Consider the following 257,525-nt stretch of genomic DNA (forward strand, 5'->3'; position numbering starts at 1 on the left):
ACCTCATTTCGCATTATCTCGCTAACCAAAGATGGGTGTCCCAAAAGGGATTTATTTCATTTATCGGGATTATTGAATTAAATTAAACTAGACACTTAACGCAGTAGGGGAACCGCGAGCCAGTCTACTTAAAGCTGCACTTAAGTGTGATTTAGGCAAAGGCAGTCGACTTCTATTTGTGAGGCATCTGCAGAAAACTGCTTTTGCCTAAATCACACGTAGGCCTAATTAGAAGAGCATTGAGCTGAAATGAAGGTGCGTTCGATTCACGCGATTATTTTTGTTACAGGCTAGGATACAGTCTGTCACCGTATTTTGAATAATGCAAAACAATAAAAATAATAATTGCCAGACCTAGTTAGTAAAAGTATTCCCGTTTTGCAGAAGCATTTACAAATAGCCTGCATATAAGGCACTGAAGGCAATTTAACTAGGCCTATTGAAATAATTTGTCTATTCATAAAACAGAGAATTAAAAATAGTAATGACATTCAGCGTTTCTGGACCACTTCCTCAGAGCTGCCAAGATTAGCAAATTTGAAAACAAAATCAAGTCTTAATGAATTAAAAGCCGTTTTTATATTCACGGACAGAAACACACGATCTTTTTCGCTTGCAGTAATTCAGTACGTTTTCAGCAGGTGGCAGCCTTTCTCCACCATTGCCTCCGTGTGTCTCGCCTGGGCTGAACTTCTAAACCCCATCTCTGTGATGTTGCTTTCCCAAGCCTCGGAGCTCATGCCTGTGAAACGCACTCCCTATTAAAATGATTTTAAAAGGCAGCACCACGGTTATAACCATCATCTCCCCAAAGCTGGTGCCACACACAACACCATGTGGCGGCTGCCGCAAACAAAGGCATGGCACTTTCCTCTCCGATCGCCACGGTTACAGCCCCAATCCTGCCAGAGGCAATTACAACCCTAACCAAGTGTGAGGTCTGAGAGAACCAATCACTGCTAATAAGATCAAGACCTAATGCCATACCACCCTCCAACACCTCTCTCTCTTCCTCTGGTGTGTTGGTCAAGACAAAAGCAGATTGGCATTTCACACACTGGAGAGAAATGGTTATTTTTACTCTATATTTGCACTAAATATTGAAGGGCAATTTATGCTCATGCTGTCAGTTGACCATTATGATTTTGCTACTTGTAATAGCTCTGCACACCCTGTGTCAAACATAGTTCAAATGTTAAAATTAGTATTTTTTTTACTGATTTTACTTCTAATTCAGGTCATTAAGCACTATGGGCCATTTAGACATGTGGCCAGTTGTTCCCTGTATTTTCATACAGGTGCGACCAGTGAAGTCTGATTCCCGAGCTTGACTCTTGCTGTTCTTTATAGTGAGTCAATCAAAAACACACAGGCTGAATCCGAAAACGTAGGCAGCTGACTCTGCAGGCAGTGTTTGCGCATGGAGGTATACTTCACGATTTCGGACAGACTTCTGAGGTAGTATAACAGTTTAATAATCTATAGCAAAATAGAGCGAGCTTTGGTGAGAACTAAACAAATGTTTAATTACTACAGTAATTTCTAGCTAGAATGACATCAGACGTGGAAAGCGGTAGTCAAAAACGTACATTTACACACAAACTGACCAGCAACAGCAACAGCAACTTTCAGACACCATCTTTATTTGTTAGCTCATCTGTCACAGAACGGAAAGCACAGGATTGTGGGATATCAAAATCAGCGAATGATATATATATGCTGCCTTCAAAAATACACCAGATGAAGGTATCTCAGGAGACAGGAAGTGCATTGGATTCAGACATGCCTTGATGCCTTGAATGTGTCCTCTGAAGGCAGCATTTTTAAGTTTTCGGATGCAGCCACAGCGTGACCAGTTTGGTCAGATTCCCAAGCAAATGACTTTCATGAGCTGGTTCTTTTTAGTGAATCAAAAACATACAGTACAACGCGACCAGTGAAGTCCGATTTCCAAGCTTGGCTCTTCCGGCCTTTTTATAGGGAATCAAAAACCCAGCGTGACCAGTTTACTTAGATTCCCAAGCAAATGACCTTTACGAGACATTTGTTTTAGTGAATCAAATTTCACTAGTCGCACTGTAGTGTTGATTCACTTAAAAAAAGTCTCGTAAAAGTCATTTGCTTGGGAATCTGACTGCTTGGGAATGCTGTGTTTTTGATTCCCTATAAAAAGACAGGAAGAGCTTAGCTCCCAAAATCAGACTTCACTGGTCGCGTTGTATGTTTTTAATTCACTAAAAAGAACCAGCTCATAAAAGTTATTCGCTCAGGAATCGACTAGCAGTAACTGGTCTTGCTGTATGTTTTTGTTTCATAAAAGGACCGGACCAGTATGAGACTCAAATCAATAATTATGTTATTGTCCCCTCCATGAACAAATAACTGATAAAGATGTACATGGGTTTTATCAGTGGCATTTACAAAAATGACGCAATGAATGAAATACCACATTTTTTATTCTTTGTTGTTATACTTACATTAAGACCAGTATAAAAACATGTATGCTTTGTTCACAATATTCCTTAGCATCTCGGTGAAATATCAATATTGAATTCAGACTTTGTATTCAAGGATAGAATTAGACTACGGTGTCAACTTAATACAGATAAGGCAGTCTGCAACCAAACTCAGCACGTGTCAGCTTTCAGGTGCTGGTGTTAAAATACTGGGTACAGAATGGACACCTGAGACATCAGCGGTGTGCTAGTGTCCCTAAACAACCCTGAACAAGTTCAGGTCTGCTATCATCTCCCATCACTTGCTACAGGAATCTCTCCGAACGTCTCTTCTTTCAAAAGACAGAGAGACAGTCGATGAAAGAAAAACAAAAGAAAATATTCTAAGATCAGCGTGTTAATGAAGGCCTTACTCTAACCTGGTGCTTGGGGAGACTAGGACATTGGTGACAATGGGAAATCGGAACATCTGTGAGCTGATGCAATGAATGAATATGTATAAGGTTCTCTCTCTCTCTATCTCCCTCTCTCCCCCCCGGTGGCCTCGCACACCCGTGGTTCTGCTCAGGGAGGCCGCGTTTCACGTGTGTAGCATCGCTGTCGCTCTGGCAGCTTGCTAAATAATTTGTGCTCTGTTAGTGGGGTCATTGGATAGAGAAGCTGAACTCTGAATAATTTATCCGCAGATACAATCTGAGCTGCCCTCTCTCATATCCTTCAGCTTTCAGACGGCCGGCTGCGCACGCGCTCGCACACAAACCTGTTACCGCTAACACATTCATTTAGATGGAAATAAGCACAGACAAAATGGGGAAAACAGGGCTGGCGGACTTTGTCCTGATTGTGACCCAGAGGATCAGTAAGAATCTCATCGCCATCCATAAACACGGAAAAATTTGCCTGTGGATGGAAAGGAGACAAAAGGCAGCATATGCCAATGGGTTTTGTATACCTACCTAATTGCTTTTCATTATTGAGCAGACAATGGGAACCTGAGGAGAGGGATGAAAGGAGTACAGTTGTTCTTGTTAGGGTATAAATGTACTGCAGTGATGTGGCTGTGTCTCAGATGTGGTGAAACAAATAGCGAATCGCACCTGATGGCTTGTCGTGCCTCCCGCAGAATATTAATGAGAGCATCCTTCGTTACAGTGAGATCAGACACTTGGACAGAAAGAAATGCACACCTGGACACCACACACACACTGAATACTGAACACTGAGCAGATGAACCTCCTGCAGAGCTTTTTGTCAAGGAATCAAGGCTATCGGCTCCTGGAACAGAGCGCAGTGTTGGGTGGTGGCGCTCACTTTCTCTGTGACCTGGGTTGCTTGCAGAAGTGTTTTCCTATTCATTTTCTCCACAGGAACTTTATTCAACAAGACAGATCTGAGATGAATCACAACATTACAACAGTTGATTCAAAGCAAAAAGAGCTTATAAAAGAGTGAAAACCAGCTTTGAGGAAGATTTCCAAGATAACAAGTGGCTTCTTTGTGTGTGAGTGAGTTTTTTGTTTCATTGATACGTTATAAAAAAAAAAAACTTTTTTTTTCTTTTTACAAAATAATATTTAGAAATTTTAATCTGAACTAAATTTAATCCTGAAGGAAATATAAGATTAAAATCTGAAAATCTCAAACTGACATAAACATACAAGGCCCGTTCACACCAAGGGCTATAACTAACAATAACATTTACATTTAGTCATTTAGCAGACGTCTTTATCTAAAGCGACTTACAAATGAGGAATTCAGCTGTACAGAATATAACTATACAGTTATATTTATTGTTCTAATTCTATGAGAATAGAGATGTCCACACAACTATAACGATGACGACAGATATGATTGGAATCACTTTCAGAACGATTTTTTTCTGTGAAAAAAAGACAATCAGAATGAATTGAATTTAAAGAGAGTGATATAACTACAGCACGCACACTTATAATAAACAGAAAGTTATTGTCTGTTGGTGTGGATGCTAATACAATTATCGTTATAGTTGTCTATAACGTTAGTAATCATTCTTGGTGTGGATATAGCTGTGTTTACTGTCAAAACAGTCTAATGTGTTAATTTTAATGCACAGCCAACTGAAAACAAGACATACACTCAAAGCCTAAAACCTAAGCTTACTGAAAACCCTAACACTACTGCTTTACACAGAGAAGGAGAAGAGAAGGACCTCACTACATTTCTGGTGAACCACTGGCGGAATGATCAGCCAATTACCATCGAAAATCCCCAACAGACAATTATGAGAAGGGAAGAGCGAGACAAAAAGCAGAAAAGAGGCTAGTCATCAGATAACCGCACTGTGTTGGACGTGTCTCTCCCTATCAGAGCTCACCAGTGTGGCAGGCAGACTTGACTGGTTCTCACCACAAGAGAACTTTAAACTGGGGACATCCTGTTTGCTGCGAACAACAACTACAAATGACATAATCACACTAAGCCAATGCAAATCACTCAGTGTATTACTATCCCTTGTAGTGCTACAAATTTTGCCTAAACACTTCACGAGTACTACACTTCCGTGGCTAAGAGATGCGGACTGTGTGCGTGTGAATGAGAGTATCTTGTACAGAATGTCCCTGTTGCTTCCCAGCTAAAAAACTAAATTATATTTCAATAAAGCCATAATGTGCTAATTTTACCCAGCCTACAAAGATGGTTATTTTTTTTTTCAATAAGCCCAATTAGTGTGAAAGGCCTGACCCTCCACCCCTCACACCGGCTAATGAATTGTCAGCTAATCTATCCCATCCCCTGGACATTAGTTGACTGGAAGCATAAGCTAATATGAGCAGTATAGCCTCATTTTCCAGATCTGTGCTCACATCGCACACCTCTCACTTAATGCTCAAAGTCAGATGTGCCACGAGCCACAGCTTTAATATATCATGCAAAATTAGGTCAGTTTTAATAAAGCACACATTCAAATGAATGCTCCACATCTGCTGCAAGGATGGACGTTTTTAATAAAGGTGTGTGAAATAAAATGTGTGTCTTCTGAACTGTAAAACGAAGGCTGTTTTTAGCAATGGGTGGAGAGAGGAGGGAAAAAAAGTAAGGATAGATACAGAGTTGAAAATGCTCCATAAATCATGACGTTTTACCTCAAACCAGTCTGCACATGAAAAATGTAAGTTTACGGGAATAACTCCGACTGCGAACAATGCAGCAGTGTGTTTGAGTGGGAGAGTGTTTGTGTGGCAGATCTGGAAGCACTTTGCATCCAGCTTTTCTTTTGTCTCAGTCTGGACAACTGTCCTTTGAAAGCTGCTCGCATAATCATAAATTCAAAGTGCTTTTGGATGACGATCTTGTCAACACATTCTCATAAGGAAACATCTCTCTGAGGACTTTTATCATTCTTGTGCTGTATGACGCGGCATTTGTCTCATTCCAGAGGTTTCCATCACCAAGCCTAAACCAATAGAGCTAAAATAGTTTAGAAGTTTTTCCAGAATGTCTGAGATGCTCTTTTCCATATAATGAAAGTGGACTTTTAACTTTTTTTTTAAGTGGATACATTTTTACTTTCTTGCTTGGAAAATTACAAAAGCACCAAAAGAATAACAGTAGTTTATTCTACATGTTCAATACATTTAGGCCTAAGTCTTCTGAAGACAAACAGTCTTCTAAACCCCCCCCCCCCAACCCCCCCCCCCCCCCCCCCGGGATTAAAACAGATTTTTTTATTTTTTATTTCTGTTTGTTTGCACAAAATATGTTTAACCTATAATCACATATGGCACGCAGCTGTTTTCATTGAATCTGTTGATCATTAAATTACAACTTATACTGTACATCTAGTTATGTGGATAAATGTCCTGTAGTGTGATATGCTATTCCAAAACTGTTAACAGTAGTCTATTAAAACACGAGGAAGAGCATGCTATTTCTGAGACACTCTTTTCACAATATACATAAATGAATTTAATAAACTGTGAATAGGAATAAATTGAGGCTCTGAGCAAAACGGGCTAATCTCCCTCACGCCTATTTCAGACCACTGCATTTAATTGATAGCTGTTGCATACATGAAAGAAAACACATGAGATTTAATTGGCATAAAACATATATTAGCATTTTTAAAAGCTGGATTAAAACCTTAATCCGAGCAAATTTACAGACAGCTCTTCTTGCGAAGAGATGGTCTCTGGTTAAATGCCCCTAATGGAGAATTACCGACTGCCACACTGAAAGACACACACAGGGATAAAAAGAAGTTTTTCCAAAACTGAAAGCCGGCACTTAAATTCCTTAATCTGCATTTAAAAAAAACAGATTATGTGTAAAGGATGTCCAACTGACATGTTGAACATCTAGGACATGTTGGTTTTTGCGTCGATATATCAGGCTTATAAAATACTGCAAGGTCCATTGAGACATAACCAACAAGAGCACAAAGGCACACAACATCATATTCCTTGCTAAACACTGAGAACATGACATTACAGAGAACATGACATTAGCTATCAAAAACAAGTGACAGGTCAGCCATAACTTTGTGGTCTTAAAAAACAAAAAAAAACAAAAAACAGTGACAAGTAATCCACCTAAAAATGGAAAATGACAATAATGTGTAAAAAGGAATAAACAAGTACTCCATTTACAACCTGTTAAAACAAAGGCGATGCATGAGCTGGTTGGTTTGAAATCACATACATTTGAGAGTCACCTGTGTGTTAATATTAATATCCTCTCCTCTCATCTCTCTGTACATCACTCATCAGACAAGGGTTTGCACTCAAGTCAGTGTAGGAATATTTTATTACATGGATTGTTAAAATCAGAACACTGTTCAGAATTAATAAACAACAGACTATATTGCTCTAAGAGGGAGAAATCCTCTTATTTTTTTATTAGCTGGTGTTATTGGACGGTCATGATTATTTTAGTAAGATTGTTCTGGTGAGGTATTTTAAAGTACAGATCCATTAGACAGAGAGGTTTCTCCTGTCCTTTCGCCATTATCAGAATCGCACAGCTCTCAAAAAAAACGAAGTTCTAACTTTATGTTTTTGACTGGTACTGAAAACATCTGTGCACACACATCAAAATGACATGTGCTCACACACCTCTGCAGAGTGCACACACACACACACACACACACACACACACACACACACACACACACACACACACACACACACACACACACACACACACACACACACGCACACACACACGCACACACACACACACACGCACACGCACACACACACACACACACACACAGTTGAGCACAAAATGGGTACCGAGTCTCTACTGAGACAAGTGCTCTTATCCACCTAAGAGTTAAGTTAGGGACAATAATCGTCACATTTAGCAAAAAAAAAATTATACCTATTTTCAGTATTGACATGATAAAAAAAGTTAGGATTACTTCCGAAAAATATTTACAGAAAAAAGGCACAAACATGTGACAATAACTACAAAAAAGAGTAAAAGTAAAAATCAAGAGAAGCAATAAGATATATTTATTTTTTAGATGAAAGTTCAAGAGGAGCTTGTTCATCTCATTCTGTCAATCAAGATTGCAAGGTCTAAATGTTTGAGACCACTAGTGAAAAGTAGTTTTTTAATCCAAAAAATCCAGCATAAACCAGCATAAATTCCATGTAGGTCCAGACTGGTTTATGCAGGTTAAAACTGGTATAGTGCTGGTGGACCAGCACATCATGCTGTTCTTAAGCAAGGGTACGTTTACACAACAATGATGTACTGAAAGTTTTTGCTTTGAGTTTTTCACGTACAGGCAAAAGCGTTGTCAAAACGATCCCTATTAACAAGATTCGTGAAAACGACTAAAAACGCTGTATTGTTCTGCCAGGCCAGTAGTTGCATGTCACTTTGTAAAGAAACACTACGCTCACAGTATAGGCCTATGGACTGAACACGTAATACGCATGCACATGACTTCACCGTTTTCACGAATTCACTTTCTTGTACTTTACATGGAGAACGCTATCGTTTTCAAAAACTTGCACTTCGATACTCATTATTTTGTGTTTTCAGGTCCCTAAACTGCATAATAAGTTTCCGTGATGTGTAAATTACCCCTTTGCTGGTGTAGCTGGTACACCATCACTCTTGCTTCCCATGAGATTGTTTTGGCTTTATAGAATAATGTTCTTGAATAAATATATTTTCCAGCTAAAGTTAGTTTTGATTGATTCACTTCCGTCGCAATGATCATTAGTTATTAAATTAGAGACCGCTAAGACGACACCGTTCTCTCTACACAAACTTTAAACGCGAACCTGTGAGAAACGCTGATGGCGCTTAAGTGCGCATTAAGAATGAATTCATTTGAATATATGTGCGCAGGTTTGTAATTCCCTACAAACCAAGCCTTAACAAACTACTTGTCTGGCCTTAAACAATTTTAGACAGAATTTTATCACTTCGGGGTAGATACGCGAAACCGAAATTATTCCGACAATGCTTTATCTGTAGAGTAGTAAAGGGATTCTTCACAGGGGAGAGACTAGTTGGCACTTCAGCACTGCGTTGAATAAGTTGATAAGTGTGGTGACAGACTTTTGGACCCCACTTTTGTCATAATTTCCCATCATCCCCCCTGGTACCTAATAATGCACACTTGGAACTTAATTAGCCCTCATTACTATATAAAGCACACATACTCCTTCAGACATTATTTGACCTCATTTGATGCTAAAGACTACTTACTGTACTTGCTTTGTGTTCCTGACCACCTTGCTAGCTACTGCTGTTACCGCATCCAAGTCCTCTTCCAGTCATCCCTTGTCTGTTTTATCTCAGTTCTGCTCATTGCATCCAAGCCTGAGCATAGCAACTGTATTGTCCTCTCTGTCATATAATAACAAACTAACATTAATTAAGAAGTCAAGGCAGCAAGCCAAACCTGTTTACCAGCCTCAAGGATCAGCTTGTCAACCCTCCTTTTAGTTAGCTGGTGAAGATTTACATGGATTTTATTGAACTGCGTGGCAGACTATAATATGCTTGCAATGTTGGATTGTGGTTTTAAAATGATGATCATGAGTGCTTTCCATTAATGGAATTGACACAAGTAATTGTATGGATCACCACAGCCCAGCAGCACCTTCACCCTTCATTCAAACATGCGAAGAACACAGTTAACCTTCTTCTAAAGTATCAGCAAAGATAACATCACTCCTCAGTCCATAAATCACTGATATACAGGTTCTCCCAAATCTCTCTCTCACTTTCTGAACTTGTTCTGTGTCTAACAACTACTGGAATCAAAATCTGCTCTGAATTTGTGAAAACAAAAATACAGATAAAGGAACATTTTCACCCAGGGGCTGAATAATGGTTTCATATTTGAAACAATATCCAAAAGTTATTTTTCGTTCCAGATTTCTAGAGTTGTTGTGTATGTGTGTGCATAATTATGGTTATCTTCTCTGTCTGATGTGCATTAGTGGCTTGAGCGTTGGCCAATGCACTTGGACAGACCAAAGGATAAAATTCATAGTGAGGCGATTGTATTTTGACATGGCTTGGCAGAGATACCGGCCTTTAGTAAAGATAAAGCTCAATTGCTTTGAACAAACTAGGAATCATTTAAAGTTGCAAAGACATCAAGTTAAGTGGAATCCAAATTGAAATAATTCTCCTCAAATAATCCCGATGTCTCTCTGGAGGGGAGATGCTGTTTAAAGGAATAAAAGCAGTTTATAATGCCAACAGTAATATGGAAAACAGCGCAGATGGCAAAATGAAAAACAGACCATCTAACAACAATAAGAGATAAAATCTAAACATTATCACAAAATAATATTTTATATTATCTTATGAAAAAATTATCTAGGCCTACTACAAAACAATCATATTAATACTGAAGTCTTCTCAGATCATTATCACATACAGTTAATAAATGATATGCAAGATGGCAGCAGTTGCGTTTGTAAAAGAAAAAGAAAAAGAGAGCACAAGTCCACAGGGATACCAGAGACATAAAAATAGTGCTGGTTTCAGTTTCAGAAATTTTGTTGGCAAAAAAAGGTAATTTGTTTTACTGTCAATAGTGATGTATGAAGCACCACTCACAGAAATCACTTTCAAGCCAAGTACATTTATGTTGGTCAACGCAGTGAATTCACATGACCATCTTGAACCCGTGGTGAAATCTGAGTGGGGAAATCTTTCGCCCTCACGTGAAATTCCCAATTGCATGGATTCCTATAGAAAATTACTGGATTTCACCCGCAAAAATGAGCAGAACAGCGATAAATGTAACCACACCTTTATTCTGATGAGCGGAATTCATAATTTACTATAAGGTAACACTTTATTTTAAGGTGATGTAGGCCGAGTTGCACGTTACTACATGTACTTACTATGGTAATAACAGTAAATTATGCATAATTACAAGTAGGCTAACTAACGCTAAACCTAACCCTAACTTTAACTTAATAGTTAATTAATATTACTCAGTACTTATTTGAGTATAAGTACTGTACAATGTAACTACGTGACCTTAAAATGAAGTGTAACCTTAAAATAGGATAAATAAAGTCATTTAGTCACGGTATGGAGTGAATGTGACATTATCATTCTTAATTTAGTTAAAAATGATGCTGATTATATGGACCATATACTTCATAAATATCAGATTTCCTATTTTGAGTTACAGAGAGTTAAACACTTTAGATTGACCTGGGGAGATACAGTTTTAAAATTAATCTCTTTTACATGTGAAATGAAATAGTGAAATATGTAAACATGTGAGTTTTGTCAGTTTCGTTAAAGATTAAATTGACATGCTAAAATAGCTTACGCGAGTAATGTGGAGACAAAGTTTGAGAGGGAAATCTTCGATGAACGAATGTTTGCTGCTGTTGAATTTTGATGTAAAATATTTAATTATTAGTGTATATGCATGATAATATGTGTAGACCTTAAAATATTATTCTATGCAAAGTATAAACAATCAACATGGGATTGGCAGATTTGGAGGCGCCACTGATGCTCATAGTCATAGTTATTCTAACAGAGGAAAAGCACACACAGTTAATGTGACTTGCTGTACTGAATGTGTGTTCGAGTGTGTGTTTGTATTTTAATGCATGGCTAGGGCGATATCGCGTATTCTTTCATCATTTCACATTACCCATGAGCCATCTCTTGCTCGCAGACAGACACAGGTAAATAAGGCCCAGCTCTTGTCAATGATCCGCATTCCAAATCAACGCTAATCATCATCATTGTCTTCATCATCATTACCATAATCATCATCCCTGTCATTTCTGCCACTATACAAACTAGATTTCTCTTCTCCCGCTACCCAGCCGCTAATCTCCATATTCATAATGGGGACGGATATTCTAATGATGTGTGTGAATATTCCTGAAGGCAGTGTGGATAACTGAGACTAGCAGCGCTGACAGCGTGGTCTGGTCGCATCCTGCTCGCATCTCAGGTGTGAGTCCTTCATTTAGCACCGATTACCGTGACGCCCAGCTTATGCATGTCACTTCCTTTACTCTTCACAATTTAACCAAGACTGAGGCTGTTGCCATGGCCGTGAGCCCCGGTGGCGAATCAGGCGGTACGCTTCCGACTACCCGGCCTCCCGTCACCTCGTCTGTGAGCCTGCACTTGTCAGGCGTGTGAAAATCACCCGACCGGGCCTTCAAGGATCCGGCGCGCGTGCATGCTGCTGCATGAACTGACGCCTGCTATGTCCAATTAAATTCTGGAGTGCTGTGACGAGCGCTGTAACTACACATATAGACTCCTGGGCACGTACACACTTTGTGTCACTATCTGAGTAGATTATTGGTCTGTTTCCTGATTCAGAGTGTGCGACATTCATTCCCTTTCCTTTAGCAGGAGCCGTCACTCCTGTCTGCTGAGTTAGTGGCAGTGGGAACATGTATCTGCTCTACCATTACACCCTGTGTTCCGTCCTGAAAGATGGGATGGCCTTGGTGTATCTATCAGTGTCATCCTCTGCAAAAGTGACAGATTAATGAATGATTCTTGTCTGTGATTAAAACTCACCCAAGTATAAGGCAACGATGGCCCAAGCTAGACTGGAACCAGAGGAACTGTCTTGAAACCAAGTATTCTCTCAAAATGGGATGTTTTCATCCCATTTTGGAGAGTTGGAATGCAATTTAATTTCACCTAATCTGATTTTCTAAACAATTAACAAGCAATGAATAAAGTCCTACTTTCACTTGGATGTACGTCACAATACAGAAGATCTGACTCTATTTCCATTGCATCTAGATTTTGAATCCATGTCATTATTCTCTGAAAATCTTTACATCCACTCACTAGTGCATTCATGAGAGAAGTAGAAATGTTTATTCAGAATAAATGGTTATCCTGAGGTGGATCTTTTACATTTATATTTATCCATTTAGCAGATGTTTTTATCCAAAGTGACTTACAATAGAGGAGCATAAGAAATAAGTCAAGGAGACAACAGTATTTGCAGTATACAATGTCACGTTTATTTGAAACCTTTTAAAGGAATACTTCACTCAAGAAAAGAAAATGAGGTAATTGTTTACTACCTGTAAATTTTATATTTGAATACAGGTTTGTTTTTGGACAGCCAGTCCTCATTCTCTTTCATTATATTGAAAACAGCAGTCAGAATATTCTTGTCAATATTTACCTTTTGTGAAGTGAGAAAGTCATACAGGTTTGAAACACCATTAGGGTGAGTAAATCATTTACATTTTTAGGGTGAACGATCCCTTCAATATTTTAATATATTAAGTTCGTAACCTTGCGTAACCTGTCTGACCTTGTTGTATGATACGATCTTGTTTTGATTTTTGTTGTTTTGTTTTTAGCAGTTGAATGATAGCCATCTAGCACAGCCACTGCAAATGTGGTCAGATCTTCATGGAACCGAAGGGTAAACCATTTAATTTTGATGCTGGGACTGCAGTATTTATTGTTCGAAAATTGTTTTCATTTGCAAACCCACATTCCTGCAGGCCCGTTTAGTGACCTACTCTTTAAATGGGGTTTCTCTCATTCCCCTGCCACACACTGAGCCGTTTCTCTGCCATCCCTGTACACATAAACCCCAAAACAAAGGGGAATGTTGTACGTTTTTCAGTGGTTTGTTGTGTGTGTAGTCACGGTGGCCAGTCTAGCTTTCATCATGCAAGGATCTCCATGACAATGATGTCATCACAGGGTCAGTCTAGCACATGAAAGCGAGGCCTGCACTCACCAAGGATTTGTGGGCAAAATCATTTTACCAACCATGGAATACATACTTAGACACACACTCTGCATTTCAGGCTTCACCTGGTTATAGTTTATTAAACAACGCAAGAGCAGATGAGTGTAACGTCAGCACACAATACAATGTAGATGCCGCCTGTTTCAAAAGCGAATGATTTTTGTGATACTTCTGTGCATAAACAGCCTGAAAACAGCTTAGAATCAACTTCTCAACTAAAGCCGCTCACTGATTCAGCATCACGGACCGAACGCGTGATATGTTTTACAGCACGGTGATAAAAAAAGTCACCATGTCAAATGTCAGTGGAGTTCACGGCAGAGCAGAGACTGCGGAATCTGGTTTGCCAGGAAGCTTGTGTTTCTAAAGCTACTTATGTTAATCAAACTTTTATATATCTTTGCGTTGTTTTCACTTTGAAACAGAACAGATTTCCCCGCCTTTAATTTTTCTGTCCCTCATATCAGAGGAAAGCAGAGGGTGTGCGATCATCCCGGCTGTACCCTTCTCAGACATGTGTTACGTGAGGATAACAAGTCGTGTTTCTAAAGAGCTCGCTTTTAAGCCGCAATCCACTCTCAGATGAACAGGAAGAAGGAGGAAAAAAGAAAGAGAGAGGGGGAGAGACAAAGAAAGGCACTTTCAAGCTTTGCATTTTAGTACAGGAAACCGATTTAGCAGAGCTGTGATTCCTGTCTTTTCTGCATCTCCATTCTCTCCATTTTTTATTCTCAAAACAGAGCGTCAACCTAAATCTCATGTTTTAAAGATTCTTTGATGGGAAAGTGTAAATATTTCAATAAGAGGCTGTTTTATTATTCAGGATGTTCGCAGGTGTTTTAACATCCACCGACCGGTGCTTTCCAGACCCACACACACACACACACACACACACACACACACGCACGCACGCACGCACGCACGCACGCACGCACGCACGCACGCACGCACGCACACACACACACACACACACACACACACACACACACACACACACACACACACACACACACACACACACACACACACACACACACACACACACACACACACACACACACACAGGTAACCTGCTGCAGCCAGCAATATTACACGGATTAGCATAATATATGAAATATTTAGTGTATTCTTCTCTTCTTTCCAGTCCTAAAATCTAATAAATCAAATGACTGCCAAATGACATTAAAAAGACAGGCAGTGTGAGAGAGAAAGCTTTTCATATTCAAATATAGGTCAGGGGAAATACAGCAAAGGAAAAGGTTACTTGATTTAGCACACAACCCTGCATGACTGACCTATAGTGAAGAGAGCCACAGAGAAAAAGAAAATGACTATGAAAGAAAAAGAGATTGAGAGAAACATGACTGATAAAATACATGAGGAAACAAATGAAAAGGGATGGTGCACCCAAAACTGAAAATTCAAAATAATTTTTTCACCCACATAAACAGGATTATCACTTGTATTAAATTTGTTCTTGACACAATGTCTAATCTGCAGATACTTCCAAAAGTTTCCTTGGCCCCCAATATTATATTTTTTCACCAATTCAGAGTATGACATAAAAATTCTGTTCTCATACAAATCACCAATTACAGTCACCCCTTTAAGCTGCCATTGTTTCCAAAACACCACTGCTTTCCCTATACAGATTTCAGGGTTATTCCACAATGATGCATATGACTGTTTATAGTGTGATGTCCTGCACACTTTATGAATTTTGCTCCAAATATGTCTTGTCACTGGATTTGAGTCCCATTTAGCTCCAGAGCATTGTGAAAGAATGCCAATGGGGTGAAATGGTGAGGCCAGTTTCTGTTCTATCTTGATCCAATCCAACTCAGAATCTGTCTCGTCCCAGTGTTTAGCCAGTTTGGCCATTTCAAAAGAGATATTATACATCCTCACATCAGGTAGTCCAAGACCCCCTTTGTCACTTGGGGAGGTCCCCACATGTCATTCTTAAAAAAAACGTACGTTTATTTATTTGAAAGAATGTGCTGATTGTGATTATATGTGCAAATAAAATAAACAGGAACTGGAGTTCAACCCTAAAAACGGACACAAAATGATCATATAATTATATTAAAAATGGTCCAAGTCCACCAAAGCTTTGTGTGATGAACAAACCTAAATTTAAATTGTTAAAAACTCGACTAATGATAACATTAGGGTGAATGGCAACATTTTCAGTGAATAACAACTTAAACTTCAGGTCTGTTTGTCACACAAAGCCATCTTACTAAGATATTGATTATTGCGCATAGACTATTTATTAATATACCTTTTTAAAGCTTGAAAGCTCCAGATTCTATTCACTGTAACTGTGTGGGGGAAAAGTGGCAGTGCATTCTAAGCACGCATATTATTTGCTTTAGAAACACACACACACACACACACACACACACACACACACACACACACACACACACACACACACGCACACACACGCACACGCACACGCACACACACGCACACGCACACACACACACACACACGCACACACACTAAATTATTTACCAGCTCATTTTCAGTATAATAAGTTTAAATATCCCCCTTTTGATTCCCTGAAAATTAAGCAAAATAAGCATTTTTTTATCACTGTAAAGTACATGAAATTGATATTGAAAACTCTAATAAGTCAGGACCATGAAATTCTAATGGAGTCTCCAAAGTTGTTTTTTTCCCCGACTTTTTATTCTCACATTTATGAGACTTTTTGAGTGTTAATTAGTGAGCCACTGGGCTCTGGAGAGAGAAGAACAGACATCATCTTGAATCATCCTGACAGGACGGCATGGCCCAATTACAGCGACGCTCCGTTTCACTTTGATGTGGCGGAAAGAGAGATAGATTGGGGCGAATCACTTACAGACACATGCACACCCACACACACGTTATGGTAATGATGTGATTTAGCCCCGATGCTAAACTCTATGTAGCACCTTTAAAAACGATGCTAATGCTAATTACACCGCTCTAGCGAAGATGAAAAGGCGGGGGTGAGCTACTATTTTTCCTAAATGAAGAGGCTCTTGTGTACATTGTCAACGAAAATGAGACAAAGTGACTTTTCGCTTATCAGGGTTTAATTATACACGGGGTGAAGTGGGAAAAAGGTTACGGGGCGGAGTTTCCCGCTTTTACATCGAACCTGTTGGGTGTCTTCCATTAATTAGAGCTTTGGAGAGAATAAAGACAGTGGAAGATGAGAGGTGAGGGAGAGAGGGAAGACGAGAAGGAGAGATAGACGGGTCTACAAGGAAAGCTTGATATTATCAGGCTGTAATTAAGTTGTCACTTCAATTAGGGCGGCTCAAATTAGAATTGTCTTGGGTTGCAGCACTGAGCGATGTCTGTTTGGTTAATTAGTCTGGTGAGTAGCCAGAACATTGCACGCACACACACACACACACACACACACACACACACACACACACACACACACACACACACACACACACACACACACACACACACACACACACACACACCATCATCAAGCGGGGTCGTTTACGGTCTCAGCTGACTGGTTTATTGTCAAGCATCAGGCAAACACGCTGAAGAACACATACAACCCTCTCTACAGAATAATGTCGATTGAAGGTCAAGCGCAATCCATCTGTTATTAGTGAATAAACCTGTACTGGAGCGATATACGTGGATGTCAGATTTACTGAGCTCGTCCCGAGGGCTGGTGAGAACACACTGAATAAATAATCAAGTGAATGTAGAAAGCAAATAAGGGACTCTATTAGTCTTTTAATGTGTAGTTATGGGAATGCTTTAATCCAGTAAGCTTTACGGAACCAGGACTGATTAAAGTAAAATCACACTAAGGCATTAACTGAGCACTCATTTCAGATAAACTGACAGATCAACTGTTTCAGCTCTTTCAAATCAAGAATAATGAAGATTTGATTTTGTTTTAACAAACACTTCTTTGATATGGTTCAGTTACAGTTTTTTTTCCAAATGCTTACACATAAAATCTTTTCATGTCACACGATTTTTGAAACCTCTCACTCAAAGTGCAAAACTACACACCAAATCTCCAAAACCATGAGCTATTTCTCAGCCTTTGACTCCAGTTTCAATTGCATAAAACACTTTTTTCAAAACACTACACACAATTCTCTACCCACAAAACTCTAACTTCAAAAACACAAAAGTCTAACAGGAACTAACTTGCTTTCCTTTTCCAAACACAACCAATCAAAATGCTACACTTATTCACACACACACTCCTCAGATGTGCAAACACTAATTGCTTTACTGATCACTAACCAATCACTGCTTTACTGTAGTATAGGCCTATAAATAGGTCAAAGGTCAGATTCTCTGTTTTGAACAATGGATGCCAACAATGGACAGAGACCCCACACACACACACAATTGTGCTCTTTACTGTATAAAGAATATACTTTTGGTTTACATATGTTTATGGTTTTGTTGTATGCTACAACAGTAATGTTTGGCCTAATAAATATTTTGTTTCTACATTGCATTGGTGTTTACAGTGTACTTGTTACCGCTCTCAGTAGATTACTTTCACTGTAGAACATTGAAATGTAGATATAAGCCTATGAAAGACCAAAGAGCTTTAGATTTAGAACAACAGTGTTTACATGGTGTATCCAAAAATGTACTATTATGAAAGAAGGGTTTGCCATTTGATGCAAATGCTTCATTCTGACATGTGTTTATGGCATTTTGAATGCAGTGTTACATTTTGAAGGAGATGTGAGGTTTGCATTTTGTGTGTGCAGTTTTGAGAATTGTGTGTAGAATAAAAAAAAAAAAGCCAAGGTGACATAGTTTTGAAAAAGTGTGTAATAAGTTGGAAACAAACTGTAAGTAGGCTAACTTTCCTGCTTTTTTATGTAGATCATTGGTCAGCATATCTCATTAGAATTGCTGATAATTATGAAAGCAATTAGGGGTCTGAGATTGGAACCTGGTGTTTTATTTATTTATTATTGGCCATGGAGACTGTTAAAGGTATAATTCACCCAAAAATGAAAGCCACCATTTACTCACCCTTATATTTCAAACCCATTTAACATTTGTTCTTCAGTGGCACACAACAGGGGATTTTTCTTTGAAGAATATCTCATTTCAGGATAATGAAAGTGAATGGTGTCTAGGGCTATATAGAGTCAAAAATGACATAAAAGCACCATAAATTTTGAAGTAGAGAGATTTAAATTTAAATTATTATTCACTGCAAATCTTGACATTCACCATGGATTTACTTCATGACTTCAGGGGAAGAATGAATCAAAGAATACATTTTTCCAGTTCATAAAAGTGGTTTGAATGATTTGTTCACAAATTGGTCTGATTCAGTTCTCGAGTTCAACTCACTGACTCAATAATCCAGTCACAGCCCACTGGAGAGGAAGATTGTCAGCACTATTATCATATGGCTTCAGAAGATTTGGAATATAGTGCACATATTTGAGTCATATGGACATTATTTAAAAAATTCTGTTTGTGTTCCACAGAGGAAATAAAAGTCATACAGATCTGGAACAACATGAAGGTAAATACATAATGTAAAAAAAATATTTGGGGGTGAATTGGCCCTTTGACACAGTAAAAACACAGTAAAACAAATTACAGTCCTTCGATTGTGATTATCTTATTATTATTTAACTTTTCATTTCTCACTAGCTGATAAACACTGATGTGGGCTATATCTCATCAGTCTGCTCTGTCCTCTTCTTTTATGGTTTATCCATCACTTGGTGTCTGTGGCTTTGCTTACTCACAATGAGATGTATTACAACTACACTTGAAGATGCTCTTGTAAAAGGCCGGCCCACAGCATTCATGATGCTTAATGCTGTCTGTAAAGATCACTTTATCGACAGCTGTCCTTGCACATGCTGGATGGTCTTGAGCTGTTAAAAGGAAAGCAACTAGTTCAAGAGCACTACAGTACGTGGACAGAACTAAACAGTACACAACCATGGTGAAAAAAACAATTAGCAATGTACTTATAGACTCAATCTGACAGTGTTTACAACACAAAGGACAGCCAACAACTACAATGATGCAATGTTTTATCAAAGGGTGGATCTTTGGACTTTGCTGACCATAGCCATCCGTTTAGCTAAGCACACATTACAAGGAATAAAAAGAGAGAGAGATTCATACCCTTGAGGTCAGTAAAGATGGAGGGTTTGGCTGGAGGCAGCAGGCAGTTTGCGGTGAGAGAAAACATGTGAAAGTATGTTTAATACTGTATCTCTCACAGTTTGTTTCCTCTGTGTTATGGACCTAATCCTGTGGTTCCTGGTCCCTGAAAGAGTCCACACCACAAATCTAAGTTTAAAGTAAAGGCTTTCTATGGATGCATATGGCGAGGAGGCAAGATGTCTCTGTGTGTGTGTGTGTGTGTGTGTGTGTGTGTGTGTGTGTGTGTGTGTGTGTGTGTGTGTGTGTGTGTGTGTGTGTGTGTGTGTGTGTGTGTGTGGTTGTGTGTGTGTGTGTGTGTGTGTGTGTGTGTAGCCTACCCTCCACTTGTAAATAAAAAATAATTAAACAATTTGCTTAATTATTAATGAAACATTGACAATCAGCCTAATGATATTGGCAAATAGCTGAAAATAGTGATCAATTCAGTTTAGTGTTTCAAACTGGTATCTAATTTTTTAGATTAATTTATTAGAAAAAGGGATTCATAAGGCAAGGCAAGTTTATTTATATAGCACATTTTATACACTATGGCAATTTAAAGTGCTTTACAGAAAGGAATTCAAATAATCACAAAATAAAAGCAAGGAAAATTAAAACAGTTAATCTTAAAATAAATTAAAAGAGATATATGATACAGTTATAAAATTAATTAAAAGAGTAAAAAGATGCTACATAGATAAACTTTTCATCTAGCAAAACACCGGTGTATCATATTTTTTATCATAGTATCATAGTTTTACTCTGGGAGATTTGAGATTTTTCTTTCCATGGCGATTAAACTGTGTCTGTGGTGTTATTTCGGCGCCTAAGAAATGTATTGGATCTCAGATGGACCCGTTTTTTCTCTAAAATCGGACAGAAGGAGTTCTAGGGCTGACTCACGGGGTAACCTCGGGTTCACTGCCTCATCAGTCCGCACCCCAAAAACCCATTTGTTCGGAAGCTCCCGGAATGGAATCAATCCAGTCCGTACCCCACAGAACCTCAAGTTTAATTACACATCAAACTCATTCTCCACCACAGGCCCAGGTCATCAGCATGGATTCATCTCTTAAGTTCATAAGATTCATTTGTTTGGGAATCAGACTAAACTGGTCACACTGTACGTTGCTTATTTAAGATGTATTTTTTTAGTTTTTTGCCTAGTGTAGTAGGGTTTGGACAGGAAGCAGGAGAGAAAGAGGGATAGGATCGGAAAGGACAACGAGTTGGGGTTCAAATTGAAACTGCTCTTTAAGTCCCCTAGTTAATAATTTTATCCCATAAAACTCATCTTCAATCACCAAAATGACCAAATTGAAGCAATTTTTTCCTTGAATTTTTTTTTCTTCATGCTTAAATGTAACTCTACACCCTTTGCCTCATAAAGTAAACGCAGATCTATGAATATGCAAATTAGCCCTGCCTCCACTCACTCACACCAGCTCAGAGATCCACTCGTTGATGATCACACGTTGATGTGATTGCTAACAAGGTAGTTTCAATCGCGATTTCAAACTGCGTTTTTGAGGCTGTCTTTGTTTCAGTTTTAAGAAGAAAATACTCAGCAATGGCGTTGACTTTAAAAACCCAACATAAACATATAAACAACATTAAAACCGCATTAAAACATTGATTTACAACACAGGGGGCATTTAAGGTTTCTGCTCTGACAAACATTGTGTTTTTAATTCACTTAAAGGATTACACTTCTACTCTAGTTTATTTTTTCCCATCATTTACATTACATTTACATTTATTCATTTAGCTGACGCTTTTTATCCAAAGCGACTTACAATTGCTATATATCAGAGGTCGCACGCCTCTGGAGCAACTAGGGGTTAAGTGTCTTGCTCAGGGACACATTGGTGTCTCACAGTGGATTCGAACCCGGGTCTCTCACACCAAAGGCAAGTGTCTTATCCATTGCGCCATCACCACCCCCATCATATTCAACAGTGCCAGCAAACGCACGTTCACAGCTCAGGTAAAATATGATGTTACAATCATAAATGTAATGTTTTTTTAAAGATTTTTTTGGGGAGTTTTTTCCTTTTATTATGATAGGACATTTAGTTGACAGGAAGTAAAGTTGGAGAGAGAGAGGGTGCGGGATCGGGAAAGGTCCACAAGCCGGGACTCGACTGTGCAACTGTGCTACATGTCGACGTGCTGCACGGGGGTCATTGGTGCCAACCATAAATGTACATTTTCAAAGAAAACATTATTTTCTTTTCACGAAAGAACGTCATCTGGGGCCCTGTCAATCACTTAAACTACAGAATATTCACTACTCATAACAAGTTCAGATTCTGACTGGCCATAGCCAACAATGACATCATCAAACTTTTTGCCATTTTATTACCTCTGTGTTTGAACATGTACTACAGATCCACTGGATGTTCGTGTCATTCTGAACAATGAGAATTAGGCCCATTTCAGCACCACCAGCCTCTAATAAGACTAGATTGAAATACACAGGATGGTTAACAGGACAAATTTGATCTGTACAGTTAGACTGTTGGATGACAGTGGGGTCAGGAGGTGAACTAATAGTGCCTGACAAACACCAAATGATACAACTCAACAAAATGCCAAGCTATCAATGGACCAATGTGATTTGGGGGAGAGTGAGACATGCAGAAAATGCAGCCAAGAGATTTTTTACAGTTGCTGAGCAAAATAAGTACGTCTCTCTCGCCTTCGCTACAGTTATTATGTGGCAGAAAGTAGGGTCCAAACTTTCATTGAAACACATTGTTAAATGTTTGGCCAATAAATGTTAAAGACTGAAAACAACGAGGCAAACACAGAGGAGTTGGAAAGAGACAGAATGCAGGACGGATGACGGCCAAGTTCGGTATAATGCTCTTTGTCTCCAACATATGTAAGCTCTAACCCATCCACACATGGTCGCATTCTTTTCACAAACCTACACGTTCACGTGTGACGTGCCATTTTAACTCTTGGGTGGTCACGTCAAAGGATGATTTGTGTTGGCCATTTTAGATGACATCACAGTGAATTGCGTTAATCATCAGGGAAATACATGGTTTATCTCTTCATATCAGGGACGCCTGCCCGCTTTACCTCTCCTAATAAATCCCATATGGGACTGAAAGCTGCCTCATCTGAACTGAGCTCTGGCATTCGACATCTACGGCCAGGAAATGGCATAGGCAGAGAGGCGTGTAAACACTCTCTTGAGAAATAACAGCAGTTGCAAAGACCTGATCAACTTCACCAGGGCCCATTTAACTCCAATGCTAGCTTTAAGTCATTTTTTACTGTCACAAGACATTGAATAAAGATCTCAGCTCACAAATAGTCTGGAGTCAGTTTATTAGTATGAAGTTGCGATCGGGGATCTGGGTATTATTAAGACCGACATTGTCGTTTTGAAATGACAAAGCATCACTGCTGCGGCAAGGCATTCGAAAAAGAACAGCAAAATTGCTAACACAAACATGCTGATAAATTACATTTATATGTCATCGAGCTTCAGTGTTTGCTGACACCCTAATGTTTTAACAGATCTGCCGACGCAATGTGTTTTCATTATACTTGCGCTAACAGAGTAGAAGGCTAATTAAAAGCACAGTAACCTTTAGTAAAGTTGTACAGAGGAGTAAGAGCAAAAAGAAGGAGAAAAAGATGCAGTAAGAAAAATGTTTAAAGATGAACTCAGGGTCGAGGTCAAAACATTCAACACATTGTGACTAGTAATGAGTTTTAAAAACGGCATGTGATACTGTGAATGATCAGTGCATGAAGAGGTGAGAAAGCTGAGCTTTAGGGGCATTTCAGTTCTGTGGTCCACTTTGACAAACGAAAAGTTCATAAAAGGTTTTTGACTTTGTCACCTCACAGAGCAGAACCACAGAACTGAAATACCCCTAAAGCGCAGCTCTGAGTGCTTGGCAGAAGTATAAAGAACATTAAAATTGTATCATGAAAGCGCAAGAGTTTCTAGAGAGGCTAATAGCTTAATTAGCCCATAAGAAATAATAGAAGGCAGAAAAAAATGGGGCCGCCAAATTATGACAAACCGGCAATAACTTTTTAACCCTGCAGTTTCTTAAAAAATATGCAGCTCATTAACTGAAAGCGTAATAGGCTAATTTCCTATTTTGCAGACAAGGTTTATTCGTTTTTATTAAAGATGGGGTGTGGCCGACAGACAGCACATAAAATTATATTTTGTTTCCTTTTATGCACTCAGATATGTAGACATCCCATTACTGTAAAGTCCCATTAAACTTTAATTAAAGAAATACAGTTACGTTTTACAATAAAGGAACATGTTAAATATAGTTTGACCTTTCTGTGCCCTGCAGCCACATTTCTCTTAAATATTATTTTGAATTAAAGGATAAGATATTTTTTAGTAAGGTCTGGCCATGGTTACTCTTGGCCTAGTGTTTTAGAATGTGGTTTTGCAGAATAGCAATCCTCTGGGTATTAAGAGTGCAGTGTGATCATTAAACAAGGTCTATAAAACACATCTCAAATGGCCACGGCTGGACAAATGACCTCTCGGTGACTGCAGTGTAACAGCAGCAAGAACAATCTCAAAACCAAACTAATTCAGTACCATTTTGCGGTGTTGTTTGTCAGACATGTAAATACCATAAATGAACACAAATGCTTTTATGCCTTAATTTATCCAAAAACATAAATGTGTATGTGTGGAATAGACCACAATTTAAGTTATAATTGACAAAAAAAGTTACTCCAGTAGATGGCGACAAGCAAGTTAGTGATTCAATTGTTCATTCAACTGACTGGTTCAACACACGGAAGAAACAAAAAAGGGCTGCATCTGAAATCGTATTGGTGCTTCTTTTGTTACTTTGTGACTGTTAAAAAGGTATGTTCTATTCTATGAATGTGTTTACTATGAACGTAATAAATATACATTCATCATCTTGACATGTGACCTACCGGCATCGGTTGCATCACATCATTACCATTCACAAATCCTCTCACAAGTTTTTCAGTCTATAAATACAGCTTTGGTTAGACCGTCACACAATGTTATTGTACGGCTTCAGATGATTCATTCATTAAAAAAAAAAAAAAAATTGTCCTAGGTTCAAATCACCTTTCATTTTGGTTGTATGGAAAAGAGCATCATAAACATTGAGTGGAAAATCTCCTTTTGTACTCCATGGAAGAATTTGTTCGGGTTTGGAACAACATGAGGGTTAGTAAATAATGACAGCATTTTCATTTTTGGATGAACAAGCCCTTTAATGTAAAGGCCACATTCATTTTTACAACGATTTTCCAGATTGTGGTTCCAGACTGCGGTATGTTGTAGCTTACATTAGCTTCATCGTTGTTCTTTGATGGAAACCTCTGCACTTTCTCACACTATATATACGGCCATATGGCCTTAACTAGAGGCGGCCTCCATCTGACCGGTGCTTTACACCACTAAAAAGTTGTCACACCTAAATAAGAGAGATCAAAGCTCTCCACTGCCTTAGACACAACCAGAGAGCTGCACCTGCCAGGCCGACCCGTCACAGATACAACCTGTCCAGCATTTAGCTCTGACTCACACACACACACTAATCCAAACTTTGAGCCCATTCTTCCTGTATTTATTATTCACAGGGGGTCGTGTGTCAATTATCATGAGGGATCTAACAAGGTTTAACTGTCACATCGCTGCTTTTCTGGTTGTTTTGAGGTTGTAAAACCACAGTTTTATGTATTTGTTTGTTTGTTTGTTGTCATGTTTAGTCATGAAAAGCCACAGGCAAAAAAAAGTAATGCCAAAAAAAGAGGAAAAACTGTGAGAGACAGGGAACGGGTTCTGCCATCTCCACACTGCCAAGCCATAACCACCAAGGCTTAATTGTGATGAGGTTTCCACTTGTTAAACAACAGCTTTGGCTGGTAACAGAAACAGCTTTTCATAGGACAAACATGCTTGCAGCCCACAGTTCTGCGCTCTTCTCACTGAGCATGCCCAGAGAGCTGTTCTGGGGACTGTCATTAACAAATTCCACAGAGGCAAGCAAGATGATTAAATGCTGAATGCAACGAGGCAGCAACTTCTGTGCCATGAAAACAGTCACAAAAAAATGAGGCCTGTAAATTTCTTTAGGCAATTGCATGGCAACAAATAAGCAAACAGGGGTGAAAAAATCCTTGTGAGGAAGAGAAAAGGGAGAACATTATTCTCCGTTGTTGATTAATTAAGGGATATTTGGGATTATTGAGCTTTCAGGATGTAGAGGTTCAGTGACATCTGTTAGATCCCTGTTCCAGTCTTCCACTTTATCCTTGGAAAATAATTAACTTAAGTATGCACACCCAATTGAACTAAACCTTTTTAGTCCAGATTGATTTGGGGAAATGTCATGGCAGATCACGTTAATGCTCCACTCTCGTTCTTTTCTCAAAAGGGCATTTGCTTCTTCTTTCCTCTCATTACTGCAAATAAAATACTAAAAGATTTTCCACCAACAATCCATGACATTGGAGGCCCTTTTACCAAATTGTTAACTTGTCTGTCTAAGTCTCAAATACCAAATAAGTTCAGTCACACATGCCAAATAAATAAATATATTGTATATAAATCATATATTGAGATCTTACCTATTATATTACCTTAAAGGGATGGTTCACCCAAAAATGAAAATTCTGTCATCATTTGCTCACCCTCAAGTTATTCCAAACCTGAATGGATTTCTTTCTTCTGCTGAACACATAAGAACATATTTTGTAGAATGTGGGTATCCAAACAGATGACTGTAGCCATTGACTTCCATAGTATTTTTTTTTCCTACTATGGAAGTCAATGGGTACAGACTACTGTTTGGTTACTGACATTCTTCAAAATATCTTTCTTTGTGTTCAGCAGAAGAAATAAATTAATACAGGTTTGAAACAACTTGAGGGTGAGTAAATGATGACAGAATTTTAATTTTTAAAGTGAACTATCCCTTTAAGTCCTCTGAGGTAATGGCCCTATTAAATAATTCAGATACTTCATGGAAGTGGGCGGAGCTATTTGGGAGAAATTAGCAGGTTGTGATTATCTAATTGGTGGAGATCTCATTGCAGATATATGGGTATTGTAGTTTTTCACTTTTACACCATTATTTTAATATGTTGAACCACCGAACGTTTCACAAACTTTTAATCATATAAAATAAACATACAACAAAGTAAAAGCGGCAGCAGCACCTCATGGACCACTGCTGCACACACATAAACAAAACATAACATAAAATAGTCCAGGGTTCATTATTAGTCACGACACTGGCTTCACCCCGTTCTCACGGCCCTCGGCCTCATCCTGCTTGCCTGGTTAAAAATCAGTTCCCCTATATGGAGAATCAATTTTTTAAAGACAATATGGCTTGTCTACTGTAAATAATACACTCTAAAAAATGCTGGGTTGGTTCAACCCAATTTTGGGTAAAATATGGACAAACCCAAATGTTGGGTTAAAATGTAATGTAAAAATTTAACCCAACGGCTGGATTTGTCCATATTTTACCCAAAATTGGGTTGAAACAACCCAGCATTTTTTAGAGTGTATCTTTACATTTGCTTTGTGTGTGTGTGTGTGTGTGTGTGTGTGTGTGTGTGTGTGTGTGTGTGTGTGTGTGTGTGTGTGTGTGTGTTTTAGCATGGTTTAAATAAATTAAGTCATACTGTGGTGAATTTTAGATAAACAGTTATTTTTTTCCTTGATAGAAATCAATCAATGTATAAATACATTTAATAACTGATAAAAAAATAAGCTTCAAATTTACAAAAGATGTGTAGCATACTTGGGAAAATAAGATCGGTATCATAAAAAAGATATTTTAATGGTTTGGTTTTTGGTAACAGCTTTGTGGCATTATGTTATTGATATTTTTCTGGCAATGAATAAAAGACACAGCAGAGAGGGAGATCGGGGGTGGAGGGGGTAGAGAAAGAGATGCAGGTCACACTTGAAAAAACACAGATGTTTTTATCAGAAATGAGTCAGTGTATGAAGTAAGAGCTTATCAGTCAAAAAGCTGTGACTGCCAGATGCAACTGTTTCAAGACAAAACCATTTGTTTTATGAGCACACTAAAAATGATGAGAGCAGGCCTCAGTTAGTGTCAACCACTGGTCAGTTTAGCATTCAAAAGCTTTATCAGACCTAAGTGCCCTGAGACGCTTCATTACTCAGAGAGACATAAACATTTTTTCCCACATAACATATATCATCTATAATTATATCATTATAGTGTGTATTAAGTAATATACACAAAGTCTCCCTGCAGGATTTTTGTGTAAGTATTCTTGGAAACGACTGATAGAAAAATTTGGCTTTAGCTCAGTAGTAAATTGTATGATATTTCTGTTAGTCGATTTTACTTCAATCATGGATAATAAAAAGAAAAAGTAACTGCCACCAGTTCTGTTTTTACATTATTTGAAAAAAAAAAAAAAAACTAAATATAGCAAATATAACAGGTTTTGAGGTGCATAATGCAAAGTTAATTATTTATCTAAGGCATTAGATTTCATTTTCACAGTCAGTCAGACCTCATGCAAGGTATAGTACACTGTTAGACTTTGCCGTAATTTTACAGTTACTTACCGCAAAAAAGCCCAGTAAAATACCACTTATATTATTTACGGTTAACTACTGTAATATGCACTGCATTGTGGGTATTTTGTGTGAAATTTACAGTAACTTACTGTATATGGTAATTTACAGTACTTTACTGTTTACGCAAAAGCAGTAGTGCTACTGTAAATGAAGAAGACAGATTTCTTGAAGTGTGTAGGCTTCTTTTGACAAGGCCTGCCTCTTTGCAGTATATATGAATTGGCATATATGCAAAGCACTATACAGGAATTTTTTTTTAATAATAATAAATAAATAAAAATATGAAAAAAGAAAAAAAATTATCAATACATTAATAAATTAAAAAAGGATTTTAAATACAGAAATGTCGGCCCTCTGAAAAGTATAATCATAGTTATATACTAAATATATTAGTTTCACCTTTTAATTTGAATTACTGAAATACATGAACTTTTGCACAATATATAGCCTATATATATATATATTAATATAGTTGCCTAACTTGCCTAATCATTGCCTTATAATTCGCGGGATGACTGCACTTGTGTTCATTGTGTACACAACGTGTATTAGGCTACTCATAGGGCTATGCATATTGTATTAATGTGTTAGGCCTATTAAAATGTCATATAAAAATGTTTTATAGTTTTTTCCCCTGTGTTCTGCAGATGAAAATCATGAATCTGCATTCTCAATAAGCAATGCACACGCTGTATGTTTAAAAGTTAAATAAAAAACACGTGGATGGAAGGATTTATTTTAATTCTATGTCATTTTATAAGTCATTTTTATATTAGAATTTTCTCAAAAAACTGGTTCCCATACATAGACATTAGACCTTATTTTTTATAATTTTATAAAATTACTATTTTAATTGTTGCTCGCGTGCAGAGCCCGCGCAACAGCCTCGCAGAATGTAAACAGGGGTTTGTGTGTCAAGCGCGCGCTTATCAGACGTCCCTGCTGAGAGTGGATCGCCACAGACGCCAGCTGTGAGTTTTTCTGAGGTAAGTAGGCTAATTTAACTGAACAAATTTCTTTTATGTTACTTTTACAGCGTAAACTATTACCAATATCAATTAAATATAGCTAAATGTATGAAGAAAGTAAATAATACAATCTAATAGGCTATTATTACTAAAAGGACAGTCTGAAGGAACTTAGTTTTCCTCAAAAACTGCCGCTTTCATATCCCATTATGTCTGACTGCCTTTTCCAGTCGATGGACCCAATCTAGTATTTACACAAACAATGGTTTTCCGTAATTTTTACGACCAGTTAAGGCATATTTTACTCGTCATTTAAAAAAATACCGTAAATGTGTGTGACGTTAGGCTATTTTGAAGTTACCTAGCGCGTTTTTTTCAAAGGCACTCTCTCGCGCTCTCGCTCCAGGCCGATTCTATGGGAGTGCTATGCACCCTCAAACGCAAGCAAGAGCACCCTCAATTGATACTGTAATAATATTTTGGCGCAACAGATTTGCCAAACGCCCCAGTGTATATTTGTGCTTATTTGTGTTCACGCTCTGGAGAACGGAAAATTAATCCATTTACAACGGGTTTTGCAGCGGTGAGCAGCAGTAGCCAATCACAGATTACCGGTAGTTGTTGGTCTCTTGTCGATTTATGCAGGCTCGCGAATTTCGGGCTCGCGAACAAATGTCCTCTATTGAGGACAATAAAGAATGAATATTAATGTGATATGAATATGAATCCTCTCATTAACAAAGTGTAAACACGATGTAAGAGATGTATTGGACCGACAGCTGCAAACTATTTCTGAAGTGACAGCTAAATTTACATAATAGTATCACACGTGCTGGATTCACTCTGCAAAGGACAGACATGCTTAAAATAGTAACGCTTTTTAACGCAATATAAAGGCAGGCTAATAGATTAATTGATACATTTTCATTGCAAAATATTTTAGAAATGCTATGCTAATTATTGGTAAAACGGCCCCCCTATCCCTTCCCCCTCTCCCTCCTGCATGTTGTAGGCTAAAAAGTTATATTCTCTTCTCTCTTTTTTCAGTGTCGATTGTCATCTGAATGTGTAAGTGATCAATCTAGCAGTCATAGATCTGTGATTAATCATGTTCATAACATATAGTCATTAGCCAATAATCATCGATGAAAAAATAATGTTTCTTCTTTTTCTCTTTTGTCTGTGTCAACAGGAGCTAACTACAGCCCAAAGGCTCTTTTAAGAACCACAGCACTGAGGGTCTTTGGCTTTGTAAGTATATGTTTTGAGTAACTATCAGATGCATTATGTGATAATGGAGCCTTGCAGGCCCTACGCTTTCTTTAATTTATTCATTTAACCATATTAAATGTGTCTTATTTTGGGCCCTGGTTTAACGATCTAAATGTATGATAGGGCCCTTTATGTCAAATTTATAAATTAATATAAATTGAGGTATAATAATACAACACAATCAGGAAGAATAAGATATCAATCAAATTAAATCAGAATCAACAAAATTCATACTTCACAACACTGGAAAAAAGTTGTTTGCAACTTCCGGTTCACTGGGACTTAAATGAGCCTCAGAAGTGGCAGGAATGCATTTAAATTATTGATAACAGTGTTATGAGATTAAAGTCAGCATTAAAATCAAGATTGACCCTGTTTACTTTGTTAGCGCATATTACTAGTCTTGTGGTGAACAATGAATCCGTGCAAGTTAATACACAGAAAAAATAGTTTGCCGTGGTAATCTAATCAAAGTCTGAAAAGTTACTTCCGGTCTGAAATGGCGTTCCTTTTCTGATGATGTAGGCTTGACGGCTTGGGTTGGAAAACGCTTAACCACTCCCCTCAAACCGTTACTCTGCTTTGAGCGAGAGACGGAGAGGAGGAGCGCTAAAGTAAAACCCTGCCCTCTGTTCAATATTCTGTTTCACTGGGAAATACGTCACAACACTGGAGACAAGTCGTTTGCAACTTCCGGTTCACGCGTACTTTAATGTTTTAAATAGAAGGTTTTGATTATAAAAATATAAAATGATTTAAATAATACTTTAAAGGGTTAGTTCATCCAAAATTGATAATTCTGTCAGTAATTAAATCACCCTCATGTTGTTCCAACCATGTAAGTCTTTCGTTCATCTTCCGAACACAATTTAGGATATTTTTGATGAAATCTGAGAGCTGTCTCACTCCACCATAGGCTTTCAGAGGGAATGAATCTTGCTGGCCCAGAAAAGTTATTAAAGAGATCGTTAATATATTCCAAGTGACTACAGTGGCTCAATCTTAAGTTTATCAAGCGACGAGAATATTTTTTGTTTGCAAAAAAAACACAAAACTAACAACTTTTTTTCCACTATTAATTTCCTTCTCTCTGGGCTTTGAGTGAGTTCACTAGTATAACTGTGCAGTGTTAGAGGGCCGCTTTTAAAGATGACTACTGTATGTGTTAATATGAAAATGTAAGACCTGTGTTTGTTTTAAGATTCTTTTTAAGGATCAACCCTGAAGAGGTTGTGCACGGCCAAAGTTGACACAAGTCGAAAGACAGGAGGTGTTGTAAAGAGAAAGGTGACTGCCATCAACTCCCGGGTAGCAACGTTTCTGCAGAGGCTCACCGAAATTGAGTGGAGAACATCAAATTAGGTAAGTTTCTTATGCAGTGCTGGACTGGTACAAAAAATTGGCCCGGACAGGCCACCACAATCAGTCAGACACCAACACCAGTACACAATTTTTGCAGTTCCATTAAATATTTGTCCCTGCTGTTCTCAGGGTGTCCGTGAATCCTTTAAAGGTAATTAACACATGGTTACCGAGTAGATCGTTCTCTGGGATGCGTTTTCATGATAATCGAATGTAAAGAGTTTTATCTCTAAAAACAGATTAGTTTATAACGCTAGTATATGGGGTAGAGAGTAAGTTTAAGTAAATCGCTAGTTAATACCACTAACAAGGCTCAAAATAGCCTCACACTACCACGGTAGCATAATGAGGGTCCTTACATGCAAATCGAAGCATTGAGAACTTTGTAAGTGTACAAACAGTTTAATAAGAAGATACTTTATAAAGACAGTACATTACGCGTATTCAGACACAGCCATCTTGGAAAACAGTCTCGACAAGTCGAGCAACGATTGCCATGCTAAGTGATTTGAACTGTGACTTGGAATCTTCTGTTGTTTCCGGAAGAAAGCACTGAACGCAACAGAGAAAATAAATAAATACAAATAATAATACAAAAATGAACAAGTCACAGTTCATATCACTTAGCACAGCGTTCGTTGCTCGACTTGTCGAGACTGTTTTCCAAGATGGCTGTGTCTGAATACGTGTAATGTACTGTCTTTATTAAGTATCTTCTTATTAAACTGTTTGTACACTTACAAAGTTCTCAATGCTTCGGTTTGCATGTAAGGACCCTCATTATGCTACCGTGGTAGTGTGAGGCTATTTTGAGCCTTGTTAGTGGTATTAACTAGCGATTTACTTAAACTTACTCTCTGCCCCATATACTAGCGTTATAAGCTAATCTGTTTTTAGAGATAAAACTCTTTACATTCGATTATCATGAAAACGCATCCCAGAGAACGATCTACTCTGTAACCATGTGCTAATTACCCCTAGGTTTATTTTTCACCGGAGTTTTCTTTTATAGGAACACTCCACCGTTTTTTAAAATAGGGCTTATTCACCGTCTTTCCTACATTTAGATAGGTGGGCAAATGCATTTGTCTCAGTGCATGCATTGTTTTAGTTTGACAGGGTCGGCGCTTGCTTAGCTTAGCATAATGAATGGAATCCTTTGTTGCCAGCTAGCATGTACTGAGTAAAAGTGATAAAAAATAAAACACCTAATTACTACTGCGTATTCACAAGTACAAATAGCGATGCAGATTAAGACTAGGTGATTTCCAAGGCAGATATTGACTTGGGACTATATCATGGTGAAGCACAGGCGAAGCACTGCTACTTGGGCGCAGAGATATCACGCAACACATGAAATCTGTCAACTTACCGGCGTGACCTGCACCGAGTATCTTCGCTTTTGGATTGTGTTGAGTTTATTTCAGTCGGCATAGGTTGGCATATTCCCCCACACTCACACCACCAGTTTGTGTTGGCTCTCATCCTCACGTCCTCAGGTTGTTGAGCGATCGCAACCTCCTTCTCCTGTTGTTCTATTTCCAAAGCACGCAGCTCCTCTTCTGAAAACTCTGGTTCATAGAGGTATGGTTCTGGATCTTGACTGTCTGAGAAGTCACCCTCTTCTGTGCTTCACCCTAATATAGTCCCAAGTCAAAATCTGTCTAGGAAATCGCCTAGTCTTAATCTGCATCGCTATTTGTACTCGTTGTGAATACGCAGGCCACAAGAAGTAATTAGGTGTTTTTTTTATATCACTTTTACTCAGAACATGCTAGCTGGCAACAAAAGATTCCATTCATTATGCTAAGCTAAGCTAGTGGCGACCCTGCCAAACTAAAACAACGCATGCACTGAGACAAAAGTCTAAATTTAAAGGTGCTCTAAGCGATGTCACACATTTTTAGGCCAAACATTTTTTTGTCACATACTGCAAATATCTCCTCACTATCCGCTAGCTATCTGTCTCCTGAACACACTCTAAAAAAACGCGGTCTCTGTAGACACCCCAGGCTCCACAAACAGCAACAAAAACAAACTGGACTAACCCGCACCACAACATAACAAACAGTGTTCCAGCCAATAACCGACAAGAAGGATTTGGGGGTGGGGTTTGGGTTGTTAGTGCGCGGATGAGGAGGAGGGAGGGTCTAGCTAGCCTCCGTTTTGTTTGGCAATAGTTCGAACGTCAACAAGAAGTGACGTCACCCAGGATCGCTTAGAGAACCTTTAAGAAAGACGGTGATTAAGCTCATATTACATGTGCGGTGCTACCAAATCTGGTGCTGGTGCTACAATCTGTAGAACTTGCTGTTTGAGTGTGTTATGTCCAAGGATGTATTTTTTATTTATTTATTTATTTTAATTTATTTTCCCCTTTCTCCCTGTTTCTCTCTCTCTACTTCCCATAAGCAGAAAGGAATTGCTGCCACCTGACGCCAATGATCGGGTGTAAATCTGCTGTGATTGGAGGAGCCAGTTATTTATTTGTAAACTTTTGTTGTATTGTTCTTTATCATACAAATGTATATTGTTATTTTTTTGGGATTAGTAGAGAGGTGGGTGCCATTTCCTTTTGATTTAATTTCCTCTTGTTTTAGCTGAGAACTGTTAGTGTATTTTGTATTTGATTTAAGAAAAAAAAAATGCGTATTGTCATGATCTGCTTTTATTTGTTATGCATGAATTTCTCTTTTAAATGTTGCATCACAATAAGTAAATTGAATGTAATTAATTGTGATAGTAAATAATAAATATGCTGATGTACATGAACTCAAGTAACTTTTTTGGAATTTATTCAATTCAATAGCATTAATAGTGTAAAATAATTGAAAAATAAGTTGCAGTAAGGGTATTGTACTGTAAAATGAAACTGCGGTAAGGGCATCTTACTGTAAAATGAAATTGCGGTAAGGGTATCTTACTGTAAAATGAAATTGCGGTAAGGCCATCTTACTGTAAAAAAAATTGCAGTAAGGGCATCATACCGTAAAACACATTTACAGGTAAGCTACTGTAAAGTGGAACTTACAGTAACTTACTGGCAATAGTGCTGCCAGTAAGTTACCGCAAAAATACAATAAAATGTCTAACAGTGTATGCAACCACAGTGAGTTTTGCAAGCATGGAAAGATTTTCATCTGTGGTTGTTTATGATAATTCATAGTGATACAATCATAATTTCATCACACATGTTGCAAAAGTATTTTTCCTTAAAAGGTTTCATAAGAGAGCCTGGATCTAAGGTCTACACTTCTAAACCTCAGAGGGAAAATAATTATAAATGCATTAATATGTCTGTTTTTTCCCAATTATATAAAAAAAAGTAAGAAAGAAAAAGAGCATAATATGTGATATGGAAAGCAAGTTACATATTTATGTCCATATTCAGAATACATTTGCTGAAAAAATTATTATTAAGTATTATATGCCCCAATTAGCCCGAAAACATTGTATACAACAGGAAACTACTGCTTTACAGAGAAGATAATATATTACTTGTGGTTTAATTGCGGTGAAGAGCTTGCAAGCCCATGATCCCTCATGATCCATGAGTCTCTTTACAGTGTGGACAAACTATTGGACAAATTATTATTTGAAGTAGGAGAAAAAGAAGGATTTCTGAAACCTTAGAAATATGCATAACATTTATTAATAGTTATCACAAACATTGGAAGAATATACCATATTTTCAAATTTGCAATCACAGATGTTTTTTTTTTCAATCTGTGAGTCAGGGTTTATATTTAGAAATGTATATTTTATTCATGTTTTAAGAACAATCTAAGACAAAAACAGTTATTTTCACAGAGATCAAATTGATTTTCTAATTGAAAAAAAAGTATCATTTATATTCATAAGGATAAATATTGATACTGTTTTTTTTTTACTTTTCAGTTGCTGTGCCTAAATTTCTGATTATTCATTCATTCACCTTTGAATCAATTCAGAGAATGAATCGAGTTAAGAGAATCCTATATTGAATGATTAGCTATTAAGTTGTCGATCAATGCTGTTTAGCAGACCAACAGCTATTATAAGATCAGTTTGATATTAGCATCTGTCAGAGAAGAAACATCTTACATCATTATCAGTTAGATTTGGCAACTGTACCATTACCATTTTATTAAACATGCCATTCCCTAACCTGGTTCACCATTATCTACTGTTGGCTGGATGGGATTTATTGAGCATTTAATGATGATGGTTATTTGAGCTTAAAACTATAACAATAAATTTAATCAGTTCCACACAATCCCTCAACTCAAACTCTCCCATAATTCTGTAGAGTTATGGAGAATTGTGAAAAGGATGGATAGGAGGGATGGATTTTCTCTTGAAATGAAAAAAAAGGGGAATGTTGTACTCCAGGTGAGCATGCTAATCTCCTAACTGATCTAGGACCAGTTTCCTATGGCCTGATCTAAGACATTATGAGACTACACAGCTATTAGGTCAATGGCAGGGAGACACTTCTACCGAAACCAAATGTTAGGCGAGGATATGTGTGTTCATGTGCGAGGTGTTAGCGCTGGGTGAAAAGCAGCAGTCTAACGTCTCACATGCTCATGTTGGCGCACATAGAGGATGGCTGAATGGCCGCCAGATGTATCTTAAGAAGGCAAAGACACAAAGGCAACCGAGTTGAAACTTTTCAAAACTCACGGCAGCGTGTGTGTGTGCACACACAAGCACGTCTTAATGAGTCTCAGTCACATCAAAGCCCAGTTACACCCGATAAAACCTGTCTCACACTTCGGTCTAATACAGTGAGCGAGAGAGATCTGATACCAGAACAAAAACCACACAGACAAAAGCTAGCCATGTGCTAACCATTACCGAGCCGCTCTTTTCTTCCCCGCTCTGATGGAAGCAACATGTATAAAACAAGAGAGACATAATCTCAGCAGCGGCAGCGAGGAAAAGATCTCAACATCAAAGACGAAGCGTGCATTACCAAAATGTACGCCTTTACCCTACTTGTGTCTTTATTGCTTTTTCAGATTTTTACATTTGTTAGATCATTCCGGGAATGAAGTGTACAGGCTACACCGCACCGATACTGACAGCTGTTAGCAGACACGACTGGTCCTGTCGCGATGGCAGAGAGTGAGAGTGAGAGTGAGAGAGAGAGAGAGAGTTGAGTTGCTCAAAATGGACGAGTGTGGTGCTTAGTGAGGATGTGACGACTCGCTGACAGAGCACATGGACGAGGAGGGAATGTTCCGGCATGTCAAAAACAAGTTCGCAAAGATGTGAACTAGGCCATAAAACAATGCCGGAGACGAATGGGAAAAACAGAGAGTGTGCGCGAGAGAAAGAGAGACCACAACTGCTTTCAGTCTGTGCTTGTGGCTAAGTGACACCATGTTTGCTAGTGTGCCTCTGTTGTGTTCTAGGGTTTCAACAAAGCCAAAACAAAAACAGACAACAGGCACACCAGTGCCCCATGCTTGTAAGTGTGGCATGAGGCCTTGTAAGAGGCTGAAAGAGATAATAAGTAGCAGTCTGCAAGACCGACAGCTCTGCGTTTGGTTTAGCTTCATTTTAGTCAATCAGAGACTACTGCCCAAAAATATGAATAAAAAAACGTATGCTATTTTAAAATACCATTTTAAAATGGTTTAAATGAAGACAACACAGTCAAATTTTTTCAAAAGTTTGGGGTCAGTGTCCACAGTTAAATGAGCACCAATAATGTGATTTAAAATAAAAAACAATAATCAGAGTAAGATTTATTTGTATTTTTTATTTATTTTTTATTCAGCAAAGATGCATTAAATTGATCAAAAGTGACAGTAAAGACTTGTGATGCAACAAAAGTTTTCTATTTCAAATAAATGCTGTTCTTATACATTTTCTATTCAGCAACAAATCCTGAATTTTTTTTACCGGTATCACAATTTATACAAAAATATTAAGCAGCATTATTTACATTTTAAATTATAGTAAAATACAATCAAAATGGTTATCATATATCATGGTGAGCATAATAAAAAAAAAATCTTGCCAACCTCATACTATATTAATATATCTCCAGCGAGTTTAGCTGGTTTAAGCCGGGGTCACATGTTTAAAGGCCCTGCAGATACACATATCAAAACATGAAACGCTCTCAAATGAATTTGTATTTTAACATTTGTATTGCTAATTTATTAAATTCAAAATAATATTATATTCAAATTGGCACAAAAAAAAAGAGAAGTATCACTGGCACAATATGCAAAAACATTGCTGAGAGAACTCAAAAGTCTTTCTTTTTTTTTAACTTTTCCTAATGATTTTTACGGTATAGTAATGTGTCAGTAATTAAAGATCAGGGCTTGTAGTTTTGAACCTTGCTGCACCATTGTGCCCAAGACACTAAACATGTGGAAGGATACAGTAGTCTCTGTAATAAATGTACTGTACTTTAAATAAAAATCACCTCTTCATCATCCCTGTCAAAAAGTTTTATGTACAAATAAAGTCCACATGAAAACAAATTGGGCTTTATTATTTTCGGATAAACTGATAAATTTGCTTTCTAAGGGGAAATTTACGTGTATGTGTTTGATATACTGTAACTTCAGGTTCTTGCCTCTCTCTCTCTATCTCTCTCTCTCTTTCTTTCTCGGTCGGCCTGCAGCCCAGCTGGTTTGGTCTCTCAGGTTTCTGCCTTTAAAGTTCTTGATCCCACAGGATGCGAATCACACCTGCGAACAGAAATAGCGAAAGATGAATAAAGAAAAAAAAGGAAGTAACGCCTGCCTTACCTTGATTTCATTTCTCTCTGTCACTCCATTTCCAAAACTCTTTCTTTCTTCTTTATGAGGTGGGATGAGTTTCCGGCTTAGACCAGTAGAAATATACTTTCTTAATCCCTCACTCACCATATTATCGTCTCTGTATAAACCACACACACACACACACACACACACACACACACACACACACACACACACACACACACACACACACACACACACACACACACACACACACACACACACACACTTATAGGACACAAACAGGTGAGTAGGTGAAATGTGTTTAAAAAGAGAACAAGAGAGCAACAGTATGATTTTTTTTTTTTTTTTGGTCACACAATGCAAGAAGTAATCAGGACCCGACTAGCGGGCAATGCAAATGTAGGCAGGTGATGTCTGAAACAACCATAAGACATCATATCATCTTGATAAGAAACAATGGTTTGTCTCTCCCTCTCTCCTACTGAGTTTAAAGTGGATCCATGTGATGCTGGACTGGACCCATCTGGAGCTGAATGCCATGACATTGTGTGTGTGCTCCGTTGCTCAGCCCTTTATTAGAGAGCACATTTAGCTTCTTTGTTCATGAATATAATTATCCGTTTTTAACTTATGCAACAGAGCAGTAGCCAAGCCAAATGACAAACAGACCACAGCCATAAATTAAGATTTTTTAATGATTTTCACTCCCATAATGTTTGCCACTTACTTTGTGCTGCAAACTGCAGTGCTATTTATTTTCTTTCCATCATGTTTCTCTCTCTCTTTTTCTCTCACTGTCTCACTCTCTCTCATTTAACAATACGTTTCCAAGCAACAAAACAAATGTGCCATATGTGGAATGGTTTTTGCTCTGTGCATTTTAGTTTCACTGCTAAACACATTGAGAGTAAGTGCACTAAATGATACTGAGAGTTTATGAGGATATAAAAAAGTTTGTGTGTGTGTGTGTGTGTGTGTGTGTGTGTGTGTGTGTGTGTGTGTGTGTGTGTGTGTGTGTGTGTGTGTGTGTGTGTGTGTGTGTGTGTGTGTGTGTGTGTGTGTGTGTGTACAAAGTGGTAGGACAATGGCATGTGCTTTTCTTACAAAGTTTTTTTTATTTTTACACAATAACACACAAAAACAATCAGCAAAACTTCTCACCAATGTCCCTTCCCTGTGGACCATTACCAGATTGATCAAATTAACTTTTTATACATTTATACTTTTTCTTTCTTTTATGTGTAATTCTGAAATATAAATTATATAAATCATAAAATATACATATAAAACAAAAAATTAAATCAGATTTTATAACAAAAACATTACACACACACACACACACACACACACACACACACACACACACACACACACACACACACACACACACACACACACACACACACACACACACACACACACACACACACACACACACACCTGTATAAGGACATATCTTGTGTGGTGAATTCTGATTTACAACAGGTCAGATGTGGAATCAGGCGCAGCTTCTCTGACTTGTTCATGGTGTGTTTATTTTGACAGTCACCAGTAACGGCCAGAGTTGCTGCTTGTTATTCAGAGTTGGTTGAGAGCAGATCCAATAACAAAACATATTCGGTTTATAAAAATAGAAATAGAATCCACATACTGCTTAAAACTTTGCGGTCTGAAAAAATGAAAGAAAAACAGCTCATATAAGCCCATTATAACCTCGCTGTCTCTCTGTTTCTGGGAAATGCTCTGATTTAGTGCTTAACACACACAAATGTGTAAATTAGGTTTATATGTTCATACATCCGTCAAATATCATAAGGGTTCAAGCGTTTTCTTTTCTCCACATAGCATAAAAATGCTTCCTGCTAGCCGCACATCTGTGGTGGATAGCATAAGATGGCTTTAAATGCATGCCAATGCTCACCACTATGAAAAAAAAACCCAGACTAAAAACAGCTTTAAAACCAAACTAAAACCAGGCTGAAATCAAACCTAAACACAAACCTAAGAAAATCAGATCCCCTCCTACAGATACACCAGCCACATTCACTCACTTAGTGTGCAAAATACATCGGGGTTTGGCTTTTTTTCCATATGATAATCTCTATTCCCCAATGGTTCACTTCCAGCAGACAAATCTATATGTGTCTTCTTCATTATGACCAAATCCTCTTCAGCTTTAACACACTTGTCAGTGCAGAAGCAGCTGGAGAGAGGATAAAACAGCTTGAACTAACCCGAGTTCCAGCTGCTGAGGTATTATTACTAAATTAACCACACCGTGTATCTGTTAATTGCTTTCTGCTTAATGTGCTTTTCAAAAGCCCTGATGTTTTATTCTTTCTTTACGCAGTTTAAAAGAGAAAGGGATATCATGGGCCATTTTAAATGAAAGATTTCATCTATTTTTCTCTCCTGGATGAATATAAGACTCTCTAGGTGAAATATTACAGAAATGGCAACATTAAGCACCTGTTACTGTGTCTTTCAAATGAGCTATTATATGCTTATGAAACTGTGCACTATATTGTGATATAGTATAACTGTGCAGTATTTCCAAGCTCTGAGGTTTCTATTCCATTTTTATGTCTCACTCCCTCTTACTTTAATAACAACTATTTTGAACATCCTAATGCCTGCATTTAATTCCTTGAAAAAAATCCACTATTATCTGTTTACAACTCAAACATATCCAATTTGATTGTTGTGTCATTTATAAACTAGTGTGTGTGTGTGTGTGTGTGTGTGTGTGTGTGTGTGTGTGTGTGTGTGTGTGTGTGTGTGTGTGTGTGTGTGTGTGTGTGTGTGTGTGTGTGTGTGTGTGTGTGTGTGTGTTCCTGCTCCCAGGCTCCAGTAGACTGTAATTGTTTGCTGTAAAACATTAATTAGAACCAGATGAAGTGGGAGAGATTTCAAACATCTTTGTTTTATGGATAATTTGAGGTTATTTACATAAAATAAATGAGATAATAACAAGTCCCTAACCAAGACTGAGAAGAGAAAGAGACTCTGACATGAGACACAAAGTCACACAGGCATTTGAGCTTGAGCATCTCACCCTGTCATTCACGACACAAAACTGCTGTTTACTCAACTCCATCAAAAATCTATTTTTCAATTTTAATGTCTTCATCATATAAAATTACTAATTTCCATTTACGAAATTTAACTGGAAATTTAGAGTTTGAATTCCTCTATTACAAATCACACCTATTTATTTGAACATCCTAATTCCTGAAAATTAGTTGAAATGTTGTCAATTGCCAACTAGGATATCTTCCAGCTTCAAAATGCAATATTTAGGTTTGTTCTGTCTCTTCATTGCTACAGTACAGGTATGTGTACTTATTTATAGGCCTCCAAGGTATAATAAGGATTTTATTCATTCATTTTCTGAGTTTTTGTGTCACATTTCCTACCTGTGATAATAACACGTGTGCTGTCCTTCAAAGCCATTGGATAGTACATTTTTGCCGCTGATTGACTCTTAATTTTACTGAGTTTGTGTCAGGATCTACTCAGAGGGGTGGCCAAACCCTTGATCTTGTATTGTCTTTGGGTCTCCCAATTACTAATGCTGTTGTAGATGACATTTGTCTTTCTGATCATCTTTTAGGTACCACTATTCAGTCTCTTTTCAATAGCTTAATCAATGGAAATGTTCCTGATTGTTTTAAACATTTAGTAGAGCCACTTCTTAAGAGACCAAATTTAGATTGTAATTTTAGTAAATAGTAATTATCGACCTATATCAAAATGAAATTTTTTATTAAAAACTTTAGAGTAGGTTGTTTTCTCACAACTTATTTCTGTTATAGATATGTTCCAGTCAGGTTTGAGGTCCCTCCATAGTACAGAATCTGCCCTCCTTAAGGTTTTTAATCTATTGCAGTTGATTCTGGGAAGGTAGTTATACTTATTTTACTCGATCTCACAGCTGTCTTTTATACTGTTGATTATGGAATTTTATTGCAGCGTTTGGTATTAAGGGTACTGCCTTAGAATGGTTTAAATCATATTTAAAGGATAGGTCATTCTCGGTTTGCATTGAAGATTTGTGTTCTACATCAGTTAAATTGCATGCAGAGTGGTGCCACAGGGGTCGATACTTGGACATATAATATTTTTGTTCGAAAATGGGCCCTTTAGGCAAATTTTTTCATAAATACAACATTATGTATAATTTATATGCAGACAATGCCCAGTCATATATTTCAATAAATCCAAAAGGCTCTCGATCTTTGGATGGACTCGAGTGTGTTGTTTTCTGTTGGACCCTCTTCTGCTTCTAAGGAAATTATAGGTAGGTTGGCCTCTATGTCGATAAGTGTTTCAGATCATGCAAGAATTTGGGAGTTATCATGGATTCAGCTCTGATTTCAGATAAAAGGTCACTGTTGTTAATGCTGGGTTTTATCAACTTGAAACCATTTTTTTTCTTTTAAGGACTTGCGACTGTTATTCATGCATTTGTTTGTCATGCATTCATGCATTAACTACTGTAATTCCTTATATATAGTTATCTCACAGGGTCACAGGTTCTGTTGATGGTTTTTAAAGGGTTGCATGGTATTGCCCCAAAATATATTGGTGACATTTTGATGCCTTATCAAAATACAAGAAATATGAGATCACCTAGTCAGATGATTCTTCATGTTCCTAAAACTAGATTACAGTTTTTTACAGTTGCTAGGACACATTTCTCAATACTCCATCACTTTTTCAAAACTCTTTACACAGTGAGCACAACAGAAGTATATGTGGGCTAAACTGTGGATCATTTATCATTGCTTTGGCACAAAATGCATTCAATGACTACAGTACATCTTTCAAATTACATTAATTCTTTTCTCACTTCGACACAACAACCGCCAAAACTCTGTGTATCCACATGCCAATTTGCACATGCTTACAAACTGTTTTTAAACCTGTTAAACTTAAGTTCAAAGCAATAACATAATACAAAACTGTATACGACAGCATTTTGCCACATTTCTACATTTATATTGTAATGAAATATATTTAGAATCTAAAAATTAAATGGTATGACAAACCACAGCTGATTCCTTTTGTATCTGTATCGGTGGATTGTGTGTAGACACATTTTTGTACATTAGAATTAGCAAAAAAAAAAAAAAAAAAAAAAGATAAAATATATAAAGTAGGCTGAAGCATACTGCATCATGTCTGATTCATTCTAGTAACATATATTGCAGCAGTGAATTCTAAACAGTAGAGAGGTAGAAGACAGAAAGCATTTACAGAGGAAAAGATTGTATAAAGTTACCTGTTGTTAGTGTTTTTTAGGTCTTGTGGGTGATAAAGTGTGTTTGTTGGCTGTCAACCTTTGCTAGTGTTATGGAATAATGTGTTGATTTGAGACATGTATGAAGTGATTTGGTAGTTTTAGTGCATTTTGAATGTGAAATTAACTGCTGTGCCGAGCTGAAAATTGGTTAGGAGAACAGTGTGAAGAGTTTTGAAAAAGTGACCCAAGTATTGAGAAATGTGTCCTAGCGACTGTAAAAAACTGTGCAATCAAAAGGTGATATGGCCTTTTCACGTTTATGGGACCCTCTTCCAATGCACATTAATTTATGCACATAAAATCTTCCCCATCTGTGGATGCGTTTAAGTCTAGATTGAAATCGTATCTTTTTAGTATAGCTTTTAGAACTAATTAGAGTGAACAGGATTTATTTTGTTTGTGTGACTGAATTTAATTGTCTCAGTATTAATGATGCTGGAAAGCACTTTGGTCAACGGCAGTTGTTTTAAATGTGCTATAGAAATAAAATCTGTATTGCACTGTATTCAATTGGGATATCATGGGGTAATTTATACCTCTGTGCCATCAGATCAGATTTGGACAGTCATCCTCTGAAAGTCATTGGCTATGACACTGCGTTTCTGCTCTGGTTCCGTTGTTGTCCATTAGGTGGCTGACTTGTACAGCATACAGTTCTCTCGTTCTCTCGTTCTCTCTCTCAATTTGAGTACAGCCTAATTACATTAAACTTACCAAAAGTTTGTCAAAATCAGAGATTCAACTAACAGGATGAGTGAGGTCTGTCACCACAAATCAGACACACACACAAACATCTGAAGCAAATAAATAGAGTCACAAGCTCAAAATGGCAAGTGTATATTCTCTGTGGTAAGAGTAGGAAAGAGGTAAATGATTACATTTAGATCTTACATAGATAGCTCGCCTAAATTAAACCTCTCCTGTTTTCTCATCTTCATTTTATACCAAACAAATATGAAGAGGTTATTTTTTTTCATATAGATAAACAGATCAAATCATAGATCTGTTCTATAGTGAGCTCAGACTATAAATCTCCAAAAAGTAACAGTAGTCTGACATGTTTATTATATTCTGAAGCCATATGTTAGTTTTGAGTAAAAAAGATAACCAAAATCTAAATCAATATTCACTGGTAATTTTGCCTTCACACTTGTCATTCTTGTGTCATCAATGCCAAACCTCACGCCCAGCACCATCATAGTCAAAAATCCTCCTTTAGTTTTCCATGGAAAAAATAACCACATACACAGTTGGAAATGACATAAATAATGACACTTACTTCTTAATTCAAGAAATTTTCAATAGCCTTTTTTATTATATAATAGCTAACTTCCAATGATGGTGGCGTCCAATTGGGAATTAAGAGTTTGAATTGAGCCTCATGTTCCAGTCCCTCCATTACAGACAGCAAATCAACCTATTTATCTCTACCACCATCAAAGATTAGATAAATGTGAACTTGTAAAGTAATGCTAAAGTCTTTCTCACACACCAGCTAGCAGTTAGTTTGGGATGTCATGGGACAATTTTGACCCCTAATGCCACCAGATCAGATTTGAACAGTCATCCTAGTATTTTAGTAAGGCATTTGTTTTCGTGTTTTCAAACATCATGCCTGGCAGCATATTTGATTTAAGACCTACTTTTGGAGGAGAAGATTTTCAATAAATATCTTCAGTTTTGGTCTGTTGCAAAGCTAGCGTACTGCATCAGAAGACTTTCATGGTGTTTAATGCTGTATTTCTGTGCAAAGAGCTGGCAGAATATTCTTCTTAAGTTTTACATAAAAAATAACCACACACTGTACAGAATTGGAAATGACATGTGCGTAAATATGTCATTTTCTTCTTAATTCAAGAATGTTTAATGTGTCTGATGGGCAATCATAATTTTGTGATCAATTTGTGTTATATCACTTCTTGAAAGAAACGATGCTCAGCAAATGGAGGAGAACTTCAAATTGTCCTCTCACATGCAAATGCTTTATTTATTTGATGAGAGGTTGCTTTCGTCTATAAATCTAACTCTGAGCATGGGGCGGCATCACATTTTGAATCAAAGTCCTGCACTTTCCATTGTTGTTAAAGGAACACTCCGACTTTTTGGGACTTTAGCCTATTCAACTTATCCCCCAGAGTTAGATAAGTCCATACGTACCTTTTTCATCTCCGTGCGTGCTATAAGTCTGTTTGACGCACCCACCGCTAGCCTAGCTTAGCACAAAGACTGGATGTAAATGGTTGCAGCTAGCATACTAATCCAAATAAGTGACAAAATAACGCAAACATTTTCCTATTTACATGTTGTGATTTGTATAGTCACAGAGTGTACAAAAAACAAAGTCACATGAGACACAGACATATTTTAACCGTATAAATACTGGGAACTATATTCTCTGAAGGCGAAGCACTGCTGCTTGGGCGGAGTGATAACCGCAGCAGCACCTGGACGCGCTCTGAACGAACTCTCTGCTCCTCACCACGGCGCGTCTCAGGTGCTGCGGTTATCACTCCGCCCAAGCAGCAGTGCTTCGCCTTCAGAGAATATAGTAAAGGTGGGTGCGTCAAACAGACTTATAGCACGCACGGAGATGAAAAAGGTATGTATGGACTTACATGGAGTGTTCCTTTAAGGTGTAAAGGACTAAATGGCCCTATAGTTCGCGAAACAGGAGATTTTATGAATTAATAAAAGCCCATTTCACACCAGTAGCATCCCCTCTACTTTTAAAATGCATATTGCAAAAAAATAAAAATAGAGAATAACAGCCTTTATGTCATCAGTTACAAGTTGGAAGTGCCATTTTTTCCCCTTTCTTTTTTTCTGTCATGTCATCATGGCGCGATTCATTGTCACACTCAATTCTTGTTCACAAACTTGACATTTGTCTTTTCATTCATCCAACTTCCATGCCAACGAAACTGAGCTGTAACTTCTGGCTGACTGTGTCAAGTTTCTCTCTCTCCCGCTTTCTTTCCTGTCTCTTTCATTTGAGTGCTGAGAGGATTAAATCAATTATGTTGATTTTGTATTTATTGCGTGCATGCCCTCAGTCATTTGTAATTAGCTTATAGCTTTTGATGTGAGGTAATGTGATGAGAGGGTTACAGAGTCTCTGGAGGCAGGAGAAAGAGAGCGAGAGAGAGAGAGTGAGTCGGGCGCCAATGCTGGTGGGTTTCTGGCCATCCCTTTGTTCTGACCCAGTCACAGTTGAACAGGTGAGTTCCACCTGAGCGGAGCGGGACAGAGGGGGAAAGGGGATCAGTGTCAGGGCTAAAGGGGCACATGACTCAGGGTAGGACCACCCAACTGACTGGCGTCAATCCTCAATCAAACATTCATTACAAACTGGGGTACCCCCCAATCTGCTCCCCTACCCCACAAATACACAATTACCTTAAAGATGGTCTTACCAGCACTCTCCTCCCAAGCCCCCACCCCGTCTCTCATATTCCAAGCCAAAACTCACTCGAAAGCCTTAGCCATCCTGCTCTTGAGAGATGTGGGTGGCTGCTTCTAAACTGGTCAGTTCGGGGGGGGATGCAGTTTTGTCCCCCTTTAAAGGGCAACCTTACGTATTTGGTAGCTTTGAGGAGGGACCTACTATAGGGGCTCATTCACACTAATGTTAACTAAAACGAACATTAACAAACATTAATTGAAATATACATATTAAATTAGTTTAGAAAAAAGGTTGCTTTTTGGAAAATAACCTAAAAATAAAATAAGTTTAAGTTGCACAAGATGCCTAAAAAGTGTCATAGCACTAGGGTCAAAAGTTTTAATAATAATAATGATGATAATAAATGCATGACATAGTAAAACAATTAAAAAGATGCACAGGAAAAATATTAATTAGTTTAACTTTTTTTTAAAGTTTCACAAGACCCTTCTTTTAAATCCCTCAGAGCTGTGTCTTGAACATGCTTTTTATAGGTTTTTGTATTGTCAAAATGTGATAGACATATATTATTGACCAGTATGCCATGTCTTAAATGTTTTAAGATGGTGTGTCAAGTTAAAAGAAGTTTAACTTTGAATCTTTTTTAATTTACATAGGATATATTGAACGGACTGGATATCTACCCCTCAAAGCAAATAAAATATGGCATCTACACAGGGGTTATTGTTATATCTTATGTTGAACAAGAGATAAATTAACATTTCTGGATGTCGTGCCATGTCTCTCGCTGCTTTCTCAGCATATCATGCATGCGTGCCACATTTTTTAAGATGCCATGTCAAGTTAAAAACACACTACTAAGTTTGGGGTCTGTATTGTTGTCTTATGCTCACCAAGGCTGCCTTTATTTGATCAAAAATACTGTAAAAAGTAATTCTATTTTAATATATTTAAAAATGTAATTTAAATTATTCCTGTGATTGCAAAGCTGAATTTTCAGCATCATTACACCAGTCTTCTTCAGTGTCACAGTTTTTAACAGTCACTTGTCGTCACTTATGTAATGATGTTATTGTTTATATCTGAACTATAAACTTTCATCTCAGTACTTCTGTAATAGTTTGAATAGTAACACATAAATCTGTGTTTGAAAAGCCTGCTTGTGAAGCTGTATCATACCTGTACATGGTAAGCTTTCTCTGGCTCAGCGGCAGCGGCAACACAGATTTAAAATGTTCCAGTGTGATTTTGTCAAAGGTGTAATAGACATAGACGAATCTTTGTCAAGTAGGAATGAGAATGCGTGGGTGTCTTTTAAAGATTAATCATGCAGCTCTATGATACAGCATTCGTTGATTAATAGAAAGTTAAAAATAAACACATTTATTTGAAATAGAAATGCTTTGTAACATTAAAAATGTATTTCATTGTAAAAAATTAATTTAATGTTTCCCTGCTGAGTAAAAACATTAATATGTTAAGAAAACAATCTTACTGACCGCAAACATTTGTTTAACTTTTAAATGTTCTTTAAAAGCTTTCTGCACAAATACAGAAAACTTGTCAGCAAAATAATGTCAGCAAAAGGAATGGATATTCACCTGAAGAGAGATGGACAAAGTGAAAATAAGTTCAATTCATTCCCTTTTCCTCTAAGGATCTGAGCGAGGGGTTAAAGTCAAGGGTCAGACACTGTTACAGGCATACAAGCATTTAGAGCCGGAGTCGGATGGCTCTGGTTGGATCATAGACAGAGAGGCTGTTTGAAGATAAATTTAGTCCCATTCTCTGGTGTCAGTGAGGAGGAGGCATTTTAATGGCCCTGCTCTGAAAATGACTGAGATGGACTTCAGACAATAGACGACTTTCAAGTCTTGCCTGCTGTTTTTTCAAAGACAGACGACCAAATACACCTACTCATTCCAGCATATGTATTCACACAAACACACACAATACAATGAACGCAACGCACGCAGACAACCAAACACACACATCTCTCTCTTTGTTTATCTTAGGGGTCACTGTGCCACATAAGGCCCCATGCTAAAACACACACGGCTGCTGCCACAGTTACTAAAATTGCTCTGCGGCTGTCTGAACATCCCATAATAAAATAAACTCTGCATGTTTCAAACTGCCTCGCTGAGGATTTAATGACTGAGGATTTCAAGCTCTGGTCATATTCGAACATGTTACAGAAAGGCAGAGCAAAAACACTCAAACATCTTAAAAAGCCTAAGGATATTGGATTGGACGTCAGCAGCTTTCAAGAGCTGTTTGCATTGGCAAATGGAGCGGAGGATATTCACAGGAGAAGTGTGTGCCCTGAGACACTGCTCCACGAATAACTGCATCACAGTAAGCCATAGGAAACTGGTGGTGAAACTCAACACATGTAATGGCAGCCACAGGCTAGTAATGCCAGCCAACGCTGCCTCTCCTCTGGAAGAGACAAATCCCACAAGTCTGCAGGGCATCTCTGATTTCTTGATTTTTAGTCTGCTATAATGTCAGATGTTCTGAAGATATTCCTTTTATATACATTTATATTTTCCTAATGTCTTCCTACTTGCAAATTGATGGGAAAATAGAGTAATTTAAGGACTGTAGATCCTCAGAAACCGTGAGGTCAATTGACCCTTTGCTAAGCCCTGCTTACTGATGTTATACTGTATGTGCATTTGGGAATGAGGATCGATGCCACATTGTTAAATCCACAGAAACTTAAATATCTGTATAAGGGAAAAATACTCTGTAAAAATTTGTTTTGGGTACAGGCACCTCACAATTACAAGCTAACTGGCAACAATGTTACATTATTGAGTTTAAAACTATCCAAAACACGCATATCCTCCACAGACTTTCTTTAGAAAAGAGTAAAAACTTGAGAAAATGGCAGAAGGCAACAGCTGCTTAAGTACTGTGGGTGTGCAATAAGATGGGGCTTAGATAAGTGTTAACCAGATCCCAAAGGACCTTAGTCAGGGTAGATGGTCATGTCTGATTAATAACAGATTTTTGTCTAAAAAGGATGCACTTTTAATGTTTTGAAACAGCACGACATTGAACGGACTGTGCTGTCAGAATGGATTCTCATTGGCTGTCAACCAGGGGGGCAGGGCCCAATAAGGGGTGTCTGCATGAATTAACCATGGGGACTTAGAGAGACATAAAACAATTTAACTTAAGACAAAACATGATTTTAATTAAGTTAAAACAACCATATAGTTATTAGAAAAACACCAGTACTAAATTTCTCTGCCGTTACGATTATTCAGGATGATATCTGCCGAAGTAAAGACTTTCGCACCATGCTGCCATTTGAATTGAGGTGCTGCAGCGATCTGTCACATCACATTTATAAGAGCATCAAAACGCCCTTTATTGTTTGAATTTCGTGATGAAAGTAAATTTGAAACGAAGACGGTTTCTTATCAGAAGTAACAAAGCACAAAGCTCTTTGCGATTATTGGATGGGAGATGCGCTACAAATCATGTTTGGTGTATAGAAAACCATGGACCTGGCGACCCTGGCTTGAACTACATAATTCATAGGGTCAAATAGAGTCTACTTTTTGATATGTTTAACTGTTCATGCGTTATTGTCACGCTAACCTAAGCAGCCCTAAGTTCAACATGAGACATTTTCTTCACACACAGTGTGACATGCTTATCCATCCTTTTTGATTGACAGGATATAATCGGCCCTAAAGCTGATCCTAAACAACCAAGCGATGTCCTTTTATTGGCCGATACAGACTATTGTTGTTACATCCCTAATATTTATTATTAAAGAGGTCAAAATTAGAAAAGGCCATAATTTTGATCTCAAAACTTTAGATTAAGAAATTGTGCTTCTTTGATGAATAACCACCCAGCTGGAGAAATTAGAATTTAGTTTAAGGTCGTTTTGTATAAAAGCATCTGCTAAATGAATGCATGTACACAGTGTTCATTGCAGCTTTATAATTTTGTGCCATCACATCTTTTGAACAAAGACAACAACACAATAGCCAGAGTCAGTGAAAATGTTTACCACCTTACTTGTTGCGTTTCTCTTGGAACTTTGGGATATCAAACTAGTTTCCTGATGCTGCCAAAACGTCCACACCCTATGTCACATATAAGGCAGAAAAAGAAAGTGTGATAAACAATGGAGAAAGAGAGTGAAAAAAGAGACACATGTGGCATGAAAACCTGTGGTCTGTTACTTCTGGAAAACGTCAGTATCAGAAAGTAATACACAAACCAGAATAGGGACAGGGGGACGGAGAGAGAAAGACAAACATGACAGATAGAGAAAGTTTAAGATGGAAATCAATAAAAGACATAACACAGAGTGAAAGAGAGAGTGAGAACGCTCTTTTTTTTTACTCGTGGCAGGGAGGCCACTGTCATCATGTCTCAGGAATTAGGCAGACACATGCGTTGGTGCTGCAGAAGGAGTGAGGCGCCGCTCTTGGCCTGCGGTTGGGGAACATGAAAGGGTTTGTGGGATGAGCAGGAGGGCTGGCCTGGCCCCTGGAGCGCCGCACTGCTCCTAGCCAGAGAAATTTGGCAGCGTGTTCTCTCTGCAGCCCGCGGAAGGAATCCACTCCTATATTCCAGAAGGGAACCACAACTCCAAACAATCCCCCGAGAACAGGGCTTCTGACAAAACAACTCTGTCCACACACGTCCGTACATACACTAAATCCTTAACCAACACAAGTATACACACACACAAATTAGCAGACGCGCCTTCAGAGGACAAATGCATATCTCGGACGGTTTCACCTGAGAAAGGCGACTAAATAAAAATCTAAAGGGTCTCGCAATGGAATCACTGTCTCTCCATTTCTCTTCATCCCTCTTTCTTTTCTTTTCTCCAGAGGGGAACAACTCTATAGTCTCTCTCTCTCTCTCTCTCTCTCTCTCTCTCTCTCTCTCTCTCTCTCTCTCTCTCTCTCTCTCTCTCTCTCTCTCTCTCTCTCTCTCTCTCTCTCTCACTCACTCACTCTCTGGCATGCCTCGGTGCTCATTTGGCCATAATGTTCCCTTAACAAAGTTGTCTTTGTGTTTTGTTTTATTGAGGCCAATTAAATGGTTAAATTTGATATCTATCATTGACAGGTCAGCCGGCGTGGTGAGGGGGGCGAGAACAGAGACCAATGCAGTAAAAAGGTCAAAGGAAACCCTCTGTCACTCCTCTACTAATGGAAACACTGAGAAAATGCTGCATGTCTCAGCAAAACCTCTTCTGATAATAGGGCGGCTATAACAATGTCTCGATTTTCCAGAGGAACCTTCCAACTTAGTGATGTGTTATTGTTTGACGCTCTGTATTACATTAATTTTAATGCGCAGAGTAATTACTTATGTGTATTGTTTGCAAATAAACAGGATAAAAGGAATGATAAATGAGTTTCGAAAAAAAATTATGACAGTTATTTATTTGCCCTGTTTTTCTGAAATTTAAAGAAAAATAGGGTTTTCAAACTTTTCATGTCAAGAAGCCAAAAATATGACAATATTTACAAAAAAATACAATTATTTAATTGCTTGTATAAAAACCCTTTCATATTGTCTGAGAAAAGTATTAAGCATCATATTATAAAGACAATGTGTTGTTTCCAAAAGTGACAGTAAAGTCAAATTATTTCTATTTCAAAAAGAAAAATTATATTCCTTTTGAACTTTCTATTAATCAAATAAACAGGCTAAACCTTTCAAACAAACAAAATGATTATTTCTTACAGTTTAAAACTAGTCCTGTCTAAAATAATTAAGAAACAGTAATCAAATGCAGTAATTATATATATATATATATATATATATATATATATATATATATATATATATATATATATATATATATATATATATATATATATTGTGTAAAAATATATTTAATGAACATCTTTAGTCAACATGTTAACTTTGACAACCCTAAAAATACACTCTATAAAATCTTTTTCTCTCTCTCAAATTTTATGCACACCCTGCGGCACTCCATTGCAGCACCACGGTCTCCAGTTTGAAAACCCATTAATTTGATTATTACATGTAAACTAAACATTTCATTCCAATTTAATGTACAGGAATGCCATCTGCATAAGAAGCTTTTCTTTAATATAATGATTGTGCAATTCCAGGTTCCATCAGATCCATTCCCGTTTCATCTGCCTGAATGAGATGGCTAAAATATTAGCTCAGACAGTAGGAGGCAGCACAGACCGACAGATAAGCTTCGTACCATCAAACTCTCTCAATCTTCTGCTTTCTTGCTTCTCTCTCTCACACACACAAAACAAAAAGAATCATCTGTCCATCCCTGGGCCCGGTATCAATCGTACCAAGATGTGTCTCCCGCACGCACGCACGCAGCACTGTGACATGTGGCCGACAGACAGAGAGAGAAAGAAATGTGACTGAAATCAAACCATGCTTCCATCTCTCACGTTCTCGCTTGCTTTCTCTTTCTTTTCATCTCTATATTCACATCTGTCATTTCCTCTTCTGTGCTACAGGGCCAGATTGGATTTGGCTGCCGTTGTTTTTAGTGGCCGTCATTTTGTTGTTATCCTTCACAACAAGGGCTTACATGCAAACACACAGTTATACAGTTGCTACAGACACATCTTTCCCACAGAATCAGCAGAAAACGCCAGTCTGACGCTGCCAAACCAGCAGTCGAGAGGGAAAATGACTTCTGGTGACACTCGATTCATCCGCATGACCGCAAAAGATATTGCGAATGGCCACCGACTGGAGTTTACATCTGCAAATGATTTTGAGGATGTCACACTATCAAACACACAGAGGGAGGGCAGGTTTAGGACAATTTATAACCCTTCACAGGTATAATTTATAGGATTCAGAGGCACCAAGGTTTATGTAAGGCCAAAGTATATGGTCTGTAAAACAAGGCTTATTCAAGACTGTGTACAATGAAATCTGACAAGATGTTATCTTGAAAAAAAAAAAAAAAAAAAAACTCGGTCACCTCTTCAACTGTTAATACAGAAATTTGTCCGTTCTGGCATAGACTACGGTTTAATCAAAGCATGATAATGTCTCATAGAGCATGAGCAAGAGACACAGAGTATGCACTCAAGCAGTAAATTGGCCATTAGACATAAAGAGATGAGTTTAAAAAAATAACCATGAAGACAGTGAGAGAGAGAGAGAGAGAGAGAGAGAGAGAGAGAGAGAGAGAGAGAGAGAGAGAAATATGCACATCATCAAACCCAAAAATACACTTCTGCACATCTGTCTCTCTTTAAACACATTCGCTCAGCTATTTCACTTTATAATTTCATGTTCGCAATTAAAACATCCTGGGCCGTCCCTGAAGCTGACTGCAATTTACTGAAATAATGCTCTAAATCAAGCGTTTCCCCTCTGACAGACTCCTGTCTCTCTCCGGAGGAATCTGGGATCCAGAAAACCACAGTCTGCCATTCGCATGTTGTTGTCTCTCGAAAACATGTTTAATCTGCCATCGCTGACTAATTACCGGCAGCAAAGCATGCCGGGTAAAGCCTCAAAATGGCTGTCTTATGTTTTCTGCGGTACAACTGCGCAATAACGTCCTTTCTTAGCGTTTTTAATTACGGCTGATTTACGAGGCAGGGAGCTGAGGTCAGAAGCGTATAAAAAAGGGGTCGCGCTAGGTTTACAGCTTCACTGCTCCACAAATCTGACGCAGCCAAAAAGTGTCAACAGTTTACTATGTAAATTTAGGGGGAGACAAAGGCAGCGCTATTGTATCCCAGCTTGCTTTGGGCCAAGTGCTGTTTACTGCTTAAACGCATGATTATATGCATCCCTTCACCCGCTCATCAGGTCGGCGTAACCACATGTTAAGACATCTCTAATTGCTACATTCGTTGGCACAACCTTATCCTTTGCGCAAGTCAGACCGTTAGCACTGAAAAGCATGTAATTAGTCAACATTTCATAGCACTTGTACGTGATAAACGATGTCAAAAAAACATTCAGACTAAACATTCCTGTGGGTTATGGCTCAGGGAGATAATCTTCGTCCGGGTGAGTCAATAGATTTATGAGTTCGAAGGGTCAAAACTAAAGAACTGGCATTGTGCGATTTGCACGTGTGCAGTTAAAAGCGTCAGCTAAATGAATAAATGTAATGTTGATCGAACAGCTCATGGTCCTCTGGTGTGACACGTGGCAGTGTTTTTCTCTTCCTGTCTGATCTGGACAGAGCTAGGATGTTTGTTGGGGTCATGCTGGGCTTTCACAGTGGTCTGGAATTACGCCACCACTTCTGTCACCTCTACGGTTAAGGATAAACAAACACACTTTATTCACTGGCTGAGAGAAGTGACTAATGAGAACGTCTGGAAGTAGTTTCTGCAAAGAAATAAATTGATAAGTCAGTAAATATTGTTTTGCCAGCATTTTGGTTGCAATTGCCATGTCAGTCGAAACAAAGGGAAAATAGATTATTAAAGCCTTGGACACATATTCCGCTGTTAGAAAACCCCCCAAAAATCCATTCGAAATTCAGCCTGCAACCACCATAAAAGTTAAAAGTCACTAAGCTAGGCCCTTTTTCTTTAATGATAAGAGGAGCATTGTATGTGGTCACATATTCGAATGCCACCTGCAAATTATTGGACCATGGAGTGATTTTTTCCCTTTAACACATGCAAATGCATTGTGTGCTTTTTATTGGGGCAAGCAAAAAAAAGAGAAGTCACTAATCTGATCCTGGTTCAGTCAGAGGACGCCCACCACCAACACATCTGCAGACCAGCTGAACGAAGCGTTCTTACCCGGTCCAACTCCTCCCGCTTCAGCATATCAAAGAGCCTAAGGGTGCCTTGGCACTGCTCAGATAGTTGTCCTTTTTATAAAAGACAAATAAGCCCAAACCTCGGGCCGCCATCCAAAAGCCGTCTATGACACCATGTTGAAACGAGCACTTGGCCGGCAGACATGCGATCAACATGCATTTAAAAGCTGTGGCGGTTTCAGGACGGCAGCGCTTGTCTTCCACATTCTTATACAGTCACACATTCTTTCATTAATCTGGCCCAGCGCTGCGCCGCAAAACAACATAATTTGCAAAACCACTTGATGGCTTCAAAAGGTTTTACCCAGACAGCTTTGGTCTCCCTGACAGTGAGAGAGACAGAGAGGGGGAGGACGAGGGTTGTGGAAAGTGTCAGCACTAGGTGTGTGGTAGGCCTCTGTCTATTTCGGCCTCTTGCGTGTGCTCTTTTTTCCCTGAAGGGTCTGTTTACATGTCGAAAGGGGTCAGATTGTTTGTTTGACATGGTGATATCATCATGAAAATCATGAATTACACTGGTGTTCAATTAAGCAAACATCACAGAGTGCTTGTTTTTCTTCCCATTGGCCTCTCGCTGCTTTTGAATGTGCTTTTGTAGTTGATGTCTGTGAGTTTGAAGGGTCCTGTGAAGGCTGCAATAATCAGGCTTCAGGACAAGGGCAAAAGGCCTCATGGTGATGTGGCTGGTATGCTGATGATACACAAATTGAAAACAATGCTGCCAGTAATGATGGAAACAGCCGCTGATGACTGTCAGTCGCATAAGACATATGCACATATCCCCTAAACGGTCAACTAATAAAGCGTCCTGTTTAACACACGCAGATGAGATGACATATTGCCTCCACTGAATCATAGAACAACTGCATCTAAATGAAAACAAGTAGCTTTTGGGTTTCAACATCAAAGCAATTAATAAACTATGGATAACCAGAAGCCTCTCTTTAGTCCAGGCCAAACCAAACACACACATACACGCCAAACCAGATACGCAATTACACGCATGGTGTTTGAGCAGGGAGACTGCTTTCATACTGCTTATAGATCCAAAGAATAGCTGCTGAAAATCTCCTCAAATTGAAGACAATATTCTTTTATCCACACACAAGCATGTCATTTTTACACCCTCATGGGGACAGAATCATTCATTGGGAAAGTTTAACACAAATATCATCTGCTGATGGTCCGTTCAAGTCCTTCTGGGAAGTTTGTACTTCGTATGAAAAGTCGTGTTTACGACGGCAGGTGCGTTCAAGTCACTTTCGTCGGAGTAAGATGACGGTATTTTCTCTTAATTAGAGAACGTTGGTCGGAAAGGTCACACCTCTTAACATAACGTGGAGATGCATGGCTTAGTGTTATTGTAATGTGATTTGACTCTGGGATGAAAATAACAGCGTCTCGACGACATGGCGACAAACACTACAAATACGCAACTCTTCCTCTTCTCTGTAGGAGCGCAACAAGACCACGCACCCTTTTTTTGTGTATTCCTGTGTGCGGAGGTTAGTCAAAAAACTGTTCTAGTGACGTCATTAAAGCAGGAAGTAGAGGGATGTTGTCCAAACCGGCCGTTTGCTGTAGGCTTTGAAAGGGGACTTCTGTTAAATAAAATATCTCGCTTGGCATTGAACTTTGAGCTTTATAATTTTACAGGTATTATTTATGCTCTAACAGCAACATTACACACTAGCTAAAGTTTAAAAAATGGGATCACAAAGAACAGGACCTTTAAAGAAAACCCTAAGCTTCCCACTCATAGTTAGGACATTGTGCGTTCAATTCGCAACGTTAGTTACGACATGACTTGAATGCATGTCATACAGTTATAGAAAATGTCTGTGGTTCACAATTGTATTTAATGGTTTTCGTTATATGTAGGTTACATACATTTAAAGTCCGCGTGAACCGGAAGTTGCAAACGACTTTTCTCAAGTGTTGTGACGCATTTCCGAGTGAAACGGAATATTGAACAGAGGGCAGGGTTTTACTTCAGCGCTCCTCCTCTCCATCTCTCGCCCATAGCAGAGTAACGGTTTGAGGGGAGTGGTTAAGCGTTTCCCAACCCAAGCCGTCAAGCCTATGTCATCAGAAAAAGAACCATTCCAGACCCGGAAGTAACTTTTCAGACTTTGATTAAAGATAACTTCGGCAAACAAATTTTTTCCGTGTATTAACTTGCACGGATTAATTGTTCTGTAAAAGGCGCGTGTAATTTCTCAGCCTGCAATTCATACGTAAACTAACGCAAGTAGCCTACACAGGTTTGACGTTTATTGTCAGTGTTCCCTTTAGTAAATGTGGAGCAATACAGAAGCTTGCTATGCAAAGGTAGTTAAAGGAAACCTTTATAGCAACTTACCTGAACGACGCACGCAGACGTGATGACTCTATCGCCATCGCCAACAGTGCTCACTGAAGTTTATGATTTCCAGATCAACACAAAAGAACAAGGTAAAACGCTCGCGTAAAAAAGGTTTCTGGCCTAAGGACCTCTGCCTGCTGCCATTCATGTTTTCTTTTAATAAAGAGTTTCATAATAGAAGAAAAACTACACATATTTAAATTTTCTCACAAACGTTTACAATCACACTTATTTTCCCCATGTAAGCAGGCGGAGAAATCTACTAAGCATGTGTGTCAGCAATATATATATATATAGGCCTATATATCCTATATATATATTGCTTTTCTACAGTGGTAAACACCACAGTTTAATGCAAATAAAAGTTATATTGAGAAAAAAATGCTCCTCACTTAAGCTTAAACTTTTACACTTTTACATTTAGGTTGTGTCATCATCATTCTTGCTCTCTGGTCTACACGATTGACTTATGTTATTGATTTAAATGACATATGGGTCATTAGTTACTCAAATAAGATAATATGAAATGTGTTATATAATAATATAAATTATTATATTCAGAGATTCATTATTGTCTGTGTACATTATTTTACCAAATCTGCTTCTTACCTTTCATTATTGATTTATACAGTAAAATATGTTCAGATAATAAACTCTTGGTTTTGTGTTTAAACTAAGTTTAAAACATAGTGGAAGTAAAACAAACATCTGTCAGACTGCAGAATAACTTATTTTTCTGTGCATTTCACGTCAGGTTCTCAGTGAACCTTTCTGATCACTGACAGATTTATTATTTTATATTTAAATAAGGTGTGCAGTTGAATAATCCTTGAGTTTATATTTGCTTAGAGTTCCATCACCTTTCTTTTTTCATTTATCTTTCTTAATACAAAAGCATTGACTCTTGAATAAGAAATCAAAAAAACATGTCACCAGCTTGTACTATTTAATGACAACAATAATACATTTAAATTTGTAGTTTTTATTTAGTACTTCTCCACTTTTGCCCTCTGCAGCAATTATGGTAATGGCTTGCGCACAGTGCATCATGGGAAAAATGCACAATGGAGTCCAGAGAAGCCCTCATAAAAATAACCCAAAACATTTGTGTTCAAAGAGTTCGCTTTTAATATTAATTTACCTCTTATAATTATTACATTATTGTTCTCCAGCTTTCATTTTGAAGAGGCTTTGATCTGAGGAGGTTGTACAGAACTGAGATTTCAAATATTTTGTAGAAGCTGCCAGGACAACGAGATCAAGCAGAAGGATGGCATTTGTTGATCTGCAGCGATGTGCCCTTACTTTCCCTTTGAAAACTCAGAACAATGTTTTGTGGGGAAGGCAGATGACTTCAACCTACTGCGGTAATGCATGAATAAAAGCCGTCATTCCAGAGCGACCGCTCCAGTGGCTTAACCTTCAGCATTAGGACTAGCATACAAGGCACAGACACATAGAAAAAAGATGTGTGCTTCTGTATATATAGCATTTTATAATGTCTTTCAGTCTGACATTGGGCATGAGTTTTTAAAACAGGGCTCTTTTGTATGTCAAACCTCATGTTTTAATGGATTTCCTATAAAACTGTTCACCGATCATGGTATTCAAATCACAGCCCTAGCAAAACTGCCCCCTCTGATGGCGTCTGGAAGTGATCCTAGCCAAGGAGGTACGCCACATCTAACGGCAGGCTGCACACTCTTCCTTCAGCAACCATCAGGCTTTTTCCTGTGGTGCGTGTGTGATCATTTATAGGGGGCTTAATCAACATGTATTTAGTGCATGTATTTTGTGAATAATTTTTATAGGCCCTGGTTGCCCGATTCTGTGTACATAAGCCAAAGGTTGTGCCAGATCTGAACACGGAGCCAACAAAAAGGGCCACCGTGACATTCAAAGAAGGGGCTGTTAACCCTTATTTCACAAACTATTACAAGGTGCAGTAAATCAGAGACTAATAATGCTTGTAGAGCTTCATAGACTCTCAGTAAAAAAAAAAGTACAAAAGCTCACTGAGGTGGTATCTTTTCTGAAGGGTGCATTGTAGTACCTTAAAGGTATAGCACCTGAAGTGTACTAGTGTGTTTTGAAAGGGTAGTGACAGCTTTTGTCCCTTTTTTCTGAGTGTATGGTCCTTGAAACAATGCCTATATAAAGTTGTTGCTATCCACTAATTATGTCTTGTACCCAGACTTTCCAGTGCCACAGGCCCTCTGACATCCGAGAGCTTTGACAGTGGGTCATACAAACAAGAATATGAAAATAAAACTGAGAACAGGGGGTTGGAGGAATGTATAAAGTCAGCAAGAAAAGAAAATCTCTTTTGAAAAGGGAGCATAATCATTCTGAGAGCTCCAGTGTGGAACCTAAATAATACAGTTCAGGTTTTGATATAACTATTACTGCCTGGGAAGAGCGCTTTGAAGTTAATTGAAACCACTGGGCAGCAATCTTCTTTATAGCACTGACAAATAACAGTTTCCTCCAGCTTATCATTGAAGGTTAGGGCACAGGGAGGCACATGCCTGTTCCATATGCCCACTCAATACAAATAAAACTCAAAAGGCCTCCCTTTCCTCCCAGGCACACCATGGAGGACACTGAGAAAATAGTCACGGACAGGATGTGGGAAGGACAAAATAGTTTTTTTCAGGTCGATCTTGAACAACAGCCTCAGTTTCTGACCCCCATTACTGTTTTAACCAGACTTTACCACCTCTTTAGAATAAACCACATCACAACTGGATAATGCTACATTAAAGCATAGGTGGCCCAATATACTGTATGCTCTCAGAAGGAAACCTATTATTATTCAAAGGAGAGACTGCTTTTACTTACAAGCTGTTTTCCAAACCATGTAGCAGGTTCTGGTTCTAATATATGAGCCGAGCACAACGGTCACTGAATTTGTCCTTAATGTTCCTTATTGTTTTTCTGGCACAAGGTTCTTTTTCACCTTTGATTTCAGCCCAGTGCAGTCTCTCTCTCTTTTTTCTACATGCCTATTATATTTGTGGGGGTAAAACACAGGCCCATCGGAGGGTCATCCGCTGTCGATGTGCTGCACAATAACACATAACATCCCCCATGTTGAAAAGTGAGAACAGAGAATTGGCCAGACAAAAGACAAGGAGGATTTGATGAGCTGCAGGAGTTCAAAGTTTTCCGTCTCGCTCTATTTTTTTTCCCTTGAACCCCAGCTTGTACCACATCTGAAAGCGCGCTGCCCCTCAACCTGCGTTTAAGTTGCTGATCACGTATTAAAAGTATTCTAGAACATGATGAGAGGAATGATTGGATGCAGAACAGGCTGACAGGCACCGGCTCGAAGACACAAGCCACCGCCGATGGGTCTGCGAAAGTCCCAATGGTGAGCTTTTAAACAAGCCTTGATTGACAGGTGTAATATATGAAGAATGGTTTAACACGCACACACGAAAGAAACGTTAATTGAATGATTGGATGTGAAGCATAAACAGACATGAACTTTTGTTTCCTAATAAAGCTATGACAGAATAATAATTTCCTTTCCATTAGCTTACAAAAGAATCCCCCATAGACACATGTGCTTATACTCATATCCATATGGAGCCACTTTGCTCAAGGTATTTTTCAAACACATATTTCCCTCCAAAGCTAAAAGAGAAGGGCGGAAATGTAGGTTATAAATAGGAATCAAAAGAGCCCTCCTGTTTATTGCAACAAGATGACAGAGACACCGAAATCTTTGAAAGTATGAGTGCTTTGAGCTTTTTACAAGACAGGTGAAGAGAACATATGTGTTCAATCTGCGTACCAGGCTCGCCTGGGTCGGCCTATCATAAAAGAAGAGAGATTACAAAGAAGTCTAATGAAGACACTGATCAAAGTCTGTAATGCTAATACATAGCAGGTGTTTTGAAACCTTTTAATACCCCCCTGGCCCTCCGCGGGGCTCGTGCCTGTATATCTTTCACAGAGCGGGTCCTTTTGTCCTCGGCTGAAACTGGGAACCAGCGGAGCGCTTTTCAACACCGCTTTACGTGCATTACGAGATATCTGTTGACCTCATACGCTCAGAGGGGGTTATGTCCATGTCATACACAAATGCTGCTACATATTCTATTACAGCTCAAAGTGGTGTTTTTGGAAAATGGAATATCCTGCTTTGGGGCCCTTCAGCTGTACAGCACCTGGGCAAAAGCTGGAGAAGAGAGACCTGGCAAAGACTGACTTTTTGGAATACGCTCAAAGCACGATGACTATTTCTGCAGGAGCTGCAAAGCTCTGTTTCTGGTTTCCATTCATTGAAGGCAAGGGCTAACCTCAGGAGAGTATAAACAGTGGCTAAGCTGCTGTTTTAACTTATGTGTTATTAAATCTAATTACGGTATAATCATTTATTATTAATTTGCACCCTGATGTTAATTAGCCTTCTTATTGTCCAAAGAAACTGCACCCACCTGTGATCCTTGAGTCAAATTTAAAAATCATAGTGATATAATCAGATTACAGTACAGGGGACCCTTAAAGAAAATGTGTTTTAATTTGACCCTATATGCGTTATATAGCCTACATATTTTGGTCATATTTGATTTTCATATGTAATTTAAATGAATATGAAATTCCAAATGTTTTGTTTTATACTGGACTTGTAGTCCATTATAACATCTATAAAGACAGCATTCATGCTTTCAATATGGAACTAGGCAAAGTTAGACAGACTTTCTTTTCGAATATTATAAACAGCAACTTCAACAACACATGCACTCCTAGAAGTGGTAAATGCCTTTTTTTATCTCTGGGAGTTTCCAATCCAGATCTATCTGGATAAGACCATATTAAGCAACTATAGACAAATCTCAAATCTTCATTTCATAGGCAAGATCATTGAAAAAGTTGTCTTCAATTAGCTGAACAAATTCTTAAGCTCCAATGGATACTTTGACAATTTTCCATCTGGTTTCCAATCGCATCACAGCACAGAGATAGTTCATAAAGATAATAAACGATATTCGCTTAAATACTGATACAGGCAAATTATCAGTACTGGTACTACTCGACCTCAGTGCTGCATTTGACACTGTCATAACATACTTCTTGACAGGCTGGAGAACTGGGTCGGGCTTTCTGGGATAGTCCTAAAATGGTTCAGGTCATAGGAGGGAGAGGTTATTGTGAGGAGACCATACGTCTGAATGGACATCCATGACATGCGGAGTCCCTCAAGGCTCAATTCTTGCGCCACTCCTGTTCAACCTGTACACGCTCCCACTGAGCCAAATAATGAAAAAGAAACAAATTGCTTAACACAGCTATGCACGACACACACTACTTAGGCCTATCGCCTAACGATTAGCCCCATTGACTCCCTGTGCCAATGCATTGATGAAGTCAACAGTTGGATGTGCCAAAACTTTCTTTAGTTAAACAAAGGCAAAACTGAAGTCGTTTGCGTTTGGAAACAAAGATGAAGTTCTCAAGGTGAACGTATACCTTGACGCTAGGGGTCAAACAACTACAAATCAAGTCCGGAATCTCTGTGTGATTCTGGAGTCATGTCAAAGCAATAACTAAATCAGCATACTATCATTTCAAACATATTGCAATAATTAGATGCTTTGTTTCCAGTCAAGACTTAGAGAAACTTGTTCATGCTTTCATCACCAGCAGGGTGGATTATTGTTATGGACTCCTCACTGGCCTTCCCAAAAACAATCAATAAGAGTTGCAGCTCATACAGAACGCTGCTGCCAGGATTCTGAGCAGAACCAGAAAATATGAACACATCACACCAGTCCTCAGGTCTTTACACTGGCTCCCAGTTACATTTCGGATTGATTTTATTATTATTATTTATTAGTATTATTACTGGTATATAAATCACTCAATGGCCTATGACCACAATACATTGCAGATATGATCACTGAATATATCCCTAACAGATCACCCAGTCCCAGATCATTAGGATCACATCAGCTAGAAATACCAACGGTTCACTTTAAGCATGGTGAGTCCGCTTTTAGATTATGCCAGCCGCAGCTGCAGCTTCCAGAAGAGATCAGATGTGCTCCTACAGTAGTCACATTCAAATCCAGACTCAAAACACAATGAGCACTGTGCCACTGTTCGTCCGACTGTTGGCACTGTATTTTATTTTATTTTTATTTGAAACTGTTTTAGTTAGTCTTATTTTTTTTATTACTTCTATGTAAAGCACTTTGAATTAGGCCTACTATTGTGTATGAAATGTGCAATATAAATGAACTTGCCTTGCCTTTGTTTTATTGTATTTAGATATTCTTGAAAATGTTGCAAAGCCTAGTCCCAATAAGATTAGGCTAAATGTTTTTTTTTTTTAAGAATAAGCATTTTTAAATGTTTCTCTCTCTCCCTATATAGGCTATGTGTGTAATCAAAAGTTCAGTGAAATGTAGATTGTAATTATGCATGAATATTTTGTATTTTTCACACACACACACACACACACACACACACACACACACACACACACACACACACACACACACACACACACACACACACACACACACAAATACTGAACATTTGTTTTCATTATTTATGTTGCATTTATTTAAATACTACTAGAAAGGTCACAAAACCTGGTCCAAATACTGTGATATTTATAACGTAACGTTATTCTTTCTGAATATGCATATAAAAAAAGTTCGAACCACTTGGTTATATCTTGAACTCTATTCTAAACTGAGTTTCCCATTACTCACTGCAGGGCACGTCACTTTATCAGATAGTTACATATTATTAATATGACATATTTAGTAAAACAATCCATCTTTTAACATCACATCTAGCACTACATGAGCATAATATATATTACAAACCTCTCTCAACACAACTGCGAAGCTTTTTAACCCATATCCACTTCCGGTTCTACTCAAATTACAAGCGTGGTTTTCCTGGCGTGAGGATTCTGGGAAATGCAGTCCTAGCCGGAATGCCAGGTACGGCTTAAAAATAAAACACTTTTATAAAATAACAAAAACGTGTTCATTGCCATTCACATTTCCTGTAAATTCATAAACATCGCTAAGTGTATATTTAAATATGCTCAAGAAAATTTCACACGCTAACGGCACAATCTGAAGACTACATAGCCCAGCAAGGCGCTCTATGAAACCGAGGCAGCGTAAACAGTACTTCAGGAACATGAAAAGATCGGATGACACTGAGAGGGAAAAGAGGAGAAAGGTATCGCTTGTAGTTTTCTCTCAGTTCGCCAAGCACCACATGTAGTTGTGGAGTTTGTAATATAACGTACAGCGTGTCCGTTGCGGTATTGCACTCGCCGGTTGGTGCTGTGTGTTCATTTGAAGTGCGCATGTGAAGCTGCTGATTGCTCCTGTAATGTTTGCTTTCTTTTATCGCAAGAGTTCTCTGTACAGAGTCACCCGGCACACACGAGTGTGTGTTGAGGCACAGCGCGGGGGGAGTGTTTTCTGATGACTGCCACACACTGACTTTGCTGGAATGGCTTGTGTAGCGGCATTACAGTGCTTTCAATCATGGTGCTAATGAATGAAGTAAAGGGAAGACGCGTGTCCATGTGTTTGTCACTCTGTAGGTGTATCTGCTACACCAACTATTCCTAATTTATTTGACAAATTATTTGAAGCGCATGTGTCGTGTTTTCGGATTTGACTGGTGATTCATCCATGAGCTGGTCTGGAAATGAAATGGGTCGTGTTTTTAATTTAGCATAGGTGTAATAGAAATAACGGCTGTGATTATCTGAACTTGTAACTTTTTCAGTGTGTAATTTTGTGAAGCATCATGGTATGCAGCTTGTTGGTCCTGAATGTACAGTGATATATCTTGGTCTTTCTTTATCACAACATAAACCCTGGTTATAAGGGGGTTAGGTTATCCCCCTTAGCCTATTACACATGGCACCTTAATTAACAGATACAAGAACATAGAAAATAATTTGAAGATTACAAACATCTCGCTTACATGAACGTTCAAGCAGGTATACTTTTTATAAGTTCATGCATTCAAACCCATGACCAATAATAAGAATCAAGTATTCCAGAGATTAATAGTGTTTTCTTTCAGGATCATAAATTAGCTAATCAAGGCAACAGATAGCCTACCCCTTAAGTGAATTTCTTATCTAATAATAATACTTTGATATATTTTGTATCCCATACAAGGTCTGTCAAGTTTGAAGTCATAAAGGATTATACTGTGTTTTCATAGAAAACAAATGTCCTCCTAAAGGGTACAGAATGCATCAACAATCAAATCCAGGACCAACTCCAGGTCTTTAATCATTGATTAAATAGATATAAGTAAAGTTTAACAGACTGGCATATTTAAACATGTTAAATGTATAATTGTACTTGACAAGTTGACGTCACTTTCTGATATTGTCAAAATGCAATAATTAGGTGTTTTGTGTGCATTTTAAAGTGTTTGATTTGTTAGACGACACGACTTCAGCAAAGTTAGGCCTAGGCTAGTTATCAGAAGTTTTGTCAGCAGCCCATTTTTTTTTCAGTTCTCTCGTTCCTGAACCATACCATTCATTTCCCAGCCCCTTTTCTTTATTTTGTTCAGTTTTAGTCCGCTCTCTCTCTCTCTGATGCATGCTTTTGGATCATGTCTGACAGCAGGGAATCTATGTAGTGTGTGGTTCCTCCACTTTATTGCAGCTGCCACAGGGACCAGATGAATCTCTGTCTCTCTGAGAACTTGATCCAGCTAGTTTTGGGTCTGTACAGCAGACGGACAGACTGACAGCTCTGCTACCCTGCCACAACTTATCTCTCTCCTTCACAAAAATAAAGGGATCAGGACAGAAACCGCAGATCAGCTAGACTGAGCGACTGGTGTGTGTGTGTTATAAAATGCATGTCCATTTAATCATTATAATAAATAAAGGAGAGTGCATTGTTGTCTCAGCCATAAACGTGTGCATTTATGCCCAACAGCTATAGGGTGTAGCATGTGAACTATAGGCCTACTTCCCAAAAAGGAATTATATTTATTCTTAGTTCAGCTTTGCCAGGCATTTCCTAACCATATGTGGCACATGTGTATGATAAAAAAGACCACTTCCATTATCATGCACTATAAGAGGGAGACTATTGGCTAATAGCCTATTAAAAACTGACTTGATGCTTTTAGAAGTAGCCTTACATGGCCTTCAACCCGAAAATATTGTTTTAATAGTTGATCAAGAGACATTGGACAATCTGAGTTTCTGGTTTTAACGTTGCCAGGGTGACCACAAATATACCACTGAAGTATTAGCCTATTCAATTATAAATGCCATTTTGGCCTCTTTATTGTATTTGAAGAGGGATGTGGGCCCTGTTGTTTTTCTTTCTTCACAGTTATGAAATTGAAAAGTGCTTTCTTGTTTTTCCCCTCCTTCCATCTGTTGAGCATGTTTCGCCTTTCTTCGCACTCACAACCTTGTTGGCATTCGTTGTTGCTTTTGACAACTTTGTTGATGACTGCCTGATATTCTGAGTAGCTTTTACTGTGATGAATAGTGCATTTGATTCAAATAAATAAATGTTTATAAAAAAGTAGTTAAATAAACAAAAATTGTAATATAAATAAATAATGATTTTCATTATTTCACAGCAGCAGTGTATGTGAGGAGCACCGAGGGTTGCCAGATGTTCAGAGGCTTTCACTCCTCCCGTCCCATCTTTCAGAGAGTTCTCGGCTCATTGGCTTTCTCGGCTCGTGTGTTTTGCTGGAGAAAGCTGTTTAGGCTATTTCGTTCCTGAACACTCATTAAAATGTTTTGTGTTCCCCTTGGCGATTCTGTTAAATTAACAGCTAGCTTCAGTTCAGGCCTGATTATGAGGCCACACAGCCAGTCTTGATTAATCAATTTCTCCCACAAAATGTTCCTCTGTAAATTAGTGTTAAAGTAACGATTTATAGGTCCTAATGCCGAGCCGCTGTCATGTCGGAGCTGGTGTTTTAGCGGGAGGTGGTGTCACTTTCGGCGTAATCAGCAGCTTTTCTGCCCCCCCCCCCCCCCCCCCCCTCTCTGTTCGTCACCGTATGCCTACGTCCTATTAATGAGTCCATAATAGAGAAACAGTGTCGGACAGCCACATAAAACACACTCAGGAATACATAATTAGACCGGTGTTCAAGCTGCGCTAGGGGCAGATTTATATCCAGTGATGCAAAAAGAAAGAAAAAATGAAAGAAAATACGGAGGCAGTGTAGTGTAGCTCATGACTTCTGATTCCTGAAATCTGAAAGGACGAAAAAACAGGCGAGGGAAACGAGGGAGGGTGGGAGTGTTAGAAAAAATACTGCCACAGTTGATAATGATACCATTACACTAATGGAGGCAGCAAATGAAGTAGCAGGCGGACACTGTGCTTTATTGCCATAGGGGGTCGTTTTCTGCTGCATTCCTAATGGCTGGAACCGCTGGTATTGATCAGGCCATCATACCGCTAATCCACACGCGCATTACTTACTGCCACAGCACCGTGTCAGTCTTTCCACTGCTGCCACCCACAGCCCACCCTGCTCCCTTCCCACAGGCCCTGCACAAGACCCCACAAAGCCTGTGATTTAAGGGTCGAGGGTTGGATGGTGGTCGTTGAATGTCCCCTTAGTCAGTCTTTTGTTTTATGATACACGGAGGGATAGTGAGTGGACTCAGTGATTAAGTACAGGCATAGGTGTTTGTTTAATTAAGAGGTAACACATTATCTGCTCTTCTGCCTTTTTTATGGTAGTTAGTCTGTGTTTGAGTTGAACCGTGAGTGTGCCGCTGTCTTTTCTAATGGTTTGGAGCTGTAAATAAGTCTAGGCTGATCCATATATCCATTGGTAAAGCCATCTGCTAAATGGCAAGTAAAAACTCCTGCCTTGCCAGATCCTTGATCAAGTGTTTTACTGGACTCCTGGTGAAACCGTTTCCAATTAAAGAATGGCTGATATGACAACACTAGGCTTCAAAAAAGAGGAAGCAGATTTTTGTGTGTTTTTTTCACACTTAGCCTAACTCATCTCAGATAAAAAAAATGTATTGCTGTTTTTTTTATTATTATTGGATTTATTTTATACAGACATTGTTTTTATATAGAGTTTAATATATTATACAGTAAATGTAACCAGTTTACATTTATTATTGCACAATAGTAATCTATTTCTTTCAGTCGTTTACTCTGATGCAGCATAGGTATGGCTAACTCCTCAGTTATGCCCAAATTTCATTACACTACCCTTCAAATGTTTTAAAAAGTCTCTTGTGCTCACCAAGTCTTATGCTCACGATTTGATAAAAATATAGTAAAAATTGAATGCATCCTTGCTGAATAAAAGTATGAATTTAAGTATTAATAATAAATAAAAAAATGTACTGACACCAAACTTTTGACCGATAGTTTAAGTCACCTGAACCAAGGTTCATCTTTAGGTAAAATGTTTGAATGAACTTTTAAAGTTTGTGTCTAAGATGAAAATGTTTACTTACAGTTTGTAACCTTTAAATGAGTGACTAGGTACATCCTTAGATTATCTTACGTTCTTTCCACACTTTTTTTCATGAATGCTCCTTCCTTCCGTAAGCCCTTAGCACCTGATGATGAAATCCGCTTCATCACTAATGGCTTAAAGCTCGATTAACACGTAGGAACAGGCCTTACTTCAGCTCAGCCCTGTTCTGCTGTCATCTCCGCAGCCCCTGCCCGGCCTGAGCCTTCAGTCTCGTTTTCCTGTATCAGCATATCGGCAATAACCTCTGCCCTCTGCTAATCAAACACTTCACCTTAAGGGAAACATTCATTCAGCTCTCTCATTATGATGGCTTCTGTGGTCATAAAGATGTATATTTATATTTCCCCACCTCGTTGCTCTGCTGTTGCAGGGAAACTAGATATTGATCTGGATATTTAGTCATTTCTTTCTGCTGGGACATCAATATTACGCTAACATGTATGCGAGCTGTGCTTGACCCTGGCCCCTGTCTCTATCCGTTCTCCCATTGGAGCTCAGTGATATACTATTCTGAAAAGCAAATCAATGAGTGAATATGAAGTTTGAGGAGTAATATAAGGCGACCCTGAGGCCTATAGCAGCCGCATTGATCCAATGTGTGGATTAAGGTTGATTTGTTTGTTGTGAAGCTTTTCACCTTTATATCATCAAGAGGTACACACACACACACACACACACACACACACACACACACACACACACACACACACACACACACACACACACACACACACACACACACACACACACACACACACACACACACACATCCCCTTAATGCCTTTTATGGTTATATCATTCATTTCCATTACATCTTATTTGCATTTACTAAGAATATTGATCAGGCTGATGGTCATGCTTTGTTTATCAGATATTCATGTGGGTTTGTATTATAGGCCCATATTATGAACATCCCGTTAGATGTCTGACCCTCTTTATGGTTCTATTTAATAATGTCATCATTTTTATATTCATTTCTAAAGTTGTGCTTCAGGATTGTTTCTTCTTCTTCAGCTTTTATGTTCTTTTTATAGTACGTCTAAGATTGTAATTGGTTTTATAAATCACGAGGTGGGATTTGTCATTGACACTATATTTTACCTTCATTCTAACATTTAGGTTTTGTGTTTAAATCGAATTGTGTTGAAATGTCACTTGTAAAAGGGGTATTTCTTTCTTTCTTATGCATAAGATCTGATCACAAAAAGGCGAACTGTCAATGCCATCCAATATGCATTTGAGACAGAAAGCAATCCGAGAAGCCACCTATTTTTAGTTTTGTGAGCCGTGTCACTGTCAAATGCAGCTACATATTAGGCTGTTATACTTTATTTGCATGTAGTGTAGTAGAGTAGATTGGGTTTATATTTGTCTTTCACATTTATGTGACCAGCTGTACCCAATTCAAAAACAATAAGGCCCTGTTTAAGATGCATATCAATCCGATCACAAATGGACGACACTAAATACAGGTGTTAAATGGGGTCTAACACATTGAGCTTGTCCACTTTCGACCACTTCCAGAGGTAGTCGAAAACACTTTCGACAGGTTTGATTTTGTAGTGTAAAGGCTCATGTGGTCGAATGTGTTCCAACAGCCACAAATGACCCCCTGCTCTCCGCCTACTGAACTAATGAGTAAACATTATGGGAAGCGCCAAAGTTTGTCAAACCAAAGTTTCGTGTGAAGACAAAAACGTACCAAGCACAATGTTCTTTCACCATTCTTGATTTCTAACACACACTCACAGCGTTCAGTGTGGTCTTGTGGCTATACGCCCTCTGTGTGGTTTTCAGTCGTCTCTGGTTGCGTTCATATGTAAATAGCTTAAGCTAATTTTTTCCGGAAAAAACCCGCAATACCTGCCCATAGACCCTCCCCTCAAAGAAATCAGGAAGTGGTTGATTGAAAGTGGGCAAAAGAGAAGGATTAAAACACCAGGTGTAAACAGGAATGCATCTCCCTCGTACTTGTGATCAGATTTACCAAAACTCATCTTAATACCAGGTGTAAACGGGGCCTATAAGTGCATGAAGTAGCCTAAGGCCCAAACATGCCTCAGATATGTATGGCTCAAGGGGGAGGTCTGGCACATTCATAGGGGTTGATTTGGCAGCTATTGGCTGATCAGTGGTGATGTATAGTCAATAATCAATGTGATCAATTACAATAGGGTCACCTCAGAAAAGCTTTGAATAAACATAAGATTGACCTTGTAACCTAGACTTCAACAGTTTAGTCGTAAGGGGCCTCCATTCAAATTAGTTAAAAAAAAAGCATTGTGATCAGTCTTCTAATTCTATTTTCTTTTCTTTTCATATATAAATAAATGATTCATGAAATATAATTATTACTTTTTTTTTAAACACTGCATAATGCAATAACATGGAATGTCAAAAAATAAGAAAAATCACTTTATAATTTTTCCATCTGGCTGCTCTACTGAACAGCAGGCCTCTTCTTCGCTGTTTATTTGTGAATTTATTTTCTTGTGTAATAGCTCACCTTTTCTTGTAAAGGGAAACTAGCTAATGGCAGCCCTTTGCCCAACATCTGCTTCCTATTGCCAGTCCAAAGTCCCTCTTTCACTGGAACTACAGGAGGCCACTTTCACTAGAGCCTGTAAACACTAACTCTTAATTTGTACATCATAAGTTATGTTCTAAAAATGAGTGGAGTGAAAGTGGGCCTAAGCACCTGGCGTGTGTGTGTGTGTGTGTGTGTGGATGCCCAATGGGTGACGAGGTACTGCCCCATAGTTGTGCCAGTTGGAAGGCTGTGCTTTATGTCTGCATGCGCCAGACAGGAAAATATATCCTGCCCTGCCAACCTACCGCTGGGTGCGCACAGGCAATGGGTTTAGAGGGAGAACCAAGAGGCTTTTAGAGGCTTCTCAGATGAATTAGATTTTTACCTGCTGTTGCTGATGGGTTGATTGATCAATATGTTGAATGCTCAAGGAAATTGATCCTCACATTAAAGATATTGTTCTAAAGTGTTTTTTTTTTTTTAAACCGTGATCGTATTATTTGTTTAGTGTAAAATTAATGCCTATCTTTGTTCAACCAAAAAATAATATTCTGGCATTTACTCACCCTCACTTCCAAACCTGTATTTCTTTCTTCTGTAAAATGTAAAAAGTTTTTTTTAAAGAAAAGACTGTCTAAACAATATAAGTCAATGGTCATCAAAATGGTTTGGTTGCAAATCATTAGAAAACCCTGATTTATCTGAAATCTGAACTTTTCTTGATGGGTTATTTATTGCATAATTGAGTTGACCATTGAAATCAGCTGTAGGACGGGATTTGTGTTCAATCAGTTTGGAAAATAAATCTTTCACATTTGGATTGAAAATGAGGCTTTGGTGGTTGTTTGAAATGCATTAATATCTAATATGATGATCAAAATATAATGTAACTGCAGAAATGCTGTTAAAGTGTGTGTGTGTGTAATTGGGATGATTGAGATAACCATTGCAACATTTTGACTTCTCACAGTTGTGAACTAAAAACATGGATAACAATTGTTTAACTGGTTTGGAGCTGTTTTTCCATGTCAATCAATTTTTCAAATCGTTCGCTTGTCCTAGCTGTTTTTTTTTACCAGTTACCGGTAAATTTGAAGAATTGAATCGTCACTAAGGCCGTGTGTCCACCAAAGCGTTTTTTCACGCGGCTGGCTTTATTTTTCAATTGTTTTCAATGGGAGCGCCGCGTTTTTAGAACGCCAGGAGCGTAACGAGGCGCTGAGCGAGTATTTAACGTACATTGAATCGTCACTTACACCTCACTTTCTGATTTTTTTCAGGAGTAAGTTCAGTTAGAATGCGGTTGTCATTCCTGTAATGGACTGAACTCTTTGTGAAGTGAACAGCAATGAACATTCAGAAATAGGAGTGACATCCATATTTAGCTGCAGTATGTACAAGGCCATTGTTTTCTTCACTTCGTCACAACTTTTGTTGGCATTTTGAAAGAGTGGCATCACCATATCAACAGGTTAAATGACACCTTGTCAAATGTCTAGTTTGTGATGCTCTTGTTTCAAGGTGAGGTGCAGGAGGAGTGAATGTGAGAGCAAGAGTGAGCGCTTGAATGACCACTGATGCATGACACTGGCCTCTCATTACTGTCTCTTCTGCCTTTACCACTACACACACACACACACACACACACACACACACACACACACACACACACACACACACACACACACACACTTTTGGTTGTGAGCGGTGGCCTATTGAGCGCTCATTGGTATGCTTGTGGTAATTTTACTGTCAAAACTCTCTCTCTGTTTCTGGCTGTCTTTCTCGCTCTCTCAGTCTCTGCCCCTGGTCATCCAGCTGTAAGTTCACCCTGAACTACTGTCAAGCACATGATCAGGGCTGCATAAAGAAAGCTGCTCTGTTTTGCTGTCTATCATATGCTCTTCTTCCTCCTCTCTCGCTCTCTTTTTCTGTGTTTGTGATAGGGCCAGACCTCTCGTCTCTCCTGTTGTTTATTTAGATGAGATCAGCCAAGGTTGGTGGTTCAAGTTCAGCTGTTATGGTGATGAGCAGACGTCAGTGTCCTGTTCTCCTAGCGAGACTGGCTGAATGGATGTCGTCTGTCCCATCATGCTTTGTTTGAGGGGGATGTTTATGCACTTAGGTTTTTTGGTAAACTCCAAAAGCCAAACTTTCTTTTGAAATCTTTTTTAAAAAAAGTTTTAAAGTAAGTTTTAAACGTATGTAAGTAAAACTATAATCAATGGTGTAAATAATGCATTAACACATCAAGTTATTGGCTTTTTTTGCTTTTAGAAATTGTATTTTAACACTTTAGAGCCTGATGAAAGAAACCAGTAGCAAAGGAGTCACAATTTCGACACACTGTCGGAATATTTTACTTTAGATCGTTTTGACTTTTTTTTGTTCTTGTCGATAAATTACTACTGGACCCTAAATAAAATATGAGTCTGTGTGACTGTGGGCCACAGCTCTGCACAGTTTTTCTCCAACCCTATCAAGCACACCTGAACCAGCTAATGAAGGTCTTCAGGATTACTAGAAACATCCAGCAGTGAGTTGGAGCTGGTTGGAGATGAACTGTGCAGAGCTGTGGCCCAGGCATTGAGTTTGAGATCACTGATTTAAAAGTCAAATTATTCTTTCAATACAATTTATGGGTCACAACAAGCATCAGAGAACTACTAGTTTAGATATTTCAGATATAATATAAATATATTTTGAGGAATGTTCTTAACAGTAATGCGTATTATTGTTACATTACTCCTAATATTGTTACATTTATGGAAAATAATGCTTTGGTAGTTTTTCAGTTATACACATAATGTGTATTTTCTGTTAAATTAAAGCAGTATTTTTTTGCTGTTGACTTGTTACTCCTTCATAGTTTCCATAGGGAAATATTTTACAGTTTTGGTGTAACCATATCAACAATTTTGTAAGAAATGCAAATTACTTATTAAAAAATGTAACCCTGGTGTTATGCTATGGTGTAAATGTAAAACATTACATTATTTTTTTTAAATGCAACTTTTCAGTTTTTTTTAAAGATAACTTTATGGTTTTTTACATTTTCAAAAAACATAATTTAGTATAAGCTGTTTTCCTCATGAAGACAAAAAAAACATAAAGACAAGGATTTCTGATATTGCCATCTTTGTGGGTACATTTTTGTCTCCATAATGAGAATACCTGGGCCACACACACACACGTACTCACTCTGCAGGCCATTGTCACACACTTAAAGCTGACGTATACAATAATCTTTGCTTATAAACAGCCAGATCAGTATGACACACTGTGATTATGAACATAATCCCTCTCTGATACTTTCTTACTGTGTATGTGTGTGTTTGAGCAGTATACGGGTTTCGGAACACATTTTTGCTTAATCGCATTGTCACACATAGATTGTCTGACATTTTCTTAATTCGTGGTGTGTGTGTTTTTGTGTAGTTGACACTCTGACAGGCCTACTCGCCATTGACTGATGGCACGTATGGATTGGACTAATCCAGGAAATGTATATTACACACACACACACACACACACACACACACACACACACACACACACACACACACACACACACACACACACACACACACTGTCTTCTGTTCCTCACACTCAGACAGCTTCGGTCGGATATCTCTGTTTGTAATGGCGTCCCCTGCTCCATGATGACAATGGGGATTAAGCGGCAAGGTTTTTTAAACATATTTCTTCTCTTTTCCTGGTTCTGAAGAAAGAGAGCTTCCTTATCAGCTCTTCCAGGATCCGCATCATCCCTCTCTCCTCTCCTCCGCTGCCAATTACACAGCGGATCATTTACTTCAAGGGTATAAATGTTCCAACACAAGTATTAGCGAGCAGAGCTGAGTCGCTGACAGATGTACCAACTTTAATTCTCTACTTGTGTTTTTTTTTTAAACTTTAATTAATTTATGTATCATCCTTTCTTCCCTCCCGCTCATTCGTGATAATCTGGGTTGCCATGGCGATGGGGAGGAAGTGTCGCTGCTGTCACTCTAGTGTGTGTTTTTCAGCTAGCTAATGTATTCAGGAAGACAGTAAAAGAGAGGTAAACACTAGAGAATTGAGTCTGTGTGCATGTTTAGATGTGGGTCTCTGATGGGACAGTGAGTGGTCTGCTGTCTGATGTGTTTCCATCACTGAACTTATTACTTACACATAGTCTTATTCTTCGTTTATTATAGTAGTTTTGTTATTTATTTAAAATTTTGTGCTATTTTATTTTGTTTGGTAATATTGCTTATTTACAAGTTTTATTTGCAGTATGCACTGTGTTCCAAAATAGTATGCAAGTGAATCAGTATTTTAGTACATTAACATTCAGATTTTAGTTTTTCAAAGAAAGTTTGTTTTAGTCCTCATCTCTTTTAGATCACTGGTATCAAATCTGGTATCTATCAGGTCTTCTTAGGCAAATGGGAAAGCCCTAAAGAGGTTGTTCCACATTATTAAGCAAGTCACAGTTCACATGCGATATGGGGAGGAAGAAATATCTTTCTGTGTTCAGTGTCAGTAGAACTTCCTAAATCGAATTACAATTATTTGTAGCTGTGGTTTGTGAGCAGGAAGAAGGCTGTAACATTGCTGTGTCCGTGCACTATAGTCTTTTGCACATATGTGTGTTGAAATGAGAGAGTATAAGTATATCTGCTAGTGCTAATGGGCTAACTTGCTTTGTTTCTCTTGCGTTATCATTACATTAGCTTTGTTTTTTCCCCCTCTCTGTCAGGATTTGTGACAACTTTTCTTGTGTTGATCAAACAGTGCAGTGACACCTGATTAGCCTGCTGTGTGTGTGTGTGTGTGTTGGTTTCCCTTGTGCTAATTAAACGTGCATCTGGCCTGTCAGCTCAGAGGAAAATACTTATGTCAAGCAATAGGCTACCTGCTTTTGTGACAGTGTCCTGACATCACTTCAATGGACTCTAGTCTTTTCACAGACTGTGATGTGTTCCCACAGTTATTAAGATTTGTAAATCTAGCATTTGTTTTATTTATATTAATGTAGGCTACATTTATAAAACTAGGCTATTCTCTGCTTATATTATCCAGGCACTAATAATAGCCACCAAGCTTCTGTATTTTATAGGCTACCACAGTAAAATTACTGTAAAACTAACAACATTAGTTTTATGCATTCTGTAAAATAAAGTACATATACTGTTTTTTTAATTTATTTTCCTGTTATATATTCAATAACACAAGTTATTACTTCACATCAACAGCTTTATTCATGTTTCATCTTTTACATTTAATAGCTGAACTTAAATCAAATACAGATTTACTAGCATATTAAATAACCATAATGTCATCAATGAACAAAATATTATTAATATCCATACCAGTAAAATCACAGTAACACATTGTGCCAGTGGAAAATAAATGTTGGTAATATAAAAATAAAAGTTAATGTACTTGATTAGTAGTATACAACAACAGTGAATTAATATTGTCTTAAACCGTTTAAAACTTCCCGCCTGTCTCACGATGGACCGGCCGGTCTGCCAGCGTCGCTGCAGGAGGAAAATACTATTTAGCACAGCTTTACTGGGAAATTGAGCAAATAACATTAGAATAATATATACAAGACAATTAATGATACATGTGTTTTAGGTATACCTTCCAATTTAACACACTCCTACGCCTTTCATCTTCAGACGATGCGGGAGGAAAAGGCCCGTTAGCACAGTTTTAACTCGGAAATGTAACGCTTGCTCAAATATTATTATGGAAACATCTAAAACGTAGCTTTATATATTGCAAACAACATCAGAATAAAACATTTAAAATGATCAAAAGATCTATAAATAAAAGTTAGCCTAACCTACAATACTCTTGTGGGCTTCAATCTTCATGATGGTCGCAGACCTGGTGTGTGGTTGTTTTTCCGTGGTCATTTAGTACTGTGTTTAGATTTACAGTAGGCTAATATTTTCCCTGAATGTATTGAATCTACAGTAAGATTATACAGCTATACAGTGCTTTACACAGTGAATACAGTAAGAAACTTAAGAATAAAGTAATAATACTGTGAAAACAACAGAATCTCATGGTTTATTAAGTATGCATGAATATTAAAATTCTTGCAGATAAACTGCTAAATGCAAATTAATATATAGATCAGAACTGCACATTATTGTGGAGTATTATATTGTGGATTATTATAGTCCCGCTCACGGAAAATTCCTCCGTGTTCACTCAATTTGAAAAGTTATTCTAATATGTTTCTTTTTTATATCATGAACGTCTGATTTTATAATACTATAACTGTTTGGAAGGTATTCTACACGTTTAATAAATGTTCCAGCTGCCCTTGCTTGCACAAGCAAACAACAGGCTTGGCAAATGGCCCGCACCCAGGTAAAAAGAAAAAAGGGAAAGAAAGTTACATAAAACAACTTATACAAATAATTTTAATTTGCCAACAGTTAAAGTCTGCGTGAACCGGAAGTTGCAAACGACTTTTCTCCAGTGTTGTGACACATTTCCAAGTGAAATGGAATATTGAACAGAAGGCAGGGTTTTACTCCAGTTGTTCCATTAAAAACCTGCAAAACATGGCCTGCGGTGTGAGATATCTACGTCCGGACTCTCGTACACAGACTTCATCGTCCATGAAGTGCTTAGCACACAAAAAAGTGCATCTCTTCATATAGCCCAAATCCAACACTTTTTCAACATTTCGTCGCAAGGAAAGCTGTGAAATGATAAATAGGGTTGTTTCTTCTTTGAGTTGAAACATAAAAAGGTACGCAACATGACTGACCGCTTTTAGTCTCCGCATTTATTCTCCTACTGCTAGCGCTTTCACCGGAAAAGAGTTTACCCGTATACTTCTGGTCTCGGCGGCCATTTTTGTGAGACAGGCAAGGTGTATGCACTGACTGCATAATGATTCTCTTACTTGCATTGTGTCTTTGTTTGTTAATGAGAGAATTCGCGAGCCTACATGACTCGAGTCGGCACTGAACAAAAACATGCATTTTGAGCGGTGAGTGGATTCTAACATAAACACCTCTGGTTGGCCATTACATTCATAGAGATCAACAAACATGTCTGTAATTGGCTGCATTTCTCACCGCTCAAAAACATGCTGTAAATATGAACATTTCACACTCTCCAGAGCGCAAAAACACAAATATGATATTGTTACAGTATCAACTGAGGGTGCTCTTGCTTTTGTTTCAGGGTGCTTTCAGGGTGCTTCAATTTAAACTTGACTTTGTTTTTTTACCCATGTTTTAATCTTTTTAAGAAAAAAAGTAATTTGTGATGAAACATTAATAGGCTAACCCCTTGCAGTACCACTGCGGACCATCTAGGGGTTGCGGACCCCCGGTTGAAGAATATATATTAGACACGCACACAAAAACAACGTGTGTGTTTGAGTGGCACATCCTTTGCTCTCCACAGGACCATAATTCACTCCCACCCCTCTCCACCCAGATGAGCTGGTTTGACCACTGGTCATGTGGTGTTACGCAGGTCAGTAGGAGTAATTATTTCTAGCCGCTGAATACACACTGAAGATGAATAGTTTTTGAAGAGAGTGTAATGTGTGGCTGACCCATGCTGACACATGGTTCATCCCGACTCTACAGCCATGATTTATCCCCTCGGTCTGTGTGTGTTAACCAGAGGAGGGTGACAGCGCTCTTAGCTTCACTTCCATCTTCATCATGGAGAACAGGAGACAGTTGGAGAGAGAGGCTAAAGGGGATGCCGTTGCACTCATCATTATTTCCTCATCTCTCTGCTGCCTCATAAGGGACTTATGTCTGATCTCTGACTCACAAAGCAAAGGAGATGCCGAGACACTTGTAGCCCTCGGACAATGTGCCTTTTTTTTGTTTGATAAAACATGAGGAGTTCAACTAAGGCCGTAGTTTTACCATTTGATTTAAGGGATCCAGTCACAAGTGGACAGTAGGCTACTAAATTCAGGCGTAAAAAGGCTATGTTCACACTGAAAAGTCTTAGCGCTCGATTCTGATTTATTGCTCAGATCTTATTTTGTTGTGTCTGTTTGTGGCCATTGGCCAGTATCGAATTTGTGTGTGAACTGGTCAGTCGCAGTACTGAACTGATAAAGAGGATGCAGACGATGATGCAAAGTTTCTGTCAAATAGTTTTCTTTGTAAAAAAAAAAAAGTAGGATGAAACTTGGTGTTTTTTCATCAGTTGTTGAGTGGACAGAGGTATATCTGAATGTGAGCATGCAGTCGATTGTAAGGAATGCCGGATGTTTAAGTGGACTAAATGATTGTAGGTTTGTACTGTTCATACTGTTAAAAAAAACAAAAAACAGATCTGAGTCGCATATGAGCAAAACATTTTTGTATTTGGGCTATTTTGTCTGCAGTCTGAATATAGCAGTGTCTTGTGAACTAGTAGTAGATTTGACCATGTGTCTACATGAATGATTCATGTTGAGCTTTATTTACAATTTGTCACTTATTTCATGATTAGCTGCATCGCTTCATTAGTTGTTACTGATTTGAATAAGTTTTGTGTTCTACTGTGTTTGTAAATTCAAGTTTGGTGAAGTCAAATTTGACTAATAAAGGATCTATTGTGGGTAAGTGTAAATTTTCAATTTTGTTTTAATAGGCCGTATCATTATTTCTTGTTTATGATTTATTAATTAGTCGAGATGTAAGGGAAGTAGCGCCAGATTGTGATGTACATCCGAGTGAATGTATTATAGAAAAAAAAAAAAGTTGGACGGCACTTGATTCTTTCCATCAGTTGCTGAGAAAGGGCTGGGGTTTAAGTGGACTAAATTATTGAAGTCTGTCACCAGAGAGATGTCTGTCGTTTCACTGGAAGATTGAGTTATGACATTTTTCTTTTAAAAATTGCAAAGTCAAAAAAATAAAAAAATAAACGTATGCATGGGTGAATCGTTCACAATAACATGCATTTAGAAAATGGATCATTTTATTTCATGCCGACTTAAAATGTGATTTTTAAATGTATTAACAGCAATCTCTTGGCTGACCATATGAGATTGGATTACCTGAGACCTAAAATGTTAAAAAAATTAAACTAGCATAAACTAAAACTTTTTAACTAAAAATTAAAAAAGCGTATGTACTATATAAGAGGCAGTGTTAAAGGGATAGTTCACCCCAAAATGAAAAATCTGTCGTCATTTACTCACCCTCAAGTTGTTCCAAACCTGTATGAATTTCGTTCAAGATATTTTGAAGAATATTGGTAACCAGATAGTTGATGGACGCCATAGACTTTCATTGTATTTTTTTTTCCTACTATGGAAGTCAATGGGTGCCTTCAACAGTTTGATTACATTCTTTTAAATATATTTTTTTGAGTCCAACAGAAGAAAGAAACTCATACAGGTTTGGAGCAGCTTGAGGGTGAGTAAATGATGGCAGCATATTCATTTTGGGGTGAACTATCCCTTTAATGGAGACATGGGCGTCTGCAGCCATTCCTGCTTTGAGACACTCACTATAGGGCCAGAGATTTGTCACTAGGTGGCAGCTGGACATCATGAATGTATCTGTTTTTACTTCCCTCTCTCTCAGCAGATGTTAAAGTTTAGTTTTTTTTATAGGGTGATGCTACTCTATGATGGCTTCTCTTGCATCTGTGATGCTGTAAAGAGCCCAGGAGCATGACCCGCCCGCTCCGCCCTGTTAACCCTTCTGATTGGCTCTAATTCTTAGTGGCACAGTACATTGGGCACATGACAGTAACGGTGTTCCAGATCGCTGGTGAGCGAGCCGCTCCAAAACACACCCCACATGCTTTCTCCCACACACACAAACTGGATCGTGTTAGTGTCACTTCTGTTTCACTGGTCTCATATGAACTTAAGTGCTTAAGCAGACTGTTCAATATGCCACCAGCAATTACATTTTCAAATGGGTGGGTTTGCAAACATCATCTGTGTTAATCTGTCTGTCACTGCCCGAGTTTCTGCCGGAGGGAGGAAAGAGGATTAAGTTATTCAGTCCCTGGTAGAATATTCTCTTTGTTCACCCTGACTGAAGGAGAAGTAAATAAAGCAACAAGATTTCATCCTGACGAGTTAAAAAAGGCAGATTCCTCCTGCCATGTCTCTTGGATTTGGCTAATGCTGTTCAGACAAGTCGTCCTCCCAGAATCCGTTTAGAAATCATCAAAACGTGAGAGGAGTCCAGCACTGGGAAAGAGAGAGCGGCCTGGGCTATAGACTGTGGAATATGAACTTGCACGTTTAGGTATCGATTATACACATTTTCTGCTTCGATTCAGTTCCGATTCACAAACTCTTAATTTGGGTATATTTAATGACAATTTGCTTACACATGAAATGAATTCGGTCTCAGATTATGCTGTTGATTATACAGGATACCATTTGTAATGTTCAAAAGATTTCTATTTAGTGGCCAAGCACCGAAGGTACGTAGGGACCTGATTGTAATTGTTAGTCGTCTTCTTCTTCTTCTGCTCTTGAGTCTATGGCACCCCTTAGAACCGCTTGTAGGAAATTTATGAAATTTGGCACACAGATAGAGGAATGTGTGAACATTAGCCACATCAATGCTGTAGTCTCTAACTCAATCCCTCTAGCGCCACCAACTGTCCAAATTTCCATCTACGTTTATAATAATAACTTTTGAACCGTAAGCTAAACAAAATTCTGGTCATGTGACACTGGAGTAATGATGCTAAAAATTCAGCTTTGCCATCACAGGATAGGAATAAATTACACTTTAAAATTCAACAATGAAACAGTCTGACTCTGATCACACACAGCTCTGTTTGTGCTGTACAATAGGATACCAAAGCGATACCCATGTCTTGATTCACAGTGCCAGGGAACAGCTGACAGCAGTGGTAAAATGATCTGATTTATTGTTTGAACTACCAAGAACAGAGTAATCAGTGTGTCATGCTGGGATTTTCAGATGTGAGTCTAGCACAGTCCCTCACACAGAAACACATTCTTTAGCTCAGGTTGACAGGAACGCTTTTAAAACATCACACACCAGTGTGCCTAAATGTTATTGAGTTGTTTATTGTAGGAAGATCCCAGCTCCTGTTCTTTTCAGCTTGAAACGCTCCGAGCGGGGCAAGCATGCTCCATCACTCAGCTGGGCCAAACGAGCGTGACGCTCCCGCTAGCTGAAATTTAACGCCTCACCCGCTTATTGATCCTTCCTGCAGAGGAAAGAGAGAGAGAGTGGGTGAGAAAGGGGCGGCAGGTCTAGGCCGGACACTGTCCTTGACTCCATGTCCGTTGGAGAGCCCTGGAGGACGCACAACTTCCACTGCCCTCCACATCAGCAAGCCTCCTCCCTGGGGCTCACTGCACTTTACAGCAGGATATTGATTTTGTAGGCGGAATGCTAGAAGGGGGATCGCGAAAGAAAAGAGAAAAAGAAAGTAAAAGAGACAAACTGGAAGCTTGAACAGGTGAAGGGAAGGGGAGAAGGAAAGCGAGATATTGAGACATAGAAATGAGGGTTGATGGGTAACTGAAGTGCTTGACTGCTCCCCAGGACGAAGGACAGACTGAGTTAAACCACTCTTAAATATCCTAATCCTCTTCAGCCGATACAAACATCCATAGTGCAGTAGTCATAGCATAGTGCTGATTAATTGCCTTATTCGCATGATACTAAAATAATACATAATAAAAATTACCATGGAACTGTATATAGTGAAGGCTAATTTGGTACGATCAAAATAGTTTTGGATTTAAAAATGTCATGGTTAAATGAAGCGTTTATTTCTTATTTATCTTTTTTTTTTTAAGCAGTGTTTATGTATTTAAAAAAATACTCTGAATTTACATGTTATTCTTGAAAAGCTAACTATTAATTAGAAATAAATAGTTCAAATATTTACTCAATAGCTGATTCGTGTTTTGGTATCGTGAAATGCGAGAGTTCACTGGTATTGTTATATTGCAATATCCATGTCTAAAAATGTTATTTTATGACACTTTTTATAACATAACATAACATAACATAGCATAATATCCTTCATCCGTTCATTTTCAGCTCTTTGTAATGTGTACACTACTATTTATTTGATTAAAAATATAGTAAAAACATTAATATTGTTAAATATTATTTAAATTTAAAATAACTGTTTCTTATTGTAATTTATTTCTGTGATGTCAAAGCTTAATTTTCAGCATATTACTCAAGTATTCAGTGTTACATGATCCTTCAGAAATCATTCTAATATGCTGATTTGCTGCTGAAGAAACATTGCTCAATGTTGAAAACCATCGTGCTTCTTATTTTTTTAATGATACTTTAATGAATAGAAGGTTCAAAAGAACAGCCTTTTTTCCTTAGAAAACTTTTTTAACATTATAAATGTCTTTACTCCCACTTTTGATCAATTTAATGTATTCTTGATGAATAAAAGTATCAATTTCTTTAATAAAAAAATAAAGTTCTGACCCACAAATTTTAACGGTAGTGTATAGAGTTTCACTTGAATCAGAACAAACTTTGTGAAACCGAAACGTGTGTCATCTAATCTGCAGGTTAATGCTAAACTGTCCTTTCCATCAACATAATCCTAACATTGATGTTTGCTAACTAACACAGTGACTAGTGTGGCATAGACTAACCCAGTGCCTGTGTGTTTTTCTGCTTGTGTGAGTGTAGCTCCATCAGTGCGTCTGACCTTTGACCTCTCTTCGCTCCTCTTTCTCCTGTCCTGGCAGCTTGTGACGTGATCGGTCACAGAAACATCTTTTTCTGCTTTGGATGAGGACTGGTGTGAAATAGATGTCGACACACACACACCCTGAAAAGCACTTAAGCTCAAGGGCTGTGTGTTGTGCGTCAGGCAGGCAGCGGAGCAACTCTCCTGTGTGCATTTTTAAATACTTTCAAGTGATTGATTCGAGAACCTGGGCTTCAGTCGCAGGCTTACACCTGCTAAAGACCTTACCAGAGAGAGTGAATGAGAGTAACTGGAAAAGACATGCGAAGTGTCGTGTGACATTAAAGCTTCTGATGTGTGAGAGTGTGTGAGTTGCTTGGGTGTGTGTTTTAAGCAGGTGTAATATATGTACTGTGTTTAAAGCTAATAGATGATCCATGTCTTAGTTGACACATTAGTAGTTTTAAACTCTGTGTCGGTTTCTAACCTAGCTTTAATTTTTGGGACAAAATAACTGTAAAATGTTACTGTAAATTTGCAAAGTTGGAATAACTATCACTCTGTCAGTCTGTCATTAAATTTCTATAGTTTTGGAGCCGTGGCATAACTATTTTTTTTTTTTTTTTTTGGGTCTGTTTAAAGTTGGAATAATACAAAAAACTCTACAGTCTTTAGTCTCAATACTTTAGATAAGGGTCCAATTCTTACAACTAACTACGACTTTTGCCTCAGTACTCCTTACGGCTTATTAATAGTTAGTAAGTTGTTACATTTAGGTATTGTGGATTAATGAATGTAGAAGGTCATGCAGAAAAATGCATTAATATGTGCTTTATAAGTAATAAACCGCCTATATATAATAAAACGCATGCTAATAAGCAAGTATTTAATAGTGAGAATTGGGCCCTGAACTAAAGTGTTACCAACTCTTCTTTTAGAGACATTTTCAGCAACTTTGTCCCTCAAAAAAGAAAAAAATATTCTTATTTATTATTAACTTTACATATATAGTATAATTGTATATTTATTTTGTTATATATATATATTAACCAAACATTTCAGAAATTCTTAAAGTAATTAGTGGTACTAATGCACATACCTGGGGTTAAAAAAACTATTACTATTAAACTGTACAGTTTGTACTCTGCCCGAGAATTATGTGAATGCAAATACTTCTGTGCAAATTTCATTTTTGTGCATTGTTACAAAATGCCTATTCATAGCAAGTATGTTGCATTCTCAGCAACTGCCATTTAGGGGTGCTCTAGCAGGGATTATGGTAAATGTCTTTGTTTACTGTCAGTCTTCTCTTTGAGATAACAAAGTAGTATTTGCTTACTCTCAGGTTTATTACCTCCAGACCAACGGAAGAGCACACGATAAATGTTCACCGGGCCACATGTTGGCGTTGCGTTGGCAAAGTCAATTTCAAACACCACTCAGTTGTTCTTCAGCAAATGTAATGTCCTGTTTATAACTAAACTAATAACAACAGAAGAACTGCAGGGTGTCATTTTGTAGGCAAACCCAGAAATTAGCATTACCCTGGTTCCCTTGAAAAAACAAAAAACAGGATTTTTCTACAGGCTTTTGGATTATTGCAGAAAATAGGCTTTGTGATCAACAAAAGTTTTTGTTCATCAAGATTGAACGTTTGAAGCCTAAATGCAATCAGCAGAAGTTAAAAGCTAAACTTAGGCTATTAATGAACACGCACAACTTCAACGTCACCACTAAGCTTCTGACAACTCTTTCAATCATTATTTAAAATCTATACGTTGGAAACGGAGTTAGAATAGTTTGCAAAAGCGCAAGTATAAGCACAAAGAGACTGTAATAGCAGACTGAGTAGGTGCTTTTTCCTGTTCTGTGTAATGATGTTAAATGTCTCTGACAACCTCAGTAGTCCTATTTAGCCATTTGCTAGCAACCGCCTTTTTCAAGACACATAGAAGGCATTCATGATTCTTAAGGGGGCCATCATGTACCGGCGTGTGTGTGAGGGGGCAGAACCACAGCCACAATAGCGCTGTATGACAGATGTATTGCTTTTATTTAGTTTTTCTTTTATTCAAAATATTCACAAACTTGTTAACTATATATCATTAACTATTTTTTATATGCAGATTGTCAATTGTGTAAGTGAATGTGTTTTGTCATTTTACCACCTTTACAGTGATCATGTTAGTTGACTCGGGATATGCCAGCATTGGATCTGTTTGTTTAACTTCACGTAAATTCATACTTCTCCCATAAACACATACAAGTAAGAGGTCTGTGAACTGGGAGAAGAAGAGAGTAAACTTTATGGTTACCTATACCTAGGAAAAATTGACAGAGGGGGCACAAATCAGATTTGAGAAGGGGAATATACCCTTTTGCCCTCTTGTGGTGTCAGGCATGGAATTAAGTGTAAAATGATCTTGAGCTTGTGGTAACAACAGACCTTATTTTGTGTGTTTAACCATAAACCCATGACTTTGGAACAATGGAACCGTTTCCAGACTTTTCATACGGCTTCACTAGTCGGCCAAATCTAAATGGTCAATAATGTGGTGCCTGTTTCCATAGGACCGTCCTGTTTGAGCTGAGCTAACCGTGAGTTTGCCACATGGATCATCTGGCTGTCAGCTAAACCTCCTCTGCGGTGTTCACATCTTTGTAACATGATGGAAACTCTTTCCTGTTACTTAGAGATCCTGAAACTCTGACTACATTTCCACTTTAGTACGGCTGTGAGTCTGTTTGAGTCGGGTCCACGGGCGTGTGTCATGGCACCTATGTGGTGTGTTCTCGCAGGCAGGTTCGATGCAGTCACACACAAGCCTTCAGCATGAGGTAAACGACTCTGTTTACTCAGGTGTGTCCGTTTTCTCATTCCCTTCCCTTCAAGAAGGACATCCCCTGCTTTTCCTCTTGCTTCTGTCCGCTTGTAGCTCCGTCACCCACAGAATACATTCCGCAACTCCCTGACAAATAGGGGACGTGGAGGAAGTGTGTTTGATGTGTGTGTCCGCCGCCATGTTGGGGTTTGATGTTGTACAGGTTAGCTGTCGGAGTGTTTGATTCAGCAGGAGAAGAGGAGCTCAGTAACCGGTGACACACAAGCTCCAACCGTGTACTCGCCAAACACGGCGCTCTATTATACACATGGATCTCAATACTTCCAGACACACATACATACAATGAAACTCTCAGATGTGTTGGCAAACACTCTACTGTAAGTTTTTTTTTTTTTTTGCTTTTCAGTCGCTCAGATTTGTACTTGCGCTACCAATATTTTCACTAGCCGCACAATACAAATATTTTTAGTAGCACATTTCATGTTTATTACAAAAAATATATATTTTTTCATTTTCCATCATCAATATATATATATATTTTACATCAATTAACAATATTTATTTACAAGAATGTACTTTTTAACCCATTCTTTCAAGCTTTTTTACAACATTGCAAGAATCTTCAGTGCTGGGAAAAGTTTGTACAGCCCATGATAACTGTAGTGCTATTTTATTTTTATTTTAACATGATTTACTTCTAAGTAAAAAAATATCTGATTCTTTTTCTGCTTGTTAGTTTCTCTGATTTGTACTTGATCTGCCAATATTTAAACCTGCAGCACCATATTTTGTTTTTAAGTAACATATTGTTATACTTACACAAGTTATATATATAATTATTTTTGTTCATTATTTTACACTGTTAAAAAACTGTTCTAACCCTTAATTATATATAATTGTGACCCTGGCTGGATCACAAAACCAGTCATAAGTCGCACAGGTATATTTGTGGCAATAGCCAACAATACATTGTATGGGTCAACAATATCCATTTTTCTTTTATGCCAAAAATCATTAGGATATTAAGTAAAGATCATGTTCCATGAAGATATTTTGAAAATTACTTATAAAACATTTGGTTTTGCGAGTGAATGCAGCACAATCGCGAACAGAAATGGACAATTTTAAATGCGATTTTCTCAATGTTTCGATTTTTTGGCACCCTCAGATTCCAGATATTCAAATAGTTGTTTCTCGGCCAAATATTGTCCTATTCTAACAAACCATACATCAATAGAAAGCTTGTCTGTTCAGCTTTCAAATTATATATATATATATATATATATATATATATATATATATATATATATATATATATATATATATATATATATATATATATATATATATATATATATATATATATATATATATGGTCCAGGGTCACATATATCTCTCAATCATACATTTAAAGCTGTTTCCCCTTGAGGTTTACTCAGTCAGTTCCACAAGAACACATACACATTAAGTTTGTACAAAAGGACAAGTTTTTTTTCCCCTACTTAAACCCAACATACATTTTGCCTTTTAGTTGTATGTTTGACTGTCTACCCATCTCTGATCTAAGAGGAGAGCTGGTCTGGTTAATTTGGTTATTGTTTGTGTGTGTGTGAATGCACCTTTTTTTCCCCTTCATTTGTTTACGTGTGTGTATGTAATGTTGGTGAGAGAAAAGAGCATTCGCTTTAGGCTCATCTGTGGAGTAGAATGGGTCTGTCTCTTTATTTCTCTGGAATTTGTGAGCAGCTTGATGTATTTGACATCTGCGTGACAGGCCACTGCTCCTCAAGACTAACCCAGAAACTGTGCTGCCCAGACCAGCTGTGTGTGTGTGTGTGTGTGTGTGTGTATGGCATTGTGTTTGCACATCCGAGCAGCCAAGCATTGCCACTGGTGGAAAAAATACACAAAAACACATCCACTGGCCCTTTAAAAAAAAAAAATCCATCGCTTCTGTCATGAGATCAATTTTGACACCAACAATGAGTATGTCAAGTTGTCAGTTTATCTCTCTTCTTCTCTTCCTTTTATGCATCCACTTTGTCTCATTCCCACCCTTTTCCTTCACCTTATTTTTCCCTTCTCTCTATCTCTCTCAGGCCTTTAAGTCAAGACTGTCCATGAATAGTGCATGTTATTTTGTTTTGTAGATTTCTATTTGACAGTCTGTCTGTCTTTTGTCGTCTTATTGTTTTGGTTTAGCAGAAATAACCATAAGAATCGTGTCCGGTCTGGGCTGCACCAAACCCTCCAGAGCGTCTTTTTCTCAAGAGTCTCCTTGTGCCGTTATTGCAAAACCTTGCAGTAACTTTAACGGTTATACAGCCCTATTTCCACTCATGAACACATCCGCACACTCTCGCACGTGCACCTATGTCCTTTCTCAAATCAGGACGTAACCTTTTTAATGCCGTTACTTTAATGTTATTAACAGGACATTTTATTTTACTCTAAAAGTCAAGACCCATTTGGGCGAAGTCTGCGCACTCACAAAAAGCCCTTCCCATGTGAAAACACTGCCATTATTAACATGGCTGAAATGTGAAACTCAGTCTCCGTAAATGTCAGGGAATATAGGGCATATATATGGCCCTCTTTCTCCGTGAACGTCTCGGCTGTGTGTCTACGTTCTTAAGGGAACAGCGTGACCATTCTGCCGAGCTGCTTGACGGGGGTCTCGGGCACGGAAGGCCGGAGCGGGGGTCACTGATGTAACACGTCCCACCTGAGCGGGGTGAGAGAAAGCCGTCTCTCTTGCACCTGCAGTGAAGAAATAGAGGACGTGTGTATGTCGCAGAAGGACGGGAGTGAGTGCACTTGTGAAATTTATTTGGGTATCCGAGTTTTACACCGGTTGCTGTTGGATTTACAGGTCGGAATGGAATGCAGTCCAATGAAACGCTCTTTGATGGGCAGAGCAGGTTGAGTTTTAACAGACGAGCGATGCATAGAAGGCCGTAGTTTATGTGGCTTTGAGAAGACTCTCTGCTAGAGCCGTAAAAGCCCGAGATACCCATGAACAGGAGCACTGTGGGATGGCAGCAGAGGGTTCTGGGTAATGTGCTCTAACTAGGAAGAGACACTTGTTATAGTGCGTGAACTTTTCCTCTTTAATTGTGTATGTGTGAATGCTTTTACATCTAGTTTTGCATGAATTAGCTGGTAATCTATTTGTTAATAGATATGGACTTTCCAAAATACTGCCTGATGAAAACATTACAGAATGAGTGAATAAAAGTCGTATGTGTATTTGTGTTTTTTTGTCATCACTACAGAGGCGGAGGCTTATACAGGAACTGGGGGAGCAGAGGATTCCCTACCTTTCTCCTACAGATCCAGGATTTCAGGAACTGGTTAGAAATTTATACAAATGTCCACACTACTTCAAAATTTCAAATCTGATATATGTACTCTACAGTTTGAAAGATTATATAAAATATATATAAAAATGAGCAACACATGCACAGTAAATTGATTAAAAGTGACCGTAAAGACACAGGCCATGATTAGGCCTTAGATTAGCCCAAAGTTTCTAACGGTTGTGTGCAATGTAAAGATTTCCATGGGTTTCTGCGGTCATAGAAAACTTTAAATCAAGAGGCATGGAAAACGATAAATCATTTTGGTGCCATTATCATCATCAAACAGAACTGCAAAAACTACAGTAGTAGGGCTGTTTTAAAACAAGTTTCAAACACCACCGCTCAATCTTTGAGTTCTGCCCCAAACACACACTGTTTGGGTGACCCAATGTTATGCCAATCTCCAGCCCATTAGGGCAGATCAAACAGATTTCAATTCTGTAATGAGTTTAATTCGTGTAATGCCGCTAGTCGTGCAGAAATGACACACTTCACATGTAGAATTTTATGAATTTTTAATCTGTTTTCCATGTTTTTTTTTCCTGCTCTACAATATTTAACTGATTTGAAAATGCTTTTCAGTGAATTGGTTCACAAATCAGTCAAAATGATTAATTAGCAAATCAGTCAGAATTTTTATCAATTAAAAAAAAAGATTTAATTGTCACAAACAAATGGAAAGAAGTCATTGAAAAGTAATGATCAGAAAGTGTGTAGACTCCCGTATACTATAGATATTGACAGTGACATTAGGACAGATTGCTCGCATGTTTTTTTTGTTTTTTTTTTGGGTTATGTTTTTAATAATTACATTTATGTTTGCTTGTGTCTGTAATCTGACAGTGGGACTCCAGTTACGCAGGACTGGCTTTACGGCAGTCTGGTACCCTGCCAGATGGTCTTCATGAGAAGGTGCAGTCTGCTCTGACAACTTTACAGCGGCGTGGATGTCTCCTCCGAGATCTTGTCCGAGTCCGAGACCGGGATGTTTTTACGGCCGTTTCGCGTGCTCTCGTGGGTCAGCCGGGCTACACGTACCGTTATCTGGACACCCGTCTGTTCACCATCCCCTGGCACTGTGAGGGAGAAGAAGGTCAGAAAGATGAGAAAGAGAAACAGTGCTGTGACTCTGACCTGAGGGACGCTTGCAAAGCATTGTGGGAGCTCAATCAGTTCTTTTGCTCGGACGTAAAGCAGACAAACGCGAGGGGCGTCAAGCGACCCCGCAGTGACACCGAAAACAGTGAAGACACGCCGGGGGAGGGGACGTGCGAAGAGAGTATTAAGGACAGGTTACTTGAGAAGCAGGAGGAGGAGGAGGAGGAGGAGGAGGATGAAGAGGATGACAGCGGTCAGGGCTGCTCCCATTCCTCACCTCCTTCATCCGCTACGCCAACTGCTATATCCAGCCTGGTTCAGTTTAACGTTACCCTCATCAATTACATGGACCCCACTGCCATGACTCAACTGAAGGAAGAGCCTTATTACGGAATGGGCAAGATGGCAGTTGGTTGGCATCATGACGAGAACCTGGTTCCTCTTTCACCAGTTGCTGTCTACAGCTATAGCTGCCCAGCAGAGCCAAAGAATGAAGGTGAGGGGTCAAAAGTCTTGGGTAGGGCATGTAAAATAATATAGAGTTGTGGGACCATGAGGCTCTATCAGTGTTGTTTACAACTACTTTAACTCCAAGGCCCCATTTTGTCCAGACAATATTTGAAGGCCCATCCAGGCTGATATGTATCTTATAATACATGATTTACTTCTATTATGTCCGTTTACTGTTGTACATCTTTGTTTTAGTGTTTTTTAAATTTATTTTTAATTTAAGATTATATTAATATAACTGGACCCGTGTCCTCAACCCGTGTCCTGAATCAGTGCTCTGCTTTCTTCTCATAAGTTTCATATCCTCCTCTTCACTCTTTTTGTCCAATAACTCTCAGAAAGAAATAGGAATAAAATAATGTATTTTATAGATTTTTTAAAAATATAATAATTTATTTATTTAGTAATACATTGTTTAATGTATGAATTTATTTAAATATAATGTTCCACTTCAAAAATACCTTCCCTAATAGATTCAACTGCACCCCCCCCCCCAGAAAAGTTCATAATCAGAATTTCATTAGTTATTAATGAATAATTACTGTTTTAGTAAAAAGCATACAGATAAAACATTGATTTACATTAAGATTCATTTTAGAATTTAAATTGTGTCTGAGAAATCTAATCGCATATTGTCTTAAAGCGATAATTAACTGAAAAAGTCTGTTATTATTTACTCACCCTCATGCCATTCCAAACCTGTATGACTTTCTTCTGTGAAACATAAGATTATATATTTCATTAATCCTTTTTTTTCCCTTCTAAATATTTGTATGTATGTTCTCGAGAAGCAAGAAATGCATTTGAATAATTTTCATTTTTGATCGAACTCTCTCTTTTAACATTCCCACCCATTACATTTTTATTGAAGGGCCAAAACAGTCCTGTATTTTTCTAGCTCACCCGTGGTAAGAACCTGAGAACCTAAAAAATGTATTATGACACCAACCAGTTCAAAACCATCCTTCACTTGATGGCTCGAATATGCTCATGCAGCCATTGTATGAACTTGCTCCATGAAGGAGCCAGATCTTCCATATTTCACACGAATCTCACTGGAGAAGTTTTTCTGGACATCAGTCTCTCTTCACGTCAGCCTAACAGCTTAGCATGCAGCTGTGTGCATGTGTGTGTCAGTTCGACAGAACAGAACGTGGTGTGCTAACCAGAACCACCTGCCTCTCGAGCTCTGTTTCGCCAATCTCTTACTGACCGATTTGACCTTTGACCTCCCCAGGGCCCGCTTCAAACGGTGCATGAATGGTTTGTGTGTGTGTTTTTGTGTGTGAATGTGTCAGTTTGTGTGGAATTATTCCGCAGCTGTTCTTTTGGAGGTAAAATTGACCCCTCAGTTCCAGACTTCAGAGAGACTCCCCTGATGGAACGCTTTTGCAGCGCGTACGCACCCGTGCAGGGCATCGCACAAAATGTTGCCTTCACTTTGTAGAAATCGCTATGAAATGCTGCAGACCAGCTGAAACGGATTGTTGCTCAGAGGAATTTCACTTTGTACATCATTTATTTGTTGCTATGTGTGTTGCATGAATGGTTTTTTTTTATTGTCCCTTTGGATAACATCTGTGTGTTGTATAGATTTGTGTTTCACCTGAACACTTTGAAGAGAATGCCTTGCTGATGCTTTTCATGTGATGGGTTTATAGAGTATGTTGGCCGTGCTGCGGGGGAGTCGCTCAGTGACAAATCTGTTCAGCTCTTCGTCCAACATTGACTAGATCCAGCTCATTTCCTTTTCTAACAGGCATTAGTTTATGCCTCTGTGTTTTTGAAGGAATCTTTTCCGTCGCTGCTGTGTTGGCTGCAGATGGCCTTTTGAGAGCTGTGTCAGAAATCACAGGCTGAAATTAAGTTACTATTTATCCCTGCTGAGCGAAGAGAAAGCCTTGCTCAGGGCTCATGCTTCCAAGAGTGCTTTAGTATCGATTTTACTGATAGGTGTCAGCCTGCCCTCTCAATTTTTTTCTTCTTTTTTCTCCCTCATCAGTTACACTTTTATTCTTTATTTTCTTTTTGGCTCTTTATTTTTGTTTTAATAACACAGATCGTTGGTGGAAGTTGAATGACTTTATTCTTTTTTTTGTATAATTTCTTTGTGTTGAAAAAAGCCTCTTATGCTCAACAAGGCTGCAATTATTATGATTTCATAAAAAAAATACTGTAATATGTGAAATATTATTACGATACTGTACAATACTATTACAGTATGGATTTATTTTAAAATGTAGTTTATTACTGTGACCGCAAAGCTGGATTTTCAGTATCATCACTCCAGTCTTCAGTGTCACATGTTCCTTCAAAAATCATTCTAATATGTGAATTTGCTGCTCAATTATCATGTATTAATAATGGCTATTATTAGTATCAATGTTGAAAACTTTTTTCCTTTTCTTTATGAATAGAAAATTCTAAATAACAGCATTATATATATATATATATATATATATATATATATATATATATATATATATATATATATATATATATATATATATATATATATATATATATATATATATATATATATAAAACTTCTGTAACATTATACATGTTTACTATCACTTTTGATAAATTGAATGTCCTTGCTGAGTAAAAGTATATATTTTTTTATTTACCTCAAACATTTGTAGTGTTTCACTGTTTCCACCAATATATTAAGGAACACAAACTGTTTTCAGCATTGATAATAATATGAACTGTTTCTTGCACCAAATCAGCACATTAGAATGAATACTGAAGGATCATGTGATCCTGAAGACTGGAGTAATGATTCTGAAAATTCAGCTTTGACCTTACAGGAATAAATAAAAAATGTCAATATATTTAAATAGAAAACAAATGAATTGTAATAATGTTTTATTATATATCTCAATGTTCTGCATTTTTGAGCAAATACATGCTGCCTTCGTGAGAATTAGAGACTTTTAAAAAAACCAATAAAACATATATAAAGTGGGGAGAACAAGTATTTAAAACACGCCGATTTTGCAGGTTTTCCTACTTACAAAGCATGTAGAGGTCTGTAATTTTGATCATAGGTACACTTCAACTGTGAGAGACGGACAAATCCAGAAAATCACATTGTATGGTTTTTAAATAAATAATTTGCATTTCATTGCATGACATAAGTATTTGATCACCGTCCTGACCTGTTAGTTTTTCTTTAAGGAGCCCTCCTGTAAGTTCTCCACTCATTACCTGTATTAACTGCACCTGTTTGAACTCGTTACCTGTATAAAAGACACATGTCCACACACTCAATCAAACAGACTCCAACCTCTCCACAATGGCCAAGACCAGAGAGCTGTGTAAGGACATCAGGGATAAAATTGTAGACCTGCACAAGGCTGGGATGGGCTACAGGACAATAGGCAAGCAGCTTGGTGAGAAGGCAACAACTGTGGGCCAAAATCCCTGCTGCAGTGTGTGCAAACCTGGTCAAGAACTACAGGAAACTTATGATCTCTAATTGCAAACAAAGGTTTCTGTACCAAATATTAAGTTCTGCTTTTCTGATGTATCAAATACTTGTCATGCAATAAAATGCAAATTAATTACTTAAAAATCATACAATGTGATTTTCTGGATTTTTGTTTTAGATTCCGTCACTCAGTTGAAGAGTACCTATGATAAGGTACTCTTCAAAGCATGTACAGACTTCTACATGCTTTGTAAGTGGGAAAACCTACAAAATCGGCAGTTTATCAAATACTTGTTCTCCCCACTGTATGTATATATATATATATATATATATATATATATATATATATATATATATATATATATATATATATATATATATATATTTTATATTATACTTAATCAAATTGAACATTCAGTTGTTAATACAGTGATGTCACAAATTCTATATAAAATAAACACTAAAATAAAGTGTTATTATAGAAATGTAATATTGACCATTTAACGGTCATTGGCTATCACAAATAAATAATTTTCAGATTAGTGGTATTGTTTATAAATAATATACAGTAGGTACATCTATGCTCTAAATGTCAAACTACGTCTGTGTTTACAGAGGTGACTGAGAAAGATGGTGAGGGACAGAGTAAAGAACAAGAAACAGAGACAGAGGGTGAAGGAACAAGTAAAGAAGAACTGAAGGAAGGAGGAGAAGGTTTGGGGAAGGAGGAAGTGGAGAAAGAGAAGGTGTGTTGGCGTGTTGGCCTGAAGGTGGCCTGGGACATTCACACACCAGGTCTCGCTTTGCCTCTACAGTCTGGAGACTGCTACTATATGACAGGTACACAATCGCATTCATCCGTGTCCAGAAACAGTAGACTCAAGTACATGTGTAAAGGGGATTGTATCGTCTCGGTCATGTTGAAATGCATTAGACCAGGAATTATCTTTCCCAGAGGATGTGCACATAGACATCCTTTTATGTGCATGTGTGTGTCTGTTTCCCTAGGATTTTACTTCCACATGTTCCTTTATCATGAGAGGTTAAGCAAACCAAATGTTATTTTATGAATCGCTGTGACCCCTGTCTGAGAGCAGGACTGAGACAGAGAGAGAATCAGTAAATCAAGGCCTTTATTACTGATGGCTACAACAGATGCCCCCCATCTACGACCCCACATTTGCACAAACCCTCTCCTCTAAATATCCCATAAAGTGTGTTTGATGACCTTGATAAGGACACTATTTATTTCCCGATTTCTGTGTACAAGCATGACTAATGCTTCCCCTCCATTGCACACATTTTATCAATCATCTTTGGACATTTTCATCTATTTGGAAAGGCTTTCCAGTGGCCGTACCTCTGTGTTGCTGGCTGCTCTAAAGTTAGAGTTATTTATACCTACCTAATGGTGCTCTCAGTCCTGTGAAGTGATTTTAAGTGTAAAGCTAAAGCAATATAAACATAATGGGTCATAATGGGTTTTCTGGGCACAGGACAAGGGTGAAAGTGTGACTGGGAAACTGCCTCATGAACGGTTAATGAGACTATGTCTCATGTCTGAAGGAACATCAGGGGCTTTTTTAAGGGAAAATGAAGGAAAAGGGGGTAAAAAGGTGAATGAAGAGAAAAGGAGGATGGAAGAAGCTGTAGTGTAGCAACCCACACCTCACATCAGGTGCTTTTTCAAGGATAGAAGGCATATTAAGTTAAATCGGGGAAAAGAAAGGAAGTAAATTAAATGGAAAGAAGGTCAAGGAAGTATTAGGAAAGTAAAAAGGAAGGAAAGGAATTAAAGGGAAGGAAAGCGATAAAATAAGTTAAAGGAAAGGCGAAGGGAAGGAAAAAGAAAAAAGGGAGAAGGAAGGAAAGAAAAAAACAAAGAAGGAAGGGAGAGTGGGAGCTGATGGAAGACATACAGTAAATAACTTGCAGAATGTTATTCAACTCCACATTCCCATCAGTCTCTAACACTGTCACAGCTCTTCCCCTCCATCCGCTGATGCCTGAGACTTCTGTGTGCAAATCTAATCAGTGGATTCTCAAAAATGGAATTTGGGGATGGTTAGCGGGAGCAATTTGTTGGACCGACACCGGCACAGCTGCTAATAAGATTTCGTTTGCTCAATGCTCCAGGGACAGGACAGACCTAGGGAGAGGTTTTGACCCAATAGATTTAAAAGCCCGCTTTTAACTCGAGTGCAGCAGCCACCTGACGATGAGAGAATAATGATAAATATTTATCAGAGGAATTTGGTACGGCCCATGATTAATATTGAGGTTGTGACAGAGTCCAGGTTGAGAGATGCAGTGTGTTATTAGATAGCAAGTGTTTTTAAGTCGATGTAACGTGATGGGAAAGAATAATAGAATACAGAGGAAATTAAACAGATGTTACTGTTGTGCTCACTCTAGTTTATGCTGCTGTACGTCAGAGAATGTGGTGAATCCATTGATTTCAATGGGGCATATCCCTTTCAGTCCCCAAAGTCACTTGTCTGACATATTTGCAACGCCTACTCAGCTAATTTGGGCATGCAAGCCCAACTCTTTATCTATTTAAAGATAAAGACAATAATGATATCTCAAAAACTCCTGGCCAAATAAAAATCTGTCATGAACGGTCTTATAAATGATGTTTCTTTTACTCTAGTGTTAAAAAAAACATATATTTTAGATTGGTCCTGCTAGTGTGCAGTCCTAAGTGCAAGTCTCTACCGGCAGTTGCATTGGCTCTTTTTTTTGACAATTTGCTCTTTTTTTAGTTTGAAGGCAGGACTTGCATTACTAGAGCTGCCCTGGTATATTTACATTCTTTGGGCATATCATATATAACCTCTGAATAAAGGGCCCAATATACTCACAGCGGAGTTATTTTTCGTTCTTTGGTCAGGGGTTAAAATAGAAGTTTTATTTACCTGAGCAGTGGTGTATTTTGATGGGAGCAGCATTTAGATGAATGTGTAAATATGTGCTGCATGCTTTCCTTTCATTAACAAAATAAATTCGGTGTTCAAGTTACATAGAAAATATCTTATTTATGAGTTGTTATGCATGTGAATGCCACAACAAAGTCATAATTACAAGTGGGAAACTCTGAACTTTCTTTGAGCTCCAAGTTGGGGGCATGTCAGTGACAAACGTGGTGAAATAAATAGATGCAACATCTCTAGTAGACGTTAAATTTTAATGAATAATTAAAAACATAAAAAGCAAAACATACCCGATGTGTTTTCTTTGTTCTTCATTTTCTATAAGTAGTTAAAAAAACCTTGCTGAATTTTTGTGTAGGTAATTAAGAAAAGGTTTTCTCCGATGTAAGTGACTTGAATGCACCATGTAATTACGACTTCCCAACTTTAAAAAAAACACACTTCCCAGTAGGTCTTGAACTCACCAAAATGCAACCAAAATGACAGCAGTGAGAAAAAAGCAGTTTTAAACAGTATTTAACATTTTCCTATAACCAATTTCTACTATAAAGCAGCTCTCTAGTGTGAGAGACCACAGACCAATGGTTGTTTTAAGGTGTTTACCAGCTAGAGTTATCACTCTCCAAACGGACTTCGTTGTGGCCTCATTCCCAGTTCTTCGATTTCGCTTGAAGGGCCTCTGGGCCTTAAGAGTTTGATCGACCAAGACAAATGCTCCTTCCCAGAGTTTATAATAATGTTATAATAAGTGTGTTTCTTCTGATTGTTGTCTGTGCGTGTGTGTGTCTGTTGGCATGTGCTTGTATAGATGATCTGAATCGGACGCATCAGCACTGTGTACTGGCTGGTGACGCAGCTAGATTCAGCTCCACTCACAGAGTCGCACAGGTGAGCATCATCTCTCCAGTTGCCCTAATCGCATCTGTAGCATTATCAACTTTCATGTCCTCAACCAACAACCCCCTAATTTCTGGTTTATGTGGAAAAAAACAAACTACTATTATCTGTAGTGTTTCCTTCAGTGTTGTACAGGTACGCTGGACTACATACAGAACCGCTGCTCAGAGGCCTTGGAGAATCTACACACCAACACCGAGAAGAACACCAAGAGTCTGAGTTCTCTCCTCCCCTCCACCCTTCAGTGCATTGAGGACATTCACAACGAGGTGTGTATGTGAACGTTTTTTAAGCATTGTAAAATGTGTACTCATAACACCAAATCCCAAACGCTTGTCTCAGGCCATGACAGATGAGGCTGCTCTGAGGTTTTTTAAAGGTTGTACTTGCCATTAATTTTTAAAACCCCCAAACAATAGCTCTTTCAGAGGGCCTAACCATCAGTGCGGCCTTGGGTAGGTCTCTGTTGAACCCCAACTCACCTGGATTATCGCTCAGCACCTTAAAAAACCCTTGAAAATATAAAGTGTATATATATATATATATATATATATATATATATATATATATATATATATATATAATATATATGTATACACCCCTGCCCGGGGGCAGCAGCCTCCCCGGTGGTTACCGACCTCAACACTCTGACCTGATTGAGGCTATTTTGTTGAAACTGCCCACGAGGGCCTGTGTGGGTTCTTAAATGATGTATTAGTGTATTATTTATTATTGATATGTGTATTTATCCCAGCACACTGTTCTAGTAGAGCTCAGCGTCTACCTTTTGTTTAGTGTGGTGGACTGCATGGAGATTTCAGTAAGCAGCCCCTGATGGGGGATCTGTAGTGTGCAGGATTAATGTACTGTGTTAGTCCATTGATGTTGATAAAGGCCAGTGTTTACCTGCATTTTTAAGGGTTGATACTGGTAGTTGGAGGTTTAGGGGAGGTTTTTGCTAGAGATGTTGTTGAGAAAGAGATCCTTTGCTTTCTCTTTCTCTCTCTGCATCACACACTACCAACGTTTTGTCCCATAGAGTTTTCTGAAGAGATGTTGAGCTGGCATCGTTGTGGAATTAGAGGGCGATTTCACCTAACAATTCTGTCATAATTTACTCAACCTCAAGTCATACAAACCTGTGTGTTTTGGAAATGTCTAAGTTACTCTTTTCTATACAGTGTAAAAGTGTATAGAAATTTCAAATGGACACAAGAAAGCACACTCAATGTAGGGCTTTCACAAAATCAGATTTTCACTACATTAGTATGGACAAAATAATTCACAGAAGCAACATTATCATGATATCTATAGAAATTGTAAATAATAATAATAATGCTATTAGGCAAATTTATCTTTAACTTTGTTTATTTTGGAATTATTGTTTAGGTTGGGTAAAAAATCCTACAAAAATAACTTACTGTTGATCAGCACTTCCAAAAAAAAAAAAAATGCGCCATGATGTTGTGTGGCAGTAGTAGCTTCATACTGCGTCGTGTTTTTCTTCTTCTGGAGCCATATGGTGATGGCTTTGTATGAGGAATAGACAGAAATTTAAGTCGTTATTTACTGAAAATCTATCCACCATTGCTCTCAAGTTGAATTTGCTTGTGCATATTAAATTTTTGCATCAGTAATCGGATTTCCATTAATGTATTTTTATCGACCGATCAGAATGCACCGTTTTTGTGTAAGCACTAGAAATGTTTGTGTTCCCTTTATTATGTGCGATAGATGGGTTTCTAAACGCCAAGATGCAAATAAAATTGCCAAAATACACATAAACATTCAATAAACTACATAACATTTATTTTTAAAAAAATCCTAGTAGTGCATCAAAAAACCTTTGCCTCAAGAAGTTATATGACTGAATGCTTTAGTATGTTATGCTTTGCATCCCTACAATTCTCATTGACTGAGCTGATGTGCATGGACATATATGGCTCTTTATTTGTATGACCATGTGTACACATGTGGGTTTACAGAGCAAACAGCACAGACTGGCCTCTATTGATTGAGTCACAACAGTTCTGGACTCGAGGGTGCTCTGGTGAAATTGATTGGTAGTCCAAACAGTGAGCCGTTTGAGAGCGATGTCTGAAAACCTTAACCCATTTAATATTTAAGATGCCGCATTGTTATATCTGGAGGTCACCGTGATGAGCACCTGACTAGTACCGTAGCTAATGTGTAGTTACCACCACGTTCAGCTGGATAAATAGACCGACAGACTCTCCACCTGTCACTGAAAGCCTTTTTGTTGCTGTCTGTTTCCTCTCTTTCTCACCTCCAGCATATGCAGGTGGCATTTAGTCTTCAGTACCTCACAGCAGCAGACGGCTTGGCTCTAAATGCCAGTCGCATAGTTTCCAGCTCTGTGCCTGTTGCAGGCCTGCTCTGCGGGAAACTGGCCTCCATGTTGGCTCAAAGCTCTCAGCGCTGTGTGTGCTTTCAACACAGAAGGACAGACGGACAGACAGGCGCGCGCGGGGGGACGACAGACACAAAAGCGGCTGCTAGCATTTGTAGCCTCCGGCGTCTGTTGAGAGGCTGTCAGCGGTCGGTATTGGTCTGCAGCAATTGTAGGTTTGAACCAACACAAAGTGTAGCATTTCTTTGAAGGTGGCCATATGTGAAAGTGAACCCTGGGTGTCTGATCTCAGTCCAACTAAAGATGAACCTGTTCAAGCCAGTTTGAATGCTTAAAGAATGATAGCCTACACAGGTATTTATAAAGCAGAATAAGAGTATCAGCTGTGCAGTGTTACAGTCTGTCAAATAAAGGACCTGTGCACACCAGTTTTTTTTTTTTTTGGTGCAAAGTTTAAAAATACATGCACATACTACATAGTGCTATTAAGACTAAACATACTGTACTACTCAGCACTTAAAAGTAGCTAAACAGTGAGGATTTTTTTTTTACTGCTATCCAGTTGAGGCACTAAATTTTTTACTTGCCCTGCTAGTGCTTTCACTGGACTGAACGAATGTCAGTTTTTATTTTTACAAATATATTTTCATATTTGTTTATTCATATTTCCCATTAAATGTTACAATGACATTTTTACATTGTCTTCACTTTTTTTATTTTTTATTTTCCCATCTATAATGTAAGGAAACTATAGCTATATATAATTTAGACATTTTTTAAATAAATTGGTACTTTTATTTAGCAAGTATGCTTTACATTTTTCAAATGTAAAGTAATTTCAAAAGTAATTTATAATGTTACAAAAATCTATCTCGCATCTTTTGAACTTTGTATTCATCAAAGAATCCTGAAAAATGTTAATAAAATACCAATATTAAGCAACACAACTGTTTAACATTTATAATTATGTGAAATGTTACATGAGCACCAAATCAGAATATTGACACTGAAGACTGGAGTAATTGCTGCTGAACATTCAGCTTTGCAGAATATAAAATATATTCAGATAGTACAGTTATTTTATACACTGTTTTTATTGCATTTTTTATCAAATAAATGTTTTGTTTTCTTGTTGAGCAGAAGAGACTTCTTTCAAAAACAAAAACAAAAATCTTACAGAAAAATTAAAGGTTAACTTAACTTCATAAATTTCTTAAACACTTTTTCATAAACGCAACAACAGACAATATTGCATCTAAAATATAAGTTACTCCTATGAAATCCTTGTTTAATGAACAGTAATATAAAAACAATCACAACTGTTCTTAATATTTCATGATTTTTTTTGTTTTTGAGCTTGTTGTTTAAAATATCATGTACTTTAATGTCATTCAGTTGCTTCAGATCAAACCGGGCAACTTTATAGTTAAATTCAGTGAAGAGACGTAGTGGATGTTCTGGATGCTGTTCTGGTGTTTATGTTGTCGGCATGTTGTTGGCGTGTTGTTTTGTTGTAACTCTTAGCTAAGGCGCAGAGGGTGTCTGTTGTTTGGAGAATGAATTTTGGAGCAGTGCTTTGTTCATAGCTTGTGGGAGGGCAAATGTGAGGTGCTTACATTTACATGTGGGGCAGACACAGATACACACGTGCACGTGGCTACATTAAGCATCATTAGGAGGGTTAACTCATCACTTCAAAAGAGTCAAAGATGGGGAGATTCCCAGAGGAGAAAGGCTGAGAGCCTGTGGTGGATTCTGTTGCTCCCTGTAGAGAGAGAAAGTGAGAGATTGATAGGATGAAGAATGAAAGCAATGAAGTAAAGAACGAAAAGAAAGAAAGGGAAGTGTGTGTAGGTGCGATGTTTTTGGCGTGTGTGATAAATCTTTACGTCTCTCCTGGGTGTAACGTAGCAGCAGACGTAAACAAAGGAAACAAAACAACAAACAGGAAAACAGGAAATGCAGATGTCATCACCCTCCTTCCTATTGTGATGACACAGTTATGATCAGCGGCACACACAGACGCAAAGATGTCAAGTACAAAGCAAGTGGCTTGTGCATGTATGTGGTTACAGAGGTGTGTGTGTGATTTTGTTCTGTGAACGTGTATGTGCGGCTACCTGCGTTCCCTTGTTAGTGTGACCTTAGCGTGGGTGTTTAGTTTTGAAAATCACTCTCACCGCCACATACAAAAGCCCTTCCCCCATCTCCCCACCTCACTGACTCAGGTGACTAGCACACAGTCCCCTCTGTTGCTCTATTCTGCTACTAAATTGCCCACTGATGGATGGATGGAGTTTGATAAATGGATGGACGTCTGGATTGCTGTTGTTTCAGAGCACGCTGATATAATACAGTACACATAGGCCAGAGAGCTGGATAGTGAAGAATGACTGGAGCACAAAACATTTTTGTCCAACAACCACATTTTACAGACTATCAAACACACTTGACTGCTGTTTTTTTCAGACATTGTTAAGTAGATGTCAGCTGCTTGCTATGGTTTGACCTCTTGTTCAAGGACTGGACTTCACCGGCCTAGTTTTCAAAAGCCTTTCAAAATGCTTTGGAGTTTGTTTTTGGTCCTTTTTAAATGGTCCCTGTGTTCAGAAACCAAACACAGCCTGATTACTGTAATGAATGGTGGTTCTAGACACATAAGCATATACCTTATTTTTTTTACTTCGTTGTTGAGTGAGTTCAGTGAGTGAATATTATAATTATGATGTGTAGATGCATGTAGTGAAAATTTTAAAGAAAATTCTATAAAATAATGCTCTATAGAATGACAATTATATTCTATAGAGTATTATATTAAATATGTATTCAAATAGACCATATAATGGTTATTAGCAATAACATTACAAGAATTATAATAATGATAATAATTACCATCTTAATGGATCAGCTAGAATTTTAATGTCAGTGCATCTTTATTATTATTTAGGTATGGCAAGTTTATTTATGTTGCACATTTCTAAGTACACAATGGTAATACATACAAATTTACATACAATAAATCATAACAGATGCATAAGAAATACAAATAAATTCCAGTTAAATCCCATTTAATGTGCAGGGACAACTTTAAATAAACTATTCAAAGGTTGTTCAAACAGTAAAAACACTGGCTTTTTTGTTTTGTTTTTGTTTTTACATTGTTTGAGCTGTGTGTAGTGTCAGTTGATCAACCAATTGTGTGAGTTTGGGCCAGAACCATCAGTTTGTCCAAACAATGGAAGACATAGGTCCCGATTTGGGAAACCCTTTTAAAGACGCTCATTATTTTTGCAGATCTTTTTAGGTGTCTCTAGCGGCGTGGAAATGAAACTCTGCTGCTTTAACGTCTTGACCCTGTGTTGCTCCTTTCAGGTGGAGTTTGAATGGCTGAGGCAATACTGGTTCCAGGGCCGGCGTTACGCTCGATTCTGCAGCTGGTGGACTAAACCCATGGAACAGATGGAGAAAGACTGGAAGGAAATGGAGCGAATGGTAAGAGTGATGGAATGAACTGTAAGAAGGCCTGTACAGAATCTGCGCCCAGATTTCCGCTCAATGCAGTGTCTGACGTTCAGCTGTACATGTGCATGTTTGTTTATCAAACATTTTGGCTAATTTGATTATGCTTTCAACTACCAGTACAGTGTTATAATCCCAGTACTGCTTAACTTAATTTTGCAATATTTAAACCCGCAATCCTTGTGGTAAATGTATGTGGTGTTCATATACTGTGTGGCTGGCCGTTAGACAAAAATCAGGGACATGGAGGAAAGCTGTGTTAACACCATCACCAGTCATCCAACCTAGTCCTCTTTTTCATTACAATTATTATTATTATTTTTTTGTAAGAATATAAGGTTAATTTCACAACTGTGAATATAGAACATAAGCTATACCGTTTATATACAGGGCCTAAAATTAACACTCGCCAAGCGCCAAATGCGATATGAAATGGTGTCAATCGCCAGTTGGCCAGTAAAATTTTTATGAACTCTAAAAATGCACTGTTGTGAGAACATGAATGTGAACAAACGTGAATGCCACTTGGGACAGTTGACGGGCCAATGTTCTTCAGAAAAATCCTCCAGGTGCCGCAAATTCTTTGGTTTTCTTGCATCTTTTGCATTTTTGAACGTTTTCCAGCGGTGACAGTGTATAAAGATGGATCTCAAAATCCTACAGAGCACAACTGAGGGACCGGTACTCAAACTATTAGAAGGTTCAAACATTCACTGATGCTCCAGAAGGAAACACGATGCATTAAGAGCCGGGGGTGTACATTTTTCTTATTTTGTTTAATATCATATTTTTTTCATTTAGTACTGCCCTTCAGAAGCTACAGATTATACTTGAATGTTTCCCAGAAGACAAATTAAGTACAATTTGAATTTACCTTGATCTTCAAATTCAAACAGTTTACACCCCTCAGCTCTTAATGCATCGTGTTTCCTTCTGGAGCATCAGTGAATGTTTTCACCTTTTCAGGACACTGCCTGTCCACATAGTCACCCTTCTGCCTGCAGATGACCCCAGTCTCTGATGCTGGAGAGGATACACCAGAGGTTATTTAAATCTAGGTGATCACAGCTGATCAGTGCTGTCTGTTTGACACATGTTTGATCCATATGTGTGTGTATGTGTTGAGCACACAGCTCTGCTCTCAGGGCTGTAGTTACTTTCAGTAGGGGGCACTGTTGTATCATCATAGTCTGTCTGTCTCTCGCTCTTTGAGCAGTAATCACATCTAATGTGCTTCTGGGGCTAAGGACCAGCTCTTGAGCTGGTCGATGTGTGTGTGTGTGTGTGTGTGTGTGTGTGTGTATGAAGGGGTGAGACAGTCTCAGGCTCACTGTGAGATACCGGTCCTCCTTCTGTCCAGAAACACAATTTAAGTGTGCTGACATCCACCCATCAAAGATGTACAGTTTTGTCTGTAAATACCACGTCATTTTTTTCCCCTCAATTATTTAATTTCAATATATTGAAATAAATATATTATAATAATAATATATATGTTTCAATTCATATTTCGGAAATATCGAAGTTTTTAAAAAAAACCTGTTATATTACTGCCTGCGTATATATTATTTGTAACAAGAATAAAAACAAATAAAAATACACACATTATATCATATATTTTGTTAGCCATAATAAATCATAAATAAACAGGAGAGGAAAAGGAGAAAAATTACAATACCTGCCATATTCATATTCATTCTAAACATTTAAAGACCTTTTTTAAATATTTGTATTTCTTTTCATTTCTTTTTTTATATGATTTATGTTGGAATTGTGGGTTCCTTTTACCCGAGTTTAACCTGATCAAGCTATTTTCTGCATTTTATTAGTTGTACAAATATTAAATTTGTAGGATTGTTCGAGCTTGAATAAATAGCTCATGAATGTGAAAGCACTTAGAAAATAAATATTCATTTGAATTTCTAATATCTGATATTTTCATGGCCGATTTAAATTCATTTAAGTATGATTTCGAGAGACAGTCATGGCATTTAACAGGGACATGTGTTTATCTAGATTCTAGGGAATTGTCTCGTTGGCCTTCCTGCACTTCTCTTGATTTTTCTGCAGTCTGAGCAGGTCCAGGGTTGGCTGGTCTGTGTGTTTCTCTGTGTGTTCACCCTCTTCCTGCTGTTTATTAAAACCGCTCCTCTCCCATGGGGGTTTTTCTCTTTCGTTTTCCTTCTTTCTCTTTTCTTGTGTCTCCCTCTCTTGCTCTTCAGGCTGTTGTGATGCAAATTTTCACCCCTCCATTTGAATGACATCCTGATAAAACAAGTCTCTCTCTCTCGCTCCCTCTCTCTCTCTCTCTGACTGTCTCTCCCCCCCTTTCTCTTTCTCTCTCTCTCTTTCTCTCTCCAACCTGTACCTCATGAATTAATGTGAACTGCTTAATGGAAACAACATAGGAGAAATGGTGGAAAATAGAAAAGAAGAAAGAAAAGAGTAAAGATAGCCATTTAAATGTGCTCTGATAAGATGAGGTAAATGTTATCAAACATCAGGTCTCAGGTCCTCTCCTCAATTTCTCTCTCTCTCTCACACACACACTGGGTGAACGTCGGGTCCCTACAGAGAAGCTATCGTACTCCTCATACACCACTGACATTTATTTAGGCTTTTACCAGTGACACTTTCTTTCTCTCCCTCTATCAGTCTGTCTATCCTGGCACAGGAGAGATAGTTGGCTATATGCAAAATATTTTAAATACCACCCAGGCATTTTTTTAATTCTTTTCTTTAAATTCAGGGCTGAGAGTGAGACCGGTCTATTAACAATATCACAGGTTTGTTCTGGTTTTTTAGGTCTAATTTGTCACTTTTCCCACTTCTGTCGCTCAGAGCGTCACATCAAAAAGCTTTTTTCCTCTCTAACTGCATCTATTCTGTCTTTCCTCCACATACGCCGTCATCAAATATTGTGTGCTGAAACATTTATTTTCAGACTGAATAGAAACTATTATGCGTTTATGTGAACAGTGATCCATTTAGATGCATCTTCTGTTCCTTTTCGCTGGTGTTTGTGTTGGTCTTTATTTGTGTGCGTGTCGATTCATGCACAATGACCGTTTCATAATTTCATCCTCTCCGTCCAATGAAAGAAACCGAGCGAGCGAGAGAAAGCGAGCAATCATGACTGCAGGGGTCACCATTGATATCTGATTACGTTATTGACCTAGCGTGCGCGTGTGTGTGGCAGACAGGAAGGTAAAGACCTCTCTCCCCAGCGAGAGAGTGAGAGTGAGGGTCAATGTAAATGTTATTGCAGTGTGAGCTCATTTGATCAAAGCCACTGAAAGGTTAAGCGAATCCAATCTGGTTTAGTGTGTCTGAGGGTAGGGGGTGTATATGTGTGTGAGGGCAGCAGAGAGAGAGAGAGAGAGAGAGAGGCGGACGCAGTGAGGGGATTATCGTATAGCCGCTGAAATGCTGGATGTGGTGCGGAGCGCTTCTCTCTGTCTCTAATGCGTTTAGACAGCAATTGGCCTTAATAACCTTTATTGACTTCACTAGGTCAGTGCCAAGGATCTAATTATTCAAGTGTATCAATTTCATCTAGTTTAGAGCTGCCTCGTTCTGATAATTATTTTAAGGTCGACCGGGGCAATTAATCTCTATTCACTTATTTGATGAGTTTGTAAAACATTATAAATGTAAGGGCTTTGCTGTGCATTTTTATCATAATAATATTCCAGAATGCCTTTCGCATGCAGGACCACTGTGGATTTCCCTTCGTAGATCATGTGGCAGTTATACATTATAGATTGTGTGTGTGTATATGATCAATCATATACATATACATACCGGTATGTGTGTGTTTTGTTTGTAACTATAGCTTTTCTAGTTTTTGCTTAATTATTTGTAATTAAAATATTCAAATATTGCATTAGATAGTTATATATCATAATACAAACAATGATAATAATATGTATAAATAATATACATAATACAAATAATACCATATGGTGCATAATACATCTGAGTATTTTCTAAATCAGCAGTCAGACACAAAAACAAAGGCATGATCGGGCCATTTCTTTCGCCTTTGTTTTTCTCTGAGCAGTTTTCTCTTGTCAGATCAAAATGAACCACAGATCTATTTACCTGTGTTTCTCCTTTCAGCTCGCCTGCTTAAATAACATCAGAAATTACCTCCCAATTTCTCTTATTACACTTATAAACTGTAAATAAAAGGCTTCTAATAAATTTCACAGTAAGGGGTGGTTTTTATTGGAGAATGAGGGGAAAAATGGGAAGAAAAGAAGCAGGAAAAGGGGGGCGAGCAGGAAAACACTGTACAGTAGAATTTGCGGGCAAAAGGTATTTATGATTCCCTTTGAAGTCCTTATTGAACAGGGTAAGCTGAATTTTAGCAGGCCGTCATAGTGGGGAGGGTAAATACTTAAACCCCTTTAGAGAATTTCATGCGCTGATATGCCACTTGCAGGCTGTGTGTTTGTGTTTTCTACCTACAGAGAGAGAGAGGGAGAGAGGGGTCGCTGGCTTTGTACCTGCATACAGAAGCTTTTACAGAATCTTTAGGCAGGCAGGGAGACTGGTGGGTCTGTTTGTGTGTTCTTTTGGTGTCAGGGATGGAATCTTTAGGAATAAATATTGTTGGACAATTTTTTATATTCTTTTTTTATTTTTTTTTATTTTTACTCAGCCCAGTTAAACACTATAGGCTAACAGACAGTTATATATCCCACCAACAATGCTGAAGAATCTATTGCTGTGTTGATAAAATATTTTGAGGTGTAACTAATCACTGGATTTACCATTGGTTGCCAGATTAGTGGAGTAAAATGTTTTAGACATGATGTTTGGTTGATAGTTTACATGCTGTTACATGCTGCCAGAATAAGCTGCAGACTAGGCCAGACTTCATGTCAATTTTGTCTGGTTTTAATACCCGTTTATACAAGATCCTTAGTCCCTGATATACTTCCCCCCCCTTTTTTTCACATGCATATTTGACATCTTTTTGTATAAAACTTGAAAACTGTTCATCTTTTGTAACATTTATAAATGTATTGAATAAAAGTATTCCTTTCTTTAAAAAAAAAAGTACTGACCCCAAACAAGCTAAGGCTTACACTTCTACATTCTTTCAGATCTGTTGAAAAGAAATTTAAGCAAAATACACACTATTTTAGTATGCAATATTGTTTGTTTTTATATGGTTTTCATATTCATATGGTTTCATATCCCCACTAGATTTCAACAGGCTTGGAATGACAGTCATTCCCAAACTTTGACCATGTTTATGTTCTAATTTTGCTCAGTTGATTATGTTTTCAGTTAGAAATAAGAGTGTACTTCATTTAACATTTATACTGTTTAAATGCATTTCCATAAATTTCCACCATTTTCAGCCCAGAAAATGCGTAAAAGAAAAAGATCCGCAGAATCTGTCCGTGTGTAGTTTTCAGTATTGTCATGTGCAGGTGTGTGGTTATGTGCAGATGGCTCAGTGTTGTTCTGCTGGTGTTGAGTGTAACTCGGCGTGTGCTGGAGCAGATGCTGTCTGACAGCCGCTGAACTCTTTGAAGTAGATTTTTTTTTTTTTTTTCTTAGAAAACCAATAAGTGCCTTATAATGCCTGATCTGTCTTATCTCCTGAAACCCTCCTCACACTCTCGGTTTATTAAGTGCTTTGTTTATTTATTTATTTACTCTGCAGTTTTTCCGGCTCGCTCCTTGATCAGCAAGATAAGCGGCTGAAGAAAGAGGAATAAGATCTGGAATTACAGACCGTGACTGATTAATCACTACTGTGGATACACACACACAAACACCGCATATATGCTTCATTAAATTCTACAGAGGAACACAGATGTGCACAAAACTCAGTTTACTACCTTATTTAGTAGATACGTCTTTGTATATCACTAATGTTTCTGTCTCTCTCCCAGTGTTATTTATGACCACAAATTTTGATTTAGTTTAGTATTTTGACTAAAATGCCATTTTAGTTTGTCATATTTTAGTCATCTGAATTGTTTTAGTTTTCGTCTAGTTTTAGTCAGCTACATACCATAAGATTTGAATCGACTAAATCTACAGTAATTGGACATTTTAGAGAAATGCTTCATTGATGCGTTACAATCTCATTATATACTCCTGTAGAAAACATCTACCTGTTAATATGAATGATATTAAGGTTTGCACATGCGATACAGACACATATTTAACTGCTGTGACATAACATGTCTTAATTTACCTTAAAATTAAATGAAAGTTATTATACATAACTTGCATACAACAATCTTTATTATTTCAATCAGACAAAAATAAAAAGAGATGAATTCTTATTAAAGCTATTAAAGTTACTCAGTCAAGAGCACTGAGTGATTTCCTCTTTTTCGTTTGTTGTTTGATGCATGCAGGTTTATTAGACTGCTGTCACTTTAAGGCTGGATGCACACTGATACACCTCCGATATTCTCCCAACGGTTTACGTTCACTTAAGACATAACTGCCTTTGTTTATGTGAATACTCGCCAAGACATTTTGTCATAATTATGTGTATTTGTCCGTTCAAATGCGAAAATACACGAAAGAGAGCTCAATTCAGTACTCGTGCGCTGACAGAGAGGCAGCTTTCTGTGTGCGGCGCACAGAAAACCGGACTGAGTTGAGCTCTCTTTTGTCATCACACTTTTTCAGATTTATGTCTGCTCTCCTCTTTCTCTCAGACGTTTGCATTTTTGAACGTTTTATGATGGATGCAGCAAGTGCATGCCAATTTATGTCCCGCCGGGTAGATCATCACGTTACCAGTTACAGTTCAAATCTACCACGCAAGACATCAGTTCTCTTCCCAAATTGTCCCTTCCTAACATTTTCCTAACATAATCGTTGATGATTTTTGTCATAGTTTTTGCCATTTAAAACTAGTTTTTATTTAGTTATCATTTAGTTTTCGTCAGGGAAAAATTTAATTGACGAAAATGATGACGAATATTATTCGTCAACTAAATTAACACTGCTCTCTGCTCTATCCTTTCTTTTAATTCCTTAGAGTCACCAGGTTGGCTATCATGTCGGGGCTCTTAACCGAGTTAAACCACGGTTCAGAACAATGAGGGGAAGAATGGGAGATCCTGATGCCAAGCCACTGTAAAATTGTAGGATTCGCTTGAAAAATTGCAAAGAAAGAAAGGAATTATAAAGACGATATTGCAGATAATTCAAGAGGTTTTAGGAGAGAAGGTAGAGAAAGAAGAGGATATAAAAGGAGACCTACAGAGCGAGAGCGAGAGTGTGTCTCTCCGTGTGAAGACGTGCTACGCAGAAGTGCAGCCTGGTGGCTGATGCATGCTCAGAAGTTGCAGTCTTTGTGTTTGTTTTTGTGTTTGTTTGTTTGTTTGAGTTTGGACAGAAGTTGAGAGCGAGGGATGACACTCTGGCTGAGATGAATAGACACAGATGTGTTTGATAGTAAACACTCTCTCCTTCTCCAAGGGGAAATGTTCCTGTAGAAATGTGTTATGATCCCCCCCCCCCCCTCTCTCTCTCTCTCTCTCTGGCGGGCTGTTTAGTATGGTGCGGTGGAAAGTGGCTGACGATTTTGGGATTAGAAAGCAAATTCAGCATCTAACACTGAAATGAAGCAGGCTTGACCACAAGAAAGTCAAATCATATGTTATTGGCGAGGACTCTTGAAATTGTAGCAGATTGGTTCTGAATGATGATTCAAGCCTTCTGATCTTCGAACCTTTAGAACTCATGCAAATCTACTGAGTTACAAAATGCCTTTTTATGTTTTTTTATTTTATTGTATTGAGTGTAAATGATAAGGTATTAAGTAAAATATTTGAAATTTAAGTCATAATTTGAGCTCATGGGCATGTATAACAGTATCAGAAAAGTAACAACATTTTACTGTCATATCTTTTTGTATACTCTTAAGACTATATATATATATATATATATATATATATATATATTGTACACTTTACAATAAGATTTAACTTGTTAACATTAGTTAACTACATTAGTTAACATGAACTAAGAATGAACAATTCATCTTCTGCATTTATTAATCTTAATGTTTACTACTATATTTTTTTTAAATCAAAATTTATATCTGTTAACATGAATGCTTTATGAACATTTTTTTTATAAACTCACATTAATAAATGCTGTACATAGATATTGCTCATTGTTAGTTTGTTTGTTAATTCATTAACTACTGTTAAAAATTAGACCTTATTGTAGTGTTACCACATTATCATAATCATCACAATGGATTTAAGAATACTTTTTTGTTTTGTTTGTTTATTTATTTACAATTTTCATACAGATACTCTTTCAATTAGACATCAAAACAAAGTGTTTTTTAAAAAAAAAATGTCAATGTCAATAAATTATAACCCTCTAGATTGCACAGCAGCTTTGTATAATAGTGTAAAAAATATGTATAATATAATAAATATATATATTATTATTATAATAATAGTAAACAAATAAAACAATAATTAAAAAATTGAATAATCACAGAGTAGTTGTTGGAAAAGGCTTAAAAGAAAGTGTTTCTGATAAAATGAATTAATTTACATTTGCCCGATTTCACAGGCTTAAGCCTAGTCCCAGACTAAAATGCATGTTTGAGCTTTCTTAACTGAAAGCAACTTGCACTGACCCATCTTAAAACATGTCAGTACTATTGTTTTGTCTCAAGATGCACACCAGTAATGTTTTTTCTTTTTCTAAGGCATGTTTATTACAACTATAATGTCCTAATTTAACAAAAGCCGACTCCTGGCTTTATCTAAGCCTTGTTTGTGAAACCAGGTCATTGTGTTATGAGGCAATGCATTATGAACAGGCTTTATGCCTTATGAGGAGAAGGTTGTATGCTTTTATGAATAGGTTTTGCTTGTACGGGCGAAAAACATTATTTACCCTGCTCTTTCCTATGTTGTACTCAATGTGAGTGTCTGTTTCTATCCGTTTACCCACTAATATCATACTTGCATGTCATAGCGAATGATTCCTGCACATATGTCTTAAGGCATTCTAGCTGGAGGTATTAAGCTATCCGATTTTGGAAAGAAAATTATTTTATTTGTTACACTTACTCATATGTATAACTAATGCACTGGAAAAAATGTGTCCTGCTATACAAGAGCCCCCAGGCTTCCCAAAACCACTGATGCATATTACTTTATTCACTTCACTACTGATATTTTCAGCATTTAGATGACATATAAATTACACAACACCGTGTATCCTATAACATCATAAATTGTAGTCGGTACAACTTGTGTTGGGTTTCGTTCTTTTAGCGGCTAGCCAACCTTAATCGTTCTCCCCAATGTCGCATTTCAGCCACCGTAGAAAAAAGACATGTAATGAAAATGGCTTCAGGTCTGTGTGATGGTAATCTCTGCCTAGAGTTCACATTCTTTAAGTGCTGAAAATGAATCTGTGTGGAGTGAGGAGAGAGTAAGGTTTTGGCCTCGCTCCCACTGCCAAAAGCTTTCACTGGCAGGAGAATCGTGGGTACAAGATGCTAATCTCTAATCTCCAATCAGCAGGCAGATCCAGAAGGAGATGGAGGTGGAGAGAGATGAGGCATATGTGTGTATGACATATGTTTGTGTATGACAGAGAGTGGAAGTGGGTATGAAGTCACAACGAAAGTGATACATTCAAGAGCTTTGAGAACAGCAAAAGTATTTTAAAGACATTTGTGCAAAGCTGAATTTCCAGCAGCCATTACTCTTCAGTGTCACATGATCCTTCAGAAATCATTCTAATGTCCTGATTTGCTGCTCAAGAAACATTTCTTCTTATTGGCAATGAGTTGTGCTGCTTAATATTTTTGTGAAAACGTCATATTTAATGTAATGGTGGTGCTATGATACAGTGATCGCAGATAAGTCCATGATGCTTTTATATATCATGTTACTAAATTACTTTTTTTCATGTACCATGGTTTTCCAATTTACTTCAAAGACCACCAAAAACGTTTTTCCATAAACATGATATTACCACAATACATTTATTTGATTTATTAGTATGTAAGTGTTTTTCTAGTCATACTGTTTATTATTATCAGTGCTAAGTTGTGCTTCGTGTCGTGAGTTACTTTTTTTTGGTAATCACTGAATATATTTGAGTTTTTTTGTTTTTTTTTAATGGAACCGCTCTGCAAGAGCAAGATTTGTGGAGCTCCTATTACATACTGCAAGAATGGTAGAATCATTAAACTCTCAATCTCTAGACACATTAGGCAGCAGATTTGGTGTTTGGAGATGTTATCAAGTGCTTTTGGTTAGCAGTCGCCTTTTTAAAACTTTCCCACCTAAAAGAGACTGAGAGAGAGAGAGAGAGAGAGAGAAAGAGAAACTGAGGCAGAGAAAGAAACAAATCACAAAGCTTTTAGCCTTTGCCTCATTAGCTCAAGCAAAAAGCATATGTCCAGTTGCCTTTGGCTAGAGGACTCACAATCCCCAGCACAAAAGCCTGTGGCCCACAGAGCTGCCCCACAATGCCTTCAAACGCTCTCACTTGTTGCGTATGGCTCTTCAGCAGCTGGGTTTCTATTATCTGTCCCCTCCTCTGTCCTCGGACACATTGCTGTGATGTTGTGAACACATTTTTCTAATGTTTTACACTTCATATAATCCATTCTCTCAGCGTGCTGGCTCTGAGGGGAGAGGTAATTGATGAGCCTCAGAGAGATCAGAGGGTCAATGTGGCTGAAAGGCCAAAAAACACACACACACACACACACACACACACGCACACACACACACACACACACACACACACACACACACACGTATATATTGTCTCTGCTCTATACTTTTAACATGACGTGTGATTCAGTCTTCATAGTACTCTGCTGTAGTCGTACCCTTACAGTGCTACATCGACTGGGGTGATGACCATCTGCCCGTACAAAATAGAACTCCCCCAAAAACATGTCCCACCAGCAACAGATAGTGAGATTTGTGTCTGTGCATGGGCACAGAAGGCCCCAAATAACAAAACAATGAAGACAAAATGTATTCAAACTCATTTTTTTGTTTGGCGAATAGTACTGGAAAAGATGAATTGCTGTACACCTTTGGTTACTTATTACTCTGCTGACTTCATAAATCCACTAAAACATAGTTGACTTTAGCTGTTTGCGTCATGGTCAGAGTATGTACTGCATTTGAAGAAGAATTTGCTTCTTCAGTGTTGAAGTATTTTATATTGGTATTAAAGTTCATGTGTTTGAATACAATTTTGTATGCGCCATGTTGCCAGAACTTACCACTGTCATGTGACCTACAATGCCAGTTGTGTCACTGTTCTTTAACACTGAATACTTGTCTCCTGTGGCCTCATGGGATAGTAAATAGACCATCGGCTCAGAATCTTAACGGAATAAATATTATACATCTACTGTTTTATGAATACTTCTTCTTATTCAGAGTTCGTTTCAAGTAAAGTCTGCATCATTTGTTTGTAGATTACGTGTATGTCTAATGCTATGGATTTCATATATTTCATATCAATACATGTTGTCCCAGACCTGTATGACATTCTTTATTCTGTGGAGAAAAAAATATATATTTTAAAGAATGTTGGTAACTAATCTGATAAAAAAACAAGAAAAAATATTTAAAATGATATCCGGGTGAGTAAATGATTCATTTTGGGTGAACTCTCCATTTAAGAAATAAGATTTAAGAAATAAGTTTAATGCGCATTTAAAATGATCTATGACTGTATGAAAACATACACCCTCATTGATTGATACATACATGCTGATATTTCACACACACTAATGTCCATCCCATCTGTCCATCAAACAGAAAAACCTACTGACATAAATTAAAATTATGATTTCTTTATCTTGTGTTTATCACATTGCCTATGTTTTACAAAGTCATAAAATACAGTCTAGCTGTGTGTGGTTTGTCAAACGTAGGTTTTCTAAAGAATGCCCCCTGGCTGCTATGCGTTTTAAGTTCTCATGTCATACGTTATCTTAGTGTCTCCTGTCTGACGTTAGCTGTTCAGGTTTCTGTAGGTATTTTGGATGGCCTTTCTGCTATTGGTTGGCTGGTGTACCTGCCACACAGTCCTGGCGAGTGTGCATGCGTGTTTATACTTCCCCTCTGTTAGTGTGGGGTAACCCGAAGTGTGTTTCCTTGTACAAATACACACGCCGCCTCTGTTAGTCACTTGCCCTCTCTCTCACCCTCTTCACTGTGGTCCTGAACCCAGGAGCACTGCACAACATCACCCAGCTGACGACAGCTACCGTCATTCAGGGGTAAACAAGGGCACACACACAGATAAGGTGAGCATATATTGGGTGGTAAACGTAAGTTGGTTGTGTAAATTTCTCTCATCAACCCACCTTGTAAACACATAACACATAGTCTCTCTATCTCACACACAGACACACACACACGCAGACGATCATGAGTCACTGTTGTTGTGTGATCTATGTTTAGTCTGATGTGATTCAACTGACCTTGTGACCCCATAGTCAGAGTTAGTCTTGGCAGACTCTTTCACCCAGCTCTTTCTTACACAGGATGACTCGAACAGGTAACGACCGCTGACAGGTAATGCTTTAGTGAGAGACAGAAGTGCTGTCTCACGGATGAACAAGGGATAAAAAGAAATAAAGAAAAGGAAATCGCTGTGAAACATTTGAGGTGAACCAACGCTGAGAGCACTTTTTGCGTATGCTTTCTCAGCTGTCAATCATTTTAGCTCCTGCTGCTGAGGAAGTTTGGCATTTTACATTTTTATAAAAGAAAAGAAAACTCCTATACCTTTAAAATAATGTATACAAATATTTTTTATAATGTTTATATTTATTTTTTATATACTGAAACGGGTGGATTTACAAACGGCTCCTCTTTTGTTAGAACGAATAGGAAATCATAGTTTCTTAAATCTGTTGCACTTGGCATTAACATGCGACCTGTATCCAGATGTTGTCCACATACACATTGACAAGGAATGTTATCCGATCAGCGTGTCCAGGTTCGGAGTTGGTCAATTGGTCCCCAATTGTGATCGGATCTCAGTGTAATGTAAACGCAATCCAGCCATCGTGTCTGCATTCACAGGTGGACGTCTTATAAATCCCCACCCAGTCTCCCCACGTAGCTGTCAGAAAATAATATCCAGACGCAGTTTAGAAATGAAACTTATTTGAACCTTACAATAAATCCTTTTCAATCCTTAAAACAGATTATTTAGACTTAGCCTACATTATACTGTGTGTGTCATTTTTCATTTTAATTGTGCAACATTGTCTGAACGATGCGATCACTTGTACAATCACAGTTAGTCATGAGATCTTAAAGGGCACCTATTTGAACATAAATGTGTGTTGGCAGTGTGTGTACACAACCACCCTATAATGATAAAAATCCAACCAGTGTTTTTTTTTTTTTTTTTTAAATCCCCTTAACTCATAAGCACTGTCTCAGAACGAGCTGTTCTCAGAATCAATGCAATGTGACGTAGAATTGCACAAGCCCCGCCCACGACTGTTGATTGACACTGCAGTTTGACCATAGACCCGCCCGTGAGCTGGACACAGTCGTGAGCTGGACACAGTCCGCCATTGTTTCGACGCTGGAACAACTGTAGAATGTCTCCGAAAGCGATTAAGGTGTTTTGTTTTTTGGACGTTAGAATAAACATACTGTAGCAGTCTTCATTTACTCTCATTGTTACTCGAGGATTGATCAGTACAACTGCTCTCGTGATCCAGCTTACAGTCCCCGGAGACAGGACTAACGTTACTGATCACGGCAGAAATGAAAGTGAGAGCGAGCACTTTATGACAGCTCGAGCTCATCGAGTCGTTTTACAGATATACAGTTTACCAGTTTATAAAGCACCCACTGAAAAGGTGTGTATATATTTGTTTACTGTTAGTTGTTTTGTGTACTTCGCTTGTAACGTTATGTTCCATGATAATGAAAGAGAGAGAGTTTATGGATAAGACTTAATGCACACTTCTTATACTGTGTTTATTCTTAGTGATTTTCTGCAGTAAAACTAACGCTTCATCTTGTGTGTGATGTACAATAAGCTTAATTGAACTCATCAGTATATTTTGGTCATCATTCAGACAGGGTCTACTACAGCAGGCTTGTATTAATAGTGGAGCAGATGGCATATAAGTTATAAACGTAATTAAAATAAACATACCTATTCATACGCACATACACATCTATTCAGCATATATTCTCTATCTCTGTGGGTGTAAACGCAGCCTAAGGGTCTGACCCATGTCAGGAATACAGTAACAGTGGCAATTGTTATCGTTTAGTGTTTCAGCACCATTTACAGCTCCAACTTCTGTTTACATCACTCAAGTTTGCTCTGCGTGGATGTATTTTTCTGTCCAGTGATGTGGTGTGTCTCAGCCTTGAAATGATTTCGCCTATGTTTTAGTGGTATGTTCGCAGGGGTTGTTTAGGAATATGACCATGCCAAAGGAATGGTCTCCAGGAGAAATCAACAGTCATCCAAATGAGAAGTGCCCTTTTGGGATTTCTGACTCTCCTCGGATCCTTGTGATAGTTTCTTACGAATGAGAACTTTTAAAAACCGTCTGCCAACTTTGAGCCATCGGCAAGTGTCTCTTGGGCTAGTTTTTGCTGTGTGTTCCACACGTCGGCTCTTGTCTGGCTCATGTCGGCAGCAGTTTGCCTGATTCATTATGTTGAATTGGCGTCGGGCCGTCAGTGAGTGTGGGAACTCTGATTGGATGTTCAGTTTAGCAACCGAGTCTGTGCACGAGAATTAAAGCGAAAGTGACGAAATAGAATAAGTGAAGACGGCATAGACTGAAGGCTGATCTAATGGTATCTTACTCAAGCATTCCAAAACAACGAATATTTTCATAACAACATGAGCCGCTTAGAATGAAGAAAGTTATCAACAAAACTGATATTCAAAATGGTAAGCAAGCACTACTTTGTTTTGTATAGCTGCGTATATCTCTTATATCCTTGTTCCAGTTTCTCATTTTGAATAATGATTATAGACTATTGATACCGGCTGATATAGACCGTTTCTTACACGCAGGCGCAGATTGCATGTGAGTTTGCAATCGGCTGTAGACGGTGCTGTGTGTTCAAGCGCAGTTTTTTGGTCCAGATGCAGCTGGCGCAAGGCGACAACACCATCGGTTTTCGTCAGCGCTAGTTCTTTGAAGTCGGATTGGTGTGTCCCAGGATTTAACCGATCAAAACCTGTAGAAATTATGTCAACTTATCTTCCACATGCCTATAAGTATTGTTTTTTTCTGTGTCCTAAGTTAGCTGGATATTACTATTATTCATTTTCTATGGTTATTGGAGGTGTGAAGAACTTTGTCTTCAGTAAACTTCAGTCAGCTTATTGAACTTAAAATTTTACTTCTGGTCTTCATTGAACATATTGGCCTCTCTTTATGGGGTCAGACTGTGTACCCCAACTCTTCCAGTAGCTTTTTTTTAAAGAAATGTTCAGTAAGGATGCATTAAATGGGTAAAGGGTGGCAGTACAGACATATACAATGTTACAAAAGATCAAATAAATGTTGCATTCTTTAAACTTTCTATTTACCAAAGAATGCTTAAAAAATGGATCACAGTTTCCACAACAATATTAAACAGCACAACACTGATAATAATAATAAAGGTGTCTTGAGCACTAAATCAGCATATTAGAATGATTTCTGAAGAATCATGAGACCCTGAAGACTGAAGTAATGATTCTGGAAATTCAGTTTTGACATCACAGGAATAAATATGTATTAAAATAGAAAGCAGTTATTTTAAATTGTAATATTTCACAATAGTACTGTTTTTACTGTTTTTGATCAAATAAATTATTATAAATAATGATATGGTTAATTATAATTAAATCGTTATCAAATTTGTGAGCATAAGAGACTTCTTTCAAAAACCATTAAAAAAAAATCTTGCCAACCCCAAACTTTTGAATGGCAGTTGTGTATATTTAAAAATGTTTATATATTATTGCATTGAAAAAAAGTAATGTACACAGAAACGTTGTTGAAAAGCAAATATAATTTTGTCCTGCTGTTTCTGATCCTGGCTTAACCATCAGTGTTTGTAAAATGGAGTCCCGCAGCATAAATAAAGAATAGATTTGACCTCTGACATGAAGGGAATGAATGTATATTGATTTGTTTAAGCACTGGATAAGAGCTTGTCCATGGGATTGGTAGTAAAGCCTGATTCCTTTATTTCCTTTATTTCAAGATAAGAGTGGTTGTATTTCTATTGAGGATGCTGAGGGATCTTTTAAGAGCCAGAACTGCTTTGTAACTCTGTGGTTTTGTTTTACCTTATTTGTGCCAGTCATAAATGTGTTACTCAAAATAAGAATATTTTGTTAATATTCTGTATGAGATGTATTATGTATATTATAATGTATTATGAGATGGGTAGAAAATGGTTGATTACGATTGTTTTTGGTGCAGAACCTCAGGGGAAAATAATTACATAAAATAAAAACAATCGTACTGACCCTGCACTTTTGAACAGTAGCGTATAGTGTTAAATAGCTGTGCATATGTAATAATTGACTGACTGAAACTGACCTTGTGTCATTTGTAGTTTGAAGTCACAGCTGACTGTTGTTTGTTTCCAGACTCAGCTGCTTTTGGCTGTGGTTGAGGATGAGAACACGACACAGGAGAACAGAAGAGAGATTGCAGACATCTTGCTGAACGCCCTGACGGACAGACAGCAGCACAGACAGACATGGAGGGACAGGTATGTGGCCATGTGCTAAACTCCCGTGCTTAATGCCACATCTTCAGTGAATTGTATAGAAGAAAGGCCTTTTTTTTTTGTTCAGGACAATCCTTCAGGCCGAGAAAGTTCACACAAACACACGCATACACACGTGCTGATAGCCCATTGACTTCCTTCCTCTGAGATAAGGGTGACTGAGAGACATAACCCATTTGTTCCGATAACAGAGGGAACCAGCCTTACACACACAGATATGCATACCAACACATAGCACACACACCATTTTTCTCTTTCTTTATTATTTCCTCACAGACTGTGTGTGTGGTAATCTATCTTTATTCAGATCAGACTATTAGTTGGTAAGGCCTGAAACAACTGAATTTATTGAACTCTTTCCCCACCATTGACGGAAAGTTCCGTCTTTCCGTGTTTTCACTGTTACACGGTAGGGGCGCTGTGACACATCTTCTGAAAGAGTACTGAAGAACTCAATATTACTGTTTTACTGTATTTTTGATCAAATAAATACAGCTTTGCTGAGCATAAGAGACTTTCAAAAATTGTACCGTCCTAAAACTTTTGAACGTTAGTGTATTTTTATTATCTCTATTTTTTATTTATTTAAAAGTTTTGAAAAGGGATAAATCTCACCGCTGAAGAAACCGAGTGATTACACACACATACTAACCTGTACAACTTACACATTTGCACGCTGCGTCACACGCACGGAAGTTTATTTCATCAGTCGGAGCAGCGTGATTAGATAAAGCTACCTTCACTCCTCTGTGTGCACACACTGCAATGTGTTTGAACTCATCCCTTTCCACTATCACTTCCTGCCCCCCTTCTGGAGCGAGATAACGTCACTCTTCGAAACATCAGGCACAGGTCTGTAAAGTGGCTGTCAACAAATCGCATTTAGGGAAGGCAGATAGCTTGGGCTAAGGTTAAGACGCTGTTAAGACAAAAATGAACTCATAGCTGATAATATCTCCTCCGACACGAGCTGATAAAGTGAATGTTGTGCGCCGTGCTCCACTCACCTGAATGCGGTGATGTATTTGTACTATTACCATGACAGACTGTTATAACAACTATCATGACTCACGGCGCTGAACACAAACATTAATTTCTGACCAGTCCTCTTGAAAAGAAACTTCTCGGAGCAGTGTGCTAAATCATGTTGCTTATTTTGTCGTGAAAGGCTGCAATTGTTTTATTAATTTAGTATGCAGCAGGCCCGCTCCTCACATTATGCCATTCTTTTGTCTGTACGTCTGTGTTTTGAGTGGTAAAAACCAAATGATGGATGGTTGGCGCTACAGGCTCATAAACATAAGCACAGCGGGCTGATTGATTAAGGCTTTTATTGTCTTACAGACATTTGCTTTCTTAAACAGTAGTTTGATTGTTGCAGACTGTGGGGCCTCTGGACCTGCTTTCAGCTATCTGAAGTTACCCTGAGGGACAGAGATGCTGAATATGACTGTAGGCTCCTCCTGTTGACTTATGGGTACTCGGGCTTATTAACTTACCTGATGCACTCATGCAGGTCACCTCCAAATATTTTGGCTCTTGCAATGTTGAACGGATACAGTGGATACTCTGCATGTTTATTACCATGTGCACATTAAATTGATTAATTTGGCAGATGCTTTTATCCAAAGCAGGGCATTTAAGGATTTCTTGACTTGTGTTTTGGATGTTTTTGTATTTGTTTTTATGAAAATAAAAGACAAACACTCCGGTCACCCAATTTAATATCCTATTCAATATTTTCACTGGATGATACTTGGTATCTCGTGTTTCCTTTACTGTGGGAATGTTTGGAAATAAGGAAAATGCAATATATATGTTTACAAATTTATATATATGTTAAAATTACACCATTTTGAATAAAAAATTTGGTAAATAATCAGCAAAAAAAAAAAATGTAATATTAGTTGATATCTTATGATGATACCCTTTTGTTCCTGATGTGTTAGGCATTTATATTTATTGTTTAATATTCTGTAAATTAATCGGGGCCATTAACATAGTGCCTCATCTCTGTCTGTGCGATTGGATCTATATTTCTACTGCAGTGGTTCTCAACCTTTTTGTCTCATAGTCCCCATTCTCCATGACAAAAGTCAAATGCTCCCCAATATATGCTTGTCTTTTTTTTTTGTATTTCTGCTGTAATTATAATTTTGGCATTTAGATTTAGATTAAAGTTTGGTTATTTTAATATACGTATCAGTAGAAATTTCGGTCCCACTGTATATTAGGTGTCTTAAACTACTATGTACTAACATTTAAATTAATCCTTTGATATAATGCACTTATTGTGCACATGCATGCTTTTACAGATGTAATTACGTTCTAAGTTTTGTTATTACACCTATAATTACATGTTGACTATTCCCTTAAATCTTAACCCAACCTTTAACCTACGACTAACCCTGCCCCTAACCTTACCCGCGTCCCACCTTAATAGCAGAAAAAGTGTTTTACAATACAATGTGAACACAATAAGTACATAGTACTTATTTTGTGATGCAAGTAGTTAAAGACGCCTAATATAAAATGTAACCATATTCCTTAATTTAAACACTTTGAAGTGATTCTGAGGCTCCCTGGTCAAGCTCTGTTATAATAAAGGTGTAAGTGCAATGCATCAATGCATGTTAATGCAAGTTGTAAATGGGACCATATATGCATATCCATCTGTGCATTTGAAATAATTTAAAATGATTTGCTCTTAAATTTTTTGTATCTTTCATAGGTCAAAATCAAACACTAACAGAAGGAAGGCCTTTTAGAGATTAATTTGCATTGGCAGATGAAAGGGTTCGACCTTGTGGTTTTGTTTCATCCATATGCAAGCCGCAGTGTTGTGGGTCAAAACCATTGATCTCACACCCTTTATGCCTGCATAGACACGCTGCAATGCGAGTTTACGTAAAAAGTACACATGTGAACACACGCTCAGATAGAAGCGACCTTGCTCAGGTAGATCGTACAGCTCCTGTCACATCTACATCCCTCCGTTGACCTCTGCAGGGGTCACAGTCCATTCCTGCGGTGGGCAGATTGCGTGTTTGGGAGGTGATGAAGGGGGCAGTGCCGGGAACAGCTGTGTGGTTTGTAGTGACCGTGCTAACTGCTGTAGGCTTTGTAAGGTCATTATATGATAATGAAAATGATTACTGAATTACATGGGGGTTTGGGAGAGGGGAGGGGATTGAACGGGCCTGAGTTTGATAAATGATCTCTGAAAATGCCCATCTGTCTCCACCAAACCACCCCCTCCCCCCTTCTTTCAGCCTCGCTCTCCCTCATATTTCCCTTTTTTACTTTTCATCTCCATCTCTGTTTTTGCTTATTCTGTCTTTTGTTTTCTTGCAGTATCGCATAGTTTTGGAAAGTGATAGAGTGAAAAATGGAGCAATAAGAGAGGTGTAAGTGGGATAAGATGAAGTGTGCATTTGTGTGCACGAGTAGTGTTGAACTCTGTGAAACCACAGGAGAGAGAGAGAGAGAAGCCACCTTTCATTCTGTACATCTGATAGTGGAAAAATGAACTCGCCCTCCTCCAGATACAAAAGATGTCTATCAGGTTTAAGTGGACAGGGCAGATTTAGGGCATCATTTACTAAAGCATGTAGGTCATCCAAAACCAGTTTTTCATAGACAAAAAGAGCAGGAGATCATGTACTTGGATGGATGAGTGACTTTATTAAAGGCTAGAGTTATTAATCATTTAATTTAAATCAGAAAAGATTTAGGAACTTGTAAAGACTAGTTAATCTGCTTTCTGGTTTTATTTCCTTGTGTTTTGAAATGTATGTAATATGTAAGTCAAATTTTAACTGCAACATTTTGACTACTAGGTTAATAGCTTATAAGTCATGCTATTAATATTGCTCTTTCACTGTCATGCTCTTTCACAATACATTAACTACATGTAATATTTTTTTAAATATTTTCGAAAAAGTCGCTATTGATTGAAAAGGCTGTATAAACCGAAATAGTATGACATATTATTACAATTTAAAATAACAGTTTTTTTATGATAATATATTTCAAAATGTAATTTATTCATGTGATGGTAAAGCTGAATTTTCAGCATAATTTCTCCAGTCTTCAGTGTATCCTTCAGAAATCATTCTAATATGGATTTGAAAACATTTGTGCTGCTTAAAATGATTGTAGTTAAATTACAATAATTATTACAATTAAATTATTGTTAAAAAGTATTATTACTTATGCATTAACTGGTGGTAATTGGATATTTATAAAGTATTAGCAAACTATTTGAATTGAGGTAATCATTCATATGTGCTTTGAGTGAATACGCACATTGTGGCAAATGTTTGTTTGCATTTGAGCGCATAAGTGTTGCATCCTGGAGGTCGCAGCTGCCCTCATCACTCACCCTCAGTGCGTGACCTCTGACCTCAGGCTCTGAATGTCTGTATTTCTGTGAGTGTCTCAGTATCTTGAATGTGTTGTGACCTCTCGTACTTCACCTGGGTGGAAACCTTCTGAACAGAAATGCCACAGGCTGTCATCGCACACTCACAAACACACTGGAGGGTCATGGGGTTCAGAGGGCAAGCAGAAGTTTCTCCACAGACTAGAACATCAAACACCAAACATTACACACACAGACAAACATGATTGCTAACTAACCTCTGCTTTGGCAGTACAAATGCGGCCAGTGTCACTGCATTACGAGTAACGCGTATTACTTAATCAGCTTGTTTTAGAGGGATAAAAACATTATTAACATGTTATTTTTTTAATTAAAGGGGTCATATTATGCCCTTTTACGAGGTCTTGATTTTGTTTTTGGAGTGTAATATGCTTTCATGCTTGATTGTTCAAATAACATTACTTTTTAACATATTTTACATTATTACAGCACGAAGACCCGAACGCAGTTTATTTCCGGTTTCGATGAAGCCCCTTCTTCTGAAATACGAAATATGCTGTGATTGGTTAGCTGGCCTAGTGTGGTGTGATTGGCACCGCTTCGCATGTGCTCGGGAAATGTTACACCCCTTAACATAGCCACGAGCTCTACTCAGATCTAAATATAAGGATGTCGTCAATTTCTAACCAATTCAAGCCTGATTCAGACTTAAGAATGTTAACAAACAAGAGGATCGTCCAGAACAGATGTCATGCACAGACTTTGCCAGCACAGATTTCACAGGACGTTTTAGTGTGGTATGTTTTTTGGTTGTAATTTTTTTAATACATTTTAGATACGATGTTATACAGCATTTAATAATGATATTTGTTGGGAAACTATGGTAATACAAACAGTAATCAATCACAAAACCATGGTTAATTTTCTTAAGGGGGGTGAACAGTCTTACAAAAGCTACAGTAAACACTACCGGTATATCAACACTCATGTTGGCTAGCAGGTGAGCTGAGCCTAATATTTGCCCCAATGTAGAAACAACATAACAGTTATAATTGGAACTGTTAATAGATAACTTGTAAGTATTTCTTATTATTTGTAGTTGCGTTACGATCCACAAACAACAGATTGTCCTGACAAAGTGGGAACTGCTCCATTTCAGGAGAAGCTTTTGTGCATATAGCCTCCATTGTGATTCTGTTCTCCATAAAATGAGCAGCACACACATAAATGTAGGGGTTATAATATTCAGAAGCAGTGTTTAAAGGGAGTGTACTGACGTTTTTCCTTGGTTAAAGGGGTGGTTGAGTATGATTTCACTTTTCTAACTTTAGTTAGTGTGAAATGTTAGCCTGGTAATACCAGACTCTGCTACTTCACTTTGCTTCGTAGACAGAGTCTGGAATGGCATAATAGAGAAGTGTTTTCTCTCTCGCTAGGGGGCGCTTGTCTGAAGTTTAAAATCATTGGTTACCCGTAAGCCAATCAGATAAGTTTAGTTAGGACGTATGTTATGCGCCTGTACAGCCGCATCGAACCACAGACATCATGCATCGAACTCAAATCTATGATCGAACTTCCACTGTAAACCTGCTGTAGACACATGATGATGCGAGCGAAATACCGGAGTGAACATGGCTGTAAACGACTTTTGCAGATTATGCGAAGTTAATCTACGCATCCACGTTACAATCACGGCCTCTAAACTTATTTTTGACAGAGTGAAACAAGAAAATATTTGTAGCCAACTCTCAAATTTAGGATTAGATCTTTTAAACACAGCCAGTGCCGCTGCTAGCCATTTTGGTGCCCTAAGCATAATTCCTTTATGATGCCCTCTACCCCGAGAAGCTTCATGAGGCACGCGCGCGTTCTCTTGCTCTCTCTCCCTCTCTGCCGTGCACGCGCTACGCGGTTTGGAGCACAGTCTCTGTCTCGCGGGCGCGATCGCTCTAGATTCAGGAGATTTTAACTAAATCGCGGACGTCAGTGAGCCGCTATCAATATGCGGGAGACTCCGGGAACGCTATTTTTTTGGTGCCCCCTCAGCTCTTGGTTCCCTACGCACAGCGCGTGGTGGGAGCGGCGGCTCTGCTTCTCCATAACAGAGCGAATTGCATCCCGTGTCTCGTTTCGGTTTTCGATTTCTCTGACCTACAATGTAAAACTCGGCGCTTAGCGTCTACGTCACGGCTCTCAGCCCGCCCTCTGTTCGTTGATTGGCCCGGCCGTCCGAAGGCCGGTGGAAAACTGAAAGATAGGCCGCTATCTCAGACTAACTACAGGAGCGAAATGAAATTAGCGGAAGTAGGAAGTCTGACGTAGTCAGGCTAGTGAAATGTTGCTGTTTGAGCATAAACAACATCTGCAAAGTTACAACGCTCAAAGTTCAAAGAAAAGGAATATATTTGCTTTTAAAGAAAAGGACTACAACAAACGGCTGGTAGGGACTACACAACATTCCTCCCGGGTTAGTGACATCAGCAACCCTAAAATGTACATAAACCCCGCCCCCGGGAACACGCGGTCCATGTTGAGAAGAGGAAAAGTTGTTGTATAAGAGTACATTTGTGAGTCAGCTCAAACTTTAGCATCCATCTTTTCACATGCAATAGAAAGTCACTCTGTGTGTTTCTCACAACAGTTCCTATACAAGCGATTTATAGATTACCATGACAGAATATCCTAATTCAAGATAGTTAACTCCACATCAGCTACATACATTTATCAACTAACCATTCAGAGACGTCCTGTTGCATTCTACATGTTGTCACTTCTTCTTGAGTCTCTCCATCTTTGTCTGACTCCGTTTTAACATTAAAGGCAGAACAGTTTCTGTCATTTTAATGTGTGTCTGCGTGAGGTAATCGCAGCTGCTAACACATGAGGTCTTGAAACCCCACCCTCTGCAGCAGCTCATTTGCATTTAAAGGGCCAGGCACAAAACGGTGCGTTTTTGCAAACCCTCAAAAAGTGACTTTAACATGCTATATAAAAATATCTGTGGGGTATTTTGTGCTAAAACCACACACACACACACACACACACACACACACACACACACACACACACACACACACACACACACACACACACACACACACACACACACACACACACACACACACACACACACACACACACATACATAGTATCATTGTGACTTCATAAAGCCCGGAAAAAACACATTGTAGTCCAAAAGTGTTCGTTGTAGTTCTTGGAAAGTGGATTCTGTTAAATAAAATATCTCCCTTTGTAACCTTACAGATCCATTTTATGCTCAAACAGCAACATTACACACTAACTAAAGTTGAATAAGTGGAAAAGCATAATAGGACCCCTTTAACACATATCCAAGTTACTTTGTTAAATAAGTAATGTGCACTGTTTTATTTGATAGGTCTTTTCATCATAACATACTCTAGTAATCTTATGTGACAGTTTCTACAAGCAAGTGCTGCTGTCGTGCAAGGTCATGTCCTCATGCATAATTTTATTCTCCCTCCTACCCAAACCCATTCCATCGGACAATGTGTTTATTCTTAATCATAAAACTATAATGATTATTTTAATAATTATTATTATTTAATTTAAATTGCATTTATATTGTTTTTATATTTATGGGAAATTACCAGTGTTGTTTTATTTTTATATTTTCAGTTTTCATTTTAATTTAAGGTTTAGAAATGGATGTGCTTTTGTCATTTTTATAAAAAAAAAAAATAATTTAGTTTTAGTAGTTATTTTTTTCCATCAAATATTTTAGTTTATTTCAGCTTCATTTCAATTTCCGGAAACCGTTTTATTTTTATTTTTTAATTAAGTTCAATGAAATATACCTATCACATTTATATTTGTGAAGCTAAAAAGAATTCCCTTTCTTTGTGTACTTTAGCTTTCGGTTAGCAAGGTAAATGATATAGCTAGACAACAATAACAATGTTTTAAATCAGGCATTTAGGAAAGATACATTTAATCAAATCTTGCATGCTACCACAACATGATGCAACACATCATTGCTAACAGTACAATATTGCATAACAAATTGTGCAAGCAAAAAAACAACACAAAAGTAAAAAAAAACAAAAAAACATGTTAATTGCATTAAAGTTACAGTCTACATTTTTTTTAGGAGTTAACACCATAACTTTTTTTTCTTTTAAAAGTAACGTTCCCTAGCACTGAATGTACCAGATATTGCATATTAACACATTCACAGTTGGTTCTCTCTCTGTCTGTATTCCTCAGTCTCACTTTCAGAGGCACACAAATTCACTCCACCGGTTGTCGTCTCATGAGGAACGGGGTGTCTCCATAGCTGTCAATCGTGCGGCGTATCTTTTGTCCCAGCAGTGACTGTGTCCCTCCCACCAGGGTCTGACAGGGGACAAACAATAGAGCTGCTGTCCCCGAGTGGAGGGAAAGAGACCGTTAACGTCTATCTTCAATGAGAACGGACAGGCTCACCATGCACATGACAGCTCTGATGCTGGGGAGACCTTTACAGTTTGTAAGGATGGAGATATCATGCACACACACAGCTACGCTTGAGGGTTTGATGCCGTTTGCTCTTGCAGACTCATCTGTTTAATTAACAGAACCGTGTTTGTGTGTGTGTGTGTTTGTCTGCCATTAGGTAAGACAGGTTAATGAAAAAGCCATAACAATACACAGGTAACGCATGCTTTCCCACACACACACACACAACCGTAATGAGCCGAGTGCTGGCGCAGTGTGGTTTTTCTTAGGGCCTGTGATGGGTGTTTTAGGATTGCTGTCTAGAGCCTCTTACGTGTTTAACCGAAGGCTCTAGTGCTCACGGGCAAACACCTGGACTTGCTCTCAGTAAACATACACACACACACATTCTCCTACTTGAGCGTTTACTCTCAGCACTCGGAGAGGTAACAAATTTATTTGTGTGCGTCTGGGTGTGTTTCTTTCATCCTCGGCAGGGCTGTAATTAGTGTGAAACTGATGGTTGGGCTTAAAAGCTGTCATCTAATTTGTCTGTCTTTATCGAAACAAACATGTGTGGTCCCTCCCTTGCGACGTGCATGCGATGTGTGATTACCAGTAGAACGAGTGTCTGAGAGTTTGATCGTAAATTACTCCGATACGCCTTAACCGCTGTTTAGCAATCATAAAGCTATGCGTGACATACCCACCACGGCTGCCGTCCCGCTTGTATGCCCGCTCTCAGATGCCTGCGGTTGTCAGGATTGGAGAGTACATGCAGCGACCCACTCTGCGAACCGCTTGGATTTGGGGGGACGCCAGTACACACTGGAATGTCGTTCTTATTATATTTGTTTGTGGGAAGGAAAAGTAAGTCCTATTTGTTTCTTTGCTCATATGTTTGCGGTGAACAAATGCAAACAAGTACAAGGGATTACACCCAAATGTACACATGCACACTGGTGAACACATGTGGCATCCTAGCTGGGAGGATGAGGCCTGTTTCTCGGCACATGGAAGGCTTCATTATGTGACCAAACTCTAAACAACAGTATACCAGAGGACATGATTCAGCAAGTTGCCTCCCCGTGTAAAACTAACATTTCTCGGATGCATCCAAATGAGAGGGGAGAACGCCATTAAAAAAGAGAAATTGCTTTTCGTTTTAATTGCTCACTTGGCTTAATAAAACAGCATCGCATAATTATGCTTTTTGCAGCGATGGTAAACGGTTTGCCGTGCTTGATGCAATTATGAGCACCGCAGAAATTTGGGGCCCCGGCAAACAGTTGTGCACTCTGCTATTAAACATTGATTTTATATGGAAAGAGAGACAGAGAAAAGCGTGAGGCTAACCAGAGCGGCGCAACATTACTGCATTGTCGAAAAAGCCAAAAACAGCCCAAACTAAAGCAAACGAATGGAGTGAGGATATGTGAGCAAGAATGTGGAGCTTTGCTGGGTGGGAATGCACTTTTAATGGCTACTGAAACACTTTGACACTCTGAAATCACTCAATCACTCTTCACAGTGACAACTGCTAAACTTTTAGATTGATTGCAGTGAAGGGCTTTTTTTTTTTTGGATTGGCTATTTTAGAATAGGCATAATGATAGGCCTGAATGTGAGAGTTCACCTAAAAATAATACAAATTTAATTATTTTTATCACTCATGTAATTTGTATTACTTTGTATAAATTTGTAATTTGTATAAAATCCATACCTTTCTTTCTTTCGAAATCAAAAACAGTTTGTTTGGTGAAATGTTTGGCAGTGTGTTCTTACAGTGAAAGTGAATGGTGGATAGGGGTTGACAACCTCCATAAATGGCAAAAAAAAAAAAAAAGAATATGGCTTGTATGCAATTTTAGAGGTCTTCATAGTCATCTCAAAAGTCATCTCATTAAGTTGCTGTTTACATATAGTATGCTACTATTAAAAAGTATGGGGCCAGTAAGACTAGCAAGAATGCATTCAATGAAAAATTCAGGAATAAACTACATTTTTATTACAATATAAAACTTTAAAATTTACAGTAAAAAAAAAAATGTGTTATAATATTTCAAAATGTAACTTTTCTCACTTTATTTGATAATAAATGCAGCATTTATTTATTTTAAGTATAAATGTGGCCTTGATGAGCATAAGAGACTTATATACATAATATGCTTTTATGTTGCTTTTTGGAGCTTGACTACCCTTTAAGATGGAGGTGATTTGAATCTGAACATTTCTCCAGTGTAGTTGTTATGTGACTGTTCTACAGATGTGCTTGCATAGTCTAAAATTAGAGACTATTAATCTCTCAATTATGATATTGAGTCATTTCAGTGTGGGTAGTGCATGTGCTCACAGCGCATACAAAACATTAGCTTATGTGAATCCTAATGTGCTCATATAAAACCATTTCTCTTTTTCTCCTACACGCAACCTTTCTCACTCTTTCTATATGGGGGCCAACAAATTCAAGAGGTGGCGGGGGGTATAGGCTTTATTCTGTGTGTGTGTGTATGTAATAATTAGTACTTCATATCTTTGACTGTACTGAAGTGACATGTACGTTAATGATAGTGTTAGCTCTCCTTAATCTCCCTCTCCACAGACACACACACTCACTCCTTTTGCCCTTGCACTGTTAATTATTTCTTACACTGCTGGAGCAGTCCGCTTCATGGCAAGCATATTGTGTCTGGCAGGCGAGTGGCGGGTTATAAATGATCCTGAAGGTGAAGATGTGACTGTGAGGAGATAGTTATGAAAATTTCATCTGTCTATGCGTTACGGCTACAGCTGCTGCTGTCAGTGGAGAAATTACTGCGGGTCAGCCCTGTCAGAGAGAGAGAGGGACATCAGAGCGGACCTGTCAGACCCCTAAACACACACTCACACACTTAACACAAGACTGTCCCCAAGCTGTCTGTGTTCATTACCAAACTTAGACAGGGATACAGCAGGCAGGTGGAGCAGACCTTTCAACCTTACCTACTGCCATCAGCTGCTGTCTGTGTGTGGCTACATCTCGTTTTTGAATGACCAAATGTTGGTATGCACTAAATCACTATATCAAAGCAATTGCTTGTGATTGTCCATGTGTTTAAAGGTGCACTTCTTTTTTCTTTTTTCTTTCTGGGTTAATGAGGACGTGTCCAGGTCACGTTTTACCATAAATTCCGGAAGTCTATTAAAAATTAAAAGCAAATTACAATAATGAGAATTCATATTTTAAGATTGACATGCTGGTCTAAAACAATAAAATCTTTACCAAGTAAATCATTCAAAAAGTAGCACAATTTTATATGTAAGAATATGACCTTCATATACAAAAAGACAAATCTTGAAATTAGTAATAATAATAATAACAACAAAAAAATCAAGCAAATTTCAGGATAATACAGATTTTTTTTTAAAAATAAACAAATTAGCAAAAAATAATAATATATATATAATTTTTGGTTTCCTGTGTGATATTTACCCACCTTAACAACCAATGTGATCAGTGCGGATGCAAAAGTTTTCTTAATTTTAGACTTGCCCTATGCCCAATGAAACTGAAACACTGGCCAATATAGTGTTGGAGGTTTCATGCCTATATGCGTGGTCTGTTGGCCAATCTTCAATTATTTTACATTCCATTAGTAAGAGCAGAATGTGAATTATCAGAGCTGCTACACAGCTGAACATAAAATATTGCAATCCACACAACATAATGTGAGAAATATCAGAGTTCAAAAGAGGACAAATCACTGGTGCTTGTCTCGCTGGCATGATAACTCAACAATACATACAACAAGACTTGTGACAGAATGGTTTGATAAAACAGTGAAGTTGAACACGTCCCATGGCCTGCAGAGTCAACAGATCTAAATATTGTTAAGCCACTTTGGGGTATTTTGGAGCAAGTCAGAAAACGTTTTCCTCCACCAGCATCACATAGTGACCTGGCCCCTTTTCTGCAGAGGAATGGCTCAGAATCCCTCTGGCCTCTGTCAATGGCTTGTATCGTTCATTCCCAAGACTAATTAATGCTGTATTCGCCGCAAAAGGATGCCCGACACCATACTGATAAATTATTCTGGTCTAAAACCATGTGTTTCAGTTTCATTGTCCAGCCCACAACTGAAAGTGTCAATATTGAGGCAGTCACTCAAAGAAAGTGCATAGTTGCCTACTCAGCTGGTGACCTAAACGGGGGGGCCATAAGGGGGGACCAGCCTTATAAAGAAATGAAGTCTTAATCTTATGTGAGTTTATTCCAGTTGAATCATGTCAAGCATTCTGTTTGTTTATGTTTTGTATAAAGCATTTTTAAGTAGAAAAAGGACATGGTGCACCATTAATTCATCACTAGTGGCCGTGTACACGTGCATTTGTGTTTGTTTGACAGGTAAAAATAAGTTCACCTTTCTGATGTCCTTAAAAGGATTTCCGCAGCTTCAGTCTATCCTGAAGCATTGTAATTAATACAGGCATGGCCTGCCATCTCCCTCTCCCTCACCACCAACTTACAGTTTCCAGAGAATTCTATTAGCCCAGTCCAGCAGCTGTTAATTACCTCTCAACATCCGTCGCTCTTAGACAAATGAAAAGCTCTGGTACTGATGTAGGATAGAGTGATACACTGCCTTTCCTCTGCCTCCTATAAAGCCACTTTCGGAAATGGGTCATCAATCCGCCGTTGATAAGTGTCTTTGGTTGGTAATGAGTGTTTTATCAGGGTGGGATTAGTGCAGATATTTTTTGTAATTAGTGTACTAGCACAGCTCTCGCTGCTTTCTCCGAGGTGTTTGTCCGTGTTTTACTCGAAGCAAATTGTGTGTGAACTTTTCTGAGGATGAAAGGAACCGGCCCGTGAGGGAGCACAGCTTATACAGGACTTTGAAATAAAAACAGAGAGCTAATCCACAGCCAAGCACTTTACAAAGAGATTTCAAATTAAGTGAGATACATCGGATGGCCTGGATATGGGAATGAGGCTGACAATAGACGATTAAATCAGAGCAAGCTAATAATAGTGCTGTAGCTTGAGTGTGCTTGACTAAAGCTTTTGGGTATGTTTGACGGAAGGTACTGTGTAAGCTTTAATAAATCGTTATTTTCAACTTGATTACCACTGACCATTTCTCACTTCCTCCACCACAACCTAAAATATGTATTGTGTAGCATTCTGTGGTGGAAATGACAGAGACAGAAATTAATTGTTTTAGATTAAAATAACTCCTTTGTCTTGACTAGTTTAATTTTATAGCATTTTTTAAATTATGCACAAATTGTGAAATTGTGATTTAGTTGTATCCAAAATGCACACAATTTTGACACTTTTAACCCCCATAATTTGACACCATTACATTACTCCTGTAGTTCAAACAGTTGATGCTAGCAACTTTATGAACGTGGGTTTGATTCCCAGGGAGTGCATGAACTGATATCATTTCTACATTGAAGGCAGTCACATTAAATAAAAGCATCTGCCGAATGCATTAAAGGGGGGGGTAAAATACTTAGTTTCAGTCAATCTCATGTTAATCTTGAGTACCTATAGAGTAATAGTGCGTCCTTCATATCTCCAAAAAGTCTTTAGTTTCATCATATTTATAAAATAAAAATACAGCTTTCCGATTCTATCCGGAAAAAGCCGAGGTCATTGATTCTGGTCGTGGGCGGAGCTATGTCAAGCGGGAGCGCGTGATACCGTTGTACTTGCATGAATGAGGTGTTTTATCACTGGGACCGCGCCAGGTTTTAATTGCAACCGGTTTGCAAATCCAGCGACGACCTTGTTAATAAAACATTCGTCACTGAAATGACCAGAACACAAAACCGCACTTGCCACACTCCTTTGCTGTCCCGGAAATACAAACTGCATCCACTGTTCCAGTAACACTGGGTTCTTTGGGAAGCTGAACAAGGTAAACTTTCCCTCACATCCCAAAACACACTTTTTTGGAGACATTCTTGACATCAACCATTCCTATTTAGCGCTGATGATGATGATTTCCGGTAGTAGCGCGTAGATATGCGCTTGGGTCTTTCCATAGACAGTATATTAAGCCGCGTTTCCACCGCGGGAACTTTCCCCAGGAACTAGGAACTTTGGGCTGGTACTCGGTGTGTTTACACCGCAGGAACCAGGGTCTAAATGAAGTTCCAGGTAAATATTTCCCCCTCAGAAAGTCCCTGCTGGCGAGGTAGTACTTTTTCAAAGTTCAGGAACTTTCGGGGGTGGGACTTGTGCGCTGAACATGCTGATTGGTCGTGTTCACGCCGCATATTGACTAGAGGACTCCACGCAGCATTCTATTTTAACCGGCATTTTTACAAATCTATTGCGGTTCGTGGCTTCATGCATTAAGAGTTGTCTGTCTGCAAATATGGAATTTAATTATAAAAAAAAACACTGGACCGACGACGAGGTTCAGGCTTTATTACGCGTATTTGTGTAACAGGAAATTTTCTGCGCGTTCGTCCCCTATGGTTCGTCCCAGCCGTCTCACATTCAATGTCCGCAATACATCACAAACAACCTCAGCACAGTTTGAATCTCCTCCATACTTATTATAAATGTGGCGCTCAAAACTGATTACTGTGCGTCGCAGACTGGGAGGAGAAGTCGCGCGCAGTTTATAATCTTCCCGGTACTTTAGACCGCGGTGTAAACGCAGAAAGCAACCGGTCTGGGGCAAAAAAAGTTCCTGGGAAAAAAGTTCCTGGGACAAATTGTTCCGGGTAATTTCGGTGGAAACGCGGCTTAAGAGGGTCTTTCTCTCCTCTGGTCGACGTGTGCGTGAACGCGCTTTTCCGAGAGCAATGCTCATATAAGGAGTTCCACTCTGGTCTACGTCATTAGATCTACGATAGAAAAAAAACCAGCCGAAACGTGTTGCAACCCGGAAGTATGATTTTCAGCACAGAAATTCTCTGTTATTCGTTCAAAATAACTTTTCAAACTTTGGCCATTATTAGCATGAGAATCCATCTCTTTAACACTGTAAACAACTCTGAATACATGAAACACGATTGTACCCCCCCTTTAATGTAAATGCAAATTATATTTGCTTTTTTTAGTTTTATGTTAATATTTGATTTGCACATTCTCAAGTGTTTATATAAAATGTATATGTTTTTAAATTTTAAGATGAACAGACTGGGTCTAGGAAAAGGACAAAACAATAACGTCATCTTTAAATTAAAAGGATTTGAAAAGTAGCAAAAAGAAATGTTTAAAGGGTAACTAAACACTAAACCAACTTTTTTTAGTTAATGATCTGTAAGAATGGAGCTTCATAAATGCTGTTTATTGATTCGAGTACTTTTTTTAACATTTGAGTATAAAGTGTTTTATTTTTCAAATATATGGTGTAAAAACGTCTGAGTGCTGCCCTCTTCAGGTCAAACGGGATCTCCTGAAGTAGGGGTACTCTCTGACGTAGGGTACTCTGTGACGCTCCTCTGCCACGCCCCTGGCAGCCCCTGGTATAAAAGCATCTGGTTCCGTCAAAACCACTGTAGCGACTAGCGAGTCAGGAGTTGGAAATTGGAATTACGAGTATTGAAAACGATCAGGATAGCGTATTTTAGCATCTAGTTAGCATAGCATTTATATAGTTATTTAGATTATTTCGTGTAGCCTAGGTAGTTATTTAGCACAGTTGTTAGTGTTGTTAGAAGCATAGTTAGTTAGTAGCATAGTATTGCATCAGTTAGAATAGTGTAGATTTTTAGCATTAGTTTTGTCTGTGTTTAGTACAGTGGTTAGGCTGGTAACTGTTATAGGTGTAGTGTTGCCGGTAGCAACAGCACTGCTGGACTGCATAACTTTCCCCCAGACTTGGAAATTAGCGCCAGTGTTTACATGCACTTGTGTGCCAAACGCTGGTCTTCCTGCATGGACTCCACAACCGCCGGCGCGTTTTGCTGGATATTTTTTTTCACATAGCGGCAAAATATGCTTAACGGAGGTCAATAGTAATAATAATCCACTCAGATACTGGACCCATTCTCTCTTGCGCGGCTGCTTCGCTAGCATCGTCGGATGCCGATCGCGAGGCGGGAGTTAATGCGATGCGACACCGCAGTTTGAGCTCGCGGCTCGAATTGATATGGTTTTAGCTCTGTGTCCACAGACAATTCGTCCACTTCAGGGGAAGGTGGGGGAGAAAAGTCCTCGACTTCAAATGACCGCTCTGTTGCAAAGCTACTTTCGTCACTCCAGTCACTCTCTATCTTAGCGAGTCTGACAGCAGCTGTCAATCACTGCGGGTCTGTCAATCACGCGCTCAGCCCCGCCCTCGGTTCGTCCGTTGGGGTCTGCCCACTTTTCCAGCATTTTTCAAATATTGCCAGTGGGTGGAGTCAGGCTCTGACCAGGGGTTTAGTTACCCTTTAAAGTACAATGTTGCAATGCAAGAATGTGACAATCATATACAAAAAAGATAATTGTTGAGATTACCGGTAATTCATTTTATTAAATGTCAACCCCTGGAACATACAAAAGACCAAAGTTGAAGAAACCGATGGAAATGTTTGTTACTTAAAATGTTTGTTACTTAAATTTGTATAATTATCCTTTTGATGGGGATCAAAAAATGAGTTTTTTTCTGGATTCTGTTCACCAATCAAATTGCTTTTGGTAGGGTTTACTGTAACAATGCAAACTTTATGGATGACAGCATCACATCTATACCCTTTTCTGCTGTCTCAGGTACCAAGCGAAGTAGTTGAAATGATTCACTGTCTGATTAGACAGCCACAACCATCAATATTTCTTTAATAAGTTCAGTTTGACCCTCTAGTTTGATCCGGTTGCTCGTTGCAGCTACTTGAATTCGTGCACAGTATAATAATGTCTCTCGTATGAAGTGCATGCTGTTTTCTGTCATTCCCTGCATCTGCTTCTGTCCTATACAGTACCTTTTTTCTTCAGCTTCGCTCCATCCTGAGGCTCTCCAGTGCTAGTTTACACAGCCTCTGGTCTGCCTGCGAGTCTGCTAGCTCAGAGGTCACATTATCAACCAACTGCTGGGGGCCTTCAGCCTCAAGGTACCCACTTAACTGCCTGTGGGAAGAGGAGGATTCACTTTCAACTTTCTTCTCTCTTTCTCATTGCTTTGAGATATCCGCTGCGAGTCATTTTTGTTTCCTCCACTCTCCTTTCTGACGGAGGGCTGCCTTTTTTTTTTCGCTCATGAAATCACAATGCGATGTATTTCGCCCGAGGTGCAACTATTCAGAATGCTGTTTGACACAGAGGAACCGAATTCCTGCTGCTCGCTGCTGTTTAAACGACCCCACGAGCTCTGAGAGGCCATTGAAACGCACACATCTCTCTCAGGCCACAGTCGGTGGCTTATCTGACATTTATGAGGCTCTAAACTGCTCTAGCAGGTCCACTAAAAGATATCTGATAAATAAACACATCAGGCTCTGTGCATTAGAAACGCTCCATCCATCCTTATGGATGCATTCGTTTAGATCTCAAGACGTTTACTCTGAAAGCAAAATGATGAATTTCATTTGCTTTGCCGAGGGAATGAGGCTAGCAGATTGTGGACGTTCTATGTTATAGAAGACTAAAAAGTCGGACTTCTCAGTGTTGATTTGGAGATTCTGATTACTTTATGCAAGTTTGTCCTCTTGTCTGGGGCTCTTTTCTGATATGTCTCTGTGTCTGATAAGGAAGGAGGTATAGTTGTTGGAGAATTAGTCGAATGGTATGTGTGAGTATCCGTCTGATTGAGATCTGATACTAATGGTTCAAAACTCAAATCTTGCTTACTGTGTCCTAATGAGGTGTGCTTTGATAAAGTGTGACATGTGATGTAAAAACCAGCCATGACCACGACAAGCAACAGGACATTTTGTCAACGCTTTAGTTTCTATTTCTTGTCAAGGCTTGCACAAGGCTGGCTCAGCCCCCCAATAAATATTATTGATCCAAATTCTGGATCCACATAACTTAACATTAAACATCACATATCTTCTGATTGACTGCAGTACATTGCAGTTTTTTGTTATGTAACAAACAAATTACTTGCTCTAGATCACGCTAGATTCTTGTCGCATCATGCCAGGACACACATCTCCCTGGTTCCCTCGATAAGACTTTTCCTTTGTCGTTTGGATTATTGCCGAAAATAAGCTCTGTGACCAACAAAAGTGATTCTTGCACATTGTTCATTATAATGTGCACAAATGAACAACATTTCTGGACTTTAAAGCCTAAATGCAATCACATAATAGTAGAGTGTATGTACCCTTCACCATTGTAATTGTTTTTGTGTACACTTCTCTCCTCACAGTCTGTGCTGTTCACTACCTGTCTCTGATGAGTGTAGTGTGCAGGCTGTGCAATAAAAGACTGTGGTAACTCTAATTAGTAACATGCAGTATCTAATAATGAAGTCTAAGCGGTTCCTCATTATGCGCTCTTGGAGCTTGATTAAAATGTCAAGGTTTAGTGAGGACAGATTTGGCCAGAGGGTCTTTATTTTTGTGTGTGTATGTGCTTTGTAGTAGTCAGTAAATATCTGTGCTTCAGCTTGTTTCCAGGCTTTTAATTGCTGGCACCAGCTGTAGTCATTTCACTGAATCATTTTAACAGAAACAAAGCTACTGTATGCCCTTCCCAGTAGCTCTGTAGTTTGATGCAGGCATTGTTTCTGTTGTATCAGCAGTTGTGGTGACTGTGTTCCTTACCCACAGTGGGTTAGTTAGTGGACCTTTTTGTTGTTGTTGTTCTTTCTTCAATAGCCAGTCAGTGTCTTAAGCTGGATCTGAAACACTAAAATACTTTCCTGTTGCGCAGTCTCCAGAAGTATATGAATATTTCGTTTTATTTTGGTCATTACTACGGAGCACTGTACATGACATTCAGACGACAAATATATACCGTATATATTGTAGATGTAGCCACAATTTAGTAATTTGTTCCCTCGGTTTTAAGGGTGCTCCGATCATGACTTTTGGAGCCGATCGTTGATAACAGGAAGCAGTATCTGCTGATACGATCACCGATACTTATTTGAAGTTGTCTTTTTATAGAATTATTTATAGGGATGCTCCAATCAGGATTTTTACAGACATTTATTCAGGCCCTGATTTTAATTTTTGATGAAGGGAATCCCCCCCTTAGACGCCTTTTTAGACCTTTTTCAAAAAATATATAATTATATCAGCTAAATGTTTGATCATGCAGTACATTTGTGTTTTTACAATGGGGCAATTGTTGCAAAATAGCTTACACACAGCAAAGATACAAATAAAGATACAAATAAAATAAATAGTGCCTTAAGTTTTTTTCCAGGCAGGTCTAACAGTAGTATTGAGGTAAGGAATAGAGCTCCACGGTTCCAATTGACACCAATATACTTTCTCAACTGTTCACAAAACCGACCATTTACGTGCATACCCATCAAGACAGTCATTTTGTACATACATTTGTGTGTATTTGAACATTTAAGCGCAATTTGGTATTCGCAAGCTGTTTGTGAGACGGCTTTACTGTATGTGTGTGCGTTTTTAGTGTGCTCAGTCCATCTCTAGGATAGCGTGTGAGTGTTGAGGTTTAAACACTTGCAAGACTTAAACAATTATATTAAATTATAAACTTTAGTGACGATGCGACACTGCCTCGATTGTGCAAGTGAAAATTCCTGTCAACTGTGCAGCGTGCAGATGCGATGATGTGAAGCCATTTTGAGAGGGAAAGAGAGAGAGTGTGTGGTGATTCACTCACGCTGTTTGTGAAATAACGTAACACAGAAAGTTTCCAAATTACTTTGTAAGTTATTTCATAAAGAAATATGAATTGTGCCAAACTTCCCAAAGCGCTTATCCGTTGATGGTGATCGCTAGCTGATCAATCGGAGCACCCTTACTCGCTTTAGTTGAATCGTGGCCACAATTTAAGAATTGTTTCCCATGACTTAATTCGTTCCCTCGGTTTAGTAAATCGTGGCTATGTTGTTCTAATTCATTCCATCGTTTTGATTTAACTAAAAGAAGGAAACAAAGTATTACAACATGGCCACGATTTAGTAAAACAAGTGTAGAAATCATTATATCATGCGGACGATTTAATTAAAATGAGGGAACAAATTAGTAAAACGTGCAGGCGTAGAAGTCGTGGGAACAAATTGTTCATTCGTGGCCACGATAGACATATTTTTTCCTTGCATGTCATGTGCGGAGCTCCGTACATTACATATTTTCCATGCTTCCAATTTGTTCTATTCCATTATATATGGGAGAGGCGTTCCTGATAAACTAACCCCCTCTTTTCTGTAGTACTTCTCTTTTGCGATTCTTCTTTGTTCCTCTCTCATTTTATGCTTTTTTTGATACTCTTTTTCTCTTTTCCGTCCTAAAAAACGGCAGGTTTGTAAATGGTTAATCGGTACACGAAGGAGTGTTTCTATTGCATTGTAATCAGGGCTGATTTAAATTGCAGGCAGCTGAGGCTGATGTGAGGGGGGTCTCTGTGCTTTTATAAGACACTTAGAGTCTGTGTATCAGACTCAGTGCTGTAGATCCCGTGTGCTAAATGGCATTTATTCGGCCGGTTAGTCTGGGAAAACATATGGTGCCATTTGGAGCATCAGACTGTGGCATGCTGTTCCTCCTTAATTAGAGCAGGCCAGATAGTGAGTGCCACACTTAGCACTCTGTCAATTTCTCATGCACCATGCAGACTCATAGAGGTCACACACTATTACACTAACTTCACTGACTCACACCAACCACTGGATGGACAGGGATCATCTTTAACTATGATTTTTGTGTGCGTGTATGTCTTTGAGTGCATCATTAGGAGCTATGAAGGTTTGGTTTCTGCCATATGTTGGTGATTGGCCAGTCATCTGGGAGATACTTCCAGAGAGAGAGAGAGAGAGAGGAAGAGCAGGTTGGCAGCACTGCAGGTTGTCTCTGTTAGGAGTCACTGCTGGGATTTCACTCTAGTGAAGTCAATCAACTTAAAGACACGCACTATAGATAAATGCACTTCTCATTCTTTTATAAACAACTCCCACTCTCCTCTCTCTCTTTCATCGCTCTTCTCAGGTTATATACTTATCCCGTTTTAGAATAAAGACCATATGGCTGTCCTATTTTATTTAACATTCTGCAATCAGTATGCTGATCAAAAATCAGCTGGACAACAATACAATTTGTCAACTGTAACAAATCTCTGTTGGTGTCTCTTGGGTGCTTTCACACTAGAGCTTTTGGAGCGAACCACAGTCCATTTGTCACCGTAGTTTAGTTTTAGTTGGTGTGCAAGTCAAGTCACATTTATTCATATAGCGCTTTTTACAATACAGATTGTTTCAAAGCAGCTTCACAGAGATGGCAGGAAAATAGTGCAAAAAAAGTTTGTTTCCAGAAGAAAATGGCATCACAGTCCAGCTTAAGTAAGTTCAGTGAGGTTTCAATTTTGTTTTAAAAAGTTATTAATTTACTTATACAAAAAAAATCATATATATATATATATATATAGCTGCTCTGGATGTAAACCGTGATGTCATCGTCCAGCTCAGTTCAGTTCTTGTAGAATAGAATCAATGCTGGCAGATCAATATTGTTGTTGAATATTAAATGAAATATTAAATGTAATGTCCCCAACTAAACAAGCCAAGCCAATGGCAACAAAGGTGGATAAAGGCGACAGTGGCAAGGAACCAAAACTCCTCCATCAGGTGGCAGAATGAAGAAAAAAACCTTGGGAGAACCCATGCTCAGTTCTCCTTTGGCCAATGAACGAAAAGTGTATGATTATGATTCAGGCAGCATTATAGGTCAGATTGGATTGGAACAATCAATATTTATACAGTTCCATCTGGTTGAAGATCGGAGTCATCACGCCGGTATGGAGACGAGTTTGTTGAGGATCAGTACCGATGGCTGTAGTGTCGATGAGGCCTTCACAGGGGTTTGTCTAGTTGACACAATCTCTGCTGACACTTCAGCGATGCGTTGTGGTCGTGTCCAGGTGCAGGTCCTCCATCTGGTCTGGATCCGGCCTGGATCCGGCTGACCACATCATGCGTTGGAAGTGTTCATCTTAACCTGAGTAGGTGGTCTATCATTTTTGTATGAACTGTGGTACAATATATTGTTGGTGTCAATGTGAGCCGCCCCAAATCGCAAAAGTTAATCGCTATTGATGATACAACATTTGATGCATAATCTTTGCTTCTGGTCACATTTAGTGTATTGTCATGCATTTCTCATAGATATTCGTAAATAACCTTTGCAATGCAGCTTGCACCCCTTGCATCTCTTGCGATTATATGCTGTGCACATTTTATTTATACATATATCAAAAGAATGAATGAAACATCTGAATCTGGCATCTTTCATAACCAATTTACAGTGGTAAACATTTCCCTCTCGTACTCATCTTGATGCTGCAAACATACTGAAGTCCAAAAGCGGGAAAGCAACCTCAGGTTTGAATCAAACAGTTGAACCAAGTGTGAAAACAGCCTTAAATTACAGATTAACCACGTTTTAATCTTGTTTTTTCTAATCATGCTCCAAACATCACCAGGAACTCCTCAAAACTTGCCTCATATTTTGTTATCTTTCCCTCTCTTTTTGACTTTTTGCACCCAAATTGCCCAAATAAGAGCGTGAAAGAGCTAGCAGTCAAATTAGCATATGCTGCATTTATATTTCAGCAGCATTTAAAACGCATATCTTCAGTTGTGAATTATGCATACTGTACAGAGAGGTTCTTGTCTTGGAGCCACCTGGGAACCCAGTCTGATTTATTTATGTATTTATATATTTGCTTTTTAAAAATGAAATTAATTATTTAATCAGTTATTTTCATTTCATATGGCGTTTTTATTATTGTTGCTATTGTTTTTTGAAGAAAAAAAATGTGAAGTGCTATGCCTATAAATAAAGTAATATATAAGATGATCTTAGTAGGGACACAAAACTATTATTAGCATGAAGAGAAAAAGAGCACAAGTTTCAGGGTTCAAAAGAATTCAGCTGTCAGTCGAACTGTTCTTCATTTTTTAATATTGGTACTGCATCACATGTGCACGTTTGAGCATGTATGCGTTTGCATTTTTATCTTTGCGAGTATGAATCATTGCTAGTGATGGCGGGGTGAATAATTCAGATCCTCATGTCCTGTGGAATGTGGCGTAAGCAGCGTTTGATTGTCAGAGGATGGAGATTGTGTAATGGTAAACATGGCTTAAAAGACTCACATTTATTATGGACAAGCCTTTTCAAAACGCTCACAGATGCAAATACACCACAGATCAGTTTAAATATGCAGCGCACACTTCTGCAAAAATATCTGAATGAGTTTGAGATGTTTATGTACATATTATCTTGCTTGGTTAAATCGGATGAGAAGCGTTTGGTCAAGGGGGAGGGATGGTGGAGTAAGTAAGGATATGTTTTATGTATCAGTGAATATGCTCTGAAGCTCGTATTCATTACAGACTAAATCATGCCATCAAAGCCCCGCTGTGAAGCACTGTCACAATGTCACATAGAGACTGCTTTTAATTCATACTCTATATGTAGCTTAGCTGTTTTTCTCCTATTAGCTGCTGTTTGTTTAGCGTGCCCTAATGCCGTTTACACATTAAGAATCAGGCTAAATTGAAATTAATAGCTGCTTTGTTAGCTACACAGTTGTGAGCTTCCTCATGATGATAAGCTGCGGTCTGTACTCATCTCATAAACAGCACTTTCAGACACATGTTGGCCCGGGGTGCTCATAACCGCTTTGTATCACCATTTATTGCACATTTAATAAGTATTTAATAGAGTGTAGTGAGGTAGGAGTGAAAAGAGTAACCTTTCCTAATGGGAGCTGGGAATTGGACCAGGTATCACTTTTTTTTTTTTTTTGTCCTTTCTTACCCAAGCGTCTAGTTAGCGAACGCTATATTTAGCCCATGTGTTATTGGCCCATCCTGAGAGTCTGTAATTTTTATTCTCTGGCATGAAATGTTTGGCTCTTAAAAGCTCTTTACTAGAAAGGTGTATTGGAGCCATGCTGTTAGATTGAAAGAATTAGGTGTTTAACTGCAGAACCGGATAGCAATACAAATTATTGGTGGAACTTTAAAGGGTGGTCTAGCTTTCCTGTGAGAAGACGATCTTGACCGCATCTATTCGACTCTTTGTTTTTGAACTTTAAATATGCTATCAATTTGTTGTTCTTGATTTTATTGCCTCACTTTAAAGTGTTTGTTCTTGTGCCAGAACTAATCTGTCCTCCATGTTCTAATGGCTAGAATAAGCTACTGAATAAATTACTTCCTGTTCAAGTACAATGACTTCTCTGTTGGATGAGATTGTGTTTGTCAAGAGGAGCGAGGGCTTCCTTTTCCAAAATCACGTTTTCAATCCTGTGCACATTTTCTTCTTATCTCTTATTAAAGTTACCTCTGGGTCTGGATATCTAATTTTGCTCACTAACTCACTTTCTCCAAATACCAATTTGACCTCCCTTATATTATTACTTTCCTTGTTTTTTTCTGCCTTGTTTTCCACTCCCTCTGTAAAGAATAAAGGTATTAATCTTTTATGTTTTGGAAAAACCAGACGACTGCTATTTTGTGGGACCTCCTGTGCGGTTCAGGTCGGTGCTCTGGCGTGGGGAGAGAGAGACACCAAATTGCCGAGTAAATCAATACGTTGCTGTAATGTTAGGGGATCCGCTTTCAAAGGGCGGCGGTGAAATTTGTAAGCCGTGGTTTTGATCTCTTTTCCATTCCACTCCAGCTCTTCTTGTTATCATAGTTGCTGTTGTTTGTATGTTATTTTAGATTCTTTTCCAAGTAGCTATTTTGCAATTTGGACAGAAATACAATTAAAGGCCCATCTGGATGTAATGGCACTAACAGCAGACAGATGGATGGCTCTATTGAAGCCATACCTCGGCTTTGGCAGGTCTAGGCCCCAGTAATGTATGTCTGTAAATCGGGATCCTTCAGATTTGGGTAGTGTAAACTGTTGAAGGAGCTATCGGAGAACCAAAGGATGGGTTTTTAAATGCTTAAGACAGTGCGTGTGTTGGTGCCAAACATTATGCCCTGAGCTATTACAGCTCGACATCATGGCAGCAAGCAGTGTTCAATTTTACATCGTCTTAGTTACACTTTTAGTCTTTTTTGACGTGAAATATGCTTTAAACTTGGTTAATAATTTGTCATATCCTATTTATTGATTTTAGTCAGTGCAAAATGAAACCAGCATGCACATTCTGGCTTGAGTTAAAATTCCATGCAAATCATTTAGTGCAGATGCAATTTGTAATATGCATCCATGTTTTATGCACTAATTAAAAAGTTTGATAAGATTTTGTTTGTTTTTGAAAGAAGACATTTATGTTCACCAAGGATGCATTTATTTGATCAAAAATTGTAAACCGTAAAAACTGTAATATTGTAAAATATTATTTTTATATAATTTATTTAAATATTATTTATTCATATGATAACAAATTTAAAAAATCAGTCATTACTCCAGTCTTCAGTGTCACATGATCCTTCAGAAATCATTGTGATATGATGATTTGGTGCTCAAAAACTTTTATTAATATTATCACAGTTGAAGAAAACAGTTGTGCTGCTTAATATTTGTAAATTTTTGTACAGTACAATACACATTTTTCTGAAAATGAATAGAAAGTTTAAAAAAGCATGAATATGAAATATGAAATCTTTAAATGTAATCTTTTGTAAAAATGTAAATCTTTGAAATCTAAATTTTTGAAAATCAATTGAATGCATCCTTGCTGAATAAATGTATTAATTTATTTTTACAAAAACATTAAAAAACAGAAGTTCAAACTAAATCAATCATAAAAAAACAAAAACCCTTTGTTAGCAAATGTTTTTTTTTTTTTCAGTAATTTAATTGATGAGATTATCATTGCATACAAAATATCTAATGAATCTGATTTTTGGAAAAATACTGTATCCTAATGTACATGCACACTATCTGTGACAGGTTAATCACAGGTTATAGATTTGACTGACTTACCTGCACTGCTTGTTTTGTGCTAAATCTCCTTGTCAGAGACACAGGCATCTCACGTTTCTCCCCGACTGTCTTCAGGGTGATTGATTGTGCTGTGAGAATGAGGAAAGACATGGACTACATTTAAACACACTTCTCTTTCTCTATCTCTATCTCTCTCTCTTTGTCTCCTATAGAGCATGCAAGTACAAACATCTCTGACACCCTTTATTAGCTAGAAACAAACCCTGGAGGCTTGGGCCAAACGGGAAATATAGGAAAATTGAGCTGCTTTGAACCGAGGTGTTTTTGATAACTACTTGGTATGCTTCCTGAAGGATAACCTGTAGGCTTGGCTTCTTCAAACCCTAATCCCTTTGATTAGGTGCCAAGCCAGATAGCGCCTCTTCCCCTTTCTCTCGTCTCACTCCCGATCTCTCCGTCTTTCTCTCCATCTGAAGCCCTGACCTACTCCTCCTCATCTATCCTTTGAAATTGTTCTTGCTCCGTATAGGTGGACAGGCAGATAGACCTCATTAAGACCCTGATCAGAAGTTTGGGTTTTAATGACGCCCTCCCACACAAAGAAACACATGCTTCTCTCACTCCTGTTCAGGGTCACCGTGGCCTGCTCCTCCTCCCGTACATCCTGTGATGCCTGCATACTAACCTCTGCCTGGCATAACCCTTGGCACTTCTGCCAGACTACTGTTTCTCTGGATTACCGCATCTTAAGGAGTTGCTCTGTTGACTGGCTGATGGGGTCATAGTGACAGTTGCTAGCGGATACAGGCTGAAGCCTTCAAGTCGGCCGGATCAGGCTCTGCAGATTCCATCCCAGTGCTTGTTATCCAGCTCAGACCCTGGGCTCAACCTTTGTAAACAGCCACCGGTTACCTAATCACCTCCTAATAGCTCTCAGCTTTGCCACTGAGCTATTTGACCAGAATGTGGCACAGCCCCCCATAATCCTGTCAGAGTCCATTGAGAAGACCCGCTCTTCTCAAATATTCAAAACTCCAAAATGACAGGATAAAGGAAAGACAAACTGTCCAACTGACACTCAAACAGTAATAGGCAACCTCCACTGAATTAATCCATAAAACCCCCAAACCCCTTTTACAGTACTGGAGCTCATTTCTGTCGAGTTCATGTTACCCAACCCTGTTCCTCGATTGAATTTAGTCCATCACCAACAATCTCAAACCCTACTCCCAGAAGACCCCGGTTCCAGTAATCCTCCAATTTCATCAGTAGCTTCCGGCTCGTTGTCAAACCCACATCCCTAAAGCGTCTCTCACTTTGCTTCCTTGTGTGTGCCACTCTAAAAACACTTATGTTAGTCTCCAGAGGTTTCAAAACACATTTTCTTCACAGTTGCAGTTTGCCAAATATTTGTCGAATGTTTCATCAATTTAAATCCATTAGAATGTCATTTGCAGGTCTTTCTATCCAGCTTATTAGTTTATTTATATAGTTACAAATTTGACTGTAGAACAATGCTGATATTTGTTTACCGACTGTATTTTTAGGTGAGGGCTGGGTATCGATTCCAATTTGAATTACTTAATTCAGATATGCACCTTATTTTTTTTACAGAAGAGCGTTTATAGAGATTCCCCCCCCCCTTGAATGTGCAATATAACTTTCTTTCAGCTATATTAGCTATACAAAAATAGTCTGTTATGCTTAATGATGCAAACTTTTTTCATATTTTTCAAATGTATCTTTATTTTAAACGTTATCGTAATCATAAATACTGGTTTGTAACACAAATAATGTTGTTGTTAAATGCATTCTTCTATAGTTATTTACCAATAGAGGCTAATGAATCTTGATCATTCATAGGAAATAGCTTACGTCTTGTACAATAAGGTGGATATATGGAATAATTCCAGCCATAATCTTTTTGATATCTGTTAAAAAAATCTGTCATAAAAAAAAGTGTCATTGATTTTGCGAATCAGGCTACGCTGGTTGTGCTGTGTGTTTTTGAGTCATTAAAAATAATTACTCATGAGAGCCATTTTCTATTTATGTGTATTTATTGTAACACTATGTGTTGGAATAATTGGGAATAATTATTTGGGAATGTACCTCACTTTAAGAGAACCGCACATCTCGATTCCCACCAGTTGCTTCCCACCAGTTGCTGTGGCTTGAAAACAAATTTAGCAATAGTGTTCAAGTTAGCTTTGCTAGGGGATCTGTTTCCTGTCACTGTTTCCTTGAGCTGATAAACCCGTCAATTTTCTCTGTCTAACATAAGGTGTCCTTGGTTGTTTCCGAAGGGCCAAGGCTACCCAGTGTTCCCTGCTTGGTAGCTTTCTTTTCTTTCTAACCCAAACCAGTTGTGTTTGAGATATACCATCTCCAGTTACTCTTCCTTCATCCACATCAGATGTTTTGTAAGAGATCACAGCTGGCTCTCAACCATGTTTTATTTGCCATTTTTCCAGCATTCAATTGAAGAAACAAAAGTCGCCTCAACAAAAGGCACGTCAGTGTTTTCAGTACTTCTGGTGGATTACTTATGCTTTTCATTGCCGTGACATGCATGAATTCTCAGGAGATGTTTCTTGTTAAGCAGACTGATCAAAACGTATTATCAGTGTGAACAACTAAATCTGCAGCCTAGTTGAATTGTGACACTAACAACTCTAGTGTCCCGTCTACAGAAGCCCACAACCACTGTCAACCTTCTGATCAGAGCAGCATCATTTCTGAAGTTTCTTATGTGTTGAAAAAGTAGTAGTAAGAAAACTTTGTCTATGTCCTAACATGGAGTTGACGTCCTGAAGGAAGGGTAAGCTCCTCAAAGTGGCTCTACCATGATCTATGAAACATAAAGGAACATTTTGTAGAGTTATTTATTTATTTCTTCCAACTTTTGTCATGCCAGAGCACAGGGTGTGGATAAGAATGTGTCACAGCTCTTTACAATCCCTTATGATGAAGTCCCGCCCTATCGTAGCTTAGCATTGGATAGTGCTAAAGCCTAGCCCCCAGCAGCCGGAGAGCACAGAGCTGCTGATATCCATGACTGGATTTGAGCAGGCAGGCCAGCCCAAGCCTTGTGCCGATCGCTTTTAGTCAGGGATGGAAAGCTGTCTTGAAAGGCTTGTTAATGGGAGGGAAGCCTCTGTAGCCGTGCGTTCTTGAGCGTTTGTGTGTATGCGTGCTTGTCTGGAGGGGTCGGGGATGATTCTAGGCTAACAGACGTGGAAGATGGAACAACAGTGACCCCGAGCCATGCTACTGCTCTGAAGTTACTGTTAACCACCCCAGGAAACTTCTTCTCTTAGAACTCTGTGTTTGCTAACACTTTTCACAGAAATTGAAAACACTTCCTCCACTGGAATGTAAAAACTGATATAGTTACATTTTAGGCATTTGAAATATGATGTCCTCTTATATGTGTGTACATAATATACATAGTTGAAATGTGTATAATTCTTATGTTCTTATTTTCTCATGAGTACTACTTACAGGTATTATGTCTTTTCAATTTCGGTTAAATGTTTTTGTGTATGTAAAGTATGCTTATCAAATGTAAAGTAACACTGCACAGTCTTCACTGTATATATTAAACAATAATCCTTATTAAAGTTACAAAAGTTATTCAATCTAAAGCAGTGAGTGTTTTACTATAACATAACATCACAATACTATTAACATTAGTAATATATTACATTATGACCACCTAGCTAATAACCCATAGGACCTCATTTAGGACCACCCCTAATAATGATACAGTTATACAAAAAACTAATTTAAAATAAGAAATTAATATATACTGTATATATATATATATATATATATATATATATATATATATTCGGTTTCGGTTGTCGGCCAAGTGCATCCAAAATTATTGATTTCGGCCCAAAATGCCTAATATATATTTCTTTCAGGGTAATTCAAGATCCCTTTGAGATTAACAAGGTTAAACAGAACATTAGAGTCATGATCAACCTGTTTGATTTGTTTTTTGTGCTTCTGACTGTACATTATCAATTATGTCTGAGCCACTGACACTGACTTAACATGTACATTTGTAACATGTGACAAACAAGGCTTTTGGTATGTTGGTATGCACATGTTTTTGCACACGTGTAAATTTATGCAGTGAGCATGTGTTCTCGGTTTAACCTTGTTCTCAGTTTTTCATAAAATAGTCTTGAACATGAGAGAGACAAATTGCAGCAGAGTTATCTGCAGGTGTGAGGAGTGTACTATAGCTCTGGGCCATGGAGTAAATGTTTGAGACTACAGGTAAAGGTGTGTTCGCTCGAAGAGGAATGCGTGGCAGATCACAGCTTCTCCCTGCACAGAGAGAGAAAGAAAATGGCAGAGTTGACCGAGTGGGCCCAACGTGTACAAACCGTCCTCATTAGCTAGAGAGGAAAGAGTCAGTTTGCCCGGGACATGGAAAGACAGATGTGGAGGAGGAGGAGAAGGAAGAATGTGGGAAGGTCAAAGAGATAGAGAAAGAGAAAATGAGAGTGGAAGTGAGGGTGTAGAGGGTCACGGCTGGAAAAAAGAAAGAAAGATTGAGAGTGAATTAGGTGACTGCCAAACTGTATTTTGGATGGGTGAGAGTCTGACATGTCCTGCTCTACCTCAGTGAGTTCTGCTGGAGGCCATGACATGTAACATGTCCACCACAGGCACTGCTCCGGTAATTATGTGATTGCAGATGAAATACAGCCTGTGTCACAGACAGTGGAACAGGTTTTAGCAGGCTTTTTTGACGCACTCAAACCTGATAACTCTTTGACACTAATATATATCTGCATACTGACAGTGAATATGCTTTGGGATCTGAGAGGTCATACATTACTGATAAAGTCATGGAGAGGAAAACGCATCAGGTGACCGCATCGGACAGGAATGAGGGTCTGGATAGTGTGAAAGGCCCCTCGTACACATCTCTCCTGCATCAAGAGTGATGAAGGTGCACACACACACGGCCATGTCTAAGAGGAGAACATGTTTGTGCGTGTAGGTTAAGAACGATGGATGGATGGTGCACTGTGCACTTTAGTTTATTTTCAATTGCAGCTTACAATTTTTCACGGTCATATCATTCCCCTTTTCAAAATAATTCAATGCCGGCTGACTGTGCTGGCCTCCTTTCATTTGAGGTTTGTTTCTGAAAAGGTTGCTATTATAGCCAAATGGGTTGTGTGCTTCTCCAAACACGGCAAACATTAAGCCGAGCTCCGGTTTCAGTGCTGCCTTTTAATGAGAGACTCAAGCAGCAAGGGGGAGAAAGGGAGATCAGTTGTATAGCATGAAACCCCAAGTGTGGTTTTACCCCTTCAAACACCCATTCTTTCATTCTGTCATTCTTTTTGGTTTTATTTCACTTTTCTTTTCCTTTATCCCCTGGGAGATATGTGTTTATTTGGTTTACCAATGAATTATCAGCTGTAACAGCCGTTTTTAATGGTGTGGATGGGCACAGTCACAAGATTGGTAGAGCTGTACTTTGTTGGTTTTTAGCATGTGGAGTCGCTGACTCATTTTTGGCCTTTTTTTCTGACTCCAATTGTGGTTGTTGGATCTTTGAACATTTCATAGCTACTGGAAGTGCCCTATTTTGTTTTGAGAATTATCAATAGATGCATGTTTTTGGATTGAATGCAAGAGGTCCTTTTTTTTGTGTATTCACCGATTGTATTGTCTGATCATGTTTGTATGGTCATGCATACCCATTAAGCAGGCCAATAGTCAATGATGTAGTTGTAAAGTCTAAAGTCTTTTAGGTGAAGTCTTGAGTCTTATTATTCACCCCTAAATATTATATATATATATATATATATATATATTTTTTTTTTTTTTTTTTAAATATCATTTACTCACCCTCATGATGTTTTATACCTGTATGATGTTCTGTTTAAACCAAATGTTTCAACTGTTTGTGGTCAGCCGACAACAACAAACAACATTAGACCCCATTGACTTTCACTGTATGGATGGAAAAACACAGAGATCTTCTTCCACAAAAGATAGTAAGTCATACAGGTTTAAACGACATGAGGGTGACTAAATGATGACAGAATTTTCATTTTGGGGTGAACAATTCATTTAAGCGTGACTCACTTCTGCCAATGTGTAGTCTAGTCTAGTTCAGGACCAAACAAGTAACCAAACTGTCTATACATTTCATCATGGCCTGAGTAATGTTTTGATCCATAAAGCTACTCTTAAAAATAAAGGTTATTTGATGACTTTTCCATGAAGTTCCTTAAACATCCATCCATGGAACCTTTCCATGTAACAAAATGTTCTTTATAGTGGAAAAGGGTTCTTTAGATTATTCAAATATTCTTTACACTAAGAAAATAATAGTTATTTTCAGAACTATTTACTGAAAGGTTACTTTGGGAAGCCAGAAAGGTTATTCTATGGTATCATTGCAAAACCCGTTTTTGGAACGTGTCCGTTGGTGTCTCCTCTCACTCTTCCTGTCAGTTCTCAGAGTTGTTCAGTGTCATTTGGTCATGAGCCTGTCATGCGGCTCAGATAAATCCTCTCCTCTCTGCCTCTATCTTTCCTTTTTGTAGTCACAAGCAGGTGTTTCTTCTCACCCTGAAGCGAATGTTTGTTTAATGGTTTATATATTCTTTTTCTGCCTGCCTGATTACTGGGGCGGTGAATTGGGTTTGAAACATTCACCATGAACTGTTTGAACTTGAAAGCAACCCCCCCCCCCCCACCCCCTTCTGGCCCTGTCTTAGCGAAAAGCATGAGTACGCGCTCACGTACCCACCGTGGAGCTGTCTAATAGCATTCGTTATCTACACATTATTGCTTATTACTGTATAGCTTGACATGGCTGTCGCACAAAAAAAAAAAAAAAACAGCGCGGCAGAATTTCTGATGAACCTGAGCCTTCAATGTTTATTGGTGCAACACACATGCAGCAATGCTAATGCCAGGGTTGACGGGAGATATGCACACCTTTGAAACACTCACATACACGCATATCCCTGAATGAGAAGCATTCATTTAAAGGGATTACATCTAGAATTTTTGTGTGAATTCACCTCCTTTACCAGCAGGTGTCGTTGGGCTAGTGGAAAGGGAAGCTGCTCTTTCTCTATCTTTTTCACACACGTATGTTCACTTACCCACGCACAGGTGCACACATAAAGCTGGAGGGGACAGATAAAGGGTGGAGCGCTTGTGCAACGGGCAGGTGAGTTACTGCGTCGGTGTCAGTGAGCGCATCTCACCTGTGAAAAATCTTCCAGCCTCGGGTGACTGTCATATACAGATGTACTACTTCGGTTCCCATCATTACGGGCTGTGTCGGATCAGGACTGGATAATCACGCCTCCTGCTCCGACATGCAGAGGCCCAGAGCTGCTGTCTTGGTTAATGACTAACCTGACGAGCGTTTGATGTAGCTGAGCATCGATATTAGTGTAGACTAATTTACTCCACCGATGCGGTATTTGGACTCACAGCACGCGTTCCTCCGGGCCGCCTCAGACTGTTATTAAGAGATGAGAGAGGTGTGTTTAAGTCGATCTCTCCCTCTCCTTCCCTCACTCTCTTCATTTGTCATGTTTGATGATCTAAGTTGAGATAGTGTTTGAGGAGTTCTTATGAGAGAGGTCTTTTGTAATGAGTGGAACGGCTGAAAGGCCTGCAGGTGATTCCAAATTACCCTTTATTCCGTTAGTCTGCATGATTTACAGTCAAAAGAATAACATGCCATTCTGATGAATGAACAAGCAAGTGTGTAAATGGGCCAATTTCGCCATAAAACTGCGGCAAGCTTTATTGGGAACGCGGCGTGTGCAAATTCGTACTGTAGTGCTCTGATTTTGCACTAACAAACTCTCTGAAGGGAGCCTCGTGCGCTTGGAGAGAAAAGACTCCGAGTAGTTTGATGTTGTAGAACAGACATTTGGGAAGATCATGAATAGTAACAGCTGTTTTTGGCACTGTTGGATCAGTGTTCTCATTTTGGCTGGGTTGCATTATCTCCGGAGAGCAGAACTTAGGATGGCTACCAGCTACGGCTCCGGGATTTCTCGGCTTACCCCGGCGCCGCATCGCATCTTCACTTAAGGCGAAATTATCCTGCAATTATGTAAACTCATTTTCCAACACACACACAAAAAGAAAGGCATTAATATATGCCTTCACCTCCAGCCAGTGTTTTATATGCTAATGTGAGTTAGTTTGCAGTGGAAAAAGGAGGTGTTTTATCACAGGGGCTTTTGACTGGGCCTGAAAACGGATCCGTATGTAGAATTAGATTAGAGACAATGTGGAACTCGCGGGAGCAGCCTGGACCGGAGCTTGATGCACCGTAGCAGTAGGTGCACGTCCCATCTCTCTGCTGGTTGCTTGTGTGTGAGCTGCTGCAGTGTTTGTCTAAGTCATAATGAACTCTAATAAGCCGAATAAATCATGCTGACTGTGTTGAGCTCTAAAGGTACAAGCTGGCATTGATGGAGGGCCCAACCGGTGGGGATAGCTTCTGTGAGGAACAGGCAGTAAACACAACTCTGGCATTTATTCCCCTTCATGTTATTGTTCTTCCAAGTCAAATTCAGCAAGGTGTTACAATAATGAAAGATTTGCATGGGTTGAGTCCAAACGACCAATAGAATATTTACAAGCATAGAAACTATTTTGCTCACAAATGGATAATGCAAGATTGATCGATCGGTCGGTATAAAATGTTCAGGCTTTTGCTTAGAACTAAGGGTGTGCAATCATAGGTTAAGGTAAATTGTTGAGTATGCACACGCATTTATGTATCTTTTAAGATATATCTCGAATATCTATGAAGTGTGTATGCTTGTGTAAGAACCATGTCATGTGCTTTTGTATTGTTTGGAAATTTTTTAATTTCTTCATTATAAAAGTCTTGGTAAAGCTATAAATGTAGTTAATTGCAAACCTGTTACCACACATTCTGTTTTAATGTGTCAATTTGCTGTATTTCTTGGAAACAGTAAAGCTAGCCATTGTTTATTCATGTCTTGTTAGTGAGACATTTGTTCCACTGTATGAAAGTGTTGTTGTGACTTGACTGCACAAAAACACGCAGTTCTACCTACTGAGTAATTCTGCACGTTATCTACAACTATTAATGCACTGGGATAATTGTACTGGGGTGTAATTATAGCCTCAGACGTCTCCAACATCAGCCTTCACACATAAAGACTTGCGATTTATAGTAAACCTTCATTTAAGGCAACAAGTCTCACAGATTGTGATTAGGGTTAGGAATGGAGATAGTCTGTGTGCCATCAGAGATAGACAGGTTAGAACAGGATCTGAACAATATTACAGCACAATGCTGCAGGTTATGAAAAATAATTAGAGATGCTTGTGTGTGTCTCTGTGTGTATGTGTGTCTGTGTGTTTGAGGAATAAAAACACACCCTCACTGTTTTGAAGTTGCATATTACAGTTTTCACAACTTTCATTGCGTGTGCACTCTCTTTTAATTCCCCTTCAAATGAAGACCATTACTCTCACTCTCGCATACTGTTATTAAGGGGAGGGGGATATTAAAGTAGCTATTGCATTAAAAATCTTAAGTGTGCATTAATGAGAAAATAATGCACTGCAAATGATTCTCGCCTTCTATTCTGAGCGCCAAGAAGACGTCACCGGTATCAGACACACTGAAGAAAGAGCAAGAAGCGTGTTGTGTGTCACCAGCACAATAACTTCATGATTATTTGAAAAGAATACTGAAGATAAATGGACAATTTATGTCATATTTTATCCAGTTTTATTTATTTTACTATTGAAATGCCAAAGCTAATAAAAAAGCATCAAATAGGCAGCAGCCGGTTTCCAAGTTGTTTCTAAAGGTTTCCTGGCATCATGTCCAAAGCCTCTGAAATGCAAACTATAATTAGAGAGAGAGAATGAAAACGAGAAGAAGGGGAGGGAAAGTGCTTAACGTTAAGCGCACGATCGGGCGTTTGAACCGCTCAGAGTTCAGGCTTCTCGGTTTTGTGTTGCTGTCAGACTGTGTCACGGTGTTAGACTGTGTACTTGTGTGAATTCACAGGAATACAGATGAGATGAATCAGATGTGCGCGTATGAAAGCTATGGAGTGTGTGCCTGCATAAAGAAGAGACTAAAAAGAAGAAAAAAAAAAAATTCTGCTTTGGTTTTTCAGGCCCAATGGCAGAACTAAACAAACGGGTGCGTATTGCAGGGGGAGCACATTAACTGTAACGTCTCTTGATCTGCTCGAGCTGAGAGTGCTGTCGGCATGGCTAATAAACACTTCATTTAGTTTTAATGGTGCTGGCGCCTCTCGGCAGCCTTCAAAAGCCCTCTTTATTTGGGTCATTTATGTCTTTCCTCGAGGAGCACCCTGGGGACGCGGGATCTGTCCACACCGCTGCGCGCCGCAGCATTTGAAAGCAAGGGGGAAATTAATAGGGCTATCTCTAAAAAATAAATAAATGATGGGCAGAATGCCGCCAACCAGCCCGCTGAGCTTATTAAAGAGAGGGAGAGAGACACTCGCAGAAAGAGAGATTTTAATATGAATTTTGCACCTTTTAATGTGCGAGGATTTTCCTTTTCCTCTTTGATTTTTTTCTTTTCTTCTCTCCCTCCCTCCGTCTTCGCCGGCTCTCTGTTTCAGATGGAGTAAATGTAAACATGGCAATTATGGATTGTGTGAGAGTTAATTACTGGGTGTGCTCCTGCCCTGGGGGACGTTTGGCAGCGTGTTTGCGTTGATAAAACGTTCTACTCATCAGCAGCCCTCCAATGGTGGCTCAGCCCTCTGAGAGTGGACCAAAGGGAGCCAATCCCTGGAGTCCTCACGGCTCAAGGACCAATTAGTATTAAGCAGAATTAATCTAAACGGAATATTGTCATCAGAGCGGGTCCACTGGAGGTGAGGGGGAATTAACCGACCGGATTGATTGGCTGGATCTTTTTAACGGCCTGCTCGTGCCTTCTCCTTCTGGCAGTCTGAAGTAAAGATTCTTCTTTTTAAATGACACATCTGGGATGGAATGATAGAGTGTTCTTAAATGGCTTAATGAGGACAACAAGCAAAAAAGAAGTGAACACTGTACAACGTGTCTACATACAGTAGAAACATGAGCACTCTTAAAATAAAGCTTCTTCATCTGTGGTTCCATGAAGAACCTTTAACACCCATAGAACCTTTCCATTGGACAAAAGGTTCTTTATAGTGGAAAAATTGTTCTTTAGATCATTAATACATTATTCACACTAAGAAAACAAAAAGAAATAATATTATTTTATGAACTGTTGACTGGAAGGTTTTTTCGGGGTAACTAAAATGGTTATTTCACTTAAATGTTTCCCAAACTGGAGTTTGCGAACCCTTGGGGTTTTGTGAGTTGATAAAAAGCTAATAATGAATTATTTAATGTAAAACTAAAATAAATAAATGGGACTGCACAATATTCACGATATAGCTTTAGCAAATCAAAGGCTGTGATGCAGTCTGTAGTTTGATGCAGTGAGTGTTTCAAATTGAAACGTAGCACTGTCTCCATGCAAACAACTCATAATCTGGTGTTTTCAGTGTATCAGAGCACCTCTGTTATCTCTGCATTTGCTGCAATTTTGACACACATTTGGGAATGCTAGACTTAGTTTGTTTACACATTTGCATAATTTCCCCCAAAAAATTTGGACCGAAGTCTACAACATTAAAAGCTGGTGGATTTTAAATGTTTGTAAGATAATTATTTATGACATAAACTACTATTGAAATTAGTATTGTACTATATTATAATATAAAATAAAATTATAATTATCAAATAAATGTTAATTTTATCTAGGGTTCAGCTGACAAAAAGTTTGGGAATCCTTCTTCTATCATCACTTCGAAACCCCCCTTTTGAACCATTTTTTTCTTCTTTTTCTAGGCATGTACATTGATCGGATGCAAAGATTTGGCATTTGAACCCTATCGTGTTTTTTTTGGTCTAGATGAGCACTGGTTCACTTCCCTTGCGTCCTCTATTGATTAGGGCCAAATGCGGCTGCATTAGGGTGCAGTAAGTGTGCACGTTTGTTTGGGATGAGAGATGTGACATTTGCGACCCCAGCTGCAGTGTAGAATTGATTCGCTCCGGCTGAGAGAATAGGACCGGGGTCAAGGTTAAACCTGCCAGGCCTCGTGCACAATTATGCTACATTAGCCTGTTAGCGGTCAAACAGGAGGGGTCCTGTTCAGCTAATTAGCACTTTCTCATCATATCAGCGCTGACAGGAATTCACAGCTTTCCATTGATCTTTTTTTTTCCATTTTCCTTTTCGCAGTATTGTCCCAAGTACGCTGGCGCACCTGACTAGAGCGTCTCTGCGGAAAGCGCGCTCATTTGATTACCTGGAAACGATTAGCGCTAGTCGTCCCGCGATGCTACGCTAATGTACTCAGCACTGCAATGCTTTCTCACTGGAGTTCTGTAGGAGGTTGTATTCAGATTTCACGAGTTAAAGAGTTGATTTAGTAGCCCGTGGAGAGCGAGTCAGAGTCTCTTTGCCTCCGAGCCATCTTCGTTCACATCAAAAGCAGGTCAAAATTCACAAACGTCGTTTCGCAACAAGCAACCCCAGTGCGTGTTTACACACAGACTCTGGAAGGATGGAAAGCTACAGGGTTTTATGCGCTGTGACAGCTGCTGAGATGAGCGCTGCGTTTGAAGACTGATCTCCTGGAGTTGCAGGTGGAAGTGTTGGGGATGCTCAAGCAAGTGAGAAGCAGCTAGTTGCCTTTTATGATAGTGTGATACATAGTCTCTTTCTTTCTCTCTCTCCCTCTCTCTCTCTCTCACTGAGAGACTGATTCATTTTTGTGTTTTTGAAATCTTTCCCCTCTATACATGTGCTCACACACACACACACACACACACACACACACACACACACTCGCTATCGGTAATTTCTTCCTTCTGCGATTAAAGCAAGGAAGTGTCAGAGGCACGGCGTCTTTGTCTCTGTCTCGTGGTGAAACACTGATCCCCCTGTCACATCACACCTAATCCCCTCATACAGCAAACTGCCATTGTCTTCATTTCACTTCCTCTTCTCCTGCTCTCTCTCTCTCTCTCTCTCTCTCTCTCTCTCTCTCTCTCTCTCTCTCTCTCTCTCTCTCTCTCTCTCTCTCTCTCTCTCTCTCTCTCTCTCTCTCTCTCTCTCTCTCTCTCTCTCTCTCTCTCTCTCTCTCTCTCTCTCTCTCTCTCTCTCTCTCTCTCTCTCTCTCTCTCTCTCTCTCTCTCCTACTGTCTTTCACTCTCGTTTATTTACTTTTCGCAACATACTGGCATTTGGATGCTGCTTTGTCACAGCAGTTACAATGTCTGCGACTCCTTCATCTGTTTTCCGACTGTAAGAGAAAGCATTTATCCTGAATCATTATTCTCTCTCTACCTAAAGAGGCGTTCACAATGAGTGTCACACAGCAGCAAAGCAAAATAAAGTAATTTATTTTAGTGGGTGATGATGATGTCCAGTGATAACAACGTCTGTTGGTGATGAAAAGTCGATGTGTCTTGCTGGACAAAATTTTTTATGTTTTCTGCCACATTTAATTAGGGATGCATAATATACGGTATCAGAACCATATTGGTTATCGGACATAGTAGTCTTTACCACATTTCTAAATAAATCTCCATTTTTCATACTGCTCATTTTATTGTTATGATGCCTACAGTAAATTCACTTGTAGCATATACAATTTTTTTGTGTGTGTGGTTTATTGTATATTTCTTTATAAAAAGAAGTTTATAATTTGTATTTTATTATTGGTTATCTGCAGAAACATGAAAATAATTAGTTTTTGAATATTGATACATCCATAGATATATATTCCATAGATGTATAACTCATTAAGTAAGCTTTATTCAAACATTGATAATGATAATCTCATAATATTATTTATTATATTCTGCTGCAATTTATATTTTATCTGTTTTGTAAACACTATCCCTTCCAGAATGTTCTTTTTTAGCATTAGGAATAACAGAATAACATAATTTATTTTTACCTGCAATACATTTGTGATCAGATTTTCGGCAACTATGGCCAACTACGCAGCCCACAAGTAACATTACGGCGTCTAGCAGCAGCAACACTTACTTGCGACCTCCAGCGATAAAATCAGTGTGATCTAGACTGTAGAGAGGAAGAATAAATCAATGAATGAACCAACGTACAATATGAAGATCTGAATGGAATGGGCAAATGAATGAAGGAAGGGTTGTGTGATATATTTATGATGTCTTTGAGTGCGGGTAAGTTGTTAGGCCTAATTTGGGTTTGGCCCTTTTGTTGAGAATCTTCTCAGGTGAAGAATGCTGTCATTACAGATCCCCCACGTAATTTACTGGGATCGAGCACAAGCGCAGGCCTCAGGCTAAGAGGGTCATCATCACAATTATACAATCTTGTTTTCTCTTTCTTTGCAACCCTGCCCTACATTCCTCTTGGTAATTTACAGCGCTGCAGTGAATAGCTACTTCATTTTGGCATTTGTGACATCTTGACATATTTTTGCTGTTAAACAATGTTTAAGGTGGAGATACATGGGGTATAATTACAGGTTCACACTGTACTAGAGTTCGTGAGATGTCAACAAACCCAACTTTCCACCTCTTTGAGAAGAAGAGAATTACAGATGAAAGAGACTAAATTAAAAAGATAGGAGACAAGTTGTTTTTTTAACTCTGCTGTCCATTGTCCTGCCAAATGTGGTTAAAGGAGAACTCCGGTCATTTTTAACATTGAGCTCATTTTTTTGTAAATTTGGAGTGCTGTCAATACAGAGAACAACGACAAAAATCGGTGTTGCCTACACTGTGTTATCCTCTTTTTAAAATTTGCACCCTGTTGACTTCAATGGGGCAAGTTTTAAACCTGCTTTTAGCCTCTTAACATCTTTGATAAGTCATTACAAGTGCCCAGCCATGTTAGATGATTCCTTCAGAGTGAACACGAGTGAATCTGACTACAGTAGATGTGAAAGATATGAATAAAAATGAGTTATTTCAGCCAGCGCACATACCTGTATTTACATCCTGTTTTCGGTCAAAGTCCAAAGTAGTCGATTGTCGAGTTCACGCGCATAGGTTTAGTTACCTATGATCACGCGCGTGAACTCGACAATCGACTACTTTGGACTAATTAACTCATTTTTATTCATATCTTTCACATCTACTGTAGTCAGATTCACTCGTGTTCACTCTGAAGGAATCATCTAACATGGCTGGGCACTTGTAATGACATATCAAAGATGCTAAAAGCAGGTTTAAAACTTGCCACATTGAAGTCAACAGGGTGCAAATTTTAAAAAGAGGATAACACAATGCAGGCAACACTGTAAAAAACACAATGTTAAAATTGACCGGAGTTCTCCTTTAAAGGAATAGTTCACCCAAAAAGGACTCTGCAATTAGAATAATTTACTCACCATTATGACGTGTTAAGAATATACTGGCTGCTCTTTTCCATATAATTTGAACAATAATAAAACAAAAATGGCAGTGTCATTTGAAATTTAAATCTCATTCACATTAACACACATTCAAATAATGTATAATGTGACAATATGCTGCAGATTGGATGTCAAACGTTATTGGCATTTGCACTTCTCATTGCGGTTGTCATTTAAGTTAACTAAATTAAAAGTTAAGTTAAAATATAGCTGCAAGCAGCGATTACGGGCCCAAGCCGGTGGCACCGCCACCCCGGTGCCTTTAGTTGCACTAAAGGCACCGAGGTGGTGGTGCCACCGGCTTGGGCCCTCCATCGCTGCTTGCAGCTATATTTATTTATATATATATATATATATATATATATATATATATATATATATATATATAAAAACCGCCACCCCGGTGCCTTTAGGGTTCCTGTGCACGACGGGCAATAACGTAACTCCGCTTTGACTGTCGAGAAGAAGTCTGCTTTAGAGCTTGCATCAGTGTGGGTTCTGCAAAAGTGCGCATCGAGGGCACATATCAACCACAAAGTATGTGTGAGCACCCTTCTGAAACCTAAAATGAAAAATTAGACACCCTACAGTCTCATGGACTTAACGGACACATGAAATCAGCAGCCATTGTAAGTACACAACACCGAAAATTCCTATGAAGTGTGGTATATATATTCATTGAAATTACTGTACTTTAAAACACTTGTTTAAAAGAAAAAACACATGTATACATAGTATAAAAACACTAGATGGCACAATATACCTATTTTTAATAGAGTCTTTCTGCCCCCCTCCCACACACACAGAGACAGGGGGCCAAAATATCTGACTTCCTGTTGGTCGGAGCTAATGACTGTAAATGAGAAAGTTGTCCGGCTCGATGTGCACAAAATACATACCGAGTTTTGTGACTGTAGGTAAAAATAACCCCCCCACTTTAGTCAAAAGCATCTTGAAAGTAACACACTTCCTGCTGCCAGTTGGTGGCGCTATAACTTTGACTCACATTAGTTACATCCATGTGATCGGCCTCTTACAAAAAACACACTACTGAAGTTTCATCAAGATCAGTTAATGTATGAAGACGTTATAACACATCGTGTTTCTCTTTTCTCGCCATAAATTTGTTTCCTCGCCACGGCCAAACCGTTCGAGATATCAAAAATCCGTCCGCAATTTAGCATCCTCAATGTTTTGACTTCATGCTGACCGAGTTTGGTGGCGATCGAAATAATTTTCTAGGAGGAGTATATAAAATTCCAGGGGGATTCGTTTTTAAACAACCTATAATAGCCGACTTCCTGTTGGACTGGCGTAAAACTTAGAGCACGAAAGTTGTTCGGCCCGATTAAATCTATATGTGTACCGAGTTTCATATTATTACATGCAAACGTGTTTGATATATGGACCAAGTTTTCGGACCACGTTCAAGGGGGCGCTGTTGAGCTCCCCTGCCACGCCCGGGTACCAGCTTCAGGCCGGCCCTGATGGCCGGAGGTTCTGACCTGTGTGCAAAGTTTCAAGAGTTTTCGAGCATGTTAAGGGCCCCAAAAGTGCCCGAGAAGTCCCACACAGCAGAGAAAGGGTTAAAATAAAGCCCCCCTCCTCTCTCTCACACACACAGACACTGAGAGAGACTGGCAAAATTCCCATCAAATCACATTCAAACCAAAATATCTGACTTCCTGTTGGTCGGAGCTAATGACTGTAAATTAGAAAGTTGTCCGGCTCGGGGAGATAAATATAAATACCGATTTTTGTTACTGTAGGTAAAACTAATACCCAATTTTTGACTAAAGGTGGCGCTACTGAGCCCCTTACCACGCCCGTTTCTGAAACTTTGCACAAGTGTACTAGGCAATAAATGTAAAGTGTCTGTCGAGTTTCATGCAATTTCAAGTATGCTAAGAGTCTCAAAAACTTTAAAAAAGAATATTAAAGTTTGATGCGTTGCCATGGCAACAGTATTTAAGATATCAATAATCCTTTCACAGGTCTACATCTGCCGTGTGTTTACATTATACAGATGAAGTTTGAAGCAAATCGGTAAAAATAAGAGGGTGATTTCAAAGCATTTTGAAAGTGACACACTTCCTGCTGCCAGTTGGTGGCGCTATAACTTTGACTCACAATAGTCACATCCATGTGATCGGCCTCTTACAGCGAACACACTGCTGAAGTTTCATCAAGATCAGTTAATGTATGAGGATGTTATAACACACTTCCTGTTTCCAATATTCGCCATAAATTTGTTTCCTCGCCACGGCCAAACCGTTCAAGATATCAAAAATCCCCTCGCAATTTATCATCCTGTCTTGGCTTCATGCACACCGAGTTTCGTGGTCATCCGATGAATTCTCTAGGAGAAGTGTTTCAAATGCCAGAACATGCGTTTCCATACAGCCCATAATAGCCGACTTCCTGTTGGACTGGCGTAAAACTTAGAGCACGAAAGTTGTTCGGCCCGATGAGATCTATATGTGTACTGAGTTTCATATTATTACATGCAAGCGTGTTTGAGATATGGACATGTTTTTGAATCCCATTCCAGGGGGCGCTGGCGAGCCCCCCTGCCACGCCCGGGTCCCAGCTTCAGTCGGGCCCTGATGGCCGCGGGTTCTGACATTTGTGCAAAGTTTCAAGAGTTTTTGAGCACGTTAAGGCCCCCAAAAGTGCCCAAAAGGTAGTAAAATAATAATAATAATAATAAAGAAGAAGAAGAATAATCCCATGGAAAACAATAGGGCCTTTGCCTTTTCAAGGCTTGGGCCCTAATAAAATGTACATTTGGAATCTTGGAATGAAAAAGGGAATGAAAAGTAGGACGGAGTGTGTAGAAACCAGGACAGAGGAAACTTGTTATGTTTCTCTGGAAAAACAAACGTGCCAAAATTAGTTTGAGACGATAAATAGTGATAAACAAACAACATGCACAAAGTGTAGGGCTGCAGTAAAAAAAAAAAACAAAAAAAAAAAACATTTGCTTTATTCTTTCTCCAAATAGGCATATTCCAGTGGTCTGTAAATCCAACGCAGCTTCTTGTTAAATGTCTGGTGAAATATCATGTGATCATGAGAGCTCATTAACAATATTTTCATTTGTATCTTTGGAAAGGTTATAAACTTACAACAGATGTACTCTATGATCTCTTTTTCCCCCCCTCAATGTGTCTATAATCGATCTGTTGCTGGGGGTGTCATCTAGTGTTGTGGGTTTCTTGGATATCCCAGGGTCCCAAAAAATGGGTTTGTGTGTGTGGTATTTGTTTGTGCCACCTTTTTATGCTTGTTTTAATTGTGGCGGGTGGAGGAATCCGCGGTTTCACGTTCGTGTGCTCAGAGCAAGGATAAGGGCCAATTATGAGGAACGCAGAGGGAGACGGAGTGGCAGAGACAGGAAGGGAAGGCCTGGTTTGCAGCTGGCCTCCTTACTGGTGCAATGCAGTCTCTCTCATGTGTGTGTGTCTCTCTGCTCTTGTACTGTAAAGTTCTGCAGTTGTTAATTTTGGTTTCCCTTTTCTCTCTCCAGCATTTGCACTCTGTGTGGCCAATTAGAGCATGGCTTATGGGGGAGTGTGGAGATTAGCTGTGTTCTGCTGTTTCCTGGCCATGCTGTGTGGAGGGATCGAGTGGGTGTGTTCCTTTGTGCTAAACACTTCCTCTGTCTTTAGGACCCACTGACTCTTCTTACTAGACATGTGCAAAACAGCATATTATCAAAATCCCTTTAGAAATGAGTCAAAACAGGGTCAGGGCAGGAAACCTGGGCTTCTAATTAAAGGGATAGTTCACCCAAAAATGAAAATTCTGTCATCATTTACTCATCCTCATGTCATTCTAGACAATTATGACTTACTTTCTTCTGTAAATCACAAACAATGATATTTTGGAGAATGGTGGGGTCCAAACAACACCTTTTATTCTATTCAAAATATTTTTCATATCTTTTTTGAACGCATGATGACAGACTTTTCATTATTGAGTGTACTATCCCTTTTAAGACCAATTAGTCTAATAGCTAATAGTCATTTAGGCAAATTGTGAACTAGTTGACTAATGTCTTAACTGCAAGCCCTATATAATTATTAACACTTTTATTCAAAAGTATGGGGTCAGTAAGATTTTGTTTTTGATAGAAGTTTTGTTCGTATTGCTGAAATTATTTGGGGGGGAAAGTAAAACAGTAATATTATGAAATATTACAACTTAAAATAGGCCTAACTGTTTTCTATTTATGTATAGCCTATATGCATTTATTTATCTATGAATTTTAAAATTAAATTCATTACTATTTCAGCATCATTACTCCAATGTTCAGTGTCACATGATACTTCAAAAATCTTTCTAATGTGCTGATTTTGGTGTTTAACCATATTTGTATTACCATATCAATATTGAAACAGTGCTGCTTAATATTTTTTCAGGAATATCTGATGAATAGAAAGTATTTTTTATAACATTATAGTCTTTACGGGCACTACGATCAATTATATGCATCCTTGCTGAATACAACTATGAATTTATTTCTAAATAAATAAAATAAATGTATTGAACCTAAACTTTTGAATGGTTGTGTAGGTTGAAATTTTAATTTGACTAAAAATATTAATAATAATGTAAAACAAATATGCATTTAAAAGTACAAATTTCTAATCATGTAAAAATACATTTGATAAAATATTGTGCAAAAACTTTGGCAGAGAGAGTAAAAAACTACTTCCCCAACTAGTCTAACAGAAAAAAAAAAGCATCACTGTTGAGCCCTGAGTGGTGCTTATATTCTGATCTGATCAAAGGTGGTTTTGGCCTGAAAAGTTTGAATGCCTCTAAAGCAGAACAAGTTTCAACTGCACAGATGTGTGTCTCCTACAGTGACTGGCCGTCAGCTTTGGCTTCAGAGGTTATTTGAGAAGTTCATGTCCTGAGGTGAATATGTATAGCTACAGAGTTAAGGTCCTGACCCGGGAGGAAGCTCGTCTTATCTCCTTCCATCCGCATCACTCAGAACGATGGTGTTCTTGGCTTGGCTCATCGCTGTGTGATAAAGAAAACAGTGCATCATTTGTCAGGCGAGGCCCACTGACAAGACCCCCATTAAGATCCCAGCCTGAGGCTTTGGGTGGACGAGTCATTGCCTGTCTATTTTGAGTGACAGTTGATAAAGTGTCGCCTGGGTAGGGAGGACATATTTGTTTACAGATCACTCTCTGGCTAATTGTAGGTGTCTTTTTTTCCCAACCCAGCGTCCCTCATATCAAGCTTCACTCTTCTGTCTGTCTTCAAACTTACCGCTCCCCTCCAAATGAGTCTTGACACTGTGGAGAAACGGCTAATGGATCTGTGTAATGGCTTCTGATGACAAACTCCACGCTTGGAGGACCATGTAATCTCTCCACAATTAATTAAAGTGCTTACCGCTCTCTTACACACACATATGCACACACTCTCCACCTCTTCTTCCTCCTCCCTCTCCTTTTCTTTTCCTAAGCAGATGTGGCTAAATGACAGGAATAGCATCGCTGTCAGCGGTAAAAAATGAAGGCCTGGCCTGTTAACAAAGAGAGGGGTGATGTGAGACACAGATGTGGGGTTATCGCTGCCGTAACGCTGGGATGGGTGCGCGGGTCCTGCGCTCCTTAGCATCTGCATCTAGGCGCTAGTAATTACCACAACAACCCCCAGCAGCACAGCAGTCTGTCAACACCTCATGCTATACCACATCACAAAGAGAGATGAAGAGGTAATGTAAGGCGTAGGTCTGTCCGTAAAAAAAAAGTGTATTACATTAGTTGTATTTGATTGGCTTGAATTACATTCCTCTGTCACTATTGTCAAATGGTTACTGATCCTAGAAGTATGTCGTTTGACTTGACAGGGCAACATTTGTATCAAATATAAAATATGCCATCGGTTTTTAAACTGGGGTATGGGGTGCTGTATTATATTATATTATATATATTATATTATTGTATACTATACTATAATGTAATGTAATATTATTAATAATACAATTATATAAATGTTAGATAATAATTTAGTATAATACTAACATACTCTTTTTCTTTTTTCTTCTTCTTAAAATCAGTTTTGCTTTCATTTCTGTTTTCATAAGAGTTTGATAACTACAGCAGAAGTTAATATGAAGATTGGTTACCGTATGTGAGAGAATGCTGGGAAAACCACAAAGAATTCAGTGCCGCAAATTGCCTCGCAATTAGAATTCTCAACAACAACAAAAATAATAATTCCGCTCTCTCACCCTCTTTATATACATTTTTATATATATATATATGTATATATATACATACATACAACTTTTGTTACACATATATATGTGTGTGTGTATATGTTTTTTTTTTTTAAAGAAGGATTTCAGAATGGAATCATCACATTTGGGGGTCCATGATTTCAAAAAGTCTGAAAACCCCTTAAGTCATTGTTTATTGTTTCAGACTTCTGATGAAAAATCAACAACAACAAAAAAAACATAGGATTGGCATGTTGAATGAATGGAAAACTGTCAAACTCTAGTGATGTGATTATCATTTTCATTTGGAAATCTTCTTCATTGTGATCTTTTCAGTTGAGTTGTTTTTTTGTGGCTGCTGGTTTCTCATTTGGAAGATAAGGATGAGTGACCACAAAATGCGTTTAGCTCTATACCTATTACCACATCATCTGTTCAGTCCCATTAATAATTAGTTACAGCAAATCCTGCATGAACTTCTCTCAGCCTTGAGAGAACTCCGATATCCCTTCAACTCCATCACCTTTTCAGTTTGTCCTTTTCACCTTTGTGATTTTGTTTTCTTTTTCCACTGCGATATTGATTCGAACGCAAAAGCATAATTAAGCTCATTTTGGAGATAATTCCTCCGTCTTAGTTGATGTTTTATAAATAAATGAGAAATTCTCTATGCTTTGTGTAAGTTTTAATAGGAGCCATCAGTGTGGAGTTGCTTTCGCCATTGATTTGATTAAAGGCATTATGCATTGATTAATGAGTTTTACACTTGGCTGGGTGGAGAAGAATAGCAACACGTTCTTTGACCCAAAACTTCGTTTTCCTTTCTCTCCTCATCCTCTGTCCTCCTCATCCTCCTCTTCCAGCAAAGAAAGCCGGCATTGGCACACAGCGCAAACATCGCACAAATCACTGGAGCCTTTTATTTGGAAATGTATTTGCCCCCCCCCCACCTTTAAATTGATTCTCAAAATCAGTTTTGCTTTAATTTCCATTTTCATAAGAGTTTGATAACTACAGCAGAAATTAATATAAAGATTGGTTACCTACCGTATGCGAGAGAATGTTGGGGAAAACCACAAAAAAATTCAGTGCCTCGCAATTAGAATTCTCAAAAAAACCCTAATATTTTTCCGCTCTCTCTCACCCTCTCTTTTTCTTTCAGTCTCACTCTTTCCATTTAGCTTTCAAAGCAGTCTTGTTTAGACACCCAGTTCGTACCTGTGTCTGTTCAAAAAATGCAGCGTATAAAAGATGAGCTGAATATGTTTGGCTGAATATTGCCCTCCTTCCCCGCACCGATCTGTCTTGCTTAGGGAAGCAATCCTAGGTGCAGTGGATAAACTAATATCGGAGCATCACCTCAGAGAGACAATACAAACGATGGGGTAATCTTTCATCTCTTTATGCATACAGGGAAATATGAAAAATTGCAGTTTAGGAATATTTCTGCGAGATTGGAGGCTCAAGCGGCGGTCGCCGCGGCGCCCAGGGCCACTTCTGACGCCATGACAAGCAGAGGAAGAGTGATGAGAGTATTATGCCCGCCTGTCGCCCCGCTACGAGCCCCCTGCCAGGGCCGCACGTCAACGCACACACACATGCTATTTCTCTCATCGTCGTGATTGACAGCTGGGCTTGACATAATTGTCTCCGTCATCTCTCTCTCCGGTCGCTTTATTGCTCCTGCTGCGGTGGCGTCTCTGCTGGAAGAGAAAGATAAATCTGTCATTTATCACTCCTCCTTTCATCCCTCCATCACTCGTCTCTAACAGACCCTGTTAAGGGGGTAATCTGCCTGTGTTAGCCAGCGAGCCTATTCATCACCACGAGCGGACCCGGAGGGGTCACGCCGCTTATTCCTCGTCCCCGGTCCCTGTGCGCTGCAGCTAGGCTGGGCAGTGAGAGCGAGCTGGTGTGAGCGAAGCTCAGGATCAAGCTCAGGGCAAACAGAACAGGCTCACAGCAATAAGGTGGCATTAGGCTGGGATTGACGCTCACTCTCAGGTCTGAACTCTCATGATTAGATCTCATATTAGCTCTTAGCATATGGCTAACACCTGAAAACCCCAGTGCACCAAGTAAGCCCTTGGACTTATTGAACACACAGCCATATCCCTCTCCTGTGCTCAAGATGATATCAAAACGTTGTTGATGGGTACCTTGGTCATATTGCTAGCCTCTTAACGTTAAGTGTGCCTCCATGACCGGCCGTTAGCCGCGCCGTCGCCTGATGTTGCCTGAAAATATCTCACTTTCAGCCAGAAGACCGTCTTGTGTGTGTGTGTGTGTTTTGGATGAGGTGACTCCTCCCAACAATCTTCGAAAGTGCTGAATCCCCGGCAATTTAGCAGGTAGATGCGATTGCCTTCACCTCCAAAGTGTTTTCAGAGAGAGAGAGGATTTTATTTGGTAGTTTATTGCGTCATCTTTCTCTAAAGCTTCTTTGTTGCAGAGAGTCTCTGAGCGTCTCTGTTTACTCCCCATATATATGTATTATCAGTCTCTCTCTCCTCCTCTTCAATATATACTTTTTTTTACTTCACAACCCACTGCTTATTTTTCTTCTCTCTCTCTCTTTCTCTCTCTCTCTCTCTCTCTCTTGTTTTTGTTTTATTCAGCTAAATAACCTCTCCGTCCCTGGGTAAATCTGAGGAATATGTATGTGTGTGAGAGTAAGGGAATCGTTCGGGGTAGATGAGATCAGCGTTCTCATATCTCACTCGCCGTGTGTAGATTTATTTGGCTTCGATAAGCAACAAGCGAGCCATCACTCTGGGCCAATAGACTGCCTCCAGCCTGCCTGTACTTATTTCACAGGACCACTCAGCGCCACACCAGCGGCCCCCGTGGGTCTTCTCTGCACCAGAAGCTGCCCACACAACTGCCTGAGTCATTACCTGTTATTATATAAAGGAATGGCACACAGAAGGGGATGAATGTTGATGGGTCTTCTTGCTCTCGAATGCTTTAAGGTGAAACTAGACTGTCTTTTTCTTTCTTTCTACCTCTTACTCCCCTCTCTTTTTTACGTGTGACTAGCCAACTACATTTTCAGCAAACAAAATACATTTGATTTGATTATACTATACATTTAAAAAGGTTGTTTACATTTTATTCATAGCCATATTTTTGGCTCATTGAATATATTGTTTAATTAACAAATAAAGTTGGCCATATTTTGTTAGTCAATGGACATCTCAATTAGGCTGGCAAGGTGGTATTAAACTTGAATACTATAGATCTATACGCTTACACACACACACACACACACACACACACACACACACACACACACACACACACACACACACACACATAAATAAATCTTGAAAACTGGTGGAATGATCTTCACACCCTCATCCAGAATGCAGAATCCCTGACAACATTCAAAAGACAACTGAAAACTCATCTCTTCCGTGAGCACTTAACCTAAAATATATATATATATATATATATATATATATATATATATATATATATATTTATTTTTCCTTTAATCCTCCCTTGTCTGGCTTATGTTACTCTGAGCAATGCCTGAACTTTGTATTTTGAGCACATTGTTTTTGCCTCTTCACGATGACTCGCTTGCTTTAGTCCTCATTTGTCGCTTTGGACAAAGGCGTTCACTAAATGACTAAATGTAAATGAATGCACCCTGACTTAATTAACAATAAATAATTAAAAACGATAATAAATAGCAACATTTAAATTAATGTTCCCCTTTATAAAGACCTTAAATGCCCCACAGTGCCTCAAATTGGTGATTTTATTGTGTATAGTGCAGAAATCCACCTCACTTTTACATTTAATGTTGCAGCCGTATGCTTTTTTTCCCCATCAGTACACTACGCACCCCATAATGGCAAAGCCAAAAAACAGTTATAGCTTTACAGATTTATAAGAAAGAAAGAAAAAAAGACAGACAAATAAATATTATATTGCAAACTTATGATTTTGACACTTGAAATTGAGCCCAGATTGCACCCTATTTCTGAGTTGTGCAGGTGCAGATTCTGTGTGGGTCCAGTCTTGAGCAATTGTTTTAGTCACACTCTATTTTGATCCTCTAAAAGCCGCACTTATTCCTGTTGTCAGTTCTTGTTTCAGTGTGTATAGAAACCTGTAGTTCAGAAAGAGGTCAGATGGTTGTTTTTCACAACACATGTTGTCAAAATACTGTATAGATTGCCTTTAGACCTTCCTCTCCACACATAGCTCTCTGATATCGGTGTGTGTGTGTGTTGAGTTATGTGTGGTATTAGAGCAAATCTCTATGTTTGTGAGGTGTTACACACTCCTCTGACCCCTGATATCCTGCTGAGAGAAATTTCATCAGATGACACGCTCTCTCTCATCAGATGGGTGTCTTCCTTCTTCACTCTCTCTGTCTGAGATATCAAGTGGTACTCTGGGTCTTTTCCAATATCTCAACAAAATAGGGGATTTGGTCTGGACAACAATAGACCTTCCCCCAATGTGCCTTGGTTTTCTTTTCAAATCCAAAATGAGCTTTACACATTATATCCTCAAACCCCGAATTAACCATAGCAATGTTATTTATTTATTTTATTTTTTTTGCCATTTTAACATAACATTTAGCCTTTTTAGGTGGCTTCATAGACATATGTATATACATAAACATGTATATGCTATCTGTGTTTATTGTATTTTATAGAGATTAGAATTAATAAAACACACACACACACACACACACACACACACACACACACACACACACACACACACACACACACGCACACGCACACGCACACGCACACACGCACACACACACACACACACACACACACACACAGTGTTTTATGGGGACTCTCCATAGACGTGATGGTTTTTATACTGAACAAACTATATTATATCCCCTTACACTACCACAAAACCTACCCATCACAGAAAACTTTCAGCATTTTTGCATAAAAAAAACATCACTTAGTGTGAATTTTAAAGCTGTTTTCCTCATAGGGACCAAAAAATGTCCCCACAAGGGCAAGGATTTTCATGTATTGCCGTCTTTGTGGGGACATTTTGTCCCCATAGTGTAGGCTTTACCAGGCCAAACACACACGTGTTTGTTTCAGTATATTAGTTAGGAAATTGCATTGACTTCAATTGATTTTATATCATGAACTAAATATATTATTTTCTATCGCCTAACCCAAACCCTATACCCCTAAACCTACTCCTCATGTGCAAAACACTTGATTTAAATAAAAAACAATTTTTATGTTGGGAGGACCAGAAAAAAATCTTCAGTTGTCATAATATTTCCCTATAAGTTAGGACATTTGGCCCCTTTAAAAGTAGTCAAACCTGTACACACACACATACAGAGAGAGGTCTCATATAGATTTTGCGTGGGTGAGCAATAATAACAGAAACTGCTACAGCAGTTTAATCAATGCTCTATGTAAAGACATGCAGACTAGTGAGTGAAATCACCGTTCGGACACGATGACTGTCGATAAGCAGCTGTCCTCCTGATGATTGTAATTGGCCTGGTGTGACCAATCTGAAAGGATTTGTGTCGTGGTAAATTGAACAGTTCTCGTGTGTGTAGAAGAATAGAGATGTGTGATGTTTTATTTATTTCACAGTAGACTATTGCAATGATTTCATTAACTGTGTATTCAATTTAATGATATCATCTTTTTTGACTGAGAAACTCAATGGATTTGCTTTAGGCTATAAGACAGTGATAGGCTTATGATATAAGAATAAACAATACTGAAGCCACTATAAGGATAATAGCTATATTCTTTTCCAATAGCATCATCTTTTAAAATGTTAATTTGCACAAGGACTTCTGGCGTGTATGAACTTTTGACAGAAGTGTGTGTATGAGTGCGTCATCCATTATAGTCCTGTGTAAAGTCTGAGAGGTTTGAGCACAGCTGTGTGCACAATGATTGATCTGAGAATTTTGCATCTGCTCCTTAATAATCAACCCATTTTGACAACTGCTTACGACTGTGTGTGTGTGTTTTTAATCTAGCCATAATCAAGAAAATATGACCGTGTAAATATTCTAAATATGGTATTAGGAAAAACAAACTCCTCCTGTGGATCTCCTTAATGAAAAGGTGCACATTATATTATATATTTAATTATATTCTTTTTTCATTTCATAGGTGTATTCTATATTTTGTCTTATTTTATTTTTAGTCAGTGAAAATTCTAATTTTTTTTCCCCATTTAGATCATCATACGTATATATAATTTACATCTTGGTAAATGTGTGCAGGTGTGCTCTTCTAAGTTAGTTATATCTGTAAGCATTTATGCCAGCAATTTCTACCAGAAATCTGCTAGTAAATCAGCCAGTTACATCACCGCACGCCAGCACAAAGAGTGTCATATGAGAGTGTCTTATTGCACAGTGTGTGTGTGTGTGTGTGAGGTGAAGCCTGCTCAGTCCACTCTCCATTAATTTAATGTTAGGCTGCCTATCATCATGCACAGATGCCTATGGACACATAAATGGCCCTCTTGTGTGTATGCTTGTGTGTGTTTGCACAAGCGTGTAGCCCACCGAGCCTAATGATGCGGAAAGATAGCGTATGCCACTGCAGCACACGGCTTTATTTACAAACACACTTTTTCTCTCACACACACACACACACACACACACACACACACACACACACACACACACACACACACACACACACACACACACACACACACACACACACACACACACACACACACACACACACACACTCATTAGCTGATCAGTACAGTTATAATAATTAACACATAAAACACCAGCTCCCCCCCCCCCACCTCTGTCATTAAGATGATATCATTGAGCATTGAGATGGAATGGTTACGTCTGTTCATTCATTAGAGAATGCATCCATCTGGTGTGTTTGGGTGTGTGGGAGTGCGTTTAGCGGGCAGTGTGCCCATCGATCTGAAAGGCTTCATTAGATAAGTGCTGACATCACAGATTGATGTCTCTTTAAGGCAGCCTGCCACAGCGCTGACAGGGGAAATCAGAGATATTGACTTCCGTGTGTGTGCCCGCGCACGTGTTTGTTTTGGATGCTTAGAGATGGGAGTGTATGTAAAGAGCATGCATTATTCTTGCAGGTGAGTTTGTGGGTAGGTGTGTGTGCGTGTGTCTGTCCTATTCCTCTGGTTTAATGGGCTCCCAAGCTTTAGGTGTTCTCTAATGATTGTTGTTACACACTCCACTGTGCGGCTAAGGGTCTTGTCAAACTGTCAGCAGCGCATTAACACACAGCTGAGAAGAGAAGAGAAGAGAAGAGAAGAGAAGAGAAGAGAAGAGAAGAGAAGAGAAGAGAAGAGAAGAGAAGAGAAGAGAAGAGAAGAGAAGAGAGATCAGCCTAATTAGAACCAAATTCAAATTGAACAAGCCAGAAATAAAGACAAACTGCAGGGGGTGTGGAAATAGAAAATGATGATAAATATAAACTGAACAAGAATAAAGGAGAGAGTAATCGAGTGAGAGTTTATCTGTGTTTAACCCGTGTCTCTGAGTGCTGATAGCAGATTGATTAGAAATGTCTTTACCATTCAAAGTGTTTTACTAATGAAGACCAGGACAAGATCTTTCTTATTGACTACCTATGAGCCACTATTGATCTCAGTTTAGATTATGCAACAAACGTGTGTGTGTGTGTGTGTGTGTGTGTGTGTGTGTGTGTGTGTGTGTGTGTGTGTGTGTGTGTGTGTGTGTGTGTGTGTCCACAAGGATAGTAAAACCTGAGATCACCTCCTGTTAATAAACATACTAAATTATATATTTTTGAAAATGTAAAAATGCAGAATGTCTCCTGTGATGGGTAGGTTTAGGGATAGGGGCAGTGTAAAGGGATAGAATATACAGTTTGTACAGTATAAAAACCATTACGCCTATGGAATGTCCTCACAAGGATAGAAATGAAAAACTGTGTGTGCGTGTTGCATGTGCACGCACATTTGAGCGTATGACTGCCTTTAAGGGTTTGTCTGGGTCTGTCACTTACGGTATATAAATAAGTTGTTAAAGTTCATTCTTCTCTCACCTGCTGTTTTTATGCAAGTATTTTTCTCAGCTAACATCCTTGTTGGTCTTAGAACACTATTCCTATAAACCAGTCAGATTTGAGTGGTAGTTATTGGTTAAAGTTACTATGTTTGCCAGTAATGTTGTTCTAGGACCAACAGACAATGTTGATTCAGAAATGCACATCTTATTTGCAGATACAATATTGTATGCGGTCCCTTACGAATAAAATAATATTTTTTGTCTTGCAGATATTTAATACAATAAATTAATGTCTTGCAGATATTTCACCTAAAAATGAGAAATGTGTAATTTACTCATCCTCATGTTGTTCCAAACCTGCATGGCTTTCTTTCTTCTGTGGAATCCAGAAGAAGATTTTTTTTGTCGATACAATGAAAGAAAGTGGGGTCCAAATCAATGAACAAATTTTTGTTCTATATATATTCATGGCTTTGTAAATCCGTAAGAATAACGTGTTACATGCTACTCTGCTTTGTGTTATAGGCTTCATATGGAGGTTGGATTGTAGTTTTGTCTTCTGTAGCAGTTTGAGAATAAAGTTAGATGATTTTGGTCATTCACAAAATGATATTCAACAGCCTCATGGCTTAATAAAACAAGGCTTCCTGGATCCCTCTTCATGTGCCATGTGAAAACAAAACAGAAAGTTTTAGTGGGAGATAAGCATAAATTTGAGAGTTTTAGTGTTTAGTTTAGCACAGGCAGTGTTAGCAGCCGCAGGCTGGATCCCTGCTGGGCCCGGCTCACCCAAGGCTCTTTTCCCATTGGCTGCCTCCAGGAGATTAAAGAGAATAAATGCCATCTGATTGGCTGTTTAAAATTTAATAAGCCTTTGCGAAATGTACAGAAATGGCTTAGTTTTTATAATGCACGTTGAAGAAAGGTTTAACCTGTTAAAAGGGAAGGTGTTTTGATGTGGAGTTCATTATATAGTATAGACTTGCACAGAAAAGTGTCAGTCTTGTTTTCCCATCAAATGTCAGTGAGAAGTGCTGTTACACTTCTCACTGCTTTGCTTTTTTCTGCAGAGGGTAAATGACTTGGAAGTAACTAACACAAATACAAGTGAGTAGTACAAATGGCAAACAGTTCTTTTTAATTGTATATATCACAATATTACTGTTTTACTGTAGTTTTGATCAAAGAAATCCAGCCTTTGATGAACATAAAATATTTTCAATAACATTAAAAAAAAAATTATACCGATCCCAAACTTGTTACTCGATATTAACTTCTAGTTTACAGAACTGTTGTATAAACAATTGCTATTGCGCTGTTGTACTGAGTCTGCATGACTGTGATGATCTATGCTGATATTCAGACAGCGCTTTTTTATCTGATAATGCTTAATCATATGGCCAAAAAACAAGCTTTTTTTAACTTGTGTTTGCATTAATTTTCATGTCTTCTCTTTTTCATAAGCCTGTGTTGAATCTCCCAAGGTGCTGCTCGGTATTTTATTCAGCTTGTCAGAAACTGTAACAGATCTATTGTGGGACGATTATTACAGAGTTTTGGTGAAAGCCACTGATCAACAGAGCAATTAAAAACAATGAATACGGCATCCAGCTTTAGCTACAGCTTAGACAATACAATCCTCTCCTGGTGGACATGTTTGTTTGAAATGAAGCGGGGAGAAATGTCACTCTCTCTTTGTCTCTTTCTCTCTCACCATTTGGTATGTTGTACATTCTATTTACTTGTCTCTCAGTACAAAATAATGACACGTATTGCAGCACAATATGAGGTTGTTTATATTTTGTAAGGTTTGGCATTGTGACTTGACACTACTGTATTTCTCACTGATATGGAGATAATTTAATAGTGTCAGCATGTGTTTAGCACACCAAACTGAACCGTGTGCCAAAGACAGAGATTCCACATTCAAAAGCAATGCAGAAAGAAGAAACAAACACTCTGCGAAAACATGAAAATTGATGCTAATGTTCATTTGATGTCCAGTGGGGAGTTTGGTCAAAAGACTATCCCTTTAAAGGTGCTCTAAGCGATCTTGCGAGTTTTTTAGGCCAAAACATTTTTTTTCACATACCGCAAACATCTCCTCACTATCCGCTAGCTGCCTGTCCCCTGAACACACTGTAATAAAAACGTGGTCTCTGCAGAGAGCCCAAGCTCCACAAACAGCAGCAAAAACAAACTGAGCAATAAACAGAGCGACCCGCACCACGAAACATAAACTGTTCCAGCCAATAACCGACAAGAATAATGTGGGGTGGGGTTTGGGGGGTTATTGCGTGGATGAGGAGGAGGGAGGGTCTAGTTAGCCTCCGTTGTGTTTGATAATAATTCAAACATCAACAAGAGGTTACGCCAACCGAGATCGCTTAGAGCACCTTTAAGCTCAACTGACAACCAATGCTGACATGCTGTCTATTACCACTGAACATAATTATAATTTGGGCCTCAATTTATGTATTTCATGGCAAAGATGTACAGTCATACAACACACAAGCAAATGGCTAGACATGTGGCTTGAACTGTGTCAGGATGGCACACATGCCACCCAATGAATAACTAAAAAGCTAGAAAGGGACAGACTGTGTGTGTTGTGTCTGTGTGTGAGAGAGAGAGAGAGAGAGAGAGAGAGAGAGAGAGAGAGAGAGAGAGAGAGAGAGAGAGAGAGAGAGAGAGAGATGGTGAGGTGGTGTTGGTGCCAGGTTCATGCCAGGCTCTGCTGAAGGCGATATGCCTTAGCAAGATCCTGTGTAGGATAAGAGGAAGCTGGCAGCATTAACATACCGATGCCGGAGGACTTGAGCGGAAACGCCTCTTCAGTGCCTGTCTTCTCTTCCCTTCTTATTTCACTTCCGTATGTTTCATTTCAGCCCTTTATTCCATATGTGTGATTTCTCCTTTCTTCTATGTACTCCTCCTCCTCCTCGTCCTCCATGTTTGTGTACACCACACTTTCTTCTCTACAGTATCATATTCCAAATTCAGGTTGTTACTCAAAGGGTTTCACCATCTTCTGTAGGTAGTTAGAAATATGTGGGTTGGAAGTTCATGGCGAAATTGGAGAGCGACAGCTTGTTGACTCTGTTCTCCAGTGTGTGTAGGCTGAAAATTACACTCATAAAAGCAGTTTTAAATTCCATAACAATCAAAATATGGTGCATTAATTACCCAGAGACATTTAAAATACACTGACTGACTGTTGTAGCTATGGTGGGATGTTCCCACTGACTAGTTTCTCAGTTTACAGCCTATGAATTGTATTACATTTGCAATAAGTTAGCAGTCAGTTTGGCCCTCACATCTAATAAATATGAGGACTCTGAGTTTCCTCAACATTTTAGTGAAACACCATACATAATTAAAACACTTTTATGAGTACAGTCTTCATAGCATTTCATATTGTGAGTGTTTAGTGATGGTGAAGGTAATCTGAATGCAAAATTTAGAAATGAGCATGCACTATATAAAATTTGCAACATTGAACACTTTACATCCAATATTGACAGATACAATGAATCATAAAAACTGTAATAGACACATAACTGATAATGTACCAATATATATCTAACACACTGACATAGCTTTAGTTACTATGTGGGGCAGTCCTGCTAACTAGTTTCTTAATTTACTGTCTCTAAATTGTATTACACTTGGAATAATTTACCGGTGCCCGTTGGGGCCTCACACCGGCTGCATTTTATTTTCAAAAAGCATCCGAGAACTGAGATGAACTTGCCTTTTACCGCCTGTTCGACACGAGTGACTATCAGTGGTCCAATCAGAGAGAGTGTGTGCGATTCCCTTGTGTTGACTCCTTGTTCCTGTTTTGGTTTGTCAGAGCATCTGTTGTTCATGTCGCTCCCCTAGTCTGAGATTTGAACATAACCCTGGCCTCTCTTTCTCTCTCTCGTTCTCTTTGATTAAAGGTAAGATGGTAGCAGTGGCCTGTGTGCTTTTTAGAGCATTAAATCCAGCCTCTGCAGATTTGCACGCCTGTCGCTCAGCCCTGTCAGGTGAATGCCAGAGAGACCGAGAGTGGTACCAGGGTCCACGGAGCTACATGGATAAACCATTTGTATCTGTTCAGTGCTGTGAACAGTGATCAGACAATGTACTCCCAGGTCTCATGGGGTGTGGTTAGCTGCGTGTGCTGTGTTTGAGGCGTGAGTGATGTGTGGGGTGGAAAGGTAGTACCCCCGCAGGAGAGGACCATGGGGCAAGATGCCAAAGGGTACCACCCACATCATGTCCTCTTCCCCATAGTTGCCCTTCAGCATTCTCTATACAACTCCTTTCCTTCAGGTTAGCCACAAAACTAAGTAGCCTCTTCGAGTGAGTTAGTTTGATATTAGCATGGGCATATTTGTATGATCTGTTTACTTTTTATCTCTTGAGATGTTGCACATTAGGTTACTTCCTAAAGCAATATGTCTCATAAGTATTGACACTTGGAGTAGTAGTTAATGTTAATGTTTTTTGCAGCATATGGTTGGTTATTGACATTGGATCTTTTCCTCTTTAGTGACGATACCCATCAAGGATGCTCCCTTATTAAAAGTTTAGCAAATATCAATAGGCTAATTTTTTTTATTTGTTTTGTTATTGGCCAATATTAAAGTAGGCATGAAACATAAATCCTGACTGTCTTTTCTTCCCTATTATGATAGGGAATACTTCTGATGGTGTAAGTTAAGGTTTTTCAATAAAGGGCATATGAATTTAAACATAGTATGTATGTATGTGTTCAGATAAATTGTTTATAATTTATTTACAATACAGTAATATAATTAACAATACAGTATTCAATACATTTTTTTTTGTCAAATTTGATTTCATGGTGACTGTAAATTTCTACTATTATCTCTAAATAAATAAATAAATAAGAAAAACTAAAATCATTCATTTTTAAATGCTGCAAGTTAAATTACTCACCAAAACATTATTATGTTCAGTCTAAAAAAATAGATATTAATTTAGAGATTTTCTAAACAATACTTTTAACAGTGTTATTAAATTATTAGTGTTTTTAGAAAATGAACATCTGAAAATGTAGTTATTGAAAAGGTAATTTAATGTAAAAATATTGGAATTGAGCATACATAATATGAAATGACAATGTACATCCAACATCGACCAGTACAATACATTATAGCAGGTCACGTACACACTGCAGCTAAATTTGGTTTTCAGTTCACCTTTTAGTGCTTAATCCTGTTCTATACACACACACAGTTCGGTAATTTACATGAGTGACTGCATTCTACAACTGAATTAACTTCCGAATAATGCAGGTAAATGACAACCGCATTTACAAATATTCTATTCAGTATGTACGGAACCGAACTGAAAAACTTGTTAATGACGTACGACGAGAGATATGAAAGATGACAGACGAGAGACACATTTCTTATTTAATTGCGGTTGTCACTCCTGAAACTTTGCAGTGTGTACATAGCCTAAAAATATGAAGGCCTAATTTTGGTATTGTACCAGCATATCTTGCATCCCTAATATGCGTTCTATCCACACATGGACAGGTGGAGCCAGGGCTGTGTTATCCACCTGGAGGGGACACTCTTTACTCTGCGCTAATCCTGATAGCTGTTTCTAACATTAAATGGCTCTTTTACTCTTATGGTAGAATGTACTTGTACCTTTGTACATATACCACACATCCTTTAACAGCAATTCATACCTTACGACATGAGAAACTAATCATCATAAATCACTCCCTGCCTTTGAGAGTTCAGCATCCTGTTGAACAGGATGCAAATGCTAAAGTATGATCTGCTAGATTAGTACCAAACAAAAGCAGGTGAGCCACAATGTTAACACAAGTAATTTGATTCTTTTGTAAACCTTTGTAGACAAGGGTTTAGCTTTTGTTGTAAAATTGATGTTTGTTGAAAATGATTTGCGTTATGATTCTCAGATGATTCTTTTGCTAGTTTAATTTAAGATCATTATGTTGGGTTGGGTGTGGGTTTGTAGAGTTAAATCTTCTAATAGACTGTAATTCAGATGTCTGTTTTAACATATATGAAGCAATCTCTCAAAATGGCTGACTGAATCTACTTTGAACTCTGGACAAGACAGTTGTATGTAAATGCGGTCACAGGTGGCGGCAGTAATTCTGTCACTATGATTCTCTGCTCGTTTCTGCACCTCCAAACCACTTCATTGGAGAGAAATTTGGCACGCACCTCGCACTTTTATTAAACTACAAAAGGGGGAAGGAGCGTGGTGTTGTAACCTGTTCGTTTTTAATTAAGTGAACTATCCTCATCAAAGGCTCACCTGGTATTTTGGGTTTGTTCGATAATGATGTTTTGAAAAGGTGTCAGAGCAACAAATAATACCGTGGGAGAGGACATAAAATCTTCACATGCCTTGCTCTGAAATAGCAAACCGGTTGAGGATTAATTGAATCGGAAACTTTTTTTTTTGACAGACAACATATTGTATTCCATGTGTTTGTTTTTCAGCGGAATCGTGTTTTGTAGTGTGTATAATGGCAGGCAGCCAAAGCTTGGCTAAAGAGCTCAATTAAAGGTAAGACGCTAAGCACACGAACATCACTCATGACGTAAAATGGCTAACGTTGCAGATATGACTCGCTCTCTGTGCCAGATGCCACAACGAACAGATGCTCTGAACATATCAGTTATAGATTCTTTGAAGGGAAAATTATTTGGCACCAGGTTAAATACAGATTTTGGTTGGTTGAGGTTAGTTAACTGTTGTGGTGAATTGTTAATTTGTCCGTTGACCTTTATAGAAGCACTGATTGATGCTAACAGCGGAGGGACTGTTACTTTGGAAGATGTTTATCAGCTATGAGAATTTTCTCCGAATTTTTCTTGAAATAGCTGTATAAAAGGCAAGAACCATGCAGACACACACATACTGTGTTCTTATTCACCATGGGCAAAAATACTCTCTCCCCATCAAATATTCATTCAGGCAAGCTGCTGAATGATTTTCTGTCTGTTCTAGCCATGTGCGGTGACTGGCTGGAGGTGGACGAAGTGAGTCGGGAGTCATTAGGCCTGAAGAGTCTGCAGGGTCCTCAGATTTACAGGAAGGAGGGGGAATGGATGGTGACATGTTGATGTTGTACTCAGTATGTTGAGAGTCCCTTGAGAGACTGGCCCTTCTCTTTTATATCTCCCGGTTCCTCTTCGCCCCCTTCTCCGGCCAGTTTTTGCCCCGTCACTCCATTTTCTCATTCGCACACAGCCTTTAGACTTCAGAGCGACACAAAATGATAACTTTCTGTACTTTGTGTTAGTGGTTTCGTTCCAGGGGAGCAGAGGCTAAACAGTTGTGAAGAATGTAATCTCTCAGATTGACTCGGCTCTCTGGCTCATGCTTGTTTGCTCTCAGACACTGGCCTCGGGCCAGCTGAGGGTCTGTGAGTCTGACAACTGAGCCCCTTTAGCGATCCACCCTGCTGTTTCCAGATCAGCAGTTAACCCCTTAAGCCGGTCATCTCACCGTCCCCCGTAGCTGAGCTCTGTGGGTGAACACAGCTATCCACCGAGGTTCAGAGAGATTACAGTGTGGTTTATGCAGCTTTAATGGGAATCGCATGAAGCAGAGGAAACAATTACTGCTGCTAAACACAGCAATGCTCAATTATACTTGCAAAAATGTAAAGGTCACATCACGAGGAATCAAATTTTGCTTGATCTTTTGATATAAAAGAGTTCAGTGTATTATGAAAACAATTTTTATAACTTCAACTTTGTCCTGAGTCCAAAATTAAGAAACCACCATTGGAACAAAAGACTGAGTTGGGGGGACCCATGCTGTTTCTTTGAATTATGAAAAAAAAATATATATATTACTGTGACATGATGCCGCTATGATAAGAGGAAAGTGATTAGGAACGCTCCGATACCAGTATCTGTATCGGGCCTGATACTGCGCTCATGTACTCGTACTCATTAAAATGCTCTGATACCAACAACCGATACCAACAACCAATACCACAGTCCTTTTGACAAACAAACACAGACAACAGAGAGCAGGTTGGATATATCAGAGAAGGATATCTATGAAGTAAATGTATGGAATTAATAGAATGTTAAACAAATTAAATAGTTACGCCTTTATAGCTGCTGTGCCCAAGCTGGTAAGCGAAAATTGGAGTGGATTAAGCCCGCAGTGGCAAGCGTGTCGAGCGCACATCCCTTTTCACAGACATCGCTGGGAAGTTTGTAGTTTGGTCGGATATGGCAATAGCAAAGAAAGTAAAATGAGGAGCATATTACTAAAGCTGCCTGCATAAACTTAGCCTATTAAATTGAGTTCTCTTTCATGTATTGTGCTTTAACAGACAAATTCACCAAAAATTATGTCAAAATGGCCGTATAGGCAAGTATCCTTGTGAAACATAATCAGTTATGTCTAAAGTGAACATAAACAGTTGAAAAGAAAACGTGTGTGTAATAGTATGTTGAATACTTACGTGCAGCTCTTAAAGTGACAGCAGCCTAATAAATCTACTGCTGTCTTTGTCCTCAATGTTAATCTGACAACAAAAGACAGAAAACATGACTCGCTGCTCTTGACTGGTTGAGCCCTCCTGGAGCAGTTCTAAATATTCACTGTGCTATTAAATGAGGATAAAATATGATATAACAATAATATGAACAGTTAAAGTAACAGTAACGGTGCATCAAATAATCCCATTTTGTTTTTTACAAAAGTGTTTTCAACATTATTGATAATGATTATAAATGTTTCTTGAGCAGCAAATCAGCATATTAGAATGATTTCTGAAAGAGTATCTGACACTGAAGAGTAATGATGCTGAAAATTCAGCTTTGCATCACAGGAATAAATTACAATATTCAAATAGAAAACAGTTATTTTAAATTGCAATTAAAATTTCACAATATTAGGCCTACAGTTTTGTTTTTTTATCAAATAAATGCAGCCTTGGTGAGCAAAAGAGACTTTAAAAAACATTAAAAATCTTACCAATCCCAAACTTTTGAACGGCATGCAGTGTATATAAAAACTTGTTATTATGTAATAAAGTGGCACATTTAATTCTCCGGGTCAGAGATGGGTGAAAATGGTCGTTAAAAAGAGTTATGATTATAATTTTATAAGTGGACCTGGATGGGAAAAAGATAACAAAAAACCTGTCTGTTATGACCTCTTTAAATAATGATGAACATAAGTTTTGTCCATATTGTCTTTGTATTTGCTACTGTTGTATTGCATTACAGTTTTACTGGAAACTGAGACAAATCTCACATGTTTATCCTGCTATTGTCCTCCATATAAACTTTTGTTTGAACTGGAACATTCCCATTGTCCTCTTTAAGAACCTTCTCCAGTTCAATTGTTAATGTGCTCTTTAGTCTCAATGTCTATGTTAGTCCTTAAGGTACGAGGCCACTGCAAAAACACAAAGGCTTCTGTAAACCCTCATTGTGGCTTTTCGTTTGCGTGTTGACGCTAGTAAAGCTCAGTCAGTGTAGACAAAGGGCTGGGTACATTACACAGCAAATTACTTCATATCAATGGATGGGAAATAGCTATTCTATTTACTACAAAAATAACCTGTTTGATTCTGTCAAGCATGTTTACCTATCACTTTCACTACAATGCTTCATTACCGTTAACACACGCACACATCACCTCCTCCGCGTTATAGCTAACACACATCCTTTTAAACAAACACTCACATGCATGCACACCGAAAATTTGTCATGTAATTTGCTCTTATTTTTTTCAATAATCCTCCACCCATTACCCATGTGTCTGTGATTCTGCTATACCTGCTTGTTGCAGTGCCCCAGGGGCCTGCGAGGCCTGAACGCTCCATTCAACAAATTGTTGGCAGTTCACAGGCTTTTAAATGCCACACTTTTAATTACGCTATTTACTTATAAGGCTGCAAAAACGCTGTTCACACAGCAGGAGGAGCAGGAGCAGGTGATTCAGGACTTTAAACACCTGGTGGATGTTCTCTTTAATTAGATTTTTTTTAGTGTCATTCTAATTATCTATCTGTAGATTATGCATTGCATGAATGCTGCTCATATTTGAATGAATTCCTTTTTTCTATTATCTGTCACTTTGTAATGGTGTCAGTTTTACAGGTAGAATGTGCTATTTCACGGCTGTCATTCGTGAGAACATGACAGTTAGCACCTGCGGCTCTTTCTGTAACTATTTCTTAGTAACTGAGACCAGCCTTTCCTGTAATCTGAGTTTCCGGGAGCGAAATATTAGTGATGCGTGTCAATCATAAGTTGTAAAACAGTGCATTAACAGTGGCATTTATGTTAGAGCATGGCTCAATTTGTTATAATACGATGACATGAATTAATTTGTGTGAATAGAATGATGATACATGGCTATTGTCACTTCCCAAAATGAGAAAAAAACAAATTTCCAGTTATACCTCCACTGTAATCATCTAATTATCTAATCCAATCATTTTACGTCATCCATTGTAATTGTATTCACCGGTTTTATTTGCTGTATATGCACTTGCCTACGTTGTTCAAACGTATTATTAGGATGCTTTTCACCATTGTTATTCTGCTTAGTTAAGTTGTGCTTATATTTTAGTAATAGAGTATAAGCTTTTCTAATGCATTGTGTATCATGAACGAACAATGAAAACATTTGATTTATTATTTATTAATTTCAGTTCATGTTTGTTTATAAATATACTATTTTTCGTTGTTATACACCACTGTTAAAAAAGTTTGGGATCATTACAATTTTGTAATGTTTTTGAAAAAGTGTCACCAAAGCTTTTTCATTTTCCATTTTTTCCATTTCAATATATTGTAAAATGTAATTTATTCTTGTGGTGGCAAAGCTGAATTTTCAGCATCATTACTGTTTTGTTTTGTTTTTGTTTTTTATAACATAGGACCTATAGATATCCTATGGCCATCAGACTGCGGTCAAGTGTAGACCACTGAAATTGCAGTATATCTGTCAGAACAGGCCTATTTGTCACATTTCTTTCCTCTCTGTGATGGCCTCTGTGATGGGCTAAGCGGGTGTTGTGTTCGTGTCCCGGACACAGGCATACAGGTGCACGTTCTTTTATGTATCCAGAAAAACTGATTGTTTTTCTGGTGCATTTGTCAGTTTTCATGGCAGTGATGTGGCAGACATTTAACATGTTAAACGCAGTGTTAGTGTTCCCAGCCTCGCTGTTATCCACTTCCTGATCACTCAAAGATTTATTGGCCCTCAAACACTCCCCTGTGAAAAACTGCAAACATTCAGAACCTCATAACCTCCTCTCCCTCAGGCACCTCTCTCTCTCTCTCTCTCTCTCTCTCTCTCTCTCTCTCTCTCTCTCTCTCTCTCTCTCTCTCTCTCTCTCTCTCTCTCTCTCTCTCTCTCTCTCTCTCTCTCTCTCTCTCTCTCTCTCTCTCTCTCTCTCTCTCTCTCTCTCTCTCTCACACACACTCACACACTCACACACTCACACACACACACACACACACACACACACACACACACACACACACACACACACACAGACGCACGCTCATATAGCCCTTTCCTTCTCCTAACCTCTCCATATTTCATTCCGACATGTAAATAAACACCATCAGACTGAAAAACCCCTAGTGTCGTTTTAAACCTACTAATTAGTTTTGGCCCAGAATATCACAATGTTGTATGTGGCAGGCTGTCACCTCAGTAGGTTGGACGTGTCAGGGCACAAGTTACTGCTACACTATTTGTTTTTGCTTAGATGATATCCAAAAGGGACCGCAGTCCAGGTGGGAGAACGTCCAAAGGGGATCACTGAGACCCGTGTATCTTCATTTAAATGTCATTGTACTGAACTGACTGACAAACAACTTCAAACCTGATTGTTGCCCTCTTTACACACTTCTCCTTATTACTACCTGTCTTCGTGTGTATTGGCGTGTCGTGTGCTGTAAACCGGTGCTAGTGTTGACATCTGGCTGCGTTCTTTCATGAGGCCTGAGGGGGGCGATCGGAGGGGCGTGTGGGATAATTTGTTACGGTGTTAACAGGCTAATAGACGTCCACCTGGTTTTGAGAGTTCAGAGACAGCAGTGGCCTCCTCTGCAATCAGCTTAAGACTTCAGCCCCTTTTTATTACCCCAATTATGAGAGCCGTTTAGAGGCAACCGCTGTGTGTGTTTTTCATGTCATCTGGTTGGGTTAGGACCCAGACACCCACTCTCACCACATCAAACGAGCCCGTCTGAGTAAAGGTGTGCTGGCGGGGTCTCTCCTTATTCTCTCTTGCGGTGTCTGTGTGTCCTATGCTAGAGCTTGGGAGAGCTCGTTTCATGTGGTCTGCTGTGAGCTGTTGGAGTACAGACGCAAAAGGCCTCCTGCCTCTGGTGGACTCATTGCCTTTCACCCAAATATAGCTCCGCTCATTGACTCCCAAACCACTTACACTCATGGCAAAATAAAGAACAAAACCCCAACTTTTTTGGGTCAAAAAATCAACTTTGTTCTTTTTTTTTTTTTTTTTTGCCAGTTATTGAGGGAAATAGATCTGATGATAGTTTTATTTGCCTGAGTTTTTTTTTTTTAAATGATCACATGCCAGTAATTTACCCAGACAGTCACCCATCCATATGCACACATAGATATGTTTACTAAATAGTTAGTTAGCTAATTACTTACTTACTTACTTACTTACACTAAATAAATATTGGCTGTTTCAACCCATGTTTGGGTCAAATATGGACAAACCGAACCATCAGGTTTAAATGTAAAAAAAATAACCAAAACTGTTGGGTTTGTCCATATTTGACCTAAACATAGGCTGAGTAGTTTTTAATTTCATAGTTTTACATTTTTAGTGCACTAATTATTTTTAATTAGTATTTTCTGTTTAGTTTAGTTTTGGGGTTTTGTTAGTTTTTTTTTATTGTTTTTATTTTATTTTATAGTCATGAAAAAAGTTCTTTAGTTTTAGTACGGTTAGCTTTATTTTTTAGTATTTATTTCAGTTAACATTGTTTTGTATTATTATTCTAGTTATAGTTTTGCACGGATTCACAAATTATCTGAGGATGGACACTTGCTTTCTGACAGAAAATCAATGAAACTGAATCATTGCTGTTCCAAAAACTCATTGACAAATAATGTAAATTTGCATCCAGTTTAGATCAGTTTCAGTTTAGAAATAATAATAAAAAGTAACCAGAAAAAAAAATAAAACAGACAGACCCTTTTTTATAGTTTTAATTATTGGGATTATCTGAAGAATCTGTTGAAGATGTTATCAGTGTGCTTGTTCGCACTCTTATATTGGAGATGTGATTGCTTGTATGATCCTTAGAGATAAACTGATTTATGATCGGCTCACTTGTTTTTGCATGACTCATTTGATGGTATTTTCTGAACGGGGCCAATCACTGCCAAAAATCATAAAACTACACACCTGTGTGTGTCGACCCACATACACCCTTCACACCTGTGCGCGTGAAATGTGAACAAAGGAATCTGAAAAGGAAAAAAAAATAGAAATCTCCACCCCATATGAGTAACAACATCAAATATCTATAAAATTTACAGCAGGCACATCCAAACCGCAGAATTCGCATAGACAAAAAGTGCTTATCGGATGCAGATACAGGATAGCACACAGGCTAACCTCACCGTAATGTCCTAATCAAACAGCCCATTTGTAGCTGTACGGTTGTAAATGATCTCCTGGTGGGCTAATGCAATTAGCATTGTCTCTTGTCTGTGTATCCAGCATTTTAGCCCTACATCTATCAGCGTAATGGTGGCGGGCAGAAGCTCTGATGTTGTCTAATAAGGGCATTTTACTCCCTTTAAGAGAGGGGGGCAGGTAATGTACGACCTTGGAGGTGAAGTCCATCGCCGTGCTATAAACCACAGCGATATGTCAAAGAGAGGGAAAGTCCAACTAAAAAGAGGTTTTAATCATTTCATTTATCAGTTCCTTCTTGCTTTTCACTCCCCCTCTCCTCTAGTTTATCTCAGTTGGAGGAGGATACAGAGAGCGAGGGAAATCGATGCGGAGAACATTACAGTAAAATGTATTGATCAGACACAGAGAGAGCCTTGCGTGCTGCCCAGATATGGCCTAGTGATGCAATGCTTAAAGGAATTTATCCACTGCCTTCTGCATTAACCTTTTATTGACTGCTTGCCTGTCCATAATTAACACTCACTTTAGCTAAAGTGGTTAGTTTCAGCTGGGAGGCCAGGTGTGCGTGTATGCGTTGCATTGTTCGCGGATCGAGTCGAAGTTCAAGTGCACCCAATGTGTCGGGTGGGAGTATGTGAGCCACCCCCCAGAAGAACAGAGGTGATAGATCTCCTTCCCTCCACATTAGCTCGCTATTTCAGCAGGCCTGGCTGTAGGGTTATAGGGTTTCAGAGCAAATTGAAATGAGTGATTGTAACGTCGATCTCTCCTGAGCGCGGGTCAGATGGGAGAGGTAGACTGCATCTCGCAGAGGTTAATCTGTATGGATGGTTGGCATACACTTCCAAATATACTTCCAATAGTACACACACACACACCACACACATACATTGCGTTTTCATGTTGTATGGGGACTTTCCATAGACATAATGATCTTTATTCTGTACAAACTGTATATTCTATCCATTTACACTAACACTATACCCCTAAACCTACCCATCACAGAAAACTTTCTGCTGCATTTTACATTTTCAAAAAAGATCATTCTGTGTGATTTATAAGCAGTTTTCCTCATGGGGACCACAGAATGTCACAACAATGATTTCGCATACTGCCATCTTTGTGGGGACATTTTCCCCCCATAATGTAGGGGTTACCAGGCCACAGACACATTTTGACTGCAGATGGGAAGTGATTCAACATTATGAAATTAAAAAAAGGTCTATGTTTTTGGAGGTTGCTTAACATCTGTCTGAATTTATTGACTCTCACCATAGAAAATGCTCAACCATCTTAAAGGGAAAATCCCATCCTGATTTACTCACCATCTTGTTTTTCAAAACTCTTATGACTTTATTGTTGTTATTATTATGCGTGGAACACAAAAGGAGGTGCTGCTGTTTTCCTTACAATGAAAGTAAATGGTGACCATGGCTGTCAAGTAAGATATTTTGGGAGTAATTAGGGTAATATATTTTTTTGTCTCTTACACACAAAACTGTTATATGACACCATAATTATTATGTTATAGGGCGAACATTTTCTACTCTTTATCTGTTCTTTTAGGAGCTTGACAGTTCCAGGTCACCTTTCACTTTTATCGTATGTAAAAGAGATAATTTTAATATTCTTTCAGAAATCATTCTAATATGTTGATTTGGGGCTCAAGAAACATTACTTATCACAATTAAAAACAGTTATACAGTGCTATTTTTAATCTATTTTAAATATTTATATGCAAGCCGACAGTCTTTACTGTCCATTTTGATCATTTTAATGTCCTTTTCTAAATGTGTATTAATTTCTTTCAAAAATAAAAATAAATAATGCCCCCACACTTTTTAAGGGTATAGCTAATTTATACAGCCTTTGAATGTTATAATTTGTATAACAGCTTCGACATTCTGCTAAATTTCTCCAATAGTGATCCACCTGTCATCCACAAGTTAGAAGCAAAAAGTGTGAGTCAAGGATCCCAAAATGTTAGTTTTCGTGCAAGCAATCCCTTTAAGTGTGTATGTTTGAATGGATCTTTATGGCATTCATTCCATTGTGGTCTCTTTCACAACAGTCTATTTACTTCAGTTACCTCTTCTCTGTCTCTTCCAATAATCCAGTAAATGATGAGAGAGTTTAAACACACACGCATGCGTGTATAGAACGAGCTCTCATATTATTTATGAACTGATGTGCTACATTAGGGTACTTAGCGCATGTTAACGGATGTTATTGTCAAGCCCTGATGCAGTATGAGGATGATATATTGAAGCGCTATATGCTAATTCCACCCTCGGCGTGTAATGCAGCCTCTCATGTGGCTGGTGCAGTTGGACAGACAGCACTTAACTGGAGAGCCACTCTACCATTAAGTGGCCCTTACAAAATATATAACCACAAATAGTGTCAGAGAGGGGCTGTCCTCTGACCACGGGACAGCACAGACTCATCCATAACATTGGCCTCCTCTGGGCACCGCTGCAGTCTTTGAGTGGATGAACATGAGTGTTTATTATAGGCTATGATTGCTTAAGACAAGCGTTTGTGCCAGAACTTTGTGTATTTGTCAGGATAGTGATTATTCAAGCAAGTCTGTAAAGTGTGTCAGTCCCACGCCACTAATGGTGCTAAACTGATTTAAAAAAAAAAAAAAACTTTATTTGAAGCAATTTTGAGTGATGCTTTCCAATGCAAAGCTCTCCACCACAATGCTAGGTTGTTGTGTGTTGTTGCCAAGGTGTTGCTATGTGGTTGCTATGGTAGTTGCTTACTGGCTCAAGTCCAAATAATCCACCCACCCCAAGTCTCTATGATATTCTGTTTCCTAAATTTGGCTCATAATTTTTCCAGATATTTTAAAATGAAAGAATGACACATTTCTGAAGAAGTCTCTAATGCTCACCAAAGCTGCATTTATTTGAACAAAAGTACAGTAAAACAGTACTATTGTGGAATTATTACTTTGAATATTTTATTTTTTTAAATATATTTTAAAATATAAATATTTTATTCCTAGGACAGCTGAATTTTCAAATCATTCTAATATGCAGATTTGGTGGTCAATAAAACGTCTTATAAAAAAAAAAAAAAAAAGTTTATTTAACAAATTTATTCATGTTTCTGAGAAGCTATGTTGTCATATTCTAGTGAAAAAACACACTGAATATTAATTAGGTGGCAAAAAATGAAATGCTCCAACATCAAAGTTACTTTGGAATTAAAGCCACAGGCTTCACCTGCCCAGGTGTAAATGATTGAGATATTAATCAGCACTGTCCAGGTGCATTTAAACGGTGATTTACACTGCTTACACTTGTAGGGTTGCAGAAGTGCATTCCTAAGGCTTCCTTCAAAGGAGGAGCAAGGGGATGATGCCATAGCGCGCACACACACACACACACACACACACACACACACACACACACACACACACACACACACACACACACAAGCTGCACAGTCCTTTGCTTTTTTTATAAACGTGTCATTAGGGCAGGTTATTGTGTGTTGTAAAGAAATCAGGAAATGAGTGTGTGGACTGCCCCCTAGACAAACACACACGTCTTTGTGTGTTTAAGGCGAAATTAACTATTTACACACCCTGGAAAGCACCAGAGTAGCCTGGGGGTGTTTTTGAGTCAATTAAGAAATTTTCATTGTTTACACTACAGTTAAAAATGTTTGGGGTCAGTAATCTTTTTTAAAGTTTGTAAATTGTATTATTTTATTTTTTTTCATTATTAGAATTATAAAAACTGTCGTGCTGCTTAATATTTTTGTGAAAACCTGGGGTACATTTTTGATGAATACAAAGAATTTATTTGAAACTGAATTATTTGCATTATAAATATCTGTCTTGTCACTTTTGATCAATTTAATGTCTTTGATGAATACTTTTATTATAAAAAAAGATTCTCACTGACCCTAAACTTTTTACCTTCAATATAAAAATATAATAAATATTACATTTATATGTTTAGTTAGTTTTAGTTTTTATATTATATCTATCAATTTATATAATATATATAATTTATTTTTAATTCCTTTTCTGTCCCAACAGATGCCAATCCAGCCTGGCACAGACCTTGCCCCCCGAGGAAGCGCCTGTCGACCGCCCCTATTGGAGTAATGACGATCCTGACATGCCCCTCCCCTTTGACCTCTCTGACATCATCAACCGCGTCGAGTCACTTCTCTGGAGGTAAAGTTGAATTACTGTGTGTTTGTTGACGTCTTATGTTTTCTTTTATGTAGAGATTGGTATTAAAATAATTGAAAGCGAGCTTAAGGATTGTTAGCCATTTATGATGATCAGATCTGATGATGTTCAATTTGTTAATTTCGTGATTGAAAAGTGCTTCATAGATTGATACAGTACAGCATAAATTGTCAAAATGTGACTTACCTTCACTTTTTCTTCCCTTCTAGGATGTAATATGTTAGTAAAGAGGGAGATAAATGGAGAGAAAGAATGTTATAGGTGGATGTTAGGAGATAGAGGCCATGATGGAGATCACAGGTGACAAAAAAACAGTACAACACACACCTGTTCAGTTTCTCCTTTCTGGCCCACCTTTGCCTGAAGACCAACATTCACCTTCACACACACCACATTGAGGTCCACTCGGATGGACAGACGGATATAAGGATGGATACCGGGGTGCATACAGGGTGACATCTGGACGGGACATTTAATTTCCTATTTCCATCAGTATCATTTACTATCACTTTAACAGAGTCCGTAGTGTTACAATGACCATTCATATATCAGTAGTTGCATACAATACCTATCCATAAATATACGTATATATAAATATATATCCATAAATGTATGTGTTTTACTTCAGTTCTCCATATATCCTCTGAAGCTTTTTTTGGACAGACATTGTATAGATGTACACAGTATACACAGTTCACTTCTCCTCTATGTGTGTGTGTTTGTCTGCGTGCCATCTTTTGAGGAAGAAAGTCGGTAAAAAGTAAAAGGTAAAAAAGGATATGAGATTGTGGAGGTGTGATGACATCATTAACGGGTGTCATATGCGTGCTGTTGCCTTTTACCTGGCGTATTGTCTAGGGATTTAGTATGTTTGAATTTGCCTCAAGTGTGTGTGAATGTTTGCGTGCGCGTCCTTCTGAATGTTTGTAGGGAGGAGGTAAAGATAATGTTGTTAGACTGACTTTGTCGATGATGTTTGTCTATATAGGTGCATGTAGGTACGAGGCACGCACATGTGTATGTAATCGTGTTGGCGGTTTTCTTTCTGTGTGACTGAATTTGAGTGTGTGTGTGTGTGTGTGTGTGTGTGTGTGTGTGTGTGTGTGTGTGTGTGTGTGTGTGTGTGTGTGTGTGTGTGTGTGTGTGTATATACATAAGATGTTTCTCTCCTAAGCCAAGTAGTGTCAATAGGCGGCTTTTATGAGCTCCCAAGAGAACTTACACCCCTTGCGTCGCATTATTCTCACAGCTCATTGGCTCTTAACCTTTCAATAACGCCTGCCTATGTCTGAAATGCTGCCAGTTTCGGGAGGAATGCACTCGAACATCTTTTAACGAGTGAAGGAGGAAACGCACTCTGTCCTCTAAATGAATGAAGGATGAATGAAAAAGGGATGACTGTTGAAGTCCAGCAGCTTTCTTTTTGTTTTTTAGGCTTTTCTATGTCATCAGTGTTAATGTAGAAGATCCATATTATAGTATTCGATGAAGATGCTTAAATGTGTTTTATACTTTTGAAGTTGTCATTGGTTGCCAAATACTGTGTTCTTGCTGAGTAAATGCTGTGAGGTTGGTATATAAATATATATGTGTATATATAATCTTTCTTTCATTGTGTTTTTTTTCCCTCTCTGTATTCTTTTCTGGAGTGCCACAAGCCCCACTGCTTTTCTGAAGGCATTGTGTGTGCAAAGCACTAGTTATGATAGAAATAAAATACAATGCTGGTTTATCAATCAGTACATGGTTATTCATAATTTTGTTGTATGGAAAATTATTTGTACATTGGTAGCCATTTACAAATTATTAAAAGTGGTAATTTAACTGTGCATTCAGATAGTTACTCATAATATTCACTATCAATATAAATAACCTATGGATATTTCAGCCATTATACATATATTTTTTAATGGTTTATTAATACATTTTTATGAGAGACTGTAATAGAAGTGTTACATATAATAACAGTGGGATCCAAAAGTCAGAGAGCAGTGAAAATGCCTTTACTTTGCTCAGATTTAATTCAATGCATTTTTGTTGTTGTTTGTTTGTTTTATATTATATTATATTATAAATTAATATATCAGCATTTGAGGGCAAAGTTTAATTCCTCTCAGAGCTATTATGGGGACCAATAGACTCATTTGAGCTCTTGTCTCAGCTCTATTTGTGTGGTGTGTGTGTGTGTGGTGTGGTGTGTGTGTGTTGCGATGCCTGTAGGGGTTGGGAGGTGTTTCCTCTAGTCTGTAGTGAAGGTGTGATAGATGGCTGAGCCTCAGGTGAGCAGGTGATCGGTGAATGGCCACTCTAAACTTCACTGCAGTCTGCTTTCAGACATGTGTGCACAGGTATTCATTGTTCTAAGTAAGGTCATCAGTAGTTTCGCTCTTACATCACTGTTGGTGAGAAGAAGATGACCAGGTGCATGTGTAATTAAGTGTGTGTGCGTGTGTGTGTGTCTGTGTGTCCCCTACAGGCATGCTGATTATTATATGATTGACAGCTAAAGTTGGATCACATCTCAGATGGTGACATTCAACAACATAAATGATTTGAAGGACAAATGCATTATTACACATTATACTGTTATGACTGATAATGGGTTAATGCACTGAACAGTTTTTCCCCCCATCACAATATAGCGGTTGAGTTTGTAATCCTAAAACCTGGAAGAGAATTTGCATTTTTAGGTCATGTTTCCTTGGGATTTTTCCTATGGGTTTTTAGAATATCAGTTTCGATTTATGATTCAAATCTGTGGTTAGCATTACCTTTTTTTTTTTACTTTCTCTTCTATTGTACAGCTTTAGAAGACGTGACTTGTGTAGCACATTAATCATATGAACCACTTTTATGGTGTTTCTTCTGTCCTTTTTATAGCTTAACAGCCCATGGTCATTGCATGCTTTCATTGAATGGAAAAGAGCAGCAATATTTTTTCACAAATCTCTAGACGTGTTAAAGCTGTGTAAAGTAACGGCAGAATTTGAATTGTGTGATCTGAGACCATTGTTGTATACTTCATTTTGCCTTTTTATGATAAAAAAAAGCAGATATCTGCTAAGTGCAGACAATATCACCGCAAACTTGAGGCTGTGTGTGTGCTAACATGTACTCATGAGTCCACATCTCAACACAGACTGAAGAGTGAGTTATTCAGTGAGACAGCGAGTCCCAAGAGCACAGTGTGTGTCCACATGATGAACACATAATGCAGTTCTCCCAGTTAACCAGCAATGAGTAGACCTGTCAGACCCATGAACCTCATGGTTACTGCATGATGCTGCCATGACAACACTCCTCAGTGCTGTGTGGGTTAAACGGCCACTCACACCTGTCATGGCTGCCCAAGCAGTGGGGACTAACAACCATGTGGGCTCCTGATAGCTCTAGCATAGGAGAAGAACCGAGATTGTGCTTTCAGTGATTTCAATATACTCTTATAAAATGGCTGTATGACAAAAGATGCCAATGTTAAATAGATAATCACATTTATTAATAATACCGGTAATCCATTATTCTGTCATGTAATGCAATTCATTAGCATATGTTGTCTGGCAGGTAGTACAAGTATGACATTTTATACTTTAATTATCAGTATTTTAGTCTTTTTTAGCTTTTCGCTAAACATACCGAACATGCCTTGAAACATGATATACTAATGAGAAAATGCTAATTATGTTATATAATATACACTACTGTTCAAAGTTTGGATTCAGTAAAACATTTTTAAATAAAGTCTCTTATGCTCACTAAAGCCATAAAAAAACACAGTAAAACCAGTAATAGTGTGAAATATTAAAACAATTTAAAAATAAATGTTTTCTGTTTGAATGTATTTTAAAATGTAATTCATTCCTGTGATGGTGAAGCTGAATTTTCAGCATCATTACAGTGTCACATGATCCTTCAGAAATCATTATAATGTGCTGATTTGGTGTTCAAGCTGTGCCGTTTAATATTTGAATAATGAATCGAAAGTTCAAAATAACAGTATTCATTTAAAATAAAAATAATTAGGCCTATTAAATGGCTTTAATGTCACTTTTGGTGAATTGAATGCATTTTTTTGCTTAATTTCATTCAAAAATATTTTGAACAGAAGTTTATCTAAGCCTTAATACACTATTTATTAATGAGAAAATCTAAATTGTTAATATGACCAAATATAGAAAAATAGATAGGCAGTTTGGTTTTTTCTTGTTTATTCAAATATAAAGAGATTTATGCTTGAAGCAATAACTATATACCCATGTGGTAAGAATGATAAACCTACTTTATGATGTATTCTCTAAATTCGTAATATTGTGTACAGTTAAATTTTCAAACAAATTTAGGGTTGTTAGTTTTACTACACAACAAATAAAAATACAGATAAATATTTTTTTGTTCAGTTTAGGTATGTACCGGTAGTTCCAACCCGATCTCACGGCAATTCGTACGAATTTTACGAGGTGGCTAATTCGTACCAATTCATACGACCTCACTCGTACGAATTTGTACGTTTTTTGCTAAAACGTACATATTTTACGATTTGCCAAAATCGTATGAATTCATACGAATGACCTACCCCTGACCCCGCCCCTAAACCCAACCGTCACGTGGGTTTAGACAAATCGTACAAATTCGTACGAGTGAGGTCGTACAAATTCGTACGAATTAGCCACCTTTTAATCACTCGTACAAATTCGTACGAATTGGTCGTGAGATAGCGTTGGTAGTTCACGTGGTTTGAGAACAGAGGCTCTTACTGTAGTTTGTTCATTACAGGAAGCAGGGATACAGGGCTCTCAGGAGTGTGTGTGTGTGTGTGTGTGTGTGTGTGTGTGTGTGTGTATCTGTGTTTGTGATGGAACGGATCTGGCTTTTGACTGATGCGCTGATAGTGATGTGAAACTCTTGGAGCACATTTTTGGCACTTGAGTGAAGGGACACTGCTGTGATCTGGCTTAAAGGATTCCAGTGTGTGTGTGTCTGTGCTGTTGACAGTTTCATTCTGCTAAACTCTGCTGTGACCTGACTTCAGAGATGTATTCGCAACGCTCCAGAGAGAGATACAGTGTGTGTGTTTGTGTGAGTATCATGGCCCTCTGAAGTCCTTCCACTCTGCAATGGCTTTGGTCTCAGGGCCCACTTAAGAAGTGACTGTCATGTCGTATGACCCACTTCCTGTCCTGTCCCACAGCACTGGCCACCACTGGCCCCAAAAACCTCAAACACACCAAAGCCACTACAGTTCCCCAGTCTGAACATTGCAACCATTTCAATCTCTCTCATTTTTTTGAGGTGGTTAAAGTTCAAGCAGACCGTTTGTATGTGTGCGGCACTGGTGTTTATAAGTGTTTGTTTTATGAAAGATAGTGGGGTTTTTTTTTGCATTCTCTCACTTTCTCTCTTTCTCTGCTCAGCTCAATCTAGCCTGACTTAATAGAGTCATCTGCAACTCATCTAATATGGATGAAAGGTCTTCATAATATCGCTGATTTGTGTGTCTGCATACATATATGCTTCACGATCTCCTATTTCAAATCTTTCTATCTTTCTTGCTTTTTTGCTTTCTCTTTTAATGCATTTTCTGGACACAGGACGGATAAAGCTGGCTATTAGAGGGGAATTAAGATGTTTCGATAGGCCTGCGAGAAGAGATGAAGAAGGTGAGGGTGATATATTCATCAGGTACGATATTCACCTTATCTGCTCCGACCTTGAAGGCTGTATGTGCGTTCGGCCACTTCGCAGTCGTACACACACACACACCTACACACTCTCCTCTATGCTCCTTGATTGACAGGTGCTGAAATGAGCCCCTGAATAGCTGTGGGCTTCAGTCTCCCAAATAACTCGCCCGTCAAATTACATCCCGCCCTCCTCACTCGCCCGGTCGCCTGGGAGACCTATTTATTTGTCTGTTTATTTGCTTGGTTTAAATATTTGGTGGGGAAAATATTGAATTTTTGTCCCCCGGTCAAAGTGCTCATATTTAGTTAATAACAAGAGGAGAGAAGGTTGTTTGCTCTGAGAGAAGGAGAGGACAGAGAAGTAGAGGAAGGGAAAGGGGAGGGTGATTTTATTTTATATAGGGAAATCCTTGGAGAGAAAGAAGACGACCTGTCACTGAGACTCTCTGTGAAGGCTAGACTGTAATCATCACTCATTTAAGTGTTATAGAGCCATAAAAGGATAAACTGGTATTTGTAATCATTGTATTAATCTGTAAATGTTGTTAGTTATGATGCCCCTTCCCTACATGACCATAAATGTATATTGAGCTGGTGTTGATCATGCCGTACAGGTTTAGAATGACATGAGGGTTAGTAATCGAGGAACTACAGCAGTTTAGCAGTGAAAAAGTAGATTAAAACAAGTAGGTATATCAAACTACTTATATTTCAGACAAAATTTGCCTTGTTAGTTAAATGCTTTATACTCCAATAGTTCCAAACAAATGAATTATATCGTTGGAATTATTGTCTCAATGCTATGCTTTGTTCATCGGTCTTTATTTTCGGGTATTTTGGATTTTTTGAAAACCTACTTTTGCGAACTAGTACTAAGTTTTTGGCCCGATCAGCACCAAACCAGTGCAGCTAGATTCTCTGGAGTCTGATATTCAATAGTTATCAAAAACGTAGAAATTCACGGTCCCTAAGGGCCGCCAGACGTTGGAAGTGGGAAGAGCCACTTTTGCTAAAATGGCTACTCGTGAACGGAATGAGATGTTCACCAAACTCAGTGCACCTATGTAAGAGCTCATTCTGTGGTTGCTTTAAAAAAGGTGACTGACCACTTGGTGGCGCTATAACAGGAAAGCAACAGGAAAACAGCTATAACTACGTCACCGCTATCCGATTAACTTGTCAATCGGATCCGTGTCTTTGTCCAAGCTGCCATGATTTTCTATGCGTGCATTGACGTCAAAAAACATGTCCGCCATTGGCCAATGAATTACTGTTTACTGTTAAAAAACTTTAAATTCTTATATTTCCTATGGTCAATTTCCTGTATTGGCTTTAAATATTAATTTCCATCTTGAATTGAGATGGTATCAGGATTGCTAAATAAAGCATATATTTTTACGCATGTGTTTTAAGTCCTTAAACCGCTTGAACCCCGATAATTGCTGCTCGCAGCTATATTTTGCTTTTATTTTTATATTTTCGGTTTTCATTCTCATTTTAGTTTGTTTTATTCATTTATTTTATTCATTAATGCCAGAAATGGCAAGAGAGATCAGTGATTTCATATCCCCTCATATTACGGAGTTAATGTGTGTGTCATTCGGCCCCTCCCTGCCTATTGATTCCTGTTTAAAGGCAATGGTTCATCAATACCTCGCCCTGCTCCATCTGTCTCCTTTTACTCATAAATAAAGCGCACAGCATTGACCGATCAACCCTTGTCTGTAAAAGCACACATGCTAATGAAGAACGCCACACACACACACACACACACACACACACACACACACACACACACACACACACACACACACAGTCCCACACAGTCACTCTGTATCGGTTTAAGCATATGTGCTAATCAAAAGTGGCTTGGAGAATACCTGAGGGACTAACACACAAATACACATACGCTCTCACTCCAATCATAGTAATTGCCCAGCAGCTCAGTCGTTGTTTAACGTCCCTCGTTGGTGGAGCGATGGCTGCTCTAGTTTCATCGATTTTGTTCCACTCATTGTTTTTCTTTTGACATCAGCCAAACTCACGCCTCTCCTTGGTTTGTGTAGGTCAGCTCTAAAGGTTGTGTTTGGTCATTTGTCAGACAGCAGTAGCCGAAAGCACACAGACGCACACGTTTATCATCTCGATCAATTATAGATCATACACGGCAGGCTGGTCGCTTTGGTCTGACCGCTGCATTTATTCTCAGCGGTGGCTCAATGTTTCAACCCAGTTTACATTTCAATACAAGAGAATGAAAGTGCTAATATCACTGTAAATAGAGGTGATGAATTAGTTTGATGTGTTTTGTTCTCAAACAGAGTCTTACGACAGTATCAATGAGTGTTGATCCAACAAAAATCTGCTTAGTTACAAGTTAACTGCTTTTGAACTCTATCTATCTATCTATCTATCTATCTATCTATCTATCTATCTATCTATCTATCTATCTATCTATCTATCTATCTATCTATCTATATATCCTAATCGAATCTAATCTTATCTATCTATCTATCTATCTGATTGGGTGAGTTCTTAAATGAGTAAACAACCAATAACTAATAAGAGTAACATGATTGACATGATATTTGTAATTTATATTGCTGTTCTATACAGAGTGCCTAGACTCTTAAAGGGCACCTATTATGGAATTTTGAAATTTACCTTTCATGTAGTGTGTAACATAGATCTAAGTGAACAAAAACATCCTGCAAAGTTTGAAATATGAAAGTGCACCGTATATAAAGTTATTGTCTTTCAAAAGTAAGAGTCGACTCGGAGTCATTTTTATGAATCGTTAGAAGACCGAAGCTTTTTCTCTGACTAGATGACGTCAACTTGTCAAGTTATTTGAATACGATACGCCCACTTATTGCGCTCCAAGGCCAGGGAAAATATCATGGCGACGAGACGCTGTGTTCTGAACTGAAGTGCGACTCAAAAGCCAACTTTTTTCATCTGCCCAAGGAGGAGCATTTGAAGACTAAGTGGCTACAATTCATACAACTATACCACAGAAGTATAGTCCGAGCCTTGTGCTTTGTTCGCGCCATTTTGAAGACGATTGCTTTTTAAATGCAATCAAACTTGGATTCGCGAGCCGGCTGATATTGAAGGAAGGTTCATTTCTAAGTGTATTTGCATCAGCTTCCTCCTCCGTATCACAACCTGTAAGTGTTATTAATAATTGTTGCTTTTATGTTTTATGTAGCATGCTTAATAATTATTTTGTTTGTTGTGTAAGCACCGTTTAGCTTCTAGGTCTTCAATGGCAATTGTATTGAGATATGTGAAGTGTTTGTCGTTGTTTTCGGAGTTGTCTTAAAGAATAGAATAATACCTCGTAGTAACGTAACGGCATTTTTTTTGTTTTTGTAAAAACGTTATGTTTATGCATCGGGCTAATGCAAACAAAGACTGATTGTGCTTTTACAATATACTCTGGGCTATCCTCGCTAACATAACATTAAATTCTTTATCTTATTTTTTGTTTTTTACTACAAACTACAAAGCAGTGGACTATAATCATTATTATAACACGACTTAATTGATAAAAGCATCATTGTACTCCGTGTTAAACAATAAGTATTATCTCTGTAAACACTGCTGGGTCATCTTACCAATCAACGCAGATTACCGTCACGCAAAGGAGGGGTTTAGAAAAATGAGTCGTTGAACGAATCATTTGGGAGTCGGTGAGCAAATCAGGTAAAAATAAATGCATATTATACGAAAACAAAAGTGTTTTTTGACATTGCATGCACGTAAAACTGTTGTTGGGGACTCCCAAAACAACATTAGGAACATTTTAAATGTCATAATAGGTGCCCTTTAAGGCTCCGATATACTTCAAGCGAATTCAACGAATGAACTGATGTGGTGTCATTTCAAACAATATCAGGCCAAACCGAACTTCATTTGGAGTTTGTTTTGGGAGTTCGAAACATCTTGCCAAAGCGAACTTTCCGGAAATGTTTCGCTCTGGCTGCTTAACACCTTTGTTCTACCAAATAAAGTGCTATATAAATAAACACGACGTGACTGCCAAATTGCAGATCTCATGCAAACATATCCACATTGCTATGATCAGATGCTTTTCTTATGCTTTATTAAAAAATGCTTGCTGTTTTCTCAATTTTGTTGTGTTTATTTTGTTATTGAGAGGAAAGCGCGCGCATATTTACATATTCATCTAACCGCTGCTCTCAGCAGTGTGGGCGGCGTCAGATGTTTGCTAACAGTATACCACTGCTCACATATTTCAAACCTTGTTTTCCCCCTAAGAGAAGAACGAATAAGAACTTTGCCGTAATCAGGGCCTTTAACTAAGACATTTAGTTTGATGTTCTTAGTCACCACGAAATCAAAATGGACAATTCTTATTTTTTTTTTAATGTAATATGGCAGTATATCTATAAATTATATATCTGTGCACATCATTATATTTTACATCATCATAAATTGATGTGCCCTCATCTTTAATCAAAGTAACTTCCCTTCTCTATTGCAACGACATCTCTTCTCTAATGACGTGTCTTTCAACGCAAGAACGGGACAACCTGTCACTCACTTGAAATATCAATGATCCAATCAATTTCAGATTAATTTTTTTTTTTTACTTCTTCAAGAAACCATTTTACCTACATCACAATTTGTACAACAATAAAAGTTTAGTGCTAGCTTTTAGTAGAAGCATTGCAGGCACAATCAGACTAAATGTATCTTAATTCATCTAAGAGTACACACTGTATTTTGCCATAAGTGTTATGTGTGTTTCCCCATTTGTGAAAAGCACCGTCCACCGCGTAGTCCACTACTTTGCACCCTATACAGAGCAGCCATAGAAATAAAACGCACACACATGCTCCATCATTGTACAACAGGGAATTACACTAGTAAATCCGAGTTATCTGAACTTTTGAGCAACTCGTAGAAAGTAGTTTACCCCTGTAATGAGGTCGAGAGCCCCTCTGTGGATCCCGGGGTGCAGCGTATGTATGTGTTCAGAGCAGCTCAGTGGTAATTCTTCCTTCCTCTCTCCTGCTTCCGGCTCAGTCTGTCCCCCAGCATGCATTGCAGGCGTGACCTCAAAGCTAAATACTACGCCTGCACTTAAAAGGACACACACCGGGGTCCAGGCCTTGAAGTTAGTCAGCATGAAACAACAGGATCATTGTATTACAGTCTGTGTGTGAAAAGAAGAGAGAGACTAAGTTCAGTCTGCTCTTCCGTTGTCTTTCTCTCCGTTGAGCATCAGATGATATCTCCAAATATTGCTTTAGAGCGCACACACATATTTGGAGACCCCCGGTGTGTTTACCCCCTCATCATTATTGTTGTATTATTTATTTATTTATTTGTGTTCTTTTTTTATTGTTGTTGTTGAAAGAGATACTCCTAGAGAAAAACAACTTGGCCGAACTTGCATCCTCTTTGTTTTTCCCTCCTTTCCTGTGAAGGGTGGCAGTTCTCCTTTCTTCTCTCCCTCGTTCCTCTCCTCTCTTGCTCTGTCCGGGGAGTCATTATTGCTTTGGTAAATATTTCATATACTTCAATACCTCTGCACACAAACACCTGACAACCTTTCACTCTCCCTCAACCCCCCCCCCCCCCCCTCCCCCCTCCCCCCCCTCCTCCTCTCTCTCTCTCTCTCTCTCTCTCTCTCTCACACACACACACAGATCACAGATCAAAACTGCTCCCTCCTGCAGTTCCGTCTTGCATTTACATCTGCAGGTTTAACACACACACACTACACAGACACTGAGATTTGTGTTTTAAGAAATAAAGGAGATCTTCCTGGAAGTTGTCATCTCTATGGCCAACACTTCTTAGCTTTTCTGCTGCTTGACTGAGAGCTTTTCCCAAACATTACTCTTTGCACAGATGAAAGGAAGAGGTTCAGAGGCTGCTGGTTAGCTCATGAAAGAACGTGTATGTGAGTGTGTGTGCGTGAGTACCAACATCCTTTCCAACCTTGAAAAGGCCTGTAATCCATCCTTCTCTGCCGTGTTTATGCTGTTGCTCACTTTCTTTTGTTTTAGAGGGATGCAAAAGGATAAAGTTGGAGATGAGATGCTGTCTCTTTTAAGTGTGTGTGTGTGTGTGTGTGTGTGTGTGTGTGTGTGTGTGTGTGTGTGTGTGTGTGTGTGTGTGTGTGTGTGTGTGTGTGTGTGTGTGTGTGTGTGTGTGTGTGTGTGTGTGGTTAATTTGATTTAGCATGGACACTTCTAGCCTTTCATCTGGATGCTCCCATCAAAAAAGTGACCCATATTTTATACCATGATGCTGTTATTAATATATGGACAAAATTGTCTTTAAGCAGTACCGTGTCTGTTGAATAGTTAAACTAGGATTGCGTTCTGAGGTGGTTCTAATGTATCTAGCCTTCCTCTTGGTGTGTCGATCAGAACACAGGAATGGATCAGGACAGTTTGAGGCAATCAAAGGGGTTTATTGTGGTCTGTGTGAGGTATATGTGTGGTTCTACAATAAAACATAAATAAAGAAATAATCAGCATAACATGACTTGACTGTAATATCAAATAAATCACATTATACATCACATAGCATTGCACTATACAATATTATAATATACATAACTCAACTTTATGGACCAATACAATGCAATTTGGCACTATCATTGTTTAAGTAAACATCATCGGCACGTTGAAACCGAAAGTAACCATATTGACAATGAATATCACACAGCACACTATACAGAACTCCCCAAATTAACCTGACAAAGAATTACGTATAATATTATAGTAACATAAATAAACAGGTACGGAACAGGCTGCAGATATCCTCAACTGCGATATAATATAGGCTATTGTAAACACAGCTCGTGAATGCGCCGAACGCGCGAGCTTAATTCTCCTCACACTGTTCATTCTGACTACCCACAGCGGACAAATCCCAAATTGCCTCGAAAATGAATACTAATTAACAAGGATTGTCTGCTGATCAAAACGGGTACTTACAATCAGTAATAGACGCACACTATAGCACACAGATAAGGGTTATTTTTCCCGGTCCCGTGCAAGTGTCTCTCGCTTCATTCTGCGTCGTCCGGGCGATGATTGACAGGTGCACTAAGCCCCGCCTTTCCAACATTGCCGCCCCCAAATTTATTTGGAAATTTGCTCCGTTGGAAATTAATTCAGGTTTTCTGCTGGTTGTTTTCGCTGTCCGGATGCTCATCCTCTTCAGGGATTTCGGGAAGCACTATCAGACGAGCTATAGGCCGAGTATATGTTCTGTCTTTTATCTGTATCTCCACTGTTCTGACACGGCCATCGGGTCCTGGAAAGACTTTCAGAATTCTTCCAATTTGCCATAGGGACCGAGGTAGCTGGGGGTCAACTAACATGGCTACAGTGCCAGGCTCAATGTTAGGTGATGGTCTTTGCCACTTTCCTCTCGTCTGCATTGACGGTAGATAGTGCCTTATAAATGCAGACCAGAATCTGTCAGCTAATACCTGGGAGTGCCTCCATCTCCGCTTTGTGAGAAGTTCAGACTCCGCATACACCACCTGGGGTAAGGAACCATCTGGCCGCCCCATCAGTAGGCAATTTGGAGTAACTGCGTCCAGATCAGCCAGATCTGACGAAACATATCCCAAAGGCTTAGAATTTAGGATGGCTTCGATCTCAATCAAAACTGTCTGAAGCACTTCTTCGGACACCGTTTCTGAACCTAGAGTTGCCCGAAGGGCAGCCTTTACAGACCGGATCTCCCTCTCCCATACACCTCCAAAGTGTGGAGAGGCCGGAGGATTGAAGTGGAAACTGATCCTTTGTTTGGCCAGCAGCTGTTGTAGGTCTGGACTGAGTTGGCTGAAAGATTCCCGGAGTTCTGTCTCTCCACCTCGGAAGTTGGTGCCCTGGTCGGAGTACAGTTCCGCAGGCTGACCACGTCGACCAATGAACCTTCTCAGTGCCATTAGGAAGGCATCACTGTTCATTGAGGCAAGCACTTCTATATGCACAGCACGGGTGGTGAGACACTTGAATAGGAGGCCCCACCTCTTCTCTACCCGGCGTCCCAATTTCACCACGCATGGCCCAAAACAGTCCATTCCTGCTGAGTAAAATGCCGGCTTAAACAATCTGAGCCTTGGAGGAGGTAGATCAGCCATCTGCTGTGTTGCTGGCTTTGATCTCCACTTACAACAGTCGTGACATGCCCTTTGATGCTTCCTAATTGCCTCCCTGCCTCTCAGAATCCACACTCTCCTGCGGAGCTCAGCAAACACCCGCTCAGGTCCGGGGTGGTGGAGTCGAGTGTCATAGTCCTTAATCAGTAGCTGAGTGTTAGGATGATGAGAGTCGAGTACGATAGGGTGCACGGTAGCTGGGTCAAGGGCTTCCACTCTCCTCAGTCGTCCTCCGACTCTGATGAGTTGGTTTTCGGAGTCAAATTCCGGAGAGAGACATAGTAACCGACTGTTGGAGCGAACTGGCTTATTGGATTTTAGCAGCTGAAAATCCTCAGGGAAACTATCTAGCTGTATCTTTCTCAGGGCAACAGTCTCTGCCTCTCTGTAGGTACTTGCTGGAGGAGATTTATCCTGAGCAGCCGCCCCATGCAGCTCCTGTGCAACTGTGTCCACCAAATCCTTCCAGTGGTTGTATTTCCTTTCATTTAAAGTTAACGGCACAGTGTTAGTGATTCCACAGAAGATTCCTCCTTTAAGTTCAGCTGCTTCTTCAGAGTTCGGAAAGTGTGAGGTGGGGTGAGAGGGCCACTCCTCCGGAGGTTGCAGTAGGAACTTCGGACCTTGAAGCCATCTGTTGGGGCCGATAAAGTCTTGCAGTCTCTTGCCCCGAGTCAGGTCATCAGCAGGGTTTCCTTCTGAGTTTATGTGTCGCCATTCCGTCCGGTCGGTCAACTCCTGAATCTCCGCCACCCGGGTGCCCACGAAGACTTTGTACCGACAGGACTCAGAAAGGAGCCAGTGGAGGACAATAGTAGAGTCAGTCCAATAGGTGACCTTGTCCAACTTCAGAGTGATCTCAGTTGTGAGCAACTTCGCCAACTGTGCACCTATCAAGGCGCCGCAGAGCTCGAGCCTCGGTATTGACTGACGCTTTCGTGGGGCCACTTTAGACCGGGCTAGAAGAAAGGCAAGGTGGAGTTCGCCCTGGCGACCTTCCGAACGCAGATAAGCAACAGCCCCATATGCCTTCTCAGAGGCATCACTGAAAACGTGAATCTCCCGGCGTACATCTGATTGATCCATATAGGAGGGGTTATAGCACCTAGGGACTGTCACCTGCGATAGGAATTTAAGCTCCTCTTCCCAGTCTATCCATGCTTGCCTGAGCTCACCTGGGAGTTGTGGATCATCCCAGTCCCTGTGGTTTAGCCAAAGCTGCTGCACGATCACCTTGGCTCTGGTAGTATAGGGAAGGATGACGCCAAGGGGGTCGTACTGACTCGCCAGCACCCGATAGATGCTCCGCATGGTCAAAGCATTGTATGTGACAGGTCGGTGTTTGAACCCAAGATGGTCCATCTCACAGTGCCAGCTCAGGCCCAAGGTTGACTCTCGTGGGTCGGCTTTGTCTTGAGAAAGCCACAACTCCAGCTTAGGGGACCTGGCTTCGGGAGGTAGGTGACTGACAACTTCCGCTGCATTACTGGCCCACTGCCGGATGTCGAAACCACCAGAGGCTAAGAGGGCACGTAACTTATCCACTAACAGTCGTGCTTCTTGAACAGAACTCAAACTTTGTAGACAATTGTCCACGTAAAAGCATCTGTCTACCGAGAATCTTACATCCTCGTCAGGCGTACTGTGCAGCGCCACGTGTCGCTGAAGAGCGAAGGATGCACAGCATGGGCTGCACGTAGTCCCAAAAGGAAGTACTTGCCACTCATAAGTATCTGGAGGGTCATCCCGACGTAGGTCACGCCATAAAAAACGTAGGAGTGGTCTGTCCTCAGGCAGTAGCAGGACCTGATGAAACATCCCGCGTATATCCCCACTTATGGCCACACTATGCTCCCTGAACCGCAGGAGAACACCCAGAAGAGATGGGCTCAAGACTGGACCCGGTAGTAAGGAGTTATTTAGGTTCATCCCCTCGTACTCGAAAGAACAGTTAAACACTAGGCGGTTCTTACCATTGTGAGAGACCATATGGTGTGGGATATACCACTTCTCTCCCGTGCCTTCCTCTCCCTCATTCTCCAGTTTGATGGCAGCCCCAGTCAACTCCAGCTTCTTTATCTCAGACTTATACACCTCCGCCTTCTCTGGTGACCGAACAAGGCGACGCTCCATACCTCTGAGACTAGGCATCACTGCTTCTTTAGGGGCACAGAAGAAGGGGAAATCCTTCCTGCGCAATAGAGGCGTTGCATAGCGGAGGATGCCGTTAACTTCAACCCGAGTCGTCTTAGTCTCCAAGAGACTGATAGCCTCTTGGTCCTCTTTGGACCGGGTGGCCTGCTTCTCACAGCGGTAAGGTAAGACATCAATCTGCCACAGCCTTTCAACATCCTTCTTCAGCTCTAGTTCAGCAGGGGTGAGGGATAAGAAGAAGCACTGTTGTGGTGACAGCTGATCCTTTACGAATCTTGCCGGTCCCTGCAAGGTCCATCCAAGCCTTGTCTGAACAGCTGCAGGTCCTCCAGAGGGGCCCAGACGAACAGGTGATATGGGAGTAATGAGGTGCGTATTATCAGCTCCAATCAGTAATAGTGGGCGTACTCCATCGAAAGGCTGCAGTGAAAGGTTCTTCAGGTGCTGATACTTCTCAAGGACACTCAGAGGGTAAGAATGGTCCGCTAAACCAAGGCACTCAGCAGTGAAGGCAGCTGAGATTCAAAATATTTTCTGTGGCTGAGTTACTGGAGAAATCTTGAAGGAGACCACGGCACCATTGACAGTTTGAACATCCTGGCGGATAGTACGCAGGGCTAAGCTCTCCATGGGACCGTGGATTCCGAGTTTGGTGGCTGCAGGGGATAGAAGAATCGTCCTCTCCGAACCATCATCCAGGACGGCATAAGTATCCAGGGTTTTGTCGTTGTGACGGAGCAGGACTCTAACAACTTTAAGGAGAACTTTCCTACATCCTGTAGGTTTATCCAGATACAGGGTTTCAGTCGCTGAATTAACCAGACAAGACCCTTCAGTCACTGGTTTGGAGTTCACCTCATGCAGGATTTGCAGGTGTCTGCCTTTACAGATACTGCATGGCTTTTTGAGGGTACACTTAGCCGCTGGGTGTGCACGCCCACAGCGCCAACAACGGTGATTTGTCTGGATCCAATCCGTGATCTGCTGTTTGTTGAAGGACTTGAAGGTATCACACTGACTGAGGTAATGGTCATTTTTGTCACAATACGGACAGAAAGCTTTGGGCTGTGCTTTAGTCATCCCTGAACTGGCTATTGGAATCGGAGCTGGTCCGATAGGTAATTTGACAGGGCTCTCGTCCGATCCATGAAGTACAGTAACTGAACGTCCGGCAGGGTGTGTGGCTCTTCCCCGATCCGTCTTCTGCTCTACTCTCCGCTGGCGATCTGAAGTTTGACTCTCACTGCTCTGACACCATGCTTCATACTGTAACCATTCAGAGAAGTCTAGGAGGTTATACACTGCACCAGGACGACGAAACATATGCCTTCTGAACTCCGACCTCATTTCAGGAGGTAGTTTGCTTAGCAGCCTCTCCACATGCGACCCACACCTCAATTCCGCCTGACCTTCATGGCCCAAAGTCTCCAGCATACCGACAAGGGATCTGATTTGCAAGGCGAACTTGTCAAAGGCTGCTGTATCACCTCGTCGTATATCAGGCGCGTCCATCACTTTAGCTATCCTTCTGAGGGCTAACTTGTAAGGTTGTCCGAACCTCTCAGTCAGAGCTGCCATGGTATCAGTATACGGGAATGGTGAGTTAAGATAGGAGTCAGCTACCAGGCGGGCTTCATCCAATCTCAAATGATCCATCAATATCTGATAGCGGAAGAGCTCAGTCGCATCATGAGGTAAAAGGTTCTCCAGAGCAAGCTTTAGTCTGGTGAACTCACTAGGATCTGCCGTGATGAAGTTTGGGATGGTCGGTGTAGGCCCACGGTAGGTCTTTTCTCTCTCCTCTGGATGCAAGGAGGGAGCTCTGGGCACAGATGTCAGACACCTAGGTCTCCTTGGCTTATAGCTTTCATAAGGTTGAGGCATGTAGGCAGCCCTAACAGGCTCAAACCTCTGCTCTGGATACAAACTTGGATCCTGGGTGTAGGTACTGTACTCATTGAGTGGCGGAGGTAATCTGCGAGAAGTCGGTGGGACAGATTCATCTGGATAGCTGGCAGGAGGGACGCCACAATAATTAGGGGGCTTAACTGACTGTGTGACTTCTTGTCTGGCAGACAATCCAGTTTGCATATGATCTCTCATTACTTGAAGCTCACTAAGCATCTTACCCAGGAAATCTACCATCACATGTTCCCTTAATGGCTCCTCAGCATTCCTCTCTGAGCGGTTAGACAGAACAGAACAATCTCTATAGTCCACGGTCTGCTTCGGGGTCGGAAATGAGCTGGTTTCCCCTCTAAGGGCAGACGAATATGAGTTCACTGGTGCAGCAACTGTGCTGGCCAACCGCATTGACTGCCGGTTGGTAGATGAGTGGGGAAGTGGTGTTGAAAGAGACTCAGAGCACAACTGGTGTTGCGAAGGCCTGCCTGCTGTGTTACAGACAGTTTGTGGAGATAATTGAACCTCAGTTTCTTCCCAAGGCCGATAATATGGTGAAAACTGAGGTTGATTAAAGGGCATGGGAGCTCTCACCTGATGTCTTTCATAGGGATGCTCTCTGTTACGAGCAGCCGGCGACCACTCGTCCACCACGTTCCAGGAATACTGACTCACAGGACTGGAGGCTCTGTCAGAGGGGGAGGGAGAAATACTGGCAGCATCTAATGGATGATCTCCCTGTGACTCTTCTGCAGCATAAGGCATCATTGGCTGTCTAATCGGTCTACGTTGTGCAGCGGTGAGATCGTAATCCTCGAGATAGGCAGGAGTGCGAACATGGCGTTGCGGTCTGCCACCATCTGCATTTACCCCTTCTGGTTGCATATTAGAGCTGATAGATCCACTTTATCCAAGAGCAATGGCCGATATCCGGCTCGAAGGACCAATTTTGTTGAATAGTTAAACTAGGATTGCGTTCTGAGGTGGTTCTAATGTATCTAGCCTTCCTCTTGGTGTGTCGATCAGAACACAGGAATGGATCAGGACAGTTTGAGGCAATCAAAGGGGTTTATTGTGGTCTGTGTGAGGTATATGTGTGGTTCTACAATAAAACATAAATAAAGAAATAATCAGCATAACATGACTTGACTGTAATATCAAATAAATCACATTATACATCACATAGCATTGCACTATACAATATTATAATATACATAACTCAACTTTATGGACCAATACAATGCAATTTGGCACTATCATTGTTTAAGTAAACATCATCGGCACGTTGAAACCGAAAGTAACCATATTGACAATGAATATCACACAGCACACTATACAGAACTCCCCAAATTAACCTGACAAAGAATTACGTATAATATTATAGTAACATAAATAAACAGGTACGGAACAGGCTGCAGATATCCTCAACTGCGATATAATATAGGCTATTGTAAACACAGCTCGTGAATGCGCCGAACGCGCGAGCTTAATTCTCCTCACACTGTTCATTCTGACTACCCACAGCGGACAAATCCCAAATTGCCTCGAAAATGAATACTAATTAACAAGGATTGTCTGCTGATCAAAACGGGTACTTACAATCAGTAATAGACGCACACTATAGCACACAGATAAGGGTTATTTTTCCCGGTCCCGTGCAAGTGTCTCTCGCTTCATTCTGCGTCGTCCGGGCGATGATTGACAGGTGCACTAAGCCCCGCCTTTCCAACAGTGTCGTTTAAAGAGCTGCTTCATTGCTGACAACCGATAGAGGACATTTGCATGGATTGTTTACTACAATGGGTTGTATGTATACTGTACTGTATATCCACCTCATCCACCACTTTTGTTTTGTATATCTTATAAAGTGTCCCATTATCCGGTGTTAGTAAACGATTCAGTGAGTGAGTAAACTGCCCAAATGTATCAAACTCAATTACAATTGCAGACATTTTTGCAAACCCGTTTGACCGATTTGATCAAAAGAGCGAATTTGACATCACTAGGTCTGATTCTGGTTGGAAAATAATCTTCTTCTTTATAGAACATGATAGAAACCGAGAACAAAATTCAGTTTAAAACTGAAAACTTTTTTATTTTATTTCTGGTAATGCACTCTAAGCCCGGATAAGTTGAATTCACTTAAAAAATTTGAGGAAACCGGTTGCCTTAAAAACTTTAAGTAATGGGTTATGAACACTTGAGTGCATTTAACTAAAATGCATGAAAGGGTGGAATTATTATTTGAAGTTCAAAACACTGAATGTCAAGTTGGTTTCACTTACAATCTCTTTTCACTCACAATTGCCTTTTCACAGTGTCACCATTGTTGAGGTCTATGTGTGACAAAATAACATGGCATTTAAAAAAAAATGCAAAATGTTTTTACAATTGTTCAAATTATAACAATTCTGTTGAATTTCCTGCTGAAAAAATCACAGGACTTTCATATAAATCATATGGAAAGACCCAGAAAATAAGAGATTAAACTCTAGATGAAATGATGTGCTACTGACTTATAATCTTTATTGATGACAACATCAATATGCAGTCATAGTCACTGGATCACGTTATCTTGGCTTTTTTGCTATAACAATTGTGCCTTTTAAACACACAGGTAAAGCAGCCAGAGAAAAACTAATGTTCAAATGTCAAGGGCAAGAGCCCAACTAAAGCCAACACTTTAAACAATAATTCATCAACATCTAAACCTCTGTTAATTCTCAATACCGTCTGCTGCCGAGGCCTGTGCTCGTCCCGCCAGGTGTAGAACCCCTTGGACGCACGTTAGACACGGGTGTTTTCACGTGACCTGGCAGGTTTTTGAATTAGCCCCCTCCCCTTCCTTATAAACTAAACATACCAAGTTATCTCTGCTAGACCTGATTAGTGCTATGAATCTTTCAGCTAAATAGTACAAACAACTAATGTTGTTTAGTAATGATAGCAGGTTTTTACTAAACATAAAAGAATAAGTAATGATCACTCGTAAGTTTAATTAGAAACAAAATCTGGGTTTACAGTGTGCAGTTAATAAAGTTCAGATCATTTTCAATAATAGTTCTTTGTTCCTGAGGTTTCAAAGAAATGATTGATTTAGCCATGCTTTTATTTTTATATGGTAACCATTTATAAAGGCCTGAGCCAAAACAAAAATTCTGTTTCTGCTCAGAACTAAAATTATATCCTTTAATTTCTAATCCTTGGATGTCAGCCCATGGATCTCTGTATTTTAAATTGCTATGCATGCACATACAAATATGTGAATTGTATATGCACAGAATATGCACAGAAACCAGAACAGAGAAAGGCTGGAGCATTTTTTTTTGGCTTCTCCTTCTGTTCAGAAGTATTGTGCTGCCAGCAACAGTAGTATGTTTTCTTTCACAGTGACCCAGAGGGAATGTGAACCCCGAGCTTCTGCCAAATAGACAGGAATTTCAAGTTTCATCTGATTCACCTTTTAATTCCTTATGAATCTAATTTTTAAAACTGTTCAAGTTTGCAGTCTTAGCCTTATCATGTATTTGCTTTTAATTCTTTATTTAATATTTATATTTATATAAAATTACGTGACTAGCATATTCTTTCTCCAAGAAAAACACAATTGTCCGCTTCATATTCCATATTTTAATTTTAGTGTTTTATTTGTCCAATCTGACTCCAAACCAACTTTTTTATATTAGTAATTACATAAAATGCATTAATAAAAATTAATTAATTAATTTAGAGGACTCTAAATTAACTTTTTTACCCATCAACTAGTGTGCAAAAAGAGATGCTGGATTTGGAGAAGCTGGGTACCAGTTATATCCCGATGAAATTCATCTGGAAACGCAATGGGTTGAGTCTGGCTTAGACTGTTTAATGCTGTAATCCACCTAAAACTGAGTAGGGCATAGATAAACAAGTGCGAAGCGCGAGTCAGATGGATAGACTCGGTGTTGCAGCCTGTGGGTTAACTGCAGGTTAAGGCCTCTGCAGCTATATCTGTCTGTAAACAAGATACTTTATGATTGCGTATATACTCTTTTTATGAGCTTATTAATATAAAGTTTAATCACAGGCGCATTAGTAGTTTGCAGTGGTTGCTCCCAAATCAGGCCTCATACTCTCCAGTGTCATATAGAAACACGGATCATAGTCCCGTATATTAAAGAAGCCTGTTTCCGCTGCTGAAGGGGATTTTCTCTGTGATCAGCCTCTATTCTTTTCTCTTTGCTCTCTGTCTTTTAGCCCCTTAACTCTATCATTTAACAGATGCATTATTCAGTGATTAAACAATGCCAGAGGGGCTATGAGCTCTGATGTCTTTCTATAGGACACACACACACACACACACACACACACATTTTAGGCTTCCACACTGGACATTAATAATGCACTGTGTGCCAAGGAGAGCCAGATTTAGCTGGACCTGGTTAGAGAGCGCCATCTTATACTTATATCCTTTTGTTGATTATACAATGCTGGAAAACCTCATTTAGTTTTTCTCATCTGTCTGTCTCCAAATGAGACGGCTAACACATGTAGATCGGCCTGATGTTGGCCCTGTGAAGGCAAGTCTGATTCAGGGACTGGTATTAATGTTACAGGACGTGTTGGGAATGAGAGAGAGATGCTTTTCAGAGCCATATCCCAGAAAACAACAGGAAGAGAGAAGTCAGAACAACAGCAGGTGTGTTAGAGCACTGTTTTATGATCCTGTGCTATTGTAATATTGAACAATGAACAAAAAGCCTGTGTGTGTTTGTGTATGTGGAACTGCCATTTAAACCCATTTATCTTGTAGACAGACTGAGCACTAAAGGTGTATAAATTTAATTTCTTTATTTTGAATTTCACCTCCAGCAATTCCGTAAATTGCATCTTGAAATGGGAGTAAAACTCAATGAGATTTCACATGAATCGGATATATTACTCTCACAACTGTATCTCCTGTTGCTAAGCTGAGTAGTTCTCAATCTCTCTCTAGCTCTATTCCAGAACTTAGTGAGCTGCCTATTGAGGAACAATTTTAAGGCATGGGTGCGCTCTCCCACACGAATGAGTATAGAATGATTACAACCAAAAATGAATATTTTGTCAACATTTACACGCATGTCATTCCAAACCCAAATCAGCATTGGACCCATTTGACTTGCATTTTATGGTCAAAGTATCTTCTTTCGTATTCCCCAGAAGAAAGTAAGTCATAGAGGTTTGTAACAACATGAGGGGAAGTAAATTATGACAATGTTTTTTTTTTTTTGATGAACTATCCCTTTAATTGGGATGCTAAAGTTGGGATCACACAGATGCTGGTGAACTCTGCAATATTATAAATATAATTAATTCAGTACATGTGATTTATTGATAAAAGTTGTTCTATCTATTTAAAAATTTTTATGATTGATAAGGTGTCAGTTCCAAAACGGTGCCCCTGACACACTGACGGTTCGCTTCATGCAACATGCTAACATCAAAGTCTTAAATGTATGCTTTTGGCAGACACTTTTATCATGCAGCATACAACATGCAATGCATTTAGGCTATACATTTTATTTGCATGTTTATATGCGTATTCCTTGGGAATCAAACCCACAGTCTTCACAGTTCTCCGCTTGCTGAGCTGCAGGAACATTGAAGAACAAATGTATGTCGAGTCTCCGGTGTGGAGCGCTGTTTGTATAGCTTGTGGAGTTGCTGCCTATGTAGATCTCTGATCGGACTCTGTGTATGTAGTTAATAGCTCTTTAGGTTTGGGGAAATAATATCTCTCTCTCTGTACACTGCATCTGAGACTCCACTTCAAACCAAATCCTGAAGCATTGACTGCATTTGCGAATAACTCAGTTATTCGAAATTAAAATTATGAAGACTATTCAAAAGTCACAAATAAATAGCGTTAAACTTTTCATGCCTACTTTAGACGCAGGTCTGGCATGAAATTAATCAAAAAGGTGCTGGTTTTTTTTCCTCCAGGGGAAAAGCGAGAAAAAAGAGAGACGGAAGAGAGGAACTGTCATTTCATATTGTGAGTTAGCTGCTTAATTTGATCTTTGTAAAACTAAGTTGCTTCAGGTATGCAGCATACAGCAGTGCTTCTAGCCTCAGGGCCGAAAGAGACAGAAAGAACCCTTAGAGATTTCCCCCTCTCTCCCTCCCGTTCTCTCTTCTTGAACCTCCTCTGAAGTTGCCCTTGGTTCTACATGTGTAGTGGTAATTATGAATGAGGAAGAGTTAGATCGGTACAAACCCATGAAACATTTTACAGCTCGCTACTATTGTAATAAAGATCAATGCACATCATATCGCTACTTGTCCTGAGACTTGAGAGGAGGTGAGAACAGTGTTTTTTTCTTTAGTATTCTTTCATTCTATAGCTCTCTCTCATCATCCGTACCAAAGGGAAGCGTATCAGTTTTAATTGTCGTTTGCTAGCTTTTGTGATATGCTGTGCTGAAAGACAGCAGTCCTGAGAGACATTCAGGGGACATACTATGAGAATAAAAGACGGTAAGAAGTGATTAGAGAGTGAGGGAAAGGAAGAGGTGGAAGATGGAGTGACAGACAAATTGTTCGACATACAGTTAGACACCGTTTCACTCTCGCACGGCGCACAAAGTGGCATATTTTGATTGATTTGTGGCTGTCTTAAAGGGGCATCATTTTAAACAGGCTTGAGAGATTTGTGTCTCTCTTAAAGCATGCTCCTCTATATAACTTTTCAGTCAGCATGTGATTAATGCACTCAGGATCACTTCATGGGTGATAAACTTACGAATAAGTATCCTGGTAACACATTAAAAATTAGCCACTGTCACAGATAGGAAAATATGTGCTTGTTTAAAAGAGTGAGAGTGGCTTAAAGTTATTGCAGCTTGCCATAACTCAAGCACTTTTTCAATTAGAAGGGTTTTTTTTTATCATTTTACTTTTGTTGAGGTTTATGGAGAATATCTCTCTTATGGATTGTGCTTATGTGGTTTCAGCTCAATTTCAGTTCAGCACTGCTGGTTTAAAAACTGTTTTTAATGTGTTTGGTAACAACAGTGGATTCTTATCTGTTATTATAAAGTCAATTGAATGTCTTTGCTTAGCATAAGAAATGTGTTATTTTTCCCGTCTTCCACTGCAATCGAAACACGTTGGCATTTAAACTTTAAAATAAACCAAATAGCTTAACAGGCTGCTTGAAGTTTAAATCAAATATTGTTTTGGATAATCATTTTATCAGATGAGAGCGAATCTCAAATCGTCTTATCAGAGCAGCTCTGAGACTAGTTATTTTAATCCCTTGTGCTGAGGACGGGGTTTAATTGATTCACCAGTGCTCAAGCTTCTTTAAAGAGATAATGCAATGGTGGACTTGGGTCAAAACCATGTTTATACAAAAAGTTTGTGGAATACTGTCTTATTAGGGCTCTGTATGCCGTCTGTTTGCCCTTCAGACATACTGAAGACATACAGCTCAATGACAACATACTTTCTGATGTATCCCGTGGACTTAATGGCGTATTAGAAACCTGCTCAAATGCTGAAGCTCTGCCGCTTTAAGGCATGTTTGTCAAATGTACAGCAAATTAGTATTCTATTATTGATTTTAGTATACAGTTAATAAAACCATGTATATGCATGAATACAGTTAAGTAGATACAAATGTTATTTCCAAATGCACTTACAGTGTCAATTTAATAACCCAGCCATAGTTTAGCAACAATGCAACCTAAACAGCATTTTTTATCTGAATTAAATATAGTAATATGTAACAATGAAATTTAAGCAGAAAATCAGAAACTGTATCAAGAGATTTTGAAATGCCTCACAGTGAGTTGATGCTGCCCAGTGTTTTTCACTTTTAACTGTCATAAAGCTGAGCATTAATGAGTGCATTAGACAGGTAAATGTCCACGTGTCTTTGCAGTGTTGATTAGTAATAATTTCCCCCCTCTCTTTGGTCAAACATTTGGAAGCTTCGTCATCTCAAAGTGACCTTTTAATAGCATGGAAAAGGTTATTCGTTCCCTTGTTCATTCAGAAAGCTGTAAACTTTTCATGTCCTCTGTCAGCACTGATATCAACAATTCCCGCTCCTGATCTTCCTGAACTTCTCACCTGTGGCCGTGGCCCAGGCTTGCAAGCACGCTTAGGCCATTGATGAATTTCATCTATCGCTGTCAGTCATGTTTCTGTTTTATTGTCCCACCCAGGCCTTTCTGTACTTGGACAGAGTCTTCTAACTCTGTAGGCGGTGGATATTTTAGAGTTCGGGGCTGGGTGATTGAGCAGGCTCGCATAGACGAAGTTGTGAAGTTATTCCCCGTGTTACTTTCCCTCTTTCTGTGTGTTATCAAGTGTATTTGCCTATAATCTTGACAGCAATCCTGTCGTAACCCGACCAGCCCGTAGACGTCTCCCCATCAAGCCTCTGCACCGTTTGGCCCAAAAGCCCCTATTAATCATAGTCTAATTTAATTCTAGCAAACACATAAAACTCTGATTGGGTTTAGTTATTTCATTTTGCAAACACATGTCTCTGGTGAACCGTGTAAAGTGATATGCAGTGGTGAGCCATGTCATCTGGAACTGTCTCGCTGCTCTGGCTGATGTTTAATAAGCAGAAACATGTGTTGTCCCCGATTTGACTGCCATAGCTGGCCTGATGTCCGGGGAGAGCCATACTTCTGGATTGAGCCACGTCTGTTCCTATCTGTGATTAATGCCCTGTGATTTTATTTTGTGAAGGATGGCTCTTGTGGTTGCTCGTTTCGTCTCTGTGACCTGCTAAACTTCAGTCTGGAATTGCTCGGATGGCAGCGAGACAACAATGAGAATATTTCCGTCAGAGCCGACCGGCACTGGAAAGCCGGAATAATTATCAGCAGCTGTCCATATCAAACTTCAGAGCGTCAGGAGGGACCCCTCTCCCTTCAAACGGACACGAGTGACATGTTCTCTGCGCTGGACTGGATGAAGAGCGAAAGAGGAAACGGGCAAGGAAAACGAGGGAGACAGAAGGAAAGAAAGAGATCCATATGTCTCTGTTGTACCAGTCAGTGCTTATTATCCACAGAGAGTTGCAGAAAGTTTTATGTTTGTGTGTGTGTGTAGATTCAAAGCTCCACTGTGTTATTAGAACCTACTCTCCACTGCCCTACTGTGAGCTTAAAAGATGTTGTCTCATTTCATCATTTAATACACATTTAAAGTGGTTTTGAAATGGCTGAGCCCAGTGCGGTCTGCAACCCTAATAGAAGCTCTTCTCCTCCATTAATACATCCAGACTTGTGATCCTACCAGAGAAACACAGACCTGAAGTACAAAGCACTTGTCAACGGTTAACAGTTGCTGTGTTACCGCACATAGATCAGATTGAAGTTTTCCCCCGTTTCTCCTTTTTAAAGGAGCAGCTGTCGCCATCAATGTTCCGTCGCTGCCTAACCAAACTCCCCAACCAGAGAGATTAGCAGTGCACGCCACTGATTCTGCAGATGGTATGAATGCACAACCTCAGTTGTCGTGCTTTCGTTGCGAAACCTGTAGAAAACTCGTCTCAGGCTTATAAATTATGTTACATTTATGAGGGCCAGCTGCCACATTGCTACATGAGCACCAGCATTTCATCTTAACAACAACATGTGCATTCGCTGTAGATGACGCTGTCGTTTTGAATAAATCACAGCTGCATTCTTTCGTTGCCTACTCTTGAAGAAGAGTTTTTTCAATTTATGAAAATGTCTGTATGCAGCATGACCAACCCATTCACAGGGTTCAATCATCATGTTTATTATTCCTTATTCATTGTGACAGGGGGGCATTTTTAATAATAACTATTACAAATGTAATATTTAATTTCCTTATAAAGCTGCTTTTATATTTGAGAAAGGTGGTCCCTCCAATGGGATCCTTATTTTTGAGGTTCCTTTGTCTCAGAAAGTTTTATAACCTCTGATAAACAGTAGTTTGGTTCATTCACTGTTTTTCATTTTTATGTTTAGCTTCTCACACTCGACTATGTAGAGTAAGCTACTGCTACCAATGAGTGCATAAAGCACCTAATGTTTCAACCGACATTTTTAATTGAACAAATATCATCCCGCTGCTTTTTTATAATCTAACAACATATACAAAATATGGCGTATACTAGTGTAGATACTACTTCAAAGGTTTGGGGTCAGTAAAAATGTATTTTTTTTATATTTTTTTTTAAGAAATAGTTTTTTTTCGTTTTTATTCAGCAAAAATTCATTAAATTGACAGAAAAAGTGACAGCAAAGACTTTTACTTTGTAAAAAAATATCCATGCTCTTTGAACTTTCTCTTCATCAAACAATCCTAAAACATTTTTTATCACGGTTTCCAAAAATATTAAAGGATTATTTTACCTAAAAATGAAAATTCTGTTATTAATTACTCACCCTCATGTCGTTCCAACCCCGGAAGACTTTCGCTTTATATGATGAACAGATTGAATTTAGGTTTTTATTCACATATAAACATTAATCAACTCAGAATTTAGAACCAATGAGGTTCATTCTTGTGTGTTATGCAGCACGTTTGAGCTTCAGCAAGAACCAATTAGGTTTATTTTCACACGTCAAGCAAGTTGGGTTGAGCTTCTTTTTATGTTCACTGATCAATGTTTATGTGTGAATAAAAGCCTAAATTTAACCTGTTCATCATATAAACCAATCATTTCTCTTCAGAAAATCTGTACTAAATCACTTGATTCATATGGACTAGTTATACAATCTCTTTATGGAGTTTTTGAAGCATCCAAGTGATAGTTGCGTAGCTGTCAATGGAGAGTACAGATTTTTATTAAAAATAGCTTAATTTTTGTTCCAAAGATGACCGAAATTCTTACAGGTTTTGGAACAACACAAGGGTTAGTAAATTATAACAGAATTTTCATTTTTGTGTGAACTAACCATTTAAGCAGCACAACTGTTTTCAACATTGATAATAATAATTAAAAAAAAAATATTGAGCACCAAATCAGCCTATTAGAATGATTTCTGAAGGACAACAATTTTCAATTAAAATATTTTTAAATATAAAAGTTAATTTAAATTATAATAATAATTTTGTAATAATACTGTTACACTGTATTTTTGATCAAATTAATTGTGAGCATGAAGACTTTATAGCAGTGTATGTGACATGAGGTCCTCCTTCTCACTTCCCGAAATGTATTCGCTTCAATCCAATATCCCCCATAATTCAGCAGTGTTGTCTCCCACCTTGACGTACAACTAGTAAACGTGTAAAACGGAGTCCTAGGGGATTTTCTATATTTTAATAACTTTTATAATTTCACGATGGGCCACAGAGACCTGATATCAGTTACTGGCTTTTAAGAGTCTGGCACAGGCCGGGATGCCAATCCTTGTGCTTCAGAGAAGACTCCTGTCCAAAACTAACAGAGGGGACAAGCAGGCAATTTTTGGAAATGCGGTTTTCAGTTTCTGCACATATTTTTCCAGCCGTGCTGTGAGGCCATGATGAAATGTGCATCTGGCCCCCGAGAGCGACGTTTACCTGAGTGTGTGTCAGGTGATAGCCTGCCTAATGACTCTGGAAGTTAAACAGAGGGGCTTTTCTGGCTGAGGTTTCACAGAGCCCCCCACGCCACTAAAAGTGTCGCTCCACCGGTAAAATGTGATCCTTTCGCTAATGAACGACACGCTTCGTTTGTCTAGCTCACACGCCTCCTGCTCCGGCCTCTAGGGGGAGCGGCACTGAATGATGCTCTGTTTTTTTTTTCTTCCTGCCCACATTAACTGTTATTGGCCACTGTGAAGTCTTAAAGCAACGTTTGTGGAACGCGGCTGAGAGAAAGAGAGTTTGTGTTGCGGGCTGTTCCTGCATACACTACCATGACTGTTTGCGTGGTCCCTTTTAGTTAAAGAAGTGTGTATTGGTACGCATGCATCTCTCACACTCCACACCCATACCAATCTGTGAGGTGTGACATCAGTGTGCATGAACAGCAGCTTCACACACATCACTTTCACCTTGTCCTGCCACACTCACCTCCTCATCACTCCTCCCTCTCTCTTTATCCCTCTCTCTTTCCTCCCCCTCACTCGGTCATACGCTGTCTAGCTGTCATTGGAATATATGTTTCACAAGCAGTAGTGGGACAGTAAAACTCTCCAGCCACAGTGTTATTCTAGCTGGACTAACAGGCACCACTCTGTGAGTTATGCTGCTCTCTTAAAGTAGTAGACATGTCAACATTTTTTTTCTTTCGCATATCAGTGTCCAACATTCAGGCTCGAGCAGCTCGTTATAGTCCAGGCGTAATAGTGTGGTGTTTGAAAAGTGTGTTGAGGTTTTCTTTTTGGCATGTAAATCTGAGTGCACACTACAAGACTGCCATCCTTTAGTGTTTTTAGTCTGTCAAAAAAAAAAAACCTGATTGAAGCCAACTCAACATGTGCACAATTAGCTGTAGACGCTATGACAAATTTCTAATGAAAATTTGATTTGAGTTGCAAAAATAATGAGAATGAAACCATACTATCTTAAAAAAAAAAAAAAATTACTTGAGAAGCAACATAAGTCATTAAAGGGCACCTATTATGGAATTTTGAAATTTACCTTTCATGTAGTGTGTAACAGATCTAAGTGAACAAAAACATCCTGCAAAGTTTGAAATATGAAAGTGCATTATATATAAAATTATTGTCTTTCAAAAGTAAGAGTCGTTTTTATGAATCGTTAGAAGACCGAAGCTTTTTCTCTGACTAGATGACGTCAACTTGTCAAGTTATTTGAATACGATACGCCCACTTATTGCGCTCCAAGGCCAGGGAAAATATCATGGCGACGAGACGCTGTGTTCTGAACTGAAGTGCGACTCAAAAGCCAACTTTTTTCATCTGCCCAAGGAGGAGCATTTGAAGACTAGTGGCTACAATTCATATATACAACTATACCACAGAAGTATAGTCCGAGCCTTGTGCTTTGTTCGCGCCATTTTGAAGACGATTGCTTTACCAACTTAAATGCAATCAAACTTGGATTCGCGAGCCGGCTGATATTAAAGGAAGGTTCAGTTCCAAGTGTATTTGCATCAGCTTCCTCCTCCGTATCACAACCTGTAAGTGTTATTAATAATTGTTGCTTTTATGTTTTATGTAGCATGCTTAATAATTATTTTGTTTGTTGTGTAAGCACCGTTTAGCTTCTAGGTCTTCAATGACAATTGTATTGATATATGTGAAGTGTTTGTCGTTGTTTTCGGAGTTGTCTTAAAGAATAGAGTAATACCTCGTAGTAACGTAACTACATTTGTTTTGTGTGTGTGTGTAAAAACGTTATGTTTATGCATCGGGCTAATGCAAACAAAGACTGATTGTGCTTTTACAATATGAACTCTGGGCTATGCTCGCTAACATAACATTAAATTCTTTATCTTATTTTTAGTTTTTTACTACAAACTACAAAGCAATGGACTATAATCATTATTATAACACAATTTAATTGATAAAAGCATCATTGTACTCCGTGTTAAACAATAAGTATACCAATCACAACTGACTGGGTCATCTGACCAATCAACGCAGATTACCGTCGCGCATTTAGAAAAATGAGTCGTTGAACGAATCATTTGGGAGTCTTTGAGCAAATCAGGTAAAAATAAATGCATATTATATGACAACAAAAGTGTTTTTTGTCATTGCATGCATGTAAAACTGTTGTTGGGGACTCCCTAAACAACATTAGGAACATTTTAAATGTCATAATAGGTGCCCTTTAAGGGATAGTTTACCCCAAAATGTAAAATTCGGTCACAAACAGCACTTGACAACATCAACAATATCTTCTTTTGTATTAGAGAAAGAAAATCGTACATGTTTGGGACAACATGAGGGTGAGTAAATTAAATTTTTTGGTGAATTTGATTTTAATGTGTATAAGTGTACGCTTGTACTAAAAATATGTTCTCTGGAAACGTCTTAACCCCTTATTATTGGCATAGGGCCACAGCCAAGAAAACAATTATAGATTCACCATTTGTGATGTGTCAGCGAGCTATAATGCACATACGTGTTCTTTTTGTGTTTCTTAGAGGTTGAATTCATTTTAAAATCTGCCAAACTTTTGCCAAACCATCCTATACTTCTGAATAGGATGTCTACTTCATAAATTGTATGAAAATTGTAAAAATAATGGTTCAGATCACTTAAACAACATGGAGGGCAGTAACCTTATATGGGCAGTAATGTCAACTAGTGAAAAAGTTTGGTACTGCGCCCAAACAAAATCTGACTGAAGGCTTATTTTTTGAGATATCAACCCAAAATTTGAAACAACTTGTTCAGATTTTTGGCTTTGCATTTTTTGCATTTTTAGAGTCACCCGGGTTTTTAAAATATATATTTTATATAAAATAAGAATAATTAAATTTTTAACATTGTACATTTTCATAAACTCAAACTTCTATAACTTTTTTTTCTGTTTATCTTCCTTAATTTATTTCACTTCTACAAAAATCTGCCAAATGTCTTCTTTAAAACAAGACCAATCTATACCAATCTTACATCTATATTCCAACGCATTCTTGAATTACAACCATTTAAAGGATAATTCCGGTATTTAACACCTTGAGTCTATATTGTAGTTTGTTTTGGATGAACAAGTGTGGTGGACAACATTTTTTTGACAATGGTTCCTCTCTCGAGTTTTTGACTATAATAGAATTGACCATGGACCCATTTAACATTGGAGTCAATGGCCATGTCCGAAAATGTCATTAAAACAGCCAATAATGTTCGTTTACAAAACTGTTAAACTCACCGAGTGGTTAGTGGTGTTCGTTGATGATTATAAATAATATATCGTCGCAATATATGACTCCAATCCGTTTATTTTGCTATAGTGGAACTATTTTTTCAGACACTTCACAACTGTGTAACTTCCGCTCAATATTTGAATCTGAATCGTTAGCACACTCCCGACCACTTGATGGCGATAACCGATGTTTATGTCTCGCGGGACACTCACGGTCACAGTCGAGTTCAACTTCATATTACAAGTAACAATTAATGAAGGTTTTGTTTGTTTATTTCGCTTACTCTCCCGGAGCACAGTTGCTCTGCGCGCTAGCCTTATGAGAAACGGAAGCGAGCAAAAAGACTACATCGACCAAATGTAAACAGCCCCCTTTCCGTTTCCGGTAGCGCATTTATATTAACGAGCACTCAGTCCTTCAACAGAATTCAATGGGATTTTACAAAATGACGAATAAAACATGACAGAAACTGTATTTCGCAACACTTTTTGTTTCTGGAACATCAACTAACATCACTAACCACTCGGTGAGTTGCACAGTTTTGAAAACGAATGTTAAAGGTTTTTTAATGACATTTTCGGACATGGCCATTGACTCCAATGTTAAATGGGTCCATGGCCAATTCTATTATAGTCAAAAACTCGAGAGAGGAACCATTGTCAAAAAAATGTTGTCCACCACTCTTGTTCATCCAAAACAAACTACAATATAGACTCAAGGTGTTAAATACCGGAATTATCCTTTAAGTTCGGAATGTGCATATTCATGTCTATTTAAAAAAGGGGCTGCCGCTCAAGGGGTTAATGCCATATGCAGTGTTGCTCTCAAGTGTATATTTTACAGATATTTTTATACATTTTATCTGGAAAATTAGACAGTCTTCTGAATAGTAAACACTAATTCTAGTGTGCTACAGCGATCCAAGCCTTTCCTCTATTTTATTTGTTGATGCACTATCAAGAACTCTATTTGAGTTTGTGTGAAATGGGAATTTCATTATTATAACTAAATTATCTTGTAATTGACATGCCTAGTATGCTATTAACTGAAGCGTGCACCAACACGACAGACAACATGAAACTGTGAGTCTTTAAATGTGCGGAGGGCGATGACCCTTTGTCTTTTAGTGTGTGCTTGGTTTGATTCAGCCTAATTGAGTCTGAAATGAAAGAGATAATTGAGACACATTGTTTTCCCCCAAAATCAGCACAGAAAATGTGGGGGGAAAAATCTGGGTCTGGTCACATTCTGCATGTTAATTCATACAGTACTCTACACTTGCTGTCTCGGTTTTGGTTCAAAACATGTTTCTTACATAGAGTTGCATGATTTACGTCAGTATTTCTTATGCTTTTTAGCTCAAAACAGACACCGATATGTTTGGCCAGGTTTTCTCACAACCGATCTGATTCTAAATCTGTTAGGAACTTGACTGTTAAATCTACAAAGCATGTCTATTCTCTCCTCTTTTCTTTTCTCGTGTTTTTACCTTTTCCTTGAGAGCCAACATGTAATAATCCAGATACTTCTTGTCATGACTTTGCATATGTTTTCCTGCTATCTGGTAAGGCTGAGGTTGTAATAGCCCTTGTTATGAGCCAAGCCGTGGACCTGCTCCACCTGGGTCAGATAAATGCTGTCGATTATGCCTCTCTCTCTTTGGCCACTGACATGCAAATAAATCTGTCCATAAATCGAGTTTGTGTGTTTGAAAGAGAGCAGGGATATCTGGGATATTAGGGCAGCACAGCGTCTGATTGGCTCCATCCGCTGTGGCATAACTTCAGTGGGGAAAGCCAATCTGGCTGCTGTGGTGTGTGTGTATGCGTGTGTTTGAGTTGTGGTAAGGAGGTGGAAAGTAGAGCAAGTCTGAAGCTAAGCCAAGAACAATAAAGACTTCTTTATTGCTGTTCAAAAATCATTTGATTGAGTTTGCACAAACATAGGAGTGGCAAGGAGTGTGTGTCAGTGGAGTGCATGAGATACATGTACACATACGTGTGCGCATGAAGTCCCTATGATTCCCATCTACAGTAGCCGCTCATTGGCGATCCAGCACTCAGAGCTGCTTGTAAGTAACCCTGACAGATCTTTAATGTGTTGGCACCAGATTCAGTCACTCTCAGCTGGCTTTCATTCGCTTTGCTCCAACTACGTCTGACCAGCAAGCAGTTCTACCTCCTCATTGCTCCACTCCCGAGTCCACAGTCTCAGCAAGGTCCATGTGAGCAGCTTTAACATGGATGTAATGTCTCATGTAGACCACAAGCCATTTTAAGCGGTATGTGTGCCAGTGGTGTATGTAGGACAAGGCTGAGCTTCCTGGAAGATTTCCAGAGATATCTCAGGATCTTTCAGTAGCGCTCCAAAAAAAAGCCTAGACTTTTCTGAGAATTTATTTTTTGTGTCAGAATATAACTTTTTCTGCTCATTTGATTTAGTTAAATGCTTCATTTTTTTTACACAAACACACTCTAAACTCAGTGGGGTGTGCAAAGTGTGTGTAGTAACAAGTCTGATAACACTTGTTAAATTGTATTAGTGAGTTGGTAAACTGATTAGAGAATGTGATATAGTATAGGCTATATATTTACCATCATACATTTATATAGGATGTCTATAGTTTTTTTTTTTTTTTTTTTGTTAAGTCTTTTCCCACATTAAAATAACAAAATAAAATACTCTAAAATATTAAATTCATGTAGGAAGTATTTATGGCCCATAAATCTTCCCAATTCACTTTTCATTTGGCAGAAAACAAATAAACAAACAAACATACAAGCAAAACATACATAAGCACATTTTGGACCCTGGTTGTCCTTCTTGTGAATGGAACAGGAGGACAATATGTTGCATCATATAATTAGTCATCAAACATGCTGTCCTACCTCTCTTGTTCATCCCTGTGTTTTCGTGGAATCATGTCTGGGTGTAAGTTCATTCTCAGAAAAAAGGCATTGTGTAAGGTAGGCAGAAGCTCCATCTAAAACTCAAGGAACACTGAGATGCACACTAAAAGCATTCAAGTTGCCACATGTACTGTGCCTTTAGGGACAGTCATGAGTTCTGCTGAGTAATAAAGCAGACACATAAAGAAACACACAGTTTCTCATTAAAGCACTGCTTTTCTCACCCATTGCTCTGCCTTGTTGTACTCTTAGTATTGCTAAGTATTATACTGTTTTTCTAACCCCAGTGTAAAATTACCTCTCCTCAGAGTTGATTTAACTCCACACTCAAGAGTGTTAAAATTAACTCCGAATTAGTGTTAAAGTTAATGAGATAATCCAGTGATTTATTGAGTGATGATTGACCATTAGTGATGAACAGCTGATAACAAGCAGAATCAATGAAGGACAGATTCACCATTATGGTGATTGGAGTTTGCTTTAGTTGGGTTCTTGACCCTTGACTTTTTAAACATTATTTTATCTTTTAACTGGTGGCAATCCCACTGCTGTTCTTAGTAAACTTATTAAAGGGTTAGTTCACCCAAAAAGGACATTTCTGTCATTAATTACTCGCCATTATGTCCTCCTAAACCTGTAAGACCTTCGGAACGCAAATTAAGATATTTTTAAATGAAATCCGAGAGTTTTCTGACTCCACTGCAACGTTATTACATCTTTCAGGGCCTAGAAAGGTAGTAAATGCATTGTTAAAATATTCCATGTGACTACAGTGGTTCAACCTTAATTTTACGAAGCGACGAGAATACTTTTTGTGCGAAAAAAAAAAAAAAAGACTTTCACTAATTTCTTCTCTTCAATGTCAGTCTCTGATACACATTGTAAACACAGTTCAGCACTTCCGGGTTCGACGTCAGAACGGCGGCTCAGTATTGGCTGCCTCCTGCATCAGCAACACAGACATGCGTCATGGTGCTCACCTGAACAGCGTCACAGACTGACATGGAAGAGAAGAAATTGTTGAATGAAGTTATTTCTGTTTATTTTGCGCACAAAAAGTCTCGTTGCTTCATAAAATTAAGGTGGATTCACTGTCATATGGACTATTTTGAGCATTTTTGCATTTTTGGGGGGGTGAACTAACCCTTTAAAAAAAGTATAAGGGAAAAAGTCCTGTCATGTTACTTTATAATTTAGCCAAAATATAAAATCATGCACAGTGAGACACAGGAGAGATCTAATAATGTATTTGCGTCAGAGATATACATTTTCTCCATTTAGTCAAATGTGCTTTAACAGATTAAATCTGTCCATTCCAGATGTTTCGTGCATCTGTTCTCTGATTCCTGGACAGAGCTATGATGTCAGCAGCTAACCTGTGTGAGAATAATACCTCTGTTTATATGGAGGGGGAATCTATTTTCAGGCTTTTTATTCACTGTACACCATAAATGTACATCAGTGGCACCGCCTTCTTTTGGACCCGTCAATAACCATTAGTAAATGCAACATATTTTCACTCGCCCTTTTGAAGGCTGTCCTCTGAATGACCTGCAAGTGTTTTTTTTTTCTTGTTTTTCCTTAGAGTGAAGTTTAGAAAATGAAGGAGTGAATGAGTCTCATCATCACTCGCTCATTTAATTAAAACTCTCATCTCATTAAATCTGCCTCTCATTATGGCCCTCATTTGCTGCAGCTCACAAATTTGAAGAGTGGGGAGGAGAGAGAAAAAAGCAAAGCAAAAGCGAATCTGTTTACAGTGCACGCTTTTCATTTGTTTAACCAATCCCACAGAACACACTCTGGTTAGGGGTTGTGTTTGATATGACGACGCCGTTGTTTATTTTGCCATTTAAATGTGCTGAAAACTAAGGTATCAGGAGATTATTCTGGTCTCCAGCTCACTCTTTAATTTGTAGCCCCACATGCAGGCCTCTAGTTTAAAAATACACTCACAATGTAAACTTGGGTTCACCCCTCTAGAAGAATAGTCTATGAAAACAGACTGAAGCCCCTATCATCTGGTTTCCCTCTTTTGACCCAAACAGTGTGGGTCTCTTATATGTCTATCAAGACTAGTTGTAATGTGGTTTTTCTACTTTACTCACTAAGAAAAATGTTGAACAGTTTAATATGTGGTGCTTGTGTTGCAAAGGCCTTCATGTATTGCTCAAAGCATAGATCATGGGTTCAAACTTTTTGATATGGACCCCAAAAGTCAAATGATTGCTTGCAACAAGTGAAGTTTTAAACAACAAATTATAAAGACAACATGTTCCAAAATTAAATATATATTGTATTATTATTATTATTGTACCAAGGCCAAAGCTAATTATTAATTATTGTTCCGGGCCTTTAATAATTTATTTTATGCTTTTGAAATAATTGTCTTGTGCTCACCGAGACAATACAGTAAAAACAGAAACAATATACAGTAAACACAGTAATGTGAAATATTCTTAAAATTCAAAGTAATTGTTTTTTTATTTTAACATATTTTAAAATGTTATTTATTCCTGGGATACAAAGCTGGATTTTCAGCATCATTACTCCAGTCTTCAGTGTCACGTGATCCAGAAATCATTATAATGTGCTGATTTGCTGCTCAAATACACTTATTATTATCAATGTTGAAAACAGTTTTGCTGCTTAAATTTTTTGTGGTTATATATGTTATATAACAAATATAGATATATTGTTTCAGGATTCTTTGATGAATAGAAAGTTCAAAAGAAAAGCATTATTATATATTTTTTTGTAACAATATAAAAGTATTTAATGCCATTTTTAATCAATTTAATGTATCCTTGTTGAATAAAAGTATTATTTTATTAACTTACTTTTGAACGGTATATTGATAAGCTTTTAAAATAAAAACTAGACTTGAGCTGAATAACATAGTTGTGATTTAATACCATGATTTTCAACCAGTTAGAGAGCAAAACAAAACGATAATATACAGTTTAAATGTGTTAATTAATATTGTTAACTTTATTTTTAATAATCTATTTAAGTGTTTTTTTTTGTTGTTTTTTTACTCTCAAATTTACCACTGGCTCCCAAGCACCCCCATACGGACCCCTTTTTGAAAACTTAGATGATATATGAACGGCACATTAGACAAATACGTACACACTGCAGACAGTAGGGTGTCATGGGGAGTTTTGGGAGGACTTCTTGAGATTGCATCTATTTATGTTAAACTGACTCCATGTTCTTTTCCCTGTGGCAAATCGGTCATGTGCTGTGCTGATTGTGTGCTCACCACTGCCTGCTCGTGAGTGTTAGTAAGCAGACACCACACTGGTCTTCAGGTTTCTGTGCTGTCTGACTGTTGCATGGTGTGCTCAGGTTCCCTGTCTGCGTAACAGAGGCCTGTGGGACAGATGACCTCACTAGATTTCACGCTGGACGCTCTACAGGTAACATGAGTATTCCTGCATCTCCTGAGCCAGTGAGAAACTGTGACCATTTACACTGGCACACATTAAATTAGTACTTGCATCAAGGCTCTGCGTATACTGGGCGTTGCGTATTAATGATAGAATAAATCTTTTACAAATATGCTACATATTTCACTCACAAACGGTCAATAATTCATGCCATTAGACCATTATTTCACTCCCGGGTGAATTAATTAGTCATGTAGAGCTTGAATGTACAAATGCCTACAGTGTTAGACACGCTTTTCTGATCTGTGAGACATTAACAGGAGAAGCCTGATGAAGAAAAACAGAAATCTTAAGCCAGTCTAAACAGGTTTGATGGTCTTCAAACTTGGTCAAGCTGGTCTGTCTGATGGTTTTAGATAGTTTTGGCCACTTTTCAGCTGGTCAGGCGGCGAGACCAGCTGGCCACCCAAAGGAACACCAGCTGGGAGTCCATTCTTATCTAGATGAGACCAGTTTAAACCAGCTGGTTTCATGATTTTTTTTTAAATAAGTACTTTCCTGAAAAGTAGATCCGATGACATGTTTTCATCTCTCCTTATATTAGATAACATCTTTATTGTTTAAAATAATAGCCTTCTATAAAACGTATTAAGCTTAGGCCAAAAATGATTAAGTCGGTGTATGAACCTTATTATATCTAAAGCCAAGAAGCCGAAAATAACACGGGCACTTCTGCTGCCCTGGTTAAATGGCTTGTGTAAAGCAGCTCATTGTAAGTGGCCTGATATAGATGGTGTGGATAGACTGTGCTGTCTGGTTTGGTCAAACCGCTTGTGGAGAGCTTAGAATAGTCTGAGAAAGAGAGGAGAGACCGGGTGTGGTTAGCAGCTCTTAATGAAATCTTTCCATTACATTTGAGTGAGTGTGGGTGTGTTTTTCTGATGACTGAGCACCTGTCTATTACTGATAGATCTCCTCCTGTCTGGTGCATGTTATTTCCTCGCCTTAAGCCCACGTTTCTTGTAACGACCCCCCCCCCCCCCCCCCCCAATCTTAACTGGTTGGATAATATTCTTTTACAAAGCTTGTCGTGCGTGCCTGTGTGTGTTTGAACAAATGGCCAGCTGTCTGCCAGCTGTGTGCCTACTAAGTGTTGATTGGATTGGAGAAAGAACCTATATGACACACACACGTTTCACACCTACCACCGAATACTTCTCTGCCAAGCAGACATTAACAAATTTAAAGCTCACAAGATCAAACACAGCAGAAAATTATGAATCAGCCTTTGGTGGACTATTAAACATGCCCACGCACACACAGACTGAACATTAGCTTTAAGAGGAACAGATGCGGTAAGATGTCTATACCCTATGTAGGATGTCTACATCTATATTTAACAAGCATCATCTTTTTAACTATTATTAGAACTTGCGGTAATGGTTCACACTTATCCATCAACATTCTCGTATTCTTTTTGATCGGATATCAAGTACAATTAAAGGAATGCTCTTTGTTCAGTACAAGTTCACCGCATTTGTAGCACAATGTTGGTTACCACAAACAAACAAATAAGTAAATGCAACTTTAAAAAATAAAAATGTTATTGTGTGTGAATACTGTATTTCATAGAATGTAAGTGAATTGGGCTGAAATATGAAACTGATAGCTTTATAGAGACACGTTCATTTTTCTCTCTTAACTCTATTATTTGAGCAGTGAAGTTGTATAAATCATAATTTTTACATATTTTTTCGTGATGTTGTGGCAACAACGTTGTAAATTTGGATTTAAATTCACACAAAAATGGATAGTAAGCAATTTCTTCATACTAAAATAATTTTGCACACATATTGTTTACATCGTGTGGCTATACTTTTGAAACCGTGGTTATATTAACATTTACAGATTAACTCCATTCACTTTCATTGTAAGTGCTTTAATATAATCCAGATGTTTGCTTTTTAAAATCAACATTACTCCACAAATGCAGTTGATTTGAGTTGTACTGAACTCACAGACTATTACGCAGATACCTCTCTTAAATGGAAAGTTGATTGAATGAATGTATAGCCATATATCTAAACTTAATACAAATTATCAGACTTTTTTTGTAGAACATTTTTCATTTAATTAAAAATAAATAATAATTTAGTCACATTTAGCTTTATTTAGTGAAGTGAAATAATTTCAGATGATGTTTCTGCCATTATCTCCTGTAAGCATTTTGTCTGTTTGAATGAGTTTAAGTATAAATTCAACTTCCTATAACTATTTGCTAACGTTTCTTCTTATTTTTATTCTTCTCATTGCTTCTTATTAAGATGTACTCCAATTACAGTAATTCTTTATAATAAAAAAGATCAATTCCCCCAATCCTACAGGCCCTAATTCTGTTTTCACCATAAATATTCTCACTAATGCCCCAATCCTTTAATAGTTTAAGATTTGACTGTGGAAAGGCTCAGGATCTCATAAAGCAATCGCATGAAAGTGTTCTTTAAAAAGAAGAGAAACCGAGAGCAATACCTCCAGTGCCCCTGTTTCTGTTCCATCCATAGTTCTCGCAGGATCCAGCAGGCTCCAGAGCGCAGTTAGCAGAGTCAGGAATGCAGCGAGCTCGGATTTGCCAGAACTGTGGTTGGGTTGCATATGTTTGTAATTGATTTCTTAAATATTTATTTCTCCATTCACAATCTTTGTTTGGCTTTGTGTAACTCATATCAGAATGCCACTCTGAGCAATTACAAACTTCTGGGATGGCCCGCCGATGAACCCCGAGAAACATTTGATAGGTGTCAGCGGTGTGCCTGTGTGTGTGTGTGTGTTTGTGTGTATGTGTAGTGTAGTGTAGAGATGAGAGAGAGACAGAGAAGAGAAGACCAGACCAGGAGAAATGGATGACAGTTACATGCCTTTCAGCCAATTAATTGTCATCTCAGCTGTTGTTTTAACTCTCTGCCCCGCGCACATCCCCACTGTTATTCTTATCGTTTCCGGAAGACGAGCTCATATGTGTATGTAAAAGAGCCAGATGACCTTCAGCCCCACAGCAAAGGTCAAAGTTCACCCAATGTATATTTCATTAGCAAACGGCGTGGATTCGGAGAGGGAGACACAGAAATAGATCCAAGTAAAGCTCTGGGGATTTTTCCATGCTATATACACTATTAGCGCTAATTATTCGGCTCTCCGCTGCCGGTGAAATGGCATTCGACATGCTCACACAGCTCTCTCACACAGGAAGGACACTGTCAGTCTTTCCTCTCATCTTCTGGAGGAGCAAAATAATAACGAGAATTATTTAGTCGTAAAGCAGATTATCGACACTTACATCAGAGGCAAATCAAACTGCCTGTCTGCCTGAAAACACACAGATAAATCAACTTTTCCTTGAGAGACTTGTCCTTCAGTTGTTACGCTTCTGGATGTCACGCTCTCCCTGCTGTTGTTTAGTCCCGCATCCCGCTGAGAGGCCATCTCTGCAGTCTTTCAAAAATACACAAGCTTTTGTGCGATAGGAAGCACAGAGAAGGGAAGAAATGGTGTGTGTGCGTCTGTGTGAAAGAGCTTACAGTTCCAGTGAGTGACGCTGATTTAGCATTACAACAGAGGAGGCGGCTCTGCTTGCCTACACTTTAAAAAGTGTGTGCACACACTTGGCAAGGGGTGGAAGGGTGTGCGTTTGGGCCTGACTGGATTGATCGAGCATGGGCTTTTTTTTCTGCCTCCCTGGAGCCCCCTACTTCCTACTTCCTGTCTATCCAGGAAGAGGGGGACGAAAAGAATTCCAGAAAAGAATTAGTTTGTGTAGAATGCACAAGCTCTGACAGCACACACACACAAATTCCAGAGCTTATTGTGCCCAGCAAAGGACAAAAAAACAAACCCTTTGTCTCTGGTCCAATAGAGGTCCCCTCTCGCCCGTATTTGGAAGACACGCTCACACAAACACATTCTATCTCATTTGCATGGCAATAGCATTATTAGGGAGAGAGATGTCATGGTGACAAGAAGTTTATATGTTAGCACAAAGAGAAGTGAGGAAGAATGGAGTGCTCTTTGCTGTTCATTTTACAGCCTTTAAAACACACACACATAAACTCTTTTTTTTTTCTAAACACTCGCACTTATATCATACATTTTTGTCCTCGTGATCTCGTGACATGTATATTTACATGTGCAGTTATAATCAAGCAACAGTGGTACAGTCTTCGTCTAAGTCTAACATGACATAGTGTGCAATTGAATATTTGAAGGATTAAACCACAAGTCTCTGTCTTTTGGAGCAAGGCCAATTGTAGTCTGATTATTAATGCTACAGTCACATTGCCTAGATCTGGATTTGAACAAACCGGACTGGAACCATTTCAGTCTAACATTTTAAATGACTGAAGACTCAGTTCAGACTGAATATGAACTTAAATTGTAAAGTAAATGAATTTGCTTTCCATCCGATTATAGCGTAGATAAAAGCACAGTGGAGTACAAACCGCAGCTGAACTTTCTGGCCTCCCGTTGCATCGCCATTATGAAAACGGACACGAGATTATTTAATAAACCCTATTAATCTTGTTGAGAGAGCAAGTTCATTGGTCCACTCTTTCTTTCCCTGCTCTCTCAATCAATCAGCCGAGCTCTGCTAATGTATTCATGCGAAACGCACAGCACAACTTGTTTGACAGAGCTCCGAGAAAAGAAGAATTTATGAAGTCTTTCCTTCCACCGCAGCCAGTCCAGAGAAGCCCTTAGCCACTCTCACGATCAATACCTGAGCTGGTAAATATATGATCTATAATTATATAGGGAAAACATTAGCCATATATCTGTTGTCAAGACAAGGCTTGAGTGGAATTCACACAATGTGACTCGAGGCGTTTGATTTGCAGAGTTGAATCTGACTATGGGACCCCACAATATTGATAAGGGAAGCAGTCCAGAATCTGTTGAACAGGTCAGGTGACACTCTGGTCTCAGTCATGATGTCATCGCTTTCACAGGGGCACAGAAGCTGTCTTATGAGTTCACACTGTGAGGAGAAATTCTGTACTACACCGCTGACTGATGTACAAGGGGAAAGCAGGTGATTCTTCTATCTTTCTTCCTCCCTCTCCTTTCAATGGAAAAGGAGATCTATCCTTACTCTTGTGTTTGAGATTTGTATCAAAATGTTGTAAAATGAATATTCTGGGTTCAATATAGGCTTCTTAAGCACAAACGACAATTTTTTGACATTTTTGTGGTCATTACAAAAATGAATTTCGAGTCTTCTTTTTTATTTTCTTTAAAAAAGCAAAAATCTAGGTTACATTGAAGCACTTACACTAAAAGTGAATGGGGCAATCAGCGTGTTAACAGGATTTCAGTGTTGAGATTTGCTTGCTTAACATTTCTGTAGTTATATTAAATTTTAATCAACCATAAACCCTAAAATTACTAATTTTTATTTTATTTTAATATTTTGTACATTTCAAATAATACACAAGTTGTAAAGGAAGAATTCATGTGTTTTATAAAATTATAAGCCTCACGTTTCTGCTTTTAAATCTTCCAAAAACTTGGCCCTTTTTACATACATTGTAAGAAAAACAAGCGTCAAGTCTAGTCGAGATTATTAATTTATTTATGTTGTGGTACTGCCACAAACCTTAACCTGTAGGCCTACACTATAAGAATATTCCTTTTAATGATCACATTTTTTTTATGTCAGTCATGTATCTAGTAAATCATCTTTTAAAAGAACTCTTTCAGTGATCATAAAAAAAGTTGATTTTTTCAAGCCTGGCACTGGTGTGATCCCTTTGTAGTTTAACCTTTACAGTTCAGTCGCTCCATTCAGATCACATTCACCAAGGCAGCCCTTTTTTCATGCTGTGGAGAAAGGGGAGCAAATGCAGGGGGAGACAGAGCCATGTCCGGGCAGAGGCGAGGAAAGAGGGATGGAGACTTCTCTTGAGACTTCTTTGGGGGGAGGAGAAAAAAAAGTGCAGTACTCTGCTTCAAAGAAACATTTCCATAATTGCCCTGTAACTCGGCCATAATAGCTGAGGAGGCTGAGAAAGGCACAATCTTTCAGATGGCTGAACGGTAAAGGCTCTCACCACCTTTCTGTCTTTCTCTCTCCCTTTCTTTCTCCGTCCTCTTCCTTTTACACCCATAACCCTCTGCCCCACTTGTTGTCTTTCAGATGGAGTGAAAGAATTCCTCTCTCTAACCTCTGTCAACAAAGGGCATGAAATTAGCGCTCTCCACAGCCACGCCTCCTGTCCTACAGAGTGTCACTCTCTCGTTCTTTTGTCCCCGGACCTGCCAGGGAAAGAATCAACTGACAAATACCCCACTGCACCTTCATCGCTGTGCATTCGGGTGCTGTTTTCACAGTGTCCCAATCACATTTCCTACATTTGACATGCCATCACTGTTCAGCTCAGATGGTGAACGCCTTCGTAAATTTGCCTCTCTGTGAGGTACAAAGAACTCCGTGGTTCTGAAGTTGTTTTGATGGATTTTCTGTGGGTTTTTATTTTTTTATCATAAAAGTAATCCTGGTTTTAGCAGACCAGACACTGGAGGCTGGTGCTTTTTGTATTTGTGTGTGTAAAACAAGATTTGGGGGTGTAAATATGGTTATCTCTTCTCTGAGGCAGCAGAAGTGTTCAGATGGCCTGTAACCTCATGCACAGTGACAGTGTGGAACATGTGTCCTCTATGCTTTTACTGTTTTCTTCTATAGACTTACAGGTCATCTAAACATGTCAGCCGTGTCTGAGAAAAGGAAAAATATATATATATATACACACTCGTGTGTGTGTGTGTGTGTGTGTGTGTGTGTGTGTGTGTGTGTGTGTGTGTGTGTGTATGTGTTTGCCAAGCTAACAATCAGCAGTGCCTCATAAAAGGATTAGTGACCTCCACAAAGAGAACAGGGCTCTTCAAAGCTTCTGCTGGGTTACAATAGCACTGACATTTGTCCTGCTCAGTGCAGGGATGGGGTGTGGTGGGACATCGTCGCCACAGAGCACACTGACAGAGAGGGGTGGACAGGGGCATGGCACAGGGCTGGTCCTCTCTTTCACAGCCTGACTCTGGCCCCTTCTGCAGCCCACTCTGGTCTTCATGTCCTCCTTCGGTCCTGTCCATTCATGCAGAAGCCTGCTGATGACTCCATTGGCTGGTTTTCTCTAAAAGGTTTAGCCCTGTCTGTCCTCCCTCTCGGCATCAATGGCAAATCAGAAAGATAGATTAGATTTGCCTTTGATTCCACTGTGTTTCATCGCTTTCCCCCAACCAAATTGGTATTTAACAAAGCATTCCTCACAGTGAGTGGTACAGCTATGTAGCTCTGTCATTGATGTAGAGGGAGAATGATACTTGGAGATATAATGGGTTAGTGGTGGCTAATAGACTGAATTGCCATTTATTTGGAAAGTGTCAATGGTGCTGAATTTCCCACAGATGCTGCAGTTCTGATGTGCTCAAAAGGACAGGTTATGTATTTATGCACATTGATGACATTATCCCATCCACTCAATCCCCTATAGGGTTGTATATATATAGTCCCCTATATATATATATATATATACACACACACACACACACACACACACACACACACACACACACACACACACACACACACACACACACACACACACACACAGACAGTACCCTATATATATAAGGGGATTGAGTATAAATTAATATATATACAATGTAATAATTAAATGAATATAATAACATTATAATGAAATAATTGTTTATTTGCAATTGTTATAAATTTCTGTTTATTTCATTTATTTATTTACTAGGTTAAATTAAAATTTATCTGGAGCAACATTAAATAATAATAATGTATTATATATATGTATGTATGCTATATATGCTCGGTAGCAATTTCTGCTAATTAACATATTGTGTATAGGGAAGGAGAGGGGGGGGGGGGGGGGGCTCTCGTTTTTAACATTGCTGGAAGCGTTGGAATAAAAAGAGGAGTCACTGTTGATTATTGCTCATTAGACACAAGGACATCCACTTAAATGAATAAATGAGTGACACTAACAGCCCCAGTCGGAATGTCCTCCGCGTAGCTCAGAGCAAAATGTTCATTAATGCTCTCCATTTGCTAAGTTGAGAAAGAAAGCGGTTGGACACGTATGGCGACATCGGTATCGGTGATTACTTTGTTTCTGGCGAGGCATTTTAATCCTTAATTTCATGCGATGATCAGAGACGCCGTGAAGCCCAGTGTCATATTTGCAGGAGCATTTCAAATGGATTTTAATGATCAAGAGTGTCCCAGGTCCCTCAGCGCCTAATATGCGCAGAATACACACTAAACAAGCATCAATATTTATGACAGCCCTGAACGGGCTTTTCACTGTAAATGGCGGGTGATTTCTGCTGAAAAAATGTAATTAAGTCTCTATTGTCGATCTAACGCTGATTCTGTTATATTTTGCTAATGAAATAGGCTTTAAGTATAGGCAACATAAAAGTATTTTTTTCTATATTAAAAAATATATATTATATGCTATAGGCTGCGAGTTTGTGTGAATTGCGATTATTTTGAAGAAGTAGCCTATTTGATTACCACAACAAATTAGTGCATACGATTTAAAATGTCGATGTTTCACTAGTATAGCCTATGGTTTTATCAGAATATTTTGGTCTACACTAGGCTATATGTGGGTATAGGCTAGGTAGACCTACATTTCTAAAAACATGTTCATTTAAAAAAAGAAAAAGTACCTTACAGACGTTTAAACAAAATGTCTTACAACATTTTAATGTTTCATTTAGTGATAGCTTAATATTAAAACGATTAGGCTATATATTTTTGTTGTGTTGCAGGCTATTTATCAATCAGTGTGTAATATGCGTCCTCGATCTGATGAAGTTCAAAATGCACGCAAGTCTCTGCAAGCTTGTTTGCCACTGGCCTCGCGCTCTCCCTCTTGACCTGCACGGTGCGCGTGAGAGGGTCAGCACTGATTGGAGAATGTTGGTCACTCGCGCGCGGTGTCACTTTCTGCGCTCTAGCTGGTGGCGCTCTTCCGAGTGAGCGCCAGAACGATGATTACATCAATCAGTGCCACAAACGTCACACAGCGTTTTATGAATATTCATAGACAGCTCTTACTTTGAACGGAATCTCGGAGAGATTGGGTGATTGAATAGGCTTATATAAAATTAAAATAACACGGACAGCGGACATGAGCAATTATATTGTATTAGTTCAAGACAGATCTGTTTTCTTGGTTATTAGGCTGCAGTGCATTGTAGTTCTATAAGAGAGGTATAGCATAGGCATAATTCATGACAATATGATGTGTATACAGACCGACATAGGCCTACCAGTTGACCATGCTGGGAGAATTTGTGCTCCGTGTCAATAAAGCATCGGTAATGTGACAGGTTAAACATTGCGATAATTTTATTTATTTTAATTATTCTTAAACATTGCGATTATTTTGTCTTTATAGTGTTGTGTGTGATTGTTTAACTCTAAATGTGTAATATTATTTTAATGCAAGTAGGCTAGTTTGCATTTCAAAGGGGTTTTGTAGCCTATTTTAATTTTGATTCCTGTAAATGTACTGTTCTTTTCTGATTTTGATTTTTTTTTTGAGCCCCGGAAATTGAATGTAACATTTAAACCTACGCTAATAATTATTTCGCCGTTATTTATTATTTATTTAGCTGCGCTGAATAGGCTACGGTCTTTAATTTCGATGTTGTAATTTTGTCTAAAGTGTGTCATAATATTCCACCAGGCACTTTTCTCATTGGGAAATTGCTAGCCTTACATTGCTTAGCACTCTGCTCATAAGCTCCCTGCACCTTTCACAAAAAAAAAAAAAAAAAAACTAAGGATCCCAAAGTGCCCACGGTCAACTTTTCGAAAAAATGACATAAATGAAAGATTATGATCAAAATGGCTAAGTCCATGTAAAGGCCGTTCAGAGTGGACTGTAGAGGGAGCTCCAACTCTAAATTTCTCCAAACTTTGGAAACCCTGAAACAAAGCTGCTGCCATGCAAATCATCTTCAAGAGGGAAAACGCACATAAATAAATAATTTCGCACATTATTGGAGGCATATGGCAGGCAGCACAACATCAATGTCTGATTAGAATTCATTACATTTTTAAAAAGCAGAATCTCGAAAATTATAAATAGTCTAGATTACATTAACCATCTGCACAGAGGAAAGCGTTTAACTTTTGTGTGTGACTTTCCTCTTCAAAGAGGAAAATATTCAATTCTCATTACAGTGAAATTGAGTTGTATGCTATTTCAACCCAATAAAAATGAAATAATTATTCATTTCATATTGGCTGTTCCGCCTCGGTGGGGATAATCCCCATCCATTAATATCCAAATGCGCGATTCAAGAAGGAGCTAATTACAGTTAAGTCGCTGAAATAGGAAAATACTTCAAATCCTCCGTTTCAAACCTCATAACCTCGAGTTAGCGTTTCCCATGCCTTTCAAAACACACACTGAAACCGTTTCCGCACAGAAAAGCTTACAACATGACATTTCTAATATCATTTACAATAATTAACACCATTGTTTTCAAAGAAAAAGGAAAAAAGTGACGGTAAAGTTGCAGCGGTTCATTTATTAGCCAAAATATAGACTTTCTTGTACAATTTCGGATCACAAGTATATACATTTTCTTTACGTTATATACAAAACATTTCAACATCAAATCCTCACAGAGCTTACAAAAGAAAATGGGACTCACAGACTACTTGGCCTGACAGCATTAACATCAGCCATTGTACACAGGACATGCTTACAATGTAAGTATACAGAAGTGAGTTATTTTTATTTTACATTCCTTACACAGGTTAAAATGGGAAGTAAACAAAAAGGAGAGAAAAGACTACGAGGACGAGAGGGCGGATAATACCATGGCAGCTTCGAGTTGGTTCTGGGGCCTATGGGGATATAGAAGGGAAGCATGAAAAAAACACGGGGCCAACACAAAACTAAATCTGCAAGCAACAACGTTTTTGAAATCAACATTCTGAAATATGCCATCGACGCACTGGAGATTTATTGGTTTGACATCTGGGTTTATTATTGCACAAGCACAATATATAAATCATGTTTAAACCACGGTAGCCTATACCAGCAGTACCCGAGCGCGTGACTAGACGTCATGCATTAACATTAGGCTATGTGATATGCAAATGCAAATTGACAATAACAATTAAAAAAGAAACTCGCTAAATTAAAGTAATGGACAGATAATAAGATCTCCGCTCTTACCGTCTTTGAACAGGATAGAAGGCTGTTTTTAGAAACTTTTTCTCTGCTTCCAAGGCACTAGATCTTTCTGAAATAATAAAACCAATAACAACAACAAGAAAAGAAAATAAAAATCAATGTAAATGCAAATTTATTATTGATGTTTTCATTATTATTATTTTAAAATGCAGAGTCTTTTTAAAAAGATCTTACAGCCAGTTGTTGAGAAAAGTTTGCGGCCTAGAAATATCAAAATTCGCCCACACTACACCTTTTCAAAAGGCAACCTAAATACTTTCCCCACAAATTCAAGTGAACAGACTTTTTTCAGTATTTGAAAAGGACAAAATAAAAGACAAAACAATATATATTTATATCAGATAAGTACTCTCCACAATTGCATTTCAAGTGTAATTCATTCTTTTCACTTGAATTTTTCACAGTAGTGATCAAATGAAAATGGATTTAGGGAAGAATAAGAATGGTGCGTTTCCAGTCTGTACAGTCTGAATGGTGTCAATAAAAAGCCTTATTTGCACATATCTGCGCTTCTCAGTGTGGGTGACATGTACCTGTGACTGTGGACTCGGAGTTTTGACTCCTGTCCTCTGCTTGTCTGCTGTACAGCGCAAGGCCATTCGCCGAAGCCTGGTTACTGAGTCCTAAGTAGTGGTTTGAGTTCAGCAAAGCGAGCTGGTGTGCGGTGAAACCCCGATTTGTCCAGCTCTGGATTTTCCCTACGGGACACGAAAGGAGTCTGTGAGGAGTTATGATGGTCTGAGTGGCGGACGCAGCGGAAGTCCCGTTCATCAGAGGAGATTTTCGTGGATTGTCTGGAGTTGTGGCAGTCTCTGCCAAAGACCAGATCTTAGGTTTTGGAGCTGGAGGTGGGTTGTTTTCCGAGGGGGGAGAGTTGATGGCCTGGTTGAGTTTGACCGGCTCACCGTTGGCGTGTTCTAAACTGTTGTGGTTGTGATGGTGATGATGATGATTGTGATGGTGAAAATGCTCTGCGCGGTCGCCGTGAATCTCTTTACCGTCTTTCACCATTGCTTTGAACAACCTTTGCTCCGGTCCTTGTAAATCCTCATAGCCGTCCGAAATTTCGGAGTCGCTCCTGCCGTCCAGTTTCAAATCAGAATGCAGTTCGTCCTGCTCGTCTAAATCGTCCTTATTCTCAATATTCTCCGTGTCAATATTCTCCAAATCGATTTCCTCCTCGTCCTCGCGTTTGTCGCCGTCCTCTCCCTCGTGATCGCTGTTGTAAACATTTCCGTCTTCGTCCGTGCGACTCCGTGGGGCCCAGGTCATCTTGTTCTCTTTCTTTAGCCTCCTCCTGGCGTTGGCGAACCATGTGGACACTTGAGTGAGGGTCATTTTTGTGATGATGGCCAGCATGATCTTCTCGCCTTTGGTGGGGTATGGGTTTTTCCGGTGCTCGCTTAACCAGGCCTTGAGTGTGCTGGTGCTCTCCCTGGTGGCATTTTTGGGTCTGGAAGGGTCTCCGAACTGGTACTGACCATATGGGTAAAAAGCCGGATGATGGTGAGCAAATCCAGGATGCTGGACGCCCGGACTGTCCTTCAGTTCGTACTGTGCGCCCTTAAAAACACAGAACAAGGATCCAACATTAATGCGATTCTCTATCATTATTCTTGGGCTAGCACATAGGCTACTACGTTTTCTTGTACTCAGTTGCAGTTCCCTGATGTATTGTTGCTGAATATATTAACTACGTAAATGATTTTCAGTCTATGCGAGCAATTATAAAAGCAGGATTGAGATTTTCTTTATTTTTTGTTAAATATAGACGTAATTGACTATTAAACCGACTAGGCTTTGCACTTTATTTACTTTATATGAATTATTTAAAATAAATACAAATATTGTACATTTATTATGTGTATAAGCTTTACATAGGCTATTTACTTTCATTCTGAAGACGTGTCACAATTGTCGATTTTAGCTATTTAATTGAGCCTATTGTGATTTATTAGAATCACAAGCGCACACACTATTTTTGTTTTATACAGCTATCAATTAATTAATTTGCCTATATTTTCAGTTATTTTTGTATTAACCAAACGGGGTAAAAAAAAAACAAAGTTCACCACCGTTTTGCAAAACTAACATGTATGATTGGTACTGGAACATAAACCGAAGTAAAGGATTTTGCTACTTTTTTTTTTCTTTTTCTTTTTTTTTTTAAGTTTACATTTGAGTTTGAAAGAGAAAGAACAAACAGCGCAAGACAATAAAATGATTACTCACCAGCTGGTTGAAAATGGACAGATCATTTGAATAAGGAAGAAAAGCTCCATAGCTTTGTGCGGCAGCGAAAGGTGATCCGTACATAGTGGAGAGAACATTAGAGAGCGCTCCGGACGGGCTCAGGTCTGTCCCGGCTCGGGCACTGCCTATCCCCTGCCTGTCCTGCGGGTATATGGGTCGGATGTACTGATATCCCAGCTGTGGGAAAGACATTGTTGTGGAGAAAGTCTACTGAAGTCACAAAAAGCGGCGAATCGCCCTCTTGGTGCGCACCACGATATCCACTTTACAGTGAGTACAAAGTGTCAGGGAAGTCTATATTTCCTCCGAAAGAGCCCAGTGTAAACGATCCGATTGCGCTTTCCTCCCTTACTTCCCTATTGATCTGAATGGACTAAGGTCAGGTCCTTACAGATTGCTTTAGATTATTGGAACTCCTTTTTGTGATTGACATTTTTAGTCGTTCAGAAGCTCCTCCTATTTCTCAAGTCTCACCCCCACTTACAGAGCCTCTCTCTCCTCCCTCTCTCTCTCTTTCTCTCTCTCTCTCTCTCTCTCTCTCTCTCTCCCCCTCTCTCGCTCCGCTCCTGCTCTCCGTCTGGATAAGTCCTCTGACGTCGCCATCTCTTATTTGAATGAGTTTCAGATCTCATTTTATGGCTCGCCAATCATTTCATTTGTTATTTGTTCGCCGCTTCAGCCCTTCCAATTTCTTGTTTTACTTCTCAAAAATTTTGATCATCCACAAAATGGTAAATATTTTATTCTTGTTGAGTTACTCCCGCAGATCTTTTGTGTCTTTATTTTCCTCGCGTCTCTTCCACGTGAAACGAAGAACTTGAAAGTTTAAATCGGGAAAAAAAAAACAGCTAGATTTTTGTGTATGCGCTTACAAAATAGACTAGGCTATAATGGAAATTATGTGAAGAGTGTTTTTAGTTCATCTAACACGGAACACGCCAGTCGAGGTCCTCTGACGCCTTTAGTGTGAAACATCAAAACAGTGGCTTTTTACCGTTCACCTTCAGAGTAAGTTGACAAGAAACGAAAAAAAATAACAATATAATTTCGTAATGTGCGCTTTTGTGGATTTCAGCGAATTACGATTTACTGTGGTGCATTTTAATTTGAACTATGCATAATTATTATTATTATTTTTGTCATTATTATTAGACTACTATTAGCCTACTGCCACTATATCAAGCTGTCAGTATTCAATCTTTTTTGACGTATTAAAATATAATCGCAAATGTTTCAATTGCATTCATGTGTGAAAGCTTCTGTTCTTAAAAAACATATTTTGGGCGATTAACCTACAGGATTACTCTACAGATAGACAGATATCCACAGAAAATATCTGATATAATACGCACCCGTCTGTAAATAATACGGATTAAAACAAAGGACGATGATCACGATTGAAATTCCTTGAATCAATATATGAAAATATGCAGGAAACATCCATAATCGTATTATGCTTCTAGTCTAGTGTCATCATATGTCTCCTAATCGTCTTCCAAACAACGGCACCGATTAGTGCTGTAACGAGTTTCGTTTATTTGAATATAGGATGACTAAATCTCAACTCAGTAATGAAAGATTAGAGTGAATCAACTTCGGCTTGGATTTACTTGTGGTTTCCAAGAACGCACTGTTCCTCATAAACTTCCCATCTGCTTTTAAAGAGATATTGTTATGACATCCTAATATCTGGAATGTCATTTGTATTGGCTCTTTACTTATTTAAGGACTCCCGGATTTCCATGGTCTCTTTACCACGTGCCTGCTGTTTTGACGTCTAACAATGCAGGATTACGGGGGTTATTAATTAGAACAGCAGTCTGATGCCATTCAGAGCGCATGGTAATAACTACATAACCGTCAATAACGCACACGGACCTGCAGAGCTAACAAGAGCTCTGAGCCCACCCGGATGACCCCACAGCACTACGCCATCTGGGACGATGCAAAACACAGCTAACCCTTTAGGTTTCAAGCAGTTTTGTTTTCTATTTAGTCATATTTCAAGTCGATTGTATCTACAAATATTTGCAATTATTTTAATGTAAACGTACTGTTTTCAAACAGCTGTATTTAGTGAATTAGGAATCACTGTGGGGAAAGGATAAGGGTGCGTGCTGGAGTCCGCCCTGCAGCGCTCTGAGTTCGGATGGACACGTGTCTCATCCCGGGACCTGTCAGGGCCTCAAGGTTTGCCTCTGATTTATTGGCCCAATCAAATACACATGCACTAACTTAACACTTTCACACTGACCCAGGAAACTGGCACAGCCATAAAAGCATTAGGATGGTGTTTTCTTCCTGCCTTCTTCTCCCACCCCTTTGGAAGCCCTTGTAACAATCTAAATTAAAGGCTTAAGCTTTATTATTAGTTTATAGTTGTATATAATAATAAAAATAACAATAAAACAAAATCAAACAGTTGCATCAGTATTATTAATATGCAGCGTATGCCAATAGGCCTATATGTAGGCTATTATTTTTTCCTTATTTCTTTATTATTATTTTATTTTTTTGCATAGCCTAGCATGACTCCATTAAACGCAGGCCAACATTTCAAAGCACCGCACTAATATCACGTGTATAAATAGGGCAATCTTGGATGTGTGACTTGAGGGATGGTTTCTGTGACTCTTTTACTAGCAATTATGCAGATGACACCATTTCGCATTCTCCAACACGCATCCAAATAAACAAGCAGAGACGTTGCGCTCAAAAGCGTTTCCTTATGCAATACACAAGATGCCTGCGACAGCGCTGATCAAAGACTTCAAACAGGGGCTCTTCAAATTACACCTTTGAATCAGCTCTATAATGCCGAGGCGACAGAAAACAAGTAACACATACCCCATCGCACATGGTCTTTTAGGGGCTTTTCTGATCCGATCTGTTAATTGAGGTGACAAAGGATTTAAAAAGAAAACACACTTAATGACCTTTGATGTGGATGTTCGGCAGGGGGTGGAATGAGAAATATGTGTGCGAGGGTGACTGGCCCTCTGGCAAACAGGATTTTATTTGCTTGATTTTCAGTAGAGTCGAGAAGGGGAATCAGATTGCAGGTTCTGTAAAGAGTTTGCATTTTGCATTCAAGTTTTGGTTACAACAGGAAAACGGCTCAGAGTGATATAGATGCTTTATCTTCAGTAGAATCGCAGAATCACCAGTGTTGGATTGATTGGTCGAAAAAAAAGCGGAATTTATATAATAGCATATGGAGTAGCCTAGGTCTATAAAATAATTTTATAATTTCATCACAGTCCATCCACGATTTTTATAGAACAGATGCAAAAAGTAGGCTATTACTTTTCCCTTTACATTTTTAGTTTGCACATCACTATCGAAATTAAGCTGTAGTTAGTTTTAATGCCGTTGCGCAGCAATAATATTTATAGGGAGAAGTTTTAATTTACTTAGCCTATATAAAACATGTAGCTATCTCTGTGTATAGGCCTAGTCTAAAAATCCAAATAAACACATTTATGTCGATGAAATGGCTGAGGCAATTTACTCAAATACATGCTTTCAAAAATGAACTCAACAAGTGTACTTCTTGAATATATTTAAAGTTTAATTTTTACTGTTAGCATAATTTGACTAATGTTATTTTAATTAGGTTTCTCCAATCAATCGTGTCTATTAAAGAGATAACTTGCACTGGAGGAGAAAGTGACGAGTTTTGAACTGTTCCCTGGGCACACGCAGCAATTTGGAGCAAATTAAGAGTAGTCAATGGACTGCAACTTATTAAAATGCTCTAACAAATTGTATCAAACACCAAATTCAAACGGCAACGCCTGTTTTAACCCTTCATTAACCAGAGGACCAAGAGCTCCATCAGAGCCGACCTTGTCCTATACTGAACATCTACAGGTGGTTTAGATTACACATTCTGGCGTCTCTGCACTGTATGGGGGGTTTCTTAACCTTTACGCCTTCTTTACACTAACACGGGCGGATTTAGACTATTGTTTTCAAAATAACAAGGGGCCCTAAATAGAAAGAAGGGGGGGAAATATTCAATTTATCCTACCTATCCTATAAATGTTAATCGTATTATACTATGTGCAGCCTATGGCAATTCAAGCAAAGCACAGACGGAAAGGGAAGAAAACCCATTTTCCTCAGCACCAACGCTTCGACGACAAACTCCAGTCTATTAAGTGACTGCTGCAGTCTGTGTGCTGAGGTTGCGGAAATCTGGAGGGACTTATTCTCGATTGTTTCGTCGGCTGTGGATGTGATACGGGGCAGGCGTATAGTCGGAGCAGCGCGGTCATAAAGTGGGAATTTGGATTTGGTAAATTGCGCAGCCAGCGGCGGCCACGCGCAGTAATTGATTGAGAAGGTCAGAGCACGCGCTGCCCAGTCTTCGCGCGCTGCTTTGGTAAATATTTTGATGGCGGACTGGCGCGGGCTTCGAGTTGTTCTATTAGCAAGGCAGGGTCACTTTCATTTATCGCTATTTGCCAACATCTGCCCTCTCAGCAAAGAGTGCACACACCTACAGGACCTTTTTTTTTCTCAGTTGCTTTTTAGAGTAAATTTGTAGAGAATGACTTTATGACCAGAATAGGTTTCCATGTTTTTCTTTTTGTGGGTCATTCAATAGTTGTATCTGACATAACAATAATATTAATAGCCGAATAAAAAGAATGCTAATAATAATTGTAATATTGTTTGAACATTTATTAATTTGAATACTATATTTATTTCGTAGCTATTATTAGTTATTATTTGTATTATGAATAAATAAAACAATAGTATAACAACTAAAATAATTGAATGTTTCTTAAAAACAAAGCACAGAAAAGTGTGCAGTGTCTCTGGACCATCTTCACAATGGTGATTTGAATATTAGCCACATGCATGTTTTCGGCACTGCTGCCGGCCTCTCTCTGCGTGGTTGTCTCCTGTATCAGTAACAAAGCAGCCATTGATTTTATGGTAAAGTCACTTTGCAAAGAGAATGAGTTCCTGTGGCCGGGGATATCAGTGTGTTACACGGGTATAGCCCAGGTAACAAGATGAGCATTGATTCAGCATTACAGCTGATCAATACTGAAATAAGTAACTTCAGGCCTGAATTAAAATACAAGTTGGGGCTTGCTTTTCTGCTGTCAGTTTATGGACAAGTGACAGAAAGACACACAGGATCAAGACTGAAATAAAGTGTGTGCATGTGTTCAAGGGCACAATCACCATCTAGGAACTCTCAGACTCTTTATGTGTTATGTTGACAGATGGAAATTCAGTTCTCTTAGCTATAAAACTGTCATCTGCGCAAATGCAAATGACTGTGCCAATGAAGACAGTAGATACCATTCCAACTGCATGTTAATAGTAATGGCTGTCACTGTAAACAGCCTGGTCACTTATGCTAGATGTTTCATGTGGTGGCACACACACATCAACTACTTCTGGTTTCAAAACTAATTCAGTATAAACCATGTAAAGTATTATTGATCTTGCCTTAAGACATTACATTGAGGGGTCAGTAATAAACTTGGACTATACTAAAACCATCACTGGACTACTAAATAACATTATTGTTGCACACTTGATTAAGTGATGCAGCAAACAATTTCTAAATAATTTGACCTGAATATTTGTTTTAGGCCAAAGAATGCCAGTTTATTATGTACATAAATATGGTATCGATCGCAAGTTGAAGGCAGCCACTGGGAAGGATTTTTTTCTTATAGAAGATGTTTGCCTGAAGCACATTGTGTCTAATGTCTATGGAAAGATTACAGAGTGCCCCAAGTATCATATTGAGCTGCTGGACGTAGCATGCACACATATTAAAGACATCTTCCATCAGCCACAGACCTACAGAGTGGATCTACAGCTAATACAAAGAAGCTGTTTGAGTAATCCAGTAATAATCTAAATGTGTGATTTTAATGCAGTCCATTGAAGATTGCCAGCTCTTTCGCTCTCTCCTTTTTCCTCCAGCTGCTGTAGCAGGTTTGTATGTAGCTGCAGGAGAAGCAGCTGTACTAACACAGAGGCCTCTATCCACCCAGAGGCACTGATAACCCTGCGGGAAGAATGGCTCACAGAGCCTACATATTGATGCGTCCTCAAATATAAAGCCAAGTAGGTTTTTAAAGTTTGCATGGCTTATAGCTTACCAAAAACTAGCCTCTTGCCTTCTATGAAAAAGAAGGCAAGCTAGTTTTTCCCGCCAACATTATTATTTTTCATAACGGGCAAATGGCAAACAGTGGTGCAAGTCTGTTATCACGTCTAGACTGAATAGCATTATGGCCTTCCGTGTGTAATCCGCAATATTGAGTGGCACAGCATGCCAACACACTGAGGTCAGTACAGTTTATACTGCCAGCACTTATACTCAGCATGCAGTTAGTGATATGACATAGACCACATAAGAACTGTCCTCATGTATACACTCCAGACTAAGTGTGTGTGGTACAATAAAAGCAGACCATATAATGCTATATTATACAGCAGCGTTCAATTTCAGAGATAACTGATTTTGTTGTATTTATTTTTCTAGATTCCTTTATTTGTATGTCTAATACATGCCTGTACTGGAATAAACCAATGCAGCCAAATGTGATAAACAGAAACACATTTGACCGTTTTCTGGAGTCCTCAGACCTTGGGATAACAAGATCGCTCCGTTTCTTTTGTGTGCAGCCGAGTGTAATTGTTTGTAGATTTAGCTTTCAGAGTTGACTTGTGAAATTGAGCAAATGTTAACCCACTTTATTTCTCTCTGTGTGTGTACGCATGTGTTTGTGTATTTGGGGCCATTTGTTACCTTGTGAGCAGTGGAGCAGCAATGGACTCAGCTGGTAGGTCACTCCACTGTGACCCAGTGATGATTACATACACACACAGACACACACTCCCCTAATTCCCTTTTCATACACACAGGCTTGGGAAGAGCTGCCAGATTTTCAGAACAATGCCACCCTCATCATCACCGTTAACGCCTCTCTCCTCCTCAGTAACATCCTAGATCCCAACACGCCTCTATATTATCCTCACATATCAATGTCTGGCAGTGTCAGTTATGGCTGGCCCATTCAGAAGCTTAGCATGTGTGCAATCAAATCACTTCCATCTGTATTCCGCAGATTATGAAAAGCTATTAATGATTATACGCAGCACCTAACTGAACAATTTGAAAGAGGGTGAATTGACCTGAATAAGAGGTTTTACAACGCTACAGAGATTGATGTTGATCATGCGATTGGATATCCAAGTTGTGTCCCAAAAGATGCGGTATACTCTCAGAAAAAAAAAAAAAAAAAAAAACCTGTCAGTGGGGTGGGACAATTTTAAAAGGTACACCTAATCTCTGCTGGACAGTGGCCCTCCAGGAGCAGGATTGGACACCCCAATT

The 257,525-nt window shown here is 38.8% G+C and overlaps 2 protein-coding genes and 1 long non-coding RNA gene across 6 annotated transcripts; 2 read left to right on the top strand and 1 right to left on the bottom strand.

Moving 5' to 3' along the window:
• The first annotated feature begins 29,424 nt into the window (after positions 1 to 29,424).
• On the top strand, positions 29,425 to 34,576 carry LOC306994376. Of its 2 annotated transcripts, none has more exons than XR_013796672.1 (4): positions 29,425 to 29,475; positions 30,650 to 30,708; positions 31,931 to 32,091; positions 34,507 to 34,576. It is a non-coding gene; the product is annotated as an uncharacterized lncRNA (long non-coding RNA). The 2 variants fall into 2 exon arrangements; XR_013796673.1 differs by having other exon boundaries at positions 34,504 to 34,538.
• Positions 34,577 to 65,800: 31,224 nt separating this feature from the next.
• fto (FTO alpha-ketoglutarate dependent dioxygenase) lies at positions 65,801 to 242,803 on the top strand. 3 transcript variants are annotated; one of them, XR_013796718.1, is made up of 11 exons: positions 65,801 to 65,910; positions 91,506 to 91,583; positions 92,436 to 93,186; positions 97,252 to 97,476; positions 100,378 to 100,457; positions 100,592 to 100,735; positions 106,210 to 106,329; positions 123,004 to 123,128; positions 197,458 to 197,598; positions 197,826 to 197,916; positions 242,785 to 242,803. XR_013796718.1 is itself a non-coding variant. In XM_079605422.1 (10 exons), exons 1-10 carry the CDS (start codon positions 65,833 to 65,835, stop codon positions 197,830 to 197,832), a joined length of 1,749 nt encoding a protein of 582 aa, XP_079461548.1. In that variant the 5' UTR covers positions 65,801 to 65,832; the 3' UTR covers positions 197,833 to 199,445. The 3 variants fall into 3 exon arrangements, 1 of the variants encoding a protein (XP_079461548.1); XR_013796719.1 differs by lacking the exon at positions 242,785 to 242,803 and adding an exon at positions 224,239 to 225,194; XM_079605422.1 differs by lacking the exon at positions 242,785 to 242,803 and having other exon boundaries at positions 197,826 to 199,445.
• A 4,392-nt stretch (positions 242,804 to 247,195) lies between these two features.
• On the bottom strand, positions 247,196 to 250,704 carry irx3a (iroquois homeobox 3a). The gene is made up of 4 exons (XM_079605423.1): positions 250,127 to 250,704; positions 248,428 to 249,457; positions 247,877 to 247,943; positions 247,196 to 247,542 (listed from the first exon to the last, which is right to left on the bottom strand). Exons 1-4 carry the CDS (start codon positions 250,337 to 250,339, stop codon positions 247,488 to 247,490), a joined length of 1,365 nt encoding a protein of 454 aa, XP_079461549.1. The 5' UTR covers positions 250,340 to 250,704; the 3' UTR covers positions 247,196 to 247,487.
• Between the last annotated feature and the right edge of the window lie 6,821 nt (positions 250,705 to 257,525).

Source organism: Phoxinus phoxinus (assembly GCF_949152265.1).
Source record: "Phoxinus phoxinus genome assembly, chromosome: 2".
Classification (NCBI taxonomy): domain Eukaryota; kingdom Metazoa; phylum Chordata; class Actinopteri; order Cypriniformes; family Leuciscidae; genus Phoxinus; species Phoxinus phoxinus.

Excerpts from the sequence above, each read along its gene's own strand:
- irx3a (XM_079605423.1), bottom strand. The coding sequence starts at position 250,339 with ATGTCTTTCCCACAGCTGGGATATCAGTACATCCGACCCATATACCCG. Across the intron at positions 249,458-250,126 it reads TGTCCATTTTCAACCAGCTG|GGCGCACAGTACGAACTGAA; the intron begins GTGAGTAATCAT and ends TGTGTTTTTAAG. Across the intron at positions 247,543-247,876 it reads TTCTATCCTGTTCAAAGACG|GCCCCAGAACCAACTCGAAG; the intron begins GTAAGAGCGGAG and ends ATATCCCCATAG.
- fto (XM_079605422.1), top strand. The coding sequence starts at position 65,833 with ATGAAACCGAGGCAGCGTAAACAGTACTTCAGGAACATGAAAAGATCG. Across the intron at positions 65,911-91,505 it reads AGAGGGAAAAGAGGAGAAAG|AGGCGGAGGCTTATACAGGA; the intron begins GTATCGCTTGTA and ends TCATCACTACAG. Across the intron at positions 106,330-123,003 it reads GGAAGGAAATGGAGCGAATG|ACTCAGCTGCTTTTGGCTGT; the intron begins GTAAGAGTGATG and ends GTTTGTTTCCAG.